This window comes from Ambystoma mexicanum, chromosome 3q (assembly GCF_040938575.1).
Source record: "Ambystoma mexicanum isolate Mex_15411 chromosome 3q, UKY_AmexF1_1, whole genome shotgun sequence".
NCBI lineage: Eukaryota > Metazoa > Chordata > Amphibia > Caudata > Ambystomatidae > Ambystoma > Ambystoma mexicanum.
In genome coordinates this window covers 994,782,246-995,070,603 of record NC_090926.1, presented here as the reverse complement: position 1 = coordinate 995,070,603, position 288,358 = coordinate 994,782,246, and the positions used below count along the sequence as shown (strand labels likewise).

Genomic DNA, 288,358 nt, shown 5'->3' with positions numbered 1-288,358 from the left:
TCATGCATAATGATAGGGTTGACAATGCACAACAAGAATCTAGAGAGATTTTTAGAATTTTGAAAGAACTCGAGAAATCAAACAGTGGTCAAATGGACAGTATTATAAGAGATGCAGATTGGTGCACTGAATTCAAAAAGCTATGTTAGAGAAGCTTGGAAAAATTCAAAGCACCATTGACAAAGAGAAGACTTCAAAATTGACTCCACAGCTTGACACTGATGCTATCCCGTCCTATAATGCTGAGCTTGACTCATCCGGCGAATCCCCCATTTTTAACTTTAGACCGTTTTCAGTAGTAGAGCTGAGGGCAATTCTGGCCAAGCTCAAACCCTCTTCCTGGAAAGGAGATATTTTTCCAGCCACTGCTACGAAATCGTGCTTGGATTCTCTTATTCATTCCTTGACTAAAATTATGAATGCCTTGCTCAAAGAAGGTTGTGTCCCAACCCGTCTTAAAAAAGCTTGGGTGACTCCTCTGTTAAAGAAACAAGGCCTTGACCCTCTGAGTCTTACTATAGGCCCATTACGAATTCCCCATTCCTTCTCAAGATTTTGAATAGGGTCACCTACGAACAAGTCCCGGGAGGATAGCTCAGAGGTAACGTGCTCGCCTTGGAAGCAAGACAACAAGAAGCAACACAGTTTTGATCCCAGGGTCTGCGCTTAGAAACCTCTGGGTATAAGCGCGTTATAAATATGCAACTAAGACAACAACAACAAAAAATATTCTGTAACAGCGCCTCAATGCCCCCGGGCAAATGCAAATAAAAAGAAATTAAAAAAAATAAAAATAAATAGCGCTAGCTCACTTACTTGGCAATTCCATCCTAAATAAATATCAATCAGGCTTTCGTCCGGGTTTTAGTACAGAGTCAGCACTTTTGGATCTTAAATCCAATATGTTGAGAAGGATTAATGAAGGACAGAATTTGGTGATAATGGCCTTAGATTTGTCTGCAGCTTTTGATTTGGTGGATCATCCATTGCTCCTTCGAAGACTTCAGGAAGTTGGCAATTTTAGTGACAAAGCCTTAGCCTGATTTACTCCTTTCTGAGTCAGAGAACAATTAGGCTATGAAGCAATAGGGCAGAAGTCCTACCCATCCCGTTGAATTACAAAGTTCCCCAGAGTGCTTGCATATCACCCATTTTGTATAACATCTTTACAACCCCCCCTGTTCAACTTATTTGAAAAAAACAGATATGTTTTTCAAACTATGCCGACGACACCCAGTGCCTTATCACCCTGACAGGTGGTTACGTGGAGGACACCAAGCGGATCAATGAGCTCTATGATTTGATCCATAGTTGGATGTGTCAGAACGGTTTGGTCTTCAACTGTGACAAGATGGAATGTATGATTATAGGTTCCATTCGGAGATTGAAAAAGCTGAGCATGTACTATGCACAATTCACAATGATAGTAGACTGTATAATTAAGTGAAAAGATAAAATAAAGGCCCTGGAGGTTACGTTTGAACAATGTCTTACCATGAATGCTCAAGTTAGTAGCCTTGTATCTGCTTCAGCATACTATATAAGTCTATTGTGCCAAATTAGACCATATCTTTCCCAAAAATCCTGTGAAACGGTGGCAAGAGCCATTATTGCTCCAAGATGGACTATTATGGCAGTCTCCTGGTAGATATAGGGAAGAAAGAAATAGTGAGACTGCAAATGATTCAGAACAGTTAGGGCCATCCTGAGGCTGAACAAAATGTGATCATGTCTCCGATGCTAGGAAAAGTCTGCATTGGCTGCCCATCGAGGCAAGAATTGAATTTCAACTGCTCATGATTACCTTTAAATGCCTATCCAATCATTTCCCGACTTATGTAGCAGATATTCGCATGATAAGAGAGTCACTATAGACTTGTGATCCAATTCCCTCAAATTAATAGACGTACCTGCAACCAATCTTGACTTTGTCAATAAATGTGTGTCTTGGGCAGCAGCACCCAGAAAATGGAATGCCTTGACTCTGGAACTCAGAAGCTGTGAATCCATTGACATTTTTAAGAAGAAACCTAAACGTATCTATGTGGATAGGTATGCTGTGCACCTGGGTGTGAACACTGTTTGGACCTTTGTCCTTTGTCTGTTTCTGTGTTCATGACTGCAGTCCTTAGCGTCTGTATGCCTCTTGGCCATTTTGGTTGCACCATAAACAAATAAAGTAAATTAAAGTGCATTCAAGCAGTATTTTTCCAGATAGGGGATTCATATGTGTCACCTTAGAAAGAAGCAGCACAGTTTTTCCTGTGTCCAGTACCTGTTTGCTTTACGGAGACAGTCTTGGTCCCATTTTTCCCCATACCCCTCATAAATAAACTGCAGATACACCCTCACACACAGTCAAATAAGCTACTGTTAGTGCTGCCTACATCACATGATTTAACAATTTCCTGCTGGTCTCTTGCACAGGCCAACAGACAACAAATTGCTGCCACCCCTTCTTACAGACTCCGAAGCCTAACAAACTTTTTGTGCCCTTTCTACACGCACGCACGCGTGCACGCACGCGCGCACGCACACGCACACACACCCCTACACACACACCTACACACACCTACACACACACACCTACACACACACACACCTACACCTTTCTTACAAAGCCCAACAAACTGATGTCATCTCCTTATAGATAGACTTGCCTGCATTGTGCATAGAGCAGCAAGCAGCCACAGTCCTCTCACACACAGTCTAACGACTTGGTATCCTGCGTTCCCATCTTAGAGTAAACCTTACCCTCCCCTACCTTTCTAGGTTGTTGCCAATCACTTCCTTTTCCCCCCTCAGTCATACCACTCTAGTACTGGGACAAGGAAGAGGTGACTAGGAGTTGTACACACTAACATGCAGTTGCACCACTCTGGTACTCAGACGGGGAAGAAGCCTGGAAACTATTGTGATTGTCAGGCATGGCCAGAGAACACCAGTAATTGTAGTCAGGCAATTAGCACAAGGGCTCACACCTGCAACCTGTTAATTGGTCACAGGTGCATAAAAGATGGAGCCGACAACAAGGAAGGAGAAACCATCAGGAGAGAGGACGGGCTGGGAGAGACAGGCTTTAGAGGGGTGAATTCCTGAAAAGAAGAGGGCTGCCGAGGAGGGTCTTGCCTGAAGGCCAGGACGCCGACTTTTAACTGAAGGAAGCTGTGACAGCGGGGCCCGAGTGGGTTCTGAAAGGGTCAAAGCTGTCTGAGTCCCCTTTGCATGGTGCCCACAGCCGGAGCTGTGGGGCACGAGGATTTACAAGTACTACAGGCCACTGGTAGCATCCGTGAATGAGAGGCAGAGCTACCGGCAGCCCACCACTGGGATTTGTAGCAGGCCAGCGCTGCTCGCAGAGATGCAGAGAAGTGTACACAGCGCCGAGAAGAGTGAGAGAGACTGCCCAAAGGAGCCGCCGAAGACCAGTGGGTGAATCAGAAGGAACACTCGAACCGGAGTGCTCATGGGGCTGCTGCAAGGCATATGCTCATGCAGGTTGAATGATAATGAATGTGCAAGTGACAGTGTACCCAAAGAAAGGGGTGTTTTTGAACACTACAAACAAAACGCTGAACTTTAAAGTAAAGGAACGCTATTCAAGCATTATTGAATACCAAACTGAAGGAAAGCTCTAAGAAGTCCATGAAAGAAATGAGAATAGGTGTAAAACATCCGTAATGAACATTTAAAGGCAAAAAATGACAAGTTATGGATAAACTGGAAAACATGTTAAGAAAAGTGAAAAGCAAGTGATGAACACTTCTGAAGTTTGTGAAAGCAAGGTGGTGGACGACAGTAAGCACCACGGAATAAGGCGTGTGGAAGAACAAATTGTGGCAAAGTCAAAAGACTGCTAAGGAGAATTCAGAGTGAATGCAAACTAAAGCACAGGTGTGGTGAAAGAGAAACCTGTGTGAGCAAGAAATCTAAGGTTATCGGTTGCGTGACTGTAATGGGTGGACCGTTTGGTCTGGCAACTGCACTTGGGGCTAAGATTGCTGAAGTGAATGGGAAAGATAGCAGAGGCGTTGGTAGAGGAGGTCTGGGGGAGGGGTTATAGTCATGTGTCTTTTGGTTATAGCCCCAGATAGAAGTTCAGGGGCTACAACCAAAAGGTTAGCTAGCCCTGAGTCCCGACAGTCCAGACAATAGCATAGCCCCAGATCTTTTGGGGAAGGGAAACCCGAGACATTGAAAACTGTGTTGTCGCCTAAGGGAAGGAACTCTAAGGCCCTTTTCAGAACTGTGTTGTCGCCTTGGGGACGGGAACCATGAGGCCTTCTTTTTGGAACTGTGTTGTCTATGTGGGGAAGGGAACCCCGAGGTTTATGGAAACTGCGTTGAACTTGATGAAGGGGAACTGGAAAGTAAGCTAGAGCAGGACGAAGCTCAGCACTTTATTTTGAGCACCATTTCGTTCATTGGTGATATTCCTACCCACTGTTTTGTTTTAGTTCTGAGGGCAAGTAGATGCTTTGGACACAGACAGATCTTTACGTTGTACTGACTCAGACTGTCCTTAGTTTCTCTAGGTAGGGAAACCCCACCTTAGCATAGGGAAAGTTTGGTCTTACACCATCCTGACATTTAAGTTAATAAACATATTTTGTTTGAACTTTGAATCTGTTGTCTGTGTCTTACTTCATGATGCGTTCACATCTCATGGTTCTGACTACAAAGAGAGAGGAACAGAATGGATAGTGGATATAGGCTTCGGTATTTGAAACAATATTCCCGGACTGCATGGGCTTCTGACAAGCAATGACATCAGTAATCATCTGGCAAAGAAACATGTATGGACATTGAAAGGAGAAGCATTGAAGCACTACTCTATAGCCCTAACTGCTGCCTATGCACACGACGTTGGCCAATGACAGGAAGAGGTTGTGTACTATTTGGCAGCCATGATAGATTAGGAAGGCATACCAGCATCCATCACTTTGAACATCATAGAATAGATAAACATAAACAATGGACCAGAACCTGGCAACTAAATCCGTGAAGCCGTATTCCTTTACTCACCATTCTTCAAATAACTGGGGTCGCCAGGCATTTCAGTACAGCATCTAAATCCCTCTTCAGTAGTCCCCTACCACCATGTACTCCCATTTTCCCCGAGCACTGTGCCACCCATTTACGGTTTTACCAGGTGGACATGTATTGTTTTGTCTTGTTAACACTTGCTTTAATAATTGAACTGAGATCCATGGTCCTAACACCGCCACACTCTGTGCAAAACTATCTCCTTCCCTTGTCTTATTGACCAGAAAACCAAATGCTCAGACCTAAGAGGATCCTATCATGCCAACTGGCACGGTGCTGTTCGACCACAAGCTACACAAAATCACAAGTTTGCTCACATAAGACTCCACGCAGATGCCTCGACACCGTTGTCAAAAAATAGTTTTATACAGACGTTAAAACACCACTTAAACACATTAAGCACAACCTTTTTTAATAGTAAAATTATATAGTTAGAACAAAATAAAGAAACTGAGAACATTTACAACGGTTTCGAGCAGACGGGGAAACCGTCTACAGGAGACCAATGTATTTCATGTTAAGGTTGTTACCTTAGGAGGGCTTACAAGGTTTCGGGGATTTTCATCTGATTTTCCTGCTCTCTGCATTTTTTGACAGAGCAGCACTTTCCTCTCTCCATTCAGCCCTTGAAATACCCCCCTTTGGTGAGCCCCCATTCATGTATGAAAAGGGCCAGTGGGGGATGCATGGGCAGTCCCCCTCAACTTGTGTGGGACTGCAGCATCTCAATATCTTTTCAACTCTTAATGGACTATTTTCACTTTAGTATAAAATGTAAGTGGACAAATGTGATGATTTAGATGGGAAGACTTCTGGGGGAGGCTGCAATCGGCAGGTATCACTGAGCTGTATCTGAAAAGGATACTTTAGAACAGATAGTTTACTATTCCTTAACAGAATTTTCTCTAACCTCTCCAAAGGCCATTGTTGTCATTCACAGTACGAACGATGCTTATTTGCCATGTGTTTCTTACACTCAAAAGTTGGGTTATTTCCAAACTAAATACCGCGTTGATACATAGTAAGTAATTTACATGATATTTCTTTTTCCAAATATTTTATGTGCACTTACCAGGGTCATTATCAATACAAAATGTGATCACAAGATAAGTGTACATATCATAACTTAAACCTTTACTTAGCACACCACCTTCCTAGGGGCTCGGGGTATAAAGTGTGAAGCCAGGCCCACATCTACTTATTTATTTATTTGAACATGTATATAGCGCTCACAACCCAGTGGTATCTAGGCACTTAATTTTAAAGAAATTGGTTACAGGCATACAATTCAGCTTCCTCATCATTGATTGGTTTACAGCCATAAAAATGCATTGCACAATTGAAGGTTGCCATCTTATCTAATGGTCAAGTTAATGCAGCAGTTAACAATAACAAACATTTTACATACATTTCCAAGTCCAGATTTGTTACCTAATTTACTGAGATGGTTTAATTCTGCCTTTAGGGTCTTGTGCTAGATGTGGCTACCTGGACTCAGTGCGAGTTAGTGGGAGTCTTGATTGAACAGCAGAGTTTTGAGACCTTTGTGGAATGACCATAAGGATGTGTCGTTCCTCAGAGTTAAAGGCAGGGTGTTCCACAGTCCTGTTTCATTATCTACACTTCAGCCTTTTCGTGTGGGGGTTTTCTGGGCTGTACCTTCAGAAGTGTTTCATGGAAGGAGGGTCCCTCTGCCAGGATTATGGGTGGTGTAGATCTGTAGCCACGGCTTGCCTGTGGGGGGCTATGGGGTTGGAGGAACCCGAGCGGTGCTGGGGGCCCAAGTGTCTGGGGCATGCCTAGGACAGACTAGTGCTGGGCAAGCTAGGATGACCATTCCTGCATCATTATGGGATGGCATCCCATGAGCGTGGGGATGTTGGGGAAGATGACACATGCTAACATGGAAGCATCTATCGGCGCAAAGTGGCAGGGATATTCCGGTCAGAGAGTCTTCAAAATGAATGGCTAGGTAGGAGCACTCTGAGTGCAGGTTACTTGGATACCGAGTACTGTGTATTTTTGAACCCGCTGATTGTTATGAACATGGAGTCACATAAGAGAGCTAAGAGGAGGTGCAGAGTCACCTCCTTATCCAGCGATTCTTCCATCTTCTCAGGACCCGCTCACAGAAAGAGAGCATGCTTGAACGCCAAACACAAATCCCTCAACAGAGCGACATTACAGAAAGACCAGAAGGTATCTCAGAAGGACAAGGTGAAGTCTTATCAAAGGGAAAGCTCTCTTACTTCCATCCCCAGTTCTTCGGGTTCCTCTTCTGATTCCATTCATTCTAAGAAAGAGTAAAAGGAACCAAAGGGGGGGGGGTATTTACACCAAGAGGCATTAGCTTAGATGATGGTACAGGTGGCCTCCAGGATGCAGTTCACAGAGGTTGACCCATCCTGTGGGATGTTTTTACCCATGCATCCAAGCCCTACCATAAAACTGTGCAGTACTGGCATGGAAAACATCATGATGGCCAGAACTCCCCAGAGAGTGCTCAGAGAAAACATGAAGAATAGGCTGCCCCCCATGTTTGCCTATGTTGTGAGCACAGGAGGGCACTGCCTAAAACCACCATTGGGCTACACACACAGTAGCCTGAAACCAGCGGGAATGGCAATCCTGATTGCCAAAAAGGAACTCAGAACTGTGGGGAATTCATTTTCTTAATACCAAAAATGGTTGCATTACCAGTAGTCACCACTATCAGAAAGCCGGCGTTTTAAAACTACCAGACTTTTGTGTAAAACTGAACAAATGAAACAAAACCAAACCAAGGAAAGACTTGCTAAGAGGTGGATACAATGTAAAACTATATTCTGAAATGACTCGAAGGAAGTAATTATTTAATGTATAGGTAAAAATTGTCAGTTTGATTTGAACGTAGAAAACTGGGAACAAAAAGTGACATTTAGCTGAAACCTGGCTTAATGAAACTGAATTCTGCCTGACAACTACCCCCGACAGGAGTTGAAACTGGATCAACAGCCACTCTTCCCAGGCCTAGCTGCATCCTGCTGCCCCTTGCCAAAAGGAGTTGACACCCTCTGATTAGATTAGGGGTGGAGCACCTGGGAACTGGAAGGGACAGAACAATGCAACTTCCTTGACTCAGGCAAATGTTATATTGGGGGCGTCGTAAAATAGCTTCCTCTTGGTAGAAACTGGGGGGCAGCTGTGCCTCTGTGAACAAGCTGACTTGGGGGAAGTGGATAAACCAGTTATTCCACCATGTGATGTAGGAAGCCACAACCCTTTTTGACCAGGGCATAATTTTAAAAAAAGATGGATAATTCATAGTACGGACTTGTCAGAATTATATAAGTAATACCATTATTCTTGTGATTTTTCGGTGCACGTTTTAAGAGGCGTTAGGACCCTGTGGTGTATTCTGGGGGGTTGCTAGTGGAAAATAGGGTCTTACTCCAAATGTCTGCATGTTAAAAATCTGACACTTCATCAATTAATGTCCATACTCCTTGCGCACATGTGTGTAATTTTGGGTAAATGTCTGATATTGCAAAACCAGTTAAAAAGCGCAAAATGTTGTCATTTTTTAATGCAAGCCCCCAGGAAGATCAGAGGCGGACAAGCATGGACCATAAGGAATATATAATGTGTACATGTAATTTCAACAAATTGTGTATCTGGGAAAGATGTATTTGAATCAAATATAGATTTGTGGGCAAACTGACCAGGGGAGGATCCTCTGACCCATAAACAGACCTCATCATGATGACAATCCATTTCCTTCCCCCAATCATGGGAGAGGGGAGAATTGGGCCAATGACAAGTAGAGAGGGGCAGGCTTAGCTAGGCCCAGGCACACACCCATTTTCAAAACACATAAAAAGAGACTGCTGGGACAGGTAGAGACATTCAATTCCATTTGCTGCGGAGCATGCTGACCGACGACTTCACATCCAGAGATCCAGACTTCAAATCCATCAATCTCCAGAACCTGTAGCAGAAATTAACTCCAGAATTTGTAGCAGAGAGGCCTGAATCCACCAGCTGAATCCTCTTCAGCAGGCCTCAAAACTAACCAAACTATTCAACAGCCGGGCGAGCTGTTTGAATTTTTGCCGAGAATTTTTGCAAGAACCTGTAGAGGTACCCAGAAAGCAGTGTTACATCCAGAATCCAGAGAGGCTAGACCAGCAGAGCAGAGCTGACCCAGATCGCTGTTAGCAGAACCGGTGCCTGATTGATCCGCCGAGCAGACAGAACCGCAGCCGGACGTGTTGACCAGATCCGTGACGAGGCCTAGTTCAAATTTATATTGTGAGTACCTAGCAGAACTGTGAAGAACCAATCTCTTAGTTAAAAAAATCTAATCCAAACTATTTTAACCTAAGTAGAACTGCCTCCTAGAAATCGTGTCATCTGTCATTTTCAAAGTTGCACAACTGTCACCTGTCAATTCTGCAGCTGCAAGCTGTCATCTGTCATTTTGAGTTTACTTTAAATCCGAAAAAAGACCTTTATTTAATCGTCCGTATCTCTGGAACCGTTTGAGCTAGGAATGAAATGTAACTTTCATCTGGAAGCGTAGAATCTAGGCTTTCCAACGAACCTAGATACGACTTCCTACTCCCTATACTCTTCCCGTAATCGCGAGACACGCAATCGCGAAATTTACCACGATTTGCGATTTGGCCCGATTTCTTCATCTGTAGAAATCTGCAGCTTTTTGCTTCTCTTTGCTAAAATTTGTTTGCAATCTGCTAATCATTCATAGAGTATTGTTAAAGTGAGCCTGAACTAATATAAAGTAACCATCACCTACCCTGAACCTCTAGAAGGAATTAAAAGCAATTTTAGCACCTTTTCACTTCCTTGCAAACCACATTAAAGTAATTTGCCTGTGTTTAAAACTCATCCCTGTTTTCCCTAAGCTTGCTGGGAGAACTGGAACTGTGTATTGCCTTATAAAGTGTGATTTGTTGGGATTCTTGAAGACTGTGTGCTCTCCTTCCATTTCTGGTACTGCATAGGGGGGGGAGTGAATTGTCAAAAGAAAAAGTGATCATATTACCTTTTGCTAAAATCATAACTTATTTCTGGACTGCATTTTATTCCACCTTGCATTTCCTTGAAACCATCAAGCATTTTCAGCTACCTTATCCTCTACACTACTCCTAAGTAACCAAATCAGTGTACCCCTGTAACATTATCCATTGTTGATCACGGTCATATTCTGAAGTGTGATATCAGTTATCAATTTATTTATAAAGTGTGATAGATATATATTGTTGAATTGTCCAAATAAACCTTTTAATTTGCAAAACAAACCTACTTCTTGGCTCAGTGGGGTTAGGGGGATTCTAAGAGGGGGGTGTTATTTAAGGGTTGTCATCCAGAGTACTGAACTGGATATAAAAATACATCAATAAGGGTTTTCCTCAGCATCCCAGACTAGGCATTGACTTAGCTGTATTGTTGATTGAATATCACTTACAATCCTCCATTAATCCTAGACTCACAGATCAGCAATTCAAGAAGACGTTCAAGAAGAATTTCCCTCTGATTGAGGATCAAAGCGATTAAGGCCCTCATTCCGAGGTCGGCAGTAACCCGGAAACACTGAATCTGCCACCTGACTTCCCGATGCCACTGGGATATTACAAGTCCCGGTGGCGTGGGAAGTCTGGCAGTGGTTTTGGTAGCTCTCTATTGATCCCTGTTGCTAACGGTGCCGGTGCTTCCATGAAAAGCCTGCCTGCAGGGGCCGTAGCGCCCGGCAGGTCGGACCCTGCCAGGCGCAACGACCCCTGCAGGCAGACTCGTAGTGTAGCGGTCCAGAAACGAGGGTGCCGGTAAGTTTACTGGCACCGTTGTTTCCTGACTGCCACACTTGGATTGAGGCCCAAAGTACTGCTGCAATTGAAGGAGCCTGATTAGATTTATATCCACAGGTTCATAAGAAAATGATATCTTCTGAGTGGCAAGGAACTGATCATGCTTAGCTCTAGAGACTAATATGTTGCTGTCCAGTATAGCTCATTCTCCATCCATGTGCCCAGAGGAAGCAGGGATTTGCAAACCTAAAGATGTCGACTCTACTTTAAAACGAATTATGCAGCCGCCCATCTGTGATAAAGATCATCGAAGGAGGCATCTTACACCACTCAGGCTTTATTGATATTTTATTTGTATCGCGCTAATACACGTGTGTTTCAGAGCTCGATACTAGATGACTTCCATGAACTTAATACTCAGATTGAAGTAGGTCAGGAATGATCGCCCCTATTAGACACTAGGCATCATCAAGTGGAGTTCTTTCAAACTAGGAGAAACATGGTTGCAATGCCCTCTAGTTAACACGTGTTTCGGCTACACAAGCAACTTTTTCAAAACAAAACAATTGGGTAAATTGCCAGACTATTGTCCACTGCCGACGCGGGGAGCATTTTCTGTCACTTATCCCGGGACTCATTTTGATTTACATATTGGAACATGAATATGAGCAATTTGCCCAATTGTTTTGTTTTGAAAAGGGCTCTTGTGTAGCCGAAACACGTGTTAACTTGAGGGCATTGCATTTATACAAACTGCAGGTTTTTTCTTTGAGTGATTTACAAATACAATTCTTTTTGAACACCAAATTGGATCTTGTGTGTGGCGCAGTCAATGTGTGGTGAACCATTTTTCTCTTTATAAACCAAGGAGGTAGGGTTACTGGTTTCTCCACCAATCACCTCACTGACACGACACAGCCTGAAGGCACAATCAATAAGGTCTCCATCAGAAGAAGTTGTACCCCGAACCTATCCCCAAAACTTAATCTTCTTTCAAACCAGACCTATGATTGGGTCCGAACAGCATCCATCACCATGGGCTCTATAGTAGCAGTCAGGAGATATAGTCATGTGATAGACTGACAGACAGAAAACCTGCAAAAGAATGTGGGGCTCAGGCTTCCTATGCAGGGGGCCAAGTTGTTTGGGGATAAACTAGAGTCAAATGTTCATCACATCCACAGCCAAGAAAAGAATTTTGGAAGTCTGGGGAAAAAGACGTTTCATTCAGCAAGGCACACTCCTTCTTCTGGTCATTCCAGGTTCCCTCAATCTGCAGGAAGCAGACCACTCTTCAGAGGCAGAGAGCGAGCTTCGGTTCAGAAGGTCAGAATTACTTCCTCTGTGAATGCTTCTCACTTCTGACTAGCCGAACCTCCTTCCGGAAGTCCTTGTCGGGGGACAGCACAGTCTCTTCAAAGATACCTGGCTGTCTTCCGCAAAGATCCCTGGTCACTGGATGCATTGGTGGAAGGGTGTTGAATAGAATTCATCTCAACACCAGCAGACACAGGCGTAGTGGTGATTATCTGGCCTCGGGATCCCTTCATGAGGTCTTGTCTACGAGATGAGATTCAGCCCCTTCTGCTGAATAAAGCAATTTGCTTAGTCCCTCTGACTTTGAGGGTTTGTTACTCCCAGATCTTTCTGGTCGCTAAAGTCCTGGCCAGTTTCAGGTTGGTCTTAAATTTGAAAAATGTCATCATCTTTGTTAATAACTTGACAGGAGACTGCCTAGCCCCCTTAAATCTCAGCGATGCATAGCTAAACATTCAAATTCATCCGGGTCATAAGTCCCTAAGGTTTGCAGTTGCAGGACCTCATTTTAAGTTTGCTGTGCTCCCATTAAGGCTTGGGTCAGCTCCCAGGGCCTTCACATGGATGTTAGCCGCGATCATGGAGATGCTGCATAAGGAGGAGCTGAGTGTCTATCCTTATTTAATCTGTTGAGTCAGGCATTCCCTGCTCTGGTGGTTGAAAAGGCAGTCACCAGATTCTCCTCTGTACTGACAGACAATGGGTTTATGGGAGTCTCCTCCGGAGGCATCCTAGCATCTCTTAATTTTAGGGCCCAGTTTCAGACCAAGTTGGGCCCAGTGGGTTTTCCAGTAACAAGGGTGGCCAGAATTGTGCCGGAAGTCAAGAAGTTGTGTTGTCTACAAAAGCCCTCTGACAGAGATTTGCTGTGGGTGCAGGGCCTAATGGCAGCATCAGCCTTTTCCACACCATGGAAACGGCACCATCTGCCTGCGTCCAACCCACCCGCCATTGTGTCTTCATCATCATTGTTGCTTGGTGTCTCAGGACTTGAGAGACTGATCCCTGTCTCCCGCAGAGTGACAGATGCTCTTTAGTGGTGGTTGAATCGCCACAATCTACTAAAGGGGTTTCTCACTGACCCCCTTTTACCAATGATTATCACCACAGATGCGAGCGCTCAAGGATTTGCCCGCCAGACTGTTTTCCAATCCTGTTTGGATTCTTTCAGACAAAATAATATCTTTCTCTTCTTGTATCTGAACTGTCAGAGGGTGGGGGGTGGCTTGGGTTCTGCATCCCGGTTGGAGACCTCTCTCAAACTGAGTTTGTCGACAGAGAAGAACTTGTTACATCTGGTAGCAGCCAATATAAGGGGGATTCACAATACTCTAGCAGACTCACATAGCAGGAAATTCCCATCAACTCAGGAGATGCCAATCAGTCCAGGAGGCATTCTAAGTGATGGTGCAAAATGTTTGGCTTCTAGAGGTGGACATGTTTTCATCTCAGTGGAACAGCAGACATCTGAGGTTTTATTCTAGGTTGGCATAGGAGGGGGCATTGGCAATCGATGCACTATCAATCTCTTGCCTCTCAGCCTTGTGCTTCCTCTAATCGCTAGGCTACTGAGGCAAATCTGGCTGTCCAATGCTAAGCTCCTCGGTCTCATACTCGACTTGCAGGGCTTGTTTTTCTCTATTAGATTCATACATATGACACTGCAGAGGCCAGTATTCCCGTAGAAGACACACAAAGGGAATTATGGTCTAATGTACGACTCATGGGACATTCTCCATGCAGGGCCTGCTCCATATGCGTACAAACCCAGCGCAGTAAAACAATAGCAATTGGTCTGTGATATCCTTGGGTACAATAATATGTTGCCAATTGCAACTCATTGAATGTTGTTCATGTGATTGAATGTCCATCAGATAAAAAGAAGAATCACAGAACATAAATCAAGTATCAGAACTAAACAATAACAGCACTGTTGGTGGAACACATTGTTCAATGCAACCATCCAGTCTACACACTATCATGGTCCATTCCACAACAAGGTAAACAACAGAAAGGGGTGGGAATTTAGCATCTTTGCTATTATTTAGAGAACAAAAATGGATGATTAGGCTACATACAGATACGATTTAGCTCAATGAGGAAATCCAAAGGCATTTTCTAGCAAATAGATAAACGGTAGAACGGAGTTCCCAACATTGAAACGTATGTACATTTTCAATACATTAGTCGAGTTCCGAATCTTTTTTCTTCATTTGCCTTATAACTCCCATACTGGATTCGAGCAGTTTTTGGCACTTTTTATACACACATGTACGTCAACAATTTTATTATAAACATAATACAATGTGTCTATAATGGAGAGCACCATGTCAATGACGCAATACGCCACCATTGCAGCATTTTGCGCAAAGGTGCACGCTCGGTAGGTCAGTGCTCCCCTACACTCTGTAAATAGTTGTACAACCATCTTCACAGAATCATTAGAATCTGTCTAGATCTTTGGCCAAGGCCTGACTAGTATTGTTTCTTCTAGTTTTAGTACAAGAAGGAAGACTACACAAACGGCAACCCTTCGTCCAATGTAATAAAATAGAAACACCCTGGAGTGGTCTAAGAACATTCAGAGGTATTTTATTATGTGATTTGAAGATATAATTAACACACAGGGTCTTTCTGAACTAGAAAGAGTTGTGCTCCTTAAGTGAAGACACAGTAGCCTGCTATATGGTCCTGACAAATGCAATTATACCAATTTCTTTTCAGAAACCGTCGACATCCCTTGACGGGATATCCTTTAAATGTGCTGGAGGCACCCTGTTCCGGTTCTAGTACTTTTTAATCCTTTAAAATCCAGTGAATAAAGCATATTCAGAGGTGGGTTGAATAAATGAATAAAATCACTATCTGAATGTATTCTCATATGGATGCCTTTTAATGACAGGCAAGTTGCGGGTCATATTGGGGTAGTTTTTGTTGATGTATGTCCTATAGATTGTTAAAAAATGACACAGTCGGTGAGAGTTTTTCTCTGATATCATTTAATCCCTTTTAGATAGGTGGAACAGAACCACCACCTAAGTAGAGTAACCACTATTAGGGATAGCTTAGTTCTTCGTGAGGGATGAAATTAGTGACACTTTGCACTTTGTTTACATTTTATAAAAAGGTTTGGCCCCTTTCCTGTGGTATATGATATTGTCCAGTAAGGTGAATTTTTCCTTGACTATAGATATTGTCCATTGTTTTTGGGCCAATATCACCTACCATGTTTTGCAGGAAATGGTAGTTCCAGCTCTGCTAGGGGATCTGCTAGTAAAGAAGTGCGTACGCATTTAGCTTTTTTGGATGAAGGGGAGGTGATCCTTAGCCAACAGGACCAACCCCTTCAGATCTTCTAATAATTGTATATCACGCATGGGGCTGGGGAGTGGTGAACAAATCACATAAAGCTTCTTCTCTATCCATTAGTAGGTGGATTAAGGACACAATTTAATTTGCATAATTAATTTCATACTCCGCTCTGGAGGGTGGAGTTTCGGCTTACTAGAGGGGTAGCTACTTCCTGGGTAAAGGCTAGGTGGGCATCTCTTATGCAGAACTGCAGGGCTGCAACATTGTCCTCTTCAAATACTTTCCCCCATGATTATTGTTGAAATGTAGGCTTCGCATTTCAACATCCAGGCTCCACATTTCATCATTCACATTTTAGCAATGGTTTGAATTTTAATTAAGGTTTGCCTTTTAACTAGAGCTAAGGGTATGAGTCTCAGGCTGAATCTAAATAGATACCGATGCATAGAGCACATGCTAGAAAAAGATCAATTTGCCCCACAATGCTATGTTAGTGGGCTGAGGTGCACTAAAAAATGAAACTAACATGAAACGAATATAATTTACCCTATCCATGTAACATGTTTCCATAATAACATTTAGTGCAAAATGGTCCATTATATAAACTGGATGCAGGTTGATGGAAATGCATGATGCTCTGGATATGGAAAAAAATAAACTTTAAACGTGCAGGCGAAAAGCTGCGCTGTGTTGTAAGATGTGAAATGTGAGATCTGTTCTGCTGAAGACATGGCATTATCTTGGAGCAGGTAGTGCTGGAGAGATGTAACAAGTTCTCTTCAGCAGTGCAGTTTGTGTTTCGGGTAAAAGCGCAAAGGAAATCATTTGCTATTTTTGTGGGATGCTCTTGTCAAAGGGAGGTGGTTTTTGAGTGATATTGGGTTTTGAGAAAAAGGTTCAAGGCAGAGAGGGCTGGGTATTCCATCCACTCACTGACAAGGGAGGCAGAAGTTCTGGAAGGAAGAGAGTGCTGGTTCCTGGGCAGACAGAGTATCCAGGGCCTAGGCTGTCTCTCTTCTTGGTTGGCAGTCCTTAGAAGAGCCGCAGTCTTGAGCTACCTTATCTGTGATTGACCCTGGGTCACTGTCAAGCTGATTCGGGGAATATCGCCAACAGACCTAGGTAATTATGCTGTTAATTGAGGGACATGTGAAGTGGCTGTTTGATACTATATGTAGCATAGGTTAAATATTTCAGTTAATTTTTAGGTGCTACATTAGTAAGAAGAATTTAAATCTGCATGTAAAACTGTGTCTATATTTCTCTATGTTTTGCTGCAAGTTTGAGTGTATTCATTCTGCCAACTTTGTTGCAAAGTCGAGGGTGACAACAGGCAGAGCTCTGCACTTTACCGCAGATAGCGCGTTGAAATCCATTGCAGGAAAAAACGTGTTTATGTTGAATTTAGAACATGGGCACACATGTCATTCTGTGTAACTTTGATAATTCTAGTTTATGATAAAGCTCAATAATTTGAAAAGGTAATTTTGTTTCATTGTATTTATTCTGCATTTAGTCTCATTGATTTTGCATGCATAGAGAGATAAATGTGCGGTAAGAAATCCTAAAGCAAAGTTAGTCACAGTAAATTGTTTTCCGCTGAGAGGGTGAATGAATGTTTTGCATTTCATTTGCATGTTAAATGTTTAACACAGCCAAAAGGGCATAAGAGTGATATTGTAGATAATAAATCACAGGGGCGCATGAACCAATTATTCAGAGTGTATTAAGTCCATTATTTGTTTACTGTTAGTGACACTGGTGGAATAATTATTAGGCAGTGTTCTAAAATTAGTTTATCACTATAACAAATACCTTAATAAGGTTACCACAATATATCACCAAATACCACAAAATACCACCATACCAAATACCACAAAATACCATGGGATACTAAATATAACCCAAAAAATCCCCTACATTATCAACTCCCTAAACCAGGCCAAGCAGATCAGGGGTTTGCCTCTGCAGTCCTGTGGGCTATTATTCCTTGGGTTGAGTATTTGTCTCTATTAATAAAGGTGCACTGGGTATGCATTATCCTGCAACTGCCTTTTCCTTTCCTAGACGTGCAATTGGTTGGATCTTTGGGAGACCTCTGAGAGCATAGACTGGGGTGATGAAGAGAGGACATGGGGTAATGCACAGATTATTTACTGGTCATCATTATTATACCTAGAAAGCATTAGCCACAAGCAGGCATGAGAGGAGAAATAGCCCACACTCCAGATCTCCATCTATGAGGCAACACCAAAGCAGAGATCACTTATTTGTTGCCTCTCCATCAATGGCCCCACAGTCTACTGTAATCTCTCACAAAGGGCCAACTTGAAAGGGTCATCAGGGCTAATGTAAACACGACCCTGGACAGCCCCATTTGGGAGAGAACACCACTTATCTTTCCTACCCCATCATGCCCTCGGATGCCCACTGAGGTGTATATCGTGCAAACAGCCCTAGTTGGCCAATCCATTGCCATGGACCTGTCTTCTCAATCTATTGTTGACCTTCAGGAATTGGAGATAAGGAGGGAAATTATCGCCATAAAAACGTTATTGAAAAGGGGATGGAGTATCTCCACTCCAACCTGGAGATGTCAGAGACTCCTCCTCCCTCCATACTGCCAAAAACACATATAGTAGATATGTATCAATCCCACAGACGGTCTCTCGCTTCTTCCCAGCATAAAAGAAACCCCCATTCAAAATGGAATCACCTACTTACTGGTCGAAATGTTTCCTGTTCAGGACTTTGGACAAGTACCCTGAAACATTAAAATGTGACTCCTTCCTCCCAACATTCCCTTGCAAGATTACAGTAGCTTTAGAGAATGCCAGACCAGCGGATAACGTCGACAAAGGCGTGGAGACTGTCCTAAAGAGGACCTATGCTGCATCCCACTTCGTGATAAGGGCAGGCAAATATGAAGCTTATACAGCACAGTCCCACATGAGTGACTTCCAGGTCATTCTAACGACCTCTTATGAGTGCTGAATCTGGCTCCCATTATGGCAACAGAGGAAAAGCAGACCCCTCTTCTCTCATATCTCTCCTATAATGTCCTACAGGCTACGTCTATGGAGACTGGGCTACGCTGTTTTATACATTAGCCCTGATGACCCTTGCTCATGCTCTGCATAGACATTGTGCTTGTGGTATGCCCAACCGTATTTCATGAATAACCGAATCGGGTCTGGGCTGTCACTCAAATAGGTTTGAGGCAGTTTTCTTGAGTAACACCTCAGGAAAATAACATTCAGGCCATTTTCTATGCCGCGTTCAAGCATGGATGTGAACATATCCAGTGCTTCGATAGGCATTTTTCAGAGAGGAAGTCCTAACCTTCCAAGCCTAAAAATGTGTAAGCCAAACAATGTTTATGGAAGTCCAAATCAGGGGTGGACTGGGAACCAAAAGAGGCCCTGGAAATAATGTTCAAAGTGGCCCCATATTATACATTTTTAGCAACACCAACCCTTTTCCTATGAGAAAATGTGGAAATAGCAGACAAAAGTGGCCCAGGTTGCAGAGGCCTACCGGGAAATCTCCAGAGTTCCCTATGGGCCAGTCCAGACATGGTCCAAATACTTTCATGTTGAAAACGTTGAGACTACATGACTTCCATGACCAACAGATGGAAGCTACGTAGTAAATAGCTATGTAGTAGGACCAGTAGACTTCGCCTATCTGGCTTTCGGAATATCCAATTGCCCTGCAGCAAGTCCTCCCTTATCACGGATTGTTTTGACTCTCATCACCCCCATGCATTGGAATGTGTTGCTCTTCACACAAACCGAGCCTTGGCACAGCAATGCATCAATCACATTGTCATGCACTAGGCAAGTTGTAAGGGAGTTGTTGTGCCCCACAGCAACCCCACCCAAATCTTACACAAATGCTACCATATATAGTTGGTGTTCCTGGTATTGACCCACCCTGGTAGTAATTACAGTAAATACCAAGCCTTGAGGGTAATTGGGCATGGAGAGCGTCAGTCGCATGACAGGCGAGCTTCTCGGAGATCGGCATTGTTACTTGGAAACTTGGGCAGAGTTATTTTCATACTATTCTGAGGCTTCTGAGAAAAAAAAAAACACTGGAACCAGAGGGCTAACAGACGCTCTGTATGAAAATGTGCTGCAAGGTGATCATCGGCCGAATAAAGCAGCAAGACTGACCGGAAACTTTATAAGACTGTTCATGGCTTGCTTACCCAATCACATTCTCTGACCTCCGTCGCCCAACTTTCCTCTTCCTAAAGTCTGACATGGCCTTGTGGTGCCACCTTTCTACCTTCCTCATTGCACCATTAACTATCCCTTGCTGCACGCTGTGTCCTGCTTTTCTCTGACTTAAATCTCTCAACCAACCAGAACTCCTCACACCCCTAACCTTTAATCCTGGTTAACCACTGCACTAGAGTGCGGCACGATGTAATGTGCCCAGTTCACTGTTGAACTGCCTTGACCACCTCCACGTTATTTGCTACAGCTCACTAAATGCATTGCTTTAGTACACAGTTGTATCCTTCCACCAAACCTTTGAATTGAGGACGACACATTGCAGTCTTCCTGTGTATAAAGCGTTACTATAAAAAAAACCTCTAGAAGCTCTCGAATACTCTTGTGATACTAGGGAAGCTTTCCTGGTAAAAACAAATTGGCCGAGAAATGTTTCACGGTTTGTGTAGAGGAGTTAGTTGTGAAATCAACTGCCAAGAACTTAAGGTAATTTGCCAAACACAATGCTGTCCTGCTGATTCTGCTTGAGAATGCAGTGGATGGTTTCTTTGTCATACGCCCCTCATGGAATAACGGGGTACAAGGCGCAGTGAGTGTATATAACGAATGATCAGCAGACATGCACAAAGCGCCTTACTTCCAGCTCCTCAATTTCTGCATCCATCCTCAGCCACAAGTACTTTTCTGACTTTTTTTTAACATGCATCCAAAACGTCTTAAGTGCATGAAGCATATTATTTTACCACAAACTAATGAATAGGTGAAACATGTAATTATCCATCTAATTATCCTGCTCTACCAACAACTCTACATGCTCCTAAACCCGCACACGCACACACACATGCAGACACGCACACACACACACACACGCATACTCACACTTACTCATCCTGCATCATTTATCATTGCATTTCTTCGACTCATTTCTGGATTCACATCCTTTCAGCCCACCGTACATTCCTTGACACAAATACCAGTCCACACGTCCACTCTTACCCTCAACCAATGGCAATGGAACATCTGAGAGGGGATGATGTTTGTGGCTAGGCCCCAAAAATTTGACCAATTATGTTAACTTTCATTTACAGGCAGATGGGAGGTTGTCCAGGAACCAAGAGGAACCCAGATCCCAAGGCACACTGCACTGTAAACTTTTAAATGTGAACTGTCTATTCAAGGGGAGATTACAACACCACCTGGGATGATGTTGTGGTACATCTTCATCCATTGCATAAGATACAAAGTGGGACCTCCTATAACTTAATGTACTTGTTTGACCATGTAAATGGAAGGTGTTACTGTCCAGTGCATCAAGATACCATGCCTTAGAATACCATGCATCCAAAAGTCAGAACGAAGTAACCAGAGTAATCCTCCCAGATGGTAACAAGTTATTTGATTTAGTTGACCTATAGGTGAGGATATGGGAAAAGTGGCTTCTTCATCGTTATCCTCCAGGATAAAAACGAAGGCAGGGGTCTACAAACTGCACCTCTCCACAGATTTGTGGACTATGTTTCCCAAGGCCCCTCACCATTGGCTATGCTGGCTAGGGTGATGGTAGTTGTAGTCCAAAACATCTGGAAAGCCAAAGGTTGAAGACTCCTAAAATAGTGGGACTGATTGGTGTTGCTCGATGTGTTGTCTTTAATTTATTTTTGCCAGAATCCTAGGCCCATGCACTTGCGGTTTAGTTTAGTTCAAGCTGATCATACTGCTTGCTTTGAGGTATCCACTCCAACATCCGAAAAATTAAACCAAGTACAGAGTGGTACCCTCATCCTGATCGATAACATCAGTTCAGGAATCCTACCCTCAAATTACTCTCCTCACCATGTCAATGTCATGCCACCTTACAGCACATACAGGAACCTTGCTACATAAGCTTCCCCATGCACATTCCATCTAGCAACTTCTTGCTCCCCCAACACTCTAACCACTGTGGGGGTGTGAAGAGCCCTCCCTGCAAGGATCCTCTAACACGCACACATATAACCCCCTATCCTCCAGACCAGTGGGTTCTCCCTTCTATATAACAGACACGCAAGTGTCACCACCATAAACCACCTACAGACATGACTGCATACAGGAGTTGGGCCCTTCCAGGCTGTACCTATCAACACCTCAGGTTTCGCACATATGCCATTCCAGCTACTAATCCTCCCTCCTCAGGTCCCCTCCTCCTTCTCTTCTAGATATATGCGCAGGTAGCATCCACAATGGTGGAGGTTGCACTGTATGAGACTACATCACATTACAACATGCTGCTGTGCAGTCTGGATCTATCTGCTGCTGTTTCATGTATAAAGCAGATATTCTGGCCATATTCCCTGATGAACTAGCTACTGGGCATTTGCATATAAGTAACTATGATGCCTTTTCCTAGGTCCCAGTCTGATTCCCATATATTTGCATGCATCACGTTGAATAGGCCGGGGGGGCCAGCATTCTGTGGATACAGTGGCGGATTGGTGTACAGGGAAGTCTGGAGATTTCCCAGTAGGCCTCTACACCATGCACCCTCATGGGCCTCTTTTGTATTGGAATTTCAACATTTTCTCATCAAAAAAGGGTTGGGCATGCTCAAAAGGTGCCTCTTTTGGTTCCCGGGTCACCACTCTCTGTATATTGCTAACTATTCTAGTATTTACATCTGATTTTAAACGTTGTTCAACTCCTCAGATCTGCATATGCCTGTGTGGGATTTACACAGCATAAAACCAGGGAGCAAACAAGGAAGCACTACAAAAAAGAGGCGCATTCAGAGACAGAAAGACTGGCAGAGCCGGGGGAGGAGAAGAAGTGAGAGCAAGAAAACATACTCCCAGATCTTCACCTGGCAATGGGGTGGGTGGTCCTTGAAGAGCAGGTTCTTCAGTCCCTTTCTGAAGAGCAGGAGACGAGAGATGGTGCCGATCTGATGAGCGTCAGCATTGTATTCCAGAATCCCGCTGCGGAGCAGGAGAATGCCTGTCTTCCGGTTATGTCAGACTCTAGTCTGGCAATGCTGCAGCTTTTGCTGCTGCTGAGGTATCCAGAAATGGTGTGACTTTCAGCCCGGTAAAATGGAATTATGTTTCTCATACTCTTGTACAATATGGATGCAGGCAGGGGTAACCAGTGTAGCCCTCTGAGGGTTGGGATGAATTGAATATATAACTCTTAGACTTAGAATGTCTGTGCATTGGGAACTGAGTAGGTGCACAGCCATCATTACCGTGAGACTCTGCTTAATGTATATATCCTGACATTCCTCTGCCTCCAGTGGAAAAACTGGAGCGACTGATATCCCAGACATTCTACCCTCCGATCTAAACCCTGCAGCTATCTGAATCAGCATACATGATTCAATGTTACAATGTTAAAACCATTTTAATGTTAGGGTGAGTGCTGTGAAAAATTATAGTGGCATGAAGCCATGTGCATTATGTATTTAGTGATTCACACATAAAACCAGTTTATTACAGACATGTTTGTCAAAAATAAAGATCAGATCCGTGGTTGTTCGCTTCTCAGCTAGCGGGCGCACCAAAAGGTGCTTCACCTGAAAAGATTCCAGAGAAACGCCATTTTACTTACTTGCGGTAACTTTTGATAAAAATGTAAGGAGTCCTACTCACTTAAATACTGCTTCCAGGAGATGGCCCAAATTACCAGTGCCCTAAGTACGTTGGTTTCAGCCTGTGCCGATCATCATGGAACTGTATGCGGCACGTCTAAAAGCCATCGGCATTGGGGCGCAGAGGTCTGGGGCTTTGAAGACCCGCCTACATCACAAGTGGTGGGAAATCAATGTTGGCGCAGAATATTATGACTGCCAACATGCTCCCTGAACTTTAAACTGTACATAGAACTGGGCATTAACCCGATTTCTCAATCTTGGCTGAGTGCTCCACTTAAGCTGTAGCTATCATCACGTTCGAATCCTAAAGCTAAATTAATCAACACCGTTCTAGATCACATAATGTCACACCCTTGTGTAAAAACGGTCCCATGGTGTAGCCATGTTTTAAAAAGCCTAGGTTTTCTGAGTGGGCCTAACCTCTGGTGTTCCAGTGTTGCTTTTACTAAATCAGAAAGCAAACAGTTAATTATGAAGCTGCATGCCAATTGTAGGGCAGACAGGGAGACTAGCACGCCTGATAGTGAAAAGCACAGAACATTTCCGGCTATCTCGACTATTGGTATTCAGCCACCTCTCAGGACCACAAGGACGGTACATTTATGAACGCTGGGCCTTGACCAGGCGCCGTTTTAACTTGTTGCCACACAACACATTGTTTGCTACCTGGAATACTCACACATTTTATGCTATTCTTAACTGCCCCTTTTGTATTGATAAGGCCGAAACCAGATTACATTTTGTTCTAATATGTCCGAAGTATGCTATTTTATGTGCCTGTTATTTGATTCCAATTCTGAAGCATACTAAGGTAAGGAAAGGTCTCCCAGCCTATAATTACTTGGACTCAAGTAAAAGACAGTGGGTGAGCTCTACCCTGAATGGCTATTTAAGAAAGGCACTCCAGTTTAGAGCCGAGACACTGAAATTCATGATATATCGAGCCCACTGGTTTTTAGCTGTGTTTTAAATGGATGGTGATGTGTTTTTAAAATCCTTTTCATTTTCTTTCGATTGTTTTTATTGTATTATGTCAGTTGCTTTTACTATCTTGTGCACTTTAATCTCAAGGCGCAATTCGAATAAAGTTCTTCGAATGAATGAAAGATCTATGGTCATTTTCATGTTCACACAATGCACTTTGATTTTATACAAAGGAGGCTGGAACCCTCACTGGAGTTATGTTATCCCTTTCCTCCTTCTCATAGGAGTATTTCGAAAGAGTAGAATAGGGGTGAACCAGTCTGCCCACTGTGAAATGATAATCTATGTATTTGGTCTAGGTTTTGATAATATGCTTTGCTCAGTGAGACAAGTGTGCCATTCTTTTCTTGACCACAATATACACTGGAAGTGATCTTCAGAAATAAACATTGTAAAGATTTAAAAAGCTATTTTTAATAGCTGCTATTTAAAAAACAGACCAAAAAAACAGGCCCCCAAGACATCGGCGAATTGCCAGCAATGCCTGGAGTGGCTCGAGCAAACGCACACCCGACCATGTGACTCTCATCCACATCGAAAAATACAGAGGCAGAGGTCCTGTTTTACAAAAATGTTTTAATTGGGAATTTTCCATGTTCATACATTTTTGGAAATCAGGCCCATAGAGTGATATAGAGAAAGAGAGACAGGGGAGAGACAGGGGAGAGACAGGGAGAGAGACAGGGAGAGAGACAGGGAGAGAGACAGGGAGAGAGAGAGAGAGAGAGAGAGAGAGAGAGAGAATGAATTAGATCATGATACACAGGGTACTGCTAGTTAGACATATCTACAGTTCTATTTGCCTCTCCATTGCCTGTCTGCTGTGCTAAAAATGTACAAGAGAAGCTAGTATATGTGTCTACAAGTATGTAGTCATATGTCTATATTTTCTTGAGCTGACGCAGATTTATATTAATTAGGCAGTAAGCCACGAGCAGGGGGGATTACAGCTTCAGGTAATGCCTCCGGGGCCCATAGTTACAAGCGGTAATGCTTGGGGATTATTGCTATTAGTTCCCTGGCCCGTAAGACCGGGGTACTAAAAGCACTTGTCTTTCAGTTGCAAAACGCTCTGGTGATTCGCAACTGAAAAAAGAAAACGAAAATCACACCAAGGAAGGGGAAACAAAGTTCATTCTCCCTTTCCATGACAGCCATTGAAAATAGTAAAAAAAAGTAAACAAACAAAATGGCTGCCATGGAACGGGAGAAGGGACTACATGGCGTCCATTAAAGAAATAGGAAAAAAGTTAACAAAGAAAATGGCCACCATGGAAAGGAAGAAGGGACTACAAGTAGTCCCTTCTTCCTTTCCATCGCGGCATGTCACAGATCGGGAGCGGACGCGCTGGGGACAGAAGTGTTCCCAGCATGTCCACTCCCCAGAAAGGTCCTAAAGGAGATGGTAAGTGGGCAGGGGAAATGTGTGGATTAGGAGGGGTCGGGGAGGGGAAGAGGGAAGGGAGCACTTACTTTGTTCCCCGGCGCAAAGATGGCAGCCTCCAGTCCTGAGGAGGCTCAGGGAGGCAGGATTACTGTCTGGTAATGTCCCCTTTATGAGTCTCCTCATTGGCTGAGAAAACCCCACCCCCAGCTGGGTACTAATTGGAACTACAGACGATCCCCTCATTGAACAGCTTCCCCGGAGACTGCAGTTTGTCTTTGCCAGGACACCTCTGAGAAGCTGGGAACCCCATCAGCTGCCTGTTAGGGGAGTCTCCTTAAAGTCCACTTAAGGTAGGACTTCATAAAACTATCCCTTGACATACAGGTCCCCAAATCTTAGTATAAGTGTGTACCACTTCATGGGACCTTGATTTAGTGGCACCGCAGTCAGTCATGTCATAGGAGGAAGATGTGAGCTGTAGGTGGGTACAATGAAGTGGGTACAATGAAGCCAGTTGTTCAGCAGTCAAAAGAAACACTTACATTTATAAAGTTATATTAAAATATATAATGTATCCATATTTACACAAGGAAGTCAGAAATATACTCAGTTCAAATAACCGACACACTTAGGAAAATTATAAATACTTTTCAAATGCCATTGCTTCAGTGGTAGTTGCTTGTGGTACAATTGGAGGTTGACACTAATGACAATTCTACCATATTATCGGTACGACTGCACACTCGCATTAAGACAAATATATATGGTAATTGTATTTATTTAGCAAAATCACATAAGATAAAGTCTTTTAGGAAGGAAAAAGGTTGGTTAGTCATACAGTAGAAGAGCTTAACGTTCTAGAGGCGGTTTCCTAGCAAACTAAAGCGCGGACCCGGGGATCGAACCTGTGTTGCTTCGTGACGTCTTGCTTCTAAGGTGAGCACGTTGCCGCTTAGCTATCCTCCCGGGACAACCTTATCTGTACACATAATAGTTGGGAAAAGCTAGGATTCCCTCGTTATCCACCTTAAAAGAAAATATCACCTTTTTCTAAAGTAATGAGCTTGAGGAAGATTGACAAATGCTGGGATTTTCTGCAACATCATGGCTTTCAACAAAAGATTTGAAAAAATTGTACAAGCGCAGGGCCCCCACCCAGATCAGCCAGGAAAACATCGCCAATGTCGACCAGACAGGAGTCTTCCTGCACCAGGTGAAGGCATAATATTCCCCCCCCACCTAAGAACAGAAGAGTCGCTCTCGACCAACCAGACCAACCAGAGGACCTCTGTAAAGAAACCTGGGAGTACACTATTTAACACCCTCAGCACATGGAGCAAACAACTCGGGAACGGGGACACACACACAAGGCCCACATTGCACACACATGTGCCACCAACTTTTTTCCAGAATGACAAATTGACACAGTCAGATACCCACATAATAGGACCGTGGGCTGCAGATTGTTGTTGTGATTTCTTCTTGGCGTACAAGGTATAGCAAACGGACCTGCCCAGGCAGGCAGCCATGCCTGTGTCGTTGCTGGTGACAGCAAAGCAATGGGGGAGAGGGGGGTTCGGGCAGGGAGGATGAGGTGTGGCATGCATTTAACAGTCGTGGGCCTGGGAAAATCTCTCTCTGCACATTCAGCACACCTGTAGCAGCCATGCCTAAAACAACCCACAATACTTTGTTTGTTTTTCAAGCCTGGCATCAGATATGCTGTGCAGACTGCAATTCAGGTGGGCCAGATCCGAGATCCAGCCAAACAAGTTTTGGCAGACCACAAATCCAGAAGAATCCTTCCAAATTCTAGCCCTAGCTATGAGGCCATGACATGTAAGGGCTAGCAGAGGGTGCTATGTGGTTTGACAGGTAGCTGTGAGTGATGGCACTGGTGGTTGAGAGCAATGGCAGCCTCACACCTGCCTAATATGATCTTAAGAAGAAAATGTAGTTGAAAGAAAAGAATGTGTAAAGTGGTGAAAACTCTTTCAGTGACAGATATTGTTTTAGGGAAAAGCTGCAGTACAAAGACAATGAAAAGGAATGTGTTATACGCCCAAAGAAAAACAAGTACTACCTACCCATAACATGGGTGAAGCCCTCCTGCAACCTGTGCCTTTAACAGGGAATGCTTGCGTGGAGTTTGTGTCCATTCTATTTCATACACACGCACATTTTGTTGGTAGTATCACCCTCAATTATACATCATGGATGTATACCTTTATATCTGAAATAGCCAGATTTCCCCTTTGGGTAGCTTGACAAAGAACCAAGGGGATTTCCACTGTAATTTCCCATCCCATGTGAAAACCCCATGAGTTGTCCTTGGATTCCCTTGACCATTCCTGTCCTATTTGTTATGGAAAGCATTTGTAAAGCCAAAGGGTAATTGTTATGCTATTAAGAAGCTCTACCCAAGAAAGCCCAAATGTTCTCATGTAACTACAGTAGGCCCCTACACAAGGTATCCAGTACCCTACAGATATTTTGGCAGTACAGGATTGTGTGCGACTGAGTAATATTTACACCCAGGTATTTAACTTATTTGTTTACTTTCCCCAAGATAATTTTTCTATGCTACGTTTACAAGGATGGCCCCCATCTGAGAGCCCACTCTTAAGGCCTTCTGCTTTCCTGTATGGCCTCTCCTAACATCAGCAGGCCCTAGGAGCCATGGCAGCAGCTTTTCAATACACTGCCTGCCACCGAACAGCTTCTCATCTGCAACGACGACCGCTTCGAGGTAAGCCCAGCAGGGCTACTGTGCTTTTACCCAATGCCTTCCACCATGTAAAAATGGCTGCCACCATTCACAGCACTCTCCGGCATCAGCAAAGTGTAGATGGAGACAGCCCCAATATCCTTTTATTGGACTCATCTTTTTACTAAAGCCCTATCAGGGGAGCCGGCAGGCGAAGCCGGCCCACATCCTAAGGCCCACTCTTAAGGCCTTCTACTTTACTGTCTGGCCTCTCCTAACATCAGCAGGCCCTAGGAGCCATGACAGCAGCTTTTCACTACACTGCCTGTCATGGATTAGCTTCTCGCCTGCAACGAAGACCGCTGTGAGGTAAGCCCAGCAGTGTTACTGTGCTTTTACCCAATGCCTTCCAGCGTGTAAAAATGGCCACCACAATTCACAGCGCTCCCCGCGATCAGGGAAGTGCAGATGGAGCCAGCCCCACTATCCTCTGATTGGACTCAACTTTTTGCTAAAGCCCTATCAGTGGAGCCGTCAGGCGAAGCCGGCCCCCATCCTAAGATCCACTCTTAAAGGCCTTCTGCTTTCCTGTCTGCCCTGTCCAGCAATGCCGAAATGCCAGAGGGCCTTCCACCCCTGCATCCCTATGCAAGACTTAATTTTCTCTCAATTGGGAACCGTCATAATGTTAGTTCCCAGCAGAGGAGCATTGCTTCATGGCCCAGGACCATCTTGCAGGTAAGCACTGCTGCTCTTACCTGTCGTAACCTCGATATTACACCTCTTTAATGTGTCGGAAGTACTGGCGGTCCACACTTGTCCATTTGGCCGTACTCGAGCCCCCTTAATGATCACGATTGCACACACACCGGGCAGACTGCTGTTCGAGCATGGTCGGCCACCTGCTCTTTCAATCCTTTGCTCTCACCATCCACAACTTTGCAAGTTCTCACTCAGCTAATCCACACTACTATAATCACAGCTGAGAGTACCAGTCTTTACTTGTGGATTGTGGTTTACACTGTCCAATATTTGCACACTTTCTACAATGTCGTTTTTTCCTACCTGTAACTGTATATTTAATGCAGCCTCCCACACTAAGAGGTGAGGCTGTCCAAACTATGCACCCATCAATGTCACCCGTAACCTACTAGTAAATGCATTCTTGATGTAGCCCCCGCCCCATGAGTTGAGGCTTTCCAATTTGTGCACCCTTATCAAAGTCGCTCTTTACCTACCTGTATCCGCACACCTGATGTGGCCCCACACAACATCATCGGTGTGGCCCTCCCAGGCGTGCACCTACCCTAATATTGTCTCTCATGCTTTTCCTAACAGTGGCAGTTGCCCCATACCATGAGGCGTGACTGCACCAGTTTTTTTCACGCAAGAGCCACCTTAAGTTGTAACCGTATATTTGATCATGAAATTGTACTTGTTACTTCACACTTACTGTAACTATCGCCTTGATGCCTGAGGGTTTGGTGTGCTGCTATAAATGGATAAATAAATAAATATGGGATTTAAATTGATTTATTTGGAAACCTGACACTTTTCTGTATGCGTTGTGTCCAGCCTTTATGGCTGGAAAGAGGTGAGTTGGAATGCGTAGAAGGCACAAGACATCGTCTGCATATAGTATAATCTTGTACTTGATTTTTGCCGGTTGCAGGGCAAGGGTCTTAGATTTCTCAAGTATTTTCTGGGTTAGGGGCTCTATATACAAAGTGAAAATAAGAGCATCCCTGTTTCATATCATGCAACAGTGGTATTTTCAAGCGCAGCATTTATTTACTTCAATCCTAGTGCAGGGGGACTGGAAGTTCAGTAATAAACATGTAGGGAAATTCAGACCAAAGCCAAATCGAGGCAGTATTGCAGAGCCATAAGGCCAATTAGCACAATCAATGGCGATTGGCAGATTAGGCTTAGGTATGATCTCTCCTGCATGAATGATCCACCTCACGTTATCACCATCTTGTTTGCACTTGATAGTCAGCTTGTGATGCCTGGATGCATATGGGTACTATATCCTCCAGGTGCCCGGTGCAAATGTTTACAAAGCAGTTTAACAGCACTATTACGAAGACCAATTTGAGCTATCAGTCTGACTTAGCGATCAACATTTTACATACTACTTTGCAGGGTTGGTGGCCCTACACGAAGTTAGGGGGGAGTTGAACAATTTAGCTACTATTCCGACCAACAATTACAGAAAGCAACAGGGCAGCATCCAGGCTTAACACGAAGGAGAAACGTTTATGGTGGTTAGAACTTCTTTCTCTATGATGAATGCTTATAACCTATTTGGCACATGATCATCTACTTTAGAAAGGGCAGCACTCTGCACATACACTTTCCACTCCCCAAGTGTTGTGAGCTTCACCTGTCTCGTCATGAATACTAACGGTTGAACCATATGTACATTCATGAATACTATCAGGTGAACCATGTGTACAGCCATGAATACTATCGGTTGAACCATGTGTAAATTCATGAATACTATCAGGTGAACCATGTGTACAGTCATGAATACTATCGGTTGAACCATGTGTACATTCATGAATACTATCAGGTGAACCATGCGTACAGTCAGGAATACTATCAGGTGAACCATGTGTACAGTCATGAATACTATCCGGTGAACCATGTGTACAGTCATGAATACTATCGGTTGAACCATGTGTACATTCATGAATACTATCAGGTGAACCATGTGTACAGTCATGAATACTATCGGTTGAACCATGTGTACATTCATGAATACTATCAGGTGAACCATGTGTACAGTCATGAATACTATCTGGTGAACCATGTGTACAGTCATGAATACTATACTTTTTACTTGCATCTGTATGGCCAATATGACCTCTTCATTTTATGACTTCCATAATCTTATTGCGATTTTGTTGACTCAAAGTTGATGAACCAGTAGCGTTATTGATTTTCTCATAGTGTTACTGCTCAGTTAGTAGCAGCTTACATTCCTCTGTATCCAGCGCCTCAAAGTCGACCCTTACCTGCCTCAATTTCTGATACAACGTCTCAAAATTAGTATGTGTATGCTGGTATTCCCCTCCCTTAATTTGTGTTTTATTCTCTTTCTTGCTACTCTCCCTCACTGTGGTTGATGTTTTTTAATTGACTCCCCGTAAAAACTGCCAAGGGGACTTCTCATAGGGTTGCTAATTATTACTCACACTTCATTTAACAAGCAGTAATCTTGACTGGCCACACAAACATTTCCTTCCAAAGCAGGGTCTCTGAATGTCATATTGTTCATCCAACCATCCCAATAAGCCAATTGGCGGGTGTCTGCTTTGGATCGTATGCCATGTCAACTTGGCTTTGGAATTTCTCGTGTTGAGCTGTATCCTATCTCCCACTTGTGTATGCTACTTTCTTCTTATCTATCACCCACCTAGGTCCAACACCGGCGTTCCTGAGCCACTATTGGACATTGTGGCTGACCTTCATTCACAATTTTCCAACCTCATTGGATTAGGAGATTTGAATTTAAAATGTAATAAACCTCATACCTTAGCGCTTAGCTCCTTCTTTGGCAGTTTGGCTGACCTGGGTCTTGTGCAATGTGTCCTAGAACCCACGCACAAGTTGGGGAATATCCTGGACCTAGTGTTTGCCAATGAAGATCTCTTGACCACCTTTTTAGTGGAACCAGTACCTTGGTCTGACCATCTTTTGGTCTCTTTTACTCTTAACAGGGCCTGTACTTACCGAAAGATAGCTACCATGAAGAAATTGCAGCAAAGCTGGCACTCAGTTGACCTGCCAAATCTGATATCTATTGTCAAAAGGAAAGGGTGTGAGGAACCTGAACCCACATTATCAGGTCTTACCAATGCAATGCGCACTGCGGCTGACTTAGTTGCTCCTTTACAGTTTATCCTCGCTCGGAGGCTCCCCTCACAACCTTGGTTCACAGAAAATCTTAGATCTCTTCGCTTTACCATGAGACAAGCAGAACGTAAATCGTGCGGACGTATGATCCCAATCTTAAAGTGTGCTTTAAATCATGTGCCACTGTTTATTTTGCAGCTATCTTGGCAGACCAGAATATTCGGACCTCTATTTGTCAACCCAAAGTACTTTTCCCTGTGGTGAGATCTCTGTCATCTACAGCTATACCCACCCCCTCAGCCACGCCCACTCAAGATCGCTGTGATACTCTAGCTCTATCATTCATCACAAAAATTGATAAAATATGCACCATCATTGCTAAGATCTCAACGCAAACTACTACTGTGGCTCCTAACCCCATGGTTGACCTTCATGTCACATTTGGAACCCCCATCCACATGAATTAGTCACCTTCTGAGAGATGGTCTACATTTCCTTTGTTCACTCAGTCAGATGTCCATACTGCTATTTGCTGTATCAAGTCAGGGTCTCCCTCTGATGCCATCCCCATGGCTATTATGAGAAACATTTCATCTGAATTGTTCACTGAGATCACTGCTGCAGTGAATAACTCTTGTCAAACCGGCTTTATCCCCTCCAAACTCAAGGCCGCCACAGTGATCCTGCTGCTTAAAAATCCTTCACTTGATCCTTCGGTGTCTTCAAATGACCGTCCTATTTCACTTCTTCTATTTCTTTTGAAACTTCTTGAGTTTCTTGTTTCCCCTTTGCTATCATCTTTTATGGAGTCTACTGGGCTTTTTGATCCTGCCCAATCTGGGTTCAAACCTGGTTGGGGGATCGATAGTGTCCTGGTCTCGGTTCTTGACGATATGGCGAGGTGGTTTGATGCAGGAGGGGTGGGCACCTTGATTTTATTAGATCTCCCCATCCTGCTCGACCACCTGGCCCAAGTCGGAATTTCAGGCCAGGTTCACGCCTGGTTTACCTCCTTCCTGGCCGACATAACTCAGATTATGTTACTCCCCCCGTTTCTCTCTTCTATCTTTTCACTTCTCTGTGGTGGCCCTCAAGGCTCTGCCCTGTCCCCCATTCTCTTCAATATTTACATGTGGCCTCTTGTTTGTCTCATCCCCTCCTTCGGCGCCAGATGTTACTCGTACGCCGATGATACTCAGATCCTTATCCGATTAGATCTCGATCAGACTGAGATTCCATCGTGCCTGAGGAGATGTCTGACAGCCGTGGGAGATTGGATGAACCGCAACTGGCTGAAGTTGAATGGGGACAAGACTGAGGTGCTGGTGGTAGGATCCCTTCCTGATCCATCACTTTGGGTGTCTTCCTTCTGGTCTTCCTCCTTGGGTCCCCTTCCGGTGCCGGCCCATAAGGTGAGGAACCTGGGGGTAATCATTTCGGCCACCCTTTCCATGAAGTCCCAGGTTGCCGCTGTTTGTAAAGCAGGGCATTTTCATCTATGAATTCTTGGGAAGGTTCTCCCGTTAATTTCTGCCCATCTTCATCCTCCTGTCGTGGCTGCTCTTGTGCTTAGTCATCCCGACTATTGTAATTCCATTTATTTATTTCAACCAAAGGGACTTATTCAGCGGCTTCAACGGCTACAGAATATGGCTGCTCATGGTGCCACTGGTTCTCCATATGGTGCTCACATATCTCTGGTGTTGCGATCCTTGCATTGGCTTCCGGTTTCCCAGCGGATTGCTTTTAAAACTTTGAGTTTGGTCCATCGCGCTCTGCAGGCCCAAGGGGCTGAATATCTGTGCGATAGGTTTACGTGCTAACTCCCGACACGGTCTTTGCGCTCAGCAACAGCAGGCTTACTTGCCATACCTGTGTTTCAGCGCTAGCGCTGTGGTAAGCGTGTTCTCTCTGTTGCTGCACCCCGACTTTGGAATGGCTTTCCATTGTATTTAAAAAACTTGGAAAACAACCTTGCCTTCAGAAAGGCTTTAAAAACGTATTTGTTTTAGGATTATGGCTGTTGTCTATACTGACCTCTCTCCTTCTCAGCACCATGATGCCTCTGGCAAACGTGCGCTTAATAAATACACCTAACGTAACATAACATAACATCGTAACCATCACTGTGGAGTGGTCATAAAGCACTCAACTACCACAATAGACCTCAATCAATTGGTTCAACAGCCCTTTAGTATGTAGCCAAGTCTCAAATAGCTCCTTTACACATTCAAGTAGTATGTGTAATCCCTTTTAACCAGATGAGCATCGCAAATACTACAGACCCAGATGTTCTATCTCCCTGGACAACACTGGGGTCTCGGCAGAGATATAGGTCGCATCCCAGGAGTGATCAATAAAGTAGTCTAACAGTGCATTTAAACATCCACTGATCAGGATTTCAGTTGGAGTGGAAGTTGTGGGCCAGTCTTGGCCAAACCTTATTAGGGTACGCATCGTGCTCTTCGTTCATATGTATACTGGGCAGATAATTCAAAGTATCACACTGGCTCTCACCTTGAATCCCCAAACCTTGCCAGCATTGTCCCAGTCGGACTTCAGCAACTTAAATTCCACTTGAGACTGAACAAGGATACTATCCCCTCATGATTTGGTAGAATGAATTGAGTGGTAATGCGACTGATGTGTCGTGCTGTAGAATCTGGGTCTCTTGCAATAATGTAAAAACAATGTTCTGCTCCCCTAGCCTTTATAAAAGGGACTTCCATTCAGAGGGCGAGTTGCACGTTTATTTAGGGTAAGAGCCTTAATGAATGCCATATCAGAATGCTAGGTATTCTATTCGGTCATGGATGCAGCCTGCGGTCACAACTGCATCACAGGTCCAAGGCCTAACAGCCTATTCAGTGCTCCTTTTCAACATCCTATTTAGCTATGGCCCCAATTCTGGGACGTCCAAATACTGCCAGGATATCTTGATCTTGTAATAATTCCAGATCTCTGGTAACCAGAATGTTTGAGTACCAACTATAAACACCAATCCACCCACTAAAAACATGTAAAGTCCATGAAACCATACACATGAAGTAAAGTTAAATGGCCGTGAGCTACCATCACCTCTCAGATTTCTGAAGAACTACCCTTTGGACAAAGACAGATGAAAGAAGAGTGGATGGGATAGTCAATCCTGTCATGGCCTGTCTTTGCTCTCTTGGATAGCCTTCGCCCCTCTTGTGCACTTGTGTACATTTCAAGGCAGGATACGGGCTCCTTTGAGATGGTGGCAGATTTGAGTCCTACTGATCAACAATGCCAGAAAAGGCCCAAAGCACCATCTGTAAATGTGGTAGAAGCTTCTCTCCCCTAAAGAGTTTAAGACAAACAGAAGGAGGAGTAAGAAGCATCACTAGTCCGGGGATGCTTCTTTCTGGAGGAACAGTGAATTTGGATGGCTATTTCTTCGTTTGGGCAGTCAACAAAGAGAGATCTTTGAATAATGTTATATGTGTGCCTTTGCACACAGATTTGTTTACTTCCTGGGCTTCCTTATCACGTCCTATTGCATTTTGTAGCTGTGCATTCTGGTGAGCGAATCGAACTAAGATTCCATCGAGCCTGGAGGCATGAAAAACCACAGTGTGACCTATCTGGTATGATAGATGGTTGTTCCCGGTCATGAATTAACTCACAAAGCAGTTCAAGAGTGTATCCATTAAGGTCCGTATTGTGATCTAAGATGTGATCTCCTTAATATGAACGTTATTCCGTCACAACCTATTTTCCAAATCTCCAACATCAATGCCATTGGCCCTTTTTGTTGTTAATGCTCCTGAATTTTGCTTTGCATGACAGCTTGCTTGCTCATGGTGATAGCCATCAATGTTTCGTGATCACCCCCTGAGACTCTACGGCCATGATATTGGTATTTTAGCATCTAATGAATTTTGCCAAATCAGCTTTGATGGCCGTCATTTTCTTTCTCACTTTCTTGAAAAGGATCTATAAACCACTCCACGTTATGTGGGCAGAAGCACTCAGGTGAAGCACATTACTTCACTTCATAGACATCCTGTCCACAACAGTGGAGTCTCTCTGGGTTAGCTAGTGACTGATGGGGCCTTTCTAAATCAGAGTTGGTTGATGGAGGAGATAAGTGGTAATGATATGTCAGACTGTCATGGCTATTTGGTTTCCGGGGCAGTATGTGTAAGGCGGCAGGGTCTGTTAGCTTTAGTTTGCACTGTTTCATGGTCACCTCAGCCTATCTACCCATCAACCCTCAGGTTGCTACTCCAAAATGCCTACACCATACCAGTAATGTTTCGTTTCACTTTGACGTGCCAAGGCACCACCACTTAGACAGGGTGACACTGCAAAATGTCCTCTCATCAAGTCTCCATGCACTCTTCTGCCTCTTTGCGCCATGGCTGTGACTATGTTAATGCATCATGTTCATGTTAATGTTAATGTTAAAGGACATTTGTGCCGTGCACTATCACCACCGGAGTGGTCCCCTGGCGCTCTGGCGGTTCTGAAAGAGGAGGGGAGGTTGAGTTAGTGGGAGGAAGCAGGAAAAGTGCAAGGGAGCAGTGATGTGCTGTTGGCGGCCTCAGCCCGGTGGGTCCGTTGGCTGGGCCTGGGGTGTTTGCGGCCGGTAGTCGTCATGTACTGTTGTGAAAGACTGTGTTTTTGTTTTGTTGTTGCAATGTAGTGATGTTTGTGCGGTTTGTGCTGTAGGTTTTGGTTGTGTTTGGTTTGGAGTTTGAGAGGTGTATGCAGAAAGGGAAATTTGTTAGTAGGGTTGGTTAATTTGCGTCTCTATCCTGAATTGAGGTGCTCGGCTTGCACAGTCTCCCTTGATACGGCTCTGTCCTGATCTGGGTCCGACTGGCATATAAGGTTCCTTACTCCTCTGGCCCCCACCTCTAACAGGCTCTCTCATAGCTCCCCTTATCTCCTCTTCCTGCTCCTGTGGCCTGCCAATGTCAACCTGTCAGGTAGTGTGGTGATTGCCGATATCTCAACAATTCCACACCACTGTGGTTTCTGGCGGTAACGAGGGGCAGGCGAAGTGTTGGTGGGATTGTCTGGGGTAGTTGACTCCGTCTCTGTGCGTGCCGCCTGTGTTTAGTCTATCCGGAGTCACCCGTCCAGGTGGCCGTGGGAGTTATCCTCTCGGGTCGGGGATGTCCGTCTTCTTTCCGGTTTAGGCATCCTTTTTCCGGTTTTGGTTTCCATATTTAGTCTGTGGTGTTGAAGAGCCAGGTTTTTAGTGATTTCCTGAATTTTGGGTGATCTTTAGTGTTTCTTATTTCTTTTGGGATGTTGTTCCAGATTTTTGCGGCTAAGTGGTAGAAGGAGATGCCTCCAAGTTTTTTCTTAAGGTATGGTTTGAGTTCCAGGCAGATTTTGTTGTTTGATCGGAGGGGTCTCGTTGGTTTGTAGACTGTAATTTTCTTTTGTAAGAATTCTGCTCCTTGTCCGCTGATTGCCCTGTGCGTTATGCACATTGGTTTGAAGGTGATGCAATGTTTTACTGGGAGCCAGTGTAGTGTGTTTAGGGCTGGGGTGATGTGGTCTCTTCTGGATAGTTTGAGTAGTAGTCTTGCTGCTGCATTTTGGATCTGTTGCAGTTTCTTCAGGAGGTATTCTGGTATTCCGAGGTAGAGGCCGTTTGCATAGTCGAATTTTGACATGATTAGGGCGTCGATGGTGAGCGTTTTGTGTGTGAAGGAGAGGAGAGGTATAATTCTTCTTGCCGTGTGGAGGAGGAAGAAGTATTTCTTCACTGTTGCATTTATTTGTGGTTCCAGGGTTAGGGTGCTGTCCATTAAGACTCCCAGATTTTTTTTACTACCTTCGATGGTGCTGGTGCATTTCCCATTTCCGTAGGCCATGGGATGGTGGTTTTGTTCTCTTGTCTTTGGATACGATCATGATTTCTGTCTTTCCTGGGTTGATTTTCAGGTTGTTGGCATCCATCCAGTTGAAGACTTCTTTTAGACAGTCGGTTAGGGTTGAATGGTCGGTATCGGTGTCTTTGATTTTGTAGATGATCTGAGTGTCATCTGCGTAGTTGTAACATGTAATGTTGTATTTTTTGAAGATTCTGATGACCGGAGTCTGATAGATGTTGAAATATAGTGGAGATAGATCCTTGTGGCACTCCACAGTCGTTAACTCGTGGAGTGGATTTGAAAGGTTTTATCCATACGGTTTCTGTTCTGTCTGCTAGGAATGATTTGGTCCAGCGTAGTGCTGTGTCTGTTATGCCTATGTCTGCTAGTCTTTTGGTCAGGGTGTCGTGGCTAACTGTGTCAAAGGCTGCGGAGAGGTGGAGCAGAATAAGGGCTGAGGTAGTGTTAGAGTCTGCGTTAGTTTTGAGGTCGTCCCAGATGGATAGTAGTGCCGTTTCCGTTCCTCTCGCTGGTCTGAAACCGATTTGAGCTTGATCCAGCAGGTGGTGTTTTTCTACGTGTTCTTGGGTTAGTATATATACGTAGGTTTCTAGAAGTTTTGCTGGGTAGGGGATGTTAGAGATCGGCCTGTAGTTGGAAAGGTCATCCACGTCACCACTTGTGTTTTTCAGGAGTGGCTTGATGTATGCTGATTTGAAGATCTTTGGTACAATCCCTGTTGGTAGTGATAGATTTAGAAGGTTTCTGTAGTGTTCTGCCGGCGATCCTTGCGCGAGGATTGATTTGTAGATTTCTGGGGGACATGGGTTCATGGGTGATCCCACTTTCTTGCTCCGTTTTACCAGCATTGCGAATGCCTCTGCTGATATTTCAGGAAAGCTTTGGAGTTTGTGCTGTGGTTCCGTGTTAGGTTCGTTGGGTTGTGTGTTGTGGTTGGTTGGTCGCTTTTTTATGGTTTGTCAGATGTCATTGATTTTTTTTTTTAAGTGGTCTGCCAGGTCGTTGCATAGTTTTTCTGAGGAGATTGGGGTGTTATCGCAGCCTGGTGGGTTTCTCATTTCTTCAATGATGCTGAACATTTCTTTTTGTGTGTTGGTGGCATTGTTGATTCTGTCATCGTAATGTCTTCTCTTTGCCTTTTGAATTTCCTTTTTGTATGCGCGGATTTGTTTCTGGTACATTGTTTTTTTCCCTGGGTTGTATTCTTTCCTCCATTCCAATTCCATCTTTTTGTTTTCCTCTCATGTCGTTTAATAATTGGGTGAACCATTTTGCCATTGCTCTTTTTTTTTGATGGGGTGAATGGCTTTTCTGGGGCGATCTTGTCTATTGTACCCGCGATCCATTTGTGCAGTATCTCTGCTTTCCCGTCTAGGTCCGCTAGCTCCAGTCTGTAGTTGAGGGTTTTGTTAATTCCAGCTGTTCGAATAGGTTGCTTTCTTTGACGTGTTTCCAGTTTCTTTTGGTGGTGGTTGTGAGTTTCGGGTGTTGGATGTAGGCTTGGGTAGGCAGAGTGATCACGAATGGGATGATGAGATGGTCGCTCCATAGTATTTGTATCGGAGATGCCGTGGTGATGAGTTTTTCTTTGGCGAAAATTGCATCTAGGGTGTGTCCTGCCGAGTGTGTTGCTCCTTTGACTAGTTGTCGTAGTTTCATGGTGCTGAGCTGTTCAATTAGTGAGTTTTGGGAGTTGGCGGGGCTGTCTTCAAACCAGATGTTGAAGTCCCCCAGGATGATTAGGTGTTCGTGGTTGATGGCCAAGTTGGTGATGGCTTCTATGAAGTTATCGACGAATGTTGCATCATATGTTGGCGGTTTGTATACCAGGATGAATGTGATGTTGGTTTTTGGGCTCGCTGTTAGGTGTATTACCATGGTTTGCAGTTGAGGATGTTGAGTGGTTTGTCCGTTTTATTTTCAGGTGTTCTTTGAATGCTATAGCGATGCCTCCTCCTTTTTTGTTTTTCCTGTTTATTTGAAGGCATTTGAAGTCGGTTGGAAGGCAGCTTTGGAGTACGATTTTGTAGTTGTCGTCCAGCCATGTTTCTGTGATGAACAGGATGTCAATGCTGTTGTCGGCGAATAGGTCGAAGATCATTGTTGAGTGTTTTGACATGGATCTTGCGTTTATTAGACTGCAGTGAAGTTTGGAGGTGCCGTTTGGTTTGGGCTTTGTCGAGGTCATCTTCTGTTCGGTGTTGAGGTTTCCTTCCTGGTCGGTCATTTGTTGGTCTGTGGGATATGGGTGTCAGCGTCTTTGAAAAGTTCTTCTAGGTTTTGTCTTGGGTTTTTTGTGTTTTTTTCGCGTTCGTCTTCCGGGAGTTGTGGTTGTTGATTGGAAGTTCCTCTTGCTTTGGTGATGTAGGGGGTTATTGCGTCGGTCGTCGGTTTGTTGTTTGTGTTGATCATCCTTCTTCTACTTGCTTGTGTTAGGTTGTTTGATGTTGCTGCTTCTAATGTTGGGTTGGATTTCCGTGGTGGCCAGTTGTCTGCGAGTTATGGAGTTAGGTAGAGGGATTCTTTTCTTCTTTCAGAGTTGCTTCTGTTTGTGTTCCTGTCTGTGGGGGTCCAGTCTATGGTGGTTGTTCTAAGTTGCTGTTCTGGAGTGTCTGACAATGGAAAACATTCTCGTTCTATGGTTGCCCACCTTGTCTCCGGTTCCTTCAGCTTTCTGCTGATGAAGCAGATTGGGTGTCCCATGCCTTTCTCATCCAGCCGACTCAGCACTGCATCTATATCTGTATTGGAAGCATCTGTCTGTACAATAAAGGATTGGCTGTAGTCAGGAGCTCTTAAGACTGGAGCTTGACAAATGGCTTGCTTAAGTCCTTCAAATGCCTCAGTGCACTCCTCATTCCACCTGACCTTCTTGGGGAATTTGGGTGAGGAGACCACATTGACCTATTAAGGCACACAGTCAGTGTGATCGATTGTACTGCATAATACGAGGGGGCTGGTGAGTCATCCGTCCTCATTACAAGTTGGGTGGTGAGGGTAAAATGAGGCAGTATTACCATATACCGCCGCATTACTACACCGCCCAAATATGAGTTTGGCGGAACGTTTGAGGATTCACCTCCAACTATCAGCTGGAGGTAAATCTGTAGACTTTCTGCAAAATTCAGTGGAATTACCGCTGGCGGAACTACCGCTGTAGTAATGCCACTGAAATCCCCAATGCCTACCACCATTTGTAATCCATTGGTAATACTGCCAGACTAAGTGGCGTACCGGTAATACAGTTTGGTGGTATCTCTTTGGATTTACCATCTACAACAATGGTTCTCTTTCCAGCCTTCTCTTGATTTGATGTATTTATATCATGCTAACTGTAAACTGAACAGACTGAACTGCATCTGGGTACAGAGGTTGCAAGTGAAAAGAATATCAATGACAGGTAGCTGAGGAAAAGAGGTAAGTCTTCAGTTTCTTGCGGAAGTGGGTTATAGAATCAATCTATCTCAGAGTCCTTGGGAGATAGTTCCAGAGACAAGAGCCAGCAACCGAGAAAAACACCTGTGGCCTCTGAAGATGTGGCAAGATGGCAGGAGGTGTTGGTTGGCATATCGAAGGCTGGGAGAAACTATCCTTTGCCAGTGCAGAGAGCTACACCATAGGGAGATGGAAAGCTGCATTGTGGACAACTTGTAGGCACAAAGTTGTTTTTCAGGAATATCTACTAAAGTGACGATGGAATAATATAATTTACGATTAACCAGTACCCCCATCACTGTAGGTCAGTCATTAGTAGGGATAAATGGTAGGGCTTAGCGAAGGAGTTGAATGTGGAAGTACACCAGTGAAGGACCTGAAGGTGGAAAGGAAACAGTGAAGGAGGGGATGGCATACGCGAAGAGTTGTTCAGCAAATGTTTCTGGCCAAAAAAGGTGGAGCTCTGTTTAGGGCGGGTTCAATTGCAATTTCCTGTTAATCATCCAATGTCTGAGTACAGTTCTCTGAGGAGAACCAGTGAATTTCTTGATGGGTGTATACATGTGAGTGCCGTCTGTAAGATTTAATTTCGAAAATATGGACATGAGTGGCTGGATAGATATATTTAAAAGCAGTGGGGAAAGAGAAGAACACTGGAATGAGGCCTGAACAGAAGCTGCCAATTCTAACCTGTTGCGTGCAATGACTTAAAAACGACCTGAACTTCCCAAGATTCCTCTTGGACACATCTACAACTTCTGACAACCTGGATGGTATGATATTAAAATCAACAGTGTTGAAAGCTGCAGACAGGTCCTACATGATCAGAAGGTTAAAAGCATCCTTATGTTATCCAAGACAGCCACTAAGGCTGTCTCTGTGCCATGAGCTGGGCGAAACTTGATTGGAGGGGGTTGAAGAGATGGCGCTCTTAAGCATGTTCTTGCAATTGCTGAGTCACCACCTTTTCTGTGATTATAGCAGTCTAGGGTAATCCAGCAATTTGACGATAGATTTGCAGAGCAGTAGAGTTGTGAGAGGATTTTCCAATCAGATGTGGAACAGTACTTAAGACTCCTCGGAAAGAGCCCTCGTTCTATACATAAATTGACAAATGATGTTACAAAGTTCGATAGAGCATGTGTCTGAATACGAGCAAAGCTTGCTGGTAACAAATCATTGTTATGGTTTGTGGCTTTTATAAAAAGAGTCATAAGGACAAAGGTGAGGCACACTGCAAGGAAGTTATCCTTTTGCTCCTTTCCATATGCAAATTGAGTCTGTATTTTCAGCGGCCTCCTTGTAGGTTCTGTCGCTATTGCAGAGCTTTCTATGAATCTTATAACATAGTGTGCACATAGCCTTTGATATGAGGCAACTGCTCTTCATAGCTCGGTGGTAAAGCCACTATAACTGCTTGTAGTAAACCTTTATGAGGGCAGCGTCTTTGCTTATAATCACATGTCCAATGTACTCCCCCTTCTGGTAATTGAACCTACAATTGTCTTCATGTAGTGTCATGTTTTGTTCACTCAGCACATTCAACACTACCACTACATTGTAATTTTTGTCAGTGTACCCATGTTTCAAAATGTATTTGTACTTTGAGCAGTTATGATGTCATTTCGATATATTTCATATGTGTGCGAGGGATGCTTTTATGAGGGATGGGCTTGATGTGGGGGGCCATAAGGGGGTGGAAATGACAGCTTCAGTTGTTAATATGTGGATCTTAAGTCTTGCCTTAGATAGTACCAATGATGGGCTGGCTTTAATATTTGGGGGGATGGAATTTCAATGGCGGAGCAGTTAGAGAGAAGTAGCGACATGGGAGGAAGCGCAGTGAACAAGGGAGAATGAGAAGCTGAGGAGATAGCAAGATGATAGAGTTAGAAGGAGAACCGAGTGAAATGCAGTCAGCTAGGTGATGGTGCTAGATCACAGATCGATTTGCAGAAAAAGAGTACAAATTTCAGGAGATCATCCAGCATGGTATTGGTGCATACAGATGGGGTGGATCTCAGTAGGTTGTAGTTAGTATCAGCACTTTCAAAATGGACTGCGGAAATAAAAAAGAAAATGCAGTTAGAAGAAATCGCAGCCGAAATGCTAACAAAAAGACCACAACATGCAAAGCGAAAAGTAAAAACTAATGATTGGATAAAAACGATAGAGCTTCAAACAGGCTATAAACGAAATCTCAGAGGTGGAAATGAAGTAAGAACAATGAATGAATTACCCAAATACCTAAAAAAATTTCCAGACACTAAGATCTGTGATCTCTTTCTGCGATTCTGACTCAACATCTTACCAACACGAGATTACTTGACGATGATCGACAAACAAGCCAATATATCACCTGTATGTCGATTTTGTGAAAAAAAGAAGAAAGAGAAACTTTGTTTCACTTGATTATGATTTGCCCAGTATTGAAAGAGAAAAGAGAATTGTATAGAGACTTTTTTAAAATTTCACAGAAAACAATGACGACAGAAGAGAGATGGGCACATTTGTTACAAGGAAAGGACAAATGCCTCATCATCACAGTAATTAAATTCTGGATAGAAATCACAAAAGATTCGATAAAACTGTCTCATTACTGTTATTGATCTATATAAAACTGTTTGAGAACATACATGAAAAGTTTGTAAAAGCAAACAAAACATTTTAATTAAAAAAAAAGTAGTTAGTATATTTAGCGAAGGTTAGGACATTGTTAAAAGGAGAGAACCAATAGAGGGGGAGACTGAGTAGTACACCTAAACAGTAGTCTAGTTTACTGAGGACATAGATTGAGATAGGGGTTTCTGTTGTGTGGATGGTGAAGCGAGGGCAGATTTTCCTGGCCGCACCAACTTTCCTGGAAGTTAGTCCTGGCCGCACCGTTCGTTGCCATAATGAACTGCTGAAGTCTTAGGACACTGTCAAAGAGGGGACCATGATGTCTCAACCCTTGGGGAGGAGGGAGTGCGGAGGTCAGAAGAGAATGAAATGGGAGAAGGGGAAAGATGACCTCTGTTTCGGAAAAGTTTAGGATCAGGCAGCATAAAGCCATCCCGGGATAGCAGTGTGACAGCTGGTGATGTGTTAAGAGTGAGCGGAGGTAAAGGAAGGAAGGAGAAAAAGATCAGGGTGTCATCAGCAAAGATGTGGTAATGGAAACCAAAGGATGAGATATGTTTTTACCAGGGAGGAAGGGTAGAGAATGTAGAGGAGTGGGTCCAGGAAAGAACGATGGAGTGACGGCCTACTTTTTTTAAATATAATTTGCATACAAACTTTTTTACATTTTTCCATTACATATATTATCCGATATTTCATCTTTCCAATACACTTCCAAATAAAACAATAATACTTAGTCTCATGCTAATCGAGTTCTTCAGAGTCTGTTCCTGGAGGTTCTGCGATTTTCCTATAATTTCAAATCTGTTTTGCTACATTTGTTCCTCTTTTCATCATTCTTAATCATTATTTTATTCCAGAATTGAATGATCCTATAGATCAGAGTTTTGTTGTTGCCTGATATTATGTGTTCCCATTTTTCTTTGGGTCCATATCGTGATCTTTCAATAGGTAGTATTCCTGTAAACAATTCCCTTCGGTCACTAAGTACTGAACATTCCATGAAAATATGCTAACATGATTCAACTTGATCTTCTTGTTGGCAAAATCGACAATGAGCCTCGTTAGGTGATATTTGTTTAGTTTTGGCAAGGTATTCTCGTGTAGGCAGAACATTGAGCCGTAATCGGCAGAGGATTTCTCTCATTTGCCTGCAAGGAAAGATATTCAAATATTGTGGGAGTTCATTTAGCGCTCCAACTTCTATATCCAAAGTTATGTTCATCCGATATTGTGCTTTCTCATGGATAGTCTTTATCCAAACATTTAGCTGGATTCTTTTTTTGACCTCTAATGGTCTCTTTATCAATTTTTTAGTAGTTAGTTCAGTATTATTCAATATTTGGTGACATGCTTGCTTCCAAAGGTTCAGGGTTATTGCATTGGAGGATTTTCCCTCCATCGCAATAAATCAATTGCCTGGATGTTTTCATCAGTAATGACCTTCCTGTAAAGATCTAGGTACTTCCAGTTTATGATTGATTCAATTGATTGAATAGCCAATTCAAATCGGATCCTGGGTATTGGGTAGGCACTCGGTAAGGATAAAATCTTGGGCCAAAAAATCCCTTCGGACTGGTCCCATGTAAATTGTGGAATATTGAGCATAGCATCACTTCCATATGTTAATATGGCCGTCATTTTCTGCCTAGAGAAAATGATTATGGGTTACATAGAAAATTGGCCATATTTTCTATGTATTATCAATCCTTGTCGTGCAAGTGAGCGTGCTTTGTTTTTTAGGTGTTCAGTCCAATTTTTTCAACGTTTGATTGGTTTATCCAAATTCCAAGATATTTTGTTGTTTTCACTGTCTCTATTTTTTTCTTTTTTATCTTTATTGATAATAATTTTGATCCTGTTCTTTGTTGATGTGCTTGTGTCATGACTTGTTTTTTAATGTTTATCATTAGATCTATTGTTCTACATATTTTTCCAATTTACTAGTCTTTTTTGGAGTCCTACTTGAGTCTTATTAAGTATGACTATATCGTCAGCATGTAAAATGTATGAAATTGGTGTTGCGTTCAGATTCAGTGGATTTGCAATTACAACATTTTGGTTTTCAAAAATGTCTGACAGATAAAGGTTGAAAAGTGCAGCGGCCAAAGGACAGCCTTGTTTTAGCCCATTAAAAGTTTGTATCTGTGATGTTATCGTTCCATCTTGGGAGAGTCTAACCCTTATATTTGTATCTGTATATAAGGCTTTTTTGGGTTCAGGGACTTCTGTGTGACAGCTCCAGCTCTTTAGTTTTTCCCACAGTTTTAAGTGATTAAGGCCATCAAAAGCTAGCTGTAGGTCGATGAAAGCTGCATGCATAGATGTTTTTGTTTTCATTGCTTCTAATTTTAGTAAGTTGAGTAGGATTAGATTAATTTTTTGTACCTAATTTCATGGTAAATCTAGTTTCTGTTTACCTTGGCCGTTCAGACAATCTCTTTAGGAGTAATGATGCAAAGTATTTTCCCAATGGATCTAATAAAGCTAGAGATCTATAGTTGCAAGGTTGTTTCTTGTCACAATGTTTGAAAATGGGAATTAAAGTGGCTGATTTCCATGTTTCCGGAATGTAATTGTTTTCTGAAATAAGGATGAAGATTTGCATGCACATATTGGCCCAAGCTTCAGGGAATTTCTTTAATATATCATTACTAAGGCCGTCGGGTCCAGGTGCCCATGAACTATTGAGTCCTTTTAAATGTGTAAATGTGTCACTACTTCATCATACTTCCACTTAATATACCATTTTCCCTTGGGTGCAGATGTTTTCTTTTCTTGCTCCATTGCCACCATTCTTATTTTATATAGTTCTGAGAAGTATAGTGTCCATTCTCTTTCTGCAACATCCATAACCATCTTTTGTTGCTGTTGTATTTTCCAATTGAGTAGGCTCTATAATTCTCTCCTATTTGTATTTCTTAATGCCTGTAGCATGGATTCAGTGTCATTCTGGTCAAGGGATGCTCTCATATTTTTGAGCCAGTTTCGGTCTTAATATTTTGGTTGCTATCTTTCCTTCTTTAGGTGCCATACTCCGTGTTGCTGTTATCTTCGTCCGTAGTTGTTTTTTCTTTAACACAATTTGTGTGTTGTAAGCATGAGTATGTTCACTTTTTTTGGTTGGATCTAAAATCCACCTTCGAAATGAAGGGTATCAGCATCCATTCATAGTTGATTTTCTCTTTGAAATTCTTAGTTGATTTCAAGAAAGTTTCTTCAATTATTCCAATCTGCTGTTTAGAAATTCGCAATCTGTTGTAGCCTTTATGGATTTCTATGTTAGGGATTTTTATTTTGTCGAGGTGTTCGTAGTTGGACGTCCATGTTATGCGATTTTGTTGTGGTCACTCTGTGTGGTGGAGATGACTAAACATTCTTGTATTTGGGCCGTGATTTTCGCAGATGTATATATATATAAAAAAAATTCAGAGTGACCCAACTACTTTTTTTTGCAAAGTTTGGTGAGGATCCGTCCAGGGAGAGCGAAGTTATAAGCCGCCCAAAAAGTGCTCTTCCTATGGAAACAGCAACTTAACCATAACTACATGGCCACTACCGTGGCCATGTAATATATATATATATATATATATATATATATATATATACATATATATATATTTATATATATATATATATGTAGTCTGGATAGGCCTTTAATGCACCTCTTGACCATGTTGGTCTTGATTAAATATCCCTGTTGGCTAGGGTTACATTTCTTCCGTTAATTTCTTTCGTCCATGTTTGAGCTTTGATGGAGAGTTTGTGGTATGGAATTTTCACTCCATTGGCTTGGAATAAATGAATATTCAAGTCGCTGCATATAATAATTTCCAGATGTTTATGTTTCGCTTGCACTGCATCGATATTCGTTTGTACTACATCTATCAATGTGGCATCACTATTCTTAGATGTATTCCAATACAGGTTTATAATTCCAATTAGCTTGTTGTCCTGTATTTTGGTTTTATCAATCTCTTTCAACTGTTGGCTTTCGACTACCGTGATTTGGATCAAAGGATTAGGGTTAAGTGATTCTTTCAGATGTATATTTGCCTTTATTTTAATTAGAGTTAGTAATTCTGCATAAGGTCGGCCTTTGTCTCCCATAATAACAGCATGTTATATACCCATCACAGATTGGTTGGTTTACTATGCATGCCTCCTGGAGACATATGATTTCAAATTTGGCTAAATCAGGATTTTCATTTCGATATAAGTGGGCAAAGCCACTTGTGTTCCAGGAGCAAAGCTTCAGGGTTCGCTTCTTTTCAAGGCATGGTTGTTATAAATATGTCTTTGTTTGTTCATTGCCGTCTGCTTTCCTTGAAACTTTAGTTTGTTTTGTCTGATGTTTTTAATCATCAATGGTTTCCCTGCTGACTGGAGATCTTGTTCTGCTCCTTCTCACATGTTTTTGCCTTTGGAGCTTTTTTTCTCTCTCAAAGGGTGGGGCGCTGATTTCTTGTGAATTTGTTCTTGTTTTCAGATATCTATAACTTCTTCTGTTTCTTCATGTGATGAAAAGAAAGTGTTATTTCTCGCGTATTTTGCTAAACATTGGAAGCCTAATTGTTTAAGTTGTTTTTCATATTTCATCACATTGCCTGCAGCTCTCCGAGAATTGAATTTAAGCTCTATGATGTCTGTTCTTTGCTCTTGTGTGAATTCAACTACTTCATATCCTCCGATTCAATGATATGAAGTGGTGGTATTGCATGCAGTAGATGGAGCAGGTTGGTCCTATTTAATATTGGACCGTCTTTATCTTCCTTTATTCTCTGTATAATCTGTGTGTTTATTGTTACACAAGGGCGAGGGTCTAGAAAGACAGGTAGTCGTAGATATTGAAGACTTTTTTCTGTTTTTAGGAATGCTGCTGTCCTCTTGTCTGATTGTCTGTTGTTAATCGATTGGTCTCCTTTCCTCAGTCCGGTACTGTCTTCTATGAAATCTTTTTCATTGTCATCTGTAGCATTGAGAAATCCCTCTTGTTGTTCTGACGATTCCAGTTGATTGTCCGAGATGTCTTCACAGGATAGAATGTCGTGGTCCGAGTACTTTGTGTGCACTTCCTCATATTCATCTATGATGTATAATGAAACTGTTTCTTCTAGTGTAGACATATTTTCTTCTATTGTAATAATAGAGATCTCATCTGAATATGTCGACATATTCATCATCTTTGCATGTTTGCTTTATCTTCTAATAGTAGCTCCTTCGTTTGGGCTTTATGTACTTCCTCATTAGCTCGATTGGCGGTAAGATCTATTCTGACTGTGTTCTGTTTGATTTCATTCGGAGTAGATGGTTCATTCGTGTCCTGTGGTATTGTCAGATTCCTTAGGAAGGCCCTAGAGCCTCTCTTTGTAGTTTTGACATTTTTAATTTTCTTTTTCTCTTGAGTTTTCTCAGTGTTCATGTTTGTATTAATTGACGTTTTCCTACTTTGGTCAAATACTGGAAAAGTTTCAGCTTCATTTGCTGATGTTGGATTTTTTTTGAAGTATGATTTTAGCTGGCATCTCTTTCTTCATTAAATTGATCTTTTCGTTCACTTTCAATTGCTTTTTGTATGTCACAGTTTGCATTTCTGTGCCCTTCACTGGGCCTTTCATCAAACCGTCAGTTGTCATACTTTTATTAAGGTTAATTTTCTCTATTGCAGATTGGTGCCTGCTCTGCTCTTCACGGTCTTGTGTGTCCACTTTTCCGTTGCAGCCTTGCCTCTCTTTCTTATTGCTCACATCGCCTGATCTTTGTGGAACATTCTCCATGTTCTGATCCTGCTTTAACTCCCTTTCCAACTGTTAGGTATTTAATATCTTAATCAGGTGTCGCTATGTCAAATAGTCGGCACTGCCATTCAATTTTGGCTTCAGCATCAAGTCTAGTTTGGATCTTACTTATGAAGGTTTCCATGGCGATTTGTTTTGTGTGCATTAAGCCAATCAGCGTAGACTGGTCATGCATTGTGCTGCTAATGGTTTCATACAGTTTTATGAAAGGCGTCAACGCATGGCTCGAGGCTGCTATCAAGGCGCCCTGTAGCTTAGCCATTGTCATTGGGATAGGTCTAGTGTATTCATCCTTCTGTGTATTGAACTGGCATTTCCCATCAGTTTGTTTATCCCGATTTTCTTCCATTGATGTTATTAATTCCTGTTTAACCAATTGATGTTTCTCATGAATACCTGGGTGGTGGGACTGATCCTTCACTTGCTTAGTGCCTGTTGTTTTAGTCGTATAATTAGATTTTTTATATCTTGGTGTCGACGTCCTGTCCGGTTCTCTTAAATCTAAAGATGGTAGTATGTTTCGGAATACTTTGTGCCTTTTCTCATGATTGTTCATTAGTAATTCTATTTCTGTAATGTCGAGTGACAGTCTTGCTACATGTCGTTTATCTGTCTTAGGTGTTGTTGATTTGTTAGTTAAAGACATCATGCTAGATTGTCTGTAATTTTGTTGCCAAAGGTGCTACGCTTGCAACACTCTTTTTTGTAGTATTATTTGTGTTGAATCTTTGATCTTTTGCAATCGTAGCGCTTCCATCTCCGTTGTCTCATTTATATCCTCTATTGCATTTGGGTTTCTGTCTCCCTTGTCTTTCTCCGCTTCCACCAACTCAGCGGCGCTTGGTTTTACTTCTAGTATAGCCTGTGCAGATTTTCCTTCATTAAGGTTGTTTTCACTCATACAACTTTTGCTTTGACTTCCTTCTGTTTTTGCAGATTGATCGCAACATGCGTCTACACTCCCCTTTAGCAATATATCAGCGGGAATTTGTGTAGTCACTTGCTGAACTTCAATTTGTATGAGTGGCAATTTATTTCCTTCATTCTTGTTTGATCTAATTTTGTGGACGTTACCTTCGTATCTCCTCTTGTGCTTCACTATCTTTTACGCACCTTTCCTGAGGACACGGCACTGTTTTGCTTACCTGTTTGTGCACTTGTAATTCTTGTTTCAGTTTCATAGCTGAACGCGTCAGCTGACAGGGAAAGATGTGCGGTTGTAATGAATTAGGAGCGTCGGTCGGAACAGTTATTTCTGTCGCTAGATGCATTTTAGCATGTGGTCTGGTCGAGGCAACCATATTAATGTTTATAGTCTATGAGCACACAAGTCGAGAATTATTTGTAGGAAATGATGGAATTCAAGAGTTACTGGCTCATAAATTGTATTTGGCACCACCTCTTCCAATCCTCCCAAAGACTCCTCAAGACTGCTGACTCCGCACCGCGGGTCAGCAGGGGTCTTGACAAAAAAGCCCTGCCTCCTAAAATGAAGCAGGATAACACAATTCAATAACTCCGTATGCAGTAAGGGAAAACAGACTGCAGTTCCTGCTTGCAGTTTGAATGTCACACAGAGCAAACTGCACGGCTGGGCATCCAAGTCCTAAAAGGCAACAATCCTCCTCCAAGAGGTCATGTTGGAATTCCACAAGATGGAGAAGGAGCCGACAATATGTAAATGGTCACACAGTTGAGTGTGGTGCCCTTGAAGCGGAGGGTAAAGAGGAACAGAAAAACGGAGGAATGGTTGACAGTGTCTTTTGAGGTGATAATGCCAGGAGGTCCTTCTCGCATGGATTTCAATCCACGTATATTGAAGAATGAGCAGGATCTAAAAAGGATTACCCCATTGCTTATGGCTCCTCTAGTGTTCCCTGTGTAGAGGAGGTCCCAGATATGGCCTGCACTCCAGCCACCCATTTTGAGATACCAGGAACATACTCGCCGAGATATGTGACGTATGATGAGCAAATAAACCAGAAGAGAGCCACGCTAGGGCTCTGCCCAGTGCCCATCAGAAGAGAAATACCTGTTGAAGTGCCAATAACCAGACAACCATGGGCAGCACAGTAACCATTGAGACAACCGTACCAACAGCTAACGTGACATGAAGACTACTTTCAGACTGTCCCAGAAGAGACCCAAAGGGCCTTAATCGAAGGTGAATGGTGACGTCACGAGGGCCCGGTCAGACGTACAGATAAACGAACAACAACCAAAAGATGATACACTAAAACGAAACACCATGGATAAGGATATCATAGACATAGAAGAGGAGACAATGTCAAAATATAAAGAAAAGTAACCATATAACAGGATGAAACTATCCAACCAGCTGACGCCTATACATAGGCTTGTAACGCAAGAAGCTAAGAAAACATTTCCGCTTGCTATGCTTAGAAGAATAGAGCGGCAAGCGCCAACTATCAGGCTGATTCATGGAATTTGTGCGCTGAAAAACAGGGTTTTGTGTGCCATTCTGCCCGCAAATCCCTGTTTAACAAATGGAGATTTGCAGGCAGAATTGGCGCACAAATCCCCGTTTTCCGACGCACAACTTCCATGAATCAGCTTGTATATATACATATATCTACCTCAATGAAGCACATTATATAAGTGCAGTCCACTTTAAATGAAAGCAGAATTAAGCCCGGGATGGTAGAGGTCAAACAGGCCAGGATTCATATACCAACACAAAGCCAGATGAAAGAGCGGAATCGAAACTTAGCAAGAAGCAGCTCATTCCTAGGAATTCGAGGTCAACCCAAGGAAGGGAGGAGAGCCGCATCTCCGAAGAATCGAAACTTAATAGCATAACAGCCTGCCCGTGACGGTCGAGATAAGGAGGCCCAGGCAGGTGGCGAGGCCAAGAGAGAATCAAATACGCAAATAGATGGAAAATTAAGCAGCTTCATGGTGTACTGACACGTGACCAGCCAAGCGCGAGGAGGTACCAACTTCTGATGTCACCCAAAACCAGAGGATGCCATAACTTTCCCTGATAAGAAGCTACAGTTTCGACGCCATCCTCAGCTAACTAACTGACGCATAGCCCTAAAGTACTGATTGATGGAAGGGAGGCAGGGTGAATCTTGGGGCATGCCGTATCTGGGTGAACATTCTGCATGCTGCTAATTAAAGTGGAGATTTATGCTTGGGGGTGTAACTGACCCAATCACAATGGACCAAGTAATCTAGGGTCCTATAGTTAGTAGAACCAATGAGACGTCGTATTTGTAGTGACGTCTAGCTCGAGTGATGTAGAGGGATGGGCGTAGACGCCCACCCGATAAGAGTTATCCAATCCCCACACCTGTTACCATATACAGTTATAGTACCTATATTTAAGTTACCTTTTCCAACCAATAGACTTGCATGACAAACTTTCGAGTGTTACACGTCAATGATGATGACTTTTGCCTATAAGAATTGCTGTTTGAATTAAGATTTTGGAAGTTGCGAGATGGGCGATCGCATCACTGATGATTTCCTAATGTTTCCCCGTTTTCTGTACTTGTCATTAAACTGACTTCCCTTTCACAAACCATTTGAGTTGTCCTTATTGATTGGTGTTGGAGTAAGAGAATCCTGCACCCCATCCACCTCAAGGTGCAGCTATCTCGTCTTAAAATACTTGAGGGTGAGCTCTGATCCCATGGGCCCGTCAGAGGCCACTCCGCCCTCTTGTACACCTGTCATTACCAATATAACTACTAGGTCTAATGTCCAGTCAACCACTGATTTATTCAGCAGGCTTTAGATGAGGCGGTGAATACACTCGCTCCTAAATGCATTATAATTATCAAATCAGAAATGAGTAAAAATATGTGGTTTAATGACCGTTTAATTGAACATAGACAAACAAAGAGGCAAGCAGAAAGAACATGGTGGAAGAAGCCAGGCAACCTCTTGCCTCAAACTTATACATTTGCAGTTATGAGCTAAAAGGAAGCTATTTTCAATGAAAAACAGTGCTCACACAACCAAAGAATTGAGAATGCCAAACCTTGCTTGATGGGCTCTTCAAAACTTTAAAAAAGTTTGAAGAAGTGCACTGAAATCTTTGCCCCCATCACAGACACAAGATGAATTGATGAATAAAGTAACAAAGCACAAACAAGCAATAGAATCATGTAGACTCCTTAATATTGATAATGGAGAAACATTTGAGACTCCTGCCAGGGAAAGGACAGTAATTAATGGTCCTTCCTTTTCCTTTCATCAAGTCTCAGTAGAAGAGATAAGAAACATGATCCTACATCATGAATAGGTGATAAATGCCCAGCTCAAATATTAAAGGATTGTCATCACCTTCTGCTTCCTTCCATCACGCAGATGGTCAACTCTTCTTTCCTGGAATCATATGTGCTGGAATCACTGAGAGAAGCATGGATTACACCTTTACTTAAAAAGGAACACTTGGATCCAGGGATGGCAATTAATTATAGGCCTATTACCAATGCACCATTCCTCATGATGATCCTAGATAGAGTGGCCTATATACAGTTGCAGGAATATATTGAAGCCCACAAAATATTAGGGTATTGGCAATCTGGCTTCAGAGCCCACCATAGCACGGAGTCAGCTTTACTTATCGTGAATATTATTGATGATGGGCATTCTGCACTTATCTTACTCTTAGACATATCCGCAGTGTTCGAGCTTGTCAATCACTCTCTTTTGGTCAACAGATGGAGAGAGATAGCAAACTGCTCTGAAAACTCGGTGGCCTGGCTTAAGTGCTTCTTGAGCCCTAGGACAGTGAGAGTAGCAGTGGCTGACTAGCAGGCCCGTCCGTTGACGTTGGAGTGTGGAGTTTCTCAGGGATCCTGCCTTTCTCTGACACTCTTCAACATATATATGAGGACTCTTTTCGACCATCTTGATAATATCGGCAGGATTTACACAAATTACGCTGATGATTTGCAAATTCTGCTCAAATTGACTGGTACTTATACGGATGAGTATAAAGCCATGAATTAAATCTATTCGACCGTGCAGCTTCTGATTGTTCACACCTCGCCAATGTTGAAATAATTGTCACCCGGCTATTCTCATTTCTCCATTGCTGGGTGTAACATTCAGGTAGAACCATATGTAAAGATGTTGGGGGTCTACTTGGACGCGCAGATTACCTTTTCTAAACAGATTCTTTTAGATCACCCTGCTCTTAGTTAATTAAATTGCTATTTCAAATTAGCCAATTTTTATCCATAGAAAACAGGGCCCTACTAGCCACGGCCTTGATCAATTCTCATCTTAACTACTGCCATAGTTTATTTGCAGGCACATCCAAAGTTAACATTAAAAAGTTACAGATTCTACAAAATGGTGCTGTAAGAACCATCCCGGTCTAAAACGAAGAGATCATGTAACTTTACTGAAGCAGTCTCTTCATTGGCTTCGGGTAAAACACTGCCTACAGTATAAAGTTCTGTCATTGACATACAAATGTATCACTGGATCAAAATACAATCCAATTCAATCAGGGCCTCTGTCTGAATCGACTGCGATTTAAGCTGCTGAGATTTGGTGCTACAGGATTTTATGTCTGGGCACTGAAGGCTTATGATGTGCTCTTCTTTGCTTTGAGTGATACCTCCTGTTTTTCTAAGTTTAAAAAGTATCTTGAAACCTTCCTATTTAATAAAGGAATTGACTAAGAGTTTGCAGTTTGCTGGTGTCTGTTCTTGTGAGTCGCTTTGTAATGCGCTCTGGAGCCTTAGAGTGAGTAGCGCTTTATTGAATTGAAATAAATAAATAAATAAATAAATAAGGCTGCAGAAGATCAAGTCAGACGAGTATGGAGAAGTGAGACACTAGTGTATCCTAGTCTTCGGACATCGTATGCTACGTCTGCTCCCAGATGTACGCAACGCCTACCCTGTGCCCTAGGGCTGGGAGCATCAAAAATACCATGAAATAAATAAATAAAAGGTGACATGTAGTTAGCAAATTTGAGAGATGTTGGCAGCAGTTTTGGTGGAGCATTTTCTCTTCTCTTGAAGCCTAATTGGAGGCGGTCCACGGACTTGAGTAGTCCTTGAGCTAAACAACAATGTAGTTAAAGACAATTATCTTGAGGATTTTGGAGTAAGGGGCAAGGAGGAGCAGGGTCTGTATAAAGGGGATTCATAGGATCAGCAGAGGGTTTCTTGATATTGCGAATGACAGTGAGAGAATGGATAATGGGGGAGAAGTGTAGGAGGGGTGGGAGAGATTACTGGGTTGACAAAGTGTTTTCTATTTTTGTGATCTTGAAGGAGAAGTAGGAGGCAGAGTCATCAGCATTGAGAGGAGAAGTGAGAGAGAACACTTTAGTCGGGGGGTAAGCATGGCCTGGAGAGGCATAGAAAGGTTTTGGTGGATAGAGCAGAGAGAGGCTATAAGATCACACTAGTAGGAGGATTTATCAGAATAAAGAGCTGGGTCGACTTGTAGATAAAGGGCGGAGCGGTCACTCGCCACCCACTATAGAGGAGCAAAGACAGTCCAATGAAAACGCAGTGCGGCCTCAGTTGTTGCAAGAAACAGGGAATGTGTTCCTGAGCTGGTTTCACTGTGTATGGTAATATTGGCACGCTTTGTCATTATTGTACCCAGCTGTGCATGCCTAATGGGACATGCAATGCTGGGGGTGTTTTTGGTTACCCCACCTTGCATGGCCCACTAGGGATGCATGCTGTGGTTCTGCAGGGCCTAGTGTGTGTAGCGGCACTCCTGAGTCTCCCTCCTGCACGTTCAGAGTTTCTGAGGCTGTGAGATGGTGGTGCTCTTGCTCGCTCTTACATGTCAGGAGCCAGGAAGCTCTTCAGGCTTCCTGTTTGCATGGTGCACCCTGCTTCCTGTTTGTATGGGTATCAGGTAATAATGGCCCCATACTTAATGACCCCATAATGTCGCTGGGAAAAGCCATAGACGACATTATATATGGTGACATTATGTGTGGGGACGGGTTGCGGGGATGTCCCCTGCTCCCATCTTTTTTTTAAAAAAAACAGGGTTTGCGGGTGTGTCCCCAGCATGTTCAATGTAATAATGTCTCTGCAAAAACGCGTACTTTTTTGTCAGGGGACATTTTTGCGAGGGACATTATTACATGGAACCTTTGTATGGTGCACTGGGGCTGAGGGCCATCATGGCCACATGTGAGGGAGTATCTGAAGGCCAGGGCTGCAGTTAAGAGAGAAAGCGTTCTGTATGTGGATGTATCTATTTATGTATATTTCTACGTATGTATTCAAGGGTTTGTGACTTTGCAAGTGCACGTGTCAATGAGAATGCAGTCAGCGTGCATGCTGTAGTGTACGGGTGAGTGTGTAAATGAGGTTGCAGTGTGGATGGTGTTTGGGTGCATGCCTGAATGATGGAGCAGTGCATGTGTGCACAAGATTAAATGTATGTTTTATAGGTGCGTGTCTCCGATTGGGGGAGAAGGAGTTATTCAGAGAATTCCTTAATGCCGAATTACCACTAAATTTGAAATGAGGCAGTATATGCTGAAACACTCCAGATTATGATAACAGTACAAATCGTATGGATTTATATTGACATGCATCGACAGATGTAATAAAAGCTGTAGAGGGCCTGAATTAGGGTGTATGTGGCTTTGTAATAGGCCAACAAGTCATAGTGCAGAGGTACATTGCCATTCTAAACAATGTCATTAGTTCTTGTATTTTCATCAGTGGGAAACTGTGAACCCTTATGATGGCATTGACCGGCATGTAGCGTGGAGTCTCTCATATTCTTGCATGCAACTACAATTGAAGAAAGCCAGAAGGCCGACTCCATTGGCTTGAACACCCACACTTCTTGTAGAATTTTAAGCAATATCAACCAGCACTTTCTCTGCTGTTGAATACAAACATCTGACCTGTGATTTGCTGGATTCGCCCTGCATGAATTTGATTTTGCAAATACCTCCTTGTGTACTTTCGTTTGAAATAGACTAAGAGACAATAACTTAAAGAATGGAATTAGGAAGCACTTATGAGTGCTATGGTTGTGTATGTTAAAGGCTGAAAATGTTTAACCAATAAAACATTAATACAAAATAAAAAAGTAGTTTCGTTATTGTGGTGTCACGTGCCCTGACGTAGAAGGTCACGTGACACGGAGGGGGAGGGGAAATAAAGGAATCACCGGAACTGGCGGGTTCACGCCAGTCCGGGTTTATGCAGCACAACGTGTGGTCATGTGTTGATTGCTGCGCTGCGCCCTGCATGCCGCGCCCCCGAGCAGGCCTCAGCCACCGGCCCGTTTCACCTTCCCGCTGCCGCCCGCATCACCGGCGGCGGCAGACTTCACACTGGCGACGAGGCGGTAGTGGATTGCGCACCTCCCGGCATCGGAGGGAGCCGCCGCATCCACGGACCCACGCAACGTCGCGGACGCCGGTAAGCACCGACGCCGGCTCCGCCCACGATCCCCACTGGCCGCACCCAGAACAGCGCTCGTTTCGCGCTAAAAAAAAAAATATATATATTAAAAGAAAAAGGCACAACCTGCTACACCCGTGCCCCAGGAGAGCCGCAGACCACATCACCATACGCGGCCCGCGCGTATCATACGCGGCCCGCTCCGAACTGCAGCATTCCACGTGGAGTCACGTGCCATCCCATAACCGTGCCCCAGCAGCTACAATAAGCTCACCAGTGACGCTCAGCCTCCAAAGACACTCGGTGGCGCAGCATGTCGAGCCCAAGCACCAGCCCCGCAAGAATTAGCACCAACTCATCATCAAGGAGGAGCATCACCGATGAGCGCAGTGACCCTGCGCTGACGACATTCATGCCCCCATTCGACCCTTTCACCAGCGGGGCTGCCATCAGGTGGGAGATATGGCTGCAGCAATTTGAGATGCATCTTGAGGCCAGAGACATTACCATACCCAAAAAGATGCGCACCTTCCTCCTACTCAACGTGGGATCAGCAACCCTGCGCCTATTCAACGCCTTGCCAAACCGTGGGAGCGATATCGACTACGCAGCAGCGAGAGCCGCGCTCACCAACATGTTCAAGCCGGATCTCAATCCAGACTACGAGCGGTTCCATTTCTGTATGGCGAGACAACGTGAGAGAGAGACGGTGGACAAATTTCACGCTCGCCTTCGCGAAATGGCTGTAGGCTGTGAATTCCCAGACGAAGAATTCGCCATTCGCCTCCAAATCATCAATGGGATTTCCTCTGAAAAGCTAAGAAGGGCAATTCTATCAGAGAAGAACATGCGGTTGTCACGCATTCTCGAGACAGCACGTCTCCGCGAACAGACAGAAGACCAAGTGGCGGTAATGGAAGCAGCCATCCAGAGACTGCCGCTAGACAGCCCCGGACCCGCAGAAGACGTAGCGGCCATCTCCAAGCAACAAGGCACACGCCCAAAACAGAACCAGAGGCATCACCCGTCACAAGGACGAGACCAAGCCTGCAAGTGGTGCGGAGGCCCATGGCATAAAGGAGAATCCTGCCCCGCCTGGGGATCCACATGCAGAAAATGCAATCGCCTTAACCACTATGCAGCCGTCTGCCTGAATCCGCCGAACAGGAATGACAAAGACTCAGGCCGACGCCCGGCACAGGAACAACGGAGAAAGTTCGCGCCCAGAGAATCTTCCTGCCAACAAGCGAGGAAAGGTAAAGCTAGAGCAGTCGATGAGTCCCAAAGGTCCCCAAACATGAGTGACAGCGACGACAGCGACAGCAGCTCATCCCCCGAAAGGCGAGACAAAGGGAGGAAGAAAAAGGGGAAAAGACAAGTGCACCGAGTACACCTAATATCAGCAGTCAAATCAGGCCGATCACGCCAGAAGAAGAGACCATCGTGCACAGTCCTCTCCAACGGAGACCCGCTCAAAGTAGTAATTGACACCGGCGCAACAGTAAACGTCATGCCAGTGACGGCATTCAACAGACTTCACCCAAAACCAGAACTCCACAAGAGGAAGGTCAGGCTGTATGCCTATGGGTCCAAGCAACCCCTCCCAGTGCGCGGGTCATTCAAGTCAGACTTTGCGCACAATAACACCAACTGCCGTGCACAGATCTACGTCGTAGATGCCGGCTGCGAGACTCTACTAAGCTGCAGAACAGCCGAGAACTGAAGCTGATACACTTCGCATTCAGCGTTCAACACGACGAATTTAACAACCTCCTAGGTCGACACAAGAAGCTGTTTCAGGGCATCGGGTGCCTAAAAGGGAGAACCATCAAACTCCACATAGACCCTACCGTTGAACCCAAGGCAGTACGACACAGACGGATCCCATTTCACCTGAGAGGCGCAGTGGAAAAAGAACTATCCAAGCTCGAAGAGGCAGGGATCATAGAGAGAACATCAGGCCCGACCCCGTGGGTCTCGCCGATGGTGGTAGCCCAAAAACCGAAACAGCCAAATGCAGTAAGGATATGCATTGACATGAGGCTTCCCAACGTAGCCATCGGCCGAGAACGCCATGTAACTCCCACCATTGACAAGCTCATCGTAGATCTCACGGGAGCGAAGGTATTCAGCAAACTCGACCTCCGTTCTGGATATCACCAGCTAAGACTATCCAAAGAATCACGATATATTACCACGTTTTCGTCCCACCTCGGCCTAATGAGGTACAAGCAACTAAAATTTGGGATATCGTCCGCCGCGGAAGTCTTCCAGCACGAGACCCGCAAAGTCATCACAGGGCTGGCAGGTACCACCAACATCAGTGATGATATCCTTGTGTACGCCTCAGACAAAGACGAACACCACCGACGTCTAGCAGCAGTCTTGAAGAGGCGGGTTTGACACTCAATGCGGAAAAATGCGAGTTCAGCAAAGATGAACTATGTTTCTTCGGCTACATATTCAGCGCAGCAGGAGCATCCCCAGACCCATCCAAAGTACATGACATAAAGGACTTTAAGCCACCCCAGTCTGCCTCGGAAGTGAGAAGCTTCATGGGGATGGCAACCTATTGTGCACGCTTCATCCCCGATCTCGCCAGCATTGCGAGCCCTTTCAGGGAGCTAACTAGGAAGGACCAAAAGTGGGAGTGGACTGAAATACACCAACGGGCGTTCCAACAGATCAAAGACGCCCTATCCGCCACCACCACCATGGCATTCTTCAACGTAGAGCGGCAGACTGAACTCCTCGTCGATGCCAGCCCAGTGGGCCTAGGAGCAGTGCTGACCCAAACCGACAGGGAAGGCAGAGTGTTCCCCATCGCGTTTGCCAGCAGAGCTCTCACGAAACCCGAACAGAACTAAGCCCACATAGAAAAGGAAGCCCTGGCCATCCTGTGGGGGTGCCGCCATTTCAAGGTATACCTGTTAGGAAAACAGGCAAAAGTCTTTTCCGACCACAAGCCCCTGATCACGATATTCCGGGGTTCCGCCCCTCACCCTCCTGCCCGCATAGAGAAGTGGATGCTGCAGCTGCAGCCGTACAACATTGAGGTGGAATATCGGCCAGGATCGGACAACCCGGCAGACTACCTGTCCCGCCATCCGCGACCCGCTACAGACAGCGAACAGCACCACGCGAGAGAAACGGATGAGCATGTCTGTCACGTGGTGGCCTGACAAAAGAGGACACCATCCTGCAACACACAGCCTCCGCCATTCAATCAGGAAGCTGGAAAAACTATCTCATGTCAATGACCCACTGCACAGTGTCAGCACAAACCAAACTCAGAGCCCTGTTTGGGATCAGGCACGAACTCTCAATAGCACCGGAAGGGGTGCTTCTGAAAGGTCACCGAATCATACTGCCAGAGTCCCTCGAAGAAAGGGCGCTCAAACTAGCCCACAGTGGACATCAAGGGATTGTCAAGTCTACGGCGTACCTCAAGTCCCGAATGTGGATGCCAAACATGCACCAAAGAATAACAGAGCTTGTAGAGTCATGCGCAGCCTGCCAAGCGTCCAGGAGGCCGGAGAACCCGGAACCAATCAGCAGTGTCCCACGAAGCTGCAAACGTTGGGACGCAGTCAGCATGGACCACTGCACCATTGCCGGCGAAGGGTACCTGCTCGTAGTGATCGACGAATTTAGTAGATACCCTGAAGTAGAGCATGTGGCATCCACCAACGCCGAAACCACCATCCTCACGCTGGAGAAGATGTTTGCCACACATGGCATCCCGAGGAAAGTGAAAAGTGACAACGGACCATCATTCACCAGCCAGGAGCTGCATGAATTTTTCAAAGAAGTGAACGTAAAACATCAGCGTATTACCCCAAGATGGCCTCAGGCAAATGGTGACGCGGAACGCTTCATGGGGTCACTAAACAAAATCATCAGAATCGCCAAGGAGCAAGGGCACCCCTGGCTGAAGACAGTGTATCGGTTTCTAAGAACGCACCGGCAAACCCCACACTCTGCCACTGGGATCAGCCCAGCAGCCCTCATGTTCGGAGTACCGATACAGGCAGAACTCCCCGTACATCCCCACTGGATTGCACCAGAGCCAGACATCCCAGAAATGGACGCAAGGCGGAGGAGGCACAACGAGCAAGAAAGCATTGCCAGACGAGCGTGCCATAGAGAACTAAACCCAGGGGACACGGTCCTCGTCAGGAACCGGGCACCGCCGAAGAAGATGTCCCTCAACTTTGAAGTTCGCCCGTGGACAGTTAAGACCGCTAACCATAGCATGGTCACTGCCACCCGAGGAGGGGAGACCGTGACCAGGAACGTATCCCATTTCAGGAAGGTACCCCGGAAATGTGGGAAGAACACCCACCATCTCCGAGAGAAGGGACAACCAGCACGCCCCAAAGACGCACACTACCGAGTAGCGAAAATGCGCCGGAAGAAACGGACACACCGCACCCGCAAGAGGCGGAGACTGGAGCAGAGACCACCATAGAAGACCCACTCAGGGAAAGGAACACCCGCTACAGCCTGAGAGAGAAGCCCAAGCCGTCATCTCGCCTCCAGGGATATGTCGTGGACGGAGTATACCGTCAAAGAACTGGTGCAGAAAGACGGTAGTCCAAGCTAAAATGTTTTCTGTTGATATCTGTGAAATTGCCTCCAAGTTGGGGAGGAATGTGGTGTCACGTGCCCTGACGTAGAAGGTCACGTGACACGGAGGGGGAGGGGAAATAAAGGAATCACCGGAACTGGCGGGTTCACGCCAGTCCGGGTTTATGCAGCACAACGTGTGGTCGTGTGTTGATTGCTGCGCTGCGCCCTGCATGCCGCGCACCCGAGCAGGCCTCAGCCGCGGGCCCGTTTCACCTTCCCGCTGCCGCCCGCATCACCGGCGGCGGCAGACTTCACAGTTATGTGTCTATGTTTACCCTTTGCATCACCTACAACACTTCCGAGCAGTAGTTAAACTTAATGTTGAACTGTTCTGCTATACACATCCCAAATGGCCTTTCGCATGTGGGTCACATGCACGCTGCATACTGTGAGCCTTTGCTAAAGGTGTACATTTATCTACAAGCAACCAAGTTTCCCTACCTCTCATAACCTCAAAGGACACTTTGAGATGCTCTTAGCTACCAGTCTCACCTGTGAATGAGGTATCCTGCTTTCTGTCAGTGACATATTCCTGGAAGTGCACATGTATTCGCTTATAACACAACCACAATACTTGTTGGGCGGTATGTAGACTTTTAAAATAGTTTTTATTGAGTTGGTTCAGATATTAATATTCAACTGAATTTCTCCGTAGGTTTTAATTACAACAATCTGTGAAAACGAGCAACATTTTTAATCTAAAAAATCGCGAGTCATGTCTAGTAAATAGGGGGCGTGGCATGTGTGACTCATGCACCACAAACATACAAGTGAGCTGGTGGTTCGGGCTTGGAACAGGCTCAGACTGTGAAACAATCCTTGCGGTGGAATGACAGTATAATGTGTGCAAGAGAGAGGAAGTGGTTCAGAAGGAGCCTGGGAGGGGACCTCTCTGGAGACGTGTGCAACAGCGCATATGATATCTAGTTCCGAATAGGATCGCCTGGTGCACGACGTTCCCACGTGCTCGCTCCGCTTCCGTCCCCGCCCGGAAAACAAAAGCCACGGCTGCTGCGAGGTAGGATCGCTTTCCACAACTGAGCCTTTGTGAATGGCTGTGTGCGGGAGCGGCTCGCCGGATGTCGCTTGAGGCCAGGACCCTGAGGGCAGGGCGTTGCTCTTTGCTCCCTGCTCCGTCTACTTTTGTCAGAATTCAGCGCAGGCCTTGCACAATGGCCGCTCACCTGGGAGCTCCACCTTTAGAGCCTGTGCCATTTAGAAATCTGAACAGGTGAGATCCTGACCGGCTGCTATGTGCTACTGGCAAGCGTGTCACTGCTGCCAGTTAGTATTTGTTTTCGGTTTCGTAGGGCTGTTCAGATTACTAAATATCATTTGAAAAGGTGACCTGAATTAAAAAGTAAAAAATCGTGACAGGGAAACTAACATAAAGGTAGGACTAACTCTTGAAAGTGGCTGTAACGCACTGTAACGCACTACGTTGTTCCATGTTGCAGAATGTAGCAATCAGTGGGGCAGGGTGCCCATTCCGGACCTGGAACAACATGGTCCTCTGAGTGACTCTAAAGGGGAGGAGGGGGCTTACCCCCATGATGAAATGAAGGGGCAAATCCTGTGTGAGGAATTTGTAGACAATTCTGGACACACATAATGAGAGGTCACTTGCCTTTTTACTGATACCCTCTCAACACACTTGTTTACAACTATGAACATCATATGTAATGTGATTAATTGTAAGTGGACTTGTTTAGTGCTCTTCTTCCACTATTGGGTGCCTCACTGCACGTGGCTCTGTAAGAAAAAAGGGGGTGGGAGTTTCATTAGTGGGACAGTGGGTGGGCAGATGCAAAACCTTTGGTGTTGATGGGTGCAGGTTGGAAGTACCCAGTTCCTGTGTGCCAATCTGCTTTCTTTGGAGGAGAGGTTTGAGAGTATGTTATCCATAGGGAAGAGCCCAATATCTGATAGACTGCAGTGCATATGTGAAATCTATTCCTACTCTATTATGAAAATCCAAAATCCCAAAAAACACACATCAATCTCCCCTACGTCAAATTAAAGTCCCACCCTCACCCATATTCCCCAAACTACACCTACACCGCCCTAATGCAAACACCCCCCTAATGCAAACACCCACCTCGTTGATGAACCCATCACCCCCTAGCACTCTGTGCCCTGTTACCCCACCCATGTGCAAGAACTTCCTACAATTACCTGTGGTGGAGATGTACTCTGTGGCAGAGCAATGGGGTTGATGTTGGTCTCTGAAGGCCAGCTCACTCTCCCAGGGACCTCTCCATCCTCGCTAGGCTTTTAGAGAGTAGGGTGGAAGCAGATCTCATGGACCCAATGACCTTCTTTATTCTTTGTTTCTGTTCTGGCGAGATGCACTGTGTCACTGGTGGGAAAGGAACCCCCACACTTATTTTCAAGCTCTTCCACTGCATCCAGGATGCCACAGATCTTCCCTACTGTCTATTCGGCCAGCTGTTCCTGCACATCATAGTTCTACTCCATTATGCACAGCCTGCCCCTCATTGCCCGTGGTTGGTAGTATGGATCGCGGCATAGCAGTAGCACTTGGATGGACTTTACGGCCCATGGAGGTTTTTGGTGTGCAGCTATGAGGTGCAGGGGTTCTTTCTTCTCCACAGCAAAAGCCACTGATACAACCTCCCCAGGCTACAGGTGGCAGTACTGGAATCTGCCAGTGGGGCTAGCAATGGAAGTGGTGCAGGAAAGTGGGGTGGACGTGCCTAGGGCAGAGGTAACGGTGATGGTGGCAGTGGTGGTGATAGAAGAGCAGGCAGTGATGGCAGCAGCAGCTGTGGCTTCAGTGTTGATGGAACACGCGTCTGTCCATATGTTCTGCAGTACTGTATGAGCTAGAGCATATCCTTCTCACATCGCTGGGTATGGCAGCAACGGTTGGAAATTCAGCTGGCTGGGAGTTAGAGGCTGTACATACATGGTCCTGAGTGTGCCTGACACACATGGAATTTAGAGGTCAGTGTCTGTCATTGCAATTGGAGGATTGGCTCTGCCTGCAGTGTTTGCATGCCTGACTATGATGATGTGTGTCTGCACATCATTTGATGAGGTCCATCACTGATGGACCAGAAGAGGGAGGCCTGCGATGGCGATCATTTGGACAGTTTATATAACAAGTGCTCAGCAGAATGCTAAACTGCTGGCGCTAATAAAGTATTGTCCCATCCACCCCCTTCTGTACTATATTTGTACAGTTGCTTTCTTTTTTTCCAGCATAATTTACAAATCTATAGTGACTTGAGTTGAGATGAACCTGGCCATGCTTGTATGCATTTAAACAGCATTTAACTAGGTGTTCTGGAGCGCGTAGGCATCCTTAAAGATGTGTGTGGCACTACATGTTATGGGCAAAAATGTGTATGCCAGTGCCTTCAGTTTAGGGCTGCTTTGGGCAGGACTGCAGTATGGCTCTCACCATTGCGTATATCCTGTACTACTGGGAGTGCAACATATTACAAATGTTCTCCCCACATGTGTTCTCTCTCCCACGCCTTTGGTCCTAACCCCCGAGTGGTTTTCATATTCAGGACTGGCATTAAGTGACATTTTGTCATATTGATTTGTCATCGTCTTAATTTAATGGATGACAGATATACATCTCGATGTTAGTGATGTTCTCTAATCCTATAGTGCTTTTGAAAATATATCGATATATATCTTCTAAACTCGATATGTATCGCCCAGCGCTACTGGAGACCCTGTCCATGCTAGTAAGAGTGTGATGCTGCAGCATCCAGGTGCTTAAGGCGTGTCTTTATATGTCTGCAAATCAGATAACAGGAAACCTAAAACTAAATCAGTATACAGTCTGTATAAATGAGCCTGAAAGTAAACCAGGAATCGTTTTTACAGTGCACAATGTTGTATGTGTTTACAAATTTGACAAATAAGTGATCTGGGGCAGAGAGCAAAAGAGAGAGATGGGTGGGATTTCTGTCCAAGATCAAACAATTTTTGATGTGGGGAAGCATGGGTTATTCTCCTTTTATTAATTGTATTTATTTATTTCTGTTTTATGGCCTAACTAAATAGACCTGAACACAGTTCGCTTCATAATAACAAATAATGCATATTTACAATGAATAGCATATACATTCCATTTCTTTAATTCCAATTAATCAATATACAGGTTAAAGGAAAGGAAAAATGGAAAAACAGCCCCAGTTCTGTTACATGCCGAGGTTACGTAAAAAATAACATAAAGCAATGAATAATGACATTGAGCACTGATCCAAATAAAAACGCTCCCAACGAAGCTCCCAAGGGTACAGTCTAATTCCCTAAATGAATCAGCCAAAGATTTCGTTCCTTAAATCAGTCAACTTTAGGGGAGGTCCCCAGCGATCAGACCGAGAAAATACAACCCACTAGGGAAAAAGATTAGAGCACCCTTTTTTGAGAAAGATAAGAGCTTTTATTTTGTATACTAAAAGGTCTCTGATGACCCTTGTGCATGATTCCATTTATAAACACAGAAATCGTCACTCATGACACACTCAATGTACAGTGTTAATCCCCTACTCTCATTGGCTACTGCCTATATACATGCTAATAGTTACATATAGCTCATCCTCCAATTGGATTGGTTGTCTTCTCTTCCATCTTCACCACACATGGGTAACGTCCTCGTCCATCTTGGAATACTGCAAAGTAATTGGTTAAATTCAACTGACACCACCCTACCTTTGATCCTAACCACGTGACGTGCACCTGGCTATCAGCATAAACTCAGCAGAGTACTTCGACGTCACAAAGATGCCCTTTTCTAATCCCAGGCACGTAGGCGCCCCCATCATGCACTCCCCACGTATGGGCATCATTCTTATCTCTCCCTTGCACAAATCATAGATAATGTTCTCTGTGTTCCCCTTTATCAGTGCCACTCCCCGAGAGTAAACCTAGTGTCCCACTAATCAATCCAGGTCGCGAAGGATTTAGGGCTCATTTCCCTGCACATCTGGTTGTTCAAATGGAATGACCACCATTCTGGGGGGCACTAGTGTCTTAAACCTTGGTTCATGTTTTGGCATCCCGAGCCCTCTGCCGTCACTCCTAGGAATACGACTTTGCAACTGGGAAGCAGCCCTTCACATATACGGCTGCACACATTCCTGCCTAATTAGTTTGAAGACCTAACTGATGTGGGTGTATGTTCATGTTCCCTGCCGCGCCTAGGAATTGGAATGTGATGGTCAAGCAAGGGATGAGGCCTCATTGTTCTGTGTCTTCAAAACACGGCCTGCAAGATTCAGGCCTACATCTTAAATGTAGCCCTACTTCATGTTATATCTGTTATGCATAATGTATTATTATTATGTATCCTACATACTTATATTGTAAAGCTACTGGTTAGTTCCCCACTATGTAATTTCCCATTCCCACCAATTATTCCCATCCACAGAGCGCCCCTCTGCTCACTACACTGTCCTGTACTCATCCTCTTATTTCAGTATATTTTGTGTAGTCTAAATTATCTAGGAGGGGCAGTGATGCATCCCAACACAACTCTGGGCATTCACATACCAAGTGTTTTAATGACTCCACAGAAGTCGGGCAGCAATCACAAGTAGAATCCTCCATGTTTTTACCTTTCCATCGTCAGTCAGTAGAAAATTTAGACGGAAGTGCAGCATGGTTCTGGCAAAACCCCAAGATTCATACAATAATAGGTATGGTGCGCAGTATCCCGGTTTGCAGTTCGCCCTAGCGAGATCTAGTGTAATTCTTGTACGTCTTAGAATTTTCACACATATTGACCCAATCATGTTGGCAAATCTTCTTCCTTGCCGACATGTTATTGGATACAGCCTCTTCCCAACTAATCGAGGCCAGACTCAAGAACGTAGTACGTGATTGCACCAGAACACTCTCCACACCCACTTTCTCTGCATCCATCTGCTCGAAGATAGAATTAGGAGGCGGTTGATGCACTTTAAGGCACAATTGAGTCCTCTTCTACCAGATCTTCGAATTTAGTGAAGTCAGGCCCAATCCCGCCTGGGTCACCACCATTTGAACAGATTTCGATAGACCCAAAGTACTTTTCCACAATAGCCCCTCCAAATGATCAAAGTTGTGCCCAGTTAATTGGTAGTAGACCTCCAGTCCACAGCAGACGATCGGTACCACTTTAAATTCATAGAACTTCAGCAGTGGCTTTATTGAGAATTTGTGAAAGCGACGACGTAACTGTTTCATTTCACATAGTATCTGTTTTTTCTTGGCAATCATCTGCTCGATCCACAGGGGTTTCCCCTTTACCCCGTAAATGTTAAAGCCCAAATATTTAAGGTTATGGACCACTTCTATTTTTTGAGAGGTCAGCCTCCAGTTTGTTGAAAGCTTCCTATGACCAGCATGAAACACTAATATTTTAGTTTTAGTTGGGTTAATGGTCAATGCATTTTTCGTTGCATAGTCAAAAGCCTTCAGAAGATGCTGGATACTGACCTTAGAGTGGTCCAACAGCAGGATGACGTCTGCATTTGTGACCCAGATTAACTTGCACCCAAGCACAGAGGGGGCAATAAACACTGCATCTGCCAGTTCCACTTCAGTGTCCTATAAATTGATGTTAAAATGTAGGGGTGCCAAGACGCAGCCCTGGCGGAGTCCATTAGATATTTGAATAATTGCAAATGTATTACCCGCCTGGCTTAATCCCACACGTAGCGTTGTGTCATAGTGCAAGTTTTTTCCAGGATGGCCAAAAGGTTATTGGGTACACCCCACTTCCTTAGTTTGTTCCAGAGTAGGTTTCTCTCGACCTTTTCAAACGCCATCAATAAATCGACGGAGATTGCCTGAATATCGGACACTAGCTTTTCCCATACCCTTTACTGCAAGTGGTTAATAATGAAGCTCGCAGTGGTGGTCCCTACCCCTTTTCGAAATCCAATTTGTTTTGATTTTAGAATACCTGTTTTAACTGCCCATATGGAGAGCTCCACCAAGACAAGGGATGCAAAGACTTTAGAGTCAGAGTCGAGGAGGGCTATTGCCCTGTAATTGAGGGGACTACATTTGTCGCCTCTTTTGAAAATGAGGACAATCGTGGCGGTGTGCCAGGATTCTGGAAATTTTTTATTAGCTAGGGCAGATTGAAATACTTCATATAATAAGGAAGCCCAGAAGAGGTATCAGACTTCAGGACTGCATTACAGAACCCACTGGGTCCTGGTGCCCTCGAGTGACTAAGCTTCTGTATGAGAGCCTCAATTTTCTCACAAGCGAAAATCAAAATCCCAAGACCGCGTCACGCATTCAAAGGTGAAAGATGGTAAACCTGGGCTATATAACTGTGCAAAATGGATCACCTATACCTTCTCAGGAACAGGACATTCTTGAAGCATCACTTGGGCACCCTCTTTCCCATTTATGATCCACCAAAAGCTCTTGTCAGATGTGTTCAATATATCCATCAATCTTCTCCTCCCTGATGTCTCATTACTTGTACATCTTTGAGTTTTTGATATTGCTCATGTTCCTACGAATATCACTCTTTAGTTTTTGAATTTCAGGCATGGAGGTCGTCCTCTTAGCAATTGCACAAAATCATCTTTCTATAAGCTTTCGGTAGTATCTTGCAATACTCTAACAAACAGGGAACAGGGAGCTATAGTATCCCTTATATTACTTTCCATATTATTCCAATCTTCTTCAAATAGTTTCATAAACAAACTTATATTTGTATCACTCAACACCAGCCTGTTTTTGTAATTGTTTACTGTTAAGATGGGTGACCGACCCAGTGTTTCCCCTTGGTGTAAGCATGCACACTTAACCCTTAATACAGCGTGATCACTGGGTTCCTCCTTAATAACACAGAATTGCTTGCTGTTGGGTGTCCTGACCCACGTTTGGACTATTATGCTGCAACACTTGGTGCTGTGGGCTTAGGAAATCCAAGAGGGCGGAAATGCCCACATTTGCGCCAGAATCCTGGAGAACTGTGCAGTTTTGCACACAGCAAAATGGTCCCCTGACCTGCCACCCATCAGTGCTAAGGAATATGGTGCTGTTCAAAATCTGTTGTTATTAATGTCAAAAATGGATGCAATACTGGTGCTCACCACTACCAGAAAGCCGGCGTTTTAAAACCACCAGACACTTGTGTAAAACTGAACAAACGAGCCAAACCAGGCCAAAGAAAGACTTACTAAGAGGTGGATGCAATGTAAAACTATATTCTGAAATGACTTGAAGGAAGTAATTGTCTAATGTATGTATTGAAAATAGCTGGGGATGTCAGCAGCTTAAGTGAATTTGGGTTTAAAGCCACTAAAATCGAAATGTTTAGAATAAATGAGTGACCTACTTTTGAGTGTCACATAGGTTGAAATTGTTTAAATGTCATAGTTTTGAACTTAGAATCCGTGTTCTAGCTGCATGTGTAAAAATTGCAAGTTTGGTTTGAATGTAGAAAACTGGGAACCAAAGTGACATTTAGCTGAAGCCTGGCTTAAAGAGATTGAATTCTGCCTGACAACTACCCCCGACAGGAGTTGAAACTTGATCAGCAGCTGTGTTCCCAGGCCTGGTTGCATTCTGCTGCCCCTGCCAAAAGGAGATGACACCTCTCTGATTGAATTAGGGGAGTGGCACCTGGGGACTGCAGGAAACTGAACAAAGCCATATCCCTTGTGCACATTTGTGTAAAATCTGGAAAAGTTTAGAGGTCGTTATCTGGATGAAAAGGGCAGAATTCTGTCAAAAGTGGACACAACATCTTACAAAGACAGGGATCGGATGGTTTGGTGCTACAGAAAATATGTTAACTGGACATATAATATTAGAAAAATGGTACATAGATAAATGGGTATTTGGATCAGAAATAGATTTGTGTGCAATTTGACAAGGGGAGGATCCTCTGACCATAAACCTACCTCATCACTCTGACTCACTGTTCCCTTCTCAAATCAGGTCAAAGAGAAATCCTTGACCTATCAAATCGTGAGTGGGTTGGGCAAAGAAAGTGAGCATCCACACCCATTTTCAAAAGACATAAAAAGAGCCACTGGAACCCAGGCAGGGACATTCACTTTCCACTTTCTTGCGGGACGCTTTGCCGGGAGACTCCAGACTTCAAATCCATCAATCTCCAGAGAGACCAGAGATCCAGAGAGACCAGATCGTTGTGCAGTGCTGAGAGCTGACCCAGATCGCTGTGCGCAGAACCAGTACCCAGTGGCGAGAGAACCGCAGCCAATCCTGACCCGATCCGTGACGAAGTCGCATTCCTGTCCAAAATATAGTGTGAGTACTCAGCCAGAACTGTGCAAAGCCAATCTCTTAGTTTAAAATAATCTAATTCAAACTATTTTAACCTATTGAGAACTGCATCATAGAAATCGTGTCCCTCCTGTTGATTCAAAGCTGCAAAACTGTCATCTGTCATTCTGAGCTTTACTTTTATTTTGAGAATCTACCTTCACAAAATCATCCGTATCTCTTGAACCGTTTGTGATAGAAGCGAGATTTAACTTTTATTTTAAAGCTGAGATTCTAAGCTTTCCAACAAGCTCTAATAGTTCCTTCGTAATTGCGCTCGACGCACGCGACTAAATTGCAGCGATTTGACATTTTGCTTCATTTCAGCCACGTGTAAAAATATTTGTCTTTTGCTTCCATTACGGAATTCCGTTTTCAACCTGGTAACCATCCCTGAATCATTGATAGGGCTGGCCTGAACTGATTTAAAGTATCTCTCACTCACCCTGAACCTCTAGAGGGAATTCAAATCATTTTTAGCATATTTTTCCCTTCTTTGCATACCACCTTTAAAGTACTTTGCCCGTGTTTAAAGTTTGCTAGGGGGGAACTGAATTTGTATTGTACTGTGATTGTATTCCTGAAGACGGTGTGTGTTACTTCCACCTCCTTACATTGCATAGAGGGGGGGGTGAATTGTCAAAAGAAAAAGCGATCACATTATCTCTTGTTGAAATCATAGCAAATTATTTCTGTGTTGCATTCTGTCCCACCTTGCATTTCCTTGAACCATATGAAGCATTCTCTGCTACCTTAGTCCTCTGTTCTTATTCATAAGTAACCAAGAACTGTGCTATTGTAGGATTACCTATTGCTGATTACTGCTCATATTCACAAGTGTGCTATCAATATTAACTTATTATTAAAGTGTGATATATTTCTATTGTTTAATTTTTCAAATAAACCTTTTTAAATTGCAAAACAAACCTACTTCTTGGCTCAGTGAGGTCAGGGGGATTCAAAGAGAGGGGCGTTATACAAGGGTTCATCATCCAGATTATAACTTGTCATAAAAATATATAAATAAGGGCTTCCCTTGAGTAATCCCAGACAAGGCACTGACCTAGTGGGAATGCTTGATTGGAGTCATTAACACAGTGGGGGCTCGTAGCCGGGGATTCTGGATTAGAACTATCACTTGTGCAGATTAATACAGTGTGCTAACTGACAGAATATATCAATTCTGTTGAATCACCACGCCGTGTAACACTGTAAAAACACCCATCAAAGGAACGCTCTAAGGAAATGGTCTGTTTTGCAAAATAAAATACAAACTTCTATAAGTCAGGAAGGAAATCAAGTTCCAGAATGACGACCTTGGTAGATATCAAAATAGCCAGAGAACACCTCTTACATAAGCTATTTGTGAGAGGTGAGTGGGCTCATCAGGACAAGGTGGTCTGGTTGCAGGCAATCGCACCCCAGATCACTGAAACAGGATCAGATATATGAATAGATCAGGGTCCCTTCCATGTGGCCCTGAGTGAACTATATATGGCCCCCAAGGCCAAGAATGAGCACAACAAGATTGCCAGGGTAGCGGCATATTTATATTTACATATGGGAGCCATACAGGACAAATGTGCTGAAGGCCAAGATCTGGCAAATAGGCAACTGATGGCATTAGAGAAGGCCCAATCTGACCTGGTCTCTTCTGAGCAGAGGCTGCAGAGGAGCCAGGAGTCAGAAAATGATAGTAGGCAGTATATTAGTAAAATAAAGGGGGATGTGGATATCCTGCAACAGGAAAAGGCTTACCAGGATAACAGATTTCTGGCCTTGCAGAAGGAGTACCAAGAAGGTTTGGATGCCCTACTGCAGAGCAGAAAAAGCTGGAGCAACAACTAGACTTTAACAGGGCATGCACAGAGCAGGTAGCCACCTTGCAAATCTGACTAGACAGAGAGAAAGAGGAAAGCAACAAATTGATTTTGAAAGACCTGGATACCTAGGCAGAGTTTGATCAAGAACGCCAGAAAGCTGGTGCCTTTCAAAGGCAGAGGGACGACCTGGCGGCACAGATGCAGGCTCTTAGTCAGGAAAGGGACACCTTAGGCCAGGAAGTCTGCCAATTAAAAGAAAACATTGAAGGAAATCACCTGGCCCTCTGGGGGCTGGGTGACCTCCAAAAAGAGCATCAGAACTTGTTAGAGCACACCAGGAGGGTGGAAGATGCTCTGGAAAGAAAGGAGCAGGCCAGTAGGGATGGGACTCAGGAGGTAACCCTCCTGCAGCAAAGACTGGCCCAGTATTCCAGGACCAATCAGGAGGCACAGAGAGAGAATGAGGCTCTCTGTCAGCACAATGATAGGCTCCAGCAACAGGTAGCCATGCAGGAGAGACTGATAGAGTCTAGTAAGGCCTTAACTGAGGAACTGAAAGCGCAGGCTCTTGCATTGCAACAGGGAGCAGGGGCTGATAGAGATGAAGTTCGCTGGGAAAGGGAAACACCTGAGCATAACCTCAGGAGCCCTAGTACCAGAGGCCTTCATCTCTCCCAGTCCTTGGACTCTGCCACCCCCATGTCCCCTGGCGCACATGAGCACAGGGCCACAGGGAGGGCAGATTACTATCCGGCCAAAAGTATGGGGTTCATAGGCCAGTACCTGCCAGGAATGGATGGGCGGGCATCCGGGTATGGGCACCTAAGCACAGTGCAATTTAGTGGGGAACCCCAGGAAATTAGGCCCACTAAGGGAATCCTGAAAACCTCTGCCCAGTTAGGTCAGTAGGGGGGGTACCCATCAAATCCTGACAGCAAGGAGGGATCGGAAGACTCCTCTGAGCGGCCCAGGACACAGGAGACCAGGTCCCCACATTCTGCCAGCCATTCCCAGGCTCGCAGAATCTGGGAGTGCCTGGAAGATCAGACGGGAACCTCTGGAAGCAGTGCTTCTGAGTCAGAGGATGAATGGACCAGGGTTACCCGAACTAAAAAGGCCAATAAGGCAAAAAGGGCCTTGCTTAAGGACCCCTTAAAGCAGATCAAGGCAATCAGGAGTGTCATCACGCCTTATCACAAGAACGCCAAGTATTCTGTTTGAGAACACTTGGAGCTCTTTGAGCAAATGATGGAGACTTTCCATTTGAAGGACAGCAGTAGCTGCATTCAGTATGTCAAATGGACATTCTCCCCAGAATACTCCAGTTTCTTTGCGGGGCTGGAGGACCAAAACCATTCAAGATGGTCCACATATAGGGTGGCCATCTTGAAACATTTTTCTGTTCACCGGAATCCCCAAGAGGCTCGCAAGGCAGCCTACAATTTTCAATGTGGGGAGGATCAGGCCCCACAAGAATTTGTGCAGGAATTGAAGCGTGCCTTTGCGCAGACCACCAGAAGGGTGCGCACGGACAGCAGAGAATTCATCAACACATTTTTCCATGCACTCCCCAAATACATAATGACCCAGCTCGTGAGAGATTTTCACGAGAAAAGATCTTTAGACTGGGTCATTGAGCAAGCCACCCACATCTATGAGGTGCAGAAACCGGTGGAAAATAAGAATCAGCCCAAAAACCCCAAAACCAACAGCACCCCTGCTGCTGCCAAGGTGGCAAAGGTAAAGGTTGCCCCCGTTTTAGATTTGGAGATGGGGGGGCCTAAAAACCTGCCTGCACCGAACAATTCACAGCCCAGAAGGCCCTCGGGGCAGTCACAGACAGGGAGTCAAGGAGGTAATCCCACAAATGGGGTCCCTCACTCCCCTGACTATGTAAGTCCCCGCTACCAGGAAAACAGACCAATCCTGGGTTATGTGTGGACTCCTCCAGCCCAAGGGGGGGATCCAGCCAAGCACCTGACCCAGGGAACTTCCCTCCTCACTTCCCCCAGGAGGGCAGAAATTCACCAAATCCTGGGCAGAACTTGTTACCCACGTATCCACCCAACTTCCAGCCCCAAAATCATCCATCCTTCTTTCCCCACTTCCCTGAGCCCAGACAACCTAATCCGGGAGAGGGGAGGCCAAGGGTGGAGGGGTACCCAAATCTTCCCAACCCGGGGCACTACCAGAGAAGGGATAGCTACCCTTCCCGGGATCAGGTCAGGGGAGAAAACAGAACCCCGTATCAACCTGAGCGGGTTTCCCAACTTGAGCGCCAGGTCCAAAATATGGCACGGTGTCAGAAACTCACGGCCTGCATTACGCCCACATGGTAAGGATAAAGGCAGGGTGGTTGCAGGGATTGTGGGTGGAACGTTTCTGAGTCGCTGCCACCTTTGTCCCCATTGCAGATGTACTTGGTGTAGGGGTACAAGGTGTGCAGGAATCAGAAAACCAGGAGGACTACGCTTCCCAGCAGCCCCGGGCCTGAAACTGCAGTTCCAGCAGCCCAGGAAACGCCCAGGACAACGCCCGACACAACACGCATGAGCGAAGAAGCTACCGCGCATGTGCGATCCCAGAAAGCTTGTCCGTGCTCGACTCAGCTGCCGAGAGGACGCATCTCACGGAGCTCCAGCGAAGTTTCTCGCGGGGCCGCCCTCGCCACTGGACACACCCTCAGGCCCCGCGATATCAAAGATAAGTACCCTGCCTGCTTTTTAAAGTTAACCAGAGGGAAGTGTGCACTGGAAAGAGACTCCGCTTACCAGTGACTTTTGAGGAAACTTACTCTGCGGGGGAGATACGCGAAAGTTCGCGAACTAACTGACCCACTAAACTTGCATGTGACATGCATTCGCCAGTTGCGGGTGCCAAAACGTAGCAGTATACTCGCCTGTTGCGGGTCATTCTATGCTGTATTCGCAGTAGCGAGCACTTGTGAAAAGCCACAAGGCGTGAAAGGGCAAAGCTAATTTTCTCCCTTTTTGTCAGGAGTGAGCCGCTATCGACAGCGACCAGATCGTTTCGCAACGCACAATCTGCGGAGCCGGCGGGCGGAAGAAGCGCACCGGAACACTCAGAACACTAGAGCTAAGTGCATTAAGTGTCAGAATATATGTTTTACTTGTGGTGTTCCGTAACAAGGGGCAGACGTTATTTGCATATTGAAGCCCGATAGACTATTGTGTTTACAGAAAATCCCAAAACTGGGGCAAACTTGTGAATGTGGTGAACAAGTGCTGGGTTCCAGTTTGAGGGTAAAGCATGCATGTGGTAAGAATGCATGACTGAATGAATGCCCAAGGAGTTACAAAGGCAACTACCAAGGAGAAGGTAGTCCAGGCTCAGAAGGTCAGAGTCTGGGAACAACTCAACCCTAAAAACCCCTCCCTATCCATAACAGCTCCCTAACCCTCAATCCGGTTATCCTACCATCCCGAAACCCATCCAATCCATGGACCCTAACCCTCTTTCCCCGTGGGGGTCGCGGTGACCTGTGCTTCAGCTAATCCAGGCGCCAAGACCGTCAAGGGGAGGTAGGAGTTCTTGCTACTTCCGCGTTGGGACGGACTTCGCCTTGACAGAAGCACGGACCCACGTATTTTCACACGCCCAAGTAGCACGAACTCCGGCACCATGGAAGACATAGCTCGCGTCCTACATGAACTAAAAGATGCTTTAGAAGCGACAAGGCAGGATTATGCTACACTAGCTCACCGTGTGCAGGAAACCACAGCACAAGGTAGACCCCTGCCAGATGGGCCTCCTCCAACCCCAGTACAGGTTCAAGTGACCACGGAGCCGGCCATGCCCTTAGCCACCCCAGAAAGGTACGGGGGAGACCCACAAAAATTCTCCATATTTATGACCCAATGCCAGTTGCATTTCTTGACTAAATCATCAATCTTTCGTTCGGCCCAGTCCCGCACAGCCTTCGTGATTTCCTATCTCACGGGGGATGCTGCGGCATGGGCTACCCCCCTAGTACAAAAAGACGATGCTTTACTGTATGATTGGGGGGAATTTCAGGAGGAATTTGGTAAAATGTTTGATAAGAAGGCGGCCTCCTTGATCCGGGACCGAGAGTTACTCACCTTACGGCAGGGAAGTAGGGAACTCATTTGGTATGTGACAACATTCAATAGATTAGTGGTTGAAGCAGAGTGGCCCCATGAAAAAAGACTGGCCCTTTTTTATCAAGGCCTTAGGGAGGAGTTGAAAGATCTAATAGTGCAGGTGGACCCGCAACCAACCACCTGCACGGGAATGATAGAGTTAGCCCTACGTTTAGATCACAGGCAAGGAGAAAGGAAGCAAGACAGACGTAAATGGGAGACCAAACAGTATTCGACAAGAGTGGATTATCCAAGAGCTGCACCTGGTTCGAAAGCAACAGAGAAGACTTCGGAAGTTGAACCCATGCAAATCGGAACGATCCGCGGACCGATCTCCAAAGAAGAAAAAGAGAAACGCAGAAGAGAAAAGCTGTGTATGTACTGTGGCAAGTCAGGACACTTTGTGAAGGAATGTGGGGCTAAACCAAAGAACTCCACTTCGCCGGGAAACGCCAACGCTCGCCAGTAAGGAGGGGGGATCTACCGAGCCAAAATCATCACAGTGCCCCCAAGCATTTATTGGGTAACGTGTCACAGGTACACAAAGCCCATGTTACCGTTACTGGAATACTTCAGACACGCCAAAGGGATCAAGCCATCACGTTAATGGTGGATTCAGGGGCAACCGGTAACTTTGTGGACTCTGGTTATGCTGTTAAATTGGGTTTACCAGTTGCCACTAAGAACATACATGAGGAGGTTTGATCAGTCGATGGATCTTTGTTGACATCAGGACCAGTGACACAGCAAACAGGGGAGATGATTTTGAACATCCAAGGGCATAAAGAGTGCATTCAATTCGATGTCATCGCCGCCCCCCAGTTTGGTTTCATCCTGGGGCTACCTTGGCTGGCGTTACATAACCCGGCGATTGACTGGGCACGTGGAACAGTGTGTTTCTCTTCTAGTCTCTGCCGTAAACAGTGCACTAAAGAATTGGGACATGTGGTGCAGGTTCTAGGGGCCACACAGGAAAACAAAGGAGAGCCGCTAGTGGGATTACCGCAAGAATACCAAGAGTTTCAGGATGTTTTTAGTAAAAAGGCGGCAGAAACTTTACCACCGCACAGGTCGTTTGATTGTAGGATAGATCTGGAACCAGGAGCCGCCCTGCCGTGCAGCCGGATTTACGCCTTGACGGAATCCGCGAACCAACATTTCAAAGAGTATATTGACACCAACCTCCAGAATGGGTTTATCCGTCACTCTACCTCTCCCGTTTCTTCACCGTTATTCTTTGTTCCGAAGAAAACTGGAGATCTCAGGACGTGTATCGACTACCGTGCGATAAACCGCATAACAATCAAGAATCGGTACCCCCTACCGTTGATACCGGTCCTGTTGGATCAAGTACGAGGAGCCACAATGTACACCAAGTTGGACTTACGAGGTGCTTACCACCTGGTGCGGGTGCGTGAAGGGGACGAATGGAAGACCGCCTTCAGAACGAAATTTGGACTTTATGAGTACCAGGTCATGCCATTCGGTCTCTGTAACGCACCCGCCGCCTTTCAACACTTCTTGGATGAAGTCCTACGTGGTTTCCTAGACATTTTTGTCATTGTTTATATCGACGACATACTGATCTACTCTCGGAATAAGGAAGAACATGTGCAACATGTCAGATCCGTTGTACAACGTTTACGAGAGCACCATATGTTCACTAAATTGGAAAAATGTACCACAGTGGAATTCTTGGGCTTTATACTCTCTCCCGAAGGCGTAAAAATGGATACGCATAAGGTACAAGCAATTCTGGATTGGCCAGCCCCGCAGATAGTCAAGGAACTACAGTCAGTACTAGGATTTGCAAACTTCTACCGAAGGTTTATCCAGGGGTTTGCGGAGAAAAGCTTAGCCATTACCCGCCTGCTCAAGAAAGGGAAAAAGTTTGTGTGGGATACGGAGGCAGAACACAGCTTCAAGTTATTAAAGGAGGCGTTCACCATTACCATTACCGTTACCATTTCTGGTGGAAACGGACGCTTCTAGCTATGCGTTGGGAGCGATATTATCGCAACGAGACCAATCAGGGCGTTTACACCCAGTCGCTTATTACTCAAGAAAACTTAACCCTGCAGAACAAAATTACACCATTGCAGATCGCGAGTTACTAGCCATAAAGGCGGCTTTTGCAGAATGGAGGCACTATTTGCTGGGAGCAAGGCACACCATAACGGTGCTGACGGATCACCGCAATCTCCAGTTCCTAAAGTCGGCAAGAGCTCTCACTCCACGGCAATTACGATGGGCAATGTATTTTGCAGACTTTGATTTCGTGGTAACATACCGACCCGGACAGGAGAACAAGAAGGCAGACATACTTTCCAGATATCCGGAATCATCAGTTTCTCCTAGACCTGAGGAAGCTGTAAAACCCATTGTGCCCTTAACCAAGATTGTAGGGAGCGTGATCAATACCTTGCTGGAACAAGTGGGGAATGCCATGACAGCGAATGAGTTACTTCAATGGGAAAACCCACAGTTAAAATGTTCTTTACAAGAAGGCATACTGTTCCAAGGCAAAGAAGTGTATTTACCGACTAAGAGTCTACAGGCTCAAGCCTTCAAATGGTGCCATGACTCCCCACTGGCTGGTCACCCGGGGGTGCACAAAACACAAGAACTACTGCAACGACACTATTGGTGGCCCAACTTACACAAAGACGTGCGAGAATATGTGGCAAATTGCGAAATATGTGCTCGAAATAAAACAGATCATAGGAAACCAGCAGGACTATTGAGACCTTTACCCACTCCCACAGAGCCATGGCATACAATATCATTAGACTTCATTGTTGAATTGCCCCCGGATCAGGGTCAAACCACGATATTGGTAGTAATAGATTCATTTACTAAACTTGCTCACTTCATACCCAGTAACGGCCAGCCGACGGCGGAGGAATTTGCGAATCTTTTTCTACAACATGTCGTTCGCCTGCACGGAATACCACAACACATAGTCTCGGACCGAGGAACGCAGTTTACGTCAAGGTTTTGGAGGCATTTCTGTAAGAGAATAGGAATACAGTTGCAGATGTCTAGTAGTTACCACCCCGAGACCGACGGACAGACTGAGCGACTGAATCAGACGCTAGAACAGTACCTTCGCTGTTTTACACACGGCACTGAAGGGGGTTGGGTTGAACTCTTGCGGTTAGCAGAACTAGCATATAACAATTCTCAACATACCTCCAGGGGATATTCTCCTTTTTTCATGACTTACGGATACAATCCATTCGTGCACCCAAGTGGAGAATGAATTCCGGATGCATTGCCCTCAGTACAAACCAAAGTGGCTCAGTTAAAGCAGGTCTGGAAAAAGGCCCGACAAAACCTGATCACAGCCAAGAACACAACCAAGAAGTATGCTGACAAAAAGCGCCGTGCTAACCCGGATTATCAAGTGGGTGATAAAGTTTGGCTCTCAACACGACATTTGCACCTCTCAGGTTCCCGAAAATTGAAGCCCCGCTTCATAGGCCCGTTTCGCATTACACAAGTGGTTAACCCAGTAGCGATGCGACTTCGCCTTCCAGACCACATGAGGGTTCACTCTGTATTTCACGTAGCGCTCCTAAAACCAGCAAAGCCCCATATGCGCATGGACAGACCACCACCTGTCCTCATAGAAGGGTACCCAGAGTACGAAGTTAAGGCCATACTGAATACACGAGTGAGACGAGGTAGATTGCATTACTTGGTTGATTGGGTGGGATTTGGTCCTGAGGATAGATCCTGGGAACCTGCCACCAATGTGCATGCCCCTAGATTGGTACGTTTATTTCATCACAATCATCCCACAAAACCTGGCCCTTCTGCGGGGAGGGGATGTACTGTCAGAAACTCACGGCCTGCATTACGCCCACATGGTAAGGATAAAGGCAGGGTGGTTGCAGGGATTGTGGGTGGAACGTTTCTGAGTCGCTGCCACCTTTGTCCCCATTGCAGATGTACTTGGTGTAGGGGTACAAGGTGTGCAGGACTCAGAAAACCAGGAAGACTACGCTTCCCAGCAGCCCCGGGCCTGAAACTGCAGTTCCAGCAGCCCAGGAAACGCCCAGGACAACGCCCGACACAACACGCATGCGCGAAGAAGCTACCGCGCATGCGCGATCCCAGAAAGCTTGTCCGTGCTCGACTCAGCTGCCGAGAGGACGCATCTCACGGAGCTCCAGCGAAGTTTCTCGCGGGGCCGCCCTCGCCACTGGACACACCCTCAGGCCCCGCGATATCAAAGATAAGTACCCTGCCTGCTTTTTAAAGTTAACCAGAGGGAAGTGTGCACTGGAAAGAGACTCCGCTTACCAGTGACTTTTGAGGAAACTTACTCTGCGGGGGAGATACGCGAAAGTTCGCAAACTAACTAACCCACTAAACTTGCATGTGACATGCATTCGCCAGTTGCGGGTGCCAAAACGTAGCAGTATACTCGCCTGTTGCGGGTCATTCTATGCTGTATTCGCAGTAGCGAGCACTTGTGAAAAGCCACAAGGTGTGAAAGGGCAAAGCTAATTTTCTCCCTTTTTGTCAGGAGTGAGCCGCTATCGACAGCGACCAGATCGTTTCGCAACGCACAATCTGCGGAGCCGGCGGGCGGAAGAAGCGCACCGGAACACTCAGAACACTAGAGCTAAGTGCATTAAGTGTCAGAATATATGTTTTACTTGTGGTGTTCCGTAACAAGGGGCAGACGTTATTTGCATATTGAAGCCCGATAGACTATTGTGTTTACAGAAAATCCCAAAACTGGGGCAAACTTGTGAATGTGGTGAACAAGTGCTGGGTTCCAGTTTGAGGGTAAAGCATGCATGTGGTAAGAATGCATGACTGAATGAATGCCCGAGGAGTTACAAAGGCAACTACCAAGGAGAAGGTAGTCCAGGCTCAGAAGGTCAGAATCTGGGAACAACTCAACCCTAAAAACCCCTCCCTATCCATAACAGCTCCCTAACCCTCAATCCGGTTATCCTACCATCCCGAAACCCATCCAATCCGTGGACCCTAACCCTCTTTCCCCGTGGGGGTCGCGGTGACTTGTGCTTCAGCTAATCCAGGCGCCAAGACCGTCAAGGGGAGGTAGGAGTTCTTGCTACTTCCGCGTTGGGACGGACTTCGCCTTGACACACGGGATCTGGGTCACATACTGAGGGCTCAACAGAACCCTCAGATAAGCATGCCACCGCAGAATGCCCCAAACTCTGGGCCTGGTGATCCAGAACAATGACGGGGGCAGCACCCCGATAACCCACCGGTTCCCAGGGAGGAGGCACAAGAGGAAGGGGTGTGTCAAGCCTTGGAGGAAGCTGCCTTCCCCACTTGTAAACAGCCCCTGTAAGCCCAGGAACCAGAAACAAAATCTCCTGCCCCTGAAAGTCTGCCTCCCAAGGAGCAGAGGGGGGGTAGGAGAAACAAAGTACCGAAACAGACCCATTTTGTGGAGGAGGTACAGGTCTTCCAATTTGAGGGCGAGGGATCCTCAGAGGATCCTGGGAAAAGGATCTTCTCCTTCAGAGATGGGGGAACTCCTCCCAAGGAAAAATGGGTCCCAAGGGATTCCAACCCAGACTGGGTAGATGTGGGGATTGAGCTTTCGCCACCCATCATTCCATCCGAGAACCAACAATACCAAAAACCCCTGGTTCAAACCCATCCAGGTGACTGCCTCCAAAAAGGGGGGGGCGGCCCAGAACCGGAACCAGGGGAACCAAAAACCGCATCAATATCCAGTTGTAAACTTTTTCTTGCAGATTCCCATGACTCTCCACAGAATTCTGCCCAAATCTCTTCTCTCGCAATGTCCAAAACTAAAAAAGTAGCCCACCAGTTTTCCAAAAATGTGCATTATCTGTGCCCCATTGAAGAGAAGGAGGGAAGATACTATGCCCCGCTACAAATACAGGGGCAGGGTACAATTTTGGCACTGGTGGACACTGGATCCCAAGCTACCCTTCTGTCCAAAAGGGCCTTTGATGAACTAAATGCAGGAAGGGGGGAGGAATACCAGATTCCTCTCACCTCTGTTCCTGGACAACTGCAGAACTTTGGAAAGAAATTCCCGTCGAGGGGACTGCAGATTTGGACATCACAATTGGGCGACACAAGGTGAAACACCCGGTCATAGTAGTGACTCCAGAGGGCACCCCTTGTTTACTAGGGAATGACCTCCTGAGAAGGTTGTCACCCCTAATAGATTGCGTAAACAGGGTCCTCTGGACCCAGACTAGCCGACCAATAAAACTAAAACAGATTGTCAACCATGTTAGTTTAAACGGCACATGCCACATAGTTGAACAAAAATCTGACCAAGTAGAATTTCACTTCCAGAACAACCAAATTCCAGATGTGACAGTAATAGCAGTAGGACAACAGACCGGTGATGGGGGGGTCCTCTCTATTTCTGAAAATCAACCTTCCTTCCAGTTTAAGGTGGTATTCCACACTGGAAGGAAACACTCTGAAATTCTTTACCAATCCACAATCAGACACTCTCACTCCTATAGTCCAGAAAGATGTGAAATCAGCTCAGAGCCTGGCTGATATTCAGCAAATTGGAGAGCAGTTGTTCATCCCTTTTCAGTTAAATGAGGGGAAGGACTCTGTTCTCGTCCGAGTGGGTGTGAACAACGGTAAGAGCTTCATCAGCGAAGCCATGATCCGCCAACTCCCAAAAGATCCAGCCATTCCCGCATTCAAACTGATAGACAAATGGGAAATGGACCTGGAAGCACCTAATTCCAAACATCTCCTGCCAAGCAGGTGTATGCTCAAAATCTCCATTGGTAAGAAGAGCATAGTCCATAATTGTTGGGTCGTGCGAGACGCCACTGCCGCCTTTTACTTAGGCAGTGACATTCTCAATCGCTTTGCCATTAGGTTGGAGCTAATAAACTTCAAAGCTTGGTCCCGATTAGCGGATAATCCCATGGGCTTTGATGATCCAGAAAAAGCATTTAGGTCAGCTCAATTGCTACCTTATGCAGTTGAAATTCAGATTGAAGAGGAAGTCACCATCCCAGAAAGGACCCGACAATTCTCCCTGGAAGTGAAAGTTAAAAGAGGACAAAAATTGAAAAACCCTGATGCTTATATTCATCTAAATGCTTCTCTCCAACAGCAAGGGTTGGGGGTAAACCCAACACCATTAGTCAACATAGAACATGACACCATTCCAATAGAGGTGGATAACAGCGACTTAAAGAGTATTACTCTAGCCACGGGCACCATTATTGGAATGGCGGTTGATGACCGACATTTCTCCATTGATTTAGGAAATGAACTGTTAGGACCAATCCCCAAGGACTGTTTTGACAGTAACAGTGATGACAATACAACACCAGACAGGATCTTTACCCGGCCTGGGGGGAACTTCCTGGTGTACACCTCTTGCCCTTATGGTAAGGAAGATGTGACTTGTGACTTCAGAGGGGATGAGGTGATTTTCCAGGTCAATGAGGGCTGCCTTTCCCACCTGAAGCCTCCGGTCCAAATCAGCACTCTGACCAGGGACTTCTCCACCCAGTTGGAGGAGGCCGCTGAGATAGCAAAACCAGAAGTCTTTCCAGGCTTCAGGCAGATGGTGGAAGAGAGAATCAACCTAGCTGATGCCTGTGTGACTCTGGAACAGAAGCAAAAGTTGAAACAAGTTTTCTTGGATTTCCAAGATCTCTTTGCGGTAGACTTATATAACTGTGGTCACACCGACATCCACACAACAACAATTCCCACGGACCCTGGCATGACTCCAGTGTTTGTGAAGCAATATCGCTTGCCTCTTGCATCAATGGAGTCCCTTACTGAAATAATTAAGAACCTTGAGTCCCGGGGAATAATCCGTCCAGTACACAGCGCCTTCAATAATCCGGTGCTGGGAATATTGAAGCCAAACAGCCAGTGGAGACTCTGCGCCGACCTTAGGGAGCTCAACAAATGGGTCCATACTTCCCGATGGCCTCTGCCCTACATTGACCAAGGGCTGGCCCAGATTCAGGGGTCACAGTTATTCAATGCAATAGACCTGACCAATGGATACTGGACCGTGCCTGTCAGTAGGGAGGACCAATACAAACTGGCTTTTACCTTTGGGGGCCAGCAGTACACATGGACCCGGACTCCCTTCGGATACATCAACTCCGGCAATGAATTCAACATTTTCCTACACAAGGCCATGCCCGACTTGGGTGCGAGGGGTAACCTTGCTTATGTAGATGATGTCCTCATTAAAAGCTCATCTGTGGAGGAACATATAGCGGAGATCCGTTATGTCCTGACCCAGTTGAGGGCCGCCGGAGCAAAACTTTCCTTCCAAAAAGCACAGTGGTGTAGAACACGTGTTAATTTCTTGGGGCATGAGATTACTCCTCAGGGTCTCTGTCCCCAGGAAAAGAAAGTGGAAGCACTCCAGAAACTAAATGATTCCACAACTCTGCGGGAACTAAGGAGCCTCCTTGGACTGACTAATTACAGCAGAAAGTTCATTGAGGGCTACACAGAGATCACCAGACCCCTTATTCATCTTTTGAAGGGGGGGGTCAAGTGGGAATGGGGTCCAGAACAATCCGAGGCAGTAAGACAACTCAAAAGAAGCCTCTCACAAGCGCCTTGCCTAGCTTACCCTGTCAGAAACAAGGAGTTTTTCCTGGAGACTGGGTTCTCTAATACGTGCTTGACGGCAGTATTATACCAAAGGCATGACAAGGTCAATAAAGTAATCTCCTATGCAAGCAAAACTTTATCCTCTGTGGAAGAAAAATTCAACGATTGTGAGAAGGCACTCCTGGCAACGGTGTGGGTATTGAAGAATTACCGCCCGTTCATCCAGGGGGACACATCATAGTGGAGACTCCACACCAGCCTCTGCAATGCCTCCAAAGTGACAGAATCCGGGCCGGAAATGTGAGTAATTCCCGAATTACTTCCTGGATTCTGTCAATGCAAGGCTTTCCTGTGGAGTTCAGATATGGCCAAAACAAGAAGAGCCCCCTCACGCAAGGTCTGGCTGACTTGCATGATTGTGCCAGAGAAAACTGTCTCGAGGACGAAAGTCTAAAAATCAAGGACAACATGGAGGCATACCTTAATTCCCCACACAAAGTCTTTGAAGAAGACAAGTGTGAGGGAATGCCCACTGTCTATGTGGATGGATGCTCTTACCATGTTGACAACAACGGGGAAAAAGAACTGGTGGCCGGCGTAGGGAATGCATGGGTGAATGAGTCCCCAGAACCCTCCGCTGGGTACAAAATCGGTCCCCGAAGTAGTCAAGTAGCAGAGTTGATGGCTGTGCATCAAGCCATCCTCACTGCTGTCCAACATTGACTCCACGAACTGATCATAATCACAGATTCGGATTATGTACGGAACGGGTTCGTGGAGCACCTGGTCAATTGGAAAACCAGAGGCATGCTATGTGCTAACAACAAACCCTTGAAACATCTGAAGTTGATCCAAAACATTGATGATCTGGTCACATCGAATGGGATGACCATCTACTGGAAAAAGATCAAGGGTCATCCCAAAGTAGAGGGACCAGACAAAATTGGAAATGACTTAGCTGATGAGCTGGCCACACCGGGGCCATCCAAGGGGATCTAATAGAGATTGAGTCCCTGTTGGGGGAAATCCAGGTCACGGCTATCACTAGGTCCCAGACAAATGCTCACAATGATCTTTCAACTGCAAAATGGAGTTAGGAGACCCCAGATGCCGATTTGATTACGGCTCAAAAAGGGGATCCAATATTTGGTAAGTTTTACCAACACATTGAGGACCCTGAGAACTTTCCCCTGACGGATACCGATTACATTGGGAAAGAGGACCTGAGAGTGTTGATGAAATGTCCAAAGATGTTCCGAATCCAAGACGGTTTGTTGGTAAGGAAATCCCAAGCTGGCCATGATCAGTGGGTGGTCCCTACCTCATTCCGAAGCCTGATGTTAAGTCACGCCCATGATGCGGCCACCGCCGGTCATAGGGGGTTTCATACAACCCTTGAGATCTTAAGAGAGGTTTCATACTGGCCACACATGGGGCAGGACCTCGACCAATACTTGAAGGGGTGTCTGGTGTGTGCACAATTTCAGCCATCATCCCTCACACCGTGCACCTCTCCAAAAGAGGGGGATGACACTGCCATGGTCAGATTTGCAAATCGACTTCGTAGGCCCTGTGATTTGCTGGTCTAGAGGAAACAAGTACATGTTGACGGTCACATGCTTGTTTACCAAGTGGGTGGAATGTCTCCCGGCCCCAAACTGCAAGGCAGAAACAGCAGCTGCCCTGATGATTAACCACATCTTTTCCTGTTTTGGTCTACCTCAAAGGATTGAGTCAGACAGAGGTAGCCATTTCACCAGCGAGGTAATGACAAAGATGTGGGAGATACTGGGGGTCAAAAGGAAGCTACATATTGCTTACCGGCCAGCTTCTTCTGTAGAACGCTATAACCGAACCATTGTGAACATCTTAAAAACGTTTGTGACAGATTCTGGGCCAAGTTGGGATATCCGATTACCTCTGGTCCTAATGGCCATCAGATCTACCCCTTCATCTGCAACCAAAATGTCACCATTTGAGTTGATGACTGGACGCAAGATGGTGCTTCCCCAGCATTTGCTCTACAGGACCCAAGAGCAGACGTTGATCAATGCCTCCACAACTCACGAGTATGTGGAGAATTTGAGGAAACACCTCCAACATGCTTTTTCCTATGCTCAGCGGAATCTAGAAAGATCAGCTGATAGCATGAAGACCCATTACGATTTGAAAACTTCCAGGAAAGTATATAATGTGGGAGACCGGGTCTATCTATACAATTTCCAAAGAAACCAGGCCAAACAGCAAAAATGTTTGCCTACATGGAAGGGACCGTTTGAAATTATAGACAAGATCTCCCCAGTAGCTTATAAGATCTGCATCCCCAAAGGTAGTATGGCGGAAGGGGAAGACAAGTGGGTACATATAAATCAGCTAAAGTGTTGCCATCCCAGACACTCTCTGCAGCAACTGGAGGAATCCTCTGGAATCCCAGAGGGGGCCGCTCCAGAGTAATTCAGTTCCAACCCTAAAATATCCCGCATATAGTCTCTAAAATATCATGATTCTGGTATGAAAATGTTTCCTGTTATATCTTGTTTTTTAAAATAAGACTGCAAAATGTATCCGGATGTATAAAATGTATATGTTCGCCACACCATTAATAGTGGTGGAAAAATGTCTAGGAATGTGTATTGCCGCTTTGCTTTATCATCCTAGGAGAGATGAAACCATGGAGACTGACCAAGGAGAACGACCCGGGGACCGGGAGCAAAGATCCGAGGGGCCCAGGGTACCGCCCAATATTCCCATCAGGACAGGCGAGGAGAACCGATCGATCCAACCGGATGGAGGAAAAGATGCTGAACTCTGCCATCTGCGGAATTGGAAGAAGATGATGCGGACATACCAGCGCGTGGATCAAAACATCCTTTGCACCCGACTCCCCCTCGACTTGAAATCAAAGCGCAGTCGGGCGGGGGGGCTTGTTGGGTGTCCTGACCCACGTTTGGACTATTATGCTGCAACACTTGGTGCTGTGGGCTCAGGAAATCAAAGAGGGCGGAAAAGCCCACATTTGCGCCAGAATCCTGGAGAACTGCAGTTTTGCGCACAGGAAAATGGTCCCCTGACCTGCCACCCATCAGTGCTAAGGAATATGGTGCTGTTCAAAATCTGTTGTTATTAATGTCAGTAATGGATGCAATACTGGTGCTCACCACTACCAGAAAGCCGGCGTTTTAAAACCACCAGACACTTGTAAAACTGAACAAATTAACCAAACCAGGCCAAAGAAAGACTTACTAAGAGGTAGATACAATGTAAAACTATATTCTGAAATTACTTGAAGGAAGTAATTGTCTAATGTATGTATTGAGAATAGCTGGGGATGTCAGCAGCTTAAGTGAATTTGGGTTTAAAGCCACTAAAATCGAAATGTTTAGAATAAATTATTGACCTACCTTTGAGTGTCACATAGGTTGAAATTGTTTAAATGTCATAGTTTTGAACTTAGAATCAGTGTTCTAGCTCCATGTGTAAAAATTGTTGGTTTGAATGTAGAAAATGGGAACCAAAGTGACATTTAGCTGAAGCCTGGCTTAAAGAGATTGAATTCTGTCTGACCACTACCCCCGACCGGAGTTGAAACTTGATCAGCAGCTGTGTTCCCAGGCCTGGTTGCATTCTGCTGCCCCTGCCAAAAGGAGATGACACCTCTCTGATTGAATTAGGGGAGTGGCACCTGGGGACTGCAGGAAACTGAACAAAGCACTGTCTTGGGCTCAGGCAAATGTTATATTGGGGGGGGGTCGTAAAATAGCTTCCTCTTGGGAGAAGTGGGAGGAGAAGTGCCTCTGTGAGCAAGCTGAGCTTGGGGGAAGTGGACAAACCAGAAATTCCACCATGTGCTTTGGAAAACCACACCCCTTTGGGGCCAGAGCATAATTTTAAAAAGATGGATAATTTATAGTGCGGACTTGTAAAAATTATATAAATAATATCATCATTCTTGTGATTTTTTTGTGCACATTTTAAGAGGTGTCAGGACTTTGTGGTATGTTCTGGGGAGTAGCAGCAGAAAATAAGGTTGTTACTCCAAATGTATGCATGTTAAAAAATCTGACACTTTATCATCTGAAACCCATATCCCTTGTGCACATTTGTGTAAAATCTGGAAAAGTTTAGAGGTCGTTATCTGGATGAAAAGGGCAGAATTCTGTCAAAAGTGGACACGACATCTTACAAAGACAGGGATCGGATGGTTTGGTGCTACAGAAAATATGTTAACTGGACATATGATATTAGAACAATGGTACATAGATAAATGGGTATTTGGATCAGAAATAGATTTGTGTGCAATTTGACAAGGGGAGGATCCTCTGACCATAAACCTACCTCATCACTCTGACTCACTGTTCCCTTCTCAAATCAGGTCAAAGAGAAATCCTTGACCTATCAAATCGTGAGTGGGTTGGGCAAAGAAAGTGAGCATCCACACCCATTTTCAAAAGACATAAAAAGAGCCACTGGAACCCAGGCAGGGACATTCACTTTCCACTTTCTTGCAGGACACTTTGCCGGGAGACTCCAGACTTCAAATCCATCAATCTCCAGAGAGACCAGAGATCCAGAGAGACCAGATCGCTGTGCAGTGCTGAGAGCTGACCCAGATCGCTGTGCGCAGAACCAGTACCCAGTGGTGAGAGAACCGCAGCCAATCCTGACCTGATCCGTGACGAAGTCGCATTGCTGTCCAAAATATAGTGTGAGTACTCAGCCAGAACTGTGCAAAACCAATCTCTTAGTTTAAAACAATCTAATTCAAACTATTTTAACCTATTGAGAACTGCATCATAGAAATCGTGTCCCTCCTGTTGATTCAAAGCTGCAAAACTGTCATCTGTCATTCTGAGCTTTACTTTTATTTTGAGAATCTACCTTCACAAAATCGTCCGTATCTCTGGAACCATTTGTGATAGAAGTGAGATTTATTTTAAAGCTGAGATTCTAAGCTTTCCAACAAGCTCTAATAGTTCCTTCATAATTGCGCTCGACGCACGCGACTAAATTGCAGCGATTTGACATTTTGTTTCATTTCAGCCACGTGTAAAAATATTTGTCTTTTGCTTCCATTACGGAATTCCGTTTTCAACCTGGTAACCATCCCTGAATCATTGATAGGGCTGGCCTGAACTGATTTAAAGTATCTCTCATTCACCCTGAACCTCTAGAGGGAATTCAAATCATTTTTAGCATATTTTCCTCTTCTTTGCATACCACCTTTAAAGTACTTTGCCCGTGTTTAAAGTCATCCCTTTTTTCTCTAAGCTTGCTAGGGGGGAACTGAATTCGTATTGTACTGTGATTGTATTCCTGAAGACGGTGTGTGTTACTTCCACCTCCTTACATTGCATAGAGGGGGGTGAATTGTCAAAAGAAAAAGCGATCACATTATCTCTTGTTGAAATCATAGCAAATTATTTCTGTGTTGCATTCTGTCCCACCTTGCATTTCCTTGAACCATATGAAGCATTCTCTGCTACCTTAGTCCTCTGTTCTTATTCATAAGTAACCAAGAACTGTGCTATTGTAGGATTACCTATTGCTGATTACTGCTCATATTCACAAGGTGCTATCAATATTAACTTATTATTAAAGTGTGATATATCTCTATTGTTTAATTTTTCAAATAAACCTTTTTAAATTGCAAAACAAACCTACTTCTTGGCTCAGTGAGGTCAGGGGGATTCAAAGAGAGAGGCGTTATACCAGGGTTCATCATCCAGATGATAACTTGTCATAACAATATATAAATAAGGGCTTCCCTTGAGTAATCCCAGACAAGGCACTGACCTAGTGGGAATGCTTGATTGGAGTCATTAACATTGCAGGGTCAGAACAGCCTCAGAGTGAGAAAAATAAAGTAATTCCTCGAATCCTGCGTACCGCACTGCCAAGCAGTACTGCCCTCCAAGTCTCCGTGAACGTTCCCATTTAACCCTCTTCCGATCCCTCCTGCCCAGCAAACTATCGCCCAATCTCTATCACTCCCTTCCTGGGCAAGCTCCTGGAGAAACTTGCCATCTCCCAGCTTAAACTCCATGCTGAATCTGTTGGTAGTCTTCATGACCATCAGTCTGGCTTCAGAGCTGCCAGAAGCACGGAAACTGCTCTACTGAACATCCGTGAGGATCTGCTCTCGAACCTTGACTCTAACACTCCATGTGTTCTCATTCTGCTTGATCTCTCTTCTGCCTTTGATACTGTCAACCATACCATCCTGCTCAACCGTCTCCGTGATAACCTGGGTATCACTGGTCAGGCTCTGGCGTGGCTGACCTCTTTCCTCTCCAATCGACCCTCCCAGGTCCAACTGGGGTCTTTCCTCTCTGACATCTTTTTCTCTACCTGTGGTGTCCCCCAGGGATATAACCTCTCTCCCTGGCTTTTCAACCAGCATCTGGCACTTCTCGCCCACCGCATTGCCGCTCTCTGCTCCAACTTTCAGTGCTATGCGGATGATACCCAGCTAATTTTCAGGCTACCCTCGGCCTCCTCTTCTCCTTCTCTCATCTCTGACTGTCTTTCTGCAATCGAGGAATGGTGTGCCGCCAACAACCTCTGCCTTAATGCCAGTAAAACTGAGATCCTACTCCTCGGCACACCCACTCCCTCCTTCCCTGCAGCTCTCTGGCCGGCCTCTCTTGGCCCTCTTCCTGCTCCTACCTGCAAGGCAAAAAACCTCGGGGTCATCTTTGACTCCACACTCTCCTTCTCTCCTCACATATCCAACGTCTCTAAGAAGTCACACTACCAGCTACACCTCCTCAGAGGTATCCTTCCTTTCCTCTCCTTCCCCCAGAAGCTCACTGTCTCTAGAGCCCTGGTTCTCTCGAAGCTGGACTACTGTAACAGCCTCTATCTAAATCTGCCTGCCTCTACCCTCCGCCCCTTGCAACTCATCCAGAACAGGACTGCGAGACTTGTCCTTGGCCTCAAGCCCAGGGACCGTATCTCTCCAGGACTGAAATCACTACACTGGCTCCCAGTGACTGCGAGGATCAAGTTCAAAACCCTCTGCATTGTCCACAAGGTCTTCTGGGGCCTTGGGCCAAAATGCCTTCAACTCTCTCTTCCTAAATATCTTCCTTCTCGAGCTCTTCGCTCATCCGCCTCCAACTCGCTCAGGGTCAGCTACTTCTCCAAACAACGAGTTGGGGGCAGATCTCTCTCCGCTGCAGGGGCCTCCCTCTGGAACAGCCTTCCTGCCTCCCTGAAACTTGAGGAGAACCACCTCTGGTTCCGGAAGCACCTCAAAACCTTCCTCTTTGCCTCTGCTTTCTCTCCCACTCTCCCCTGCTAAAATTACTGAAACTGCACTGAATCTGCAACTGGGCCACTCACTGTTCTCGGTCCTTGGCCCAGCCACTCTCCCCTGCACTGCCTCCCTGGCAACCCTTGCACTACGGGACTGTGTCTGTATCCCTACAGCCCCCTTCCCAGCACTTGTCTGCACTTACCTTGCTGGCCCCTGTTATTTATCCTGTATGCTATTAACCCTGTACTGCACTTTCCCCTCTCCCTTTCCCCCTTGCACTTTTCCCTTCCCCTCTACCCTTGCACTTGCACGATCTGAATGACACCTGGCCTAGTAGGATCGTTGTCTTTCTCCCCTTGTTCCCCCGCCTCGTAACGCCTTGAAACACTTGCGTATAGGCGCGTTATAAATACCATATCATATCATATCATAACATAGTAAGATCCCACTGTCTCAGGAATGTTTTCCACCTTGAGCCTGTCGCATCCAAGTCCCCATCGAGTGTGTTACATTCCTGTGGCAGTCTATATTGAAATCGCCCCCTAATACAAATGATTAGATGCCAACCGTTCAATAATTATGGATTGCTTTAATTCTCTGTGATTAGCATATAAATTGATAATCAACAGGGAGCCAACATCACTTTGTTGTGATAAATCGCACAAAATGGATACACGGAGGATAGGAGCATAAACGATCTATTGAATTAGCCCATTCTTGCTTAGCTGCAACCAACATACCACCTCGGGGCCTACCAATCAAATTTACCAATACCATTTACTGGCATACCTCAAAGCCGTCAAAAGAGACTGCAACCAGTCAGGAAAGATTCCCGTATAATGATCAGTTCTACTACGCCAAGTTTCACAATGGTGTTTTTCTGACAGGTGAGGTGCTTAAAGCCTCGGGAATTCCAGCTGATAATGTTAAAAGTATGTTCTTTCAAAAGGGCCCCCTGAGCCCCAGTCACCTGAGTGTTTGGAACCCAAACCCAATTCCCCCCCTCTGCTTCTTATTAGGCTGATCTGCAATTGCTCTTGTAAAGTGCTGCATACAGAGACTCTCACAGCCAAGATTCCATTCTAAGTAGGAAGGGGCAAATCGGGGTCCATAATAAGTGCTCATGTGCATGCCCCTAAGTCTTAGGTCATTGATGTATGACAGCAAGTAGTTTTGGACCAGTATGGAAGGGAGATCAATTACAGCCATGTCCAAACGGTAATCTGAGATGAACTCCACTCTCGAAATCTCCCTAGAGGTAATGTTTCTCAGTGTCGGAATGTCATGCAGCAGGGACCGAATTGTGCTTTGATTAATGATTAAGTTCTCTTCATCATGGAACACATACTCCATCCTAAATCATTTACTCCTTTCCAAAACATTTCCCGTCCCATTCTGTTGACCTAGTCCTTGAGCCATGGGCCCCCCTGCTTTTTGGCCCTTACTTCCATCATTCCCTCCAACACACCCTCTCGGGCATTCTTGTGTGAAGTCTCCCACCTGCGCACACACCCTTTTACGGGAGTTAGAGGTTGCTGGGGCCTGTGACTCTCTTGTTAGGGCAACTCTACCTATGTTGGTCGAGGTTGCCACCATTTCATTATTCACTTGAGCACCTATATGATGGTCCTGTGAATTTTCCTGTGTTGGTTGATCAGTGTGGCAAGCCATCTCCATTGTATCAGAAAAAGCATTATGCCCAGGTACCTTAATGGGGGATTCTACTATCTGAGATTTTTTTCCCCTTCTTCATAAATATGGATGCCACTTTTAATACTTGAATCGCCTGACCCACTCTTTCATGCAGGCCTGTGTCGCCTTAATCATTCTTGTTCGACCTTGGAGTGGGCAGTGCACAGAGAAATATTAATTTTATACCATTCTTGATATTCCGCCTCTTCTTGTTTTGGGGTTTTCTCTCCTGGGGTTCCCTACAACATGAGCCATTGTAGCCTTGTACCTTCTTTTCATTTTCATTGTGGGTGCAACGAGGTCAGTCTGTGGATCTGTGGGAAGTTCCTTCTCCCTCGCCTCCATTACCCCCATGTCCACCATTTCACAAGGGAGGTGGGCCAGCCTTATTAACTCCTCCAAGACCGACTCAGAGAGTGGCGTGTCGTTCAGATCATTAAGGACTAGCTCAGCCCCCTTCACCGGTATGATTTGCTCATTTTGATAATTTGTTGGGCTGATTACTGCTGGCCATTTTTGTCAAATTTGCTTGTATCTCTCCTAATTGGGCTGTTTATGCGACGAGGCCAGTTTCATGCCACCCAATAGTGCTGAATAGTGCCTCCATTATGATTTAATTGAGTCCATGACTCCCCAATATGTTTGTATTTACTGCTGTCTTCAAACCCACCCTAGACGTGTCACAGCATTCCAATTCCTTGGTTACTTTAAATAGGATTACGGAGTCAATCTGCATTTTGCCTTTTAGTAGATCAAAGAGGTTCACAAGTGAATTCTAAGGGCGGGCGAGCGGTCGGGGGATATCTGCCCTGCACACCTCGGCTGACCACTGCAGACCACTCAGTCACCACTCTGTGTTTGAAGATTTTAAAGGTGAATGTTCGTGCTCATACACTATCCACTGACTCCTTGATAGCAACTGTGGAAACACTCAAGCTCCGTCAGTTTCTGCTGTGGCCACTGCGGACCACTCAATCACCACTGGGTTATTCGCCTGGCTCAAAATTCCTCATCTTCCACAGCATTGCTAGATTCAGAAAAAGGATGAAAGTGGCAGAGGGCCTGATTTACAAAGCGTTTTCCAATGGGATTGCGTCATTGTACAAGGCTTTTGTAAATCAGGCATAGAGATGCTTGGCAGTTTGGCTCAGAATGAAGGACGGGGAGGGAAAGCTGTTCATTACTATAAAATTGAACAATCAATGCCTGTGAAAGAGAGGCTGAAGGAGGGAATTCTCTGGAAAGACGATAAAAAACAAGCAAATTGTTGCTGTACTTCAAGACCTAATCAGAGCTGCTGCAGTCAAAAAGCATTCAATACATTATGACCCTGGCGGTAGTCGTGCCAGTAAATAGTAATGAATTTATCGGCATCCGGCAATGGGCACTTACCAGGGCATTACAGCCCCGGCGGACCCGGTAAATCCCCATTGCCGGGTGCTGGTAATTATTACTCGCCATTCTCATTTGAGTCCCATTGGACTCAATGGGAATGGGGAGGCCGGATGCACCGGCGCCATTCATGAATGGCGCCGGTGCATCTGTCAAGGTCTGCTCACGGGTGCCGGACCGCCTGCCAGGTCAGAGCTGGCGTGCGGAAAGGCACCGTGAGCAGAAGTCGTAGTTTGCCGGTCCGGTAACAACGGTGCCGGTAGCTTACCAGCACCGTTGTTACCGGACCCACCGGCAAACTTGTAATGAGGCCCATTATATCTAAAATATGTTTACATTGTAAAAAGCCTTTATGCAGAAAGAACTGGTTGGACTTTCAAAACAATTCCAACGAAAATGGTTTTGAATTGAGTGTTATCAGTGAAATGCTCAAATGATCAAATTCATATTATTTTTGTCTTGTTTATAATGTGCTGAGTGTACACATCATTGCCAGCTTGATTCTCATCAGCAGCCAGCGGACAGGCACAAGGGGGCAGATTATTCCCTTGAAACTTGAGAAAAAACATCTTCGGTTCCAGAAACTTCTCAAGACCTTCCTCTTTGCCTCTGCCTTTGTCCCCCTTCTCCCCTGTTGATCTGTTTCTTCTCATGGCATTGTGCACCTGGCCACCCTCTGTTCTTTCGGGCCAGGTATCTGCTCACCTTGCCATCCTCCTGCACTGCCTCCAGGCCACAATCTGCACTATAGTTCTGTATCTGTACCCATACAGTCCCTTTCCCACGTTTCTTCTGCACTTATCAGATATACCTTTCTGACTAACTTTCACCTGCCACTTGCTGGCTGCACTACCATGCTTTAAAGCCCTTATTTATTGTTTATTCTATTTAATATTTATTTATGTTTCCTCTCCTCTGATTCTCACTTTCCACTCCCCCTCCCACCCCCTGCACTTCTCCCCCATTTTCCTTTCCCTTGCACTTGCGCTTTCTTAAATGTCACTGGGCCTAGTAAAATCGATGTTTTCTGTTTTTTCTTTGTTCCCCTCCCTTTCTGCCTGGACACTTGTGTACGAGCGCAATATAAATAAAATATCATTTCATTTCATCTGAGTCTGTCATGGAAAAGCAGCAAAGGGAAAGGGGAAGCTTTGCACTACAGCTATCAGCGCTAGTCTTGGCTGAAAAACAGGATCTTGAAGGAACCTCTCTTGAACAGCTTTTTGCTGCTTTACCAGATCTGGGACCTGCAAAGTCCTGGCCCAGTTAAAGCCCTGAGACAGATGGGACACATCCACTATTTGCATTCTGTGCTTGGCGGAATTAATTACACATAGCAATACACATTGTGTTATGCTCACGGTACTGTCACTCTCTTCTAGTAGAGTAGAAATTGAGAGCCTAGGATGCGCGTTAGGGCATAAAGGGATATTCTGTTGCCCAGGGAAGGTGGGACAGTCCATGAATAGATATACATACAAGTAGGAGGAATTTGAAGAGTAACCAATGTTGCATAGAGAGCCCTCATGAAAACGGTGAGCAGAGGTAGGAGGGACGTGGGTGGTTGTAGAGAGTGTGCATAGAAAAGTTATGAATTTTATAGCTGCACAAAGGAGAGAGTTTATTTGAAGTCTTTGGAAGTGGTTCAAGCAATTAACAAGACAGGCGAGAACAGGGTGCAAATCAAGATTCTGGTAGAGCTGCAAGGGACGTGGGTACACATTTTGTCAAAATATAAAGGTGTATTCAGGTCGCAGTGTCAGTAAATGTAAGGAGGATTCAGAGCTTTAGTTCACTGACAGAGATGGCCCTGAAGTCGTGACCCTTGGGTTGAGGAGATCAGGGGAAAAGTGCCAGGAGGAAGAATACGTGCAGCGTTGGGAGCTGGGAGTTAAAAGACCAGTCTAGCAAGAGTTGAACATTAGGCAACAAAGAGCCATCCGGTGGTGTGTGGCGGAGTGAAAGTTGAAACTACAGGCACATCGTTTGCTGGTGAAAAACGAAGGAGAACAAATGTGGGTGTCATCTGCAAAGAGGTGAAGAAAGAGATTACTTTGCTGAAAGAAGAGCTGTGGAGAGTAACAGGAAGTGAGCCATGAACAGACACATGGGGGATATTCACAGGGGAAAGTTAAGAATGGAGGGGAAGGATAATGGTTGCACGAGATGAAGGACCAGTCTGATAGAGGAAGGAGGCTATCCAGTCTACTGCAAAATCTTTGATGCTTAGAGAGCGGATGCCAATCTCGGACAGATGAGAGGGGACACCATGATTGTTTCACTTTCTTGTTTAAGTGAATGCACATCATTGTCTGGGAATGGCATTCTCCTATATGCAAAGCTAATCAAAGGCTCGAGCTTGACAGAGGTGCAGAGCACACCGTTCTATACAGTAATGCACTGCATTTGTTTTTCTGGAACCTGAGGCTGTGTTTTTCATGTGTCGTATAGGTAGCGGTCATAACCCCATAGACCAGGAGCGTTAACTTGTGTCCTGTGTGTTTTTCCGCAGGGTTTCAATGAAATTGAAAGGATGCAATTGCATGATTGGGCATTTGACATCTATGGTTATCTTCTTCCCCCACTTAAATACTGGAGGTTCTTTTCTAGTACTTTGATTGAAGATCCATTTCGACCTCGGAACACTGTATAACAAATTCACACTTTACCAAAATGCCCAATTGCTTACCAGTGGGAATGGCCTGTAAAAGACTCACAGACCACTAGAGCTTGAGAAAAATGAGATCAGGTGCCGAGCCCCGGCTCAGTTTAAACCCTGTTTTTGAGGCTATTGACTTCTGATGAGTGAGCTCTCGTTGTTGTGAATGCACACCAGTGTATGCATCCTTCACCTGAACTCACCTCTGTTTCATCAGTGAGGTCAAGCATCTGTGTCCCGCAGTGCCTTCATTTCCATGTTTGGCCAGATGTGTGAGGGAAGGTGTGTGTGTGTGTGTGTCCTTTGTAGGGGCGTAAAGCATTTAGTTGAAATGTGTGCTTGCAGTAAACTTAGCATGCAGGTATTGAAAGACCTTGCAGATGGAGTACATGCTGGATATGGCATATTTAACTCATGCCAGTGGATATAAACACTAGGACAAAGCCGAAATTGACAGACTTTCAGAAGACATAAGCGATTGGACAAAACCTTATAATTATCAGGTAATGCCCCCCAAATCCACTCCAGTCTATGCTCCAGTTTCGTGAACAACTCGTTGAGTCAGGTTATGAACTCCAATTTTTGAAACTACAGATCCTTGAATTTGCAAAGCCATCTGGCTAGGCTATTTAGAATGTGAGATACAAATGAGAAAGGGACAAGACATGCCATTGCAAATAATTGTATTGGAATGTATCAGGATCCATGAGTAAAACTGTATCAGAAAGGCCTGTCCCCATGTTGTCAACCAGGTTATTTGGGGGGATGGTAATTTAGCATATATCAGAATAAAGTCACTACAGATAGAGCAGTAAGACAGTGAGCAACCAAAGGACTGGCCAATAGCTGTGAACTAGAAAACAGACCAGGTGAAATTTGGTATTCTGGATGAAGAGCATGTAAGAAAAACCAACTATAGGAGAAATTATAGTTTGTTTGCTGTGTGAGTACGACCAAACTCTGAGAATTGCAAATAGATTATTGAAGGATATTGCATGAGTTTGGTTTTACAGAATCACCCAACATCTCTCTGGGTAAGAAAACTAAGGTTATATCTATATATGTATGCATTGCAACAAAGTCCCCCTGCCTAACCAATAGTCGGTTGGTAAAAGGGGCCGGAAGCTACCTCAAGGTGGTGGATGATAGGACCAGAGAAGGTAAATGGAGGATCTATAGACCGACCTCATTGGGATGCCACCCTAAGGCAGGGGACCGTCACAATGAAGTTAACCCCCTACCTTTACTTAAAATGCAGGTCCTTCGGAGGAGAAGTTATTAACATCCCCAGGCCACCCCTACACATTTATTAAGCGCGGGACAGACCTAATCCCCAAAGAGACCTTTCCATTAGGGTACTACACTCAGACTCCTTGGCCGATCCAACCACACCGCATTGGAGTTGGAGCCTCTCCCTTCAATAAAGCTAGGTTGCATCAGTTTTAAGTCCCCGACAAGCAGGAACTTAGTGCTGGTACCAGAGCGGCCATCTTACACTTTGATTCATGTATATGTAACGGTTGCAGACCCACTCTGACGCCGGAAATAGCTAATTTGCGCAGAAGGTGGGCATATAAAAATCCCAGTCTCCCAGCAGACCATAGATTGCCAATTTACAAATGTCCTGTGGCGAAGGAAGCAAGAATACAGTTAACTTTTCATACATACAGGGTGACTTGTAGACTCCTGATATCGCACTTTGGCAGTAGCGGTAAAGATTCCAGAGTGAGGGACAAAGATTCCATATCAGAACATGGCCCCACTGGAATCCAAGATGAGCCCTATTCTAAGCCACATAAATGCACTCCCATAATCCAAACAGCAACAGACCATCGATGAGTGCACAGGTGCCCTCAATAGCTCAATAGCTCTAGGCGTCACCTGATGAGGAGGAGGGACCTTCCTATATGAAGCAGCCTAATTAGGCTGGCAGTGTAGGGTATTTTATTTCAGTAGAAGCTGAACAAAGGAGTTTGATGAAGAGGAGTTCTGAGGAGGCCAGTAGTAGAGAGCCGAAGTTTGGAGGGAGAGTTTGCAGGAGAATCTAGGAAGAGGTAGTTACCATCAGAAGGAGAGTTGTTGTTGGAAAGTGAATCCTCAGAGAGCAAGTGAGCTTTGAGAGAAGGTTCAAGCAAGAGATGATTAACATCCGAAGGAGGAGTTTTGTGGAGAGGTTGGGAAAGCAGTATTATCTGAATCCCACAACCCAAGCTGGAGGAAGAGATAGATGTCCTTTCCATACAGGCTAGGTAAGAGGGATCGAGACGGGGATATGACATCGCTATAACTGAGGAGGTGGAAAGAGAGCAGGTCCCCTGGGTAGCAAGCGGGAACATGGTAGTTCCAGTGGACTAGGTCAGTCCAGGATAGATCAGAACTCCAAGGGGGACGGAGAAGGTACAAGGCAGTGCCAGCTCACCTGAGTCAGGGAAACTACCCTAGGAGGAGTTAGAGAAGGGTTGACCAAACCACTAGAACAGAGAGGTGGTCAACCAACCAAGGACACTGCAGGCCCCATCCCATGAGGTTACCAAGGAGGCAAGTCCTGGCTATGCTCAACCATTGTCTAAACCTGCTGGAAGAGATGATCTGAACCCAGAATGTACTGGTTGTGGAGGGGGCACACCCACATCATAATCAACAAGGGTTCGGGAAACCTCCAGAACTGACAGTCCAATGACAAGAGGCAGGGTTATAAAGTGGACTCCCAAGTCGTGATGTCCGAATCCCATTGCTTGAACCCCTGTAGAAGACTTTCTTTACGAACTTTGACAGACATTATGCTTCTCTGACTTATTTGTTGCACATAGAAGACTCTCCTCTGTTACCAAAACCCACCTGTGCATCATTGTGTTTGTGAATCCTACCCGGCTACCCCATCACAGATGGTCGCAGAAGTGTGATGTGCAAAGATGGTCATGGAGATCTACCCAAACCTCCCTGTGGTATGAAGTTCAAGGCTGGCATGGGTCCTAGGACAGTCCCTGGCTCAGCAAGTCTGGACCTGGTCATCATTGGCCAAGTTGTCATTCCTTCAATGGACTTAGATCTCATCTCCACATGGCTGAGGGTTATCTTCCCAGAGGGTTCATACGTGCGGATTGCCCTGAGGTCTGACCTGGTTGTAAGACATGGCAATGATCTAGGTGCTGGAGTGATCAACCAACATTATTGATGGATCGTTAAATTCCTCCTCTGCAATCATGGATCAGAAAGTTTCAAAGTAGAGAAGGGAGATGCGATCACCCTTCTTATCTGCGAGGCCTATGTCCCTATAGAGCCTGAAGAAGTTATGGGGCTAGAAGAGACAGCAAGAGACCTCCTTTTAAAACACTGGGCCTCATTCCGAATGGGGCGGTAAGGGATACCGAGCACCGGTAAGGAGACCGGTGCCGGTAATCCCTTACCGCCCTACTACGAGTTCCCTTACCGGGTCCTTCCTTTAACGCCGGCGTTAAGGATGGGACCCGTTAAGGGAATTCAGAGCCAATAATGGTACCGCAATTTGCGGTACCGTTATTAGCGCCTTCCCCATTCCCATTGAATACAGTGCTCCCATGCCAGAAAATCTCCCGAGCCGGTGTTATGAGGACCCTGCTATTCCTCCTCTTCAAAGGGTAATTTGTATACTAATTGGGATATATGCCATCAGCCTCACAAGTTCCTTCGAGGTGGAAAACCAATACAGCCTAATTGTTATGGAATATGTCAGCTGGTACCCGGAGGTATCTGCCATGTGCACTAACATATTAAGAATATCCTACAGCACATCATACTTTTCCTATCCAAACGGAATTCTCATGGACCAAGCAACTCCTTTCAAGTTCCGGGTCATGGCAGATTCCAAGAACACCCTACAGACTGACACCCTCATTACTTCAATTTACTATCCCGAAACTGATGGTCTTGTTCAACGCTTCAATAAAGGTCAGAAGAATTTTCCCCAGAAGATAAGTTGAATAAGATGCATGCCGAGAATTGGGACACGCTTCTCCCCTGGGCCTTATTTGCTGTCAGAGGAACAACTCAATATTTGACAAGCTTCTCTATTGGAAGCCTAGAAATATGCTGGACATTGTGTTTGAAGGCTGGGAAGAACCCAACGGGGCTTAGGGAGAGACCAGAGAGTGTATCAAAGCTACCCACAAAAGGCTACGATGTATCCTGTCCCTGGCTCACCAACACCTGCAGATCAGCCAGGAGAAACAAAGGAAACTATATGATAGAGGGGCCACATTCAGAAGATTGGCTATAGGAGAAACTCTCTTAGTCTTGCTCCGCACTGAACAAGCTGACAACCAAGTGGCATGGGCCTTTAATGTGATACAGGCCCTCAGAGATCACAACTATCATGTTCAGCAACACGATCAGCAAAGGGCCAACCGGGACTTACATGTCACTGGGCTGAAAGCCTGAAAGAAGTCTGAGGACTGAGTACTCATGACACTCTTGTAATCGGATGAGCAACAACAGCTACAACAAAGTCAGTTGGGACTAATTCCTGACAACATAACGGAAACACAAACCAAAGAACTACAACACTTCCTTCAGCAGTTCGCTGATGTATTCGATGAGACACCGGGGGAGTCTACAGATTGTGTATTGAATCGTGAAGCCTCCTGGAAAGGCTCTACTCCTATAGCAATATTGACAAGCCACACAGGAGTACATGTAAGCAGAAGGTCACATGATGCATCATCAGGCCCTCCAGTGGGCCTCACTAGTTGTTCTTGCTCCCAAATCAGACAGAAAGATATAGGTTCTGTATATACTCCCACAAGGTGAACAAAACCTTCTGTTTCTATGCTAACCTAATTCCAAACCTTGATTAATTAATGAAATGCTAACTTTAATGCCATAGTTTATCTGACTAAACGATATTGGCAGATCCCTTTAGCTCCTGAAGAGCATGACGCTGACAGGTCTATTCAAATTCACAGTACCCCACTGCTGGCTACATGGAACACATGCCACCTACCAAAGCATAATCAACATGATTCTGCAGCCACGCTAGAGGCTTGCTGCCACAACTTGGACGATATTGTCATCCACAGCGAAAAATTGGGGAGAACACATAACTTGCCTGTATGGCACAGTCAGAACCCTTTAAAGCACAGGGTTTACCACCAATCCAGCTAAAAGCTCCCTGCTACTGCCTTTAGTCTAATATCTGTCCATTAGGGGAATCACTGTTCCTCCTCCTACTTGAAAACCCAAAGTTAATAATATCTAGAACATTTTGGTCCCAAAAACCAAGAAGGAATTATAAGCATTCCTGAGTTTGGTGGGCTACTATCGCTGGTTTATCCTGATTTTTTCCAGCCTTGCCGGACCTTTCACTGATCATCAGAAGAGATCCAATCACACTAAAATCCGATATCCGAATATTACAGAGATGACCTTCAGGGAATTAAAGTGCTTACTTTGCAACCCCCGATCATAATCCTGTAATTTTATGAGCCTTTCTTATAGCAGATAGACGTCTTCATAGTCATCCTAGGAACAGTCTTCTCCGAAATTGGAATGGAGTTGAGCAAGCAATTGTATTTATTAGCAGACAACTGCATCCAAGTGAAATAAATATGCAGTTGTTGAGCTGGTAGGGCTAGCAATTTGGTAGGCTATAGATTATGTGAACTATTACCTGACCTCTTGTGAATGTATTCTTGTCACCGATCATGCACCCACTCAACTGGTTGTCCAAAGATACCAGTGACCAGCTGATGTGGTAGTTCCTGCCTTTCCAGCCATATACCTACTCTGTGGTCCAGCGGCCGGCAGATAAAAAAAGTTAACGCTGACTACTTGAACTGCTAGCACTTTGAGGCCTCAAGTGAAGTCTGCATGGAGTGGTAGAGGTATGTGATGAAGTCCTCTGCCTAACCTTGGGTACCAACAGTGGGGTGGTTAATAGGGTTAGATGCCACCTGAGCTAGTGGGTGCTAGGCCCAGAGGAGGATTGTGGGGGATCCCCAGACCACAATCACTGGGTCTCTGCCCTAAGGTAAAGAACAGTCACGTGGGAGTTCACTGCCACACCCACCCGTATGTTAGATGCTGTCCCCTGAGATAAGTTATAGAGGTCCCTGGTCATCCCTACAACTATTAGAGGCCCCCCACAGAGAGAGGGGGATATGACTAATGCCCAAAGAGGCTCCTTTCCACTTGGGGATTACAATAGGAGAGTCCAAGCCAGACACGCCCTCTCGGATTGGAGTGGGAGGCTTTCCCTTTAAGAATACTAAGTTGCATCAGTTTAGAATCACTGACAAGTGGGGATTTACATTGTGTTCCTCTGCACTGGTGCCAAGGAAACCCTCTCACACTTTGTTTTACACACACACATCACTGGATCATGTAATGCACTCTATGTTCACGATAGTACATACAGGGCCAGATTCTCAAAAACTTATTTGGCGCAAGTGAGGTGATGTTACCATAGGCTCCTTACTTGTGTCCAAAAAAGAGCAGCCCAATTCACAAAGGGCATCAGAATCGGTGCATCATAGATGCACACATTCAGATGCCCTTTTTTCTCTCCTTTGCGCAAATAATGGGGCTTTTCTGGGAATTTAAAAGCACATCCCGAATTCACAAATGGGATGCACTTTAAATCCACTTTTCATTCCCCTGGGCCTTTTGAAACAGATGCAGGTGAAGGCACAATTCATGAAAGGGTCATTTCATTTGAACTGTGGTTGATAAAGCAGCTGCCACAATTGCATTTCCATCTCCCAAACATGGAGGGAAATGCTTTTTAAGGGTGTGGGATGTATTTCAGGGGCCTGCCTGATTAAACTCTAACATGTATAAACTGAAAATCAAATGTTTGCAATCTAAGAGGCCTGTTACGGATAGTAACTCATATTGTAATTGTTTTGATCCCATGGGTTAAAACCTTGAATGAGAATTCTAGCTGTTATTTGATACAACCAGTTTGTTTTGTGCTAAGGAAAAATCAACAGAGTTAACAATTAAATTAAACCTGGCTGAAGCTGCAGAACTTGAATAATGGGTTTTTCTCACAGAAGGAAGGTCTTTCCCCCCGGCAGGAAATCACTGAGAAGTGTTAATTACCGGGTTGGAAAGAACCTGGTCTACAGAGGCAAAAGAAACAATGACGAGCTGCAGCTCAAGAAATTCAAAGTGTGAAGACAGTCGTAAATGGCCTCTGCAAGGAACAAACATGGGGGATGGCTCCTGGGCTTCCAGGGAGAGGCCAAGGGGTGGAGCCAAACAACCATTTGTTGCTTAACATGGATAAAGAACATATTTTAAAAAGACTGATAACTTACTATTTAAAATTGTGAAAAATATAAAAATAACAGAGTTGTTAATGTAATTTCTGGCTGCACGGGTGAAGAGGCGCCAGAACTGTGTGACATGTTCTGGACAGCAATGACAAGAAATGTGATTTTACGCAAAATGTATTTCCGCTAGAATTGTGAAACTTTATACACTTATTCCCATGTTAAACACGCACACTTGTAGAAACTTTCTTAAAAATTGCACATTGTGTTCACAGTGAAAAGAGCAGAATTCTGTGAAAAGCAGAGACAAGATCCCACAGCTACGGGGTTTTGAGGAATAGCTGCTAGGTAAAATATGTGATCTGTATATGTGATTTTTATAGAGGTTGCACATGTGGAAATATGTATTTGGGCAAAAGTAGATTTTGTGTTCCAGGGGCTAGGGGTGGATTATCAGCCTCATAAAATTGCACCATAAAGGTGACACTCTGTTTCTCTCCTCCTATCAAGGCAGAGAGTAGACTTTGACCCAATCACCTTTCAAAGGGGCAAGCTTAGGCTAGACCGGCCCACACACCCCCTTTATGATGTCATTTCATAGCATAAATAGAGACAGCTCACCACACATAAGGACAGACATATTCACTCACTATCCTGATGCTGGCAGAGCAACCTGCTGCTGAACTCTACATATTCCTTGCTCCAGACTTGGCAAAGCAAAAGGCCTACTGCATAGCTGAACCACTCTCAGCTAGGCCTCAAATTCCAGAACAGAACCCCAACAACCTAAGGGAAGCAACATAATACAGCCGGGCTGTGCTGTTACTGCTTGCCTGCTGAAAAGAAATATCCTCAGAACCAAGAAGGGCAGATCCGATCCAGTCTTGTGCCGTGCTGTGACCAGAGCACCTTGCTGGCCCTGTCCCGTCAAATGTGCCAATCTGTCTGTCCTAAACCAGATCCAATTCCCTGACCAGAACTGGCGGTTCCAGTTAAAAACTTATCCAGTGAGTATAAATAGGAAGAATTGTGTCACTAGCATATGTACTTTACATAGTCTTATCCCTATCTTAGACCCATCCTATCTTGTATTCAGAACCTGTATTGTTAGGAGTTTCTTTGCATTGTCAGAAATCTCTCTCCAACCCATCCTATCTTCCCTCCAAAACGTATATTGTTAAACTATCTTTGCGCTGATCCTTTTCTCATCTGAAGAAGGTGAGTGTCCTTAGCAGGCAGTCACCCTGATCAAGTGACTGTGTTCCTGTGTGGTATTCGTTTTGTTCATAGTCATCCTCTAGTGTAAGAAACCCATTTGTCATTTTAAAACGCATTCCTGTTTTCCATTCTTGCGCCTATCTCGAAAAATGACCTCTACTAAAACGTCTGTAACTCCCTCCGTTTTTGTGCTAGAAACACAATTCCAACTTCTGCTTGTAGCTAACATCCATACCTATCAATCGCACCTAAAATGATTCCAAATCAATGCGATTCTCCCGTTAACGCGAATATTGCACAGTGAAAAGTTTGCCATGAATTTTCGTTTTGGGACATTTTTACATGTGTAAAACAGCTTATAATTGCTTCCGACTTGAATTTTAAGGTTTCAAATGTTTTCTTGGGATTAAATCATTGATTGTGTTTGTGTGCAACTATCCAAAGCGGCCCCCATAAGAATTTATAACAATTTCAGCGATTTTGACCATATTTGGTGTTTTTGCCCATTTCATTCTAAAGATAACTTCAAAATCCATTCTGACACCTTGACAGTCAATTCCGTTTTCTCTTGTGTTTGAAAGGGGGAAAGTGGGATTGATATTCTGTTTGAATTCTGCCATTCCTGAATACCTGCTCTCTCCTCCTATCTCTTTACATTACCTATTGGGGGTTGGGGGGTATGCAGGGGGAACCTCTAACCACAGTGCAGATCTGAACCAACACAAACGCATTATTTTCTGTTCTGAATTATTTTGCTCACTACTCACTCCTTGTGTATTAAAGAGATTATTCAGTGTTACATCACCCCATTGGTGATTGTTGTGTACCTATGAAACATTTTGTGATTACATTTTAAATACATAAACAAATATTTACCTTTGCAAACCAGCCTGATTCTTGGTTCAGTGTGACGGGGGGTGTGGGGGTTCCAGGAGAAGGACGTGATATGACTGGTATATCGTTCAGAATAAAGAACTTTTAGACAAAAATAAATATGGATTTCAGTTGTGCACTACATGCTAGGCGTTGACTTGGGTGTGTGCCGGATTGAAATCACTTACAGCTTGGGGGCTTGTCACGAGATCCTGAATTAGACATACCACTTGTGACAGTCTAACACAGCGTGCTAACTGACTGGGTACATACACCTTGTTGGGCTACCATACTGTGCTACACTGTAAAAACACCCTCCAATAGAAATACGCAAAGGAGTTAGGCCTGTTTTGCAAAAGTAAAGTAACCCTGAGATAAATCAGAAGGAAATTAATATTTCCGGAATGGCGACACTAGTGGAAATCAATATTGCAAGGGAACACCTACTGCACAAATTGTTTGTCAGGGGTGAATGGGTAGAGCAGGATGAGAATGTCTGGCTGCAGGAAATCAAACAACAAATCACTGCCACATAATTAGATACATGGCAGGACAAGGGTCCATTACACCAGGCACTTAGTGCATTGTATATGGCCGCAAAAGTAAAAGAAGAGCAATGTAAAATTGCCAAAATAGCGGCTTACCTGTACCTCCACATTGGAGTAATACAGGAAAAATATGCCGAAAACCTAGATCTGGCAAAGAGGCTAGTACAATTCCTAGAGAAAACCCAAACAATCTGGATCTCCTACAACAAGAGAAGGCAGAGCAAGATACCAAAATACTGACACTGCAAAATGTCAAGAAAGGTTGGATTCTCTACAACAGAGCCAACAAAAGCTGGAGCAGCAATTCAATTATAATAGAGCCCACGCAGGGCAGATGGTTGCCCTAATAAATCAGATTGATGAACTAAAGGAGGAAAATAATAAATTAATAGTGAAGGATCTCCACACTCAAACAGATTTTGATGAGGAGCGCCAGAAATTATATGCCATTAGGAAACAAAGGGACGACCTGGCTGAGCAGTGGGGAACTCAAAATGGACTATGTAAAGCTGTTAGAGCATGCCAGGAGGGTGGAAGATGCTCTGGCAAAAATAATCAAGCCAGTAAGGACCAAACTCGGGAGGTGAGTCTCCTGCAGCAAAAATGGGCCCAATACTCCCCATTCAGGCAGGAAGCACAGAGAGGCAATGAGGCTCTCTGTGAATAAAATGGCAGGCTCCATAGACAGATAGCCATGCAGGAACAAATCATAGAGACCAGTAAGGCCTTAATAGAGGAACACAAGGGTCAGATTCTTGCATGTCATCAGGGAGTAGGGGCTGAAAGAGATCAGGTCAGATGGGAGAGGGAAACCCCTGAGCATAACCTCAGGAACCCTGGCATCAGGGACTTTAATACCTTCAATTCCATGGACTATGCCACCCCCATGTCCACTGGCTCATATGAACCAAGGGCCATGGGGATGGTAGACTTCAACACAATAGGAAATATGGGGCTAATAGGTCAGCGCCTCCCAGAAATGGATGGGCGGGCATCTATGTACAGGTTCCCAAGTGCTAGGGCCATCTTCTCTGATCAGGGAGACTCCAGTGAGGGGAGAATCAGAGAACTGGATCCTCAGAAATATCACATACCAAGAGATCAGGCAGTAAAACTTGGTGGGGAATTCCATGATACTAAGCCTACAAAGAGCATACTAAAAAAATCTTCCCAGCTAGGACGGTGGGGGGGAGGGTACTCAACCAATCCTGGGAGCCAGGATGAGTCAGAAGACTCTTCTGAGCGCCACAGGACCCAAGAGACTAGGCCCCCACATTCTGTCAGCCATTCCCAAGCTCGCAGAATCCGGGAGAGTCTAGAAGATCAGACAGCCACCTCTGGTAGCAGTGCCTCTGAGTCAGAGGATGAGTAGACCAGCGTGACCAGAAATAAAAAGGCTAACAAAGTCAAGAGAGCTTTACTCAAGGATTCCCTAAAGCAAACAAAAGCTATTTGGAGCGTCATCAGGCCCAACCACAAAAATGCCAAATATTCTGTTTGGGAGCACCTTGAATTATTTGAGCAGATGATGGAGACTTTCCACCTGAAGGACAGCCAAAGTTTTATTCAGTATGTAAAGTGGACATTTTCACCTGAGTACTGCAGCTTCTTTGCGGGGCTGGAGGATCAGAACCATTTCAGATGGTCCACCTATAGGGCGGCCATCCTGAAACATTTTTCTATTCATCGAAACCCTCAAGAGGCCCGCAAGGCAGCCTACAACCTACAATGTGGGGAAGACCAGGCCCCACAAGAATTTGTCCAGGAATTGAAACGCGCCTTTGCACAGACCACTAGACGGGTGCGCACTGACAGTAAGGAATTTGTGAACACCTTCTTTCATGCTCTCCCTAAATACATTATGACCCAGCTAGTGAGGGACTTTCATGAGAAAAGATCACTAGACTGGGTCCTTGAACAAGCAACACGCATCTATGAAGTGCAGAAGCCACTAGAAAGTAAAAAATATTAGCAAAAGCCCCAAACCAACCAACACCCCTGCTGCTGCTAAGGTGGCGGAGGTGAAGGTTGCCCCCATTTTAGATCTGGAGATGGGGGGGCGTAAAAACCTTCCCGCGCAGAATCAGACCAACCCCAGACTCAGAAGGCCCTCAGGCCAATCCCAAACAGGGAGTCGGGGAAGTAACCCCACGAATGGGACCCCTAACTCCCCTGACTACATCAGCCCACGCTACAATGGCAACAAACCAACCCTGGGCTATGTGTGGACTCCCCCAGCCCAAGTGGGGGTCCAACCAGACAACTGGAAACCAAGGAAACTTCCTTCCTCAGGAGGGCAGTAATCCCCCAAATGCCAGACCAAATTTCTTTCCCCGGTACCCGCCAAACTTCAACCCCCAAAACAACCCATCCTTCTTTCCCCACTTTCCTGAGCCAAGACAGCCCAATCCGGGAGAGGGGAGGCCAAGGGTGGAGGGATACCCAAACTATCCTAACCAGGGGTATTATGCGAGAAGAGATAGTTACCCTTTCCCGGATCAACCCAGGGTAGACCAGAGGACCCCGTACCAGCCAGAGCGGGTGTCCCAACTGGAGCGCCAGGTCCAGAACATGGCACAGGATCTGGGTCGCATGTTGAGGGCTCAACAGAACCCTCAGATGAGCATGGCGTCCCAGAACCCCTCAAATCCAGGGTCTGGTGCTCCAGAACAATGACGGGGCAAGAACCCCGACAACCCACCGGTTCCCAGGGAGGAGGCACAGTGGGAAGGGGGGGTATAAAGCCTTAGAGGAAGTTTCCTTCCCCACTTGTGTAAAGCCCCTGGAAACCCAGGAACCGGAAACAGACTCTCCTTTCCCCGAAAGTCTGCAACCTAAGGAACAGAGGGTGGGTAGGAGAAATAAAGAGCCTAAAAAGGGCCATTTTGTGGAGGAGGTGCAAATATTCCAGTTTGAAGGAGAAGAATCCTCAGAGAATTCTGGGAAAAAGATCTTCTCCTTGAGGGATGGGGGAACTCCTTCCAAAGAAAAATGGGTCCCAAAAGATCCAAATCCAGACTGGGTAGATGTGGGGACTGAGTTAAAACCGCCCATCATCAAACCCCAGAATGACCAGAACAAAAATTCCCTTGTTCAAACCCATTCTGGTGACTGCCTCCAAAAAGGGGGGGCAGCCCAGAATCAGAACCAGGGGAGTCCAAAACTTCCCCCATATCTAGCTGTCACCTTTTTCTTACAGGTTCCTAAGATCCCAAACAGAATCCTGCCCAAATCACCTCTCTGTCAGTATCCAAAACAAAGAAGTTAACTTACCAATTGGCCAAAAATGTGCATTATCTGTGCCCCCTTGAGGAAAAGAAGGGAAGATTTAATGCCCTGGTCCAAATACACGGGCAATGTAGAATTTTGGCACTGGTGGACACTGGATCCCAAGCCACCCTTCTGTCAAAAAAGGGCCTTTGATCAGCTGAATTTGGGAAAGGGGAGAAATACCAAATTCCTCTCACCCCTCTTCCTGGACAACTTCAGAACTTGGATGGGAAGGAAATTCCTGTCAAGGGGTATTTAGACATTAAAATTGGGCTACACAAGGTGAAACACCCGGTCATAGTTCTGACTCCAGAGGGCACACCATGTTTACTAGGGAATGACAACCTGCGTAGATTGTCTTCCCTCATAGATTGTGTAAACAAGGTCCTCTGGACCCAGACTAACCGACCAATAAAATTAAAACAGAGTGTCAACCATGTTAGTTTAAATGGCACATGCCACATGGTTGAACAAAAACCTGACCAAATTGAATTCCACTTCCAGAATACCCAAATCCCAGACATGACAGTAATTGCAGTAGGACAACAAACTGGTGATGGGGAGTCTATTTCTGAAAATCAACCTTCCTTCCAGTCGAAGGTGGCATTCCACACTGGAAAGAAACACTATGAAATTCTATACAAATTCACAATCAGAAAATCCCATTCCTATGGTCCAAAAAGTTGAGAAATCAGCTCAAAGCTTGGCCGATATTCAGAAAATTGGAGAGCAGTTGTTCATCCCTATTCAGTTAAATGAGGGGAAAGACTCTGTTCACGCCCGAGTATGTGTGAACAACGGTAAGAGCTTCATCAGCGAGGCCATGTTCCGCAAACTCCCAAAAGATCCAGCCATTCCCACATTTAAACTGTTAGACAAATGGGAAATGGACCTGGAAACACCCAATTCTAAACATCTCCTGCCTAGTAGGTGTATGCAAAAAATTTCCATAGGCAACAAGAGCATAGTCCATAATTGTTGGGTCGTGCGAGATGTCCCTGCTGCATTTTATTTAGGCAGTGACATTCTCAATCTCTTTGCCATTAGTTTGGACCTAATAAACTTCAAAGCCTGGTCCCGATTAGCGGGTAATCCCATGGACTTTGATGATCCAGAGAAAGCATTTTGGTCAGCTCAACTGCTGCCATATGCAGTTGAAATTCAGATTGGAGAGGAAGTCACCATCCCAGAACAGACCCCACAATTTTCACTGGAAGTAAAAATTAAAAGAGGACAGAAACTGAAAAATTCTGATGCCTATGTACATCTAAATGCTCATTTCCAACAGCAAGGGTTGGGGGTAAACCCAACACCACTCTTCAACATAGAACACAACACCATTCCAATAGAGGTGGATAACAGCAACCTAAAGAGTATCACTCTGGGCGCAGGCACTATTATTGGAATGGCGGATGATGACCGACATTTTTCCATAGATTTAGGTAACAAACTGTTAGGACTGTTTTGACAGTGATAGCGACGATGACACAACACCAGCCAGGATCTTCACCCGGCATGGGGGGAATTTCCTGGTGTACTCTTCCTGCCCTTATGGTAAGGAAGATGGGACCAGTGACTTCAGGAGGGGTGAGGTGATCTTTCAAGTCCACAAGGACTGCCTTCCCCACCTGAAGCCATTAGTCCAAGTCAGCACTTTGACCAGGGACTTCTCCGCCTAGCTAGAGGAGGCTGCTGAGATAGCCAAACCGGAAGTCTTTCCAGGCTTCAGGCAGATGGTTGAAGAGAGAGTCAACCTAGCTGATGCCTGCGAGACTCTGGAGCAAAAGCAACATTTGAAACAAGTTTTCTTAGATTTTCGAGATCTCTTTGCAGTGGACTTATATGACTGTGGTCGCACAGACATCCACGCAACAACAATTCCCATGGACCCTGGCATGACTCCGGTGTTTGTGAAGCAATATCGCTTGCCTCTCGCATCAATGGAGTCCCTTACTGAAATAATTAAGAACCTCGAGTCCCGTGGGATAATTCATCCAGTCCACAGCACCTTCAATAATCCGGTGCTGGGGATTTTGAAACCAAACGGCCAGTGGAGACTCTGTGCTGACCTAAGGGAGCTCAACAAACGGGTTCATACTTCCCGATGGTCTCTTCCCTACATTAACCAAGGGCTGGCCCAGATCCAAGGGTCAAAGGTATTCACTGCCATTGACATGACCAATGGGTACTGGACTGTACCTGTCAGTAGAGAGGACCAATACAAGCTGGCCTTTACCTTCTGGGGGCAGCAGTACACTTGGACCCAGACTCCCTTCAGATACATCAACTCCGGTAATTAATTTAACATCTTTCTGCATAAGGCCATGCCCGACTTGGGTGAAAGGGTTAACTTGGCCTATGGAGATGATGTTCCAGTCAAAAGCTCAACTGTGGAGGAACACATAGCGGAGATCCGTTATGTCCTGCCACAGTTGAGGGCTGCCAGAGAAAAACTCTCTTTCCAAAAGGCACAGTGGTGCAGGACCCGTGTCAATTTCTTGGGGCATGAGATAACTCCGCAGGGTCTCTGTCCCCAGGAAAAGAAAGCAGAAGCCCTCCAGAAAATAAAAGACCCCACAACTCTGCGGGAACTAAGGAGCCTCCTTGGACTGACTAATTACAGCAGAAAGTTCATTGAGGATTACGCAGACATCACAAGACCCCTGATCCATATTTGGAAGGGGGGGTCAAGTGGGAGTGGGGTCCAGAACAAGCCGAGGCAGTAAGACAACTCAAAAGAAGCCTCTCACAAGCGCCTTGCCTAGCTTACCCTGTCAAAAACAAGGAGTTCTTCTTGGAGACAGGGTTCTCAAATACATGCTTGACTGCAGTATTATATCAAAAGCATGACAAGGTCAATAAAGTAATCTCTTATGCGAGTAAAACTTTATCCTTTGTGGAGGAAAAATTCAATGATTGTGAGAAGGCACTCCTGGCTACGGTGTGGGCATTGAAGAATTACCGCCCGTTTATCCAGGGGGAACACATCATACTGGAGACTCCACACCAACCTTTGCAATATCTTCAAAGTGACAGAATCCGGGCTGGAAATGTGAGTAAAGAAGAGTCCCCTCGCGCAAGGTCTGTCTGACTTGCATGATTGTGCCAGAGGAAACTGTCTCGAGGACGAAAGTCTTAAAATCAAGGACAACATGGAGGCATACCTTAATTCCCCACACAAAGTCTATGAAGAAGACAAGTGTGAGGGAATGCCCGCTGTCTATGTGGACGGGTGCTCCTACCATGTTGACAATGGGGAAAAGGAACTTGTGGGCAGCGTAGAGAATGCATGGGTGAATGAAGCCCCAGAACCCTCCGCTGGGTACAAAATCAGTCCCCGAAGTAGTCAAGTGGCAGAGCTGATGGCTGTGCATCAAGCCATCCTCACTGCCATCCAACACCAACTCCACGAACTGGTCATTATCACTGATTCAGATTATGCATGGAACGGGTTCGTGGAGCACCTGGTTAACTGGAAAACCAGAGGCATGCTATGTGCTAATAATAAACCTTTAAAACATGGGAAATTAATACAAAATATTGATGATCTGGTCACCTCGAATGGGATGACCATCTACTGGAAAAAGATCAAGGGTCATTCTAAAGTAGAGGGACCAGAAAAAAACTGGAAATGACCTAGCTGATGAGCTGGCCAAAACCAGAGCCATCCAAGGGGATTTACTTGAGATCAAGTCCCTGTTGGGGGCAATCGCGGTCACTGCTATCACTAGGTCCCAGACAAAGGCTCACAATGAACTCTCAACTGCACAGTGGAGTAAGGAGACCCCAGATGCTGATTTGATTATGGCTCAAAAAGGGGATCCAATAGTTGGTAAGTTTTATCAACACATTGAGGACCCTGAGAACTTTCCCCTGACGGATACCGATTACATTGGGAAAGAGGACTTCAGAGTGTTGATGAAATGTCCAAAAATGTTCCGAATCCAAGACGGTTTGTTGGTGAGGAAATACATATCTGGCCATGACCAGTGGATGGTCCCTACCTCATTCCGAAGCCTGATGCTAAGTCACGCCCATGATGCGGACAGCCGGTCATCGGGGGTTTCATACGGCATTAGAAATCTTGCAAGAGGTTGCATACTGGACACACATGGGGCAGGACCTTGACTAATACTTTAAGGGGTGTCTTGTGTGTGCACAATTTCAGCCAACATCCCTCACACACCGTGCTCCCCTCCAAAAGAGGGGGATGACACTGCCTTGGTTAGATTTGCAAGTCGATTTTATCGGGCCCGTGATTCGCTCCTCTAGGGGGAATAAGTACATGTTGACCGTAACCTGCTTGTTCACTAAATGGGTGGAATGTCTCCCGGCCCCAAATTGCAAGGCAGAAACAGCAGCTGCCCTGATGATCAATCACATCTTCTCGCGTTTTGGACTACCCCAAAGGACTGAGTCAGACCGAGGTAGTCACTTCACTAGCAAGGTGATGATAAAGATGTGGGAGATACTTGGGGTCAGAAGGAAACTACACATTGCCTACCGGCCATCCTCTAGTGGTGGAGTTGAGAGATACAACAAAACTATTGTGAGCATATTAAAAAAGTTTGTGGCAGATTCTTGACCTGATGGATCTACCCCTTCTTCTGCAACAAAAATGTCCCCATTTGAGCTGATGACTGGACGAAGGATGGTGCTACCCCAGTATCTGCTCTACAGAACCCAAGAGCAGACCTTGATAAATGCCTTCACAACTCATGAGTATGTTGAGAATCTGAGAAAACACCTTCAACATGCTTTTGCCTATTCTCAGCGGAATCTAGAAAGATATGCAGACAGTATGAAAACCCACTATGATCTTAAGACAACTAGAAAAGAATATCAAGTAGGGGACCGGGTCTACGTGTACAATTTCCAAAGGAACAAAGCCAAAGAGCACAAATTCCTCCCAAGTTGGCGGGGTCCTTTTGAAACTGTGGACAGAATCTCACCAGTCGCCTACAGAATCCGCATCCCCAAGGGCAGTTTGGCAGAAGGGGAAGTTAAGTGGGTTCACATAAATCAGCTGAAGAGTTGCCATCCCAGGCATACTTTGCGGCAAAGAGAGGAGCTAACCAGAAACCCAGAGGGGGAAATTCCAGATCCCTAGAAGAATCCACCTGTTAAAACCATTAGTAAATACAGTCGGAGAATATTGTAAATTGTATTCAATGTATGCATTTGCCCCACTACACCCTCGGGGAGTAGTGGTGGGGAAATGTCCATAACCATGCTATGTTCTGTCTCCTAGCATTGGAACTAAGAAATTCTAATTACCAAGGAGGACCACTCGGGGACCGGGAGGAAAGACCCAAGGAGCCCGGAGTGCCGTTCCATGCTCCCAACCAGAATGGGCGAGGAGAGCGTGTCCATCCAGCACTGACGGGAGACCAAAGAAAAAAGAACATCCCAATCTCCTGACTTCCCCTTGACGGGCGGTCAAACTCAAGTCGTGAGGGGAGGCTCTGTGGGATGTATTGACCCACTTTTGCACTGCTATGCTGCATCACTCTGTTAAGTGTTATGATGGTGCCTGAAACAGCAAAATGGCAGCAAAACCCTTGTGCGTGCCAAAACCCCTGAAAATCACACTTTTCCACGTACAAAAAAGATGGCTGCCCAATCTGCCATGCATGTTGTCGGTGGTGGAACAGAGCAATCGCTACTGAAAAGTGTCACTAGGCTCCACAACAATTGAAAGTGAAGTGCAGAAGGAAAAAGCAGTACTTTGCTAAATGAAACTCCAAGATTGCTTTAAATCTCTTTTTCTTTGCTGCTGAAACTTCAGAATGCTGGTACAAAACACCTTTCAAAAATTCAAAATTCTTACTGGGTGCTACAATTCACTTAGTTATGAAATCATTGTGAACTTACAAGGTCCTGAAAGGCTGAAAGCATAGAGAGATTTTCACAGCAAAAGTGGCCTGCCTGTGCATCTGTCACAAATCTCTTTGCAGCAGAGGGCTACTGTGATGACAGCTGTCAGGGGCCTACCTGATTAAACTCTAACATGTATAAACTGAAAATCAAATGTTTGCAATCTAAGAGGCCTGTTACGGATAGTAACTCATATTGTAATTGTTTTGATCCCATGGGTTAAAATCTTGAATGAGAATTCTAGCTGTTATTTGATACAACCAGTTTGTTTTGTGCTAAGGAAAAATCAACAGAGTTAACAATTAAATTAAACCTGGCTGAAGCTGCAGAACTTGAATAACAGGTTTTTCTCACAGAAGGAAGGTATTTCCCCCCAGCAGGAAATCACGGAGAAGTGTTAATTACAAGGTAGGAAAGAACCTGGTCTACAGAGGCAAAAGGAACAATGACAAGCTGCAGCTCAGGAAATTCAAAGTGTGAAGACAGTCGTAAATGGCCTCTGCAAGGAACAAACATGGGCGATGGCTCCTGGGCTTCCAGGGAGAGACCAAGTGCTGGAGCCAAATAACCATTTGTTGCTTAACATGGACACAGAACATAATTTAAAAAGACTGATAACTTACTATTTTAAATTGTGAAAAATATAAAAATAACAGAGTTTTTAATGTAATTTCTGGCTGCATGGGTGAAGAGGTGCCAGAACTGTGTGACATGTTCTGGAAAGCAATGACAAGAAATGTGATTTTACGCAAATTGTATTTCTGCTAGAATTGTGAAACGTTATACACTTATTCCCATGTTAAACACGCACACTTGTAGAAATTTGCTTAAAAATTGAACATTGTGTTCATAGTGGAAAGGGCAAAATTCTATGAAAAGCGGAGACAAGATTCCACAGCTACGGGGTTTTGAGGAATAGCTGCTAGGTAAAATATGTGATCTGTATATGTGAAATTTATAGAGGTTGCACATGTGGAAATATGAATTTTGCCAAAGTAGATTTTGTGTTCCAGGGGCTAGGGGTGGATTCTCAGCCTCATAAAATTGCACCATAAAGACGACACTCTGTTTCTCTCCTCCTATCAAGGCAGAGAATAGACTTTGACCCAATCACCTTTCAAAGGGGCAAGCTTATGCTCGACTGTCCCACACACCCCGTTTATGATGTCATTTCATAGCATAAATAGAGACAGCTCACCACACATAAGGACAGACAGATTCACTCAATTTCCTGATGCTGGCGGAGCACCCTGCTGCTGAACTCTACATCTTCCTTGCTCCAGACTCCAGAAACTTGGCAAAGCAAAAAGCCTACTGCATAGCTGAACCATTCTCAGCTAGGCCTCAAATTCCAGAACAGAACCCCACCAGCCTAAGGGGAAGCAACATAATACAGCCAAGCTGTGCTGTTACTGCTTGCCTGCTGAAAAGAATTTTGCTCAGAACCAAGAAGAGAAGATCTGATCCAGTCTTGTACCGTGCTGTGACCAGAGCGCCTTGCTGACCCAGTCCAGTACTGTGCCGTGCTGTGACCAGAGCACCTTGCTGACCCTGTCCTGTCCGATGTACCAAGCCGTCTGTCCTAAACCAGATCCAATTCCCTGACCAGAACTGACGGTTCCAGTTAAAACCTTATCCAGTGAGTATAAATAGGAAGAATTGTGTCACTAGCATATAGTCATGGTGCGTGCACCAAAACCCCTGGAATTGATGGGTCCATCCCATTCATTGACACCCAATAGGGCTTATAAAGCCCCAAAGGAGCGTCCAAGAACCTCCTGGAGGTTGGGGCCAGGCTCATAAGATGGTTTGAACCATATGACTACTTACTCAGCCTAATGAGGCTGAGCCTTTCTGCATATCCTTGGCGTGACCAAGGGACTACTTTATCTGAAAGGCAGGGTGTGGTAAAGGGACTATTTGCCTGAAACTACTTGCAAGGCTATTTAAGCAACACCCTGCATGCAGAATACGCTTTGTGTTATTCTGCACTCCTGCAGCGTAATGCTCACTGTGTCTGCTCTGTCCTCGAGCTTCTACAGCCACGCCCATTCTGAGATTTCCATCCATCGGTGCCTGAAAGAAGAAAGAGAGAAGAACAGGTGTTATTACAGCGACAAAGGCCTTGCCTGCAATTCTCATCCACCGGTCTCGCCTTCAGCTGATCCTGGGATCGCCGTCCTTGTTGGGAAGAGGGCATCCTCACAGGCCTCCAATACTCACCCGCGCATCTGCATTCCTCCGGAATACATTGGAGCGGTTCTTCCATCCATCATCCTGGGGCTGCGCCGCACCTGCATAGAAAGAACAGAAAACAGCAGGTTAGTCGCGCACAAAACAAAAACAAACAATTATTCAGCCATCCAGCGCCACTCACCCGCGCTAATACTCACCTGGAGATAACCTGCCCAGCATCCTAGGAGAGTCAAATCTTCATCCAAACCTCCGTACGAATCCACACCTGTGAGAAAAACAAAACATGTTTAAACCTTGGGAAATAAAGACATTGAGCACCTATACCAAGCATCCATTGGCATAGAGACATACCTGCTTAATCCAGATATTCCAGACACAGCAACAGCCACTCTGGACCAGTGAAGTAACTGTGTCCGGGGAAAGACTAAGCTTACTGCGCCCCTGCTGAAAGTCAAGCAGGACGGAGAGCCAACCTCACAAAACTCAAAGACAAACGCCTCCTGGGGTGATAACAGGGGAGAGGACATCATCATACCACCAGAGCTATGCCAGTGCAGACATCATTCGTACGGCTACGTGCTATGCTCCCGTGGAGACCAGGTGAGCGTGACAGAACGTGAAGCCTTCTATAAAATCTCTACCTGGGCGTCATGGAAACCGCTGAGACAGACCAACTTGCCCAGCTTTTGGGGGAACTCAGGGCCGAGGTACATTCGGCCCGGCAGGAGACCAATGCTTTAAGGAGATAATTGATCGTGGCCAAAGATCGTACCGATGAGCTCGCTAGACAATTGCTTCAATCCCAGGGGGGGCAAACACCGTTACCAGGATTGGAGTCAACGGTTACGACTACACCCAGCAATCCAGTTCAAGTAGCCCTTCCAGGAGCCGTACCTTTGGCACCTCCAGAACGCTTTGTAGGAGACCCAAATAGGTAGGCGGTCTTTATAAACCAGTGCCGACTACATTTCCTATGTAGGCCAGGAGCCTTTCCAAACGACCAATCTAAGGTAGCCTTTGTATTGTCGTATCTCAGCGGCAGTGCTGCAGACTGGTCGGTACCTCTAGTCAATCAGGACGATACCATCTTGCGAGACTTCCAGAGGCTCCAAATGAACATGGAGAAGTTGTTTGCCCGCCACTCTCAGGGTCAGGCATTGGATAATGAACTCTTGTCCCTACGCCAAGGCAACCAAGATCTGTTGACGTACATCGCAACCTTTAGTAGACTGATAGTGGAAACCGATTGGCCAGACGACAAAAGAACAACTCTGTTTTACTGTCGTTTAAGAGGGGAGTTAAAGGATATTTTAGCTCGAGTGGTCAACCCTCCCAATGATTGAGGGGAATACATAGATTTGGTGGTTCAGCTTGATCATAGACTACAGAACCGTAAGGCAGATCGAGCTAGAATGGACAATCAGGTTTTTGTGCGCCCAAAGAAGAATGCATCCAAAACCACCAACTTGGCTGAGCCTATGCAGATTGGATTGGAGGAGTACGTGGACCGTTATCCAAGGCTGAAAGAGATAGAAGAAGACAACAACAGCTGTGTTTGTATTGCGGCTCAGCCGGCCATTTCCTCTGAGACTGCCTCGTAAAACCACCAAAGAAGGCAATCGGAGTTGCCGGCAAAGTGGAAACGGAGTCGGAAAACTTCCTCGCCCGACAAGCATAGAGGTCCGCTTGTCGAGCGAAAAGAAGGACTCTCAGACCTCGCACCTAGTCTTGCCATTGATACTCATAAATCACCAACAGCCGTCCCGAATGCATGCAGTCAGAGCATATATAGATAGCGGAGCCATTGGAAATTGTATGGATCAAGAATTGGCTACAAGGATGAATCTTCCTCTGTGCGTAAAGGCAACAACAGATTTAGTCACCACTGTCGACGGAACTGAGATCGCTTCGGGTCCAGTAGCGTACTCAACAACAGAGATGACACTTTTGTGCCAAGACAGACATTGGGAAGACATCATGTTCGATCTAATCAAGGCTCCACAATTTCAAATAATTCTGGGAATGCCATGGCTAGAATCACACAATCCTTGCAACGGCTGGCGTGCTAAGAGGCTGACCTTCTCAGTCGAATGTGCTCGTACCTGTTATCAAACAAAGGAACCTTTGGTTAAGGAAGCAACAACAATCATGAATCTGACTAATCCGCTACCTCCGGTATGCCAAGACTATCAGGATGTTTTCCAGAAGGATCAAGCTAATACTCCTCCTCCCCATAGATCGTACGACTGTCAGATCGACCTTATACCTGGCGCACAGATTCCATGTGGGCGAATCTATGCACTCACGAAACCTGAAAATCTGCATCTAAAAAAAGTATCTGGACCAGTGCCTGGCTAATGGCTTTATCCGCCCATCTAAGTCCCCGGCAGCCTCGCCCTTATTCTTCGTGCCTAAAAAGGAAGCAGACCTTAGGACTTGCATCGATTACCGCACATTGAACCAAGTCACAGTTAAAAACCGTTACCCCTTGCCACTAATTACTGAACTATTGGACCGAGTTAAAGATGCCCAAATTTATACCAAGCTTGATCTTCGAGGGGCATATCATCTGGTACGAATCAAGAAAGGGGACGAATGGAAGACCACCTTCCGCGCCAAATACAGGCTATTTGAATGCCAAGTGATGCCCTTTGGCCTTTGTAACGCCCCAGCGGCGTTCCAGTATTTCATGAATGACGACCTGCGAGAATTGATTGATGTGTGTGTCGTAGTATACATAGACGACATTCTGGTATATTCATCGTCTGAACAGGAACATGTGAAACACATCCGTGCTGTTCTGGACAAACTTCGACAACACAGACTATTTGCAAAACTGGAAAAATGCTTCTTCCATGTTACGGAGGTCAGGTTCCTTGGGTTTGTCCTAACCCCACATGGTGTACGCATGGATTCGCAGAAGGTTGACGCCATTCTCAACTGGCCTTCTTCAACCTCAATTAAAGGAGTTCAGAGTATGCTCGGATTTGCGAACTTCTATCGCCGCTTCATTCCAGGCTTCTGGCAGCTAGTACATCCCATCACCTCTCTACTGCGAAAGAACAAACTTTTTCAATGGTCAGAGGAGGCCGAGAAAGCCTTTCAGGTCTTAAAACAAAAATTCATCTCAGCCCGATCCTGAAACACCCACGTCCAGACCTACTGTACGTGGTTGAGACCGACGCTTCCAGTTCGGCAATGGGAGCGGTCCTCTCACAAAAAGATCCTGAAACGGGTCAACTGCACCCAGTGGCCGTCTGGTCACGGAAATTCACGGCACCAGAATTGAATTATGCCATTACGGACAAGGAACTTCTGCCCATTAAGGCGGCCTTCAAGGCTTGGCGGCATTACCTTCTAGGAGCAAGACATACTATTACAGTAATCACTGATCACCGCAATCTACAATACTTGAAGGTGGCAAAGTCTCAATCATCCCACCAACTCTGATGGGCATTATTTTTTGCTGAATTCGACTTTGTGATTACTTACCGACCTGGTTGTCGAAATGGCAAGGCAGATGCTCTCTCTTTCGCATTGGGGTAGAAGAGGAATCCACCAACCCAGACCCAGTGCCCATCATTCCCGGAGAAAAAATCTTAGGAATAACAACTTCTCTAACCTTAGATGACATCCACGAAGAAATCACACATCTCATGGATGCTGACACTTTGAGAGATTGGCCTACCAAAAGTGTTCAAACCACTTACCATGTTTTCAGGGCCGGCTCTACCTACCCAGTAGAAAACTTCAGGAAAGGGTCATCTCTAACTACCATGAATCACTGGTGGAAGGTAATCCGGGGATAGCAAAGACCGAAGCTAAGTTCAAGCAACACTTTTGGTGGACAACTTGGCGTAGGTGTAACAAGGGTTTTTTTTCCTGCCCTCTATGGATCTTAGGGGTGCGCAGGGTAAATTCAGTGCACACTGGTTTTAGACCCTTACGGGTGCCTGTGCAGTTTGGGCAACCGTTGAAAGAAACAGCATGCTTGCTGCTGTCAAACAGATATCTCTAATACAATACTCATGTACAAAATTCCAATTATTTTATACAAAATTGCAGCTTTTTATTAGTTAGCTGATGCTTATTTTCTTTGTGCAAAGCATTTTGGTAGACTTTTATATATGACAATCTACAATGTCCATTGTGGAACACAAAAGCATAGTTAAACATTCACTATGACATAAATGTAAAGGTCAAAGGCATGGTAAATAAAGCATTCATTTGTACATTTTAACTGGCAGTTTGTTTGTAAGAAAAAATGTTCCATGCCAATGAATGTAGAAAACACAGGATGAAAGTGCAGATGGAGGAGACGTTGGAAATCCGTCTCCTATGCCCGGCTAAAGTCTGACCTCATATTTGGTCTACATCTGGGTGTGATGTTAGAAAATGAAAAATGCAGCACAGGATGAGAACCCGATAATACTCTGGGGAAGTGTGCTGCTGACGTTTCGGCAGAATGGATGGTAGCCTTCTACTAGGGCCAAAGAAATTCAGGAGACTCTGTGTTAAGAAAAACAGAAAAGGTAGAGAAAGTGTATAAGAGAGTACAGTTAAAACAGCTACAGGTTGCTGATGAGGGTCAATGTAGAGCATTCAATGCTTAAAACAAGTGCTAAAGGCGGTTCCAGAGACAAACTCCACTCACCACTGGTCGTGCGTCCATTTGGAGTGGATGAACCCGAGGGGTTTCATGATAGGGCAGTTGGAGAAGCGGAAGTAGCCTGTGTAGGCGTAGGTAGGGTGGATGGCCGGGATGCGGGCAGGCAGCCTGTGGATAAATAATGCCAGACCCTCGGGGTGGATAGCGGGGTCGGCTGTAGGTCTGCGAGAGTTGAACCTGTGAAGCATAAGGAGGGAAGAGAAGAAGGAGGAAGGAATATTGCATAGGTCAATGGATGCGAGTGGGGGCGCAGAACAAGCAAGCAGCGAAATGCAGAAAAGTGCATTGGAAAAAGGGAGACAAGTAGTACCTGAAACTGATTGGTGGGGTCCCACCAGGAAGGAGCGGGGGACTTGGCGTAGGGACATCAAGCAATTTCTATTATCCTGTGGAGTTTGTGCACAAAACAAGGCCCTAAATAAGAAATCGCCAGGTCAACAGCAACCACTGGATATTCCACCTACGCCTTGGCATACACTATCTCTTGACTTTATAACTGACCTTCCCCCTTGTAATGGGTTCAACACAATTTTGGTAGTGGTGGACTTGTTTTCTAAAATGGCTCATTTCATCCCACTAAAGGGGTTACCCTCAGCTTCAGTCCTGGCTAAAGAATTCTTAGAACAAATAGTCCAAATTCATGGATTCCCGTCCATCCTGATTTCAGAACATGGCAGCCAATTTATCTCACATTTTTGAAAAAAATGTTGCGAGGTAGCGCAAATCGACGTAAGACTCTCCAGCCACCATTCCCAGACTGACGGTCAGACTGAGAGGACCAACCAGACTTTAAAACAATACCTCAGATGTATGTTACACCAAACGAAAGCACTTGGAAGGACATTTTATGGATAGCCGAATATGCCTACAACAATTTTCTCCACTCCAGCATTGGACAGAGCCCTTTCTATACCATCTACGGGCTACATCCACAAACCTCTAATCTTGACCCGCCTCAACTCCTGGAAATGCCAGCAGTAAGAAGTCTGCACGCTACTATTACTCAAGCCTTCAAATAAGCAACTGATCAGCTGAGACAAGCTAAAGAAAGATACAAGAAGTCGGCAGACACGCATAGAAGTGAAGCTCCAAAGTATCAAGTTGGAGATGAAGTCTGGCTGGCAGCAAAGCACATACCAATGAAAGGAACCCGTACCTTCAATCCCAGATATGTAGGTCCATACACCATTAAGGCCATCATTAATCTGGTAGCTATGAAACTCGATTTACCTCCACACATGAGGATTCATCCCATGTTTCATGTCTCACTTTTGAAGCCAGTGCAACCAGGAACCCAAGTACTGAAACCACCAAGACCGATCATGGTCAACGGAGAACCTGAATATTAAGTTAAGGACATCCTGGACTCAAAAATCATCAAATCAAAACTATTTTATCTAATAGACTGGAAAGGATATGGACCACATGAAAGATCGTGGGAACCTAGTGATCATATTCATGCACCACGATTGCTGAAAAGGTTTCATCATAATTACCTGAACAAACCGGGACCAATGGGAGAATGCGTCGTTAGGGGGACTTGGGGGGAGTGCTGTCATGGTGCGTGCTCCAAAACCCCTGGAACTGATGGGCCCACCCCATTCATTGATACCCAATAGGGCTTATCAAGCCCCAAAGGAGCGTCCCAGAACCTCCTGGACTAAGTCCTGGCGCTGTTGGCGCCAGGCTCATAAGATGATTTGAACCATATGGACTACTTACTCAGCCTAATGAGGCTGAGCCTTTCTGCATATCCAGGGCGTGACCGAGGGACTACTTTATCTGAAAGGCAGGGTGTGGTAAAGGGACTATTTGCCTGGAACTACTTGCAAGGCTATTTAAGCCACACCCTGCAGGCAGAATACGCTTTGCGTTATTCTGCACTCCTGCAGTGTAACGCTCACTGTGTCTGCTCTGTCCTCGAGCTTCTACAGCCACGCCCGTTCTGAGATTTCCATCCATCGGTGCCTGAAAGAAGAAAGAGAGAAGAACAGGTGTTATTACAGCGACAAAGGCCTTACCTGCAATTCTCATCCACCAGTCTCGCCTTCAGCTGATCTTCGGATCGCCGTCCTTGTTGGGAAGAGGGCATCCGCACAGGCCTCCAATACTCACACGCGCATCTGCATTCCTCCAGAATACGTCAGAGCGGTTCTTACATCCATCATCCTGGGGCCGCGCCGCGCCTGCATAGAAAGAACAGAAAACAGCTGGTTAGTCGCGCACAAAACAAAAACAAACAATTATTCAGCCATCCAGCAACACTCACCCGCGCTAGTACTCACCTGGAGATAACCTGCCCAGCATCCTAGGAGAGTCAAATCTTCTGCCAAACCTCCGTACGAATCCGCACCTGCAAGAAAGACAAAACATGTTTAAACCTTGGGAAATAAAGACATTGCGCACCTATACCAAGCATTCATTGGCATCGAGACTTACCTTCTTAATCCACATATTCCAGACACAGCAACAGCCACTCTGGACCAGTGAAGTAACTGTGTCCGGGGAAAGACTGAGCTTACAGCTCCCCTGCTGAAAGTCAAGCAGGACGGAGAGCCAACCTCACAAAATTTATGAGGTTGAGTGTCCTTAGCAGGCAGTCACCCTGATTTTCATTTTGGGAAATTTGTACACGTGTAAAACAGCTTTTAATTGCTTCCGACTTGAATTTTAAGGTTTCAAATGTTTTCTTGGGATTAAATCATTGATTGTGTTTGTGTGAACTATCCAAACCAGCTCCCGTATGAATTTATAACAATTTCAGCGATTTTGACCATATTTGGTGTTTTTGCCCAGTTCATTCTAAAGATAACTTTAAAAGCCATTCTGACAGCTTGACATTCAATTCAGTTTTCTCTTGTGTTTGAAAGGGGGAAAGTGGGATTGATATTCTGTTTGAATCCTGCCATTCCTGAATACCTGCGCTCTCCTCCTATCTCTTTACATTACCTATTGGGGGTTGAAGGGTGTGGAGGGGGAACCTCTAGCCACAGTGCTATCAGATCTGAACCAACACAAACACATTATTTTCTGTGCTGAAATGTTTTTCTCACTACTTACTCCTTGTGTATTAAAGAGATTATTCAGTGTTACATCACCCCATTGGTGATTGTTGTGTACCTATGAAAACATTTTGTGATTAAATTGTAAATACATAAATGAATATTTACCTTTGCAAACCAGCCTAATTCCTGGTTCAGTGTGACCGGGGGGGAGGTGTTCCAGGAGAAGGGTGTGATATGAGTGGTATATTGTTCAGAGTAAAGAACTTTTAGACAACAAAAAAATAAGTATTTCAGTTGTGCACTGCATGCTAGGCGTTGACTTGGGTGTGTGCCGGATTGAAATCACTTACAAGGGCCATTCTCAGTGAAATGCGCTCCCAGTTCCAGACATTAATGTATGCAATGGGGTAGAACAGTGCATCTTTGCACCTCTACCCAGCACCTCCTGAAATGCTCCTGTCACCTTTGAGAATGAGGTGACCTGGGCATTTCTGAAAGTAGCACAAATAAAATGAGCGCCGTTGTCATGCTCCTTTCATTGGCGCTACATTTTGAAAATCTGGCCTACACTTTGGGCCTCATTACGACCCTGGCGGAGGACCATGGTGCAATTTGCACCATGGTCCATGGCGCTAAGCTGCCAACTCCGCCATGGTGGTTGGCGGACTTACCGCCCCATTCCGACCTTGGCGGGGCGGTAAGTCCCCAATCCCCATTTACCCTTCCCCATTCCCATTTTTGCCCCATAGGGTATAATGGGAGTGGGGAAGGCGTTAATTACGCCACCGTAATTTACGGTGGCGTAATTAACGACAAGTCCCGTAGCGCCATGGATTTTTCCGCCTGCAAAAAGCAGACGTAAAAATCACCATGGCGCTACGGGAACTCGTAGTCAGGCGGAAAGGGGCGCCATGGTTTACGCCGGCGTAAACCCCTTTCCGCCAGGGTCGTAATGAGGGCCTTTGTGTGTACACCGTAGCACAACATATGTTGCACTATAACCTTGCTTTGGGGGCTATATTGTATATTGATCATGTGCAATAATCAATTTTGAAATGCATGTTAATGAGGGGAGTGCCGTGATGGTAAAGAAGATACCTCGTTGTGTCAAGCACTTGTTTCAGAGATCTGCATTCATATGCCAAGTCACAGTTCCAAATCCTGGCAAGGCAGAAATAGCCTTTCCCCTCTGATTTTTATAATCTCGAGTACTTAAATTTAGGTGATAGTAACACCTACTGTGCAACAAAAAAACATACCTGCACCTGAAAACGCTAGTTATACAAACCAACATAACAGCGATATGGTGCAGGTCTAGAGCTTGCTCCCCCAAACAACGTTTGTTGAAACTAGATAGCCACCCCAAATGAAGACAATAATGCATTTGTAGAGAGAGCTGTTTAGATTGCCATATTAGAGACAGTGCTGCCAATGTGTTGAGGTTAATAGCCTTGTTTTTCCCCCTTGACGATACTGTGACCCTGGACAGTTTATCTCTCTGTATAGTACTGTGCTGTCTTCGGTTAAAGGTTTTATCCTCTCACATTCTAATGGCATTGCCTGCTATTTCTTCTCATACAGGCCATTTGAGTGGAAGGACAGGAGAGAGTGCATCAGATGTCACAGGACTTTATCTAGCTTATTTTCAGATCTGTTTATTTGACCCAAAAACGTGTTTTATTGGCTACAAATTCAAATGCTCTTCTTCACATCATGAAGAACAACCTGCCAGTCTGTGTCAAATAACAACCAGAAACAGGTGATCGTATCACACTTTTTCCTTTGCATGGTGTATTTAGATATTTAGAATAGAATTTAGAATATTTAAGACAACCCAAATGAGATCTTTTAGGGTTACATCAGTTAGTATTCGGATACTTGCAGACTTTCATGTATGATAGATAAAATAAAGCTTCAGTCACTCTTCTTTTGTATAGCATGTTACACACAAATTGTTTGAAAAATATTGTTGTCACTGTGTATCATGAGATTTGTGTTCTTTCCAAATCTGGTCTACAGAGAATTATTTTTAGTTTATTAAAATCACCAATTCACAAATAATTGCACCTTGTTGTATAGCAAGAATTGGGAAACAATGCAGTCAAGTCCCATAACTCCAGACTTGGCTAAATGTGGTTGATCCTGGGCAACCCATTTAATCTCAGTGCCACCCATGTGAAAATTCCCAGTCTGTAATATTTCAAAATTATCAGCCCTAAAAGTAATTTCATTCTCAGTGTGTGTGCTTCGGAAAATACACATGCATGGTTTAATTGACAATACAGTTGCTTTATATCTAAGAATAGTGACCATTTGTTTATTATACACCACAATTTGTTTTGTTGTTCACTTATTGCAACACTGTTTGAATTCACATGGCCTCTTCTAATCTCAGTCTACGGTCTAGCACATGCACCTGCCTTGTAATTTATATTCGCACCCGGGTAAGGGCGCTCAGCTAATCAGTGTACCTCCCACTGTTTTCAGCTATCCGAGGCCCTTCCCTGGGTGACACAATCTTGATTGTGGGGAGGCAAATGGGATCCTCTCCCTAATTTTGAAATATTACACAAAACCACATCCAGATCTCTCAGATCCAGCGACAAAATACACCTCCACATCCCACTCTTCACCACATCCAGAGCAGGCAATACCAGCTTCCCTATAGCAGCCCTGCGCATCTGGAATTCGCTCCCCACTCACCGCACCAAAGAGACATCCTTCCTGAAGTTCAAGAAACAATTAAAAACCTGGTTGTTCAACAAATACTAGTCTCCCAAGCTAATGCAACTGTTCTAGATCATAAAAATTAAGTTTGTCTCTGCTTAAAAAAAATCAAATTACCTGTAATGAACACTACAGACTAAAATCAATGCAAAAAAAATGTGTCTCCAGGCAAACTGCCTGTTTAACCTCACTCCTCTCAAAACCAATCATACCCTACACACCCTTACACCATTTAGCTTCTCTCCCCTAACAGTCCTAGAGGTAGAAAATATCATTTGCAAACTCAAACCCTCTAATTGCCAGGGTGACACATGTCCAGCTCCTATCATAAAGGAGTCTGCCCACAAACTAGCCCTTTTCATTACGGCGCCAATAAACACATCATTCAGCGCAGGCACCGGACCTGATAACCTTAAGGTTGCTTGGATCATCCCACTCCTGAAAAAACCTACTTTAGACTCAAATATACCTTTCCAATTTTAGGCCTATTACAACCGTGCCTTTCCTCTTGAAAATTCTAGATCACGCAGCATACTTACATATCCAGGAGTATCTGGAATGTAACAATCTCTTACGCCTCAGACAATCTGGTTTCCGTCCTAAACACGGAACCGAAACTGCCCTTAATGACCTTAAAACGCAAATTGAGGACCTGAAAGACAATGGCAAGATCGCCCTCTTGTTACTTCTGGACTTATCAGCCGCGTTCGATTTGGTGAACCACCAAATCTTATGTCAACATCTCAAAATGTGTGCTCACTTCTCAGACAACTCCACTACCTAGATCAGATCATTTCTGGCTAATAGATCCATGAGGGTCTTCTCCCCTACTGCTTCCGCCAAACCATCGCCAGTACTATGCGGGATCCCACAAGGATCCTGTGTATAACCCACGCTCTACAATGTGTTCACAAAACCTCTATTTGATGTTCTCGACTATCTGGATGTCACCTACACGAACGGGTGATCATACTGTGGACACTAAAGCCCTAAATGATGTTTATCAGGTCATCCAGGCTTGGATGGCTCAATGATGACAAGACAGAGCTCCTAAATGATGTTTATCAGGTCATCCAGGCTTGGATGGCTTAATGATGACAAGACAGAGCTCCTCATCTTGGGCTCCCTTAACCAACTTAGTAAACTCAACCACAAGTTCAAATCTTTTATCATTGATGGTAACACTATCAAGGTTATCAATGTCTCCAAAACTCTAGGCATCTACCTCGATTCCTCCTTATCTCTCTCAAGACAAAGTAATGCTGTTACCTCAGCATCTGCTTACACATGTAAGCTCATTACAGCCTGCCGCCCATTCCTCACTACACCGAACTGCAGTATCCTTGCCAGAACGCTAATTATGGCCAAGTTAGACTACTGCAATGTCCTGTACCTAGGGACTAGCCAGTGCATCCTTTGCAAACTACAGTTCACCCAAAATAATGCCATTAGGGCTGCCTTGAACTTCCCTAGAAACCAACACATATCTGAAACCCGCCGCAAGATGTGTTGGCTCTCCATTGTGCATAGAGTCTCTCTCAAATCCCTTGGCCTCACACATAAATGCCTGGCTGACAGAGCTCCTCAATACTTGGCCTGCCGGTTCACTCTGCACACGTCTACCCGACCTCAAAGAACAGCCCAGGCGCACTGCCTATCCGTACCGAGATTTAAATTAAATTCCCGGTCCTCGCCTCCAAACTTTGGAACTCTTTGCCTACCATACTTAGATTTGAACCCTCCTTCCATGCCTTCAAGAGAAGAGCTAAACTGTGGCTCTCTTCTCAAGACCCACACAACACACTACCTAATCTCAGTAATACACAGTTCCACCTCTACTTACTGCCTTTGCCTTCTGAGTCTCCTTTGTAAAGACGGATTGTATATGTAACCTGTACTTTTTACCTTTAAGTACTTGACATTGTATATCCTGCTGTGTAATTGTATATGGATGTTGTTTATGTAACCTTAGATATGCGCCCAGATGCCCTTGGGCCAGGCGCGCTATTAAAATAAACAAATACAAAATACGAAATTACCTAAGCTTCATGTAACTGCCTGACTGTAACATAACCATGCTGTACGTAACCCAAGATGTATGACAATGTAAGCCAAGATGTGTGTCCAAGATTTATGTACGCTGTGATACCCAAGGGTTTGGGCGTGTAATCAAATGCAGTAAATAAATAAAATAAATAAATTCCTCCCTACATACCACCCTCCCCCACCCACAAAACAAACCTTACCCTATTCCTATCCCCTTTTTTACCCCTTCCCACTTACCTGCTGGACCAGAGCTTTGTGCTGTGGTCTTGGTGCTCCTCCCGCCCATGGCCACCATAGAAATAGAAAGGGGACTAAATCCTTTTTCCTATGGCGGCAGCTATATTTTTTTGGCTATTGTTAAAATGTGTCCTGTATACTAGAACACAATGACCCGCATAATGGACAGCTAATGTTGCCCTTTAATTCCCACTTGCTTATTATTCTTATTCCAGCACATATGAAGTGGGTAAAGGGACTTCGAGGGAGATCACATGCTTAATGTAATCACTACCTTTGGTTGTGGGGACCCTTCCCTTGGCATGCGTGCATAATGTGCAGGCCCTCCCTTGCAAAAACCCTGGCTATTCCACTGTATCCGTCTCCAACAGTAGATGTAGATTGGAGCAGGAAGTATACTACTTCTGTCAGAAAGCTATGGGAAGAGACAGCCAACAGTATCACTGAGAAATCTAGTGTCCATGGATAGGTTGCAATGGATGTTAGCACAGAACAAGAAGAGCATTGACCTGATAACTTCGACCAACACCCTTCAATATGTCAATGCATAATACATTATTATTTTGGAGAATTATATAATGCAGTTTAATGTAACCCATTATTTCCTAACAACGTATACGCTTATTAGGCAAGCAACAGTCATAAGAACATAAAAAGCTATCAATCCTAACAACAGAAAAATTATATAAACTACTGTCATGTTGGGTGAAAACAACGAAAAAGTATTATTTTTTAAATACATACAAAGCACATATTTCTCCTGCACTCCACGGCCAGTCTAAATACAGCGTGACCAAGCGCCACTGTACTTGCTTTGAAAGAAAAACAGCTTCAAGAATGACTGCTTGCTCTCTACAGGCTCGGGTCTCCTGCCATCTTATCTACTCTCCCCAGCCCTCCAGACCTTAGTGTGGCTTGTGCTGTCCGTATGCAACTGCTGACCATGTTTGTACAACTCTTTGCCTGGCCCGTGTATATTTATTTATTATTATAGATGGGAATTTCTTTTTTTTAAATAAACTTTATTATATTGCTTTCTAAAACAACAATAACATTGCAGTTCACCCCCCTCCCAACGTCAAGTTATCCAATCAAGACTCTTCAATGCTATTCAGTCTGCATAGCCCTTTAGCTACAGACTCTGAACCATATACATTATCTGTTTAGCTGGAGGATTCAAGTTATTTCTCACTTGCGACATCCCTCTCCCAATGTTTAATAGCTGGAGCCCCTCTCCCCACCCATGTCATGTCCACCATTCTCCTGGCCAGTATCTCTGCCCACCCTCAATAGGCTCTCCCCCCTCGCCTATAGCCTCTGCATCTCTTCTAACCTCCTGTCAATCCTGATTGCCTGTCCACTATCCAGTCTTGGTGTACCTCCAACGAACTCTGTCTCAATGCCAGCAAGACTGAGATTCTTCCTATTGGGACTCCTGTGCCTTTTTTTGTCCCTTCTCTCTGGCTACCCTCAGTGGGCTCTCTCCCACTCCCCCCCATCATCTCCCCCCACCTTCCTCTGAGGCCAGAAACATGTGAGTTATCTTAGACTCCTCTCTTTCATTCCTCACATCTTGGACCTTGCCAAGAAGGCCCATTTCCAACTCTACCTACTCAGAGGCATCCTCCCCTTCCTCACCTTACCCCAGAAGCTCCATGTCACCAGAGCTCTGGTACTCTCCAGGCTGGACTACTGCAACAGCCTCTTCCTTAATCTAACTTCTTCTTCTATCTGCCCCCTCCAGCTAATCCAGAATAGGGCTGCAAGTCTTATCCTTGGCCTTGAGTTCTGGGACCGTATCTCTCCAACCCTACAATCTCTCCACTGGCTCTCGGTTACTGCAAGGATCACATTTCAATCGCTCTGTATCACCCATAAGGCTGCCTGGGGCCGAGCACCATGCTATCTGCAACTTTCCCTCACCAAGTACTCTCTTCTAGATCCCTACAATCCTCAGGCTACAACTCTCTGCTTGTCAAGCATTTCTCTATGCAGACAACTGGTGGGTGTTCCCTCTCTTCAGCTGGCTCCTTCCTCTGGAACAGCCTCCCCCTCTCTCTAGGTCTTGAGCCGAATCTACTCAAGTTCCGCAAACACCTCAAGACTTTCCTCTTTTCCTCCTCCTTTCCTCTCTCCCAACCGTGCTAACCTACATTATTGCTGGTGATTGGTGGCCAGGGCCCTCATGTGTCCTTCTGGGCCCTTGGCTCTCTGTCCAATTGCCTGCAGCACCCACCGTCCTGTACTTGCCTTCGGGCACCACTTGGCCTGTTGCCTCTCAGGTCTGCACTTATTGTTGGGCTGGTGACCCCTCCTCCATCTTGTGGTCACTATTTAGCACTTACTTGTTGCGTTCGCAACCAACTCTTGCATTTACCTGTTACCTTGCAACTATCCCCCTGGCACTGCATGTATCCCCTTCCCCTGCCCTTCTCTCTCCCGGCACTAGCACAATCCAAATGTTCACAAGGCCTATTAGGACCGTTTCCTGTATTTTGCATTTTCCACTGTCTGCTGTCTCCCTTGTTCCCTTGCCTTGCTCTGTGGGTGCTTTGAAACACAATTTTCTTGATCTATAAGCCCCTTACAAATGCCCAATAAAATAACAACAACCCCAGCAATTGCCTTAAGTGGCTCGGAGCTTCCCATGTATATCACAGAAGGACCGTCATCAGGGACGGGTCGATACTCACCCCTGTTATCTCAGACACTGCATTCCAAAAATCCACCATCCAAGGGCAACTCCGGCAAAATGAATGAAGTCAGTCGGTGCGTAGGAGCACCTTTTACATTCATCTGGGACTCCCGGATAGAATCAGTGAAGCACCGCTGGTGTGTAACACATCTGATGTATACATTTAAAATGTATTCATTTATATCGGCTATTAATCGCCACAGCCCTAGTAGGCTGGTGCAGTGACCTCTCCCAATTCGCTTGTCCCATGTCCTCCCACCCCACCTTGGCTTCCATTATTTTGGTATGTAGACCAGACACCAGCCTACCCTCACCCCCGCCGGTGATCACCCCATGAAGCATCTGCGCCACAACAGGAGGGTCAGGAAGTTTAGATATTAGGCCCTTCAAAGTGTTCTTCAACCTGAAGTACAAAAACAGTTGCAGAGCAGAGCAATCCCCCCAACCCCTGCCCCTTAAATTATTCCATGGAGATGAACCGCCCTTGTGGGAACAAATCCTGAAACTGAGCGATACCCAACCTGGCCATGCACTGAATATACCCTTTCTCACTTGTCAACGGGATCGCTGGTACGTGCACAACCGGCACGCTTGGAGAGTATAAAAGATATGCCCTCCCTTTCCGCTCTAGCCAAACCCAGGTTCAACATGTTAACTCATCAATATTCTGAGGTGACCCTAGATTTCACAGGGCAGTAAATATCACAGCCCATAACAAGAACAGGGCTGCCAGTTCCACCTGCACATGCCACCTATCAGTAACAGGGGGTAACCAGTATGCCACAAACGATGCCTGCACCAGATCGTAGTATGATTCCATGTCTGGTAAGGCAATTCTGCCCACATCAGAGGACCCAACAAGGTCTCCCACCAGACTCGTGGCTGCTTCACACTCCAGACAAACTACGACAGGACTGTCCTCACCTCCCGGAAATACATCTTAGGCACGGTTAGTGGTGCATTCAAGTGAATGTATAAGAATCTTAGCAGAAGAGCCATCATGACCAACGAGATTCTCCCATACATAGGCCCTCATTCCGAGTTTGGAGGTAAGGGAAAAACGATGCCGGTAAAGGATTACCGGCATCCATTACCGCTACGGGCTGTTCTGACCAACCAGACCGCTAAAAACGGCACTGTAAAATATGATGCCGTTAATAGCAGCCTGCAGCGCGCACGCGACCCATCATGCTGGCATTAGCGGCATGCCGTAAACCGGAGTAGATCACAAGCGAAGCGGACATGCAAATAACGGCCTCATGAAGGCGGAAAAAGTGCCTACCAGCATGCCGTAAATACCGGCATCGCCGACCTGCCGTAAAGAGCCCTGAGCAGTGTTCCCAACTGCCACAGGTGCACACAATCAGCACAGGTGGAGGCAATGGAGTCAAGCCCGGTACAAAAGGAGCACACCCACACACCACACCCCTTCCCACACCAAGATGATTCCAATAGTGGTAGCATTACTGGAGCTGAAGTCTTGCTTGCATTGCCACAACATCAACACCAACAACAACAGCCGCCACCACAGAGGAGACGCAGGAGGAGAAGGAGGGTGAGACAGGCCCAGCATCCCCCACCAGTGCAGCCACCGTTACCACGCCGACAGCCCCCAATCCCTCGCATCAGAGCCACTCCCTTCAACCTAACCCCTGAGCAGATCCACACCCTGTACCATCTGTACCGGGACACCATCACCACCATAGTGGACCTGATACACGCCAACATAGTGAGCCTCATTGAAATACGCACCGCCATCCCCCCTCTACTGTGTCTGTGCTCCACTTCCTTGCCACAGGCACCTACCAGCACACAGTGGGGCACATGCATGGCATATCACAACCCTTATTTTCCCGGATTCTGAACCAAGTGCTGGATGCCCTCCTCAAGCACACAAGGGACTACATATCCCTACCACAGACTCCCCAGGAGATATTTGATACAAAAGTTGCCTTCCATGCACTGGCAGGCATGCCAAATTGTGTAGGTGCCCTCGACTGCACCCACGTGGAGTTGGTGGTCCCGCTTGCCATGGAGGTGGTGTACCGCAACCGCAAGCAATACCACTCCATCAATGTGCAGATGGTATGCGACGCCAGCAAGATCATCACACATTGTTGTGCCCGATATCCCGGATCAACTCATGACTCTTTGGTCCTGCGGAACTCCACGCTACCACGCTTCATGGAGCAACATGCTGGATGACGTGCCTGGCTGCTTGGTAAGTAGCAGGACTGGCACAGAGCATTGAAAAGGGGGGGAGAGATGCACACACCACCATGCTGCCAATGTTGATGTGACTACACAATTAGCACATCACCAAACATTGTGCCCCAAACCATCACATACCGTACAAGACACACAAATCCCATATGAATGAAGTAAGGTCCACACCTATCACGACATGACTAACAGGAAACCACCCCACATCCCACAACACGTGCACCACCCATCAGCGACCCTCACCCTCTGTAACACCACCCTGCACCATGCAGTGCATATGCACCATGTTGCTGTCTCCAGCATATCACCACACAGGACAAGCATCCCTGGGAGTGCATCATACTGAACCTACTAGGGAATCCACTGTCCGGCACAGGGCCGGCACAATCACAGGAGTGTTGCATGTCACCATGGGAATGCCAATGCTGATTGCCCAATATTGCACAGACTACTGCCAAATCTCACAGGACACAACACCTCACTATTTTGACACTAACACAGCTGTATGCATACACCATGCATGTGCAACTAGACGTCAGTGCACACCATCATCTTGAAGATGAAACCCACACCATTAGACCATGGCACAGGACACATGGAGGGACAGAAAATGGCAGCAATGCATTCAGGGACATGTGTATGTGGGCAACGATAACCTGCATGCATGTGTTACTAGTACAGCTGTCCTTCATGATTCCCCTGACATTTACCTTCATTTTCCTCTCATACAGGTGATAGTGGCTATCCCTTGAAGCCGTGGCACCTCACCCCTGTCCGAAACCCACAGAACAGGCACGAGGAGGACTACAATCGTTCCCATACCCGCACCCATGTGGTCATCGAGCAGACCTTTGGCCTGTTGAAGGCACGATTTCGCTGCCTCAGCCGGTCTGGTGGGGCACTCCTCTACAGGCATGAGAAGGTGGCCAAGATCATCATGGCATGTGTAGTGCTGCACAATATGTGCATCCGCCGGAACGTGCCCCTGCCCCCTGACATTGAACTGATACCACCTGATGAAGATGAAGGGGAAGATGAAGATGTGGCAGGACATCATCATGGTGCCGATGCACAGGAGGGACGTGCTGTGCGTCAGTCAGTGATTGCACAATATTTCTGACACACATGTCAGCAGAGGGTGACATGATAGTTGGACAGAGGGCACTGGGTGTGGGGATACATGTACACTATGCACTGTTTATGAATAAATGACACATGAGCATTGATGAATGCCCACTCAGGTCTTCTTTTTCAAACAACTGGTGTATTGAATGTAACAATATGAACGTAAGTGACAAGACCCTCCAACACCCTCACCCCCTCCCCCCACAACTCCCCCACACACCCTCACCCCCCTTCCCCTCCCCCCACAACTCCCCCACACACCCTCATCCCCCTCCCCCTCCCCCCACACAAGTGCCATTGAGTCCACAAAGCCGAAATGAGACTGCCATAACATTCACTCGCCACTCCCAGAGCCAGTGGGTGACATGTCCCGTTGGCGCAGTGCACGGACCGACCTGCGGAGCGGCTGGTTTGGGTCGAACTGCAGGAGGATGGTGTGGCCTCCTGCTGAGGTTGTGGAGCGGGATGACCTGCCTCCAACGCATCAGCGATGTGCCCTAGCACCTGCCGGAGGGCAGAGACCTCCTCGCAGAGGCGGTTGGTGTGGTCCGTAAAGGACCGGCCCAGTGCTGACAACTCTGTACGCCACTCCTCTCTGGCCTGACGGTTGTCCTGTACAAATTCTCGGATGAGTGCAGTGAGCAGGTCAGCCTGCTGTGGCCCTGCGGCTGCACCTGTGGGTGTGCTGGGAATCTGGCTGGCATACCCAGCCTGCTCATCCTCCCCAACATTGAATACTGGACTGAGATGTCCCTGGGTGTGGTCATGGCCAAACTGCTCTGGGGTGTTGGTGTTCACGGTATCGCTCGTAGATACCTGGGGGGGATGTAATTTGGGTTGGGGTATGGACCACATCCATTATATCATCATCCATGGTGCCCCAGATGTCTTCCTGGCTGTCATCCACAGTGAGGGGTGCCGTGGCTGCCATCTCCCCAGCCACACTGGACTCCTCCGAATGGGGTGTATCACAGGTGTCTCCAGGCAGGACAGTGGGTGGGGGGGTGGTGGTGCTGTGCCATCCACTGGCCTTGGTGGTACATGTGTAATGTGTACCATTGGTGGCTTGGTTGCAGGGACACAGCGCCCCCCTGGCTTGTCCCCTGGAGGTTGCCGGACGGTTGATGTCCTCCTGGGACCTCTTGCTGGGTGTGGCCTGTGCAGAGGTGGTGTCCTGCTCTTCGCTGTCATGCTCACTGCCTGTGGGGGTGGAAGAGAGGGACGGCATGAGTGATGTTTGGATAGGCATCATACATACATTGGGACAATTGCTCATCCACACAATTGTGGGTAATAGGCATTTGTTTTGGGAAGGGCACGTCATTTCATACATGGGTGGTAGATGCAGCCATATGTCAGCGTCACTCATGGTGGCCAGGAACAGTGCTGTCTGACATGCTCACTATTTTGGTCATGCACGTAGTGTGCGACGTGGAATTACCTACTTTGTGTGGTATGTGTAATGTACGATATTGCCTTGCAGCAGGCATCCGAATGTGTCTCAGTTGCTTCGGCCTACTTTACAGGGAGTGTGTGTGTGGCCGACCATGGCGTGACTCTTTGGACAGACATTGGCATTGACTTTCATCAGATTTGGCTTAGCAGTGTTTACTTTGGACACTCACCTCCATCAGCAGATGTCGTGGCGCCACACTCCATCTCGCCTACGCCTTCTATGGATTCCGACCCAATCATGCTTGCACATGTGTCCCCCCACGGGGTGAGCTTTATGGGTAACCTAGGTCCTCCTCCGGTTTCCATGGCCTGAGTGCGATTGACCGATAATATGTTGCACACCCTTAGGCGCAGACCGTCCCACCGCTTACAGCAGTCTTTCACTGTGCGGTGTGTGTTGCCCACTGCACTAACCTTCTGGGCAATAGGGGCCCAGATCTCTTTTTTACGCAGCACTGCCTCTCTCCTCATGTTGCTGCTGAAGACTGTGCCTGAATGCTCATGCAAAGTGTCCACAAGCATCTGGAGCTCGTCCTGATTAAATCTTTCCTTTCTGAGGCGGGCAGATCCCTTCTTCAGAGCTTTCAGCATTCTTGTCTTGTAGGAGGTACTTTTCAGTAGATCAGCAGTGTCCTGGTGTCCTGTGTGCTGAGCATGGCAATGGATTGTGTTTTTAAAGATGGCCGCCGTGCTCCTTCCCGTTCCTGTGTGATGATGCTATTTCGGGTTCCGCTTATTAGCGGTGACCGTAAATAGCGGTGTCCGCTAATTACGGTCACCGCTATTTACGGTCACCGCTAATGGCGCATTGGACTATGTCGGTAGTGTAAACTGTGCTTAACTTGATGCCGGTAAGGGCTTTTTGGGAGCCTTTTGCGGCATGGCGCTAGGTACCATACCGGCATGGCGCAAAGCTCGTGCCCACGAAAGTAGTAATAGTCCTTTATTAGCGGACTGGTGCCAGCACTGACACGCTATTTGCGCCATGCCGGTAAGGGACGTTACTTACCTCCAAACTCTGAATAAGGGCCACTGAGTACTGTCAGCACGCAACTGGAATCCCGATCCATTGCGGAACTGCAGCATCAGCTCTGTGTGTGAGAACAACACAGATTTGGACGGGTACATTCTGAACCCCGAGAGTTTAGCACATCAACCATTGGTCTCCAGGTCCGACACATACGAAACCATATCATCGGCATAAAGGGAGACCACAAGTCAATTAATAAATATTTGCACTATTCTGTGCACATATCTGTCCCTGAGTAATTCAGCGAGGAGCTCTACAGCAATAGCAAAGAGGAGGCACGAGAGGGGGCAACCCTATCGCGTCCCCATACCCAAGGACACTGACTCAGTCAGTTGACCATTAACTCAAACTCATGTCGTTAGGGACATATACAACAGCTTCACCAACATAAGAAACCCCTCCCACACCCCCATCCATTTCAGAACTGTAAATAGAAAGGGCCCCTCTATGGATTTGAATCCTTTCGCGACATCCAATAACACTGCCACAAGGGGGTTGACACAGAAACGTCTTTATGGGAGGGCAAAAGGGGCACTTGCTCCGGGCCCCCACCTTTGAGGGGGCCCGAAGAAGGAGCCTTATTAGAAAAAAGTCAATTTCCCTAAGTCAACTAAATTAAGTATCAGACATCAGGATTTTCTATGGTGTGCTGCTAAGGCTAAACCTATTTTCTGTCTGTTGTTGACAAGTACATTTTGTTCTGATCTTTGCATCCTGTAATGCTATGTTCACTGTGGTATACATAGTTTGCATTCTCACCTTTCTGTGGGGATTATATTGATCATATGCAATAGCCAAAGTTGAAATACATATTGATAAATTTGAGTGCCCCGATGGTTCAGAGGATAGCTCAGTGTGCTAAGCAGTCATTGCAGAGATATGCGTTCAAATGCGAGATTACAATACCAAATTCCAGCAAGGACGACTCGGCGTTTCGAATGTATGAAGTTGTTTAGCCTGGATGTATATGTACTTTGTTTTATAGCACTCCTGGTGTTATCATGACCAATGTACCTGCACCAGATAGCGGTTGCTATAGAAACTAACACAGCGTCAGTATGGTGAAGGTCTAGAAATTGGTTTGTTTAGATGGGGAGTTGTAAAACCTAGGCAGGCACCTCCAATGATGATGACAATAAAGTGTTAGTGGTGTTTATGTATCCAAATTCCAGATTGTGGAACCAAAGTGTTCATGCTTGGATCCTGGCTTTGCCAGCAGATGATACAGTGATCCTGGACACATTTTATATCACTGACAGTACTGTACTGCCTTCTATGAAAAGATTTGCTTCTCATATACTGGTGGCATTGTTTGACCAATTACCTGATCTTTCATATCATGTAGGCCATTTGAATGCAAGGCATTCTAGACAGAAGAATGCAGACCAGATATTGCAGGCTTCTTACAAGCATATTTAAGGTCTGCTTATGTGATACCAAAACGGTTTGCTTTTTTGTACAATTCAAAGGTTTTTCTGCACGTTTTTAAGTGCCATTGCACAGGCCTGTGTTTGGGGTAATTTAAAGCTTTAAAATACAAAAGAGAAACCTATCTGAAATATTTTAAGATCACATCCATTAGTATGCCGGTATATATATGCTTTCCTTGATGATGGAGAAAATGAAGCTAGAATCATTCCCATTTTGCATAATATGTTTCTATATCGTTTTGTTTTTTAAAATGTTTATATTGGGTCATATTTTCAAAGTCAGTTCTGTAAAATGGGATTATTTTAGTTCAGGGTAAAAACTAGAAAAGAAATTGGTAAACAGCAGAAATTACAAAGTGGGTACGAATCCCAGCTTCATCTCTTAATCAATGTGTGATCCTGCATATCTCATTTAATCTTGTATTTCCTCACTTGTCAAAATTGCAAGTCCCTAAACCTTTCAAAATTGTCAGCCCCTCAGAGTGATTTCGTTATCACAGTATGATCTTTAAAAAAGACTCATTCATGGTTTCACTGGCTATATATAGTGTTGCTGCCTCTATTATGATAGTGTGCATTGTTATATTACACACCACAGCCACCTGTTTCTTTTCTCTCAAATGTCAACACTGCTTGAAAACCATGTCCCACTTCTAATCTCAGTCTGTCTGGATACAGACACCTTCCTGGTATCTTCAAATCATCATACACTATCTATGCTATGGTATGTGTAGTTTTATTTCTTGCTTCCCATTAGTCGCCTGTGTCCATGCTTGAGCACTTTTGCTGTCTCTGAGGCAGCTAATCTGAGTCGTTTCACTATTCTCGATTATGTGTACCTTTGTCATAAGATCTGTGCCCTGCAGTTATACTATGTCCAGTATACCTTCCATGTGGTTGTTATTGATTACATTTTGCTGCACCTATGCTTCAACACAAGTACCCTTGTCGTAGAATGCTAATGTTTCCCTTGAAATGCTACTTGTTTATTACTTTGATTACAACAAGAACGAAGTGGGTAAGGTATCTGAAATGAAGTTTACCATGCTTATTTTGATCTCTACGAGACAGTATATCAAACTATGGGTTGTTATTGTGACACAGGGTCCGGCACACTAGATTTTCTGTTGGACGGGGGCCCAGAGGTGACCGTGCCCCGGGCCCCCAAAGTGCTTAAGATGGCCCTGGTTTCACATGGTCTGTTTCTGAAATTAACACGTAAACACACCTCAACCCATACAAGGTAGATTGACCCAGTATAAACCCTGATTGGTCAGATTTAACACATCGAGACACTAAGGGCACCAGCCTACCGGCCACAATTTGAGCTCAAATCTTGTTATCCAGGTTAATTAGCAGGATGGGTTGCTATGAAGCACACTCATCTGGTGCTTTCCCTGGTTTAAAAAGGACTGTGACCACTGATACTCTTGCACCGTACCAGGAATCATGCCATCGTCAACAGCCTGTTGGTACATGCTTAGAAAATGAGGAACAAGGACAGCTGCGTATGCTTTGTAAAACTCAGCGTTAAAGCCATCCGGCCTCAGTAGTCTGCCCGCTGTGAGTGCCTTCATCGCCCTGTATACCTCCTCCTCAAGTGATGGAACTATTCAGCATCCCTCACCCTTACACACCGAACCAGTACAGTGCTACCTGGTTGAGGAACTGCTCCAGTTCCAGCTTTTGCACCCCACATTGTGATGCATATAGATTAACATAAAACTACCAAAATGCCTGACCTATATGACCAGTGCTCCAGATAAGATTTTGGAGGTGGGAGTATTTTACTCTCTATTTTTAAACTTTGAGGGTAAATGTGATTTTAAAAGAGTAAAAATGACTTTTCTCCTTTGCAAGAGAGTGAAATGTATGCAACATCCAGCCGACGTGTGCAAAAACTGTATGGAAATCATTACTATGCAGCAGCTTTCTGCATTGTGACAGAATATACCTTTCATTATTTCTGGTCATCTGACCTCTCCTGTATATATTTGAATGTTGAAATCACAAAAACCTAGCCAATTATATAGTAAAGCAAACATGAATTGTATTATATGTTTTGAGATTCGATAGCAGAATTGTCTTTCGATGTTTAATGAAAGTTGTAATTTCCTGGAGCTATTACTACCTAATGGTATGCCAGTGTTATGATACAACAGTGCAGAGAAGCAAGGACTCCATGCTAAATTCTATATCTAATCTAGTGGTCAAATGGTTATTTATATAGCTCTTTTGGCAAAGCGCTGTGCATAGAACATATTTATCACAATTACCACCAAACCAAAGTTGGTACTCCTTTATCAACCTCGAAAGGATGAAAGGCTGAGTTGAACTTGCCGGGATTCGAACCCGCAACCTACAGATCACGCACAGATTGCAGTAACAAGTGCTCAACCGGCTGAGCTATCTTATTGGCCAACATCCTTCCGAGGTTGGTTAACTTAATATCGACTGAGGTATAATAATCACAGTACCTAGATGTATGACAATCCATTCATGAAGCGCTACATAAAGTTAAATACCTATCTGGATTATCACAGGGACAGGTTTTGCTGAGTTTCTATTTGATGTACCAATGTAACTTTCATGTGGTTGTTTTTGAACGGCCCTTGCACTTCCTTGAGAGTCAGGTTTTTGATGTTGGTTTTTGATGTTTTAATTGTAGTCCTGAAGATTTGAAAGGCTAGAACACCTGTGATCAGTGTAATGACAATCACTCACCCTTGAGCAAAGTCCATGCTGCCACTGACCATTTAAAGTAATGTACCCCATTGACTGCAAGGTTGAATGGATGTAAACTAGACTGTGCATAGTCATCATTTTACACACTGTTTTTATAATTAGAATGTAAATTAAATTATAAGTGTACAAATGATCTGCCTCCGCATGATTATGCACACAGCACCAGAACTTTGAAAAATACAATTGTGGTATTGGAACTGGTTTGCTTTCACTGGAAAAAAGCATAACTTATTAAAAAATATGAATTCTCAATTGCAACTTAGTTTTCCATCTTATTAGTTATACTATCCCAAAATTCTAGGAAAACATGCACAGTGCTTCTGAAGCTGAATGGAAAGAAACCATTCCTTTTATCACAGTGTGCAGTTTATTTTTTTGAAAGGCTTCAGAGAAATACATTCTGTTTCAGAGGTGGCTTGCAATTACATCCATGTAGATAAACATCAAAAGAGGCCTTCTGGTTTTTGTCAAGTAACCTGACCTTTGCACTGCCCTCTGCTCTAAACCTGTGTGTAAATGTACCCAGGAAAATAATAAAGCTGTCGTATTTACAAGATTTTCATGTGTAAAAAGGCCTAGTACCTACCTTATCTGGAGGCCTGCCTATATCGCTATCCATGCACCTAGTCACCCCATGCATGTCCTTAATAGCCATCACAGGTGTTCTGGAGGACTCGGCTTTCGCCGCCCTTGCCAACAACCTCCCAGGACATTGACCTTCCCCATAATGCTTTGCCACCACCCACCTCTGTAAAAACGGCACTGCCTATTCGCTGATGCCTGAAACCTATCTAATTCTTCCTGCAACACTGTTCCCAAAGCCTCATCCCCGCTCTGATATATGTTGCTTGTATCTGATGGATTTTCCTGCCAGCTCCCTCCTTATCACTCGCAACATGCCCGCATCCTTCAACATACATTCCCCCTTCACTACACACTTGCACGCCTCCCTTTGTACTGCCAGGGACTGAACCGACTGCTCATTCTCCGCAAATAAATTAGTTACCAAACCGGAGATGTCCTTATGAAATACGTTATCCAAGAGGCCCTCATTCTTAAAAATTCAGGCCTGCCTGGTCACAAGTTTCCCCGTAATATCCAATTTTAGCAGCAACGGCATATGATCAAACAGGGTCCGGGACAATATCTCACATTCAACCACCCATCCTGTGGTGCTGTCAGAGATCAAAAAGTAATCGAGTCTCGACGAAAAGACTAGTGCACAGTAGACCTAAAGGTATACTCCAAGTCCTCACTGTGTAGCACCCTCCAAACATCCCTCAACAACATATTGCCCCCAGGTAACATCATCTTCTGTACTCAATCATTGCCCTTCCGCAGAGTGACCTCCACCTCACCACCACGCCCCGCCTATAGGGGAGCATGTAGCAAGTATGCCAAGAAGCTGTTGACGCCCTCCAGGGTCTGGAAGAAAACGGCACGCCCGTTGTGTTCCACCGTTAGCTTAGCTGGAAACATTGTTGCATAGTTTAGGCCCTTATCCCGGAGCCGTTTCATAATATCAATGCAAGTCCTTCGTAATGCCTGCACTTTATTGGAGAAGTCACGGGAAATTGTTATGCTGTCCCCTTTATATGTCAGGGCTCCCCTTTCCCTCACCTTATGGGGTGGGCTGGGGTGTCTGGAACCGGATGACCCTGGCTAGGAATCTGATGTGCACGTTCTACAATGAAAATGGAGGAGAAATCCTCAGAGCCCAAGGACTCCTGTATGATGGATTCCACAAGGAGGTCCATAGAATTTGGATTGGCTGACATGGGGACACCCACGCTACATAGATTATTCCTCTGAGACCTGGAATCCAGGCCATCTTGCTTATCCGCCAGTTCCTTGAGGGCCCTTTTAATCACGGTGAGATCCCTCGCCGCCGCCGATGATGCATCCTCCATAGCCGACAATCTGGTTTCAGCCAATCTTTCCCCATGCTTGTCCAGTAAGAGCTACATATGGTCGACCTTACAAGTTAAAGTGTACATTTTACTATTGAGCGACGGAATCCTTGCCTGCACCTGTGTAAACATAGCGCAAATGTCATTCAAATCATCATTTGAGAGAGTCACCCCCGACGGATTCTCACCTCCAATGGGCATTTCTGCAGCTTTGGCTTTCTTATTGTGCAACGGGGTCTCGAACTAGAGCATAGACTGCTTCCTCTTTCCCTTCGGTATGGTGGTAGCTGCAGGCCAATAGTCACAGCCAGTCAGGATTGTGGCTACTCAGGAACTGCGGCCATGCAGGCTTCCAAAATCTCTGTTCCGATTCAGCCCAGGTCACACCTCTGGGCCCTGGGGCCTCCCAGGCATGGCTGCCTGCTTCCAGGCCCCTCAGACGCTACTCAGGAAATCAGGGTGCACCTCCACCCCGATGGACAAAATCCTCAAGAGCAGGCTGCACCCAAAGTACAGTGGCGCATTGATGCCTGGGCGCACACTCCGCCTCCAGCTACACACAGTCCACCACAGTGATACATTGCCAGCCTAGATGCACGTCCCCGCTATCTCAGGCAACCACCACTCCCTCTTAGTGCAAGAGAGCTCTGGCCACCCTGCAGCCCCATCTCAGCAGCCTGGTAGGCGACTCCAAAAATGCAAGTGAAATGGCCAAAAGGGACTGCCAGGTGGGTCTGCTCCCCCAGGCCTGGTGCCTTCCACCACAGGTGCCCCCCTCCTCTGCAACCATGACACCAGTAAGCATATGCCCAGCTAAACACAAAGGCACCCAAGTTTAATCCAATGGTGACCTCACACCAAAGGGGAGCTCCACAATCAAGATGTCATCTCCCCCCAGCGGCGAGCTACGGAGTGCCTCACAGTGTGCTCTGGAGCACAGCAGGCTCCTTCCTCGGAACAGTCAGCAAGGACAGCGGATCTATTCCCTTATGCCTCTTGGCAGAGCCTCTTACACCACCTCTGCCCAGAGCACTGGGCCACCCCCGCTGGGACCTTTCTCCTGCCGCTGTCTGCATCATCCTCCAAGACGGGTGTACTGTGCCCTAAGCTCCGATCCTTCCCGCTGGTTAGTCAGAGCCCACTCTGGTTGCAGGAGGCCAACTCTTCTCCCCAGGTCCTGCAGCACAGATGCCCGTGAGCCGCGCTCACCACCCACACAGCTGCAGGTGCCAGGTATGCTACATTGCTCGGCCTTTCCGCTATGAACAACAGAGCTTCCCGGCGATTGGAGCCACCAAGTATCACAGAATCAATGCGGCATGCCCTCAAGGTGTTCCCACAGCGGATTTGTCACAGGTGCTGCAAGACTAGCTGTTGAGCAGGCAGTGCATGATGACCTAGGTAATGGGGGCCAATTCACAAGCACACTTGTGACCAGCATTAACACCTCTAATGTCTGAACAAGCCATCAAATGCCAATCACTGCTGCCCAGCCCCTAGCAACCACTGCATGGCCTGTGCCAGCCAGATCTGCTTAAGATGTGCAGGCAACACATGACCACTATTTGTGAGAGTGGAGGCTGCAGCTACAACTGATTTGGGCAGCATGCAAATCCGATAATTCAATCACGGCAGTTCCGTAATATTGCACAGGATGTCTTTCAATGCACTCCTCATAGGAAATGTATGTTATGCCTTAACAGTTGCTAGCAACACTTCTGGATGATAACCAGCCAAAATGCTTAATGAAGACACTGAAGGAGAAAACTGTGGTCCTTGAGTTACTGCTCATTGGTGAACAACATCAGCTTATACCACCACCCTCTACTTGCCAAATCTGCCTTTGTATGCCACAAAACTAGACATAGATCATACAGAATGTGATGGCACAAGCTGCCTGGTACCAGCTAATCCTCCTCCAGAAGATAAAATGCTTCCTTCTGCTCGAGGACTTCATAACCACAGTCCAGGCCCTGATAATCTCCCACATCGATGGGGGAAACATCCTCCTCACCAGTGTTATGGGGACATACCTGGCTCAAACTAGGGCTGCTGAACACACCGTGGCATGACTCAGAACAGGAAACAAGAAATGTATCCTAATTTAAGGGAGATCCACTGGCTTCAAATCCCATCTACAATAGTTAAGTCTGCATGCGTCATGTATAAGACAACCAATGCTCATGCACTTGATGCAAACCTCTGTTGCTCAGGTGGGTCATGCTCCTGCAGGAGCCAGGCCATTGCTATGCTCGAGAGGAAACTGGTATGCAGCGAAATAAAAAACAGGTCTTCCCTTAATATGCCCGTGATTTCAGAAAGACCATCTTGGGTGCATCTGGACTGTGCCAACTCTCTTGCAATTCTGGGAGGAACTCAAGACCTTACTCTTCAGTCACTACCTAGGTCCCCTGTGTACTGTAAGGACATGTATAGTATTTTGCCACCATGTATAGCATTTTGCCAAAATATAATAACATTTTTTTATTGCCAGCAGACAATAGCATTTTGCCAGTATGTAATATAGCATTTTTTTTTTTGCCAGTATAATATATAGCATTATTGGTAGTATGCAAAGTACAGGATTTACAACACAGCGAGGCCCAATTTGAAACTGCAGGTATTCAGAGCACACATAGAAGAACTTAGTGTGCTGCCAGGTTCAAATAATGAAGTGCACCATGTTTTTTTTTGGATGCTTCATGAATGGAGACTATATTATAATACATAACCGACTAACATTATTAAAATTACTAAAATACTAATTCTAAATTCTCTAACATTAAAATACAGTCTCATATGCAAAATGAGGTGAAATCCATGTTTTGGTGGCACCGGTGAGATTCATTTTTAAATGCACAATGGCGTTTTCTTCAGCTTGTGGAGAACAGAAAAAATGCAAGCTGCAGGAAGCAGAGTGAAACAGTAACTCTGAGCCTAAAGCTTTCATTGTTCTGAAAATGAGGGCTGGTACAGAGCAAATTTTTTTTACTATGATTGGTTGGAATTGTAGGCAGACAAGCCACGTCAATAAGGGGATCGATAGGAGTTTTCTTAGTAACAAGAAATGAGGAAAGCAGTTAGTTCATGCTAGGCTGAGGAGACAGACGGAGGTTCCAGGGGGTAGAGCGCTATCTGTGGAGCATAATCAGCTGGCGCTCCACACACAAGATTACGGAAGAGTTTCGCGCTGACACTGGGTCTGCATCTGTGAACACAATGAGGTTGTGCGGGGGACTTCAAAGAAGGGCCGACCTTGGTAAAATAAGTGCTAAGTGAGGTCCAGATAAAATGCGGTATATGTGTCACTAATAGTTATTACAGCGTAGGGAAGTTAAGAAATCATTGCATGTTTATTTTTTGTTATTTTCAGAATGTGGGAACATTAATCCATGTTTAAAAAAATATCTGCTTGTTCTGCTTTGTTCTCTTGTATTGCAGATGATGCTGTAATTAACCCACGGTAAGATTTGGTGACTTGTGAATAAGATACAATACAAGAAGTATTCATAAAAACCAATGGGATTTTTGTGCCATTCATGCATCTGTGAATTATTTACATAAGTGATGTATAAAGGGGAGGCTCATATAAGTGCAGTAGTGCATTTGCCAATTTACTAATGCAAGTAAAATAGCAAACAAGAGAAAGCTAGTAATAAACAGCTATAAAGCAGAGGTTTGTGTGCAGTGTGATGAATGTTTCCTTCCTTGCATGCTGAGGGGAAGGTGTCTGATCTGATACATAGATTACTGGATGTACATAAGCCAGTAATGCCTAATGGCACATAGATTACTGGATGTACATAAGCCAGTAATGCCTAATGGCACATAGATTACTGGATGTACATAAGCCAGTAATACCAGTCACAAACTATAGGTGGCGCTATGAATAAAATCATTGGGTTCTACTAAAGTGTATAAGTCTGGGGCTCTCTACAGACAACTAGAAGGCATTCTAATAGAAAGGAAAGGTTTGTTTTATGATGGGGTTATAGTATAAAAAAGAAACCATGCTCACCACTATACCACAGGAATAAAATACCGCAAAACAAGATACCACAAAAGTTACCACCAATACAAGCTAACAAGGTATGGTCACTAAAATAGTGTGATACCAAACCCAATCTAAATCTAAGACAAATTTATCACCAAATTACCGCCAATATTTTTCCAATAAGAAAATACCCCCAAATCCCGAATTTACCCCAATAAAACAAAATCTCTTACAGTACCCATATCACAACCCACTGCTATGGCAGAAATATCTTTTGCCATATATTGTAACCATCCCCTCCTCCCTGGACATGTTTGCCATATATAAAACAAATGCAAATACAAATACATGTTGGCACAGATGGCAGCCTGCGTGGTTTGCTAATTTGAAGCCAGGGACACTATTGACCAGCAAGTCAGAGCTTTGAATTGAGTGGCAGATACACGCCAGGCTAGTCCATTTGAAATCCTGGCCATAGCCAATGAACTCCTGGAAAATTGGATAAGGAAGCATGCCTATCGCTGCATTGGCAAAGCCAAGGCACATGCAACCCCAGGGGCTGTATCCCACATTACCAGCTGCAACTTCACTATTAGTCGCAGCATCCAGAATACAAATCTTGAGAACACCTGCACATTGTAACTCAGATCATCCAAGTACCCAAGTGCACATGTGACCCCTCTCTTTCTGAGGGATTCAATCATCACAACCAATGTGCCTTCATCTCGCCCTCCATTTAGTGTCTTAAGTCCCAGGCCTAGTCCATGATGGAGGCCGGCAAGGACTAAAGGCCTCAGCAGAACACCACCCAAGAGAATTGGAAAACGGAAGAGGAGATAGTTTGGACTTATGGTATCTGCTGCCAGGTGAATGTTGTGCTGTGACAGGTCGTAGAGTGTTCTGTTTTGTGTTCATGTTTACATCTTCATCTTTCGTGAAAGGACATTTGATGAAATAGGACATCTGGAGCAGACATTGAATTATTTACATAGTGATTTCGTACAAGTGGAAACAGCCCTTTCACAAGAGTGGTGTATGGAGGACAGGGTTGGCAGTGGAAGAGAGCCAGACAATACTCGGATACCTTGATGTTTTCAACCTCCTCTACTTTGACAATATTCCGAAAAGTAGGTATCTCATCTTCATTGTACTGGGAGATGTCATGGCTGCCATGCAGAAGTATGTCAACAAACTATGCAGGTAAGCAGCACTGTTGCTATGACCGACCTCAGAGTTCTTCCAACATTCTCAAATGTTTGTGTCTTACATTGCAACCATTATCCCTGGACTAAACTCAACCAACAGTGCATGTGCTTTTTAAATGGATGCCTTGCGATGAGAATGTCCAAATGATAGGTGGATATGTCTCATCAGGGAGGCTATAATTGGCATTTTTTTCTAAGCCAAAACCCTGCATGTTCTTAGTACTAGAGGTGTTTCCTCTTCGTCATCGTTTACTACAGGATCCTTCGCCCCAGGTAACATGGGCCCACAACGAAGTATAGCCATAGTAGGCACAATGTAGTATAGAAATACAATTTCCCCATCTTCTCTTTACTTTACAGTAGTGGTCTGTTAGTCCAGTGCAGATGTAGCAGCCTTGACTTGAGTAGGCCAAACATCCTTGGCACTGAGTTGCTTGTCTTGGTGTGTGCATTGGTGTATCATTCCTCTTGCTGTGTCTGTAGCTGCCAATAGGTGTCAGATGCCAGGGTAGTACATGATATCCTAAAACACCTGAAAATGGGGAAAGCATGTCATCACACATTAAAATTTCAGCAGTTATGTGTTTTGATCCTGGCACGCATGATTCACTATAATACCATGACCATCAACCCATGATATGCCTGATGTAGGAGGTATATCCTTGGTCCCTTGTACATCTTCATGACAGCTGGAAAGCTCTTGTTATGCAGGATTGGGAGCTTTTGTGTGGCTCCTGGATGGCATATACGTTTATACACAGACGTCTGGTATGCAGAGGTCTTGATGGCAGATCATTGTGACGTTCATGGCGTGACACATTTTACAATCAAAAAACACCTGTTCTGTTATCTGTAGTGGTACTGTAGTTTTGTGGGTGTAATCCAAAGCACTAACAACATCTAGCTCTGCTGTAGGAATTAGCCTGATACTGGCCTGCATACTAGGGAATGGAATATGTGTGTTGTCAAACAGTAGCAGGACCGCCAAGGCTTGTCCCAGTAAAATGGAGAATATAAGTGTAACATGCCTTGATGAATACCAGCTAAGAGCTGGGATGTGCCAGAGGCACAGAAATGTATCACGACCAACACTTCCACTAATGTGCTTAGGGGAGTCTGCAGTGCTGATGCTCAGCTAGCTTTCAATGCCATCCCGGTTGAAGCATAGGATAGACAAAATGCCAAAAGTGTAGAAGACAATGAGCTATTCTCCACCACCTGCTTCTTGCCAATGCTGCCTAATGAATTTGTTCCCATACTGAACACTGCTGACCTCTTCTGTGCTACCGCTGCACACACAAATGATCAAGTAGCTTGCATCTCACAGTTACTCTCACCTTGCCCCCTCTTTAACTTTAGAAATTCTGCTTGATGGTATACCTAGGAATCACTCCAATTATCTTCTTTTTCTAGTTAGACACGCAGTAAGATTACATTATTGACCTCCGTTAATAGTACTTCTGTCCTAGACGTAATTGCCAGAGGAAAGGTTAAAGTGAATCTCACTGTAAACACAAGGTGGGGCTTAATCGAGCAATATATATATTTTTTAGAAGCACATACACTTCTGAAATATTACCTAACTTCACAGGATGCACAATTAATTTATCTATTCCCACTCTTCAGTACTAACCAATTATAGGAGCTGGGATTTACTCTAATTCCCTATATAGGATCACTCCCCACAAGATTACTTCCCTTTTAGCTAATACTCCTATCTGGATTTCTTTTGGCTGAATCACAGACAGGTGGGCACCTCCTCTTAAGGTCTGCTTCAATTCTCTTCCTCGAAGAACAGGTGGACATCAGCCACGAAGATAGGATCAGCTTTTTTCCAGAGCCTGTCTGCTTTTTCTTCCGCTGAAGAGGGCCTGGGCCTTTAGCTACTTCAAGGCCTTGCTTTCAGGGCTCTGGCAATAATCCAAAGTGGGTCCAAAAAGAGACCAATCTATTCCATCTCCTTTTGGTTGTTATAAATCTTCCTTTCTGTCCTTCATTGAGTGAGTGAGCGAGAAGTCTGTCAGCCTCTATCCCCCTTGAGTGAGTGTGTGTTGAATCTCATGTAGAACAGTAACTATACCTTTTTGAGGTGTGTATAATTTCCCCAATATAATTGGTCGATTTATGTGATTGGAGAGTATTCCAAAAATGACATTACAGTAGACATATCCTTTTGCAGTCATTGGGCATATTAATGAAGGAGGCACTCTGATGGGAGTAACTTCTACACCCAATTTCAATCCCATTTAATGTGATTTCACATCAGGTATTTCTTGTATTAAATATTACCACCTTCTCATAATATAAATTCCACCCATATTACTACTTTGCTCATTTGTTCTCCAGATTCCTCTCTCTGGCAAAAATCAATTGATGTAATTCTCATCATAATAGCACAAACAATTACTAAGTTATAGATGTTTCCATTCCACTTACTTGTACATGCATATTCAACTTATTTTTCCATCTCATAGTAACAGGACAATCCCTGCGGATGCTAGAATATATAATTACCTGGCGTGCACCATTTCCATGTCTCAAAATACAAATTTGGCTAATTTTCATAGTTAAACTCACATTAGCAAAATCGTTTTGATAGCCCTATATAGATCGTCTCATACTGAATATTTCACAAAAAGAATCAAGTTTCTATGACGTTCTGTTCAAGAATAATGGGCAAAATAGTGAATCCCATGTTGCATTTGTTTTAATAAACAAAATATAGCTTAGCATCTTTGTTTTTCTGCCTGGTATCTGTTGTTCATGCTGTTAATGCAGGACAGAAAGGTATTTATAGCAGGGGCCTGGATATGGTAACATCCCTTGTAGTTTGCAGTTCCTGGGGATTTTAAGACTTCTATCCTGTCCCCTCAGACAGGTCCCGGGTCTGTTTGATTTTCAGTTAAACTTTATTTTTGCAGGTATCTTTCAAAATAGAACCCCTATTAGTTCATTATATTCATCTATGAATTAGGAATTATATTAGGAATTATATATATATATATATATTATGATTCATTATATTGCATCCAACATACACAGATGCGACCCATAGAAATTCTGGATGGATTTTCATTTGGGCCTCTCTGTGACTAAGTTCGGGCCCATCGTTAACTTCATGCCACTATCCTCTACACCAGTTCATCTCTGTGAGAAAGCATGGTATCTGTTTTGACATCTCATTTTGGGAGAGGAGGCACGGTCAGAAAACAAATGCCAAGAGTTCTGGCTTCCTTTAATTATGTCCCATTCACACTTTCAACTTTTAAAATGTACGTTTTCCTGACCCCCCTGATTTAACATTTTCCTCCAAAACACAGCAGCATAAAATATTCATTTTTCCTTTCTTGAAAATGTGTTTCTTTTCTCCATTTTACCAAAAGTTGAGGGTTATTTTCTGGTACTTGAAATGTTCATCGCAGGCCTTGTCAGTTAGAGTTTGAGTAGCTGAAAAACATTGGGCATTTTGTTTACGCATGTGTTTCCAAGCTGTAGTGTGCAGGCTGCACCTTAAATATTGTTTTGAAAATGATGCATTGCTCTGCACAATTTCTCATGAATCAGACTTCCTTACAAATCACCCCTTTTGCTCCTATTCCTTGCAGCAGCCAAAGGGGAAGGACAAGGGTGTTGACCTAAATGTTTTGATTTTAGTTTCAGGTTAATCCTAGAGTTTTCTTCTCTGGCATCATCACCATCCACTTGAGGGACGATGAAAGTATTTCTTTTCCAACCAGATCTTCTACACTCTCTGTTGTTGTTTTTATTCCCTGGTTGTGATCCCCTTTTCTGGTGCACAGTTCCCGATAATAATCCTTCATTAGTTGTCTAAAAGAGGGGTTGAAGGGCTGGCTTAGTGACACATAGGGACACATATTTTTATGGAACACAATGGGCCTCATTACGAGGTGGGCGGTAAGGGATTACCGGCACCGTTAAGGGCACTGGTGCCGGTAATCCCTTACCGCCCTACTACGAGGTCCCTTAGTTAAGGGACTTCAGAGCTAATAACGGTACCGCAATTTGTGGTACCGTTATTAGCACCTTCCCCCTTCCCATTGAGCCCTATGGGGGCTGAAATGGGAATGGGGAATGGCTTTTTCAATGGGGGTTTACCGGTCCCGCAAAGGTCGGAATAGACCGGTAAGTCCCCTTTGAATGGGACCGGACATGGTACCGGTATTGGAGGTAGTCAGGGCGCTAATAGCTCCATGACTACCTCCAACCTCGTAATGAGGCCTAATGCCTCTTATCATGGAATGTTTTCATTACCTATTCATTAATACTAATTTTTTCATCCATTCATTCTTTTACAATCTAAATTGTTTGCCTACCCGTTAATTCTCCTGATTACTCCTTTTGCTTTTTCTGGTCTTTCGATTTCAGTCTTTATCATTTTCTTCAGGTCTAACTTCAGATGGCTCCTCAATCATTCTCAAAGCTGGTCTAGGGTGACAGCTTTTCAGTTGATTGTCTCTCATCCCTTCAGCAGACTTCTCCTGATTGTGTTAGGCATATCAAAAGCATGTTGTAGTTGTTTCCTCAAGTTCTCAATGTACTCATGAGTAGGTGAGGCATTTATGGACGTCTGCTCCTAGCAGATGTTGAGGTCATTTAATTTCTCATCCTGCCATTCATTCAAATGAAACATCTTGGTGGCAGAAGAAGAGATGGATCGAATGGCTATCAGGATAAGCAGCAGTGGCTGTCGCAACTACGTCCAGAATCAACCACACATTTCTTCAAGATACTCACAATTGTTTTGTGGTAGCTTTCCACCCCCCACGCTTGATGCTGAGTGGTATGCGATGTGGAGTTGCATTATCGTATACCCTTTTTAGTTGTGGGACCAGGATATCCGTGAAAGCCTAATAAAACTCGACTGGAAACCCATCACTCCCTGGAGCTCTATTACTATGCATTGATTGTATAGCATGCAATATTTCCCTCTCTTCTATTGATGTTTCCAACCCCTCTTTTAACTCCCCCTCCAGTCTCGGCAGTCCCACCAGTTTCAGCGGATGTGAGGCATCCACCTCTGGGAAGGTTCCATCGGTAGAGTAAAGCTATTTATAGTAATTTTGCAACACCATTTTTTTGCGATAGAACCACGTTGCCTGCTGGGTCCTGTATTTGAGTTATCGTTACCCCGGGATTTTCCTGTTTTATGACTGTCAGTACTTCAGATTTTGGGATAAGAGTAAAACACTGACACAGTAGTAAGTTATCAACAATTAACTTTTATTAACTTTGGTTTTCTCTTTCTTTTCTTTTGTTAAAGGATACGTGTCGTTGGAGATTTCCCCAGGAGCTCAAAGGAGTCTCTTCTCTGTTTTGGGTAAGTATTACACTGTTTATATTCTCAGTTTTTTTCGTTCTTTCTCCTCTTGTACTTTCTTTATTGCAAAGTCTGTTCTCAATAATCTCTTCCTTCCTATTAGAACATTCTATTATAGTAGTCTCATCCTTTCTACACATTCTCCTGTCTCTATTCTGCATTTCACTCTTGCTTGAAGATTTGTTCTCAAGAGACTCAAAAATAAGCAGTGAGTATGTATTTTGTACCAAAGAACGTTACTTTGTTTACAGCTTCGTATCAGTTCCTGTGTGAACAAAACCTCTATCACACCCGTTCTTTTCATCTCAGTTTTTTATGTTATGCAGTACCTCCGTTTTGTCCGGCAACATAGCGTGTGCACGGAAGGTAGCTCACATACCTTTATAAAGAACGGGTTCGCCCGTAGAAGTCTCAGTTAATGCAACACCTGGGAGCAGCGTCGTAGTTTCGGGGAGACCTTGTCTTCACTAACGGTTCCTCCCTTTTGTGGGCATTGGCCCAGCCCTGATTGGCTTCTCCGGGTCTTGTCCTTCAGTAGGAGACGGGCCTGCTCCTTCCACTCCTGGGTGTCGACTACATCCTGATTGGTCCACGTAGGTCTCAGCTGGTTCCCAGCTGACAGACTTTGATTTCCATAACACAGGACGAGCGGACACACCACCTCCCTCAGAGCCGTCGCAGAAGGGGCCACTTGTGTTAAAGATGTTTCACTCTTCTCTTCATCGGCAACAAACAAATAAACATACTTTTCAACTAAGTTTCCACACTTCCTTAAGCACAACGGCGCAACGTTTTCTATAATTAAGGTATAACTCTTCTTTCTTGTCTTTCTTTTTAATGCGCCCACTCATAACGGACGTTTTCGCTCTCCTCTGATTCTGTCTCCTGGCAACAAAGAACACACGGATCAGATTAGAAGAAAGGTCCCTACCACTCCAGCTCTGTATCCTATTGGTAGAAGAACAACAGTAATCCTGTCTTGTCCCCTTCCCCATGTATTCTTATAGTCTAGCGACTATGCTCATAGAGACAGTGAAGTCTGAGCTAAAATGTGATTGTTGACCCCCCCCCCCCTGAGTGGAAGAAATTCCATAGAGCAGGGTATTTGACCCATGTTCGTTCTCAGTAGAGGGGCTCCCACACGCCTTTACAAGTTTGTAAAATTTGGTGTTTCACCGTAAGTAACCAAGGGTAATCAAGCTGTGGACCCCATGCTCACTGTGCCTTAGAGAAGCTAAGCTCCACCTCACTGAGGAGACCCAACAAGGCTGAAACACAGTTCTGGGATGGCTGATGGTACTCTTGTTCAGAGGAGAATTGCCTAGCATTTCAGTGTTGGACTGCCTTTGTGGGTGGGACAAAGACTGATATGCAAATGGACATTTCTCCTCTGTGAAGGGTGCAGTGAGCTAAAACGTGGTTGTGGACCCTCCTGAGTGGAAGAAATTCCATAGAACAGGGTATATGACCCATGTTCGTTCTCAGTAGTGGGACTGCCACAGTCCTTTTCAAGTATATATTAGGTTATGCCCTGATTCCAGAAGTGTGGCTCCAACCTTCTGGATGGGTTTAGGCAGTTCATCAATGATGGGGGAATATCCTCCTTCCCCTGGCCTTCACTACTCTTTACTGTATAGTTCCATACAAAAAAGGACGATTCCCTTCCATAGGCCTTCTCAGTCAATCTTTTACAGTTCAAAAAAGTGTGGCGGGGAGGGGTTTCTCCCTTCCCCAGACCTTTCTTAGGCTCTCTTTCAATAATCTCAATGATGTCTTGATTTTTACCAGAGGATATAACTTTCTTCCCCAGGTCTTCTCCAGTATTTTGCCAAAGTATATCTCTCTCTTTCCCTGGTATTCTCTTGATGTTTAACAAAGGATATTTATTTATTTCCCTGGACTTCTTCTGACTTTTGCCAAAGGATATCTCTCTCTCTCTCTCCTTCTGGTCTTCTCTTTTCTTCATGTGGGTCCTAGACCCCCTTCTCAGGTTTATAATGTCTTTTAATCAGGCCCGGTTCAGTATCCTGCCAGGCATTTAATCTCAATGATGTCTTGATTTTGTACCAGAGGATATGACTTTCTACCTCAGGTCTTCCCCTGACTTTTGCCAAAGCATATTTCTCTCTTTCCCTGATCTTCTCTTGACTTTTACAAAAGGATATTTCTCTTCCCATTGGTCTTCTGTTTTTGTTATCTAAGTCCCAGACCCCTTTCTCAGGTTTATAGTGTGTATTAATCTGGACCGGTTGACTATCCTGCCGGGCACTGTCTCGCATGTACATTTCTCCACTTCTCTCAACATATGGATCTCAGACCCTTATCTCTTTTCAGGTTCCTTTGGGTTGCTGTCTGACCAAGGGTATCTCTGTTTTTTATTTCTCTGCTCAGTCCCACTGGGACAAGGAAGATGATTCTGCACTTCCTCCAACCACAGCCTCTAGGGGTACCCAGCTCCTTCCCAGTCCCCCTTCACATACCATCTAACTTGTTCCGCAAGGGTTCTGGTCCTCGGCAACACCGGCAAGCTTCTCTGGCTTCCCCTCGGCTCTCGCAGTCTGTTCTAGGCTTTCAGTGGTTCTGCCACACTGGTTTCTCCCTGCATTTCAGGTATCGCCTGGACCGTTCGGGTGGCTTTCTTCTGGCTACCAGACATCAGATTTCCCAGCTTGCCAGTAATTTCAGGCTTTCATCTACTTTTTGGGACACTGACTTCATTCTCCAGGTGTCCGGGTTTGCAGCCCGTCTCCTCTGCGCGTCCATGCTGCCCAGCTCAATGCTACTCTAGGGCAGGACTGACCCTGAGGCAAGTCCTTCATCAGTTTTTATGGTGAGTCAGCTCTTGAATTTCAGATTGCTAGTATGTTTGCCTTGGTTCCGCATAGGGCTCTTCATTGCCCTGCTCGTCTTCATGTCAATACTCGTGGAGCCATCTACTCCCATACTTTCCTCACTTTTCCTCATCACAGTATTATCTATCTGATAGACAGGGCTACTATGCATGAAGTAACTAACAGAAGAAGGAGGAGATATAGAATATGGGGGTGGAGGGGTTTGAGCCCTATCCGTGGTGTATGCAGGATCATGTAGGGCAGAATGGTGGTTAATATACAGCATTCTCCCTTGATAGTCCTCCCTTCTCCCTCAGAGGGGGTCCTCTCCCATAGGATCCTCCCGCTGAGCACCAGCCCCAAGGGGACTATCGGGTAGCGGCCTCACCTCCCTGGCCCCATGGGAAGGATCCCATGGGCCAAGTGATGACACCAAGGCATTTGTCTCAGCAGACCACGGATTAAACCATTATAAAACTTCCACCCGTGGTTACATTAAAGAGGAAAGTATTTATCCACAAGCAGAGGAGGTGGGCACATTAAAAGATTAAAAATATCAAGGCTTGCTACCACATAATAGAAATACGCCAGTCACAAGGTCAAAGTTACAATTGTATTTATTAGCAAGTGGCCACTTGGTTCTCAACACCCCACAATGTGTGCAAGCAGACACCGTGAGATGAGAGACGACTGAACATTCCACAAGTACACATATTTATACAAATTCTTCACAGCTTTGGACACATCATCCAGCCCCTCTTCATATAATACATAACTTAGGGTGTGTGACCTAACTACATCACTAATTCATATTTAAACATCATTGCATAGTTTGCTGTTTTCCATCAAACAATTCACATGTTTTCCAAATACAAGACACAAGGTAACATTCCTCATTTTACTCGCTTATATTTGTCTACCATTTGTTCTTGAGCTTAAAGTCAGTTCCAAGGAGAGAAAACAAGGATTTCTGCAGAAATGCACGCTCAGCTATTCATTAGTCTACTTTACTGTTTCAACAGGGAAGGCACTGTAGGGACTGATGACATCTAAATTACTGATTAGTACAGTAATCAAGTAGCTTCAAGGTTCTTCAGTGCAGGATAAACAATCCACCTTACCAGCTTCAACATTCTTATCTAAGTTAACATCATAAAGCAGCACAAAGTTCATCTTGCTCTGTTGAAGCCGAACACACAAGTTCTGAACATGGAACAGAAAGCAGGAGGCGATCAAAATGGTTCATTCAATGCGATATTACAGTGTGATGCGAATGTGCTTAGGCCAACATTTACTATCAGGCGGTATTATAGAGAATACATTTTCACAAACCCTCCTTTTGGCCTAAGCCAAGAGCATTATTCAAATATTCAAACATTAGCATCATCCAAAGAGCACGTATCATCATCAGAACATCCTGAATCGCTATCCTCTTAACCATTGATCGCCCTTAATTCCTTCACGGTGACATCCTTTATTACCGAGGCCTTAGCAAATGTTCACGGCATATGTGTCCTAGGTTCTAGTTTACCAACCGCTTGTGTACAGGTACCCCCTATCATGGAACAAATGACAGGAAGACACTGTATGCAACAACAACAAAATAGTACAATGCCAAGGATCACCATCAGAGCTGCAAATATTTTCCAGCCCCAAGTTCGTAACAGGTCCCAGAACCATGTGCCAACCCAGCAGTCTGTATTATTCGAAATGGCATGTGTGGTGTTCATAATCATCAAGAGGGTGTTGTTATGATAACCCCCTCTATGTCGGAGGCCCCGACGACCAAGCGTATGCAAATGCGCAGATGGTGGAGACATGGTAGATAAACTTGCAGTCGGCAATAGAGTATCAAGTGGACGCAAACTTTCCAATTACCAAAATACGAGTGTCAATGTAACTACAATACAAGCTGTTATTGTGATCAGTATCCATTTGGTCCTAGGGGACCATGGCCTTTGATGGACAGGCCTATTGTCAGCAAAACGGTCAATGTTATCATTAGTACGAGCGACCTCAAACACAGGTATAGTTTCTCATTGTCCTTCAAGAAGCATAACTGTTAGGCTTTTTCTTTTCAGTTCATCCGTTGGTGGCACTTCACCACGTGGTAACAAAATAATGATAGGTCAAGTACCCTCTCCTTTGGTCCCTGTGACACTGGCAGGCTGAGTACCAAGGTAATCTTCATGAATCAAAGATTAATCATACCACAATTTAAATCATTCTAAAAAACATTTTTTCATTTATTTATATGCATCTTATGCAACAACATAAAAAAGGACTATCACAGAGTCCTACACATTTATTACTAAAAAATACCAAAATCGGTGCTAACCACTTACAATCTAACTGGTGTCAGTGACACCACACCAGACCTATCATGATGAATAAAGATAAAATAACCAGGAGAAATTCGTACACACAGGAAAAAGTGACAAAAAATTAATTATTTACATAAGTTTGTTAGTGACCAAGTTGGAAACCAAATCACTGGTTCCTTGCACATACATACATATAACAGAGTAATTTGTAGCACGGTTGTAAGATGTTAATTCATTCTATTTACCACCACTTGGTGTTTAGTCAAAAAGACAACCTAGGGTATCTGGAGACGTATTCTCCACACTACCCTTTGTTAAGAGTTTATTGTGAAAACTGAGAGATAGGAAAAAATATAATACTAATTTCCTAATATAGAGTCGACATATGTTTCGGCCGTATAGTTCATACAGAGCACTCTCTCGGTGCTGTTGAAGCTGTTGATATTGTCCATCTTCAGGACAGAGGACAGAGGACAGAGTTGTTCAAACACTTGTGTATAGGCGCGTTGCAAATGCCATATCATATGATATCAAACAATATAACAAATACTTTCCCAGGTTCTTCTATTATGATCTACAAGAAATGCTCCATGAAGAAGCTTGGCTAAAGGTAAAAATTGTGGTACATGGACTGTAGTAATTCGGCCATATCATGGACTAACCTGCAGTTGCCGCAGATTACTTCGGGACGTTGTAGGAGAAATGTCAATGGGATAATTCTAGACATCTTAGGCTCCTTTACGGATGCTTGCTTGGCCAAGTTTATTTCTTCACCGTGCCTGTAAATGTATATACTGTTGTCATACTCACATCTATTGTGAAGTGGATAAAACCATGCTCCTCAAAATGTTATGTTTAGATATATACCTTAGATGGCTGGCAAATGGCAGTCGTGCTTAAACTGTCTCCACAGGAAGCCTTTCAGGTAGTAGATACGAGTAAAAAGAGCACGTCTCACGTGGCCGCTGTTAATGACACAGTACACCAACTGCTCAAGAGAAAAGACAAAACCGAGATATCCATTGAGAACAATGTAAAGTCTCTTGTGTCTTTATACATCTATCACTATTTGGCAAAAAGTTGTCTGTTAAACAAGGCTGTATAAGTCATTTGAATTGTGTCTGTAAATCAGATTATACTGCTGTTGTGTGCCTTTGATGCAATCTATTACTCAGAAAAACTCAGACAAATCTAAACAGTCTAATAGTTTTACACAGCTTAGCCATACTTTATGCTCCCAATTCTTAAAGACACCAGTTCCTCGGCGTGCACTGAATTTTGTCAGCAAGGATGGCATTAGTGCCATTTGTCTAATGAGGGCGCAACATTGTTGTTAATCACGGTGTGGGTGGTGATTCGCTTACCTTTTAGAACGTGTTACTCGCAAGAATTCTCAGCCCAACTGCTAGCGCGTTTGTAAGGCCAGTTTAAACGTGCATTTGATGTCGGGAGTAATATGAGTGAGAGACCCGGTCACCTGGCCGAGAAATACGTGAACGTGATTGCTTTTCAAATACTACATTGCTGATGGGAAAGGTAGTTTCACATGCCACTTTCCAGTTTCACATATGCACTTGCTCACTGACATATGTATGTATGTGCAAGGAACCAGTAATTTGGTTTCCAACTTGGTCACTAACAAACTTATGTGATTAATTAATTTTTTGTCACATTTTCCTGGGTGTACGAATTTCTCCTGGTTATTTTATCTTTATTCATCATGGTAGGTCTGGTGTCACTGACCCAGTTAGAATGTAAGTGGTTAGCACAGATTTTGGTATTTTGTAGTCATAAATGTGTAGGACTCTGTGATAGTCCTTTTTTATGTTGTTGCATAAGATGCATATAAATAAATAAAAAAAATTTTTTACAATGAATTAAATTGTGGTATGATTAATCTTTGATTCATGAAGATTACCTTGGTACTCAGCCTGCCAGTGTCACAGGGACCAAAGAAGGAGGTAGTTGACCTATCATTCTTTTGTTACTAGTTTAGACTCCTGCCCAGATAGTGTCAACCACCCCGAGATCAAAAAACTGGGAGTACCCATTTTGTAAAAGACTCACTTCACCACATGGCCAATCTTGTTTGAAAGTAACTTTGCCGGTCCCTGCCTCTTATCGTATGCAGAAGAGGAATGACGAGGGACTGGCTGAACATCGGTTTCTTGTGGGTTTCTTGTGGGTTCAGAATCCTAGCCACACTTTCCTATTCTATTACATTGATGTAATGTCAAGCCCTCAATCTAAATCTTGTTTCGTGGTCACAGATTGTACCTTGAAACACCAGGTACAGAATGGTCATCAAACAGTGCGTTGTCGCTCTCTGAAAAGGATGGAGAAGCAACGTCGGTCGATGGTGAAGAAGAAAATGAAGAAGAAGCTGCGGTCTCTCCAGGCCCCACAGGCTCAGGAAGCAATTTTGTAGCACACTCGACCTCCTTGGTATTGATCAGATCTGGCTCACTTGGAGCGTCGGAATCATCAATTTCCTTCTCATCCCCTTTATCATACGCCAAAGGAAGAGGAACTCTTTTCACATGCATTACGTGAATCCGATGTCGCTTGCCGTTCACTCGTACAGCTGTTTGCGTAGCCAAAACGATCTTCTAGGGCCCCTTCCAGTGAGGTGCAAGACAGGTGCCCCTCTCAAAATTCTTTACCAAGACCCACTCGCCAGGTCAGAGTCGGTGACCTGGACCCTCATATTATACAGGGAGGGCTGCTTGTAGCTGTTAGTGAATCAAACGCAAGTTTTGAGTCAACTGATCACAATAATGAGACAAAAGCGGATATTCAATGTCCCTCAATCATTTTGGTCTCGATGCATTCAATACATTGGCTGGTCTACCCATGACAATCTCATAGGGGGAGAGCCCCGTCTTTGACTGTGCGGTCGTCCGCATCGATAGCAAGGCTATTGGTTAAGTGTCAGGCCATTGCAGATTGCTGTGTGCACATACTTCAGCAGGTTTATGCTTCAAAATAACTACCCTTTGGTTTTGGTGTTCCCTTTCCGATGTTATGCTGTAAACATATCATACAACTCTGAACCAAGCGTTCAGCAGCTTTCTGGATATTTGCATTATGCCAGACGTGATCTAACTGTTGACAAATCTTTTTAGCTCATATGTGTGTTGGGCCATGAGCCATGGTGACTATAGCAGTGACATAGGCATTGGGCTGCATCCATCTCTGTTTCTCATTGTCCACCCAACAACCCTCATCATCTAGACCCGCTGGACCCTCAGCCCACTGTTTGATTTCTTCTGAAGTAGCTTCAGCCTGAATCTCATTTACAGTGCTAACCCCTTCCTCCGTCATGCAAGTATCGTTAACCCATCTTGCTGAATCGAGCAAATACATTTTCAAGTGCAGATCAGTAGCAGTCCGTTTGGCTATTCTGTCAGCAAAAGTGTTTCCTTTTCCTAAATGGTCCGTCACTTTCTGGTGTGCGGTGCACTTCATTATTGCTAGTTGTGTAGGAAGCGCAAGTGCTGATAGCAACCGTAGTATCAGAGTGCCATGTTGAATATTTGTTCCATGTGATGTCAAGAATCCCCTCTCAGCCCATAGTCAGTCAAAATTATGAATCCCCTGAATGCACACTGGCTATCTGTATATATGTTTACACTAAGGTCGTCTGAAATTTCACAAGCTCTAGTTAATGCAATAATCTATACAGCTTGCTTGTTTGCTCTCTACAACAGTGTTTAGCGTGGTTATCTCATAAGCAGCGCTGGATGTACCATCCAGTAGCTTATAACAGGAGCCATCACAAAATAGCTCCCCTTGTGGACTCTTTAAGGGTGTATCAGTTAAATCAATTCTGCCCTTGGTTTCTTGTTCTATAACATAAAGGAAATCATGTGACACCTTGTCACTGCATTCTGTCTCTTGTGGAGAAGGCAATAGTTCAACCGGATTCAATGAACAACATCTCTTAATTTGGATATGCGGAGCAAATAGAATCTGCATATACCTTGTTTGTTGGGCTGATGTGAGATGTTGAGTCTATGTTCTGCTTAATAGAACTTCTACGGAGTGGGGTATCATCACGGTTAAAGAGTGACCTAAAACCATACCCTCACTTTGTTTCACAGATGCAGCATCAGCAACTACAGTTCTCAAACATCTTGGAAAGCGCATGCAACGGGGTCTAATGTGGAGGAAAGATAGCCGCAATGCCTATTCTTGCCCCCATGTTCCTGTGTCAAAACAGCCAGCGCACACCCGTCACGTTCATGCACATACAAAACAAAGCCCTTTTCGTAATTTGGTGTGCCCAAAACTGGTGCTGAACACAACGCATACTTAAGCAAATCAAAAGTGTTCTGGCAATCCATGTTCCACGGTAAAAGCAAAGAAATGTCTTTCTTTGTCAGTGCCAACATAGGTTTTATCAACAGTAAAAAATTCGGAATCCACGGTCTACAACATGAAGCCTTGCCAATTAAAGCTCTAACCTCCTTCTGTGTATTTGGAACAGATATATCAGAGTTGCTTTGTATCCGTTCAGGTGTCAGCCTTATTCCCTCCTTTGACAGGAGATAGCCCAGATAGGCGACCTCCTGTTGACAATACTGACATTTCTTCAACAAAGCCTTATGCCCATGCCCTGCTAAATGGATGAGCAGCAACGCGGTGCCCTCCTTGCAAGCATCTTCAGAATCAGCAGCTAGAAGTAGATTGTCTACGTATTGCACCAACATGCACGTGGAAGGCAATTCAAGCATATCAAGCTGTTCTTTTAATGCTCTACTGTAAATACTTGGACTCTCGGTTTATCCTCTGCGGCACACAAGTGAATGTGAATGAGCATTCCCCTAGGGTGAACACAAACAAATATCTGCTGTCAGCATGCACAGGAATACTGAAGAAAGCGTTTTTCGAATCCACAACACTAAAATGCGTAGCCGTAGCTGGAATCATAGTCAGAATAGTGGTGACATCAGGCACAATTTGGGAACTGTGGAGCAACCACCTTATTAATTGCGCTCAAATCAATAAGGAAACGGAAAGGAAGCGCATTATCACCTTTCTTGTAAAGTGGCAAAATCGGGCTATTACACAAGCTCCCCAGAATTTCTTCAATCACACCTCGGTGTATGAAATCTGAAACAATATTTTTCAAGGCCTGTTCACCTTCGACCAAAATCTTATATTGCAGGATACGCAGTAATTTAACACCTGGTTTCAAAACAATTTTATCTGGCTCAACCTGTAAAATTCCAACATCATTGTCATTAACTGCCCATAAACATGAGGGAACCTTATTCAATTCAAGTTATAAAGGCATAGACAAAAATTGTGAAACAGAGGTTTGTTGGGGCGAAATCGTCAAGTATACTCCATCTGGAGAAGAATGAATTACAGCATTCAATTTCTTCAATAAATTCAATCCCAACAAATGTTCGCCACAATTTGTTGTCAACAGAAATGGACAAGTATCAGTGAATGGTCCCAGTGAAATTGGTACCGGCTGAGAGACCGGACTAACCACTGGCATACCAGAGAACCCTACAGAAATGTTACTCTGCCCTTACAGTGAAATATCTGAAACCCGCAAATTATCAATAGAACACTTCTGTGTCCCTGTATCTATTAAAAAGAGATTCTCCCTATTCCCCACCTTCATTTCAACGTGGGCACTTTCTGATCGACAGGAATAGGTATTGGTTCCAGACCCTGTTTCGGGCTGTCGTAATGGAACAGTATATCGTCAGATATAAAATCTTCAGAAAAATAGGCATTTCAAGGATTATCAAAAATATTCCCACTATTAACATTCTGTTGCTGATTATCTTGTGGTGGTGCCTGTTGGTTCTGTGCAAACTGATTTCTACCAGGACCCCCTATCCCAGGATTGCCTCTGGATTGTCTACCCATGGCGCCATACGTGCTATTCGATCTCTGCTGAAGGAACAGGCATTGTGCTCGCCAATGACCCTCTTGTCTACAGTATGCACATTGGTTTATATACAAGGGACCCAGTTGTGGCCACCCTGTGGCATAAATTGTCCTCTAGACTGTATATTCCCACCTCTAGCTCCTCTAGCTATTTGCTGCAGTAACACTCTAGGCTTCAAGTCTCCCTTCTTCTTTTCTACCTTCTCCTTCTCCGTATTAACCCTGTTTTCATAATACTGGGCCATATGCAACACTTCAGATTGTGATTTCACTTGCCATGCACTCTCAGAAGTCATAATCTGTGATTGTATTTCAGGCAACAACCCACGCACAAATTTGTCAACAAACAACCTCTTTCCTAGCTCTGTACTTAAATCTTGACCACTAAAATCTGAAAATACTTGCTCAAATCTGTTAAAATATTCTGTTGCACCCTCTGACTTCCCTTGCATGCAACCTCTAAACTTATCCCATATAATTCTCTTTTCCGGTGCCAAAGTCTTTAATTTAGTCACTATGTTATTTGGCAACAACAGTATCACCTGTGGCGGCTTCTCGCCAGCTTTCCTTTCCCCATCTGCTCATACCAAAGCATCCCATGTATCACCCATCACTTTCTGATCATCTGCAGTTCTAATTTGGTTCCATAAGTCAGCAGGAAGGATCATGGGAAACAACAAATCTATATCTCTCAATGTAAAAACAGACGAACGCAAGACAGATTCTATTTCTTTATAAAATCCTGCTGGATTTTTCCTAATGTCTGGAATTGATTGCTTAATGATATTCACTTCCTGTCTAGAAAACGGGACATGGAAAAACTGTGAGATATAATGTGCTGCAATAGTGGTCTACTTTTGGAACAAATGTCGGAGGAACCTCTCTCATTGGCAATTGTAAAGAAGGCAAATCTTGAACATCTATTAAGCAGTAAGGCCAAGTGAAGTGACAAAGAAGTCAATGCAGTATCGGGTGAGAATGCTCTTTTATAAATAACCATCAAATCTGCAGGACAACATAACTTTTTCTTCATACATTCATCCTGTAAATACTCAACCATCACCTGTAACACTTTCCTTTGCATTGCCAGAGCATACTGACTAAACGCGTCATGCACTTCAGTGGGAGAAATTGAAACATCTGAAATCCATCTAAGAGTGTCTCTTTTGCAAATGCACATTTCTTCACTCATTGGTTTCAATGGAGGAAGAAATCGCTTCTGCACATATGAAGCCTGCCGTTCATTTTCATCCATCTGATCTTTCTGTAACCGATCTAGCTCCCTTTTAAACTCAAATACCTTCACTACATGCTCATATACTTTTGCTGCAGTGTCCCTTGAGCGGGCACAGACATTCAAATCCTGCAATCCCCGTGGGACATTCATGTCTGTCAAATCACTCCATATATCAACTAAATACGTTCCCATCCATTCTATCAAAATATTCTGTTCAGGAATACCCCCTTGATCAGAATTTGCAACCAAAGTAGCTGATTCATCACCTTCTTCTATGTACTTTTCAGCCCATGTATGCAATTATTTCTTTCTCTCTTTAGTTATCGTACTACGAGTCACTATTCTTGAGGAAGCTTCCATCCCTTCAACCACTACAGGTGGCGCAGAACCACCTGGCAAAGAGAGTTCATACAAATCTTGTTCAGTAGGCGGCAGAGGAAATACTGTTTCTGGTGCAGACAGAACTATGGGAATGGCAACTGTTGGCACGGGTGCAGGTGCAGGAAGAGGAACAACAATGGGAGGAAGAGGAACAAGAACAGGAAGAGGCACATAAGGAGGCGGTGCAGTTGAATCAGTTCTACGCTCATTCAATCATTTATTAACTCATCTGATGCATGTAAATCCTGAGAGGGATATATCTTTTTCATTTCTAGTTGGAAAGCCCTGTCCATACCTCTAATGGATTCTGACTGTTTCTGCTGATCATACAACAATGCTTTCTCAGCATTCGTCATGTGTCTACGCACATGCTTTTCTCTACTTTTGAGTAGCTGCATAGCTTCCTTCCTCCAATCCCTAATGTTGGCCATGTTTCAAAGAATGTCTTTCCCTGTGGAAAAATACTGTGAAGACATAGTTAAATCATAATCTTACTTGGCGACGTTTGTATTTGCAAACACAACACCAAACAAATATCAGGACTTCTATGAATTGGGGCACGACTCACCTGATTTCAACCAACAAAGGTCAAAACGGACATCAATCGTCGTGTCTGGCGCTTTCGTCAAACAAGCCCCGACATCGGGACCCTCGTCGTGATACCCTCTAAACGCTGCCCACCGTCCAGGGATCGGGCGTGCAATACTGTGGAGGAATCGCGTCTCACTTTGCAGGGCGCCCCGACACTCTCCGATCCTGGTCCGGTGGCCTCGTCTTCATCCAAGCGATGTGGCATCAATCCTGAGGGTCCCTATTCGGGCGCCATCTGAAAGATTAAAAATATCAATGTTTACTACCACATAATAGAAATACGCCAGTCATGAGGTCAAAGTTACAATTGTATTTATTAGCAAGTGGCCACTTGGTTCTCAACACCCCACAAGGTGTGGAAGCAGACACCGTAAAATGAGAGACTATTGAACATTCCACAAGTACACATATATATACAAATTCTTCACAGCCTTGGACACATCGTCCAGCCCCTCTTCATATAATACATAACATAGGGTTTGTGACCTAACTACATAACTAATTCATATTTAAACATCATTGCATAGTTTGCTGTTTTCCATCAAACAATTCACATGTTTTCCAAATACACAAGGTAACATTCCCCATTTTATTTGCTTATATTTGTCTACCATTTGTTCTTGAGCTTAAAGTCAGTTAGTTCCAAGAAGAGAAAACAAGGATTTCTGCAGAAGAGCACGTTATGCTATTCATTATTCTACTTTACTGTTTGAACAAGGAAGGCACTGTTGGGACAGATGGCATCTAAATTACTGACTAATACAGCTTTTGTTTAGCTTCAAGGTTCTTCAGTGCAGGATAAACAATCCACCTTAGCAGCTTCAACATTCTTATCTAAGTTAACATCAGTTAACAGTTCATCTTGCTCTTTTAAAGCCGAAAACACAAGTTCTGAACATGGAAAAGAAAGCAGGAGGCGCTCAAAATGGTGGACAACTCAAAATGGCAGTGTAGTCAGCCTGTTTCAGGTTCATTCAATGCGATATTACAGTGTGATGCGAATGTGCTTAGGCCAACATTTACTATCAGGCGGTATTATAGAAAATACATTTTCACAACATGGGCCCAGGGCCAAGCAAGGCCAAGGGAACCCAATATGGAATGGGAAAATCATTATTACCTTATTACTGGTCCCATAAAAGGCAGCCAGTCTCAGACAGGAATGGAAGAGAATCGCATTCCTGAGAGATGGTGTCAGAGAGATATGGTGTCAGAGACAGAGAGAGAGAGAGAGACATCTAGAGAGAGAGAAAGAGTGAGAAAGAGAAAAGAGAGCAATAGATCATGATACACAGGGTATTACTAGTTAAACATATCTACAGTTCTGCATGCCTCTCCATTGCCTGTCTGCTGTGCTAAAAATTGACTGTCAAAGCTAGTATATGTGTCTACAAGTATGTAGTTATATGTCTACATTTTCTTGACCTGGCACAAATTTATATTAATTGGAATTACAGAAGATCCCCTTATTGAATAGCTGCCCAGAGACTACAGTTCGTCTTTGCCAGTTTGTAAAATGTTTGCTAACAAAACCTGATGTAATGTCAAAGGATTTTAATGCAGGTGTGGTTTAAAATGAAAATGACAATAGCCGTACAATCTACAGCCCTGTAGTAGTATAGTAGCGGTGAGCAACTGAGTACCAGGACAACACCTCTGAGAAGTGGGAACCCCATCAGAGAGAGATTGAAAGAAAGAGAGATGGGGAGAGAGATAACAAGAGAGAGCAGAACTGAAGAAAGATTGGAGGAGCCAAGGGAGGAGGCTAGAGCTAGGATGAGTGAAAGGAAGACGTTGGAGCAGAAGGAAAGGCATAAACACTATGAGAAGGAAGATCGGCACTACATCCATCAAAGAGTGAGAGGGGCAATGTACCCCTTTTGGAGCAAAAGAATCAGTATGGGCCCCAGTCCGAGTTTTGCTTACTTCAGCGATAAATGTTGGCTTCAAAGTGTAGGATTTAGCTACTGCTGTTGCTAAAGGTAAATCCTCCACGTCAACACCAAACAGGGGATTGGGCAGTGCAGAACAAATTGCAGAAATTCCATTAACCCCAAAACAAGTGGTGATAACGGAACTGCCACCACTGATTTACCACTATGCCAACACTATATGCTTTAAAGAGTGAGTGCAGAGCTAAAGTATCACTATATCCCTTAAAGAGAAATATGGAGTGTAGGGTTTCCCATAGATGTTACCAAGCAAGTCAGCTGTGCTATGTCTAATAATGTTTGGAGAGCAAGCTAGGGATGTATCCCCGGGATCAACAATAGCAGGAAGACAGGGTGGGTTTTAGACTATTGTTGCATGTTAAGACCACCAGCATGATCTTGGATTCTAGTGTTAAACAGCATGTAGTGGGGGGAAACCCTTTCCAGGACATCCCAGGTGCGTGGGGGGGGGGATATTGACCTAGTTGCTTTATGTGGGACAGCCAAGCCCACAAAGCCACTATGCAGGGAGACCTTTTCCCATGTCCATTGCATACCCCTGAAGACATAAGGGGTAAAATGACCAGTGGAGGCCATCTACCCATCCCATGATGTGAAACCACTGATCTTAAATCACTGCCAGGGCCTTGGAGTTGGACCCAGCAAGACAGACCACGAAGACTGGTTTTATTTCACACTGGGCTTTTGGACGCAATACCAGGGGTGTTTCTAGAGCAGGAGATAGTTTAGGTGATTTGACCTATTCTGACACACCCACCCTTGCTTTGGATTGTGTAGGAAACAGCCTGTGCGGTGCAGCTTGACGCATGAACGAACGGTGGTGACAAGTCCTTTTCTCTAGCCTTCAGCATTGATGGTGGCATGGTGCGACGAAGAGCCAGAGTGTACCAGACTTAGAGCTGCTGAGTGCCATGTTTTGAGTCATTCCAGTGCTGATTGGGGGGCAGAGCTTCATGATTTTCTGTCTTTTCTGCCTTTGGAGCCCTCCTTCCCTCCTGTTGATAGGCTTGGGTGAGTTTGGTGCAGATCTGCCCCTGTCCTTGATTTCTGACAGTAGCGACTGCATGTGGCTATACAAGGTTACAAATGAAGTGCTACCCATAATGTCCAAATTGCACATTGTCACCTGTTTGCTGGAGCGCTGATTGACTCCCTGAACCTATACTTACCTGCTCACTAGCCGTTTACCTTAGTGGTATCAGTGATATTGTGACTGTGATTCTAATGGCACTATTGGGACTCTGATTGCGCAAACTTCCTTCCTCTTGTAATCTGCAAATTGACCCATGGCCTTTACCGGCCTTTATCTACTCCTTGCCCATCTAATTTGAGGAAATGGCTCTCCTGAAAACGGGTTACTAGAGACAAAGGACCTCTTGAAGGTGCTAAAAGGGGGTGTTTATCTAAAAGATTGGCTCGTGCACAAAACCATGCCCATTTATCACAGCAAGAAACACCTAGAATTGAACAGCCGCTTCTACATTAGGTTTTAAGGAGCACAATAACTTCTGCACAGACCGGCTCTGAGGGCACAGATGTGAATGGAATGCCAGGTGAAAGTGTAGGTCATGCCAAGTAAGTTAACAGCTAAACACCTGCCACGTGTGATCCACGCCACTCCTGTGGAATCTTCCAAGGAGGCCACACTAGCAGATTCCCTCAAATCAGAACCACTGTCTACATCTACTATACCTGTCAATAACATCTTGACCACCCAGGTTTGTCCTGGTAAAACGGGTTCCGTCTTGCAGTATTCTGGAATATCTAAATCACTTAATAATTGCACTCAATCTTACTATTCTGGGTCCTATAAGGGCTCGGCTGAGTGCCCAATGGTGACAAGACTGCGCACCCAATCCGACTCACCTCCAAACCTTTCACCTAGGACCAGGATAGTCAGTTTGGGTGCAGACTCGGTTTCTGGTGCCTCCCTAATAGAGTGTGGTTCTCTTACACTGGAAGAAAGTCCAACAGACGCTTCATAATGTGCAACAAACACTGCAGTAAATCATTCCTCGCTTTCTCTAGAGGAACTCTTGGACTATTTGGCAAATTCCATAGTACAAAGCAAATCACAGGATATATCCTTTTCAACGCAAATAAAAGCTCCCACAACTTTAAATGTGCAGAATTTTCCATAGTCCCTCTGCAATTGACAAAGACTGACACTGGCCTTTGCCAGATGCCGAAGGATAATAGTTTCAATTCCCCTCACTCTAACCCCACAACTTAGACCACTGGTGACTCTAATCCTCCAAAACTGACCCCACATTAGCTATTTTCATCTTCGAGGAAATCACTTAATCTGCAATTTCTTTGGCTATAGGTGGCAATAAAGGAATTAACCAGAATGGTCACGTACTTAAGAGAAGAACGAATCCAAGATCAAATTCTACTTGGGGAAAGTGTGGTTGTGAGAAATGTTCTATTACCACTATCAGCTCTAAGCCATAATTGTTGCACACAAAAACCAGATGATCAGAGTGCCAGGAAAGCTACTGCGGCAGCTATAGCTGATGCTTTACTACCATTGAGAGGTCAGGACCTAGTGAATGAAGATGAAGATTTGAGACCTCAAACCCTCCAAACAACTAGCACAGACAGTGCTCAGTCTACGGATACAGTACCTATGGAAAGGAAAATAAGCGCCTGGCCGAAATGATAAAGGGCCAACAGTGGAATCACAAGAAAGACCAGCGTCTGTACAGGATGCTTAAAGAGCCACTATTAAATAATATATTAATTAATGAATCTTTTATTACTCGCTAAACAGCAGAGATCAGTCTTTAAGAGTGGGACTGGGATTTGAATGTCTATTGCTTGCAAGGGAAACGTGTTGCCCCTGAGCTATCCTCACGTCAGAATCTAAACCCCAATCTCTTTCTAACATGAATAGATCCTCTGATCATAAACAGCCACAGGATCCAGAGATATGGCAAGTAGTGCCTCTTTCTGGAAGATAAGATCCTTTGGCTGGCTGGAGGAAAACAAATTTAATTTGTAGCTTCAACAGGGTGTTTCGGGAAATAAAAATACTTATAAAAGAGCTTTAGTCCGGATCCTCACAGACAATATGGACCCCAAAGGGAAAATAGAAGGAAATGGGAAAGAGACTTTCCAATAGTGTGAAGAAGCATTGGGGTGGCCTCCAGGCAGGAGGTTAATCTAGGAGAGCTGCAAACAGAAGAAACATTGAACACCTGGATGCGTGACCTGTAGTGGGTGGACGGTGCAGTCTGATAACTGCGCCACATCTAGGTGAGCCCTAAGCTGTATGAAGTACAATGAACTGAACTGGAATATTATACAAGAGGCAACAGTGAGCCTGTTAAATATTTTGTGAAGTGAAAATCAGTGAAGAGGGCCCGGCTCAGGGTGAGGGAAGCCTGAGAGACCCGCCACAGAAGAGAATCCTGATAAGAGACCTGACAAGAAAAGGTATTGTAAACTTGTGTCCAGCTAATCTGAATTGCCAAGAGAATCCTAAAACTCTATGGAACTTTCTAAATCTGAGTGCTTTGAACTTGGGGAAGGAAGCCACGGAAGAGTTCAATTTTCGCCCTAACTTTACTTTTAACACTATTGAGTAGCCAAATCCCATTCACCCTGTTATTCTGTAGAAGTGAGGGCAAGCATAGGTTTTGACGCAGACAGACCTTTAGTTTTAACTGACAGACTTAGACTACCCTTAGTTTTCCTTTCGTTAGGGAACATTCCCACCTGCGAGTTAGGGCCAGTTAGGTATTTTCTCATCCTCAGCACTAAAATAATCTACTGTCTGTGTCATCTCTTGATACCATGCCTGTCTTACAGTGTCATATACAGCTGGAAATGACACAGAGCGGACAAGTGGGTTGTGATAATTTTCAAGTCTATCAACAACCCGAAAAACAGTAAAACAATGCACATAAAAAATATCAGTTAAAATGTAATCAATTATTGAAGAGTGCTTGCACCTAATGAATGTCAGATGTGATGGAACCTCTGACGCAAAGGCGCCATTCAGTTGAGTAAGACAACATCTACAGCAAGTATTTGAAATCCTTAAAGCTAGAACTGTACCTTGCAAAAACAAAGTTTTTATCTTTTAGAAGGAAAAAATGCTTATCCAAATGGTTTATTGATAAAATCAATTTTGACTTTGTAAACATATACACATATTTGGGTGTTACCTTCTCACATAATCGGTCCTGTATAGCACACAAACTGAGAATCAGGAACTTATTAAATGTAAGGTTGTGGGGACTCCTGCAGTTTTACTACAGGTGTGCTGCCCAAGTTCTTATGAAATGCACTTAGGTATTCAAAGCTAAAATCTACACTTGGGTCAGGACCCCTGGAAACACTTAAATATCTTCTCTTAAGATATATTTTGGGTCTCCCGTAATTTACTCCAGTGTGTGAAATTAGGATGGAGGCAGGTATGCCTCCCGTGGCCTCTTACTGTGCTGCTACTCCACTCAGGTATCTTGTTAAGAAATCGGATGCTGGGTTCCCAAATCATAATGCTAAAAATGCAGTAAATTAATTGTTCAAAGGGGACGCAATAAACTCCTCTGTTTGGTGGTCACATATTTCTGTGGTCTGTGTGAGATGGGATATTTCTAATCCGATGACCCAACCAAACGAGGAGTCCCTACATGATGTCCTAGCTGAATACTTTGCTGCAAGAATTACTAAAATTAGAGGCTCCCTCCTGATTTTCCTCACACTCCCTCTTAAATGTTATACTTCATCAACTCTGCCATTATCCTCTGCCTCCATCTCCCACTTTAGTCACGCTAATACTCAGTGCTATCTCTATTGATGAAGATTAAGCCCTCTTGTGCCCCACCAGACCGTCTTGGTCAATCCTATTGCCCCATAGTGGCCTCAAACCTTTCTGAACTCTTCAACCTGTCCTTTGACACTGCTTACTTTCCCTCTGTTTTCAAAACAGCCACAGTCATCCCTCTCCTAAAAAATCCAGGGGCTGACCCAAACCTACCACTTATCTGTCGCCCTATGTCTCTTCTTCTGCGCTACTCTAAAGTACTCGAAAGGGTTGTGTTTAACCGTCTTACCAATTTCTTAGACATTCACGACTTTGAGACCCCCTACAAGCAGGTTTCTGCTCCTGTCACTCCACGGAAACTGCTTTCATGAATGTGTCACACTTCATTGCCTCTGCTAAGCACTGTAACCTATCCTCTATCCTAATTCTCATTGACCTGCCAGTTGCCTTTGACACTGTCGATCACTCTGATAACCTTAATACTCTCTTTCATCTTGGGATTCGAGATCAAGCCCTTGCCTGGATTCAATCCTACCTTGCACCTCACCAATTCTCTGTCTCCTGGAGCAACAACACCTCTCAACTCATTCTAACTGTTGGTGTTCCACAAGACTTTGTCTTGGGTCCACACTTCTTTACACTCTACACTTGGGGCACTAATCACCTCCTTTGGGCTCTCGTACCAACTCTTTGCAGGCGACACCCAAATCTTCTTCTCTTTTCTTGCACTCTCCTCTGATCTCTCTATCAAAATGCCCAACTGTCTCCCTGTCATTAAATATTGGATGGCTTCGCACTCTCTGATGCTACATTCTACCGAAACAGACATACTCTTTTTCCCTGCCAAAAGCTTTCTCTCATCTCTTCCTCTGCCTATCCAGATCCCACCTGACACTCTCCCCTACTCTTCCTCAGCTAGAAACCTCAACGTCATCTAGGACCCTTCTCACACCTTCTCTAATGTCATCTCCAAAACTGGAACAGCAGCTCGCCTTAACCTCCTAAATATTATGAGAATCAGGCACTTCCTTGCTTTCAACACCGCCAAGCATCTTTTAACCACTCCTGTCTTCTCTAAACTGGACTACTGTGCCAACATCTACTTTGGTCTCCCCAACCTTGGCCTTGCCTCTAATCTGCCTCTGTATCTCACTTTCTCTGCCTCCATTCTAGCACTTCACCCATCAGGGTCACATCCCGTGCAGAGCTGGTGGTACCGCCTACCTGCACTTAAAAATGGCCAATGTTGGTTGTCCTTAATCTATGTATGTCCATATATGTATTTGCCCCAGGAGCTGCTCCATTTACTCCCCTCCACAACCTGGTCAGAATGTCCCTCAAACTCATCCCATTGTAAGAAGCTCACTGCTTCCAGTGAAATCTGATTTCTTATCTATTGTATGTTCTTTTGTGATCAATAGAGCATTGTCTGGCGGAAAAAATAACTGCCCTCCGCCTGGAAAACAGGAGCAAATTCTTCGACACCTGGGTGCCCTTCTTGGACTACGCACAGCATTTCCCATGAGTGGTGAGGAAACCACCGTCCCTCCGTTGGCTGACCAAATATGATTAGTGAAGCCCGAACTCTGGTCGGAGACCCCTATTGAACACACCCCGGGCTAGTGACACTGAGACAGGAGCATTGGTGATCAACGTACACATCCCGAAGCACACCAACCCACGCCACTGATTGGCCCGGACCCTCTGTGGACAATGACTGGCCATATCAGGATCCCCCATGACCTACAGCATCCCCTCCCGGACTGGCCCACTGGTCCTCCTGTCCTCTCCGTCCCCACTCAATGATGTATTTGGTTTGTCTTTGTTTTATATCTGCATTTGTCTTTCGGTGATCAAATTGATGCTCTTGAGATGCCTGTTGATTGACAAAATCAATAAAAAGAAAGAGCATTGTTCCTCCTGAATATAAATAAATAAATAATTAAAAGTGAGGAGAATAAAAATTGCAACAGAAGTAGATTGGTGGGAAAAAGATTGGGTCAGCGCAAATAAGGTCACTTCATTGATATTTTGGAGCCAATAAAAGACCCCTTGGTCTCTGACAAGTATTTAAATTCAACACTTTCTCCAAGGCTTAGATTTCTTTTAACTTGTATGCGATTGAATGGGCTTTCAACTGGTGATAAATCATTGACCAACAAGTCAGTACGATGTTCGTTCATCGATGTTTCGCTGCAATTTTTGGTGAAAAATGTTTGCTGAAAAAATCTTAGAAAAATATGGGGGGCATATAAGGGGTAGGGTGGGGTGGTGTATAGGGAATAAATCATAGGGGAGGGGGATAGGGAGCCCAATAAAAAAAATCAAAGATCTTCTTCGGCAAAAAATTGTCAGCAAAAAGTGCAGCGGAAAAAAAACGGCCGATGAATGAACATAGGACCAACAAGTCTAGCTCGGTGGCTATTAAGTGCTGTGATTGTGAATTTGGAGTAAGAGATGGTCTACCTCATTTTTTACTGTTATATACTAAATATGTTTTTTTCAGGAACAGACTAATTAGGCCACATTTTACTAGATTGGGAATAAAAACAAGAGGGAAAGCTTTATTGACGATTTTATCAGACCATGATGTTCCGCTTAATTATGATGATGTGGCTCGTTGTATTGATATCGACACGGCTTCCACCGGAGTCATGAATTTTCCGGCACCCGGCAATGGGGACTTGCCGGGGCATTACAGCCCCGGTGGTCCCGGTAATTCCTCATTGCCGGGTGCTGGAAAATATTACTCCCCATTCCCATTTGAGTCCCATTGGTCTCCATCGGAACAGGAGGCCGGATGCACCGGCACCATTCACGAATGGTGCCGGTGCATCGGTCGAGGTCTGCGCGCGGGTGTCATTCCACTCGCCAGGTCAGACCTGGCGGGCTGAAGGGCACCCACTCGCAGAACTCGTAGTTTGCTGGTCCGGAAACAACGGTACCAGCAAGCTTAACGGTACCGTTGTTAAAATAATGAGGCCCATTATATTGTATTGTTTATTTGTATAGCGCACCGGACCCTCAGGTAACTGGGCGCATTGCTTAAGGTACATGACATAGTTACAGATATACTGGGCCTCATTACAAGAATGGAGGTAGCCATGGAGTTATTAGCTCCATGGCTGCCTCCGTTCCGGGCTCTATTACCGGGTTCCTGCAATGGGGACTTACCGGGTTACTCTGACATAGGAGGACCCAGTAATTCCTCCTTGCAGGAACCCATCCCTATTCCCATTTGAGCCCTCATAGGGCTCAATGGGAATGGGGAGGGCGGTAATAACGGGCAGATTACATCTGGCCCGTTATTGCCTCCCTCTTCCCCTCGCGGGACACGGAAAGCACGCCTGGTTTTACCAGGCGTTCAATCCGGGTCCCGCGATGGGAAACTTGTAATCGGCGCTCCCGGAATGAAGCTTCATTACGGGAGCACCAGCCTTATAATGAGGCCCACAGACATGGTAATAAACACAAAATACAGTATAAAATAGGACATTTACAGTGAATTATAGTACAGTAAAATAGGAGATTTGCAGTGACTTATGGTACAGTGGGATTTGAACAGGTATATTGCAGGCTATAAAGAGCTGCATGCAATGAGGACCAAATACAAGATTTAGTGATTGTCTTGAGTCCTGAATAGAGGAAATGAAGGTTCAGTTCTTAAAGTTATAGGAAGAGAGTTCCACAATTTGGAGGCTAAGACTGGGAAGCTCCTGCCGCCAGATCTTTGCAGGTTGAATCTTGGAACTCTGACGCAATGCTGTTGGGCAGCTCCGGTGGGCCGGACTGTGGTTTTTGGTGAATCTGTTGGACAGATATTTAGGTGCAGAATTAGACAGGCATTTGTGGGTAAGTGTGAGACTTTTCAATGCAATTTTATTCTTAATCGTGAGCCAGCCGGCTTTACGTCTAGTTTCTGAAATGTGGTGTGACGCAGGTATATTGTGGGCAGATCTCAACACGCTGTTTTGCAATACTTGAAATGTGTCCAAGTTTTGCTTGATGTACCTAAGTAGAGTGTGTTACAATAATCCAGTTTGGATAAAATGAGTGTCCTGGGTAACGTTGAGCAGCTTGTTGTTGAGAGAAAAGGCCTGCTGGTATTTATGAGCTTGCAAGTGTATGCTGTAGCAGAGGCATTTGCATTTACTAGTATAGTCAGTGTTAAGGTGGAGTCAAGATAGACACCTAGGGCCTCATTACGACCCTGGCGGTAAGGGGTTAACGCCAGCGTTAGCTGCGCCGACCCCTTACCGCCAATTACGAGGTCCCCTAGCGCCATGGTGCTTTTAACACCTGCTTTTAGCAGGTGTTAAAATCCATGGCGCTAAGGGACCATGGAGTTAATTACGCCACCGTAATTTACGGTGGCGTAATTAACGCCTTCCCCACTCCCATTATGCCCTATGGGGCAAAAATGGGAATGGGGAAGGGTAAATGGGGATTGGGGACTTACCGCCCCGCCTAGGTCGGAATGGGGCGGTAAGTCCGCCAACCACCATGGCGTAAACGTAGTTTACGCCATGGTGGTAAAGTCACGCTCCAGGCGGTAACTTACCGCCTGGGTCGTAATGAGGCCCCTAATGTCTTAACTTCCTTAGAGACTGGAACGTTATTGGCGTCAATGTTAAAGGATGTATATCTAGAGTCCAGTTTATTCAGTTTGGCTTGGCAGCCTAAGAGAAGAGCTTCAGTCTTCTCATCATTCAGACAGAGGCCGTGTGTGGCCATCCATGCCTGAATGATGAGATATATTTTGTTTTGAATTTTAAAATCCTGGTCATAGTTCCCTGTGATGGGCAGGAGGATCGGGTGTCAGCTGCATAGTTTGTGTAGGTGACACCCAAGTAATCCAGATCATCAAACAAAGGCTTAGTAAAAATGTTGTACAGCGTGGGGGATACGCAGGACCCCTGTGGGAGTCCTCAGGTTACTGGTGCTGGATCTGCCAAAGCTGAGGGGGAGAAAACTCGCATTGACCTACTATCGAGGAATGATTGCTTCCAAGCCGTAGCTTTGTTAGAGAAGTGGGCTGAAGAGGTGAGGTGGTTGCAGAGGATTTCATGGCTTGCAAGGTCAAAAGCAGCTATTAAATCGAGCAGCAAGATGAGTGATAAGTTACCTTTGTCATTTTGGTCCTCTATTTGAGTTTTTAGGTCTAGTAAAGCAGTGTCAGTGCCATGTCTAGGCCTTATTTCAGATTGGCGAAGGCCCAGGAGATTTTTGTTTTCAAGATGAGCTTGTATTTGTATATAAGCAGCCCTATCTAGGATTTTTAACAAAAAAGGCACAGTGGTGATAGGTCTGTAATTGGTGGGGGTGTCAGGATCAAGGTTCTGTGTTTTTAGCAACTGAAGTATCTAGGCATCTTTTAGGTTGGATGGGATTGTGCTTGTTGCGAAAAAAGAGTTAATAAAGGTAGTACTAGGTGGTGCAAGGTCTTTGGCTGCGTCTATAATAATGTTATCTGGGCAAATGTCACCCTGGCAACGAGAAGGTTTGAGGCTTGAGATTATGTTTTCAACCTCTTTGATGGACATAGGGGTGAGGTTAAATTGGTTATTAGGTATAGGTGCTGAGTGGTCAAATTTAGGGGGGCAACATTGGGGGTAATGCTAGAATATTTCGATTTTTGATTGTAAGGTCGCTATTTTGCCCAGTAGTGCTGCTTGGATCTTGGTGCACCAAGCCTTATCTTTAGAGCAAGTTTCAGGTGGGGGTGTAGGAGATTCAAGCTCTCTGAGGATAGTGAACAGTTCTCTGGTGCCGGATTTGGCATTAGTGTTTCTATTATTGTATGTGTCACTTTTGGCTTGGATGATCGAAGATTTATAGAAGGTGGCAATTTTAGCATAAATATCTTTGTTGTTAGCTGCCAGATTATTTTTCCAGACAGTTTCTGCTTTTCTTATGTTGTTCCGTAGTGTTTTGAGGGTAGGGGTAAACCAAGAGTTGAGGTGAGCTTGGGGCTTGGCTTTATCCAATTTCAGGGGCACTAGAGTGTCAATGGCTTGGGTCAAGGTCGAATTGTATAGGTCTATAAATGTAGATGGATCTTCGTTGGTAGTTGGGTAGTTGAGGATGGGTTGCATGAGGGGAAGTCATTTCTCCGTTGTAATATTCTTTTTGTTTGTCGCTAATGCCTGTGGTGCTATAGGAGGTGACCGGTTTAGGCTAGTGCTAGACTGTAGCGTGAAAGAGATAAAGTGGTAATCGGTCCAGACTCAGGGTGAGTTAGTGAGAATATTAATCTCTCAATTGAGGTCAACGATCCAGTCTAGGATTCTGCCTTGATTGTGAGTTGGATTGGTAATGCGATGCAAGAAGCCTAGTTCCTTTATAGAAGAGGCAGTGGTAGCGGCAGTGCTATCATTCGCATCTAGGAAACCTAAGTTAAAGTCACCAAGGAGTAAGATTTGTGAGTGTGGTTTGGTATTTGTGGAAAGGAGTCGCGGTATGTAGTAATAGACATAGCAAGCACATCCAGACCAGCAGCAGACAAATCACTGAATAAGACCAGGAGCTACAAAACCCACACACAAAAGACAGCCTGGAGCTGCACTGGTGAGAGAAGCGGGAAGTCTGGAGCGAAAGGAGAAGCAAGGGAGGATAGATGGGAGAGTAAGATAGTGGAGAGAAAAAATAAGAGAGGTGGAAAAGAGCGGAGTACAGACTAAGGTGGAGCTGGACAAACAGATGTGTGCTTTGGGATACAAACTGAGGAGCAGGGCGAGAGAGAGAGAGAGAGAAGGAGAGAGATAAGTGAGTACTTAGAAAGGTAGAGAAATGGGATACGGATAATGGGAGTGTAAAAAGAGAGATAAAACAGAGATAGAGAGAAAGTACAAACTACAAGGGAAACGTTAGAGTGAGCAATTGGGGACACGCGGAGGGTGGGAGAGAAAAGATAGGTGGGCCTGGAGGAAATGGATAGTGACTGCAAGAGGACCGAGAAAGGGAACAAGGGACTTCCAATTCAAAAGAAAGGGCGACGAGTTAAGCGAAAGACAAGCGGAACCTAGCGAGAAATATAAGGGGGAATTCAGAGCTGAGCAGGAAGGGTTAACATAGAAAGGCGCTCTCTGATCAGTACAAGAAGCCATCACAAGCAGCCATGAAGGGAGATTAATGACGGAGCTGGGTGTCTTTGATCAATAAAAGTGATGTTTTATCAGACAGAAATGACAACTGGGGACGGTCACAATTAGTTTTTAATACCACACACCAATTGGGGGCCTAGAGGGTGCTTTAATTATTCATCCTTCAGGCGGCCGCCTACCGGCTACTAATGAGGCGGGCACCCAGCTGCTGCCAGCCTGCATCCCCGCGGAGAGTGGCAGCGAGCTGCGAGGGAGGGGGCGAGGAAGGGCTTGCGGGAGGGAGCCAATCAGCCAAACAACATAACAATGATGTAGACTGGGTACATGTCGCAGGGCTGCGCTATGCTGCCTTTACTATGGTATTTCATAGCATAAGCCCTCACCGAGAAAGCAAGGGCGTCTAGTGCCTGGCCAGCACCAGGCTCCACCCCAACGGGTGTGTTGGGCCTCTAGTGAAGAGCAACAAGTAGTATCTTTACTCTGGCATGGAGACAGATCATAGCCTCACTCTAGCGGGGAGAACACTCCCCTCGACCTGCTTCCCCCCCCCCCCCAGCTGTAAGAGGGAGTCTGCTTTAGACAACCTGCAACAAGAAAGGGTAACAGGAGTCGGGCAGCAATCCTGAGTATCTAATTAGCAGTAATGAAATAAAACCACGAGCCATAGTTGTCCTTTCCCTTCCCATCTGTTAGCCTCGAACATTTAGAGGGCAACCAATAAACAACAACGGTCACTTTATCTTGGATGGTCATATGGCGGGGCCTGCCTCCACCCCAACCCACATCCCAGCGAGCTCGGGGAGAGCCCTACAGGTGAACCTCTAGGCCAGCTGTGGGGTGCATACCTCCATCTCAGTGATAGTCATCCCAATATGCAGCAGCCCCCTTTATGGGGCTGGCCAAGAGGGTCGGGCTACATTCCGCAAGCAGTAATTACACATCCAAATGCATCTTCAAGTACTGCAGTAACCAGGCCAGACCCAGTCCACGACATACAACCTGAAGGGGGCCTTTGCAACTGGACTGGAGTGGTCACCCACCTGTGGGTCGCTATATATCGTCACACTCTTCAATTATAGTCAGCACTATATGTAACCCTAAAGGCTGTCCAGTCATAGTTTCGAAGAGATAGTTTCTACATGCAAAAGTTTCGACACAAAAGTTTCAGGTTTTATTTTTTTTCGCATAGAAAAAAGTTTGTTTTAAAAAGAAAACGGGGGGGTTGGGCGAAACCCCCATTAAAAAAATAAAAAAAATGCATTAAAAACTTTTGTTTTCGATGCTTTTGTGTTGAAACTTTTTTATGTAGACACTTTGACTGTCGAAACAGTCACTATAAACCACCCTAAAGCACAGGAGGGTGGGCATTGCTACCGCAAATAGGCAAGGTGGGAATTTTTCGTACTGAGGAATCAAGCAGCTAGCCAGTAAATCTGCTCACGATAATCCTGAGAGAGGGCTGGGAGGGTGGGCACTGCATCGCACTTACGCGCATCCTTAGGTCAAGCAATTGGTTCAATTTGAAGGAGGACTCCATCACAGCTGAATCTTCAGTTGTAGTTAGCACTTTAGGTAACCCAATAGCATATGAATGTGGCCATCACCACCACAACTAAACATATACCGGGGGTGGTAAAGTATCACTCTAGATCACTCAGAAGGTGAGGGCCCTTGTATTTATTTATTCATTGGTTCATTCGTTTGCTCGTTTACAGCCCTTAGATAGTATGCGAGAGTATATAGCGCTGTATGCACATGGATTGAATCCAGGGAGTAGACATGGTTGTTTGTGCAACTAACCCGTTTTCTCCCTTGCTCCTGCACCTTCGTCGAAGACACGGCTTCACTCCCAGACACCTCTGCACACACATACAACACAAACACTATTACACAACACCGCTGCTATAAGTATGAAGCTACCTTTCACGACCACACATTTGAACTGTAGCTTCTTACATATCTTCTTTCCACTTCGACTCAACGCCCCTGGCTAATCCTCTGGCTAATTTCATAGTATTCCTCCTCTCCGCCCATACACTTGCCATTCAGACATGGGTGACTAGCAGGGTCTTTGCCACCCTCTTTAACAGAGTATACTCGTCCTTTTTACATAGACTTCAATAATAGCCTGGCACTTAAGGGGTTAATGGCCCAAAAGCGCACACGCATTGTAGTATCTCCCATTTTCCTTTACCTGGACTTTGGTCACTCCCTATACTCCCAATACTATGTTTCCCCAGGGTTGGGGTACGAACAGCCCTGGTGAGGAGACTTGTGTCAATTCGCCTAGCGCCCAGGTAAAGTGCCTTCTTTTAAACGCCCGCTCACTCATTGCGCATGCAGCAGACTGCTCTGCACTGTTGCAGGATCATTCCCCTGATTTTGCTTTTATAACCGAGAACTGGCTTAATGAGCATCAACTCCTTCATTGGTTCATGCTGTGCCCTCTGACTATCAGATTCTCAATCTTGATAGGGCCCCCCAGGGTTGGAGGTGGTGATTGCTGTGATCTATCATTCTAGTATTCCTGCCAGATTTTGCCTTTGCAGCACCTGGTGAACATGGAAGCTTTACTAATTCGTGTTGTGATTTCTCCCTCCAGCACTCTTCGTTTTATACTGATTTACCGTCATCGTGGTCCAGACGCGCTTTTTTGTAATGCAGTATCCCAACTTGTGGCCGATCCTAGGCTTCAGTTTGGAATTCTGTTTGTGCTAAGGGATGTTAATCTTCATCCTAATGACCCCGCCGACTTATAGGCGGCTCGTCTTATTTTAGCCTTCGCGGAATTAGGCCTTATCCAACTGGTGGATGGCCCTACCCACCACTTGGGTAATACACCTGATCTTATTTTCTCCCCTCTTGCCCTTGCTACCTCATTTGCTTATCTTCCTGTTTTGTGGTCTGACCACATGATTCTGACTTTCACTGTGAAATATCTCTCCTGTCTCTGCCCCCTGATACTGTCTCGCCCCGCAAGAGGCTTTGGGGTAAAGTTAAGCACGCTGAAGCCATTCTTGCTATTGTTCACTATCGGCGAGTTGATGCCGTTTGCAACTTTCAGACTTTTGCCTGGATGCTATCCGCTGTTGCTTACTCCTTGGTACCTCTGAAAGCCTGTCAACCCTACGCTCGCCCCTCAGAGTCCTGGTTCTCTGCTGACCTGGTGGCGCTCTGCCTGGCCCGCAAGCAAGCATAGCGCAACTGCCGCTTCTCTTAATGCCGCCTCGCTCTTCGCTAGGCGACAGCTGTTTACCAGGTGGCGATTACACAAGCTAAGCGCGTGTTTTTTGCCACCAGGGTGGCAGCCTCCTACAACTCCTCTAAGGAGCTGTTCAGGGTAGCACGTTCCCTTTCCTTGCCTTGTTCCGCGTACCGGGTGGCTCCCTCCCAGAGCCTTTGTAACTCACTGTCCACATTTTTTGATGATAAAAATCACCCTTATTCGTCCAAACATTAACGCTTCTGTTACTGCTGGCCCTGTCACAGTGAGCCTTAGTCCCCCGAATGTGTCCTCTCGGGGTTGGTTTTCTTTCCTAGTCTTCTCAGATTCTGTTGTGACTTCGGCGGTGCTCGGTCTTAAATCGGCCTCACCGGCCGATTCTATACCTCTCAGCATCCTGAAAGATATCTGCCCTGGCATCTTGCATCTGCTCACGGTGGCGGTCAATGATTATCTATCATATACTCACATTCCTAGTCCCATCAAGCACGCTCTCATTCTTCCTCTCCGTAAGAAGCCAAACCTTCACTCTTCTGTCCTGGCTAATTTTCATCCTATTTCTCTTCTTTCCTTCCCAATTAAACTTTTGCAAGTCCTGGTTACACCTCTCCTCTGCTCTTTTCTTGAGGAGTCGGGCTGCATTGACCCTTTCCAGTCCGGTTTCCAGCCTGGTCATGGGCAGAACCAGTACTGGTGGCAGTGGCGGATGACCTGGCCCAGATTGTGGCACCACCGCCCTGATCCTGCTGGATTTATCCGCTGCCTTAGACACAGTCGACATGACATTCTGCTGGAGCTGCTGGCGTCGAGCGCAGTCCTGGACTGGTTTGTGTCATTTCTAACTGGTTGTACCCAGTCTCTCTCACTCCCTCCTTTTGCCTAGGTTGCTAACAGTGGTGTAGTACTGTGAGTTGCGTTCTCTGCTCCCATTGTGATTAGTCTATGGTCAGGTGCTGTTGAAAAAGACACATTTTGAGAGGTTTCTGAAATGGGAGAATTGTGGGGGCATTCCGAGTCGATATTGTGATCAAGTTGCGGAGGGTGGGTGCGTGACAAGAGAAGGAATGTTTGTTGGTTCTCTCTTTGCTGATTAGTTGCGATTCAAGCCTGTTGGTCGATTTTTCTGCGGAAGCAGTGTGTGCCACCGGATATGTAGAACTTAGCTGCCAGGTACACTGGTGTGCTACTCGTAACTTCTTTGTAGATGATACATGCAGTCTTCAACAGTATGGTGGCCTGGAGAGGAAGTGAAAATGTTGTTTGCGTAGGACGGGAGTGATTCGGTCAGATTTCTGCTCACCCGAAATATGATGTGCTGCAGCATGGTGGTTTGCTTTTGTTGGAGCCAAGTGAGCAGCTGGGAGCCCTGTCAGGAGGGCATTTCCTGCATCGATGTGCCAAACCACAAGGGCCTGCACTACGGTTCAAACGTCCTGCAGTGGAATGATGGGTTTGATTTGGTGAAGGGTGGAGATTTGGAGCCAGGCTGTTTGGGCCTTCTCGGCAATGTGTTTCTGGAAAGACAGGTTGCTGTCAATGGTTAAGCTTGAGCACAAATATGGGTTAAGGTGGAGGTAGTCAGCCGACATCCAGGTCTGGATGATGGCTATGCAATTGGGAAGACGACTGTGGACTTTCTATTCTCATGCATTACTGAGTATCGTCCGTGTATTGGTAGATGTCTATGTCAGTGGCTGTGAGGAGTGTACCCAGAGTCTTCATCTAAAGGTTGAAGATGATTGATGAGAGGATGGAGCCTTTGGGGGACCACGCAGGAGACTGGCAATCAGTTACAACACACTGTGTTTAGCTGGATGGGCTGGTGTCTGCCGAGAGGCAGGAGGTAAACTAATTCAGGACAGTGCTAGAGAATCCCATCCTGTCGGCGAGGAGGGAGAGTAGGATATGGTGGTCAACCATGTCAAATACAGCTGAAAGGTCAAGGAGGACGAGAAGGCTCGAGTCATTCTTTTCTGTGATATGGAGGGTATTATACCCCATCTTGATGGTGCCTGTTTCGATGCTACACCTGGGATGGACCCCAGACTCCCAGTCCTTTAGGACATGTAGTTGTGTAGCGACTACTTTTTTCCCAGATTCTGACAATAAATGAGAGGTTTGTAATGGATCGGTAGTTAGCCAGATTATCTGGGTCTAGTGTCGTTATTTTCAAAAGAGGTCGTCTGAGACCAGTCTTGATGGTGTCTGGGAATGAACCTTCTGTGAGGGAGGCATTAATGATGATGAGTAGTGCATTGAGCACAGGGCCCAGCTATTGTTTAATGATGGAGGCTGGGATGATATCATCAGAGTAGGATTTAGGTTTGAGAGAAGCGATTGTTTTTAAGGGGTCTGGGAGAGAGAGAGGAGATAATTCAGTCCAGAGGGGCATGTGCATGATGGAGGGTAGGGGAGGGGGGCTAATGGTGTGGGAGGTTGATTCGATAATCTGTCAAATTTTGCTTATTTTTTCAATAAAATATTTGTTGATTACATTGCATTTTTCCTGAGTTGCTTGTACCTCGGCTTTGGCTGAGGGTTTGGTACCATGCATTAATACTTCAAACGGTGCTGTGCTCCTCTTAGAGGCTGAAGCATTGGAGCTGGCGTAGTAAGCAGCATTGCCATCAGTAATCAGAATCCTAAGGTTGGCATAGAGAGATTTGCGGTTCGGGAGATCTCCAGGGTTACGTTTTTTGCGCCACTGTTGCTCTCGGGCTCTGATTGTGCATTGCTTGAGGAGAGCTTGTGGGTTGCCAAGGGGTGGATTGTTTGGTCTAAGCCTGGATGTTTTTTAAGGGGCAATGAGTGTCCACCAGATTCATAGCTGAGTTGTTGAATAATTCTAGGAGGACCAAGGCATTCCCTGTGGTGGAGAGGTCTGCAAAGTTTTCTTCCAGCAGTGTGTTTAGCCTGACCTTTGTGGGCCATGGTTGAATAGGTGATCGACAGTTGGATGGCAGTGTGGTAAAACCAGTCTAGTATGATAGGGTCTGCGCAGATGATGAGGGGGGATGATGTAAAGACTAAGTCAAGGGTGTTGAGCATGGGGGGAGCATAATGTGCTTAATGTCCATGAATCCGGTAAGTGCAAAAAGTGTGCTTCAAGTGTGATTGTTGCTGTAAGACTTAGGGATATTAAAATCTCAGAGGAGAGTAAGTTTGAGATTGCATCAGTGAAAGAGTCATTCCTGTGAGGTGGTCAGTCGATGCCAGGCACTAGTCTGGAATAAAGCATTTCTTTAATGTATGCAATGAAACTGTCCACCCAGTGTCTGGACCATGGTTCATAATTGTGCTCTTGCAATACGCTTTGACAGAGATCAGTATCTATTAAGGAGCCAGAGACATTTCTGTATGTATGGGATTTATAATGCATGAACATAGCTGGGAAGAAACAGAGCACTCTACATAGGGGACACACACAGGGGGTTAGAAATAAATAATCTGCAAAGATACTTCCAATTGGAAAATGTACTATTGTTGCATTGCCATCCTATCCCCAATCCTAGCATGCTCCCCTTCACCTTCCTGCAGCGGTGGTACCTCCTTTAGGCGATCAGGTGGTATATTCAGTTTTGTGGAGTAATTTGGAGAAATCTTAATACACATTTTATCTTGCCTGCTCTCCACTCATAAGCATCCCTGTGAAGAACCCCCACGCTGGTTTCAGCATCATTCTGAAACTAAATTTATGGAGTGCTTCAACACCAGGCGAGATGAAGTGAAAGGTGATGGATTCCTTATGAGTTAAAGGGAACCTGTACGTGAGTCATTTGAATAAGCTTGTTCTGGGAGAGGGGGTAATCGAGCTCCTTCGGATGATTTCCACCCTGCCTCCTGCCGGTATGTTGGGTGCAGTTACCTGGGGGGAGGAGGACATCAAAAACGTGGGGTAAACCATCTTTCGGTAAAGAGGGCATTGAGGTTTTTGCATGAAATAAGGTCTGCAATCTCTGCTGCATGAGCGACTGCTGAGCGAGCATTGATCAGCGTGAGAGGACGTGTCCATGTGGGTTGATGGTAGTGGATGAAGGCAAGGGCGATGTTGATGAAGTTCACTCAGGTAGCTTGACAGGGCTGCCCAGGGCACTTGGCCATTCGAACCCTAGCAAAGGTGGGGATATGCTATGCAGGAGGAGACACATGGTGATGTGCCTTGCTGTATCATGTCATGGCTTGCCAAATGTAGCTTAACTGTTTGCATCCCTCAATCTACTCACCATTGCACTTTCTACCTTATACCATACCATTATCCTCCCAGTTCTCTTACTACGATTCTTCCCACTAGGGGTAGCTCCCACTCTAACTTTGTTACTGTGTGTCATACTCTAATTGTGCCTTGTTGTGGTTCTGCTATTGAGTGTTTCACTTTAATGCTTCCCCTCTCAGATTTTTCTCATAGGTGTCCCACAGTAAATTTACCCTGCCGTGATTTTACTCCCGGCTTCTGCATTGCAATTCTGCACCCAGGTTTCCCCTGGAGTTAGTTCAGTGCACTGCTGTCTGGTCCCATATGTTTTACTCCAATGTAATTTTGGACAAAGAGCACTTTCTGCTGCTAGGAGCACCAGCCAATTCTAATGTGCCTCAGGCATTCACCTCTCAATTATCCTACCAAACAACTGAGACGAGGCAGTGGGCCATTTGCTGTGCAGTTGTGTGGGCAGTGCAACCTTTCCCCAACCTCTCCTGCACCAGCAGATTGGGCCAACATCTAAAAAGTTGCGTGTAACTCTTGGAGGTGGATCACTCGGCTTACGCATCGATGAAGAATGCAGTTAGCTGTGAGAATTAGCATGAATTGCAGGATACATTGATCATTGACACTTGCAATTCACTCTATGGCCCCCGATTTCTTCTGGGGCTATGCCTGTCCGAAGGTTGCTTGAACATCAAATCAGCCAGGGAAGACTCCGTTGGCGTGGCTGGGGCTGTTGCAGGTACCCCATTCCCTTAATCTCCCTGAGGTCAGACCGTGATCAGCACTGTTACAGGATCCCTGGACCTGGCGTGGAGGCTTGTTGCATGTGAATCCTGGCTTCTCCATTCGCCCCATTGTGGGGTTGGGAGGGCCAGGAACCACGCCGCCTCCAGGTGGCGGTGGCCTAAAACCCAACATCCCTCCCCCAGGGCAACTGGGTGTGCCGTGTGTGGCTGCCTGCTCTGGCTAGCCCCCTGGAAGACAGGGCGTGTGACTGCATCCAGCGGGGAAACTCTCCCCAGGTTGGATTTGGTGCAGATTGAGACAACGCAACCTCCATAGCTCTGGGCCCATAGCCGACTGCCTGAGCTTTGTCTCCTGACTACCAACCCAGATCAGACGTGGCAACCTGATGAATTTAAGAATATTACTAAGCAGGGAAAAGAAACTAACCAGGATTCCCTCAGTAATGGTGCGTGAAGAGGGAAGAGCCCAGCGGCGAATCCCTGTCCAGTGGCAGGAGCAGGAAATGTGATGTTCAGATGACAATCCCCAGCGTCGCTCGCTAGGCCCAATTCCTACTGATCAAGGCTCACCCTGCAGAAGGTGTTAGGCCGATAGCGTCCCCAGCATGCCGGAATCTGGTCTTCCCTCAGTCGGGTTGCTTGGGAATACAGCCCAAAGTGGGTGGTAAACTCCATGTAAGGCTAAATACTGGCATGAGACGGATAGCCAACAAGTACCGTAATGGAAATTTGGAAAGGACTTGAAAGAGAGAGTTCAAGAGGGTGTGAAACTGCCAAGAGGTAAATGGGTGGGGTCCGTGCAGACCGCCTGAAGGATTTAACATAGCGGGCAGGTCAGTCACCCGAAACAGCGGATCGCCTTGTGAGACTGATGCCCGTGTGCTCCCAGTCCCAAAGGGCACATTTCCTCCGTGGTGGTACACAGGAGTTCTGGGTTGGTCCGGAAGGCCCCGCAGGGCAAGTGGCTCTCCACTCTGGTGGAGAGTGGTACAGCCTGCTCTCAGCAGTTTTGCTGTGTCCGTGGGGCCAATGGAGATTGCTTTTGTCAAAAGTGCACATCCTTCCTGCTGTACGGATACACATGCATGGGTGCAGGTGGGCAGGGAGTACTCTTCTCCATTTCTGGTCAGCCTATGGGAAGCAGGGAAGAGAGGCTGGGCCTTAGGTGCGTATGGCGGCTTCAGCCCCACCCCTGATGAAGGGGAGCTGGCGGTTTAAGCCCTGGACCCTGGGCGATGGCTTAAAGACCCAGACTTGAATGGCAGCTGGAACACCCATGTGACCGTCCGGGCATCTGGTCAGGGCAGGTCGGCCCAGGACATCTGGCTATTCAGCTTATCCTGACTGGCATTGTGGCCGGGGCTGTCGTACCAGATGGCACAAGTCGTTGCCGGCCCGGCTGACTTCAACATTTGTCTCCAGCTGGGCTACATAAGCCCCTATTTTGTGGGGGCTTAATAGTAGATGGTAAATGTCTTCCTGTGGGGCAGCTGTGTGGTGCAGGCAGCGGACACCTCCTCCGCAATCGGACTGGTTCCCCTGGAAGGCAGCAAGCCAACCCTTGAGATGGGCAGATGGCTCCCATGTAGTTGGAGCCCAAGGCGCCTAAATGCATGGTCAGGTTTAAGGAAGCCCAGCAGCTTTTGTCCAGACAGAACCTGGGTACTGGCGGGAGTCTCAGTGAGAACAACCAAAGATCTAACCCTGCCTGGCCAGATGTATGTCTTTACTTCATCGTCATTCACTTTGACATACATTCACTTTGTTACATTTACCTCTTTATACCTTTATTTTTTCTGTCTCTCACTACTTCTAACATGCACTTTCCGTCATTACAGGGGGAGTCGCCCTAGACCCCCCTTTTTTTCTCACACATATTCTTCCCTCTAACCCCCTTGGCCCCCATCCCTAACCTTACAGCTATTCTTACCATATCCATTGCCACCTTGAGAATTTGAAGATGAAGACAAAGTCAAGGTAAGAAGAAATCAATGCATGAAGATGTAAATGGCTGACCAAGTGGATGTAGAAAAAGTAAGTGTAGACAATATTTCTTAGGCAAAGTAAAGGGGGATACTGTTCTGACGGTTCTGCACTGACCCTATCAGTTATGTGTGAGAACTCCCCATTGAAGCTTTCCTTGCCTTGGAACCGAGGGTAACGTGGGTGCTAATCACCAGATTGGGTCCGGTTACGTATGATGGAAAAATCCACTGCAGGTAGAGATTGTGTCATCTGGGTCGGCCAAGCAGAAATGTACAAGCCTAGCACAGTACTGTCCATGCCCTCAAGGCTACAGAAGTCGCAGTTAATCAATGCAACCGACTGAATACCTCTTACTGATTTTCTATTTGAACCTGATTCTGTAAAACCCTATAAATACTGAGGTTTATGCGCTGGGAGCCTCCTTTTCAAGGAAGATTGTCCATTTCTGCACAGCTTTATGGAAATAAACCTGACTCGCTGCCTGGTTGCTTATTTGATTCATTGACAGGGTTTCACCAGCACAGGGTGGTATGGCAGCATAGGGTGGTATGAAACCAAGTACATAACATACTGTGGCATGAGATAGTTTTGGGTGTTGTTTCCTCCCAATGGAACACTGCCCAAGGAGGCACAAGCACAGGGAATGTGGGGAGAGACCGTTGGGGACAGGCACAAAGCTAAGATAATTACACGCAGAATAAAATGTATTGACTTACCTGTTGTCTCTTTGCCATTACTACACTGGCAATGAGTGGACAAACCTGTCCCCACAAGCGGTGCGCTCCAGGCTAGTGAAAAACAAGATGCGGCCTGGAGAAACATCGGCCCGAATAGCCATTGGAGTGCGCACAGGTAGAGGCAAATAGTAAGGGAAAGGAATTGGACGTCCTTCAAATGCTGTCCTGTGCAGTAAGTTGTCAGCTGTTATGTCCCTTTTCAGGTGAAAGGAGCACAATACTCTGTAAAATACTGACTTTTTTTAAGGATACATAGTCTGATTTTGGGACCTTGAGCAAACAAAAGGAAAGTAAAATACCTCATAGTACCAGAGTACCTGCCTATAATTAACCAATAATTCTGATTGATTTTTTTGTCGAGATGGGTGAAGATATCCTTACCAGGGTCATTTACACCAAAGCTGTTATCCAATTATTAACATTCCTTTTAAAAGGGAAAGTTTTCCTAACGTTCTTTTGCAAAGGTGTGCAATTCAAGTCAGGTAAAATGTGTACGTTTCTCTAAGAGTTTGGGAAAGGACACCGTTTCAGCTCAGTGTACCATCTCCAAGCCAGTGGCAGGATTGAGAAGCTCAACAATGTAATCAATGACTGCATGCATTGGGCATGGGCCAATAATGCAGACTGGCAAAAGGCAATCCCTAAAAGAGTTGTGGCTCACCATTTCTCACTGCAGTCCACTACAGGGATTTCCTCTTTTGAGTTAAATATAAGAATGAAACCCAGAACAAAAGCCATATCCGTCCTGGCTACAGAGGGTGTGTATGGCCCATGCTAACTCTGAGGATCTGTCTAGCAAGATCAAGACTCGCCAAGTTTAAACTAAACCCTGTTATGACATAAGAAAGGCTGTGGGGAAGAATAGCACGCAGGTGAGTGGTCATGTGAAAGTGAAACTGCCTTCTGCCCTGAAGGAGGTGCCTACGCAAAGGTCCAAACCTCTGAGAGTGGAAAAGGTTTTCCAGAACTCTGTCTGAACTAGTGATGGGCGCATGTGGAATTTGGATAGGGTGGCCTGGTCCACACACAGTGAGCTCTCCCAGGTCACAAGGGAATCGAGTTCTGCAGTGGGAGATAAGGTGGAGAATCCTACTCCTTCAGAATGCCGGTCAGTGATCCCTAGGATGCCATCATGCAGGTCTCTCAAACCTCTGCAGCACAAAAGGGACATCATTCAAGGAGTCAATACTTCTCCAACAAAGGGGTTAAGCATGTTGTCTCCTTGTAGGTTATCTGCTACAAGCCTGGCCAAGCCTCCACTTTACCTCGAGGACTTTCTCACTCATTGTATGGCATATCACAGGGGCAACACGCTGGTCTTTGAAGCAAGACCATGCAGAGCAACAGAGGTTTGAATCCTGGATCTGCGCTTTGAAACCGAACGCAAGTACAGGAGGAGTTTGGTATGCGATAGCCTTAGGTGGGGAATTCTTGCAATGGAACACCGTTCGAGGAGGCGCAAGCACAGCGAATTCAGATAGAGCCTGTTGGGGACAGTGCTGAAGCTGGCAAAGATGTTTGTGCAAAGCTTAGGCTTTTGCAAGCAGAATAAAATGTATAAGGGATCATGTTCTTTAAATGCATAATCTGACGGCGGGAGCCGTTAGGTTTACACTGTAACATAAAGGGCTCCCCGATGCCAAATTTTAATCATTTGCACTGCCAGGTGCAAATGTAAAGGGAAAAAGGCAGCATACACACCTTTTACCCTTCACATTTCTCTCTGCATTGCGAAGTGAGTAAATGCCTCATGGCATGCTGGCATGCCAGAGAGCATTTACTTTTCATTGTTCAAATGGTAAGCGGCGCTTCCAATTCAAATAAAATCCTCCCCAACATGCTTGCATGCCGGGAAGGGTTTCATTTCAATTCTACCCTGTCTTGCATGGCAGGGAGCATGTACAATGGATCCCTATTGGGACTGCATGCTTTATGCTGGTGCCACCTATGCTGGCGCATAAAGCAGGAATACCCCATAGGCATCCATTGTACATGCTCGCTGCCATGCAAGCATGACTGGGAGAATGTACAATTGAATGAAACCCTCCCCGGCATGCAAGCATGTTTGGGAGGTTTAACTTTCAACTGGGAGCACTACTTACAATGAGTGCATGGTAAGCAGTGTTCCCAGTTGAAATTAAACCCTCCCCGACATGCAAGCCTGTCGGGGAGGGTTTCATTTGAATTGGGAGCGCTGCCTGCTATTCATGGCAAGTGTTGGCCCCAATGAAAAGCAATGGTGCATAAAGCATGCAGACCCCATAAGGATCTCCAGCATTTGCGCCGGCATGAAATCAATGCTGGCACATATGCTGGAGCATTTGTATTGCAGAGAGTAGTGGAGCAGTGGAAAAGCAAGTTGTGTCCCACACCTCTTCTCCGCCATACAAATGATTGAAGATGTGGCAATTGAAAGGCATTAAAGTCCGAATCAAGGCGTTTACGTCTTTCAATCACGTTGTGCCACAAACGAACATGAGCTCCGTTGCTTAACTCTTGTCTCCTCCTTGATATTACTACAAGTACATACATGGACCTGCAAGTATTGCTGTCTGCTGACACACTATCGTCATGTCCCTCTAAGTATACTATTTAGGGTTGCTCTTGGAACAGGGAACGTGACATACTAAGACAAGCATTTCACCAGCCCTGGCTAGTCAATTTTTACAATGGAAGGACGTAAATGTGTTTTCTCAAATTGTAAGTAACTTTGAGAACTATACCCCACTTGAGAAGATTTTTAAATAATGGGTTCAAGTGGTGCATTTTACAGCACACATTGGGCCTCATCAGGAGTCTGGCCGTATCCCAGCAGTACAGCTGCTGGGATACCGCCAGCGCAAATAGCGTTACCGCTACTCGGTCCAGCGCTATTAGTGCCGGATCACGAGAAGCGGTACAGCAGTATGTTCGCATTCTCCATTGGGTTAGTTGGACCCAATGGGGTTGGGGGGCACTATTACTGGCGGTGGTAATTGCACATGCGGTAATAGTGCCAAAATCGTCTGAAAACGGCAGTTAGAGGTAGGGATGCTTCATTACGAGTTGGCCGGTATCCCGGCTGTAACACTGCCCAACTGTAAAAGTGTTAGCACCCACCAGTCCGGTGGTATTACCGCCGGATCACAGGTTGGACGTTAACTGTAAATCCCTATTCCCCATTGCGTCCATTAGACCCAATGGGGAATGTTTTGCGCTAATACAGCGGCCGGTAATACAGGGCGCTAAATGGGATTTTCACCTCCAGAAAAAAGCTAGAGGTAAAACTCCCACTTATCACATGACTCATAATTAGGCCAACCCTTAAATGCTGTTACCGCCGCATTTAAGGCCTGCCGCCCAACTCGTGATTAGGCCCACTTTATATCGACTGCTACTCATTATATTCTTACACACCTGTAATTGCCTGCCCACCCAGGACTAAGTGGGTACTTGGGCGGATGTGTGCATTGTTTTGTGGCTCTGCAAGCTCCGCAAAGGGGGTCATTGTTCCTGGATATTGGCCCTTGTGCAGGTAGTTATTGCAGACGGACAGATTTGCAGGCTGCTTCTGCATATCGGTTAGTACATGCGCATTCTGATTTTACACATATGCACATCACATGCTGTTAATGCAGTTTTAAGGCGCTATGTTATTCCTACAGATTGGGAGCTGTGCATGCTATTCTTGCCGATCGTAGCTATGAATGCTCTCGTACTACTATAGACGTACGTTCGGTTGCTCTATAGCCCTAAACACTACCCAGGGGCTGTAGTAAAGTGCTATTGCTGAAGAAGGGACGTGGACTCTAGGAGAAAGGGAATTGGTGAGGAAACTAGGCCAGCACCAAGTACATTATGTTGCTTGGAAACCCTCTATTAGTGCTCTGGAGCTACTTCGAGGCACTCAAGGGGAAAGAAGAGATGTAGGTAGGAGGGGAGGGAGTGGCAAAGCAGGAAGGAGTGGGGGTGAGTGGGTGAGTTTTAAGAGGAAGTTGGGGAGAAATTAGGACAAATGACTAAAGGGCTCGATGCCCACAGGGGATATTAGTCAAAATGTGTAATCGCACAGAGAGGCCAAATGAAGAGATGAGTTGTTACATGAGGAGAGGGCATTTGCAGGGCTTTAGGTGGGTTGGGGCTAGCCAGGACAGAGCCCGGCACTATACAAAGGATGCTCCTGGGCAGGGGCAATACCAGGGCTCCCTCTGTCCCTCAAGCACCCTGGGATGACTTTAAGAGCCTGAGAGCGCAGAGCTCACACAGGTCACTTATGCTAGGAACGGATCAAGTGATTAACATGCTACGAAAGAAATATGTGCCAGGAAACCATTTGCCGGTGAAGCGGCCCAGCCAAAACCTGACTCACGAAGGCTAAGGCTGTCCAAATGAATAGATATGATTCATTGCAGCAATTTAACTGTTGGGGTATTAAATGAAATAAACAGACAGTCCAGTGCGTGCTCAGAAGGGTTGCAAGCTTGAGTCACTCTCACCGATATGTTATACCTATAAATGTGTCTTTATTCTTATGTTCTGAAAATGCGCTTTCATTTTATGCAAAGTACAAAGTAGTTTACATTGGTTCCATTTGTCCTCCCCTTTCTCATGGGTGATTATAGGAGGCAGTTGTGTGATGCATAAACTATAATGGTTATGCTGCCTAATGCCAATTGTATTGGGTGATTTCCATGGGTGCATAACGTGAGCCCCATCCTGCAACAGCATTTTTCCAATGCCTCCACCACCCCCCCACCGCCATAACCCGCAAAAGAGCTAAAAAAAGGGTAAAGCATGATGGCGACAGGGTAAAGAGGTCTGTCTCAGATCGGCAAAAGAACATTTAAAGTGATACAGCCCTTAGTTTGAGTAAACTGTTGCCTCCCCGTGGAATATGTACAAACTATGAGCCCTCTTTTGCTGCTTAATACTGTGTCAGAATCCAAAAGAAAGTGAGGCAGGAGGTTAACATCTGAAGATTATCACAGGACGGGGAGTGGAAACCCTACATTATCACTTAAGCAAAGCTATTGAGCACACTGGGCCTGCAGCAGGGGACTGGCCTACAGGGAACTCTGTAGATTTTCCTGTGGGACTCTGCACTATAGGCCCCTTTTTTGTGGGCCTCCTGCTTTTCTGCTCCTCTTACACCCTCGCCCATGCACCATGCACCCTTCATTCTCTCTTCATCCCCATATTCATTTAAAGTAAAAGTTTGTTTATAATCTTCCAGTATTGTTTACCTCAGTCTTAGCAAATGCTCATCCTCTACAGGGACAGATAAGCTTTAGACTACTAGTTGAGCCCATTTCCTTGTGGGAGTAACGTCTCCTAAAACACTACTTGAGGGGTTGGGCCAAAATGCGCGTTGAAATATGGGGTCACTTCGAATTAATTCCAAGGCCACATTTAGTTCCAGTCCACCCCTGCGGGCTGGGTCACTTATTTGCAGAATGAAGGTGCTCTACTCACTGACTGAATTGATTATACACCAAGTGAGCAAGAGATTCATTCGGAAACAGCCAATTACTTAGAAACTGAACCAGAGGGAGCTGTATTTATAGTATGCAGACAAGACCACCCGAGACAATGCTGAGTGACCCAAAATACATTTTATTTATTGTATTTGTTGATTGAGCCCAGACCCGGAGGTATCACGGCGCTAGAAAATGGTACAGTGCAGGTAAAGGAGTTACAGTCTTTGTTGCAGGCAGTACAGTACAGTGGGGTGGTTACAGTAAGGAGGCAATTGTAGGTTGCCGATAGTACATTTCAGGTGAGGTCAAACAGTAGGTTCCGGAGTATTTATTAAACAATGGAGTTTTTAGGAGTGTTCTTCTTGGGTACAGGCTGGTAGGGAGTTCCACAGGGTGGGAGCAATAATGGTGATGCTGAATCCACCAGTTCTCTTTCTGTTGAATCTGGGGGTGGCAAGTCAGGTGGAGGAGGATAAGTGCAGACTGCTTATGTTCGTTTTTTTATGATGCAATGGGTGAGGTGGGGAGCAGTGTTGCGAAGGCAGCGATGAGTGATGGACAGGATTTTGAACTCAATGCGTGCCTTAATTGGAAGCCAGTGCACTTCACATCTAGCTTGCGAGATGTGATCTGATCGTTTCGGTATCCAGTCATTGTATCGACAACCAAGCCATCTAACACCAAACCATCAAATTTTTTCCATCGAAATACCATTCCATAGAATGGCCATTTCGTTGAATAAAATTTGATGGATCCATCGAAATGTAATGTTAAGATTAGGGGTTAGATTAGGGTTAGGGTTGGGTTAGGGTTGGGGCTAGGGTTACATTAGGGTTGGGGTTGGGGCTAGGTAGCTTAAGGGTTACATTAGGGTTAAGGTTGGGGGTTAGGGTTGGGGCTAGGGTTAGATTAAGGGTTACTTTAGGGTTAGGGTTGGGGCTAGGGTTAGATTAAGGGTTACATTAGGGTTAGGGTTGGGGGTTAGGGTTGGGGCTAGCGTTAGATTAAGGGTTACATTAGGGTTAGGGTTGGGGCTAGGGTTAGATTAAGGTTTACGTTAGTGTTAGGGTGGTGGGATAGGATTGGGGCTAGGGTTAGATTAAGGGTTACATTAGGGTTAGGGTTGGGGCTAGGGTTAGATTAAGGGTTACGTTAGGGTTAGGGTTGGGGGTGGGTGTGGGGTTGGGGGGGCTGGGGGAGGAAGCCCCCCAATATACAAAAAAACATTACAAAAAATGCATTGAAGTACTATCTTTTACATGTAAAAGTGCATTTCCACTGAAACCAGACCATTTATATTTTTGGACTGGTTCAGATGGAAAGGCACTTTTCCATGTTAAAGATAAACTGTCGATGCTTTGGCATTAGATGCTTTCTTTTCAATGCTTTGGTGTGCCAACCCTTTGTTTTCGATGCAATCTCTATAAACCAATCGTTTCAGGCTCCAAACTTCCCTGAGGGCATTATTTGTGATCAGTTGTCGTGTGTCGAGGTTTTTCAGTGACAATCCAGTAAGGATAGCATTGCAGTAATCAAGTTTATTTCCAATGATGGTCCTCTCTAGGGCGAAGCAGTTGCTAGTGGTAAGGAATTTTCTGGGGAGGTTGGGGAGTTTAGTTCAACAGGCAGCAGACGAGGTGACTACCTTGACATGTGTGTACATGTTTAGCTCTGACTCGAGATAAACACCTGAGTCGAGATAAACTCCCAATGTTTTGATGTGGGTGGATACCGGGGTGATGTTCCCATTGATGCAGAATGAGGCAAAAGCAGGGTCAAGGAGTTTGAGGCGGTGCAGGGAAACGACGATCAGGAGCTCCGTTTTGTCATCATTCATATAAAGATGGTGGGTAGCCAACCAAGCCTGGATGATGCCGTGAATATGGTTATTGTTGGCGAGTTTGTGATTGCCAGTGAGTTTGAGGAGGACCTGCGTGTCGTCGGCAGCATTTGTCTATGGGATGTTGAGGATGTCCAGGTGGTCAACGAGAGGCTTTGTATATATGTACAGAGTCAGTGAGAGATACAGAGGAAAAAGACAAATTGACTACCCCTCTCTAACGTCCCATCATGGGCATCTGGCAGGTACATCGTACAGCTACTTTCATATTTAGTAGAGTATACCTCTCTTAACACATACACCTTATTTTCCACACATATATTTTTGTTTATTTACATCAATCTTTTTAAAAACATAGAAAAACATTGAATAATTTTTCAACATTTACACAATTCATACAAAGGAACTTTATGCCGTATATAATAACAATTAATCTGAATATATAGCCAAAATACATTGATATTGATCTCTTGAAAACAAACAAATATTTTTTACGTACTCTTTCCTTTTCTATAAAACCTGTTAGGGGTATCTACAATCTCTGGCATTACATCCATAGCAAGACATTATTTTGTGTTGCTTTGAGAATAGGAAACAAATTGGTGTTTCCTGACTGGTCGACATATGTTTCGGCCTCTATTGTATGTACTGCACCATCTCGAGTGCTGTCACTCTGTTCAGTGTTAGGGCCATCTTCAGGACATAATGATTTGTTCAAGGAAATCAATCCGAAACCCCATACGGTAGATCTTCTGATCTAAAAACACAAGTAAAAACTGCTTTACTTTTAAATCTCTAATTAAAACAATCTACTGTGTGAACAGCGGTGTATTAGAGGTGATGTCTCTTATATCATTCAGAGAATTCAACATGATTACTGACCTTATGTACACGTGTTAAAAGTTTGGGACGTCTGAGAAAAAGACTTTGCATGTTTTAAGACTTAACTTCAGGGACTGAAATTACAACAAATGTCTTTGCTTTAGTCGTTGTCCATAAATACTTGTTAAATTAGGTCCACGGCGTTCTGTTTGGTATGTAACACTTACCTATTAAAAGTCCAGTTGGTGACTTCAATTTGGAAACAACCCAGAATCTGGGTCGATGATTAATTCCACTTTGGGCTCTCCCTTTCGGTCACAGATGCTTCTGTTATGAGAGAGAGAAAGGAGTTTTGTTTAATGTCCTTTTCTCTTTTTGCTTCATGTTACATTTATGCATTTAAGTTTACAATGGTTTCTATTCTACCTTGTTTGTGTGGGAGCAACTCTGTCTTTAGGTTCTACCCCCGCTCAAACTGTACGCTTGCTTGTAACCATGTTAGTCCTTACAGCGTTCGATTCAACTAAACTCTTGATGGATATTACTAAGCTTGTTTGCTAACCGTGATAACAAAAGTGCTGCCGTATGTCTGCCTCCGCTGTATCACTGTGTGGCTCGTCCTCTAACACTGGAGGAAGAGTCTATTGCTCACTCCTATCGTGCGGTTTCCGGTCACATGACTGCACCAGACTATGGGCCTGATCACGACTTTGGCGGTAACGGCGGTGGTATTACCCTACCGCCGAACTCCCTGGCGCTAATAGTGCCGGATCACGAGTTTGGCGGTAATGTTAATCCCCATTCCCCATTGAACCCATTTGGGAATGTCCCATTCCCCATTGGGCTTAATGGGGAATTTTCACGCTCTTACTGCCGGCAGATTTCCTGCCAGCGGTAATAGCGCAAATTTTCGGCAGATTTCCCCCCAGCTCAGAGCTGGGGCGAAATCTGCCGAAGTCCTGATTTGGCGAACCCTTAAATCCGGCGGTCATAGTGCGACCGCTGGATTTAAGGGTTACCGCCAAAGTCGTGATGAGGTCCTATGTCACGTGATCGTGTGTGCATTCAGGGACTGAATGTGAATGTTTGTATTTACTAATATTTCTTGAATTGTTGTTCTCGCATTCTTTTAAACTTTTTTCCGGAGATAGAAAATATTATTATCTTCCTTACTTTCGTGTGGAAATCGCAAACACGTGACTACAACAACCTGTGTCATTTGGTTGTGTGTTTATTATAGGAATTGGTGAATGCGTATATTATAATTAATGTTCCTTTTCGCATTATTGCTTTTCTTCCCTCTATGGCTAGTTTCTGCCCAATACATATGTTAGCCTTATCTCGTTGGCAGCGTTTATGAACGGTTAACGCCTTCGAACGCCGTCTAAAAAAGCCTTAGCTCATTCAATTATCAATTCAAGGTGTCTCGGCTTCTGAATTGTACATCGTCACTAATTAAGTTGGTGGATTATTTAAATTGCATAGTTTCTACCGTGTTGCTTTGTATAGATAGATACTTTGGAATGCACAAGGTGGTGCTTGATGGTGGAAGAGGCTTGTGGTACTACTTTTACGTTAAAGATAGGCTATTTCAAAAGGGGATTTTTTAAATTATTTAGATGAACACGTTCCACTCGACCGACACATTGAGTCCAAATTTTACTGTGTCTAGATCGTATATCCATCTTTGCTCACATTTTTGTAAAATTAGGTCTCTATTGCCTCCTCTGGGGGATTGTTTAATGACTTGTCAAACACACCATAACATATCAGTGCATTTATGTTATTTTGATATGTAATGGGCTACCAGTGGTTTGTTGTCTATTTTATTGTGTATGCATGATTTATGCTCACAAATCCTCTGTCTAATTTGTCTTTTTGTTTTGCCAATGTAAACTAAGTCACAGGGGCATTTGATTGTGTAGACCACCCATTGGGTGAGGCAATTAGTGAGAGTGGTAAAATGGTAACTCTATTCCTCAGAAGGATACTGTCTACAAACCCAACATTTTCTGCAGCGGTGATGGCCTGTTACTGGGGGAAGACCCCACAATGGCAGTTGTAGCTGATTTTTTGTGTAGTGTCCAGGTACGTATGTACCAGGGTGTCTCTCAAGTTTTTCTGCCTTCTAAAAGCAAAACGTGGTACAGAAGGGTTGGAGTCATCTGTTTGAATCATCTGCCAATTTTTTAAGATGGTCTTTCTAAGTAAATTGCTTATCGGACTGGAAGTAGTGACACATGTTATTTTGTCCAAAGTGTTTTTCTTGAACGGCTGTAAAGCTGTGTCTCTATTGATATGTTGAGCTCTCTTGTAAGCTTGGTGTACTGTAGTGAGTGCATATCCTCTATCCTTTAACCTTGTTTTTAAAATCTTTCCATATTCTTTATATGATTTAATTTGCATACAGTTCCTGCGGATGTGCAGGAATTGTCCGTAGTCCTCTTTAAGGCTCCGAGGATGGACGCTTTTATAGTCTAACAGCATGTTTTTTTTCCGTGGGCTTCCTGTAAAGTACTGTTTCTAAACTGCCCTGATGTGTATACAAAATTTCCAAATCCAAAAAAGGTATTTTCCTTTTGTTGTGTTCTATGGTGAATTTAATGGATGGATTGCGTCCATTTAGCCATGTGTGGAATGCAGTTAGTTCCTGTTCTGTTCCTCTCCACACCATACAAATATCATCAATGTAATGGAGCCATGATATTATCTGTGAACCGAAATGATTATTTGGATGGTAGATTGAATTCGTTTCGAGGTGGTCCATGTATATGTTATCCAGGTCCGGGGCGAAAGTGGCCCCCATGCTTGTGCCTTGTAATTGGTTATAATTTTCCTTCATATAGGAATAAATTCTCAGTAGGTGCCAATCTTATGCATTTTAAAATAAATGCTGTGGGTACTTTCGTCAATGTGTTGGTTCAGTTGTTCAGATATTTGTTTAGAGTTAGTGAGAGGCAGGATACTTGTGGGACACCATAGGAGACCGGGATGGGGTCAGTTGCTTCCGCCCCGTGAAAACCCTGGAGAAATGTCCAGTCAGGTAGGATTTGATGCAGTTGGCACCTTCGAGGGAGAGGTTGAACGTGGCAGTGAGGTGGTGACAAAGGATTGTGTGGTCAACGAGATCGAAGGCTGCAGAGAGGTCGATTAGGAGGATGGCAAACTCCCCTGCATCGCGGATGTGATCGAGCTGAATCTTCACATCGAGGAGAGCTGATTTTGTGCTTTGTTTGGGTCTGAACCCTGATTGGCGGGTGCCTATTAGATTGTGGGTTTCAAGGTGGGTTTGGAGTTGTGAGTAGGCAGTGCAGTCAAGAATTTTCGTAAGGTATGGCACTGTTGTGATAGGGCGGTAGTTGGTGGGGGGTAAAGGGAGGGTTTCTCTAGGAGTAGCATGACCCAGGCTTCTTTGATAGAGCTGGATACTGTGTGGGATTCGAAGGAAGGGTTGATGAAGTTGGCAATAATCAGAGTGTTTGGGAGAATGTTCAGTTTCTGTGCTAATTCCCTTTAATCCTTCTGACCCCCAGCCCTTTGCTGGAATCTGGGACATTTTTTATTGTAACCTCCTGAGTGAGTGGGCCTTTTCCCTCTGACTAAGATTTTGTGTTCCTTATGTTTTAATGGAGTCTGGTAAACTCCATAGGCATATGCTTTTTATATAGTGACACACAGCACCCTTTGTGCAGTGCCACAGAGGAGTCTCTAAATGTTTAAATACATTTTCGTGTGTGAACTGCAGTTCCCAAGAATAGTAGGACAACTTGCGTTAATTTTTTCCTTGGTGGGTCCAGCACACAACTGGAGTGCTGGGGGGTTACATAGTAACTCTTTATCCCACTTCTCATGTAACATTTTGTTACACTAACTAACTTGAATGGCTGGTGGAATTGGTTTCTTTTTATTACCTTTTGTACAATGTATTTGCAGGCTGATTTCTCAGCTGCAGTACAACACCCATGGGTGACCATTTTACCAAAATGGCCCATGTCTTATTTTTTTTTGCCGTTTCACATTTATTAGTTACTTCTTGGCTTTTACTTTGTTGTTTAGATCAGGTTTGAGTCTATTGTGTGTTTTGCCTTTGGCGGGCTGCGCTGACCCCATTTTCCCATCGTCAGGGAAGCTCTACCAAGGACGACTTCCCTTAGGCTAGTGGGACCAACTCGACTCAAGACCTGTTTTGTTCTGTGCCAACTCTGAGTTGCTGAGACTTTCCTGGGCTGCAGTTTCCCGATAGCTGTGGTATCTGGACCACCTACGAATGCAACGTCTTCCCGAGAACAGATCCGGACAAACCTTTGTGGACATCTTCCAGAAGGAGGAATTATTTGTCCAGAGTCCCTTCACCAGAGTCCGGGACCGAGGGACCATGGAAACTCCAACCAGAGCTGTTAGTTTTTGTTTGGTCCTGAGAAAAATACTCCAAAATAACAAAGGGCCACTGAAATGGGTGGAATCCATTGTTGCAGAGTCCCTCTCGAGAGTGCGGCTGCAGAAGCCCACCAGACATCCTTTCTTTTGTCACCACGACCAAGGTCCAGGAACAAGGGTCTGCATCGCTGCATCAAGAAGGAAATCAGCTGCAACATCTGCTTCAATTCTAAGGTACTGTAGTGGTTTGGGTTTAACCACCTTTAGCCACATCTAGTGCTTCCTAGCTTGGGGAGTGCTCCTTTCTATCTTTTTGAATTACTACAATTCACGTATGCAGGCTTAACAGGCTTTTGGCAGTGCGTGTTCCGTTACAGGTTTTAATTGTTGTACACTCGTATTGCTGAGATAAAAAACTGCCTACATCCCTCTGGGAGAAAAGACTATTGTTACAGTGCTACAGTGTTCTATTGTAACACTTTTTCCCCCTCCAAACGCAATATTGTATGGTATACCATAAGTGCTTCTACTGACCTTAATTGATGTCACTCCGTGTGGTGTAAATGTTTTGCTTTGGGTATATGCATAAATAATTGTAATATCACTTGTAAAGTGTGTAAGTGTTTATTTGTCTAGTTGTCTCTACTGATTTCATTGTATTGCGCTACAGCTCACAGTACGCCTTCTAAGATAAGGTTGGCTTCTCAACGACTCTACCGACTTGTGTAGTACAGGCCTATGATAAAAGTTGGGTCACTAATACGAAGCAGATAAGTCTTGTAAATGACCACACCAGTTGGACTCTAGAAAATCTTACCTAAAACTGCTGGCAAGTGGTGGGATTGGTGTAGAGTGGACTACAGTGATTATTGGTTAGACTTGTGTTTAAGAAAACCATTTACAGGGAGCAAGAGGGTCAGCACACATCTATGGTGGGCTGGACAGATGTCGCCTGAGCAGTTAGAGGCTTTCGGGTGGACAGAGATGTTTGCAGGACCTCATGCTGTATTGTTTGGGGCAGGTAGCTGCTGCCTAAGCCACCTGCTCCCCCTTGAGTCCATGCAGGGCACACTTTGACCCCCCTTCCTAGATACTCTGCTTCCACGATTTTTAATCCACTTTGCCTACAATGATCCGTTATGGGAACTCAGGACGAACATACATACCCTTATGAAGCACTGGACAGTTGGGAGAGGAAACATGGCAGTTGGGCCTTAGAAGGTTTGATGCAGGAAATGCATTGGAGGGACAGGGCCTCCGCATCCTTGTCCTTTACTGCTTTTTATCGTGTTCTGTTGTGTTTTCCACACAGGAGTTCATGTGGGACTCCTGGCGGTGCAGCTCCCTCTTTTGGTTTTGGTGAACAGACCCATGGGATACCCTTATGGCACCCATGGGTAGGGGTGCAACCCTGTGCCCCTAGTGTATGTTTTTGGGCACCTGTGGGTGACCCACAGATCAGGGTACGGGCTGGTGGCACCTCCGTGCTGAAATGGCTGGTGCCCTTAGCGTCCTCCATTTTGGGATGCCCAGGCCCTGTCATTGGAATCGGTAGATTCCTGATGGAGACAAAATGGCCCCCATGGCCTCTTGCCTTCCATCGCCTGTTACCTTGATCTTCCTGAAGTCCCGGGAAGCCGTGCCTCTGTCCCTTCCCCCTGACTGGCTGTTGGGTGGAAGTTCCATTTATGGTAGTGTGAGGAACTGCTGACCAGACTGGCTGGAGCCTTCCCAACGACCGTATGTTGTGGGTACGCCTGTGGGTGGGCCCTGGGTGAATGGAGTGTGTGACGAATACGCATTCTATGTTGTGGGTGTCTAGTATCTGGTGGTTGACACAATGACTGAGAAAGCCCTCCCCGAAACCGGTATGAATGCAGTATGAAGTGTTGAATGGCTCGGTACTTGTCCCAATCCAAATAACTTGTTGTGAGTGTCTGGAGAGAAGTGAATGGCCTGAATGCACTGCGCGCCTCAATGACTGCCTGCCTGCTTGAATGCCCTTAGTCGTGATTGGATGCTTGAGTATGACCCAGCGGAATGAATGGGAGATCAAGAGTATATCTTGGGACCTATCGCTGCTAGGAATCGTGTTCAGAAGCTGAAGTCCACTACGACGAGTAACTGGAGTGAAGCTTGACCTTGAAGCCCTGCTGGACGAGAAGAATTGCTGTTGCTCTCCTTCACAATCTGAAAGCTGCTGTGCCTCCAAGGACTGACCCAGAGAGGACTTGGTTAGGCGCCCTCTTCCCGAGCTACAAGGGACCATCATGCACCAGCAGACCTTTGCCAAACCTCCCTGGTAGGCAGACCTTTGACAGGCTGCCAACCCGAGACGGAGACCGCCGCGGAATCACAAAGAGAAGCGCCAGGACTGTTGTCCGCCACTGTCGACGACCGCCGTCGCCGACAGGAGCCGCTGTGCTCCCGTTTTGTCTAAGAACTTCATTGATCCCAGGACACTCTCGTCCGCATCGTCGCCGCTGTATCCTGCTGGAGAAGGCATGACCGTCGACGCGCCGAGGAGCATCCGCTGGTGGGTTTCCTGCCACCCAAAGACCACAGAGACGCTGACGACTCAATGCCCTTGCTGGGCCACAGTTCTTCAAACTCTTTGTGGTCCAGAACTATCGACACCGAGGAGCCCCGCACGCCTCTTCCTTGCAGGACATTTACGCTTCCCCATCAATGAGCACCGCTGGGAACGACGCGGCCACTTCACCGTCGTAGCTCAACCTGTTCTCCGTCGGACGTTGGACGACCCGCACCTCCTGCCTTAAAGGGAGGGCACTCAAGAAGGGCCGTCGATTCCCCGACAAGGAACGCTACAACGCCAGGTACTTTGGGGGTTGCAGAACTATTGGGAAGTCTAGTGTTAACAATATATGGACTGGGTTTGCATCTTTATTCTACAGGTTGCCCAGGTGGGGAGATCGCCACACAGAGCTGTGTTTAACGGTAGTGACCAGTATTCTGCCAATTGTTCAACCATCTTGCTTTCCTTCCTCTCTCTACTGCTGGTATCCTCTTTATTGTTCTGTGTGACATTTTACCGTATATCTGATGCTCTTTAATGAGATCTAATAATCATTGTGGTACCACTTTAGAACTGTATATATTTACCATTGTTGATTTTCTGAGCACACAGTGCGTTATCGTGATATTGTATATACCTTTGAATATTAATCATATAAAGACTGTGTTTTAACCAATACAGTGTGTGGACATTCCTTTGTGGGTGCTTGGGGACTACAATGTACTTAAGAACCAGCCTGCATCACCTCCTGAGAAGCTAGGCATTGATTGCTCGACCATAGCTACCAAATAGAGAATCTTGGCTGGGGTCCTCCGTGCCTCTCCTCTACCATATAGAGAGCGGAAGTACAGACACCCCCCACCGGCATCTTTACAGAAGGTCAGATAAATAATACAAGAACCTTATACTCCCTACCCTTGCCGGCAGGGCTCCTGACAAGATTTTGAAATATGAGTATTTTTCTCCATAGATTTTTAAGTTGTGAGTAAAACAAATTTTAGTGAGCATTTTTTATGAGTAAAATATAGCAAAACTGTAAAACCAATATTTTGTTGTAAATCCGACTTCTGTGCAGCTAATACTAGTTCAAGCAAATTAAAAGTTGCATTTTTCCTTAAAATCGCTCTTCATGCCAGGAAAGAATAGTAATAAAAGATGTTTCCTTTAACAGCGCTTTGCTGATTCTACTCAGCCAAACATATTTCTGGAACTTTGTGGGAGGAAGCAGAAGGCAGCATCCATCCTCTCTATTCGTTTTTTCCAATTTTTGTTGGAAGTATTTTTACTCATTTTTTTAATGTTGGGAGTATTTGACTGTTGCTAGGGAGTGCAAGTGCCTGGTATGCCGCTTATCTGTAGGGCTGCCTAACCCCTTTTAACGAGCACAGCTGCTGTACTAGTTCAACTGGGAACTCTGCAGGCCATTGAGCTCTGAGGCGCACCCCCATTTGAGGCAAATAAATACAGCATATTTCTGTACATAAATTAACAACGTATCAAGGTTGAGAGGCCATATGTGGAACTACATTCAAGCGCTCCCCAAGAAGTGTAACCTAACCCACAACATCCATTTGCTGGCGGTGGAAAAAGACAGCGCAAACAAAACACCCTCTGGGCCTTTTCGGGCAATTTCAGACTCGGTGGCAGGCTGCAAAAGAGAGGTAGCACTCAGACAGCCAGGGGTGGACTGGGAACTAAAAGATGCCCTGGAAATAATTACTGGGGACCAAAAGAGGCCCTGGAAATAATTACTGGGGACCAAAAGAGGCCCTGGAAATAATGTTTAAAGTGGCCCCATTTGACACATATTCAGCAAGCTCAATGCTTTTCCTATTGGAAAATTTGGAAATACCACACAAAATAGTCCCGGGGTGCAGAGGCCCACCGGGAAATCTCCAGAGTTTCCTATAGGCCAGTCCACCCTTGCAGACAGCTGCAGTAAGCAGAGGATGCATCAGTCCAGCGACTGGTCTGTGCTGATCACACTGCTCTATGTGCGGGATAGCGGGATCTCTGGGCGCATGCGCCACAGACAAACACTGTACGTAGGAGGATGATCGGCAGTCTCTTAGGTGGGAGGAGAACTCGAGAGGGGGCCATTAAGGGTCCCAGAACAATATCTGGAACTGGGCCTAACAAAGGAGGGCAATTTTCTTACCTGAAATGAAAGGAAGGCAGTCAAATTGATTTTAAATGGTATGTAAAATATAATCAATGTACAGTCAAACAAATAAAGATGTTCTAATATAAAATCGAAATCCAATCAAATTAGGTCAATACAAGTTCTAATCCCTAAGTTCATTTGAAGGAAATCCTTCATTCGTATTGTAATTGGAATTGTTTATCTGTAAAGCGCTTATACACAAGTGAAGTGCTTCAAAGCGGGAAGGGAACAAGGAAATACTTAGTCCTTGAATTTTCGAATGATTTAACAAAAAATAACTAGCATACTAAGCCAGAGGCATTTCTATTAGTGCAGGTGCATGACAGGACTGAAAGAGAGAAGGTAGGGTGGAGGGGGAAAGATCTTACAATCAATAAACTACGGTACTATGCCTAACGGCTTGTCAGAATAGTGTAAATGCATGACAGAGGGTGGGGGAGGACGGAAAAGGACATACAGGGCAATAAACTACCATATGAGGCCTGGCAAAACTCTGATTGAATTGGTGGTTGGTCATCACAAAAAGCGCATATGCACAAGTATATCAGTCACAACCAAGCTAGCGAGGGTACAGGGCAGACAATCTTGCTAGGCCTAGCACATTCAAGGCCGTGCATGTGCACAGACAGGAAGTGCGCGGGAGGAGGGGCACAAGTGCGCAGGGTCCAGCAGGAGCCTGGGTTAAGTGCAGAGTGGTGGCCCCTCTCATGGAACCTATTCCGAGTGCAGTAGTGCCAGGTGACCAACCAGCGAGCTGAACACGTTGGAAAATAGAAAGGAGGAGTGAAGCTGGAGAGAAGTGAAAGGAGGTTAGCAGGGGAGAGGGAACGAGGAAGAGAAGAGGAAGGTCTTGAGGAGTTTCCGGAACTTAAGGAGGTCTGTCTCAAGGCAGAGAGAGGCAGAGGGGCTTTTCCAGAGGTAGGGCACCTGCAAATGACAAGGATCTATCCCCAGATCTCTGTTTGGAAAAGCAGCTCATGCACAGAGTTGGAGGAGGCCGAGCGGAGGGCTCTAGAAGGAGAATATTTAGTAGAGTGTGTAGGCACCGGCCCCAGAAAGCCTTGTGGACTATGCAGAGAGTCTTCAACTTGAGCCTAGCAGCGCCGGGGAGCCAGGGGAGGGATTTCAGCACCGGAGAGATGCGGTCCCTGGACTTCAGGCCAATATAAGTCTTGCAGTTCTGTTCTGGATAAGTTGAAGTGGTCGGAGAGTAGAAGTAGGAAGATGGAGAAAAAGACTGTTGCAGGAGTCCAGTCCAGTCTGGAGAGAACCAGGGCTCTGGAGATGGCGAGTCTTTGGGTAAAGGTGAGAAAAGGTAGAATACCCCTGAGGGGATGCAGCTGACCGTGTGACTTTTTGGAGATGTCGGAGATGTGAGAAGGAGAGAGTAGAGTCGAAGATGACCCCCAGATTGTTTGCCTCACTGTTGGGTGAGGGCGCAAGACCAAGGGAGGCCATCCAGAGTGAAAGTGGGAAAGCGGGAGCAGGGTCCCAATGAGGATGATCTCTGTCTTATTGGCATTAAGACAGAGATCACTAGCAGCACACCAGGACTGAGTTGCAGACAGTCAGGAATGAGCGTGGAGTAGGAAGAGGCAGAGGGTAGCCTGAAAGAGAGCTGAGTGTCATCCGCATAAGACTGATAGTTGGAGGTGTAGGTAGAGATCTTGTGGGCCAAAGGAGCCATGTAGACATTGAAATACCAGGGGGATACATTAAATCCCTAGGGGACACCACAAGTAGAGAGAGTGATAGTGGAGAGAAAGACCCAAGTTCTACCTGGGAAGGACAGCCAGAGAGAAAGGACGCTAGCCACGCCAGGGCCTGATCTGTGATGCCCAGAGTACCAGGGAGATGGGAGATCAGGATGTTGTGGTTTACCATATCGAAAGCAGAGGAGAGGTTAAGAAGAATGAGAACAGAGGGAGAGTTAGAGTCAAGGTTTGAGAGTAGGTCTTCACAGGTGTTCAGAAGAGCAGTTTCTGTGTCTCTGGATGCTCTAAAGCCAGACTGATAGTCATGGAGACAACCAACAGATTCAGTGTGGAGGGTAAGCTGGGAGATAGCCAACTTCTCCAGGAGTTTGCCCAAGGAAGGAGTGAAAGAGATTGGGCGATAATTTGCCAGAACAGTGAGGTCAGCAGAGGGTTTTTTGAGCAGGGGGTGTACAAGAGAATGCTTGAGAGTAGTGGGTGAAACTCTAGCGGTGAAGGAGAGGTTGCAGAGGTCTGCCAATGCTGGAGCTAGAGCATAAATGTTGTCCTTAATGGTTTTGGAGGGGCAAGGGGCCACCTGTTTGGAAGAGGTTTTCATAGACCGGACTTGTCTAGAAACCTCGTCAGGTGTGACAGGGGAGAGGGAGGAGAAAAGACGGGCGCAGTGGGGGTGACCGAGGACAGGATGTCCTGTGTTTTGGCAGTGAAGTGTGCAGCCTTGGCCCCGCAAATGGCCTGGGTGGGTGCAATAGAGGATGAGGCTGAAGTAGGGTTGGCCAGTTCCTTCAGACTTTGAAAAGTTCCTCCGTGTTGTTGGATGCCGCTGAGATGCAGGCTTGAATATGGACTCTTTTCTTGGACTGGATGCAAAGTCTATACTGCCTTTGCAGAAGGCGGCAGGCCAGCTTGTCAGAGGGAGCACCTGAAGATCCCCATTCCCGTTCCGCTGCCCTTCCCTTGCGTTTAAGGTCAGCCAAGTCAGAGTTGTACCGAGAGTTGCACTTTTTGGCAGGCTTCAGTCGGACCCTCATGACGGGGGCAAGAATGTCAAGAGTATTCAACATGGAAATGTGAAAGTTGGAGAGGGCTGTGTCAGGGTGGGAGTCAGCTGCAAGAGTAGGAGGAGGAGAGTAGGTAGAGGAAAGGCAGCCACTGACACCTTTTTCATTGGTTGGGTGAACTAGAAGGTGGGAGGCAGTGCAGGGTGTGCCAGTGCTAGTGGAGAAGAGAGCTTCAAGTGAGTGAAGAGAGTGATCAGTCCATGAGAGTGAGGTATTGAGAGGGATAGAGAGAGGGATGTCTTTGGAGATGAGAGCATCCAAGGTGTCGCCAGTAGTGTGCGTCGGACCAGAGGGTAGAATGGAGAGAGAGAGGGAGTCACATAGGTTGTGGAAGACTCCTGAAGAGTCAGGAGAGTCGAGATGGATGTTAAAAACTCCCAGCAGGAGGAGGTGGGAGGAGGAGGAAAGGAGAGAAGATGCCAGGTCAGCCCATTCCGAGAGGAAGAGGGTGGATTGACCCAGCGGCCGATAACGGTGGCCAGAGTAAGAGAGGAGGCCGGAGAGAGAGAGATCCTGCAGAACAGGCATTCAAAAGAGGAATAGGCCTGATTGGGAATGGTGGAAACAGGGAACCACTCCGGAAAGATCAGGGCAACTCCCCCTCCTGGCCTGTTGAGCCTGGGCTCAGAGAGGATCGTGTTGCCTTCAGGGAGAAGTGTGTAAAAGCTTGTGACAGAGCTGTCCTTAAACCAGGTCTCAGTGAGAGCAAGAACATCAAGGTCCAGGTGTTCAAGGTGGTTGCAGATGTCGGAGGAGTGCTTGACCGCAGAGCGAGAGATAAGCGTGGCAACATGGAGCAGATTGTCATTTTTGAAAGACTTACAGGGGGTGCAGGGGACAGAGGCCCCCAGTAAGTGGATTGGTTGCCTGGGAGATAGAGGCAAGAAAAGGCAGAGGGGCAGAAGGGAGTGCAGGCAAGGGAGCTGGGACAGTGGTAGATGGCAGGAGATCCAGTGGAGGGGCCAGAGGGGGCAAGGGAGTCCCAGATGCGGCGTCAGTGAGTGTCACGGGAACCAGTGTGGGAGATGCTGACAAGGTTATCAATGCAGATAGTGTGGGCAAGGGAGCCAGAAAAGTAGAAGACTTCAAAGGAGCCATAGTAAGAGAGGCGCTCTGACCAGGCAGAGGCAAGGTAGCCAAGGTGTGACTGGCAGGCAATGGAGCCAGGGAGGAGGAAGGTGGAAAGTTGTTAAGGCAAGGGAGGATCCTATCAAAAAGAAGGAGGTTGGGTTGAGGCCCTTGTACCAAGACGGTACCATTTTGATAGACATTTATAATGACCCTCAAGGTCGAGGAGAAGGCAAGAAGGACCTCCCATCTGGTGCCACCACTGATGGGTGAGGAAGAGTAGGGAGAGAGCAGAGCAACCATATGTAGTGTCCGTAAGTCGGGAGAAGGAATGACAAAGAGGATGTCGGTGAGAATCTCTCTGGCGGATGCACTGATGTAGGTGTCTGCAATAGGAGGGACAGGGCTGGAGCCAAGTATGCCCTTTTAAAGTTTTTTTCCTGCAGACTTAGTGAGCGGTGAAGGATAGGAGATAGAGAAGCAGTTAGAGAAGATATGACAGATAGGAAGCTCCATTGTACGGGGGCACATAGTGTGGTGCACTTAACCAGGCAGAGGAGTTGAGGCACAGGGGAGGGAGTTGACAGTACGACGCAAGCGCACAACAGAACAATAGGAATGGGAAGAAGCAGTGGGAGCTAAGGGGGGGTAAAATGGGACAATAAACAGAAGCAGTACAGAGGTCAAGGGAGTAAGTGGGATTTTTTTTAACTAGCAGAGCAACAAATGCAGCATGGGAGCACACCTAAATTCCATTTTTAAACTGTCACAACAGTGCAGGATGGAAACACACCTAAATTCGATTTTTAAACTAACAGTCACAACAGTGCAGGATGAAAGCACACCTAAAACGAATATTGTGACACATGTATTACAACACGACAGTATCGAAGTGGGGGTAGTGAGGTGAGAGCTCAGGAAAAGTAGTAAGCAATCGAATAAGCTATAATCATGAAATACAAAGGTACATATGTCAACAGAGATAGGGCAATGAGAAAGCCTGGAGAGGCAGAGGGAAGAGTCAAAGAGAGATGAGGCTGGCAACTGAGCAACAGTCAGCACTCACGTGATGGCTGAGGGGATGCCACAGTCCAGGAACACAAGGATGTAGTAGCCCGCAAAACACATGATTTTCCAGCAGTAGCCAGAAGGGGGACTGCATGCCCAGCCAGGGCTTTTAGTGAATGGTCCGGCTCCCGCTTCCCGGTGCCACTGATTGGCTGATGTAAGAACGAGGCATCCGAATGCTGGGGGAGCCGGCTCAGGCCAGGTGATGCCTCCAAAGCCCTAAATGGGGGCGGCCACCTTGAAGAAGTTCACGAACAGCAGGGCCAATGCAGGATAATGAAAGAAAGCCCTTTACAGACCCTCTAGCTTATAGCGATTTTGCGCTCCCGCAAAATGCCGCGAAAACTGCCGTTTTGCGCAAAATGCAGCAAAAATGACCGTTTTGTGCAAAAACAGCATCTTTTAAAAATGTTTTTTTTTTAAAAGTAATCTGAAAAAATTACTGTTTTAAAAAAAAATAAATACTCAGGGTGCCAGGTTCTCAACTTTTTTTTTACACAAGAAATTAAATGCGCTAACACATCTCATCACTTGCACCCCAAAAAGTGCAGCCCAATCCACAAGGGACACATGAATGGGCACATTTTCTATGCGCGCCCATTCAGCCTTTTTCACCTCCTTGATCAAATAAAGTGGCGTTTCTGTCAATTTAAAAGCGCATCCCTCATTTCCAAGCAAGATGCACTTTTAAATGTGCAGAAATTGTAGGCAACCCTACGTGCACGGGATGTGGGGCTGCCACTGCATGACAGGGTCTTTCCTGATCCTGTCATGCATTTCTTTTAAGGTATGAACCGCTGCTGTGTCGCTTGCATTTCTGTTCCTCAAACAGGATAAAAAAAAAAATTGGGTCACATTTTACAGTGGCAGGCACCTGGAGGGCCTGTCCCTGTGAAAGGCGCTGGGAGCTTGCAGAACACTGTCGGGAGAGCGATTCTATTCAAAGTACTGCCCATTTTGATGACAAAAATCTATTGAATGTTACAATTTGACCTATTTCGTCCAGTACTATTCGATCGTTTAAAAAAAATAAAAAATACTGAACATTTGTTGCGGGGGTGTCACCCGCTCCCCATGTTCAGTATTTTTGGTCTAGGGTGGTTGCAGAAGTGTTTTCCCCTTTTTCCCCAAAATTGGAGGCGAGGACAGAAGAAAAAGAAAATAACGAAAAAGGGACCCTGCGGAGTCGGATCCGACCCACGTTAGAGGGACTGCAGGGTTGCAGGGGAAGCAGCAGCGACCAAGCAGTTAAGTAGGGAGGGGGTGGGGTGGTGGTGAAAGGTACATTTTGGGTTGTTTGGCTGAAGTGCCAATCAATTTTCAGCGAAATTGACTACAGTCAATTCCGCCGCAAATAATTACACTTTGGTCAAACAACCCAGAACACCATTCAAGGCAGCTGGCCAGCGCACAATTTGCACTTCAGCTCAAGCCTGTGGAAATGCGCCGGTCACCTTTGAGAATAAGGTGACCTGCTCATTTCCAAAAATGGGTTGTCTAAAAATAGCACATCCTCGGTTCTTTTTTTAAATGCCCCATTATTTGAGGAACTGGGTCAAAATCTACATTTAAAAAAAAAAAATGGTTACACTATGAGAGAGAGGGAAAGTGATGGGTGAGATGTGAAGTGATAGGCAAGAAAGCAGAGGGAGAGCAGTGGGTCAGAGGAGGAAGCGCTGCACAAGAGAGCAGAGGAGGCAGTGATGCGGTGGGCCAGAAATCTGAGAGCGAGCAGAGGTACAGAAAGTAGAGGGAGTGTGTGGTCAGTGAGCCAGAAAGCAGAGAGGAAGCGGTTGGCCAGAAAGAGGCAGTGAGCTGCAGATTGGGGGAAAAAGGATGAGGGAAGAGTGCGATAGAATGGGAAAAAGGATGCAAGATGCAGAAGCAGCACAAAAGAATGAAGGACTGTATATTGTGGGAGGAATTGTAGAGTGTAAGGTGTGAGTTGGGAGTAAGATTTGGAGTGTGGCAGGGGCTGGGCAGTGCAAATTGTGACTTGACAGTGTGACATAGCACGTGAGTATTTGTATGACAGAGTGAGAGGTTAAGGAATGCAAGTTGTGATGGAGAGTTGGTTGGTGAGATGTGTGTTGGTCAGAGAGGTGTGTGGGTGTTTGGGGGATTGGAGAACATAGAAGGGGAATATTTTCAGCATTACAATCGATAATGATCAATTTAGTTAATACTATTAAATAGGCATGAACATTAAACCAGAAATGTAGCCAAATCAAACACTGTTCTGCCAAGCCAGAGACATCTGGGACTTTTCCTTTTAAATTAATACAAAAGATACATAATAATGATACCCTGGCTCTCTTGTAGCCTTGCACTCTGCCTATTTCCTGCAATGTGGTAATCTTACACCCTCCAGTTAATACAAAATGTCCGCCAAAAATGCCGCAATAAATAAAGGTTTGTGCCGCAAAATTTGCCATTTCATGCTGCAAAATTTGCCATTTCGTGCCGCGAAATCCTGGAAGGTCTGCCTTTAAAGCATCCAGTTAAGCATGAATGCTCATGTGGTAATATGCGTAGTGAAGAGTCCATTTAACAGCACTGTGTTTTCTTTTTTGTTATCTTAAGTGCGTGGCACGGCGGACAAAAAAGGGAGAAATGCAGATTTCTGTTCCTTGTCAAAGATGACAGTGCGTAGTGATTTTAAAGACACACATCAGCTTACCTTCTCGGTACGAGGCTCGGATGAGGGGAGACGCAGGAGGGTAAGTGTAGGTCTCGGTACGAGGCTCGGATGAGGGGAGACGCAGAAGGGTAAGTGTAGGGCTGCCGGATCGCGATGATTAGCTGTTCTCCAAAGGAAGATGAAAGAGAGAAGAAAATAATTGTATTAAATGATTCCAATGACAAGACTTCAATGGGCCTCATCACGAGTCTGGCGGTAACCTTTAAATACAGCGGTAGCGCTATTACCGCCGCATTTAAGGGTCTGCCAGATCACGGCTTTGGCGGATTTCCCCCCAGCCCTAAGCTGGGGGGAAATCTGCAGCAAAATTGCTGATTTTTGGTGCGATTACCGCCGGCGGGAAATCCGCCAGTGGTAATAGTGCGAAATTTCCCAATTGGGCCCAATGGGGAATGGGCAATAACCCTTCTGCCAAACCCGTGATCCGGCGCTAATAGCACCGGGGGGTTTGGCGGTTAGGCTATTAGCGCCAACGCTAATAGCGCCGGCGTTACCGCCCAACTCGTGATGAGGCCCAATATGTTTAAACAATCAAACAAGGCATTCTCTATATTACACTTTCCTGCGCGTTAAAAACAAATAATCGAATTCCAAATGCCTGTAACTGATGAGTGGCCTCCAAACATGGCTGATAGTGACATCTACTGCGGAAGAGCAGTATTGTCACACACAGGGCCTCATGACGAGTTGGGCGGTGTAGTTTGGGGATTAAGGGATGCCGCAGGGTAGACCTCTGGGAGAAATGAGCAGCGATTCTAGCCCCAGCCCTGACCAATTCCTAAAAAACACCTCGCAAACACCTCATTGCCTTGCCTAAGACAGGCCCTGCCCTGACAGACAGAATTCCCAGCAGGCCACTGAGCACAACACCTGAGTATGACAGGGCAAGCTTTGAGGCATTTCTCTGCCTGCCAACCAGCTTGCTAAGCAAGGCAAAATGGGTGACTGTGCCCTCAAGTTTCAAGTAGTCCCTTCGCTGAAGCAAAGGTTCTTGCCTCCCATAACCCTCATCTGTAGCTTAGGGTAATTTACTGGAGTTTACAGACTGCCCCATCGCCCTCATCTGCCAACACGCAGATGATTGTTGTGTTGCACATGGGATACAATGTATTGATGTGTGAGAGTGTGTGTGAGAGAGAGGGGGATTGATAGGGGCTGTGTGAGTTAGTGAAATGGGATCTGTATGGTGGGAGTGCAGGGTTGCAGGTTGTTTTGTCCTGTAAGGTCTACTCCCCCATTCCCCTGACTCACTGTCTCCACTCTAAAACCTTCACCACCTCACACTACACACACAATCCTCACACAGATGGCCACCACACGCCTATCCATGAGCACATCAACACTAACTGAGACCCAAAGCTATGTAGTCTGTCAGATTGTGGGCTCATCCCTATGGAAAACATACTCCCAAGTATCATTGTCAAACCCACAGAAAGCAGATTGGCATTCAGGAACCGGGTACTTCCGACCTGCACCCATCCACACCACAGATTTCTCATCTGCCTTTTCTACTGTCCCTCTAAGGAACCCCACCCTCCTTTTTTTCTTACAAAGCCAAGCACAGCGAGGTCACCAATAGTGGCAGTCGGACATTATATAAGACCACTTACATTACATATACCTATACAAAAGCCAAAATGCTTTCCTAAATGCACTTCCTTTTAGCTGGACTTATGTGCCAGGAACAGGTGCAAGGGCACACTTCTGTCTTTTTTTAATTACAACATGAACTCATTTACAGGCACAATTAAGGCATTCAATCTAAGAAGGATGCATATGAAAATAATGAAAATAACACTGGAAGGCCCTATAAACCTCAAACATTGATTTTACTACGTGATAGTAGTAGCTAGAAATCAAGGAATAAACATGTCCCAAGCACTGTCATCTATTACCTATACACAAGCCATAACTATAATCTTTGTTAGTACTTGTTTTTAACTGGACTTAACTGGACTTAAGTGCAAGGAGCAGGTGCAAGAGCACACATCCGCCTTATTTTAATTAAAACAGAAACTCATTTACATGCACAGTTAAGGCATATACTCCCTAAAGACAACTGAAAAATAACACTGTGAGGTCCTATACAACACAAACTTTGATTTTACTACATGATACGCTATGCTTAACACTGATGAGATCTTCACTGGTATGATGTGATAGGTTATTCATAACGTGCTTAATACCCAGAGGTTTCTAAGTGCGGACCCAGGGATCGAACCTGTGTTGCTCCGAATCTTGCTTCTAAGGCAAGCACGTTGCCCCTGAGCTATCCTCCTGAGACATGTATATGTTAGACTTTGATTTGTAAGTAAGATATAGTTTTCATACAATATGTTTCAGAGTTATATTTCAGGATACTGTTACTTTGTCATTTCTGCTGATATATTGCCATTTATATGTATCCTTATATGAAACTGATTTATTTACTGAGTATACCTGAGGGTCTACCCAATGGGTGGACGTGCATTGCAATGTGCCGAAGATGTGACTGCAAATTGTGCATGTTGATTTTGTGTTATCATTGTGTTTGCAGCTTAGCGTTAGACTTGTGGTGGCACAAGGAAGATTGCATAGTCCCAACAGGAGCACAATACTAGAATTCCCACTAGCCGAAGGTTAGACACTCAAGACTCCTCCAGGCAGGGTAAAGAATATTCAGGGACTCAGTTGGCGGGGCGAGGGGGTGATAGGCAGTGATTTTTCTTTAGAGCATTGGGAGTCTTGGAGATTGGTGATGTCATGAAGGATGAGGCAGTATTCTTTTCTATAGGTAGCTATGTATTGCCACCATCATGTTTGTAGCCAATCTAAAACATTTGTACTGCAATAAACCAATGGCACAGACAAGACAACATGTGTTGAATGTATCTTTGACATATCTGACATTTGTGCATGAAATTTGCATGTTGTTTACTGTGTTTGTGTTCTGCATGTAAAGTATAACAGATCCCTCAACTGCAGACACTTACCCTAGGGTTTCATAGTCTATTTATAATACCCATTCCCCTCTTGCACTGCAACCCATAGAATGCAGCTGAGTCCCATGCATGAACAATTTGGTCAAGCTATCACATAGTCATGACAAAGCAGTGATCTCTGTGCCCAAACAAAATGCACTGCATGATTTGTAGCTGCTAGTAATTGAATAGTCACTGAATTCTAATGACTATTTGCATGCAATGTAATGCTCTTTTTATTTTCATGTTTGTACAGACTATGGTCTTCCGAAGGGCCTTCATCCACCACAGTGCTTCGAAGCAATTACAATGGCAGTAGACACTATACAAATATCATATAACATAATGTAACATATAAATATAAGAGCACAGTGAAAGAGGGTGGTGAGTATTGATAGCATATATTAGTACGGTTACGTTTGATGTGTGGGGCTCAAGATGAAGACCTAAGCCACAGAGATAGGAAATATAAACCCGAAAAGAAGATTACAAAAAAGATGAAGTCAGCAAGAGCAGCGGTTTGCAAAGAAAGGAATGTTGAAGTAGGGGAGGGGCATTCAAGTAGAAGTGGTGGGTGGGGAAAATAAGATAGGCTGGCATGAAGAGTGATTACATCTAAGGCGTTGGGATTCACAAAGGAGAGATGGAGAGTCAATAGAGGAAATACAGGTAGGGATTGTTAACAAAGTTGATATACAAGGGCGAGTCAAAGATAGACGCACACTAGAGGTGCTCTGGCAGATGCGTCCTTGATGAACCATAATAATGAGAATTACACCTATGTCGGTGCAGTGTGAAAGTCTGTAGCGCTGAGACGTAGACTTGATGGAGTCGTAAAGGGGTGGGGATGCCCTGCACCCTCGCATTGCACTTGAAATGAGGCATCCAATACAGAATCGCATACAAAGAACAGTAAGAGGATTCACTGTGCTGGCTCTATCCATGGTGGAGGTGATGTGCACTGCAGCAGATCATTCCATGGGATAACAGCCTGTGGCAGTAGTGCAGGCACACAGTGAAGTAACAGCACCCATTCACTCAGAGCGATATGACGTAAGAATCCCCTGCGCCCTGTGGGGCAGTGTACAAGGCGCTAGAAGCACCAGCCGGGGAGCCCCATGCTGGACCCGAAAGAGCCACCTGAAGACCTGCCTGAGGCTAAGATGAGAGCAGCTGACGGGTGCCCTTTGGAGGGCAGCTGCGTAAAGAATCACGGCAGGATGGGAGCACAGTAGAGCCCACCAAGATGGTTGGAGGCCATCTTACACAAATGGCACACTATGAAGGAGGCATGGAGTGAAATCAAGCCCAGCTTTGGGGCTGCACTGATCGGATCAGATATGAGCCAAAATTAGACTTAGAACGATGTTGATCGTGAAATATTGGAAGCTCTATATATTGCGGCCTTTAGATATATCACACTGGACTGGAGTTAGTGAAAAGAATCCTGTAGAAGGATTAAGCGGTGACACTAACTGGAAGATCCCCTTTTGAGGTGGAGGGCTGATCAATCAGCCAGCCAACTCTTGATTAGGATGGTCAGCTGCTCCCCTGCAAATGTTAGCACCTGCAGTTCTTGCAGGGGCGGACCTGTTGAGAGCAACCTATCCCCCTGCACGAGAATATCTGATAACTAAACAGGTAAGGAAAGGGGGAAGTGGAGCATGGATACCTATCTAAAGACTCCTGGGAGGGATCTTTGCTATTGAGATCAAGAATGGAAGATGCAAAATAGGGCCAGTGTCAGAAAATCACGTTGATTGCATTTACAAAGGAAGCCTTCTTGTACTCACTAAGACGACTGAAAGAAAGACCCCATAACACAGGAAATAACTGATATGAAGGACGAATTGGGCAAAAGGATCACACTTATCCAGTCTGACGTGGCCATGTTGGGAGAAAGAGAGGCTTTGATGGAGCAATCTATGATAGAAGTTACAGAGGTGATGCCCAAGGAACAGACTGGCATCTGGGGGCTGTTCACACTAGGGGAAGTCTTAACCCTGAAGTGTGAGAATGTGGAAAACAGTTAAAGGGAACAAATATCAGGCGAACTTCTCTGAAAGAAAGTTGTGAGGAAAATGACTACGATGCACTACTGAGGCAGCTCTTCAGGGCTTTGCTCTCCAATGAACCCACAAGTAATATGGAGCTGGATAGATCACATTGGATGGAACAACATCAAGAAGGAGATTAGAGAAGACTGAGAGACATCCTCTTCAAGTCGCAGTCATTTGTAGTCAAGTAAAAACATTTGAAGGCAGCTAGAGAACAGGGCCCATAACATATTCGGAGGATCTTGAATCCAATGGTTCTAAGATGTATTAGGATCTACGCCCTACAGCACAGGAGACGATGGGAACCAGTAACAGATAAACTGAGAAGGGTGCAAATCTGGTTTAAGTGGCTATACCCTCAAGGTGTAATGTTTGAATACAAAGGTACCCAGCAGAGGGTAATCTCTTTGGAGGATGGCTGCTGAGTATTGGGTATCCTAGAGGATCAAACGAATGCTCAGATTTCTCTTAACCCCATCTATGTTTGAAGACTCTTAAATGAGGATCAAGAGGGACATCAAGGTGGCCATAGGGTGGACGTAACACTCTGCATTGGTAAAGCATCTATCCAACTACGATGTTTCAATCTGAAAGATTTTTGGACGTAGACTTTATGATGACAATTACTAACATATTTGAGTTTGAATGCTGGCATATTTCGTCCGAGGCCCGCCGGAGTTGAGCCTCAATGGAATAACTCCACTCTACGGAAGGGAGGGTGGGATTGACCATTCATTGAGAATAAAGTGTGTGGGGAGGGGCTAGATCTATGAGGCAGTGATTTGTAAAACAATGGATAGAAACAGGCAATTTGGGTTGGAAAGGAATCAATATAGACACACGATTGCAGATGTGAAATATGCTTAAAGTGTTATCCTGAATCCGAGTAATTTGCCCGTGGCTGAAAGTACAGCGGACAAATCGTTCACATGAGAAAGGTGCAAACTACCAAACGTTTGCACCTTTTTCATGCGAACACACATACATTCTCACACCCACACACACACACACACCACACCCGCAACACACCCATAACATACCCCCACCCATACCCTCAGGACACCCCCACCCACACCCCCAACATAACCAAACCCCACTTACCCTCATCTTCACGCTGGTTCCCTGCAGCGCCAGTTCCCTTTCACTTCCGTGATCGGGAACCGGCGCTGCAGGGTCCTTTTCTTTTCTTTTTTTTTGTAACGGAAGGCTGCGGGGGTGTCCCCCGCAGCCCACGCTCACTATACCATGAAGTATAGTGAGCGGGGCGATGCAGGGGACACCCCAGCAGCCCCCGTTTTATTTTCAATGCTACCACCAAAGGTACGAACTTTTGGTGTTCGAACCTTTGCTGGTAGCATTTTTAGAACTTTTGGTCAATGCGACATTTTTTTAGGTAATTTCAACCTAAACCGTTATCCCTAAATGGTGGAAGATTAATTCACCAAACAAGAGGGCGCACCTCATACATCTGCTAAAACAAGCATATATGCTGGTCTTATTCAAGAAAAACACATTTTGAGTGATAATACACACCGGTTGAGATCAATAGCATTTAGTTTACTCTGGTGCACTCAAAAAGGTAGGATTGGCTGTGCTAATTGGGCGTGATTGCGTTTTTAAGATGCCATGCATAAGGCAAGACAAAGAAGGGAGGGTAGTGTTGTTAAAGGTCATTATGGGTGAACAAAGAGTAATGATAGGTATGGTGTATGCCCCAAACACACACAAAGGGGAGTATTTGATTGCTCTTGCGCTGTCAATTCCAACGTTTGCAGAGGGTGATATAATCCTAGGGGAAGACTTTAATATAATCATAGACAAGAGTCTGGACCAGTAAATCATGGGCACATGCATCAGAGGCATCATGGATGCTAATAGAGTCTCTTGATGTCATGGGGTGATAGACAAATGGTGGGCCCACCATGAAAATTAAAGAGATTTCTTCTCCTACTCACTTCTACATGTTATGTAGACACAAATAGATTATTTATTAACTTCTAAAACCCTACATGATCAGTAAAGATATGGCCAATCACCATTTCAAATCATACCCTGGTAATTATGGAGTTACCTCATATTCAGATGAAAAAGAGGGCAAGAACCTGGGTGTTACTGGTACACGTTTTGACAGACCGACTGATAGTACAAGAGATGAAGTAAGACATAATGGAGTACTTCACGTTCAACCCTGCAGAAGATACATCAGACAACATGCATTTGAAATGTCTTCAAAGCGTTTGCAAGAAGCAGGTTGTTCAAGGCAGGGGTAACACTGGCTAAGGTATGTGTCACCGAACAACAGAGATTAGGGAAAGAGCAAAAAGAAATAGGAGGACCATCATAAGACAACAGGGTCTATGAAAGCGTGGAAGCAAGTAAAACGTCTAAGGGGACCATTAAACTCATTGCTTGTGAATACAGCTGAGAAAACTATTGGGCCAGCAACATACACTCTGCAAGCAATGGGTATCGGCAATTTATGCCCACCCGACATCAAATATAAGAATAAACAGGAATCTATCAGAAGAAATGATAATACAGAGAGGCGCAAGGCTATGATGCCCACATTCACCGCTCCTATATACCTAACGGAGAGGGGCAGAATGTCGGAGACCATACACGGTATCAAATTTGGTCATGAAGAGCATAAGCTAACAATTCTTGTGGATCATGTGTTACTCGCAATTTACCACCCACAGACCTCAATTACTAGAAGAACTACATACATATGGAGAGGTATCAGGTTGTAAGGTTAACAATACGAAAACTGAGCTCCTACTCCTGGGACTGTCACCAGAAGAGGAAACAGCAGTGAAGGGATATCACCCTTTATATGGGCCAAATGGTATATCAAATACAAATCTTTATCAATTACCCAAAGTTGTTTGCCTCAATTAAAGAAGAGGTGTCGAGATGGGCTATCACTGTCATGTAGGGGGAAATTAACACAATAAAAAAAATGGTGGTCTTGCCACACTTGCTGTATTTTTTCCAAGCCATCCTCATGAAAGTTCCTAAACATAAGCTCCTAAAATTGCATAAAGATTGCTAGCCTTTGTGTGGAGGAGAAAGGGAGTGAACATTGCCAAATCAACAGCGTTGGCCCCAATGAACCAGAGTGGCTTGGGATTTAAGAACCTCCACAAATACTACCAACCTGAATACCCATGAATTCAGGGAGAATGGTGTAAGGTAAAATCAGAGAAACAGTGGTGATCCATAGATGATGCAGTTGGAGCGGGTGAACTATGTCGGTGGGAGTGGTCACTAAAATCAAAAAGACCAGGGCTGCTACATGTAAACCTGTTGATTAGATCAACGCTTGGAGTCTGGGATGAATTAGCAACGAGACAAGATGAACTACTTTTTTCCTCGCTATTCACCTGTCGATTCATAGGAATATGGACTTCGAACTGGCAAGTTAAGAGGAGACTTTCAGTGATTGGTGGGCTACTAGAGGATGGTGTATAAGTGACATATTTGGAGGGGATATCATAAAATCCTTTCATGAGTGTAAGAAAGAATTTCAGATCTGAGAACATGACAGACTGCAGTATATTCAGTTACACCAGGGGGTGATACACCCATGATTAAAAGAAACAACACAACCCTTGATTTTATTTGAGAGATTGATGGTTCTAAACCCATCACTTAAAGGGTTCCAATATAGCATTTATAAAATTCTAGAAGAGTAGGAATGACTGCTCAACAGAACATAAATGGGAAACAGATTTGAAAAGAGACATACCAATTCCAGGGCCACGCCATGCTTACAATATGGAGAAAGAAATGACAACCTTTGAACCAGATGTTATATGGCACCATGCAGAATGGCTGCCCCTGCCAATCCGATGAATGCTGGCAAAATTGTGGGGAAGAGTGGTCCCTGATGCACATCCTGTGGGACTGCTCAAAGGTAAAAGCATTCTGGGAGGGAGTAGAAAAAAACATCTGGGATATAGTTGGCTTAGGCATCCCTTGGGGTCCTGGCATTATGGTAGTGGATCTGTTTGTTCCCAGGGTGAATAGAATGAACTTGCAGGGGGGCAAATTGCTTAGTTTCAGGATTGTTGTTGGTTAGTGGTAGGGACAGCTTGGAGGATAGTGGACCCATCGCAGATTACAGAGTGGTGGAATAGGGTGTTGGTCATGTTATCAATGGAGATACTAGCTGCAATTGGAAAATAGCAGGCATTTAAGGTAAATGGCAAAGAGTGATTAGTTATCAGGCCGGCAGGATAGCCCAGGAACACGCTCGCCTTGGAAGCAAGACAAGACAGAGCAACACAGGTTCAATCCCCGGGTCAGCTCTTAGAAACCTCTGGGTATTAAGCACGTTATAATTAACCAATTACAACTACAATCTAATTGAAGAAAACCACACCTTAATGTGTCAGCTACGGCTTAGAGCCTTGACCCTAGTGTGTTTTTAATGTAGGTGTTTATACCATTAGTTTGAGAAATGGATTACATTCAGAGAGGGGTCATGTATGTGATCTCTAACAGAAGCGAAGTACTAGATATTGTGGTGGTAAAAATGACCACTCACGATTCCGGTGGATTGGTGAACAATATATTAGAAAAAAGTAATAGCAAAACAGAACCAATGGCAGCACAATACTTTGGCACACGTGAGAACCCTCCTCCCTATGTGCTCCGTTCTTATACTCAAAGGAACACATGCGTTTCAATGGAAGGGGTGGTCCCAACAAGGCTAGGTCTCACCTTGAAACAATGCTGGCAGTGAACAACTCATTATACAAGCCTTGATGCCAGCTTCACTCTTTCAGGCTAGTTACTGTAATCACAGACAACAGCATACCGTTATGCATTTAGCCAAGGTGAATATAGTTAAATATTTATACACACTCTGAGGCAAGCAAGAACTTGTAATATGATGACTTCCATCTACTAATGCCACTTTTCCTGAGAAAGCGGGAGCCTAAAATAAACACTTACATATGCCAAAAGAGAAACACGTCAAAAGCAAGAGATGTGAAGGCAAGCATTCCTACATATTACATGAAGAGCCTACACAAGCAAGAAACTGTGGTTTAAACATGACAGTTTACAGCACCTACTCTCAAAATTGTAATGCAGTAATATGCTGTAGTAGAGTGACAGGGAACTATTATCAGTCTCCCCGTTTACGTGCAAGAGGAACTGGGCCCTGGAAATCCCAATCCCCAAGAATGGAAGACCCAGCCATAGGACAAAGTTCATTGTCTTTGTTAACAATTAAAATGACGGGCATCGCAACATGAACAACATAAAATTCTCCAAGTGCTCTCGCACTCTAGGCGCCTGTCATTACATTTCGCTAACCTCTGACATCACAAAAATGAGGTTACATCCCAAAAACCTAACAGGGAAAGGGATTGGTTAGTGAGGCGAACTATATATGCATTCCATAAGGGATTAGTATGATCATTGGGTAAGCCATATCTGGTGGCTCCTCCTGAGACCAGCTCTAGTTGTCACAAATACAAAGTTACAGGTTAGTGTAAATGTGATTCGCTGATGCAACATAGTGTATGCTTAGCGAGGAAGGTAGTTGGAGATTGTCAGAAAGGGTCTTCTCAGACTTAGAGCCTTAGTTACCAGGCCAAGTGCAACTATTCATGGTGGTGGAAATGATCCCGAAGGAGCTGCATGTTCCCAACAAGTTACCATCTCCAATCTCCTAGGCCTTAAGACAATACATTCACCTTTGAACCTGTATAACTGTTGTATCTTCCTGTCTTTGGTTCGATGGGAACAGTCCACCTCAGTCTGGCTCGAATGAATAGGCTCTGTCTTGATAACGTTTGTGAGGACCACGGACTTTAGCTCCCCTGCTTGAAATTGTGAAGATTTTAGGCTGTATCTCTCGCAGGTGTCCTATCTCTTCTGTTAACCTGGAACTTTCCTTGCCTTCATGTCCTTGGTGAGGCTGTGCACAGTGCTGGAAGCAGGATCAGCCTATCAGCCTTTCCCTGTATTCTGAAGTTCATCTTGCTTTTCCCATTCACTCCAATGTACCTATATCTTCCATCTTTATTCGCATGGCTGTCCATTTCAGTTGCGGTTCAGCATCAGCAAACAGTTCATGTGTGTCCTCATGTGTCTTGCAGTTTCTGCGTAGCAAAATGTATACATTGTATCAGTCCTCTAACTATGTGAGTCATAAGGATTTGCTTTGTGTCTGTCAGCAATAAAACTAAATCTCTGCATAAGTTCGTGTAGGGATGTCTATATGCTTTGTGGCTAATGTATCTATGCCATGATGTAAGTCGTGATGTCATCAGCTTTCTAGGAGATTGCAGTCAATCGACTTGTTCAATTGATGACAGCTCAATCTCTTTAATACTGCCATCTGGGTATGGTCTGAATGGTTGTCTGAGTGAGTAGCACTTATCACACCTGCGATACATCAGTGGTGGAGAGGAAGGGCCCAGAAGTGATGTACACCTCTCGCTTCTCTGTCGGCAGGCTGAGAGTGGGATGGGTTTAATGAGGGCCATGTTCGAATCGCCATCTTCAATCCCCCTCTGGTCGACAAGTTGACCACAATCCCTAGACAATCCTCTCTATTCAAGTGCAGCATTGGAATCCATACTCCCCCCAGATATCCAATGTACTCCATGTGCCTGTCTAAACTCCAGGTCGTATAGCAGCAATCTCCATTGAGTTTAGAACATACCCATTTTCCACAATAGTTGTGTGGGTCTGGGGGAAAGGAACAGAGGGCACTGCGTCAAATGTGATTGCAACACGCCAAGAGTATGTGTCTCTCCATCAGCTTCCGTCTCTACATCCAGTAATATCGTATTTTCAGTGGTCTTCTTAGACTGTGCTATAGCTACTCCGATAACGCAGAAGGCAAATAATACTAGCACTGAGGCTCCTGTCAGTACCTTCAGTCCACTATCCAGGAAAAGATGTATGTCAGCCAGTCTTTATCTTCTTCCAATGGGTTTGCCACTGGCTGCATTTTAGCATGCAGGTCTGATAATTGTATGATTTCCTCTTAGTGTCCCATTCTCTCCATCGTGGGAAGGCACGTACTTACAGCAAGAAGGCCTGATCTTGGTGCACCCACCTCCTTCTGGAGCTCTGAGAAGATCCAGGACGTATCTGTTCTATAAAGCCATCAGTCTGACAGCTCTCAGCTCTTCTTTGATGGCGTTAAACCACTTGACAGTCAAGTTTATCACCTGCAACAGTTCCCATCTGGTGATTTGGATCCATTCAGCGTTCACATTGGTCTGAGCTCCTCGAACGACTGACACAAAGAACATCTCTGTCCTGCTGAATAATAATCTGTGTTCGGGGGGTATTGCGTCTAGTGCATCTTCCATTTTTGTTGACACATAGTTTCCTCTCTTTACCCTTGTCAGCTTTACAGATCTCTTTTTCCATTGGTGTGTGTTCATTTTACGGAATCCATCTACTTGTATGTCTTTTCGAGGCACTAACAGTGCTAGTGTGTTCAGCTGTACTAGAGAGCATATTCCTCCCCAGTTTGGTGGTAGTTGCATATATGCCTTGGATGCGCAGGCCCAGTAGTGATCCATTAGTACTGGGTTTTTGGGACCCTCATGCCTAGTATCTTTGATATTCATTTGCATCCTTTATTCTCTCCAACCTTCTAGAAACACAAGGAAGCATTCTCCAATGGTATGATTGGCATGGGGCCCGCTTCATTTTTCACCCAGGTGAGCAGCTTTGCATTTGCTGCCCACTCCTTAAGACAATCATCATTTTCCTTCTGCACCACTTCTGCTGGAACTGTCAGGAGTGTGTGTGCTTTGCACCCTACCTACTTCCTTTTGCTGGACCTCTCCATTACCCAGTATCGCTGATTTCACTGCTGCCCTTACGTCAAAGTTCATTCACAGGTCTGCCTTTCTTCGCGTCTCATCCACACGTGTGCAGCCTTCACTTGTGATATAATGTTGCCACTTCCAACTTTCTTTAACACATGCCGATCGCTAAGGTCCCGTGCCAACTCACCGGCTGTGTGCATTTCTTTCTTGGTTTTACGATTTCAAATTCACGAGTCAAGCTTAGTATCACAGGCTTGGCCTCAACTTCCCAACTCTGCCGTTCACTCGGGAGGGTCGCTGGCATCCTTAAAACACACTACAACCTTCAGATGTGGGATCTGGCCTTCTCCACGTGTCTTTCACAGCCTGTTGGAAACAACGACCTACAGTAGGGAACTCTTGGGGTTTTCAACACGCTGCTCTTGTCCCTTGCTGCATCACTCTGCTCCAGTAGGCTTACCTTGACCCTGGAAGTTCTGCTCGTACTTGTGTTCCGCCTTGCTCGTAGTGTGTCTCTAGGTTCTGCGTTTATTCATGTGAGAAGGCCTAATGGGTATCGGGTGTATGCACTTAAAGTCAAGTGCCTGACATGATTAGCCGGACATGTCCAGTACGATGTATGATTGTGTGTATTGTTACTTGCAGTCATCCTTTTCCTTTGCCCAGTGTTTGTGTAAAAATGGGGGAAGTTGGGACCTCAGAGAATCCTAAAAAATAGGATGGTTTCCACACCCCCACTCCCTGAACACCCCTCACCCAGGTTATCCTCCCGCACTGGTTCATCCAAAGGGTCTGGATCCAAAGGCGATGACCTTGCCCTGGCCCCCTGAGAGAGAGACACATGGAAACTAATTGGTGAGACACCCTCTGGTTTCTCACAGGTAGTACTGAGCAAGTGCAGCAAAAAACAATCGCTCCCAGACGAGTCGCCCCTTAGCATTACTGAGCAAGGCAATGATAGGTGTGTTGTCTCTAGTTAATATGGAATAAGTGTGTGCAACATAAAGAAGAAAAGCATAAAAGAACACCTTAGGTGGTATCATTTGTCCAGATGTGTCTGTAAGTTTGGAAAAGTGCTTCTCAAAGTATGTGCAGTTATAGAATCATTTACCAAAATCAGTCCAAACTTTCACGAAGATTAGCTAGTGTGAGGAAAAGATAGTGTGCCTAGTCTAGCTTTTAATTTTGTTCTTGTCTAGCTGTAGTCGCCGACAGCATCTGCCTTCGCTGGAGTGTTTCTTCTTCTTCTTGTTCTTCTTGCATCAAATCGTCTACGTATTGGACAGAGGAGGTCTTACATCTGCAGGGCATGACGTCTCCAAGGTAGTTGCATTTGCTCCCTGAAGCTTTACTGCTCTATCCATTGCTTGTTCTACAGGATAGAGTCCTTCAAACCTGGGCTTTGGATATGTTTTTTGATAAAAAATCTTATACATTTCAATTAAAAAAAACCTGGGCTTGTACCAGGATCAAACACAATAGATAGTTGCATAGATAAACCTGCCCCCCTGGGTAAAAAGGTATTTACTGGAGCAGTTCAGAGTCTGTTACTGGTACATGGGGCCTCATTACGACCCAGGCGGTAACCATGGCGCTATTTGCGCCATGGTTGCCTCCAAAACCTTACCGATTGCGCCATGGTGAATGGAGCAATTACAGCGGGTAACACCAGGCATTAAGGGAGGACCCGCAAAGGGACCTCGGAATAGGGCAGTAAGGGATTACCGACACCAGTGCCCTTACCGGTACCGGTATTCCCTTACCGCCCGGGTCGTAATGAGGCCCATTGTCTTCCTCATCCTTCTTCGACCTCCTCTGCTGGGACTGACGCTGCCGAGAGATAAAAGAAGCACCAGCCAGCTTTGAAGCGAGGTATTCATGCATTTCATCGCCTAAGACAGTGGCTGTATTCTGGGATCTGTCAACGCTCTAGTGGGAGGAGCAATTGGGTATCGCATGCTCCGTCCTGTTACCACCTCATGAGGGGTTAAATGGTGGTCGGATCCAGATTGTGCAAGGCTTGGGGCAGGCAATGTAGCCATCCCTTCCGTAATGTTGCTTTTATGTTGGCTATTTCTTCCTTCATCAAGCCATTAAGACATTCACAAATTCATTTGCTTGCAGGTGATACACACAGGAAAATGTATGCTTAATCCCCAGCAGGGCTGAGATGTGCTTGAAGGTTTCATTTACAAAGTGAGGCCTATTGTCTGATCGTAGGACCTTGCACACCCCTCATTGTGGGAACACCTCTATGAGGAGGAATTTCACCACACAGAGGGCATTGGGGTGTGAGCATAGTCCAGCTTTGATCCAGCAAGAAAAAGGTCATGCCACTACGTTCATATAGCAAACTTGGATCATATCCACAAAACACTTGTATATAGGCGCGTTATAAATGCCATATAATATCTATGTGGAAATGTTGGAAGGGCCCATTAAGGCATGGTATTGCTTCTCACACTATGCGCAATCCATGACCCGCATTGTAGTTTTTACATACTATGCAATTATCCATAAATTTGGCGATATATTTTGCTCACTACCGCTCTCTCCTGGTCTAACCACTATCTCCTCTCCTCCCATCTGGAGCACCTAATCTCCCCTGCTAAGCCTCTTCCTTCTCTGCCAGTCCCCTTCTCTGTCACTCGACTCATGAAGCGAGTGTCAGTAGCTTCTTTTGCAGTCTCCTTCATTCCTCCCCCAACCAGGGGCGTAAGAGTCACATAAAATCTGTGGGGCGCAGGGGACACCTTGGGGACTTTGCTTTTTTTATTTATTTATTGTGTTTTCGTCAAAGAACTCGACTTTTTACAAAATTAAAATTAAAATAGCAGTATGTATTAATTTGTAAATATCACTGTATAAAACAAGAGAAAAGAAGAAAAGAAAACAGAAGAAAATTAAAGGATGCAGCAGCAAAGAACATGCCTTTATATGTTGCATTTCTGGATTTTTCATCTGACCATGAGCTCATGGTAAGAGAGAGGAAATAACAATCACTTCCAGTGAGCCACAGCTAGGACGCCAGCCTGTTAAGAGGCAGATCACCTGTAAGTGGACTCCTGCCAAAGAAAGGAGTTGCAGCCTTTTCTACCAACTGCAAGTTGCTACTTTTTGTGTGGGGCAAGGAGACGTGTGTCTCTTGGAATGGAAGGATGGGGGTTTCAAAGAAAGAGGAATCTTACTTGTACCTCTGAGTAAGCCCTGTTATGGGAGTATAGGGACCAGGTGTGTGATGTTGCTGCTTTGACTGTCCTCCAGGGTGGGTGCAGCAAACAAGGAGGATGAGCGATCGCAAGCCCACCCCCTTAAAGGCGCTCCTCAGGTCCGTGGCCGGATGTGTCGGACCCGGGGGATCCCTAGTAGGTGGGGTGTATGTGAACCCAGGGGGGTGGCCATAGGGGCAGCCCGCTATGTGGGCTGTCCCTCTAGCACCCTTGCGAGGGCTGGGCCAGCCTCTCACAATGAGTCTGGTCCCTCATATTCCATCTCATGCGGGCTTTAGAGCCTAGCCTTTCTTTGCCTTTGTTATTCCGAATGCAGAGCTGGACTCTGTTCCTTTCTCGTTTAACATTTGCTGCAAAGCCTGATCTATTTGCTTCTCTCATATGTTACTAGGACGGCGGAGCATTGGTCCTCTGCCCTGTTACACTATTTAAGGCGCCCCCCTGGCCTTCCTTTGCCTCGCCCTTGTCTCACTGCTTGCTTGCTTAATACATAGCTCCTTGCTTGAACACTCAACATATTCTCCCTAACACAGCAATGGCAGCTGCAATCTGTCTTAATTTCTATGTGTTCCGTGTCTTGAATTGGCCTCTTATTTCTGCTTTTCTCTCCGCAGGGGAAAGGCATTTGCCAGTCACTGCCATAATGGTTCTACCTGGCCATAAGAGGGCAACAGCTAGCCAATATTGGAAGAACATGGGCATATTATGCCAGAGGCTGGCAACTGCATTCCTAATGCCTACACAAGAGACACAACTCTTGCCTTTGTTTTTAACAGTAATTCAGTGGATGAAGAAATGCGAGAACACACATATTGCTTATAAATGAAGGGGATGATGTCACACTTGGTTAAAACAGGCCAGCAGGCAAGCATAACGTTAGTATTCCATGGAAAGCACAGAGCTGCTCTACAGGGTTCCTGGAGCACGAGGGATACCCTACTCGTGGGCATGGATAATTGGAGAGCATTCCTGCCCTGGTTTGGAGCCTGGCCTCTACAGCCTTGATGGGGGAGGGGCATATTACTTTGGTTGTACGTACCCTTTGAGGTTGGGCAGACTTTGCCTCCTGCTTTAGCCCACTAACAGCTCTGCTTTGCAACTTTATCACACACAGCTGTCAGGTGGCATGTAGCTCAATGCTACTAATATTATCAGCCTCGGAAGTCTAGAATCCTTTGCCACATCAACTAGGATACAAGCTTGCCACCTGAAACGTACCCATGTCTGAGTCGGCATCCGTGGCCCTGTGGGGAAAACACACACAGAAAGAGCAGGGCACGGGCCCTTGTGGGTTTTTCACACTTCTTCCTCGAGGCGGGCACAATTCACTCCTCAGAGAAAGTGCCACATTCTGGGCAACATTCTCCTGCTTTGACAATGTCACCCAAAGAGCAAAATTGGCCATTTCAACTACCTCTGTCGACTTATTATTGAGCAATCCACACTGATGGGTTTAAGCACTTGTTTAATGCAAGATTGGCAATTAAGGGCATTTGCCAACGCAATCAAGAAGCACAAGATACCATCTTACCAGCGACATGCCATGGTCTCTCATTCTGATCCCGAATTGACATTTATCTGGGGCCATGTTAAATGTATTAATTTATTTATTACATGTGTAGCATAACGCAAACCCCCAAGCATCAAGGTACAAAGTAAACTGCATGGAGTGCACTTCCATTTGCACAATTTTTTACTTTTCCGCCACAAAATGGAAGATTTTAGCGTAAAATGCGGGTGAAATCACCTTGCTTTTCCACTCTGGAAAAGTGTAAATACCTTGCGCAATTAGCGATTGCTGGCGGAATTGAAGATTGCTTCCTCCTGACTCCACCCGCTTTTGCCAGGTTTCATTTCCAAGCAGATGCCAGAGGATTCCCTTTCCTTATTTCCAGCATGAGAATCCATGCTGGCAGTAATGCCGCATTTGTCTGTTGGGGCAAGAAATACAGGGGATCCTGGTGTGTCCACTTGGCTCCCAAACTCCACCGAGAAAATGCACGAAAATCCGGCCAATTAGAAAAATCGACATTAATAGTGTTTTCCACCACTTTTTCTGAACCATTTGACCTGGAAAATTCCCACTGTTGCATTGGAAGCTAATTGTGTTCACTCCTCCCATTATCCCAACAGAAGATTAAGCCAGGTGCTGGACACAAGTGTTACATATACCTGTGCACAATCTGCATTTGGAGCATTAACTAACTGAGCTACCTTACAAATGATATCTCTTCTGTGGCTTTACTGTCTTAAGGACAAGTGACATACTGGTGGGTACATGTGACATTTAGTTTTGCTGGGGTAAATCTTTCAGAATGCTCTTTATTTTACAGTTCAATGACAAACTACTATCAGTCGTGCAAAATAATAGATGTACAGCCGTGCACACACATTATAAATAGCGAGGGAGGATTCAGGGACTGACCTCGCTATTTATACTACTAGACCAGCCTAGGATAGGCCACTGATTCTCCCCTGCCAAGTGTTTCAGACCAACATGGGGTGACCAGGGCTAGACACGACATCACACACCCACAGTGCTGTGCAGAGACACAGTGCACTGAGCTGTGCACGACACAACAAACACATATTCTGGGGGGGATAAATACCATTACACCCCCCACTTAAAATTGTGGGGGGGGATTTGTCCCCCCTGTCCTCCCATGTCCTACGCCCATGCCGCCAACCCCTGCTATCGACTCCCACACTGACTCTTCCCTTGCTAACCTTCACCTCTCCATCTCCAACACTCATGATATCCCTGCCATGAGTATCCGCTTGAAGCCTGCCTCCAAGTGCAATACTTGGTATGATTCTGACCAAGCCTCGCTTCAACGCAAGTGCAAAGTCGCTGAATGGAAAAGTTTAGCTTCTAGTACATCCTATGACAAACTGCTGCGGCCAGCTCCGAAGGCAATACAGATTCTCCATCCCCGGCCACAAACAACATGGCTGAACTTTTCAGAATCTGCAAGGAACTTGCCAATCCTACTTCTATCTCCACTTCTCGGCACCCTTCCCAGCCCTCTGCACAGCCTTGGCCAACCATTTCACTACCAACACTACCAACACTCAGGACATCCTGTCCTCTCTCTCCACTCCCCCATGCCCACTCCCACTGTACCCAGGCCTCCCTTGGCCCCCAATCCCCCTACTCTCCTCTTTCTCACCCATAGCACCAAATGAGGTCATCAAGACAGTCTGAATGTCTCTTCCAAACAGGTGTTCCCCTGCTCCTCTAGCACTATCAAGTACAACATGGGACTCCTTGGGAATGGGGACTTCAAAAATTACCGGCACCTGACTTCCCGGCCGCCTGGATCGGAATACCCCAGTGTTACTGGGAATTCAGGTGCTGGTAATTCATTACAGGTCTGGCGGCAACCTGCCGGTTTTACCGGCACGGTTACTGCGAGAACCGTAATGAGGCCCACTGTCTTTATTAACAATTTAAATGACAGGGATCGCAACATGAACAACATAAAATTCTCCAAGTGCTCGCACTCTCCAGGCACCTGTTTGTCCTTTTTCTTAACCTGTGCTGTCACAAAAATGAGGTTGCATCCCAAAAACCTAACAGGAAAGGGATTGGTTAGTGAGGCAAACTATATATGCATTCCATAATGGGATAGTATGAACATTGGGTAAGCCATATCTGGTGGTTCCTCCCGAACCATCTCTATGTGTCATGAATACAAAGTTACAGGTTAGTGTAAAGGTGATTGGCCAATGCAACATAGTGTATGCTTAGCTTGGAAGGCAGTTAGGGATTGGGCAGAAAGGATGTTCTCAGCCTTGGAGCCTTGAATACTTACCAGGCCAAGTGCAACTGTTCAAGGTGGTGGGAACGGCCCTGAAGGTGCTGCATGTTCCCAACAAGTTAACCTCTCTGATCTTCTTGGCCTTCAGAAAGAACCTTTCGGCTTTTAACCGCTATAACTGTTGCATCTTCCTATCTTTGGGTCGATGGGAACAGCCAACTCAGTCTGGCTCCAATAAATAGGCTCTGTCTTGATCATGTATGTGAAGACCACGGATGGAGCTCCCCTGCATGCAATTGTAAAGATTTTTGGCTGTATCCCTCGCAGGTGTCCTATCTCTTCTGTTACCTTGAAACTTTCCTTCACTACATGTCCTTTGCGAGGCTGTGCACCGTTTTTGTGCTGGATGCCTGGTCTGCATGCTTTAGCAGGATCAGCATGTCAGCCTTTCCATGTATTTTGAAGCTTGTCTTGCTTTTACCATTCATTCCATTGTACCTATGGCTTCCATCTTGATTGGCCTGGTTGTCCATTTTAGTTGCAGTTGAGCGTCAGCAAGCAATTGATTTGTTTCCTTTTGCGTCTTGCGGTTTCCCCATAGAAAAATGTATACGGGTATCAGTACTCTAACTATGTGAGTCATAAGCATTTGCTTCATGTCTATCAGCAATAAAACTAAATGTCTGCATAACTTCATGCAGGGATGTCTATATGCTTCATGTCTAACATATCTATGCCATGATATCAGTCGTGACGACATCAGCGTTTTTCGAGGTTGCAGTCAGTTGACTTGGTCAATTGATGACAGCTGTATCTCTTCAATACTGTCATCCGGGTATGGTCTGAATGGTTGTCTGAGTGAGTAACGATTCTCACACCTGCGATACATCAATGGTGGGGAGGATGGGTCCAGATGTGATGTACACCTCTCGTTTCTCTGTCGCCAAGCTGAGAGTGAGATAGGTCTTCAATGCAATGGAGTATATAACTTTTTCAATTCCCAAAACTTTCCCCCACAGTCCCCTCCTATGAGACCTGCACTCCAGTCTCATTACAAACATCTCTAAGGGAATAAACATCACATTCCGGCATATAACAGATGGTGTCTTCAGTAACCTGACAGTAAAGCACTTCAGCAGTTTGTAAAATTTCAGAGCAGGTATTTCATAACTGATAATAGAGGCACTAACAACCCATCAACAGACAAGACAGATTTAGAATTATAACCACTTGGTATAAGCAAAATCTGATTTATAGACGCACCCAAGGGTCCCCATAGACCTACAGTCCATGGCACAAAGGTGTAGGAAGGCTCCGAATTTGTGTGAATGATCCTTACTGTTAAGGACACCAATCGGACATCACACACTGGACCAGGACACTTGGTCTTATCCTGTGATGTGGCACTCAATAGGAATGTTTTTTCTTTCATTTCAATTAATTCAAATTGAGCCGATACTCGACCCGTCTCACACCTCCTTTTACAAAACTCCCGGGTCACAATGGACCACAAACCAGTCCGGTTGGTGAAAAAACAATATTTATTCATTTTTAGAATTCACAAAAATCACACACATTTTAATATTGGGCAGCAATCACCAATGGGGTGATAATTACAATAAAAACTACTGAACTACACTTGGTTAACCTTCTACATTAACATTTCCAAAGCACAATTGAATAGGGGCACTTTTTGAATTACGATAGGTAGCACCCAAGTTAAGGTTTCCCCCTGCAATGTTCCCTCAACCCACACATAATTGAATTCTGAGTGGATAGAAGGAAGCAGCAGGGAGTCAGGGATAAGAGGCAGCAAAATCCGACCTTCCCTCACAAAATAAGAGGTATCTTAAACCCTTTGCAATAGCATGAAATAACACTCGGAAATTGACAAATAAATAATTAATGTGCGGTTAAACCTTTGAGACAAATATGATTTCTCAAGACAACAGGAATGCATAAACACTAGCGATCACAAGGCAAGGGATCAACAAGAGGCATACAGTTCAAAAACAAGTGGAAAGTTTGAACATGCTGCAGCCGAATTTACACGTTGGAAAGTTGCATTTTCTCAATTTCCTTTTAAAATGACATAAACGAATTTTATGAAAAACGGGTGAACTACTCTGATTTTGAATGTGCTTTTTGGGGTGAGGGATATATATATATCACAGGGACAATATAGAGGTGAAAGTAGGTCTCTAGCTACAAAACTGGATGAGATTTGCAAGATAGAAGAGGGTTCGCTTTTGGGAAAATTAAGCCTTGGAAGAGAAAAATCAGCTGAGAAAAGAACAGGTTTGACTTACACTAGATTATTAAGACTATATTGTTAAAGAGGGACACAGTAAGATCCAAGGTTGATTCGCGACGTCAGCCTTTTCACCCCAGTGTTCAACTTTATGTGGAAATTAGTTTGATTGCTCAAAATATGACTAAGGGCTTATGATCTACACAAGACAGAATTAATAGAGAGATGGAGCTAGCACTTAGAAAGTCAAGGACAGGGTGCACAGAGGATTCTAAAAGTTTTACCAAGTTACCAGGGTATGGATAGGATTGCTTAGAGAGTGGAATAAAGACAAAAGGGTCAAGATGGGGAGATTATGTGTTTCTCTGGCATGGGGAAATACTCACAGTCCACGCTTGAGTTTTGGGATTTTGGAACAGTCAGGGTCCTGGTCACAAAAGATTCTGGTCACCGGATAGCGGACTCTCCTGGCAAAATACAGCTGGGCAAAGGTCTGGTCACTGGATAACCTGGACAGCTGGATGGCAGGGTTACAGCGGGCATGCAGTTAGTGGGCAAAAAGCCGGTCTGGTTTCAGGATGCTTCCCAAAAGAACACCACAGCTTTCCCTTTGGTTATTGGGATTTTAGATCTGGGGTCTCTGGATTGAGGTCTTGCTGGGATGGTCAGCAATGCTTTGGCTTAGCTGCAGTAGGGTCAGCTATGCTTTGAGCTTTCAGTGAGATCTAGAATCAGCTATGCTTTGACTTTGCAGTGGGATCTGGAGTCTGGCAGGATGAATGTGGATGATCAGGAATGCAGGTGCAGGAAATTCAGTAAATAGTCTGTCTAGTTCTGTCAACCATACTTTATATAGAGCATGGTGACATCACAGAATTATTGGTGGGCAGAACTGAGCTAGGCCTACCTCCAAGACTCAGATAGGTCAGCCTCGGTTAATCGCCTCCTCGAGGAGGAGTCTCAGTTTATGAGGTTGTATTTTATGAGGTGAAAAGCCTTCCTATAGGTTACATATTTTATGCAGCACATGCCAGTCCAACTCTGTAGTCTGTAAAACATTGTTTCACCCTTCTAATAATTGTTGTTCATTTTTAGTGTGAAATATTCGGCCTAAAATTCTATAACTTTATACGTGTGTGTGGATGATCATTAGGCATGTCAGCATTGAAATTCATAGTGGCATCAGGAATACTTTCCTTAGAATGCCCAATTTGCTGCCATTTCTGTTCCCAAGGTGGCAGTGAAGTCTACAATATCTTAAATTACACCCCACAAAATTACATTAAAACTGTTAACTTTTTACATTTTTACGAATTTCTTCTGCAAAAATAACCGTCTTCAAAGTTTCTTAATAAAATATTCTTTTCAATCAAATGGGCTGGCTTTTGTCCTACACTGGTTTATTTTTTCTCTTCAGCTACCACCAACTGTCACTTGGGCCATGTGTGAGATGGGGTTTCCCAGTTTGATTGAAGGTTTTATGGCCCCCTCCATTTCACAGGTTAGTGTCGCAGAACTTCTATTATCCTAGCCTGGAACACAGAAGAATGTCTGATGAGGGTGTGGACTTTCTTTGTCTTGGTCCATTCAAAGTTTTTCAAGCTATCAATTATCACTTTCGTGTCCTGGAAGTTTATGGTGGTTCCTTTTGGGGGAAGCCTTAGCTTAGTCAGCAGGGAAAAACCTGTTCTGGAGCTTGCAAATTCAGCCAATGCAGTTTAATTCCTTTTATTTTATTTTCTTTTGTCCTGGATCAAAACATACCTGTTGGATAAAACATCCCCTGTATGATTCCCAGCAACAAACCCCTTTACATTGCTAGGCAAAGTTTGTGTTCAATATGGTACTTTTAAACCAGGCATTTTTTTTCTGGTTGCAAAAGCCCATTTTTCCATGTGTAAAGCCAGCTAGCATTTTCCTTGCAAATTCGGTTTGTCTCTTCCATCTGCACTTCCACATTGTTTTGTAACCATAGTTAGCTTCTTGTACACAACCGTCTGTACAAGGCCAAGGTCTCTTGAGATTGACATGTGCGCAGAGGGCTAGAATTTATTTTAAAGCAGTGATTTTGACATTTTGTAGCAAAAGTGAAGCGTTTTTCCGTGTAACTGAAGTAAAGCTTTTGTTGATTTTCCCAGATTTGGCTGACAGAGCCTGATATTCAGGGATCATGTTTTTTTCTGCTGAAGCACAATGTGGATATGGATGGGCGTAGCAAGGCCTTATTAATAAAACTAGTTTGATGAAAAACAGATGAAAATAGCGTCAGAGCAGCATTCTTTTCAATGTGAAATATTCCTTTTTTCAATTGGAACTCGGGGCTTGCAGCAAAGCAGCGCTGCTTTTTCACTCCCCTTCCTTTGTACATGTAAGAACACCCTGACAGGGTTTCTTAGTGTGCCCCTTTGTTCCATCCTGCCCCATATGTGCTTGGCAAGATGTTGCAGCCATCTTTTTGTTGCTGCAAGGTGCCTTTCTGACTGAATGGTGCCCCAAGGAGCCAGCACAGCCATTTTGCTGTTGACTGCCAAAACGCTGCTTGGTTATGGAGAAGAATTCTGTTGAGTGGGTCAATGTAGCCCACAATACAGAATGATGAATGTGGGTGGTGATATCAGTAATAATGCTTGCGTAATTTGTTATGAAAGTACAGCACTCGCTCTTCACAACTGCACAGATGCCTCCTTGTAAGGCCAAAACAATATCTAAAGCCATGCTGTTCTGAAGCACCATAGTTTGAATGACTACTTGTTCCCGGGACACCAAAGTTAAGGAGGATGCAGTAGCATTTGCAATGTCCTCCACTAACCGTGACAGCTGAGTCAAGCAATCTCTATTTATCTTAACCCCAAGGGCTGGTGTCAAATATCCCACAACTGCAACAACGTTTTCCCAAGCAGTACTTCTCTTATGACGGAGCTGAGTGGGAGAAATGCGAGTATGATGTAATGCAGGCAGAATACACCCCATGTAACAACTCTCTCCCCAATTGAAGGGCAACCAAGCACAAGCTTTGACCCCACAAATAAATTAAGTTCTGGAATGTGTAGCATACCCTAACTGGGAGAATGTAAAATGTCATTCGAAGGCAAATTAGACATTATTTATCAGAACACTGAAAATACTGACATTTGCTAGTCCCCATGAACAAAAAACCTAGAATAGTGTAACACAAGAGACCAACAGCTGGGGAGGAAAGATGAAGTGCTGCGCTTTTAGTGCGTACCTGTACTGACATGGGGAAATTCAGATAGTACACCAAGTGGGAATGAGCATCCCTACAAGTTGCAGGACCCTGGGACTAGGTAACCAACTTCAGATCCAGACAGACATACCCCCACTGGAAGGGGATATGTGCAATAGGAAATCTGCAGGATAAATCATGGGGCAGATGGGCGCAAACCCTACAATCAGTCAAATTAAATATACAATCATACTGCCAAGGGAGGTGTAAATAAGTATTTTCACTGTGAACCCAGGGTTGAGCAGAGGAACTGTCTCTCTCCTGGCAAGTGGTAGGAAAGTGTCTTTCACAGTGAAACAACAGTATATCAATATTCTAACAACGACAACAATGACGGGTATATAGTCAGACATTTTGCACACCAGTTCCACTCCTCAAATGTCCAAGTTCTGAAATCTAGTTGTATCCTCATAATAACAATGCATGGCTTTGCAGACAATGGGCCTCATTACAAGCTTTCTGGTTGGCCGCTGGTGCTACCGACAGCCTACCGGCAACCTCGTCTTACCATTTCTGCTGCCCGATATCCCAGTAATACTGGGATATTACAGGCGGTGGAGGCACAGTAAGTTTCCATTTCCGTGGAAAAATCTGCAGGTAGGGGGGTGAACTACCAGCAGGTCAGGACTACCAGTAGGTCACAGCCCCCACCGGCAGACTCGGAGTGACCTGGTCTGGAAAAGATGCCTGTAACCATTGTTACTGTCACTTTTTTCTGGACCGGGTCACTCATAATGAGGGCCAATGTTCACTTTAGTTCATCATGGCTAGTAGGACACAGGATAAGGGGAAAATAAATCTGCTAGACCAAGCTTCCAGTGGAAGATGCAACAAAGTATGTAACAATCTTCCAAGGTTCACCCACCACTCGGGTAATGTACAACGAAATCCAAGACTCACAGTTTATGATCAGAAGTTTCACCTAAAAATCCAAACTTTAAAAATCTGAGGTGCCAGAGCCAGACGAATTTAAAGGTCATTGTAATAAAAAGGATGACCAATAAATGATAGCAGCATGTGTCAGAACCTGCAGATGCCAGTGAATCAACAGCGGGGGCATCTACTCGGCCACCTCAGGGAATTCCTTTTCTTTGAGGAGTTAAATCCAGAGGCGAGTGACTTGGCAGTTGCTACTTTGTTCAAAACTACTGACTCTCTGGTATCTTTCCACAGGATTGCAGAGCATAATTCTTGTAGGTTGCATTTTGAGATCCAGAGGGGTCAGACACTGCAGATAGTACACCAACAGTGGGGCCTGAATCAGGGACGTTACCTCCGGGGCTACGACCGTCTGACAAAGTAGCCTTAGCAGCAGCTCCGCAAAGATCTTACTGTGGAGAAGAGATTCAAAGCTGCGGATCCTGATTTAGCAAGTGACTGATTGAGGGTCGTGCCCTCACCGTCTGATAGTGATTGCTCTGTTCCAGAAACCCTGGAAGAGTCTGACATTGGCAAAACCCTCTGAGGCATCACTGGTGGTGGTGTCGGTGAACTTGGTGGAACTGGATCAGTGGATGCAGAGCTGATGCCATTGACTGGGGCAGCAACTTTGCGGCTGTGCGCTACGTGGATAAAAGCTGGGATACTGGCAACATTGACTGGGTAATTAGTGGTCAGCAAGACCTGGAAGGGACCACACCACCTCAGCTGGAGCACAGACATCCGCTGATGGACATTTACCAGGACCCAGTGTCCTGGCTGTAGGGAATGGCATGGTTCAGAAGCTGGCTCAGGTAGAGTTTCACGGACATGGGCATGAAGAGACTGAACAGTTTTAACAACTTGCAACAGTATTTTGTAAAAGTGGCATCCTCCAATGATAAACTGTGAATGTAGGGAACTGCTGGGGTGCCGTTCCCATCCTCATGGGACGACCAATGAGGAATTCATGAGCATACAGTTTGTGTTTGCACTGGGGTTTATGATGCATGGCAAACCAAGAGCAAAGCTTGGGCCATTTCAACCCTGTCTCTTTACACACTTTAGACAGCCTCAACTTGAGGTCTCCGTTCTGGTGTTCTGCAGGGTGTGTTTGAGCGCAGGTGGTAAGCACAATAGAACTGTTGAATTATTCATAGAGCTTTGCACACTTCTTTAATAACAGGACCAGTAAAATGGGTACCTTGGTCACTGTTTATGCTGAGTGGCAATCCAAACCGAGGTATAAACTCAGCTAACAACTACTTGGCCGCAGTAACAGCAACTGCTTTTCTACAAGGATTCGCCACCCAGAAAACACATCAACCGAGACTAAGCAGTACATGTACGTCATGCATGCTGAGAGCTGTATGAAATTTGTCTGCATTTATAAAAATGTACCTTCCAGTACAGGACGTGCAGATAGCTTTGTGCGCATCGCTCTCCTGATTGTATACGTTAAACTTATCACACAATTTTCACAACAGACCTGAGCCATATGGGCTAAACCAGGAGCCATCCAATCCCGATGTAACAACCCAATCATGCTGTTTTTACCTGAATGTGCAACACAGTGAGCGTCACAGACCAGATAGGGAAGAAGTATCTTTGGTTTCACCTGGTGGCTGTCTGGCGAACGTCACAGGGAACCCACAATCGACACTTACGTTGAGTCTAGGTCACCTTTTCGGCTTCTGGGGCTTGACCATGAAGGATTGCCAGACTGGAAAGGGATGGGACAGGTGACCTTGGAACTGCAACACAGACAATGGGCCTCATTACGAGTCCGGCGGTAACCGAGGCAGTAAAACCGCCTGGTTATCGCCGGACTCGTATTACCATTTCGCCTTAGGCAATTAATAGGCTTCTTAAACAGCATGGGGGTGCATACAGAATACCCAGAAACAGGTTCCCTTGTTTCTGGAACACAAACACAAGATCCATCAACGAAAGAAGAATCAGACAAAGGTTCAGTAAAGGTACATGGGATAGGTCCACACGGGGTGACAACAGTGTCTCCAGAACCACCTGGCAGTCATGGGGCTCCGCCTCCTCAGGGCTTGGTTATATGGAAGCAGGGTTCAGGACTGAACATGGACTCAGGGTTACATTTGCAGCAGAAATAAGCAACATTTCATATCTAGAGAGGCGGGAGTTGGACACATGCTGTGTCTTTCCTTTAAACAGTAATGATAATGCTACATGGGGAACCAAAATCGTGACAAGATGCCCTTGCACCAGACAGTCTGTTTTCTCTACCAACAGTGCAGCAGTTGCAATGGCTCGCAGACAAGCTGGGAGTCCCGTGGCTACCGGATCTAAAGTTGCACTGTGATATGAAATGGGCCAATGATTATCATCATTTAACTGAGTCAACACACCTTGAGTAAACCCACTGCACTCATCAAAGAATAGCACAAATCGCTTACTGTAATACAGCAACCAAAGGTATCTTCTGCTTCCTGAGACCAAGGCAGGGGTGGGGGATCGAATCATCTGTGAGTTTCTGAAGGGGCTTAACTATGGATACATATTCCAGGATCCATTGCCTACAGAATCTTATCATACAGTGGAACCCCTCATTTTCTTCTTGGTCTGGGGCTAGGGATTTTCTGGATCACTGTATTCCGATCCTGGGGCAAATGTCTTGCCCCTGCAGAAATCTCATGGCCCAGGTACCACACACACGGTAGGCATACTTGTAATTTGTCTTTAGATGCCTTGTGACCCTTTTTAGCAAGCACTTTCAACAGAACAAGTAAGTCTTCCTTACACCCTGCCCATGAGGGGGAGGATAGGAGCAGATCATTTACATATTTCTCCAGCGTCGGCCTTCCTGGGAACCTTACCAAATCAAGATCTTGCTTTAAAATCTGGGAAAGAGGAGAATAGGACCCATAGGCACACCCTAGTAACAGGGGTGGTAAATTTGAGAAGATGGGGTAGGTTTCAAGTTTGTTAGGAAACTAAGTAAAAAAAGGTAAGAGGTGCAGAGGAGAGAAAGGCAACCTTGACACCTAGGTTGCACTAATAATAGGACAAAAATAAGTTCCCAACATAGGAACTTACGTCCCCTGCACACTATCTAGTATCTGGATGACCAGACCAACATTTATAGAAAGAGTAGTAAAGTAACTCTATGAAATAAAGTCTTAATAAAGGACGTGTTGGTATGAAAAAAATACAAATTCTTAAAACAGGACAACATTCAATCGTTTAAGGTCACAAGAAACAATCTTCATTATTTATTCTTGATAGTGCAGCTGTGGTAGGCCCAACGCGTTTCGAGTGAAACAGACACTCTTCATCAGGGGCAAAAACAATGATTATGCTTAATTGTTCATCCGGATGGGGGAAACCATCAATTGAAAAAATAAGCGGATAAGTAAGCAGAGTAAGCAGGTAATCCGATTACCTGCCGGTCTCCTGCCCTCTGTCTGCAACGCTGTAGTAAGTTAGTTTTCAAGCCCTTGCACTACTACAAGACCCTCTGCTTACTTATCCGCTTATTTTTTCAATTGATGGTTTCCCCCATCCGGATGAACAATTAAGCATAATCATTGTTTTTGCCCCTGATGAAGAGTGTCTGTTTCACTCGAAACGCGTTGGGCCTACCACAGCTGCACTATCAAGAATAAATAATGAAGATTGTTTCTTGTGACCTTAAACGATTGAATGTTGTCCTGTTTTAAGAATTTGTATTTTTTTCATACCAACACGTCCTTTATTAAGACTTTATTTCATAGAGTTACTTTACTACTCTTTCTATAAATGTTGGTCTGGTCATCCAGATACTAGATAGTGTGCAGGGGACGTAAGTTCCTATGTTGGGAACTTATTTTTGTCCGTTTTAAAATCTGGGAAAACAGGGTAGGACTTTCTACATACCACATTGGAATCCCAGTGAGCGTGTACTGTGTTGATTTATGGGTAAATGTGAATATGTACTGACTGTCAGGATATGGGTATGGAGGGAAATGTGAAACATAAATCAACTACAGTGTAATATTTTGCAGTGTAGGGAATACATGACAAAATTGTAGCTGGATGGGGAACAACCGGAAAAGGTGGGAACACTGCTTCATTAACTGCACACAAATCCTTAATGATAATGATTTGTTATTTATATAGCGTTTTTCCAAATCACTTTACATAGAACATATTTACATACAATATCAACCAACCAAAGTTGGTACACATTTATAAACCTCAGAAGGATGAAAAGCTGGGTTGGCCTTGCCAGTATTCTAAACTGCGACCTGCAGATCACAAACAGATCGCAACAACGAACGCTCAACCCCCTGAGCTATGTTACTAGGTGAATAAAACGATAAACCTCTTTACCTGGTTTCTAAGTAGGCAAGAAAGGAGTATTACAGGGACTGTGGGCTCGTACAATAATACCTTGTTGGAGAAGGGCCCCTATCACATGACAGATACATTCTTCAGCCTGTCTGGAAATATATTACTGAGGTGCACATGGCACGGGCTTGGCAGGATTCAAAGTTATTTTAACTGGTTCAGCATTAACCGTATATCCAGTATCATTGGCATGGGTTGGCCATAATTTGACTGGGACTCAGTCCAACAGCCCCTGCCACGGACAGGAAGTGTCAGCCCGGTCCCCAGGGTTTAAATGGATAATTTCCGGTAACACTACTACTAGCAGCTCATGCTCTCTGAGCGTGAATATCAAGATATACACCATCAGAGGAACAACAAATAGAGCAGCTTAGTTTTCACAATAAATCTAATCCAAACAAATTCACAGGGGAAAAATAGCTCAGCAAAAATGCATGTTGATCAAAAATCTGACCTAGCGTGACCATAAGCCGAGTGGATACAGGATGAGGTATTGGAGTACCCCCTATACTCACAGAGTTTTCTACATCATCAAAATGCTTCATCGGGGAAAACCAGAGGCTTTTAGTGTGGAGCGTGATGCTCCAGTGTCAACCAAACATGAAATCTTTTGCCCAGCAAAATTACAGTTGACATATGGGGCAGTAGGATCAATCAATATGAGCGGTGCAACATGCTCAGGGATCCCTTAGCAATCCTAAACATTGGTCGGCTGGACTCGTTGTGGGGGCGGAGACCTCAGCAATGCGCTTGGCACGGTTGGCTGCCCTCCCCCCCAAATGTCATATTGAGGCCGTTGTGGGCCCTCGGCTTTCTAGTGGCCAAACTCTTTACAGTAGTTGCACTCATCACTACCTGTTTGTGTAATACCTTTCAGCAGTTTACCCTGGCTCAAATATCTAGGGTGCTCCTCTGCCTCTTCCTGATCCGTGCCCACCTGGAGCACGGTGGATCCCTTCCCTTTCCTGGGAAGAATGTTAACTCTATTTTTGCCATGCCGTAAGCTTGGCTTCGGTAGTTTCTTTTTGGCTCTTGATGTTTTCATGAAAGTGCTCTGCAGCCAATAATACTCAACCAAACTCTTTCCTTCCCACCCTATTAGTATTGTGTTAATTCCATCTGATACCTTTTGTTGTAGACCCATAACAAAGCCACCACAGCATGAGGTGCTATGAGCACGACATCAACAATTTCCCATAATACTGTTCAACGCATTGCTTCAAACGTTCAAGGTATTCCATGGGGTTTTCTCCCTTGGCTTGTTTACATGAATTAATGTTAGACCAATCTGTCTTTTGAGGGCATATTTCATTAATAGTTTCTACCAGTCTATCATTGAATGTTTTCAAATCCCTAGCAGTAGCAAGTTCCTCAGCTGGCCAATTTGCACGCACCTTAAGCAAAGTTAATGTATCTGTGGGCAGCACTGATCGCAACAACTGATTCAAATCAACACATGTGGGATGATAGCAGTTGACGATGACCTGAAGTTCCTCTTGAAACTTAACAGGATCTTCTCATATCTTTGTAAATATCTGGACAATATTAAACAAATCAGTAGCGCTCCATGGGGCATGTACTGTCCCTAAGGAATCACCACCTCCCGGAAGATGTCTGAGCGGGAATGCACCAGAACTGGTAATAAGCATATTCAGGAACCCTTTAAACATGCTTGAGGATGGCGAAAAGAGTTTAGAAATCTGAGCTTATATAGCAGGAGTGAACCGACCGAACAAAGCATTGGACTGATGATAAGTTGGCAGTTAAGTAGAGTCTGGGCTAGCATTTAAAATAGCAGAGTTGTAAGTGTCTAAAATATCTTCAGGACCTTCCTTTAAATGGGGCTCCCCTAGGAGTATAGGATATAATCGTTTATACCCGGCTTTATGGGTTGGTACCTGCAGGTTAGAGTACTAGGTTTTCAGGGATTTTACTAACTCCCGGAGCTTTTCTTGAGTGTATGTCTCTTAGTGGCTTTGCTATACCAATTGACATAAGTGTCCCATTGTATTGGTGCACACGTGCGCCTTTCTTCACTGATGCCTCACGTAAGCATGTTATCCTGTCTTAGTCGAATGTACCTTCCAAGGAAAATGTTTAGATGACGCTCTCTGTGTATATTTGTGTCATTTTTCCAGGTACTTACATGCTTTTTGTGAGTAGTAAGCAAATATGAAGTGTGCTGGACTTCCTTTAGGAGAAAGTGGCACTTGTCTAGACTGCCCTGAAGCCATTATCATGGGGCTAGGACTAGGTATGGCTTATGAAAGATCCGTTCCCAACTCTGTCTTCATGGGGATGCTATCGGGTTCCGTGGCTGGCAGCGTGGGTAAGGCCCATTAGCTTAACCGCTTTGTCATGTCTATTTGGAGGCTAGGGTATCGCCACCCAGCCTCCATTCCTCCCCTGTTACAGAAATATCAGGATCATCCACAGGTGTTGGTCAGATTCAGGTGACTGCTGGTTCACAGCCTATATTCTGCATTACAATACCCACAATGCAGAGCAGTTAAGGGTCAAAGACAAGACACATAATCGGTAGCAACAAAGCCTGTTACAGTTCCTAATACAAAGGGCCTCATTACGACCCACGCGGTAAGTTACCGCCTGGGCCGTGACTTTACCACCATGGCGTAAACTACGTTTACGCCATGGTGGTAGGCGGACTTACCGCCCCATTCCGAGGTCGGCGGGGCGGTAAGTCCCCAATCCCCATTTACCCTTCCCCATTCCCATTTTTGCCCCATAGGGCATAATGGGAGTGGGGAAGGCGTTAATTACGCCACCGTAAATTACGGTGGCGTAATTAACTCCATGGTCCCTTAGCGCCATGGATTTTAACACCTGCTAAAAGCAGGTGTTAAATCCGCCATGGCGCTAAGGGACCTCGTACTCAGGCGGTAAGGGTCGGCGCTGTTTACGCCGCCGTAAAACCCTTACCGCCTGAGTCGTAATGAGGCCCAAAGATAGAGAAGAGTGTAAAATATAAAGCGGGTCGCAACTGAGTCACACATTTAGGGTTTCAAGTGACAAGGTACTGGTTAAGACAGGGCAATGAAGATTACCCCTGGTAATTGCGCAGGGAGGCTTGATTCTATTAAAGACTAGGAGGCGGGCATTATGCTTCAACTTCTTATTTATTACTCTTCATCAGTTTCAACAAAAACATAAGAAAACTGAAAAGGCTTTCCCCGTATTTTCTTTTCTTATAAACTACAAGTCCCACTGTCTCTGCAGTCCTGTTAGGGTCAGTCCAGCTTATGACACATTTCCTGTTCCTCGACCCCTCCCCATCTTTGACTCCTCTGAACTGTAACTCTTGTAACTTTCCAATTTTGTGCAAACTAAACGGGCGAACCACTCCAACTTTTGCAGGTTCAACTTTGCTGCTTTACGAATGTGGACTTCTGCTATCTCAAGCTCTCCTGTCCACAACTCTCCACTGCTCAACTATTCTTCTGGTCTTCCCCTAAGGATCATACAAACAACAATATCAGCTCCTTGTACTGCTATACACACCATTGCAATCTTAACATGTGATATGCAGTACACGAAAGGGTGAGAAATTAATGTTCGCCTCCTAGTCTTTAATAAAATCAAGACTACCTGCGCACTTAGCAGGGGTAATCTTCATTCTATGTCAAGACTGGAGGCGAGCATTATGCTTGTTCAAAGCTTCCCCAATACAGCTGTGGCCAACCCTTCGATTGGCTTAAAATAGAACTCTTTAAAAGTAGTGTCGGTAACCCCATCAGCTGCTTGCATGATATCCCTCAATGATACCCCTCTGGTGAATGCTTTAGATGCTATTGCTCCTCTCACTGAATGTGCTTCGCACTCCCTTGAATCGATGCCTGCTAGCTGCATTACTTCTCACACCCACCTAGCTATGGTGGTTGTCACTACTGCTTGGAATGGCTTCCTGCCCGCTATCAGCAACTGTGTAGTACCTGCCGCTCTACCCTCCACCACTCCGCCGTTCTACTCTCGTATTCTTTAATACATCTCGCTACGCTTCACTTAGCATTGCTTGGAAAATAGGGATAATGTACTGTAGTGGACCCTGTCTTCGTTCTCCCAACTATCAAAAAGGTCACCCCCTCGGGCCGAAGGATTTCCTGTGTATTTCTAGGGCCTTGACGTCTGCAACCTGCTTGCAAGACACTAAATATAAGAGCATGGCCAATTTGCCTGATAATTGCGTCAGCGACAGGTCCCTGTTCGCCGGACAACTTTCTAGTAACAGCAGCACCACCGTAACGTCCCACAATTGCTTGTATCTCGGCATCCGGGGGTGCTTTATACTGTGCTCCTTTTATGGGCCTGGTCACCGCTGGATGTTCCCCCGCTGGAACCCCTTCGACTGGCAGGTGTCCTGCTAAAATAGCCGATCTGTATACTCCTATGGTCCTAAATGCTTTACCATCCTGAAAAAGGTCTGCTAGGAAAGTAGAATAAGAAATTCTACTACAGGAATTGAAACGGTAGGAAAATGTCTTCCTCTGCACCAGCTCAACCACTTGGCCCAAGCCGTGGAGTAGCTCCTCCTAGTGGATGTGTCTCACGACTCTGCGATGAGCTCTGCAGCTTGCGTCAAAATACCTGGAAGTTGCCAGCGTCTCCTGATATTCTGCACGCTATCAGCGGGAGAGTCCCACTCACTCTCAGAGGATGAAATGACCCAGCTGGGTCCACGAGCAATTGCTCCCCTCCAGGGAGAACTTGCGGTATGTCTGCTTTCAGTTTGATCAGCGTCGGGAACCATAGCTGCGATCTCCCTATCATAGCTATCAGAATCAACTCCGCTTTCTTTCGCCAACACTTTGTTTAACATTACAAAGCGGGTAAAAGCATAATGCAGCTCTCCCACCCACGCTTGGAGGAACACGTCTGTACCTTGAGCGGACGGATCCAACCTCCAGCGGAAATATCTGCGCGTCTGTGTGTCGAGTCGCAAACAGATCGGTGTGCACTGGTCTCCACAGCTGGTTTAGCCGCTGCATGACTTCCACACTCAGATTCCAATCGCTGGAGTCTGTCAGATACTGAGAGTTCCAGTTGGCTACTACGTTGAACATCCCTGGGAGATATTCTGCCGTCACTGACGTCCCTGACTGGATGCAAAAATGCCAAAAATCTTTTGCTAGTTCTGATAGTAATTTGGATCTCATTCCCCCTATGTGGTTTTTCTAATTGAAGGCTGATATATTCTCCATCTTGAGAAGGACACAGGAGCTCACTCTCCCTTTCGTGAATGCCTTGATGGCGAAGGAGCCTGCTAGAAGCTCCAAGCAGTTTATGTGGAGTCGGAGTTCCTCTCCGCTCCATTTCCCTCCAGTCTCTAGGGGCCTGCATCTTTCTCCCCAGCCCACTCTACTGGAGTCAGTTTCTATAACTAGATCTGGTTGGTCTCCGAGGGCACGTCCATTCCAGGCATCCATCTTCTTCAACCACCATTATAGCTCTGTGATGGACTCTTGATCTAAGGGAATGACTTGGTTGTACTTCAGACCCTGCTGCAAGTGTTTGATCTTTAGTCTCTGCAGGGTGCGATAGTGCAGGGAACCTGGGAAAATAGCTTGGATCAATGCTGCCAGCATTCCCAATATCCTCGCTAGGACTCTGATAGACATCTTCTGCTTGCTCAGGCAGTCCCTGATCTCTTTCTTGATGTCCTTGATTTCTGGGCTGGTAGCTCCAGCATTGCTTTCCTGGTGTCTAGGACGAAGCCCAGGAAGTCTTATCTGTGCACTGTGGTTGTGTCTGATTTCTCTACGTTCACTAGGAACGCTAGCGACGAAAGGAGATCTTGTACCCATGCGATCTGATATAGTAGTGCATCTCGATTCTCCGCCAGAACCAGTAGGTCATCCAGGTATATGATCATCCGGAACCCCTTCTCCCGGATCGCTGCTACTACTGGTCTCATAAGCTTGGTAAAAGCCCAAGGCACTGAGGCTAGCCCAAGGGCATTGTCTGAATTGCCACAATTGGGCGCTCCAGCGAAAAGCTCGGAAACTCCTGAATTCCGCCTGTACTGGCACCGTAAGGTAGGCGTCTTTCAAATCTATCCTTGTTAGCCAGTGTCCTTCTCTTAGGGTGTCTCTCAGTTGATGTATCCCCTCCATTTTCAAGTGGCGGTATACAACCATTCAATCCTCTCAAGTTTATGACAGGTCCTACTTTCTCTTTTCTGTGGACCAGAAACATAGAGCTCAAGAACTGTTCTGCACTTTTCTATGGCTTCCTTTAGCTCTAGTTGGCGAAGCCCGTGGTGGTAGTTCTCTCATTCAATCTGTGCTAATTGTATCTCTCGGGGCCAGTTCTCTTGTACCGGCTCCTGTATAAATTCTAGCTGTAGACCTCTGATGGTTTGCAAAACCCAAGCATCGCTGAAAAGCACACGTCAATTTCCCCAAAAACGCTGTGTTCTCCCCCAGCCCCCACTGGAGGATATTTTGGGGCTCTCACCTGGGGTAAAGCTCTGGCCTCTGACGGCTCCTCTTCCTCTGTGGCCTCTCTGGAATCGTCCTCTGGCCGGAAAGAAGAAATCCTGTTGCTTACTCTCCCAGTACTGGGCTCTATTGTTCTGAGGTCTTCTGCCTCTGAAAGCGACCGGCTGCTCGACCTCGATAGCGGCCGGTCCTGGCAAACTCTGCTCAGGAAAATCTTGCGTATTGATGCTTGTGCTTTTTCCAGAGATTTATAGGTACCCATGAACCTGCCCATCTCTTTACCAAAGGTCTCCCCAAAGAGGAGGCCCTGAGCGGCTTGCCCGGCTTCGTATGAAGCTAGATGTCATCTATCTTAAGCAGTAGGCCTCTCGCCTCTCCTTCTCTCTGAGGAAACGGCTCAGTTGGCATTACCTAATAGGCAGACTGCTCTCTGCGCCCAGTTCGCTAGGGCTTCCAGGTCGTTCTCTTCCCCGGTATCTCCGGCTCTCTCTGCCACTCCATTATTTTGGCTAGCGGCCCAGAGATATCAAGCTTTTTCTTCTGGCAGCTCCTCCACAACCTGTCTATCCCTTTTCAGGGATCATTGATGGTTTTTGACACAAAAGCCAGCATTTTGGGATCCAACTCTGGCGTTTCCGCCACTTTGCCTAGCAGGTCTGGCCAGGGGCATTATGCGCGTAAGCGCTGCCTCACCTCTTTGTCTAGCGCTCTTCTCAGTCTTAGGGCCATGCATCTCATTACTCTGGTGAGGGCTGCCAATCAGAGGACCTGGGGTTTCTAATGCTGTCTTGATCAAACATGTCACTTCCTCTAGAGTTTTGTCTAGGTGCTTCTCTTTGCGTGCTTTCTCTCCTCTGCTGGGTCTTTCCCACTCTTCCTCTGCTTTCTCTTCCTCTTCCTGGGAGGACAGATTGCCTTCTGCCAGCTCTTCTTCCGAGCCTGGGTCATCTTTGCCCAAATTATCTTCCCCTGGGGGGGGGTCATGGGGCTTGGCACTGCCGACCTTTGCATGATGGCCTCTCTTAGCTTTGCAAAGCATAGGCTGCTTCTGGGGTCTTCTCCTCTACCCCGGGGGGTCAGCAGAGGATTTCTTCTTGCTGGTCTGGTTACTCCCCTTAAGGCCTCTTCACGAGGGCTCTGTGGGCGTGCTGTCTGTCTCTTCGGTGCTCTCACAGGGCTGGTTTAGTACAGACTCTAGGGCTGCCAGCCTGTCTTGTAAGGGTTTCACCCCTGGCGCCACAGCATCGACCAACAAGCTTCCCAGCACTTCCTTAAAGCTGGAGGCGAGGTCTAGAGACTGCTCCTCCTCGCTCCACTCAAATTCAGACATGTTATGGAGTGCCCTGTGCCTTATACCTGTATTATAGGTGTCTTGCGCACGCGCACTGCTGCGTTATGTCAGATGTTCTACTACTCTGAAGAATGATTTCCTGCTCTCCTTCTCAAACATATGAAAAGAATATAATTTTTTTTTGTTATGTGGCTCGCATCTGTTTGACTTGTGTTTGCTTGTATTCGCAATCGTGCTGATCTCACATTGATGATGCCGCTTGGCGGTGCAAGGACTTGGCCCCGCCTCCCCATCGGAGGGGGCCAAAGCATCTCGCTCGCTTGGCTCCATCCCGGCAAGGGTGGGGACCATATTGCTGATGCCGGCACTGAGGGAGCACGAGCCCCCGAGCGTGCCCTGAATACGTCACGGGGCATGTGTCCCTCGCTCTGGTACTAATGCTACATTTCCTCATCTACGAGTCTTCCTGATCCCGCGTCTCTAACGCTGCGCTGCTGTACGCAGCTAATATTTATCCTATGCTTGACTGAATGTCTCGTTCGCTGAATATCTGTGATTTAAAACAACTCATAGACATTTCTACATTTTCCTTTAGTTGACAACTCTCTCCTTTACACTCATTCTGTTTTATGCCTATGAAAACAGATCAAACATCATTTCTCTCATGCACGAGTGTCAATAGGGTACTTATCTGCTGAAGAGCAGGAAAAGAAGAGGAGGTGTCCAGGAACAGTAAGTAGTTCATAAACTGGACTGACCCTAACAGGACTACAGAGACAGTGGGCTTGTAGTTTATAAGAAAAGGGATAAGGGGAAAGCCTTTTCAATTTTCTTATGTTTTTGTTGAAACTGCTGAAGAGTAATAAATGAGAAGTTGAAGCATAATGCTCGCCTCCACTCTTGACATATAATCATAGGGCTGTCATCCAAAATGGTTTCTCCACACTCATACAGAACACATTCATCCTGGTCCTTTCACGTTTCAGTTTTGGTTTTCAGATTTCAAAGAAAGACATTTACAGCAGCCCGTTTCACACAACACAAGACACAACAATACGTTGACACATTTACCCGTGTGCACCAACCCACACATTTTCAATCAGCTCTTTCTTCCGCGCCTGCTCTGGCCATCCTGCTCAAGTCTCGGGGGGCTCCAGCCTGCATCTCCCCTCCAACAAAATGGTCTCTCCTGGGGCCAAGGGGATCATCAGGAAGTCTGCCGGGTGGGCCTTGGGACTGGCTGCAGAGCACGGGAATCCAACATCTTAGGGCACCAAACTTGTGGCGGAAAAATTAATACTCATGATTCCGGTGCATTGGTGGACAATTTGTTAGTAAAAAGCCAAAACAGAACCAACGGCAGCACGAGACATCAGCACAGGTGAGAACCCCGCTTCACGGTTCTCTTATACCCAAAGCAACATATGCCTTTCAATGAAAGGGTTGGTCGCAACAAGGCAATGTCTCACCTTGAAACAATGTTACTGGCATAGAACACAGCTTCATTGTACAAGCTTTTGATGGCAGCTGCACTCTTTTGTACTAGTGTTATCAGGGAGAACAGCATATAACCGTAATACAGTTAGTCAGGGGTAATATATACCTTAAAGATTAACACACGCTCTAAAACAAGCAAGAACACTTGTAATATGACGACTTTGTCTATAAATGCTGCTTTTCCTAAGAAAGCGAGAGCCTAAAACACACTTACATATGTCAAAAGGGAAATACGTTAGAACCAAGAGATGTCAAGGCAAGCATTCCAACAGACTAGGCGAAGGGCCTTCATTGCAAAGACATGCGCAGTACAATCTACAGTTTTGCCTTGGAACAGTGTTTTAAATATGGCAGTTTGCAGTGCCTTCTGTCAACATTATAATGCAGTAATATGCAAAGGGAGTGTATATATTTGTTCAGTTCCTAAAAGTTTCTCCCACAATATGTACCCAGTACAGTATATACCAATCAAGCTCAATTGTTATCATTGTTTAAACATTATGAAAAAGAGAAAACGGTTTTATGTCTAGCAGATGGGAGACGACGAGGGGGGTTGATCTTTTTTTGTACTGCTCAAGGAGTAAACTTGTTGCTAATGTTTTGTACCTGGGGGAAAGAGAGATGGGGGTAGGTTGAACTTCCGGCGATATTGAGATATGGGGATTGTTTGTTGATTTGATACTGTTTCAATGTTTGTCCCTGCCTTAATGAAACTAATAAAATATGTTGGACCAAAATAAAAGGTGATTTAGAAGGTAGGCAGAAGGTGTGACCATTTGCTGAATTCAAGGCTACGGGCTAACCGCATTCAAAGCAGGTCAGTCTGAACATATGTTTGTAGACTCTGCCTTTTTTCGCTTATAAACTTACGCAATTACAGATGATAGAAAGGAAATCGTATATAGACTAGCTCGCCCTCATCTGTCCTGCACAGTACCACCAAGACGCAGTTTGGAGTGGGGGACTAGATTTTCCGACTGGGTTGGAAGATTGGAAGTCCCCACTATGTTTTTATGTTAGGTTGGTTTTTATAACACTTAACACTGACGATAGACAATTGTTTATAGGCATTATGATGTTATAAAAGGCAGTGAAGGGCCTCTAGACATGCAAATTATCTTGAGAAGCAGTATACATGCATTTTGTTCCTGCACATTAAAATTGGTTCCATGTTGTTGGTGCCGTTTTGAAAATATTTGTAATGTTTTTTATGTATTTGTAAAGTGCTTAACCAACATCGGCATGGCCTACTAGTGCCCAGTGCTATTCTATAGCGCGTAGCAACAGCAGAGTCTCTGATGGACAACAGTAGGACACAAAGCCCTGTGACTATCCAGTAATTTTAGCAGTAGGAGTCATCTTCACCCAGAAGCTATATGTGAATATGGGATGTTTTGTGCAAGGCTATATATGTGGCTTGTGTTGGGTGCACAAGGGTTTGAAATGGTTCATGAGCCAGCGAGAAGTTAGTTTGTAGTGAACACGAAAAGCAAGAAATAGAGAGGACTTAAGTGTGCTTTGTATCAAGACACTTATTTTCAAATTGTGGACTCTGCCTTTCTCTGCTTATAAAAGTACAATTACAAATCATAACTATAAAATTGCATAGGACTTTAAAAAACTCATCAAGGTGCAGGTTGGGGGGGCTCGATGTAGTCACAGCTTAGAAGATTGGGCTGGTGCAGAGAGTAAGGCTTGGTCATTGGCTGTAGAATGGCAAATCCATGTGTAGCAGGTGCGTTGGCTAAACAGCTTAAGAACCATGTGCCTTTCATCAAGCAATGATTCACTGACGGCTCAATGAGTGGCTGTGCAAAGATCAATTCTGATGGGACTTGGACAGGCAAGATGTAATGATAGTATGGCTCTTGCCAAATGTGTGTTACCCTCAGGACAGCCCTTGCCAAATATGTGTTACCCACAGCATGGCTCTCCTCAAATGTGTTACCCTCAGCACAGCCCTTGCCAAATGTGTACCAACAGCACCGTTCATGCCAAATATGTGTTACCCACAGCATGGATCTTCCCAAATGTGCGTTACCGACAGTATAGCTCTATCCAAATGTGTGTAGCACAGCATGACTCGAGCCAAATGTGTGTTACACATAGAAGACCAAATCAATTGCAGTTAAGGGAAGCAGCCAGTGGAGGGGGCACAGGGGGTCTTTGGGTGTACACAATTGCTAGCATGCATGTTTATATAGACACATATTTAAGATATGAAATGGCCAGCATACTTCCCTCTTGAAAATATGTTCATTTTTCACCCATTCCTTCCATTCTTATCCCAATGGAGTTTGGACAATCAACCGACAAGTGATGTTTCATGCTATTCAAGAGCTCTCTCAAGGCTGTTTCCTTTATTTCTTTCTCCTTTAATTGGAATTAGCAGACATTAAAAAACAAGGGTACGTGGCGAAGTAATATACATTCTCGTGAATAGCAAGGTTCAATTGACTTCAATACCAAAAATGTTAATATACAAATGGTAAATATTAAAGGGGCATCTACATACTTTATGTATTCTCAGGTGACGTATGGATCTGCAAGCCCATTCAATGCGAAATTGAAATTTAGATAATCTATTTTCAATCCCAGTTGTTTGGATAAGCTACCATCTAGGTTCTATTTCTACTTCTATCCCTATTGAGTGCCTTGTCCTTAAGTGGCGGCTTCTTCGCTTTCAAACAATGGCGCCAACGTGTTCCTACCACTTGTGCATTTTATTAGTTGACATAAATGCAGTGACTGAATTGTTATTTTCGGGTGGCAGTAACGCCTGGTGGCCATAGCCATGAAACACGTGTGTATAAGTGCGTTATAAATGCCATATCATATCAGATCATATTGCAATTTAGAATAAAGGCAGCCATAGTGTTAATTAGAAGCAAAAGAGGTAAGAGGATTATTACACCTTCTTAAAAGCTCCAGGTGATAGTATATCACTAAATGACAATAACTCTGCTGTTACATGTTATAATATTTATATTGTGTTGTTAACCTAAATAAATCCTCATCTTCACATATCTGTCAATTTTGGGACGGGAAAAGGTTTTCTTTATACTGCATTGGGAGAAGACTCTGACACGTTCTTCATTGAACTCTTACATTTAGTAACACACATTTTAGGTATTATTTCTAATAATAACAAAATTGTTAAACTAAAGTAAGGCAGTTACTGATGTGCCACTCAAATTAGTAATCTATTTCTTTGTATACAAATGATGATCACAAACTCTTTCAAAGATGGCCACCATAAGGATTAGAGTGGCACCTTGGTTGGAACAAATGAGACCACTCGGTTTTACAAACTATACTTAGCCCCCAGGTTACATTTCCCTTTGATGACTGGTGCTTTGTAGTATCTAGAAGGGAGAGTGAGGTATATGAGGAATAAGAATGCACTGTCATAAAGAATGAGGATGATGTGTGAGGAGGGAGTATGGGAATCAAAAGTGATGGCAGATTAGTAAGGCATATGAATAGCAGATGAGGAGGAGTAATACAGTATAAGGAGTAATGTTGATGCGTGGAGTGGAGTATATGGACTAAGGAGGATGGCTGATGATGAGAAAGGACGATGGATAATAGATGAAGAGTAGTATTAAGGTACAAAGGTCAAGGATGACATGTCAGGAGCGGGGAATGAGGAATAAGGAGCATGTCTGATGAGCAAGAAGGATAAATAAGGGATGAGGAGGAATAATACGACTCAAGGAGCAATGATAATGTCTGAGGAGTGGTGTAACAGAGGTAAGGAGGATGGTTGGTGAATAAGGAGGATTGATAAGGGGCGAGGATGAATACAACAGTGTTAGGAATACAGATATCATTAGAGGAGGGCCAATGATAATGCACCAAAATATAGTTTCTAATGAGTGAGTAGACGGGATGAGGAGGGCTGATGAGGAGGAGTGAAGAGATGGGGCTGACACACACGGAGGGGGAGGAGGATTGAGGGGTGCGTAGAACAAGGGGAAGGTGACCAGATTTTCCAAATAAAAAAACAGGACAGGCTACAGAGATGAAGTAAGACTGCAATTTGACAGTAGATGCCAGGACTATACTTCATTAGAGGGAAAAGGGGTGAAGGGGCAGAGAGGGTTCTAGGCGTTCCCTGGGTATGAACTGTGTGGATTTAGCAGTGACTCTAAGAACACTAAACAAAAATGAGCTTTTGCTATGATTGATATTCTGGCTATAAAAATATTTGCCAAGGAATCTCTGTGATACAATCAGTTAACGCACATGGCCATTGACTGAAAGGTTGGTGGTTCAATTATATGCTGCGATGGTAGATCCGCTGTTAAAGTGTTACTGAAAAATGACCACTCTACAATAACATGTATTTGCTTTATAACTATTATCTTGATTTTATTTTAAATCATTTCTATAATAAAAAGGGTTCTGAGCAAATGTTACAGGCCTTACACTTGTCTAAACCTAAGTATTTTTGGCAAATTGTCAATAGGTCATATACTTTCCAGAGGAAGTACAAACAAACTTAATTTTGGAGGCTAACCGGAAGGTACATTTTGGGGTGATCATTGTCGGCTGTAACTTGTAAGAACAAGCAACTTTTGGACCTCCTTTCAGAGTGGCAGTTACAATTGGATGATGAAAAGCTGATTCAACAACTCATTAAAAAGGTCATGGCATCCTGTGCCCCTGAGCTCGATGGGATCTCCATGACAGTTTTTAAGAAAGAGACACCTTTATGGTCATAGGTGTTATTTGCTTTATTTACTAACATCTTAGTGACTAAGGTGATTCACAAATCTTGATCCTAGTTCCTATCTTCAAGAATGGCAATAAAGATCTGCCGTCCAATTATAGCTGAACGAATGGATCAACAGAGAAAATATCTGGGATTTATTCCGTTCGGGCTTTAGACTAGGTTTGGATAGATCTTTAAATAATCTTGTTCTTTCCCTTTGACAACAAGTCAAACCTTTTGAACAAACAACTTATTTGGCTTTTGTTGACCTGTTACAGGCCTTTGATGGAGTCAACCGAGCCAATGTGTGGGCTAAATTACTGTCTATGTGTTGCCCGCCCTCAATTGCGAATACCCTGACTCAAATACATTTAGACACGGAAATCTGTATTGGTCTGGATGCAACAGGTCCCATGCCTGGGCCTATTGGTAATAACCGTGGGTTGCGCCAGGGTTGTTTTAGCTCCAAATCTTTTTCATTTGTAATTGGCTGATCTGGATACTGCTCTGGTTTGTCCTCAATTCTTATCCTCTGAAATTGGGCTAGCTTTCCAGCCACCACCTGGTCTATGCGAACAATGTAGTTGGGTAAGGTCAAATACCTAAAGGCCTACAGAACACACTCACATCCTTGCATAACTACATGCAGGATAATGACTTAACGCTAACATACTTATTTTTAATTCGGGGGATAAGAAAAAGATCTAATCCAAGTGTTATATTAATGGTGAACTAGTAGATTTGGTGGACAGCTGGACATAGTTGGGAAGTATTATTCAATGTAATAACCTCTCAAAGTCATCACTTTAAAAACTTAAATCTACATTCCTGATGTTTGCCTCGCAAATAAGGAAATTTGACACCAGATATGGACATTTTTCAATCCTCCCTCTTGTTCGCTTTTACAATGGAAAAACTCTAAGATTTGGTGCTGAAACATGGTTGTCAAAATTGGAATGGTAGAAAGTTGAAGGCCATCTATGGAAACATGCCTTAAACATGCCCAGAACAGTACCAATTCAAGGTTCCATGTGTTAATATCCCCACAAAAATATCGCCATACAAAAATATTGCCATATTTTTGCGGCGATATTAAGGCATGGAGTGGGGGACAGCCCCACAACCCCTGCTCCTAAAACCCCCAAAAATGATCCCCCCCAAAAATATCACCTATGGCCGTTCCAGACGACCATATATACGGCGATATTTTTGGTGGGGATAATATGTAGTGATACCCAATTCAAGCCTTATGTTGAGAATTGAGCAGTATAAGAAATACGTTTTTACTTCTAGACAGATTCTGTCATTTTTGTGGCGAGAGCACTGAAAAACTGATTCTGTCGTTTTTGTGCGCAGGCCGCTGAAATAGAAACTATTGAACACTTAATAATATAATTAATTGTCTCTCCCTAGCTCAGGGGCAACATGCTCTCCTTGGAAGCAAGACTACAGGAGCACCACAGGTTCGATCCCAGGGCACTTAGGAACCTCTGGGTATTAAGCAGCGTTATAAATAAGCTATCATATCCAATCTAAGAGAACGATTTATTCATAGAAATGTTTAAAGCGATTTAGGTACATGCCACACGAGATGATTTGGTAGACCATTATAGGTGGTCAATAATTGACTGTGTCTATTGCAGTAATTACATTTATAGCAGGTGTTTTATACGAATATTAGTAAGGATGAATTTAATTATTTCGACAAATCTGGATAAATTGGTTTTGATATGTGATATTTGTTTTGTTTGTTGACTATTGCGATAGGTTTTATCAAATTGTAACACAGATAAATAAAAATAAGTGATGTTGATGTGTGGGTAACTAAGCATTGCAATTCATCTAGTCTGTGATGTACCTGGGGGCGCGCTCATTCCTGCCCCCCCCCTGCACTCCAGACATGCGAAGATTTGCATTCTCTTGCTGCAGTCACAGGTGGGATTCTACAATTAGAAACACTCTCTAAAACCAGTACTGTGAGTTTAATGTAAAACACTCTCAGGATTGGGAAGTGCCTAATTCCTGACAGGCCTTCCTTCTGGCATAACCAGGGTGTTTGCTCAGGCTAGACAAGTGAGGATCAAGGCAAAGGAGTGTGGTGGGGAAATTAGGATGTTCTAACACAGCAGTATTCAAACTGTGGGTCGCGACCCCCTAGGGGTCCGCGGGTGCATCCCTGGGGGGCCCTGAGAGCTCAGCATGAATTTAAAAAAAAACAAAACAAAAAAAATCTTTTTTTTAAAAAAAAATTTTAGATTGGAAGAAATGGGCAGGGGTGGCTCACATGGTTGGGCTGAAGCATGAAACTGTCTCAGGCAACAATGAAAAAGTGGCCCACAGTTGTAAATGGATATTCATTCCTTTAGTCACAGACTGGGCCTCATTACAACTATGGCTGTATGGTAACAACGGTGCCGGTAAGCTACTGGCACCGTTGCTACCGTACCGTCATAGTAAGAGTTGTGCTTGCGGGTGCCTGACTGACCTGGCAGGCTGTGCGGCACCCGCGAGCACAGTTCGTCGGAAGCACCGGCACCGTTATTAACGGTGCCGGTGCATCGAGCTCCCCATTCCCATTGAGCCCTACGGGGCTCAAGTGGGAATGGGGATCTACCGGTACCGGCACCCACGAAAGGGTAATTACCATGTCCGCCTAACTCGGCATGACCTGGTAATTGCCCATTCGCGGGTGCCGGACCCGGATGCAACTCCAGCGGCAGCCGTGCCGGATTTACCGGCACAGCTACCGCCAGAGTTGTAATGAAGCCCACTGTTTCAATAGTACCCAAGGGGGTGCTTTGTGTTAAAATGTAAGTAAATTGTGATATATTCAGCAACAACGGTCAACATTACTAACTGCATAGTTAAGTAACTCATCAAACTGGTCCACATTGGCCAAAATGGTGGCCCATTTTGACTGGCCCACACTAGCATTTTACATTTTTGGTACAGGCATTACCCTATAGGCCTGTCCGATCCTGGCGGCTCATCCATAATGGCGAGGGGGCGCCCACCCAGTGGGCCCTCACCCATTATGGAGGAGCTAAGGAGCCAGCCTAGTGAAACAGTGAGCACTCCCTCAGCTGCTTTATCCAGCTAATGGAGTGCTCCTGGGCTGGCTGAACTGTCAAAGGGAAACACTGTTTCCCTTTGACAGTTTAGTTTAGTTCCCCAGCCGCACATGCTCACTGAGCCATGCAAGTGCTGGGGCGCTTTGCTTCGCGAGCATTGCATAGCTCATTGGAAATGCTGGCTGGGGCACTGCTTGTCTGTATGTCCGAGGGGGAGCTCCTACGCCTCCTCACACATATGGGCAGAGCAGCTGGAGCAGGCCGTTTCGGCACCCACACGCAGGCCAATGCAGAAGGTACGTTTATGTTCATTGTTTTTATTTAAACATGTGTATGGATGCATGTATGCTTATGTTATGAGTGAGGGTATGGTGATGGATGCTCATGTGAATGATAGAGTGATTGCTGTATGAATGTGCAGCGCCTTGCATACACACATAATCATGTTGATTGTGTTAGGACCAGTGGGGCCCAGGGGACAGGGATGGTATCTTTTTACTGGACATCTATCATTCAAAACCCTCTGCATTTTCCACAAGGCTTTCTGGGGCCTGGGTCCAAAATACCTTCAGCTATCCCTCCGCAAATACCTCCCCTTTCGAGCTCTTCACTCCTCTACCTCCAACTCCCTCAGGGTCAGTTGTTTATCAAAGAAACAAGCTGGGGGTAGATCTCTGGCTTCGGCTGGGGCCTCCCTCTGGAACAGCTCCCTGCCACTCTAAAACTTGAGGAGAACCATCTTTCTCCCTGCACTTATCAGACCTACCCTGTCTGATGCCTTAAACGTAGCACTTGCAAATTGCTAGCTGCACTACTACTGTTTGTTGCCTTTATTATTTATTTATTGTTATTTATCTGTTTCTCCTCTGTTTTGCACTTTCCACTTCTCCCCCCTTCAATGCACTTTTCCCCTCCCCCTCGCACTTGCGCGTTCTCAATGTCACTGGGCCTAGTAAGATCGCTGTTTTCTTCTCCTCTGTTCCCCTCCCTTGCCTTGTCGCGCTGTCAAACACTTGTGTACAAGCGCGATAGAAATAAAATATAAATATCAATATCAATACCTGCCCCCTGGACTCCCAGCACCAATTGCAAACTGTTTGGCTATTTACCCATTTTTTGTTAAAAGTATGATCTACAATGCAACATTTTAACCCATTATTTGAAAGAAATTCACAGGGGGAACCCCCCCCCCGAACCCCACCTTATTGGTTCGAGCTCCCTCACTATGCTCGGTCGCTATTGCATTTTTGGCGGAAATAGTTATGCCCCTGCACTTAAAAAAAAAAATCACCAGCCGCCACTGGCCCTCAAACTGTGTTGGGAACGGAATGGGGGAACCCAGGGACTATGGTGGGAGCACAATGGGCGGGAACCATGGGATAGTGGTGGGAGCAGAATGGGGAGAGCCCAGGGTGTGTGATGGGGTGGGGAGAGACCAGCGACTGGGTAGGAGTGGGATGAGGGAGCCCAGCGACTGCGATGGGAGCAGGTGACGGCGCGCAATATATACTGTCCATTTGGCATTTCTGGGGCGTCCCGACCTGCCCAAATTTTGCTCAGGGAGGCCCGGCCGAAAAAGTTTGAAGACCACTGTTCTAACATGTCTGCTGCCCTGCCACTCTGCGTGGTCCATATCCTCGGTGGCGCCTTTGTCTTCCTCTGTCTCGCTTTCAATCATTCCTTCTCTCCTCATATCTCACCTTGCACAGACACACTCACTCTTCGTCAGCGCTCCAATCCATTTCCGGTGCTCTTGGCCCACCTCCCCCTCTTTCCTTATCAGAATTCTGACAATAATATTACAAATGTGGCAGTGTGGAGGACTCAGGAGTGCAGCACGGCTCCTGTTTTCTCTGGAATCTTTCCTAGGACGTGCGTGATTGATGCAAGCAGAGAGCCTGCTATGGCCCTGCCCCATTCCCAGTCCTAGTTCTAACTAGAGTTGAGCACGTGCACACACGTATGAAATGTGACGAACACACATTTATATGACAGGAAAACACATTCACATATGCGTGAAAAACCACAAATGTATGAACACATCATAGCATTTAACACACGCGCGCATTTATATATAATGAAACACGTGTACACTCCTAAACCAGTGTTAGAGTATACCTTTCATAGGGCATTTGTTGAGTGTGTAACTGACATTGTTTTGGCGTCAAAGCACTGATGCTGTCTGATATTCCGTGGTTCTTACATTAAAACAAAGTAACAGTTCATATTATGTGAGGAAGACTTTGCAGATTAGCATCAGATAAAGTTACTTGGTAAGCAAATGTGCTTAGCTGGAGTAACACAGGCATGATGCATTTGGGTAGATACAACACGAGCAGGATCACACATTGATTAAGAGGTGAAGCTGGGATTCGTACCCACTTTGCAATTTCTGCTATTTACCAATTTCTTTTCTAGTTTTTACCCTGAACTAAAATAATCCCATTTTACGGAACTGACTTGAAAATATAAAAATCACATAACCCAATATAAACATTTTAAAAACAGAACGTTATAGAAACATATTATGCAAAATGGGAATGATTCTGGCTTCATTGTCTCCATCATCAAGGAAAGCATATAAATACCGGCATACTAATGGATGTGATCTTAAAAGATTTCAGATAGGTTTCTCTTTTGTGTTTTATAACTTTAAATATACCCCAAACACAGGCCTGTGCAATGGTACTTAAAAATGTGCAGAAAAACCTTTCAATTGTACAAAAAAGCTAACCGTTTTGTTGTCACATAGGCGAACCTTAAAATATGCTTGTAAGAAGCCTGCAATATCTGGTCTGCATTCTTCTGTCTAGAATGCCTTCCACTCAAATGGCCTACATGATATGAAAGATCAGGTAATTGGCTAAACGATGCCACCAGTATGTGAGAAGCAAATCTTTTCATAGAAGGCAGTACAGTACTGTCAGTGATATAAGATGTGTCCAGGATCACTGTATCATCTGCTGGCAAAGCCAGAATCCAAGCATGAACACTTTGGTTCCACAGTCTGGAATTTGGATACATAAACACCACTAACACTTTATTGTCATCATTGGAGGTGCCTGCCTAGGTTTTACAACTCCCCATCTAAACAAACCAATTTCTAGACCTTCACCATACTGACGCTATGTAAGTTTCTATAGCAATCGCTAACTGGTGCAGGTACATTGGTAATGATGGAGTCCTATAAAACAACCTACACATGCACGCAGGCTTATCAACTTCATACATTCGAAACGCTGAGTCGTCCTTGCTGAAATTTGGTATTGTAATCCTGCATATGAACGCATATCTCTGCAATGAGTGCTTAGCACACTGAGCTATCCTCTGAACCATCGGGGCACTCACATTTATCAATATGTATTTCAACTTTGGCTATTGCATATGATCAATATAATCCCCACAGAAAGGTGAGAATGCAAACTATGTATACCACCGTGAACATAGCATTACAGGATGCAAAGATCAGAACAAAATGTACTTGTCAACAACAGACAGAAAATAGGTTTAGCCTTAGCAGCACACCATAGAAAATCCTGATGTCTGATACTTCATTTTGTTCACTTAGGGAAATTGACTTTTTTTTAATAAGGCTCCTTCTTGGGGCCCCCTCCGAAGTGAGGGCAAGTGGCCCTTTTGCCCTCCCATAAAGACGTCCCTGCGAGCACATATGTTTGAAAAGAAACACTTGACTTTATGTAACTTGACGTGCACACAAAATGACACAATATAGGTTGTGTCCTGCGTCCCACAGCCAAGGGCTGTGGTGTGCCACCCCTCCTGGGAGCATGGTCTCTCCCAGGGCTCATGGCAAGGTCACATGTTGTGGCCATGTGACTCAGGAGTAATCAAAGAGACGGCCGTTTCTGGCTCGTCAATGGAAATAATGGAGCCCTGCCTGCTGTGTGTGTTATTACTGCAGCCTGATGCTGGTGCTGTGTAGTAGGCGGAGAGCCTGCTGCTGCAGGGCCCTCCATCCTGACAGTGCCCCTGCCGGGCAACGCTGTCCCTGATGTCCCCCCCATGTCAGCAGAGCCCTTACCAGGCAACTCTATATCCCCTTGTCCGCAGAGGCCCTGCCGGGCAACTCTGCATGAATGTGCCGTTGCCCCTGCTGGGCAACTCCGTCGCTGTGTCCGGTGTCAGCCTGGGTGCCCCCAGGTCATAGAAGAACCCGTTTGCTCACGGGCTGAAAGGGTGCCCCCTGTCAACTGACGTCCTCTGGGTGCTCCCAGCATGTCGGCTGGGTTCCCCCAGCACTGATCTGCCTGGCTTGCGTGACCACCAGGCCAGGACTTAACAAAGGCCTCAGGGGTGCATGAAACATTTTAATAAGGTGCTCTGTCAGAGAATTATAAAGGGAGCAATTAAGCATGGACGGCCGCACACACAGCAGCGAGGGTGCTATTGTCAGGGACCCTTGTGTTGTAAAGTGCAAATGGTGGGTGATGAGAAATGGGAAAGGTGCATAGGCCGCACGCTGTGTGAAATAATAACTACATTTTAAAAACATAAGTGGTGGTTGTTTGGGCTTTGCAGAACGCTACAGTGCCTTTCCATTCGGGATAGGGGAGAAAAGCTGGTCAAGGGCAGATTCTCGAACCTTTCACATGCCCTTTTCCCCCCTTCGCGCATTTGCGCAAATAAGGGGGCGTTTCTGGTCATTAAAAACTGCATCCCAAATTCACAAATTGGATGTGCTTCAAAATGCCCAGAAATGAAGGTCATCCCCTTGCGCTGTTTGAAGCAGGTGGAGGCGCAAACCATGATTTTTTATAGAAGCGTGACGGCCGTGGTTTAAACCGCGGCCGTCACGCTTGCATTTCCATTCTCCAAACAGGGGTGGAAATGTTTTTTTTGTTACAAGCATTTCACCAAGAAGAGCCCTTTCACTTGCCCGTCCTGGTGAAATGCACTCCCACCAACCACTTGTCTGCCGGGAGCCTGTCTTACATTAGTGTGCGGCGCGCCCTCCCCACACTAACGTATGCAAGGGGGCAGGGCAGCGCATCTTCACTAACGTATGCAAGGGGGCAGGGCAGCGCATCTTTGCACTAGTGTCCAACCCCTCCAGGAAGGCTCGGGTCCCCTTTGAGAATAAGGTGATTTCAGCATTTAAAAGAACCTCCCAAATTCACAAATGAGATGCGCTTTTAAATGCGCAGAAAGAAGGGTCACTTACCGGGACAGGCGCAGGGGGAAGCACAAATCATGACAGTGCAAGTTTTGACCATGTTATGCATTTTTTGTTAAGTGTGACAGCTGCGTTTTAGACTGCGGCTATCACTTGCATTACAATTCCCCAAACAGGGATGAAAAGTTTTTTTTTATTTTTTCAGCTTTTCACAGAGACTGTCCCTTTAGCGGCCCGTCTCTGCCAGCTGAGACGTTTTTTCATGGGAGTGCAAAAGGGGCACTTGCCCCAGGCCCCCACCTTGGTGGGGGGCCCCACAAGGCTCCCTGATCTAAAGAAGTAAGATTCCATTGTTCAACAGGCTTACATGGCACACAGTAGGCTAGGCTCTAATCCTATTGCCTGCCGGTTGTTAACCAGTACATTCTGCCTTGATGAATTCATCATGTAATATTTTCTGTGTTGACTGTGGTTTACGTAGTCTGTGTGTTCACTACTACACAACTCCTGTAGCATTCTTTTCTTCCTGCGGGAATTATGTTGATCGTGTACAATAGCCAAAGTTGAAATTCATTTTGATAAATTGAGTGCCACAATGGTTCAGAATTGAGCTCAGTGTGTTAAGCACTTGTTGCAGAGATATGTGTTCATATACAAGATTAGAATAGCACATTCCATCAAGGCTGGCTGAGCCTTTCCTATGACTGAGGTATATAAACCTGCTTGCATATATACTTGGTTTTGCAATGTGCATGCACCAGATTGAGGTTGATATAAAAACGAACATGTCATCCGTATGGTGAAGTTCTAGAAATTGGTTTGTTCCGATGGGGTGTTGTAAATCCTAGGCAATCACCTTCAGCCATGGCATAAACTGTTAGTCCAAGAAGTGAATAAGTATCCAAATTCAAGACCGTGGAACCAAAGGGTTCACGCTTGTATCCTGGCTTTAAAAGCAGATGATACAGTGATCCTGGTCAAATCATCTAATAGCTCTTACATTACTGCACTGTCTTCTGTGAGGTTTGCCTTCTCTCATGCTGGTGGCATCGTTTAGCCCATTACTTGATCTTTTTTCTTATGCAAGCCATTTGAGTGGAAGGCGTGGTAGACAGAAGAGAGCGGAGCAGATGTTGTAGGCCTCGCGCAAGCATATTTTAAGGTACAGAAAAAGCTTGAGGTAATTGTGCTCCTCTTTGCGCCAGGCTAGGCCAATAGCAAGGCTTTGGTCTGTCGCTACTCCAGGTGCACTAATGGTGTATACAATCTTTAAACTGTGTTACCAATTTGTGTGCCCAGTTTACTTTGTGCCCAAATCTGATAAAGACCGAAGTAAGCTCAAAACACCTGTCACTAAGGGGACACAATTTCAATAAAGACACCAGACACCCTATGACATTTCTAGTACGATTCTTCATTTTCGGTGATCTTGGCACAACACCTGGGGCAACCAGTTACAATCATATTTTAAGGTATGCTCATTTGACACCCTTTTTTTTGTTGCTTTTTCGTAAAAGTGAAAGGTTTTTCTGCAATTTCACAAGCGAGTGTTTTGTAAGTATTTACAGATTAAAAACACAAAAGATAAACCAAGAGTATATCTATTAATTCACATCAGTTGGTATGCTGGTACTTATATACTTCCCTTGATGATGGAGAGAAAGAAGCTAGGATAATTCCCATTTTGAGAAAAACACCCTTATATAATATTTTGTTTTTAAAAATTGTCATGTTTGGACATGTGATTTGTGCACTTTCCAAGCCTGTTTTATAAAATTAGATTTTTTTAGTTCATGGTAAGAACTGGAAAAGAAAGTGTTCAAATGCAGAAAATGCAGAGTTGGCACAAATCCCAGCTTCACCCCATAACCGATGTGAGATCCTGGGTATCTCATTTAATCTTGTATTGACAAACCTGTGAACATTGCCAGTCCCTAAACCTTTCAGAATTGTCAGCCCTCAGAGTGATTTCTTTCTTAGTGTATGATATTCAAAGAAGCCTGACTCATTGGTTCACTGCCTAGAGTGTTGCTTCCACTATAATAGTGAACATTGATATATTGCACACCACAGGCACGTGTTCTTTACCTCTCTATGGCAACACTATTTGAAAATCATGTCCCACTTCTAATCTCAGTCTGTCTGGATACAGATACCCTCCAGGTATACATGTTATAGTACACCCACTATCCATGTTATAGTACGTGTATCTTTCTCTTTCCTTGGTCTCCACTATCCATGCTATAGTATGGATAGCTTTCTCTTTCCTTGGTCTCCACTATCCATGCTATAGTATGGATAGCTTTCTCTTTCCTTGGTTTCCACTATCCATGCTATAGTATGGGTAGCGTTCTCTTTCCTTGGTCTCCTCTATCCATGTTTGAGCACTTTTGCATTCTGTGAGGCAGCTAATGTGAGTTCTCTGGCTATTCTGGGTTACAGGTGCATTTTACATATCGTCCTGCATTAATATTAGAGGCTGCATATCTTCCTGGATGATATTGATAAAAAGTATCCTGTATCTATACTAGAACAGAAGTAACCTCTTCGTAGAGTGCTAAGGTTGGCTTTCAAACGTTACTTGTTTAACATCTGCTTCGAGCAAGAATAAAGAGGATAAGGGCACTTACAGGAGTAAACATGCTTTTTTAAAATTCTTCGTGGCAGCATACCAACCTATACGTTATAGTCAGAAGGGCGCGAGGATGCGGCCAGGCTTTTCCTTATTGGGCCGCAAGGATCTGGAATAACCTGCCAGAGAGTCTTCGTAAGGAGGAAGATCCACTAGTTTTTAGAAAACTGCTGAAAACCAGACTGTTCGAATGAAAACATCCTTACCTTGTGCGTGTCCTACCTGTACAGCGCCTGGAGGACCTGGGGCTTTAGCGCTCAATAAATGAAATAACATGACATAGGGTGTGATCGCAACGGGGGGGGGGGACCGGAGCGCAACCAGATATTCTTGATCACTTAATTCCTTTGGTTTGGTGGAGGGGGGCCCCAAAGATGTCCGTGCCCAGTGACCCAAAGTGCTTAAGATGGCCCTATCTGCCAGATGCTGGCTGGGAGCTAGCCGTGTATTAGTGCCGGGAGCAAACCCCCGACACTAATGCAAGCAAGGGGGCTGGACGGCTCATCTTTGCGCTGCTATCCAGCCACCCCTGAAATGTGCAGGACAACATTGAGAATAAGGGGACCTGTGCATTTCGGTAATGAGCACAAATGACAAAAACGTTTCGTCTGCGCTTTTTCATTTGCGCTCTTTTTTTTTTGAGAATCTGCTACACTATGTCTTACCTGGAGCCCTAGACGTGATACAGACGTTCCTAATATGCCTTAGGAACAAAGGCCGTGCTCATAGTTTGCTTTGTGCCGTAGTTAATAATAGAAGCCAATATATGTCACTCCACAACATTATTTGTCCCTCTGCTCAGATTGAATTCTAATATGCCAGGGTCCTGCTCACGTTATGGTTCTACGGGTTTACTTTCTCTGGTGTGTGTGTGTTACCAAAGAAATGTTAATGGGGGGCAGGATGGCCGTGAATGACACCGCATGGAACCCCGCGCATGGCAGACCACTTCTAATGCAGGGCCGTGTCTAAGGGGTCCTGGGAAGCCTTTTATTAAAGGCGGCCCTCCCACGTGCAATTCAGCCATCCCCTCATACCTGAAATGCAGCACACGCATCTACCCATCAAATGAGGCACTTGCACTCATGTATGATATGCAGCACGGGAACACGTATGAAATAGGAGACCTGAACAGGCGTGGGTAATGCACCAGATGCAGGTTTCATGTGGAGTGACATACAGAACACTTTTGGACTGAAATATTTGAACATAAATGCAGCACATGCATTAATGAAATGCAGCGCCTGCGTTAATATGTGAAATGCAGTAGCTGCAAATGTGCATGACATTACACAGCCATGAGATGCAAAACATACACACATAAATGAAATGCAAAAACACATCACATGATACCAAATCACATTGCATGCACACGTGCATGAAATACCACACGTGCACTGAAAGTCTGAACATACTGAACTGGGGGGCTAGCTTGCAGTTTCCCCAGAATTCTTTTTTAATGGACCTATTTCTGACCCTCAACCTGAGGGTTCTAATCCCAAACACTCTACTTGAGCCCATTTCGGACGTGTACCCCAGATGCCAGGGGCTTTTGCTTGGTGGGATTACTAAAACGACCCCCTTTTTGTCTGACGGCAAGTGCGCTTGCTGGACTAGGCCTGTGTGGACAGCTTGGCTGGTGGCAGCGCTACTCATTTTTGCGCTGAGCCTACAGCTGTACGCAGGGAAGAACAGCGTGTGTCTACCAGGAGGAAGGCATGTGAGGATACTAAGATGTCCTGCTGTGATGCATGAAGTGTTGGTTTTCCCAGTCTGGCTTCCCTAGTCCAAAACCCATGCATGTTTGCACCACCTGCCCAGTGTTTGCCGCAAGGTTTGAAGAGGATGCACTTGTCCCTGAGTGGCTGTACCTTTTCGAAATGAATGCAAAAAAACGTGACTGTGGCGGTGACCGCCTGCAACCCAAACTCCCATACATACTTTAGACTGCATCAGGACTTTGAACTTATTTATTTATTTATTTTAATTTGTATAACGCACTGCATGCCCATGGACCTCAGAGCGCACATAGAAGACAAATGAGGGGTCAAGGGGCATCAAGCAAGGTGTCAGTGATCAGGAGGAGAAGACAGGGAGGTGCCGAATTTAACCTGGGTTAAGGTTGAACAGGTAAGTTTTAATTTGCTTCTTGAATAGTCCAAGATTATTAGCCAAGCGTATAAGCCCGGGAAGTGAGTTGCAATGTAGAGGAGCCTGGACATCAAACGATGTCCCCCCATAGCGCACCAGCTTGTATCTAGTATGTGCGAGTGTGGGGTAGGCAGAGGAACGGAGCTGTATCCCTGATGTGTGGGTCTTCCTCCAACCATCAGATAGATACATGGGCGTATTTAGACATGCCATGAATGGCCCGAACTGCGATACTCTGTGCAACCTGTGGAGATTGTATGTTTGAGCGTGTCATTCTAGCTAGAAGGCTGTTACAATAGTCAAGTCTGGAGTTTATTAATGCAGAGGCTAGTAGCGCGCAGTTCTGAGTGGTGAGAAAGCTGTCATGATGCCTACCCCCAGGCATCCGGACCAAGCCCATCAGCCCCGGGAGCAGGCATCTAGACATTTAGTAAAACCTCAGCAGCCCCGGCTAGGGGCTATCTGGGTTCAGTCCTGGCGCCTTATGCGCCAGGCTCATAGTAGGAATCAGTCCTTGCGCCTAAGGCGCCAGGCTCATAGTCATTACTTACCTCAGGCAGACCATGCTGCAAATGACTCCAATCCAACATGAAGCCTGAAAGGGACTATTTTTTTACTCGGATGTGGTTCTAGGGACTTCTTACCTGGGACTACTTTTGAGGCTATTTAAACCACGCCCGAGCAGCAACACACGCTTCGCGTTATTCTGCATCCAGCAGCGTAACACTCACCGTGCCTGCAGCCTGCATCCAGTCTTCTGCCACGCCAGCCTCGAATCCGGAGCTCCTAAAACAAAGAGGAAAGAAAGGGACAAGGTTAGAAAACGAACTTATTTCTATTCCACACCTGATTCTGGATCCATCTTGTCTCCGGACCTGTAAAGAACATCATTTCTGCACGTGCCGCACCTCCAGCTGCAGCGCCCCGCCATACTCACCAGTCTTCACAGCATCCTTTGGGTCGGCGCTGCCTCCATCATTTCTTCGCCGAACTTCGGCACCTAGGAGACAAAAGAAAACCACAAACTGAGCCGAGGGAACCAACAAATATAATTCTTACCACCATAGACTTACCTGATTTACCACCGGAGGCATCCTTTTGTGACTCTCCATATTTTCACGTGCCGCATCTGTAAAGAGAGACAAAACAACACGTTTTCCTTGTGCAACATTTACCGGACAGCGCCGGGTAATACAGCGCCACCAGCTGCCACAAGAGCATATTTTCACGAGCCAGCTGCAAGACAAGAAAGGAAGGGGGGAACAAGAGTGAACATCGCACATATTGAACTCTATGAACTTAATACTTACTGGTCCTCACCAGGAACCTCAGAGTCAATACTCTCCGGATCTCTCCCGAGCCTTCAAACCAGTGAAGTAACTGGAATTGATGCGCCCCTGCAAATCCACGCAGGATGGAGAGCTCATCTTTCAAGAATATAAGGTGAGATTGCTGTGAGGGCATTTCGGAGGTGATTAGTTGGGGAGAACTGTGGGAGTGCCATCACTTGAATCCACAAGTGGCTAAATCCATCTCTCCACTTGTAGGAGAATATTTCTATGGGTTAAGCAGACAAGATTAGGAGGGCAGATCCAGTCAGTTATCGTTGCACTACGCATCACGTGGGTGGAGACCGCAGCTGTCCGGGTCCGACCGACGCCCCTGTGGTAGCCAGGTGAGCGTAACAAATGGGTGGATGTAGTTTAGTAGCTTGGATATAAGGCCCCAAGAGGACCGTATACAGGAGACATGGGGTCTCGTAGTCAGTTCAGCATCAAAGACAACCCCCAATGTCTTGACTTTCTTGGACACATTGATGATGTTACCCGCGATCCAAAAGTTGGTGTGAGCAGAGGCCAGTTTATCAAGACAAGTTCTGAATGACACAATCAGGAGCTCAGTTTTGTCGTAGTTCAGGGAGAGTGTACTGCTTGCCATCCATGCCTGGACTACATTGTAGATTTTGTTTATGGCAGCTAGATCCTGTTCGTATTTCCCGCTCAGCTCAAGGACGACCTGGGTGTCGTCAGCATAATTCGTACACTGTACACCCAGGACATTTCATAAGTCGAGCAGGGGCCTGATGTATACGTTGAACAGATTAGGCGATAGGCAAGAGCCCTGGGGGACACAACATGTTTGAAGGACAGGGAATGAACTTTCTTCACAGACTGCTACCCAAGCGGTCCGAGGGCCAAGGAATTAGGCTATCCAATGGGATGCCTGATCGGAGCAGTGCGCAATCTCCCCAAGCCTTGTCACCAGTAGAGAGTGATCCACCAGGTTGATAGGCTGCAGAGAGATCCAAGAGCATCAGCAAGGTGGGATGACCACCATCTGCTATGCCACCCAAGGTGGATTTAAGATCCAGCATAGCGGTTTGCGTCCCGTGCTGAACTCTAAAGCGCGATTGGCGTGAGCCTAAAATATGGTGGTCTTTGACGTGTTTCTCCAACTGCAAATATGCCGATTAGTCCATGATCTTAAGGACAAATGGCACATTTGTAATTGTTTGATAGTTGCCAGTAAGGCCAGGGTCTGCATTGTCCTTTTTTAGTAGGGGTGTAATCCAAGCCTCTTTGAGGGAGGATTGGACCACGCCTTCATCGAAGGAGAGGTTAATGAGTTTTGTCCAACTTCATTGGATATCCAGAAGGACCGGCGATTGACATATTTCCAGAGTGGGAGTTTCCCTAAGTGCCTACTTCCAGCCCAGCATGCCTAGTGGAGGACGTACCCCCGTAAGCCGTGAAGCATTGCAGATTGACAAAGTCATGACCCACAAAAAGGTAAGTCTGCTGCCCAAAGTTCCAACCTGTCACTGCTGAACTGCACCATTTGCCCAATTTGTCACCATCCCAGTTTAGTCAAATCCTCATTTCCCAGCAGCGATGACCCCACAAGCCTGCTATATGTCAGGTAAGTGTCAGGTGCAGCATGCAAATGAGGCGTGCAAACAATAAGGCGGTGGACTAGCCCTCCTAATTCCTGGAGACTTTTTCTGCATGTGTGCTGACTGAAGTGGTGACTGGCCACCAAACGGAGATTCCTGCTGCAAAGAACCACAACGCGCTGCTGCCGGCCTGCACCATCTTGCAACCAGCACAGTGGAACTGGAGCCTCAAGGAGGAGAACCCAGCAGATCCATGCCAGAGACCAGTACTTAGAGCTTATCAGTGTTGACCACCAAAGCCCATACTGATTGTCAGGTTATACCCAGCTTGGCAGGACCCACACACACCGCAGCTAATCAACCGTAGCCAAGCAACCTTGCGCACCCTTGGTTTGTAACCTTACCTGATAAGAGCACTCCTGGTTGGGAATGAAAGTCCACCACTGCAGCACTGCATGCAGGTGATGTTCAGTATCATGACACCACCATAGTTCTGTACCAATACAACAGTACTTGTACTAATCCTTAAGGCCATGAGTACTGGGAAGTGACCTCCTCTGGCTGTGCCCACACACCCAAGTGTGGATCTTAGACTGAAATAGCACCTATTCCCTCAGTCAAGTAAAGGCCCTGTGCCCACAAATGCCACTTCGTGCATCAAGGAACACATTCAACCACTGATACTGCATTCCCAGCACCTAGAAGCACTAGTGCTGCAGGACTGACTGAGAGACCTGCTCGTATCAACAGAAGGCTTTGGCAATGCAGGTTTGCTCTATGCTGTCTCCAGCCAATCAGGGCGTTTTACACTGCCAACAGTGGAAAGAAGCACCTGAAACTGCAACCATGAGGCTTGTGCCTAAGTTAACCGACAGAGGAAACTGGAATGAAGCACCCATGGAGTACAAAGCAGCAGAAACCTCATTCCTGTGATGGTTAGGAGCCATCAGAGACTGAGTTCTGACACTGCCAAGGCCACTCGTGGCATTTTGGTCAAACCATGTGCACCCTGCATCAAGAGAAGAGTTAGGGTACTGTGTAAATGGCACCCGCAAAGGCCTGGTTCAGCGAGGGTACATATGAAACCCATAATATATGTGAAGAATAGTCGCATGCCTTGGGGAAGCATTATAATATTGACTAACATCTGCCATATCCAGGCTTCGCTATGACCGCAGCAGCCTCACCTTTGTCGTAGCCCCTGTTTGAGGTTTAATTCCTCACCTGTGAAGTATGAGACTTCTAGTTTTCTTCTGGGATACCTACTTTCACTGCACATATTTTCTATCTTTCAAGTTTAAAGTTATTACTTTTCTGAACTAACCAACTCTGACTAGGTAGCACTTTATCTACACTTGGCAACATTGTGTTTAACTGTATTGGTGGCACCCTTCCTACCCTCCTGAAATTATTTACTGGTGGACGGGTACAATACGTGAGACTCGCAAGCTAGGTACAAGGTACAATACAGAGCCGCGTCTAATCTCTGTAGCTATAGTACCCCAGCCCCCTGACCAGAGATATCTCCGGCAGCACTGAATTAACATGCACTAGCTCCTGCTATCATGGCCAATCGAGTGCTATCTCACAACGGTATCTAGTCAATCCATCGAAAACCATTCCATCTAATGCTTTACCATCGAATTATAAGCAACGACAAGCATTTCCATCGAAATGCCTTTCCATTGACAACAATTCGATGGTAATTTCGAAATTATTTTTATTAACACTGGGATTAGATTAAGGGTTAGGGTTGCGGCTAGTGTTAGGGTTGGGGCTAGGGTTAGATTAAGGGTTAGATTAAGGGTTTAATGTTAGGGTTGGGGCTAGGGTTAAGGTTAGGATTGGGGCTAGGGTTAGATTAAGGGTTTGGTTAGGGTTAGGGGTTAGGGTTGGGCTTAGGGTTAGATTTAGGGTTAGATTAAGGGTTAGATAAAGGGTTAGATTAGGGTTAGGATTAAGAGGGTGGTGTGGGGGTTGGGGCAGGTGGGGGAAACCCCCCAATATACAAAAAACCATTAAAACGTTACAAGGAGCTGGCCAGTGTCGAAATTTCAGCACTGGACAGCTTTTTAATGTAGAAAATAAATGTATCGAAATGCTATCTTTTTACATTTAAAAGTACGTATCCACTCGATGAAAATGTTTCGATGGATATGTACTTTTAATGTAAAACATAGAATTTTGATGCTTTTATTTTCGATGCATCTCTTTCGGTGCATTGTCATTTCGATGCATCTTTTTCGATGCAATGACCATAAACCTCTCACAACATATCACTAATGTTTACTGTAGCAGAAGTTAATGATTGGTTACTAGGTTACTAATCATATTTGCTCATCAATACTCACCAGGCAATCCTTGAAAAAGGTGTGAAAAATTATTGAAAAGAGGGTAAGGGCAAGCACTCTTCAATGTTCAGATTTCTTTGAAGGTAGCTCAGCTAAAAATCAGGAGTGCTCTCATGGCACCGTTATCTCTAGAAGATACACTGGGGGCTGCATTTGAGATAAGCAAATGCAGTAAAAGAAAAACTCAAACTGAATTCCGGCACATTTTATTACAGTTCCAATAAATATAGACTGGAATGGAGTAAAATGTGTGGGGATTCTGTTTTCCACATTTTTACAGTATTCCGCAAAAACTATAAATGATGACCTTGGTAGATAAAATAATTCCATTCTTCATCCAAATAAGTCAGACTGAAGATAACAAAGGACTTTGGAGTCGGCTGGAATTACATTTCCTATAAACTTCAATTTACTTTCAGGTCAAGTTTTAATCCAGTATGAGGTTGTTATGCGAATCCACCAAGCTTTGAAACCTCCTAGATTTCACAATGGTTCAATTCAGGTGTTAGAACTATATACAATGTCACGCTTCTTGGACCAATGGGGATTTAAGGCGACCCTGAATGGGGCACTTGGGATCTCCAATGGAGGATTTTATAGAACGATTGCCAGCAAATCTTGAAGGATAAGTGGTGAGCATCAAAGAAGTGCTTTTGCAAGAGTGCCACCATGAGAAATCTAACTCAAAATGTTAGGTTGGCGATTAATGGACAGTGAGGTGAAATCCAGTTACCTCACTTGGAAAGACGTTTAAACCTTCAGACAAAAAGACGAAAGCTGGCAAGGTTAAATTCAATATATGCATAGGATTTTAACCATAGTGACAAACAAATAAAACCTACATCCGAACCAACAAAGGACTTAAAAAATAAGGCTGTCCACTGGCTCCCGAACTCTTCAACTTGTACATATCAGACGTGGAAGATGCATTTCGAACTACAAGATACTTCCCACCCAAAATCGGTCAACAAAAGATTGGGCATCTGATGTACGCAGATGACATAGTCCTACTGGACCAAAACCCTGTGGGACTACAGAGACAGAATGGTGCACTGCACAAATATGTACTAACAAACAACTTGGAAATTACTCCATCAAAGTCAATGGTATTGGTCTTCAAAAGTGGCACGAAGCGCAACATCAAAAAAGCATTCACGTGGCACCTTATGCGAAGCATGTCTGAACACAAGCACACGGGATAGATACCCTGAGACTCGACTTACTAAGATTGAAAGCTAAAAACTTGGCAAGTCAAGGGGGGTTACTAATGAAAAGATTCTGTGGGTTCTCAATCGTCCCGCTTGTCACATTTGACCGCATGAAGGTCCTACCCATATTGACGTATGGATCTGAACCTTCATTCTCATTCCAGTGGGAAAACTGGTCTAAGATCGAGGGGTTGTTCTGGAAAACCACCTTGCGGCTAATTAAGAGTACCCCCATCCAAGCCATACGGATGAAATTGAGCCTAACATCCATGAAAACAATTGTCATCTGGAAATCCCTTTGCTTTTACAGAAAATATCTTGACGATACAAAGTATGGGGAGTTTGCGACATTAATAGGAAGCTCTGTTACAGAATAATGATGTGACATTGTCAGAATGGCAAACGATATTTCAAGCAAACATATCAGAGCTGGACGAATCGGAGTCAACCAGGATTGGAAACACGCCAGTCTCGGAAATACTATGGGAAGCCATTCCAGGAAGCAAGAAAGCTAAACTCGTTACCAAGATACCTTGAATTCTGTCCGCATTGGTACTATAAGGACCAATTCAAGAGATTTTGCCTAAATCTATTCCCGACCAGAGACGTCCTAAAAGGAAGGAAAGATTACCAATTAGTGACAAACTGTAGACTGTGTCAGGACGAAGCCACAGTGGAAAAACGAAAACATCTGGTCCTATCCTGTCCAGCCATGAAACAAACCAGACTGTCCTTAATGACAGAAGTGACCAAGACCTATGGTTCGCGAACACTCATAGCGTGGTGGAGAGAACTACTATTTGGAAATCGAATTCCACTGACATTGGCCCTGGTGAAATTGTTGGGAAAAATATTTAAACAAATTAGAGAGGGGGTCGTGGAATAGAAGAAATAACTTATCGTTGTTAATAAACAACATTACATGAATGCGAAATGTTTAACTGATGTAAGTGATGGCAAAAGGTTAAGTGTATTCTGTAACCACATAAAGCCAATAAAAAATAAAAAAATAATAATAAAGCCTACTTATTTCTTTTTTTTATTGTCTACAACCCAAAAGAACGCCACACTCGGGTTTTCTGGGCTGCCATGTCCTTTTGTAAATCTAAGACATGAGCAAAAATGGAAGATCTGCCCCACGATGTGCAAAGGAAGCAGCCCAACCTGGCTACCAGCCCATCCTGGCTACCAGCCCCACCTGGCTACCAGTCCCAACCTGGCTACCAGCCCCAACCTGGCTACCAGCCTATCCTGGGTACCAGCCCCACCTGGCTACCAGCCCAACCTGGTTACCAGCCCATCCTGGCTACCAGCCCCACCTGGCTACCAGCCCAACCTGGCTAACGGCCTATCCTGGGTACCATCCCCACCTGGCTACCAGCCCCACCTGGCTACCAGCCCATCCTGGCTACCAGCCCCACCTGGCTACCAGCCTATCCTGGGTACCATCCCCATCTGGCTACCAGCCCCACCTGGCTACCAGCCCATCCTGGCTACCAGCCCCACCTGGCTACCAGCCTATCCTGGGTACCGTCCCCACCTGGCTACCAGCCCCACCTGGCTACCAGCATATCCTGGGTACCAGCCCCACCTGGCTACCAGCCCCACCTGGCTACCAGCATATCCTGGCTACCAGCCCCACCTGGCTACCAGCATATCCTGGGTACCAGCCCCACCTGGCTACCAGCCCCACCTGGCAACAAGCCCCAACCTGGCTACCAGCCCCACCTGGCTACCAGCATATCCTGGGTACCAGCCCCACCTGGCTACCAGCCCCAACCTGGCTACCAGCCCCACCTGGCTACCAGCATATCCTGGGTACCAGCCCCACCTGGCTACCAGCCCCAACCTGGCTACCAGCCCATCCTGGCTACCAGCCCCACTTCTGGCTACCAGCCCCACCTGGCTACCAGCCCATCCTGGCTACCAGTCCCACCTGGCTACCAGCCCAACGTGGCTACCAGCCCCATCTGGCTACCAGCCCCAACCTGGCTACCAGCCCATCCTTGGTACCGTCCCCACCTGGCTACCAGCCCCACCTGGCTACCAGCATATCCTGGGTACCAGCCCCACCTGGCTACCAGCCCCACCTGGCTACAAGCATATCCTGGCTACCAGCCCCACCTGGCTACCAGCATATCCTGGGTACCAGCCCCACCTGGCTACCAGCCCCACCTGGCAACAAGCCCCAACCTGGCTACCAGCCCCACCTGGCTACCAGCATATCCTGGGTACCAGCCCCACCTGGCTACCAGCCCCAACCTGGCTACCAGCCCCACCTGGCTACCAGCATATCCTGGGTACCAGCCCCACCTGGCTACCAGCCCCAACCTGGCTACCAGCCCATCCTGGCTACCAGCCCCACCTCTGGCTACCAGCCCCACCTGGCTACCAGCCCATCCTGGCTACCAGCCCCACCTGGCTACCAGCCCAACGTGGCTACCAGCCCCATCTGGCTACCAGCCCAACTTGGTTACCAGCTCCACCTGGCTACCAGCCCCAACCTGGCTAGGAAGCACTTTGGCCTAGGATTGGTGAGAGTAAGTCCATTCCTGACCATACCAAGATGGGAAGATCTCCAGGTAGGCCACTCTGGGGAGTGGAGGGAGGGGGAGTGGGGAGTTATTTTTTACGCAGT

At 45.2% G+C, this 288,358-nt stretch overlaps 1 long non-coding RNA gene across 1 annotated transcript; it reads left to right on the top strand.

The window, feature by feature from the left end:
* The first annotated feature begins 63,866 nt into the window (after positions 1–63,866).
* Positions 63,867–180,838, top strand: LOC138583163 (uncharacterized). Its single transcript, XR_011305173.1, has 4 exons — positions 63,867–64,052; positions 91,364–91,560; positions 158,866–158,922; positions 180,344–180,838. It is a non-coding gene; the product is annotated as an uncharacterized lncRNA (long non-coding RNA).
* Positions 180,839–288,358: the final 107,520 nt, after the last annotated feature.